We start from the raw sequence: 227,056 nt of genomic DNA on the forward strand, positions 1-227,056 counted from the left end.
CACTGCTCCAAATGTCATCTCTCTGCTGGGCTGTTGGCTGATACCTCCTAACCACCTCCAATGTCACATCTCTCCATTCCCTCCTTCTGGCTGCCAGCTACACTGCACCCACATGTATCTTCCCTCACACAGGTACCTCCGTGCCCCTCAAATGCCTCCAGTGGCACCCCTCCCATTTCCTATCGTAAAGGTCCCCCCAGACTTGCACGCAGGCCTGTGGGAGCATTTGCTCCCTCGTGAACACGAACTTAAACATCTGGTCACAAGCCTATTCCACCCCCAATCGGGCCTCACCTTTGTCCAGCCTGAAATCCCCTCCCTCATCACTGAAATCCTATTATCTTTCAAGGTCCAGCTCAAAGGCCAGCCCTCCTTCCTCTTCATCCCTTTGGCTAACTCCTCCCTGGCACCATTAGGAGAGTACTTTTAAAATTCTGCTTTGTGTTAAACTAATCCAATTAGCCTCAGGGGCAAGGATCGGGATGCCCCCAGCACTGAGTGCAGCATTGGGACTTGAATGCTAGTTAGCATCTTTTCCCTGCCAGCTCCTGCTACATGGTTTGGGAACCAACACCCTCTCTCCTCCCATATTAGTAGCTCACTGAGGCCCCAGTTTCTCCTTAGAGATTAAGTAAAATGAAAATAACTACTATTTTAGACAGTACTCTACAGTTTGAAAACGCTTTTCATTTATCTTACAGTGACTCATTTCATTCTCAAAACAACCTAGGAGGGGCGGGGGGTGTCTACAGTCTCCACTTTAATGAAGAGAAAGCTGAGCCCTACAGCGAGGAGGGACATCTTGCCGAGGCCCACAGATGGGCAGGGGTGGAGACCTGAGACTGGGTTTTCTGACTCAAAGCTTGCCCAGGCCAAAGGTCTAGTTAGAAGAGACCTGCGCTGGGCCTCCATCTGGCCCAGGATAAAAACAGGTGAGTGGGGAGGGGACTGCTTTTGTTCTCCGTGGGCAGGGCCTATTCTGGAAGCCAAGGGCTACCAAGAGAGGTGCAGAACCTTAAGGGAAGGCCCGCAAGGGAAGGGATAGGGAGCGCAGACAACTCAACAAGAATTGGTTAACACAGGGCTTCTTTGGCTCAGGTGGCTGAGTGGTCAAATGGCAGAGGAGGGACTTTTGTCTGGGTTTTGGGCAAGAGCCCCCAGCCCCTCCCTGCAGCATCCCTACTAGACCAGCTGTCAGCATGAAAAGTGTGAAGGGACCAGGAACACCTGTGACCCAGAACAGGACTGGATGAGGAGATGTTCCTGCATCAGGGTGGCCCTTGGAGGTTTCCATGGCAACAGCTGGCCAGTCCAGCATCTGTCCTTGGGCCCAGCAGAGGGGGCCTGGGAGCGGTTCTCAAAAAGAACACATGCCTCCCACCCTCAAGGAGCTTATGGGGGTGGTACACGCTTGAAGGTAACCCACCCCCACATGCTAACCACCACCCCCACCCCTCTGCACCCCAGGATGGGTGGGAGTGGACGGCAGGGGGGAAAGGCTGGGGCCTGGAGGACCTGGGGAGGCAAGGAGAGATGGGGGAACTCCTGGGGGAGGTCACAGATGGAGGGGCATTGCAGAGAGAAGGCCCAGCTGAGGGCATTGGGGAGAGGGCAGCTGGAGGTGCCTGGGAAAGGGGGCGGACTGAAGAATGAGGGGCAGGGCTGGGAGGGAGGAATGGCAGACTGGGGAACAGCTGGGAAATGAGTTTTGGGGACTGGCCAAAGGAAGCAGAATATTTCCATTTGAGAGAGGAAGGGCCACGAGGGCCACCCCCAAATCCACTGCTTCCTCCAAGGCACCCTCAGGAGGAGGCCTAGGACCCTGGGAGGGAGCTCCCAGAAGAAAGGGCAGAAAAGCCAAGTGCTTGAAATACCAAGTGCTTACACTGGAAGGGCCCAGACCAGACCCCAGGAGGCCAGGCAGGGATGCTGGCAGAGTCCAGTGGGTCTACCCACAGGCTTCCCCCTGCCCCTGTCTGGCCAGGAGCTGTCCCCAAGCCCTGGGGGAAGGAGGGAGTGTTGTCCCCCAGCTCTAGCCCCCCTTGGCTCATCTCCACATGCTGATCCTATGATCTGGGACCTGGGGTTCCCCGTCTACCAGTGCTGCTGTGGGTGTGATGGAGAGAATGAGATGGGCGTGAGGATCACCTGCCAAGGGCACCCCAGAGAGGCTAATCCAAGTGGTCAATGTTCCCGGTGCCCTGGGCCTCCCCAACATACCCCTCAGGTTCATGGCTCTCCCTTTCTCCCTATTCAGCAGTTTCAAAAACCTCCAACTCAGTATATCTACTTCCTGAGTGGGTGAGGAAGAGGAGGGGGCTTGGGGGAACTTCTTAGCCTCCCTGAGAGTTCGTTATGCAAACGAAGGAAATGGGCCTAGAAATGAAACTGAGCAGCCCCAAGCGGCCCAAGTGAGAGTCAACACCCTCTGGGAACCCAGGGAGGCCAGTTTGTGTCCCCTCCCCTAGGACACTGAATCCTGCCTATCTTCTAGTCTGAATCTCTCCTGGAAACCCAAGTTTACCAGTCAGGTGCTCAGGCAGCATCAATTTTAAGCACCAGCAGGGACGAGCAATGTGAACAGGCTAAACTAGGCCTCCTCCTGAGGGACGATGGTCACAGAGCCGAGAGGCCAAACCCAGGCCCTGGCCCTGGGCCAACCTGTGCTTGCTCCTCCCAGCCCCATCTCCAGAAATATAAGGCTCCTTTCCTAAACCGCCCTACAGCCCCTATCACTGACCCTCTGCCTGGGAGGAAAGTCGTCCTTAGGTCTAACTACAGTCCCTCCTGTTGCAGAAAGCAGGCTCCAGTGGACTGTAAGCTCCTCAAGTCGTCCCTGTATCCCCAGTGCCTCACTGGTTCTGGGACACAATAGACTGGATAAAAGGTTTGCTGAAGGAGTGGTCTTTGTTCCATCCCCAGCCCGCCCTGCCCTATCCCACCAGACACCTGATAAATGAGCTAACACGTAGAGCTCTCGAACAGTGGCTGGCACGTCAGTCCTAGTGTTACATAAGCACTTGCTAAATAATACAGAAATCGATCACAGCCCCCTTGTGGAGCCTGCAGTCCCTCCCCCCTTCAGTGACAATGCTCCTCTGACCTGGCCCAAAATGACACCGTCATTCTGCCCCGGCACTCTGCCCCGACACCCGCACTCCCACTCGCTGGGGGATTTCCAGGGCAGTTGAGAAGCCCAGTCAGGAAGCACTTCCTAAAGAGTAGCCTGGGGGGGTTGGGTCTTCTTGGGAGAGCTAGTTAGTGGAGCAGGCCTGGGGTCAGTGGGGTGGGGTCCAAGATTTGGGGCACTAAGTACTTGGGGAGGCAAGGTCTGGAGCAAATGTGGAGCCAGGGCGCCACCTAGTGGCTCCCCAACCCCAGAAGCTGGGGGGGGAGAGGGAGGAGGGCCTCTCCTCCCTCCTCTGCACTCTGAAGGGAGTGAAATAACTTTTGAGCGCCAAATATGGGACAGGCATTTTGCTTACATTGCTTTATTTAATCTCTCCCCCAACCCTTCAATCCCATTTTTCTGAGGATAAGAAACCCAAGGATCCCAGAGATTAACTGCCCCAAAATCACTCAGCCTGGATTTGAGCCCAAATCTCAGACTCCAAAACCCACGCTTGTTTTTTCTACATCTCCCAGGGGGACAGCCAGGGCAGTTGGGAGCAAACGGGCAGTTCCTGCCTAGAGGGCCTGAGGTCTGCTGGGAGGATGAGGTGAGGGGGAAGGGAGCATATGGGAGAAGCAGGTGTGTACTGCAGCCTAGGAGGTGGTGGTGTGGGGTGGCCCCTGTGCTTAGAAGCCACCCTAAGTGACAGAGCCCCCACCCAGTGTCACAGCTCCAACAGCATTTTATTGGGATCTGAGTCTCCAGTTCACATGGGAGGTGAAGCCATGTGAGAAGCAGGGGTAAAAAGGGGACTTCACCCCCTGGGGACAGCTGCTTCCAAATCTAACAAAACCCCAGGGAAAGCCCTCAGGCTGGGCCTCCAGCCAGCAACTCTAGTCGAATCCCAGGGGGCACAGGTCAGCGTGTGCAGCCAAGGGGCCCACTCTGGGGGCGTACACACACTACAGGAGGATGAAAGCTCTTTGGCTTCAGAATCAGAATGCCATTCCCACCCCACCCCACTCCCCCTAAAAAACAGGCTCCCCTCCCATCCCCCCTTCACATTGGCAGGACACAATCAGGCTGCCAAGGGGCACATCCCAGGGCCCTGAACATTTGCATATATTTGCATAGACGGTGAGGCAGGTCCCGCTAAGGCCTTTTTCTAGCAAAGGTGGCGTCAGTGCAGGGCTGCTGCTGGATTTGGCAGTTTAACAGTCCCCAGGGGTTAGATAACACCAGACCTCAGCCCCGGGAGTGGTAGCTGTGCTCCTCCCTGGGCCCCACAACTCTGGGGCCCCGTGAGTGTTTGTCCTTCTTCCCTGACCTGTGGGGAGACATGGGGAGGGGGCAGGAAGAGGCCTTTAGAGGACAACGCCGTGGGATGAGAAGGGGCTCTCCGAGGAGAGGGGACGCTGCTTCTCCTAAGGCAGCTGACACAGGCAGCCACCCCCAGTCACGTCAGGGGGGCAGACCTGGTTCCCCAGGATGGAGGCCCCAGTTGGGGAGCAATCTCCCTTACCCCCTGGGCCAGGAAGGTATAGGCAGGATAGACAACTCAGGAGGAAAAGTTCCCCCAGCCCAAAAGGGGACTCCCAGGACCACTCTGGGCTGAGCACAGGCAGCTTCCTGCCCTCAGGGCAAGACAGGAAAGGATGCCTCCTCCAAGGGAAGCCAGCAGGGGACTAAAAGTAGAGATAAGACCTCAAACTGAAGACCCAACTCAGGGCCCTAGATCCCCCTGCCTCATTCCCCTCTGTCCCACCCAACCCAACTCCCCCATAGCTGCCCACCTCTTCTTCAGTGCTTGGTCTCCAAAGAAGTGGCTGAAGATGAAGTTCTCAAAGTCATCCACCTCATCATCATCACCTGTCTGTCTCACGGCAGCCTCCTCCAGGCTGTCCTCCAAGGCATCCACAAAGTCCCGGAAGCGGAGGCGGTCGTGGCGGAAGATGCCATCCTCACCAAAGTAGGCAGGTGAGAGGGGCAGCTCCTCGGTCAGCTGCCCCGCCCAGGGCAGCCGCGCCAGGTACGCCCTCAGCAGAGAGGCCAGCTCCTGTTGCCTCACTGGGGCTAGCTCCACGCCAAAGAAGGCCAGGCCCTCCTGCCGGGCACACTCGGGCACGCCTGAGCAGCCCTGGGGTGCCCGGTACTTGCGCCTCAAGAGCTCTGCCCAGGGTGGCAGGGGGTCATGTCTGTCTTTAGCTCCCTCCTTCCACTGAGCCTGCTTCTGCCTTTCTTTGGAGGAGTGGGGGCTCCCACTCTTCCGGGGGGTCTCCTTGGGGCCCTGCCGCCTGCCATCCTTCTTGCTGCCCCAATCCTCCACTCTTGGCTTGCCCTCCTTCTGCCTCCCTGCCCGCTCCCTGTCCTCCTCATGCCCCCAGCTCTTCTTTCTTTCCCGGCCAGATTCCTCCTTCTTATGCTTCCAGTGGTCAGCCTTCTGGTCCCCCTGCCCATCCTGCCACTTTTCCTTTCCACTCTGCTCCCTGGAACTCTGCAAGTGGGGCTCCTGACGCGAGGCCTCTGAGGCATTGGTAGGGACCCCAGGATCCTGGCTCCAGTTCTCCAGGCCCTGTAGCTTCTGGGCCAGCCTGTGGCCCAGCTCAGCCAGGTCAGCATGAGCGGGGTCCCCTCGGCCCATGCCCCTCAGGCTCTGCTCCAGGTCCTGCTGCACAGACCCCAGCAGCCGCCGCTGCCTCTCCAACTCTTGCCTTAATGCCTGGGCCTCAGCCTCTAGCCGTTCTTTCTGCTCCAGGAAGCCAAGGCCTGGCTCCTGTCCCCTGGTGCCTTGCTGCTTGGTGACCTTGCCACCCTGCGGGCCTCTGCCCCAGTTGAGGCACACCCCATCTGTGCCCCGGACACAGTCAGCCTCCAGCCCCCGGAGCCGGGCCCGCAGCTGCTGCAGCTCTGACTCCAGGGCCCGCTGGGCAGCCTCGCCCTGCTGCAGGGCCCCCCGGAGCCGGGCATTCTCCTCTTCTAGCCCTTTGGGCTGATGCATCAGGCTCTGAAGCTCTTCCTTCTGGGCCTGGAATGGGGGTAGGGATGGAGGGCACCACAGGAGGGTCCTAGTCAGGATGGGCCCAGTGCCTTCTATCCCAATTCCATTCCATTATAGTGGGCAGGTGGCCCAAGTCCCTTTTATGGCCTGGACACTCAGAGGATTTGGTTCTCGTCCTTCTCCCCATCTGCAACCTGCACCAGACCCTGGGATCCCCAAATTCCATCATAGGCTTCAGCTTTTATGTCCTTATATAAGCACACACTTCTTCGATTCACCTAAGGACAGCCAATATGTGGCTCTCATTACCCTGTTTCCACCTCCCATACCCAGAGCAGACATCATTAATTGATCACAGCACTTCTCTCCCATTGAGCCTTGGCATGTTCTTCAAATCTTTCTCCACACAATGCTCCAGGCAGACCATACCAATCAATCAGAGGTGGCATGCCACGTGAAACAGGTATGCCAGCCCTGGCCTAAACCTTAGCATGAGGGATGAGAACAGAGGACTAGGAAGATGACCTGACTATAGTGGAAAAGGGAGAGGTTCAAGGTGTGTGGGTGAATAGGGGAAACTTCTTTTCAGGGAGGACACTAGGACAGACACCGGGCCTAGGGAGGGCCGGCCCAGCCCACCCCCTCCTGCTGGTGCCCACCTGCAGCTGGGCCTGCAGCAGCCGGATGTCCTGGTTCTCCTTGGCCAGCTTGTCTAGCAGAAGGGCCATGTTCTGCAGGCTGGGGACACTGTCAGGGGGCACCGAGGCCTGCAGCTGCTGCCTTAGCCCATCCTGAAAGCAAAGGATCCAGTCACCCCAACCTGCCCCATAGCCTGGGCAGCCCCGAATCTCCCCCTCCAGGCCCCCAACACCTCTGGAGACATTCACACCTACCTGCCCATCCCCCATAGCATCCAGCATCTCAGTATCTGACCCGGCATCTGGGAAGACCTGAAGTTCCACTTCCTCCATGGGCCCTGCGGGAAAGTGAAGTCCTGAAACTGGCCCCAAGGGACACAGAGCCCACTCCTCCCCCCACCCACCTGCAGACACAGTCACCCTCCTGCCCTGGACCCACCTTGTGTCTGAAAGGTCCAGAGAGGTAAAGGGCCAAGGGTCACCCGGAATAGCTGACAAGGCCAGTAACTAAGCAATAAATGTACAGCCCCCAGCATCCCTCCTCCTGACCCAGAGAACTGCCACCGTCAGCCTCCCAGGGCTGGGAGGGGACAGACAGGCAAAAGCCAGGGCCCCTCCCCACTCACCACTCTCAGACTCTGAGAGGCCACCTGAGGATGGAGACAGAGGAGCATGGTGAGGACCTCAGAGGAGGAGGTAGGGCATGGTGAAAGCATGGCAGGAGGGCAGGAGGGGCTGGAGGAGGCTCAAGGCCCCAGCAGGGGAGGTACTACTCACCGGAGAAGAGGAGGAGCCCCAGGCCCAGCAGAACCAGGGCTCCGAGGAGACACATGTTGAGGGAGATGCCCAGCTCCCCGCCTGCACCCTCGCCCCGGGCCTGGTCCTCCACACCCCGGGGCACAGCAGGCTGAGGAGTGCTGGGCTCCCGGCCCCGCCGTCTCCGCAGACCCTCCACGTCCACATCCGTGTCATCCTCACTGCTGGAGCAGTGGACCTCCTCCCTGATCCAAGCTGGAGGAAGGGATGGGGACAGGGCGGTCAGGCAACTGGAGAGACGGGACATGGGGAGAGAGGAGAAGTGGAGGAAGACATGAGGAGGGCCCTGGCCTCGACCACAGAGAGGGGCACATAGAGGCCCTGCCCACTTCTGCCTGGGCATCAATGACCGTGCCTGCCTAGGCTGGAGGTGGGACACCAGTCCTTTCAATCTGTAAAGTACAAGAGCAGCTTTCATCCTAAGAGTACCCTCCTTCCCCCGTGTGTCATGCATCAAGCTCCTGCAACTATTGCCACCCTCCTAGTTCTGTGGTTCTGTCCTAACTCGGGCCATGACTTCTCAGTCCCTCCCTGGCTCTTCCCAGTCCTAAAGGTGGTGGTCTCCCCGGCCCATTTCTGGTTCTCTGCTCTTCTCACTGTACACACAGTCCCCGACTACCTCACCCACGCCACTGACTTCCCCCTGCAGCGGAGGAGCCCCTGATCTGTAACTCCTGACCCAGCCTCCCTAGAGCTCCAGGCCTGGACGCTGACTGCCGACTGGCCACTCCCATCTGGTGTCCCTCGGGGACCAAATGCGCCACATGCTGCCCTCCAAACCGGTTCTCTTCTGGGGTTCCCCCAGTGCAGGGCAAGGCACCCCCGCTACCATCCAGCCAACCTCAGCCCTCCCTCATCACCTCACAGGCAGACAATCCGACACTTAAACATCTTGACCGCACACCCTCTCACACCCTTGTACCTGCCATGGCGCAGGTCTGCGTGACCTTTGCCTGACCACTGCAGCTGCCTCCTAGACGGCCCCAGGCCCCGGCCTCCCCAGGCCCCGGCCTCCCCCTCCACCCTGTCACCCTTCAACAGAGATGGAGTCATACATTCCCCTGCCACAAGCCTGGGACACAGCCTCCTTAGCACAGGACAGGTGGCCCCATCCCTTTGCTGATGCTGCAGCCTTGGCCTGGAACGTTCTCTCCCTCCTACCCTACCTACCAAAAACCTACTCTTTGCTCAAGGCTCTACTTAAATGTCACCTCCAATGCGAACCTTTCCCCAACTGTCCCTGCCTCTCCCTTCCCTCAACCTGTCCCCTGACTGAACCACTCTCCCCCACTGTGGGAGGGCCTTAACTACACCTCCCTTTTGCACCCCTCCTAGGTCTGACTTGTATTTTGACTCAGTCTAGTCTGCCTCTTACATAGGCCGTGAACCACTCATCCTCTCTCCTCCCCCTCACCCAGAGCTGACACATGGAAGCGACTCAGGGAATGAGGGTTGAATCTAGAGGCAAGAAAAGAGGAGGCCCCATGGCAGAGAGGAAAGATTCAACCAGACCTGGGCCCTGCCACTTACAAGCTGTGTGACCTTGGTCAAGTCACTTAACATCTCTGAGCCTCATTGTCCCCAGGGGTGGTGGTGAGGATTCATGGACATAATTTAAGGAGGGCACCAAGGTGCTAAGTCCTAGGGCCTGAACCAGAGCTGTGCTCAGCACTGATGGCTACTCTCACACCTTCTAGAAGGACAGTGACACAGGGAGACAAGGAGGACTCTCACCTGCTTTGGGGGATGAGGGCAGGCTCTGTGGGGGACTCTGGTCCTCCAGCTCCTGTGTGTCCGGTCCAAGGTCTGCCACCACGGGGGTCTCCTCCAAGTCTCCCTGGGCCGCTGTGTCTCCTGGGCCAGGAGGCTCGACGCCGCAACCATCATCTTCCAGGACCCCCTGATGCAGACACAGCCGTGAGTAGCTCCTGGCCCTCCCCACCCCCTTCCGTCCCCCCGTGAAGGGCCTCACCTTGGCCTCAGTCTCCTCTGGCAAAATGGGACCAGACTGGGAGCTTTTACTCTGGAACAGGGTCTCTGTGGTGGGAGAAAAAGCTCAGGAAAAACATAACTGCCCCCCAACTGAACTTCCTCTGGTTCCCGCAGGCCCCTACCAGGTTGGAAGGGGCAGAAAAAAGCCAGGATGGAATGAGAGAAGAAGGTTTTAAACTGAGATTAATGCAGGAAATAAGACTAACCAGCCTCCCTTTCCCTGAGGAAACTGGGAAACCCCAGAACACGGAGGGGAGGTGGCTCCACCCTCAGGGGGGCCCTCTTACCGTCTCCACCCAAGGGTGCAGCTAGTTCTTCACCATCTGCCTTGGAGGGGCTCCGAGGGGCTTGGGGAGCTGTCTCCAACTCTGGGTCTGTCTTGGATTCTGGGCCCAGGGTCTCCACAGGCAAGCTCTGGGGGAAGGGGCACAAGCAGAAGGGCTACTTCAGAGGAGGGACAGCAGGACAAAAGCAGGAGCACGAGGTGCCCTGCTGGGGCCCCTAGGAACAGCCCACTGCACAGGGACCCCAACCCCCATCTCACAAAAATATAATACATTCAGTAGTGAGGCGATCCTAAGCCGGGGGAGGTCAGCGGGCACTGCAGCATCTTAGCTCCATGTAGTGTTTGGCCATCACTAACCTCACCTGCTGCTCTAAGGAACTTTCAGAGGCAAAGTTTCTGTTCAATAAAGCAACACCACTGGACCAGGGACGGGACCACTGTACAAACCTGGAGCCCTCCCCACCTCCCCTGAGAAGCCAGCTAGAGCCTGTGTCTCCCTCCCCTCCAAAATCATCACACTTCCCTCCCTCCCCACAAATGAACAACCCAGTTATCGGTTGGAAGGTGGGAGGATGGCAAGAGAACAAAGTCCCCTGGGTGCCCAAGGGTCACAGTCATGTTCCCCACAGGCTTCCCTGCAGTTCCCCTCACAACGGGCCGCCCACTGCACTTATATCTTCCAAGCTTTTCTGGCTTTCCCCATTCCCCACAGACCCCTCTCCCAGGAGCTGCTTGCAGAAGCCTGACTCATCACAGCCACAGAGAGCCTGTCCCCCATGGTGCTCGCAGCCTGGGCGCAGCCTCGGCCTCTCCTCTCTCTGCATACTCCCCCTTGGCAGGCCCACCGCCTGTTCACCCCATCCATGGCTCCCATTATCCCTCCAAGGATAATTCTTGACCTTAGTATGTTTCTTTGCAATTTTCAAATCACTTTTTTCTCATGGCCATCCCTACAAGGCAAGAATCACAACTCCCTTTTTACAGGGAAGGACAGAGATATGCAGTGGTTTGTCCAAAGTCCCCCAGCTGTCAGCAAAGGCACCCCAACAGGAGGCCAGGGCTCTGGCTGAGAGCATGGTGTTCGTCCCCTCTGCCGGCAAGCCCCAGTCCATGGTCCCTGCTCCAGCGTCATCCCTGAGGTCAGCTCCTTCACTCCCAACCGGGCTCCTCTAGGGCACTCTCCTCCCCTCCTCCCCTCCTGGTGCTTCTAACATGCCGAGCCACTAGGGCTTGCATCCCTCAACAGACTCTCTCCAGCCACTCAGTCCCCCACCCTGCCAGCCCCACTCTCCCTTCTCAGTGGCTTCAGGAGCACAGGAGTCCACTGGGATCCTGCCCCACTAACTACTACCTGGACTGCAGGACCTTCAAAACACTCTCCTCCTCTTCCCACCCAGCCCACACAGTGGCTTCACCCTCTGCCCAAAGCAATGATTGTCTTGAATCCCTCCTCCTCAAAGCCCTTCAGTGATTTCCCATCAGGATGAGGCCTGAATGCCTGAGCCAGGCCCTTCAGGCCTCTTCCAGAGGTTCCCAGGCTCTGCTCCCAATCTCACTCCAACACTGTCTGACCCATGTCTCCACTTCATCCAATGGACCTCCTCACAGTCTCCCCCAACATGGCGTTCCCATTGTTGCCTCAGGACCTTTGTTCATGCTGGTCTTCCCACCAGAATTTCTTCCCTACTTCTCACAGGTTACCCCAGTGGTACCCTTCTTTCAAGGCATGGTCTAAGTCCCAACACCTGACTCCTGGGGCCTGATCTCCTTCTCTCTACCACTAGAGTTCCCCTTACGGCCAGCAGGAGGTAATGTAGGTGAACATCAGGACCAAGGTGATGCAGGTGACCATTAGGACCCAGAAAGCAGCCCAGCCCTGCAGGAACCTCTCTTCCATGTGGTTCCCAGGCCTGCTTTTCCTACCTCTGAGCCAGCAAGCACCCAGCTATTGTCCGAGTCTGGGCAGGAGGCCATAGTTGCTAAGGTCCCCAAGGCTGCTGTGGCTGCCACCTGCAAAGAAAAGCTCTCTTAAGGGCCCCAGCTCCCTTCAGGAGAGGCAGGATGCAGAGAGCAGCCCCGGCTGGGTTCCAAGGTTTAAGGGCTGGGCAGCAGCTTCCAGAACCAGCCTGGTTCCAGTCCTTCTGACCCTAACCCCTCAACTCTTCTGGGCAGTATTTGCCTTGCAAATCAGAATGTGCCAACAGCCACAGTGAAGCTTGTCTCTCCCAGGGCCTTGGGAAACTGAATGGACCTTGAAAGGTAAAAGAAGCATAGGGCTGGAAAGGCTTTGGGGAAAATCCAGGCCAACTCTCTTATGTTATAGTCAGGGAAGACAAAGGCCAAAAAGGGTGACTGACTTGACCTGCCAAAGATGAACAGTTAGTAAGAAGAGTGAGGGAAACCCAGCCCTCCCTTCGCCACCCTAGGCTCCCCCACAATCACCACCTCCTCCCCCAGGGCCTGGAAGAGAAGACTCGAGGGCCTCCTTCAGCCCTAAGTCTCCCGCCCACCCACCGTAAGTCCTTTGTATGGTCTAGTCCAGGATTCTCAACACTGGCTGCACACTGGAATCACCTAAGATTCTGACTCAGTTGGTTTCAGGGTCAGGCTCGGGGATGGGTCTTTTATAAGACCAGATGATGGTCTTAGATGATTCTAAGATGACTCTCATGTGCAGCCAGGATTGAGAACAAATGGCATAGCTTAGATCCATCTGAATGTACCTCTAGTAAATCTCCTTGTCACTCACTCTCCATTCTAAAGTCTGCTTCCCTTCTTAGTAATCTCCAAAGTTTCATCTTAAGGAACTTGAAGGTGACTGGGAAAAGGGATTTATGACAACTATCATGTATAAAGCACTTTACAGTTTGCAAAGCGTGGACAAAAATCAGGGCTGTGGTCCTGCTCCCTGCTAATCTGCTGTGCCTTGGCAGGGTGGGAATAGGAAGTCACTTCGGCTACCAACGCCTGACGCAAGGCAGGGTAAGAAGAGAGTGACCCCTTCCTCCGAGGCTAAGACTGTCCCTTCAGACTGGGCAGCTGCAACTGGGACCTGGCATAAAGGTGGAGGGATGGATGAGCCGACCCCCCAAGTCTTGGATTGTGATCCTTCAGAGGAGAGTGAATGACTGCTTACTGAGGGGCTCGAAGGGTGACAAGTGGAAAAGGACTCTGTAAGTGAACCCTGGGAATGGGAAGTGAGGCTGAGGCTGGGGAAGAAGTATGGCAGGTCTGCCTTGGGAAACCAGCATGCTGCCCCCTTCTGTTGGAGCTGGTGTAAGCCCTGCACAGTGCCCTAATAACCTCCTGTGGCCCTTGCCAATCAAGACCCAAGCCTGGGCCAGATGAAGGACACTTGGCAGTGTCTTCCCCAATGCCCATGCCTGCCAGACACAAGCACCCATCCCACGAGGAGACAGGAGAAGGGCTGCAATGACTTCCCCACACCGAGTCCAACAGGACACCCCTGGTTGGCTTCTACAAGCATCCATAGAGCCATCACTGTGCATGCGGCCTTCTGCTCTCAGGCCCCTCCCCCGCTGTTCTGTCATCATCTCTGCATCCCCAGTTGCTGTGTGTGACTGTTAACAGGTGGTGGCAGGAAGGAAGTGGCAGCGGCTTGGGCTGAAGTCCCTGTTTATCCCTGGCTGTGTACAGCCTGCTCAGGTCCTCCAGAACCAGGCACCATGGCAACCAGAGTGATGTCAGACCCACTGTCTCCATAGAAACCAGTAATGGTATTTGGGTCAACAAGACAAACACTTCTGACACCCAAACAGGAGACAGTCTGGAACCCCTGCACTCAGGGTTCCAAACCCCTGGACCTCTCCCTTGGTTAGGTTCACCCAAGATTCCAAAAGATACCCCTGTTTTCCCAAGCCAGCATCTCACTGCCTTATGAGGAAGTTCCTCCTGCTGTCTCATCTCCACACTTCCCCACTGTATTTTCAGATCTCTTTCTTCTCATCGACCTCTTAGAAGAAAACCCACCTCCACGCCCTCCCCACTACCTCCTCTCTTTTCATTCAGGCAGGATTCAACAAAAACATCCTTTAAGGATTGTCAGAGACTTCTGCTATTTCTAAAAGACAGCTAAAGGGGGAGCTCTCCCGCTCTGTACGAAGCTGGGAAGTTTCATCTAGCTAATTTCAACCCTTCTAAGAGTTATTCTCCCAAACCTCTAAAGCAAAGGACCTAGGGCCACAGAAGTTGCCTGGGGGACCCACAGCAAGTTCCTGTTTTAGAAAAGATGGCCCATGATCCCCCTTCCCCCGGCCCAGATGTGACAAGCAGACAAATCGCCAGTAGAGCCCAACCTTCGAACTCCGCCCTTCCTCTCTGTCATCCTCCCTCTCACAGGGGATCTAAGGGCCTCCTCCCGCTGGGGCATTACCTGACCCAGCTCTTGCTTCAGTCTTCGGCTGAACTTGTTGCTGCCTCCCGAGGTTTCCAACCCCAGAAAGGAGGGAGAGTCATGTGACCAGGGACTGGCCAATGGAAAGTCAACTTCTCTGAAGGGGCGGAAACTTTTGGCCAATAAGAGCTGAATTGAGAGCCAGGGGAGGGGAGGGGAGGAGAGGGGAGAGGGGGGACCTGCTCAGCCCTTGAACCTGGGCTTACCTCCCCATGCGAGACTGGAGTTCCAGCAAACTGAATTTTGAGTGACCTCTCTGCTTTCACGGTGTCTAAACCGTTTCTAGAGGGAAGACTCAAAACTGAAAGGCAAAAGGTGGCATCTCCAGAGACGACAGGGACAAGGGGCCAGGTTGACCCAGGATAGACAGAAACAGCTGCTGGGGGGGAAGGGGAGAGTGGCAAATTGTGGGTTGGAAATAGCCCTCCTGCCACTCTCCGTGCCCTGCTCCAGTGCAGAGTGTTTAAGGATGCCACTGGTACTTTTTTTAAAAGGGAGGGAGGGGTCTGAAAAGCATTTCAAAATTTTCAAAAGCTAGACCAGGGGCAGCTCCTTCCCCCACCTTTGGAGCTACACTTGACCCCTAACACAAACAACCAGGGAGTAGGGGGTGGGCACGCGCTAAACTCAGAAGCACCAAGAGCACTCTTCTCCCTGAGGCCTTGGAGCGAAGCTCTGGCTTGGCTCCAGCCCTGGGCCAGGAATGTGCTCGGAAAGGAAACTCAGTTTCTCACAGCAGGGACACATGGGGAGGGGTGGGGCACACAGGCCTCTCTTGGCTCAGCTCAGAGGCCTGCATCTTGCTGCCATTCCCACTTCCAAGGTCCCTGGGGGGTATACATAGCCTCACCCGCAAGTATCCTTCCCAGAGGTGACAGTGGCTCATTCCAAACTTTGTGCACATAAACGGCAAGGAGTCCTTGTCTGGATTTCCAAGTCATTTTATTAATCCAACCATACAAAAGACCCCCACCACCACATCTCTGCCACTCCCACTTTCTTCCATAAAGTAGTGGAGTGACAGGTAGAGGGACTGAGCAGACACTCCCCCAGGAGCCGTTTTACAAAATGTGGAGATGGGGAGAGAAAGCACAAAAATAGCAACAGATAAAAGTAGGGCAAACCACCACAAACACAACCCAAAGTTGAGCAGTGGGGGGGTGCCGTCTCTGCTGTTTCAGTGTGGGGACACACTGGGCGAGGCCACTCCTTTCCTTCTCAGAGCCACAGAGGCTGCTGGTTCCCCACCGGGCAGGCAGGTGAGCTCTGCAGTATACCTGTGTCTTCTCCTCACATGCTAGGGTCCCAAGGCAAATGGGGGCAGGGGACTGCTGACTCTCTCAGGACCACACCCCGTGCCTGCCTTCCCCGCCCCACTGAGGAATGTGTGCATGAGCCGTAAGAAAGAGCAGCTGTGAGGGGCTCCTGATCAAGCCCCAGGCCCATCTCTGGCAGGCAGTGCTTAAACAATAAAATAAAGCCCAGTGCAGGACTCTGGCCAGGAGGAATGAGAACTGCTAGACCATCAGGCCCGAGAAGTTCTGAACAATAGCAGGGAAAGACAGAGCAAAACCATCCAGGCTCTGGACTGCATTTTAGTACCAAGGCAATGAGGGCCCTGCCGCCTCTTGACACCCACGGGCTATGATGGGGCTTCTTCTATCAGCAGAAGAAATGAGGTATAAGGGCTCTGTGCCTTTACGAGCTTTCCTGCCATCAAGCCACAGAGGCCGGGAAAGAGGGCGCCAATGGTTGAAGATCAGCGCTGAGGATAATGTGCAACAGAGGGGCAAGGTGGGCGGGGTGGTTTGACCACAGAATCCAGGCCTCCAGGACAGTCCAAACTTCAAATATTCCGGTCAGACCACATAGCCCAATTTTTGGCAAAAATATGGTCATTCGGAGAAAAGCACAAGAGGCTGAGAAAGGACGAGTGACTTTGGTATGAGGGAGATATGTCCTGACAGCATTTCTTACCTACTGTCTTGAAGCCCCAAATCACCAAGAAACTGCCACAGCTGAGAACTCTCCTTCTCTTCTTCTTCAAGCTATTTGGTTCTCTGAGGGGGAAGGAGCTGGGTAGGTCTTGGAGGAGGCAAGAGGCGGGTAGGAAAAGGGAAAAATCCTCATTTATTACCTAAAGCTGTCTCCCAGAGCCCATGAAAGGGCTATTGAAGGGATGGGACGAGATTCCAACTCCTCTGGCCAGAAACAAAGCTTTAACGCTCGACTCCAAAAACTAAAGCTGGAGCTGTGTAGGAGTGTTAGGCACAGGTGTTGGGGGTGTCCATCATCTGCAGAGGGGACACCCCTGCCCTCCAGATGGTCCTCCAGCCTCTTTTCTCTTGCAGCCATACCCCTAAGCCTCCAGAGACAGCCACAAAAAAAGGCTCTGCTTGGCAGGGCTTTGGTTTCCTGAATCTCTGTAGATCTCAACGCGGAAGTTTCCAGAAAGGAGAGCGATCCAGGCTCTTCTGCTTGCCCACTTCAGTTCCTTTTCTGCCCCCAGGAGCCACTGTGTTTCTGCCCCATGGGGGTGGGAAGCCAGTGGAAACAAGGACCAAGAGCCAGACATGGAAACAATCACCCTGAAAGAGCGAGGAGGGACGTATACACCTCCCTGGGCCCCCTCACCAGTGTCACCCATCGTTAGCCGCCACCAGCTGCCCCATGCCCTCGCGGATGTACACAGACTGGATCTCCTTGGTCTTGAGGCAGAGATCGCAGGCCCAGACGGCAGAGGCCTCTGTGGTCAGCAGCCCATAGGCACTCTCAGTCATGCCTGTGCATTCGCGGTGGAACCACTTCTGGCAGGAGGCCTCACACAAAATGGCATCCTGGTCGTCATTCACCTCACTCCGACAGGCACCACATGGGTACACCAGGCCTGACGGAGGCTGGGGCCCTGAACCCCCACCTGCCTTGCCAGGAGGTGCCAGGCTGTTGGCATCTGGAGTGCCCCCACCCCGCCCACTGCTGTTTGGGGGGAAACTGGGCTGATTCCCATTAACAGCAGCAGCTGGGGAACCTGAGTGGGGCTCCTGGGGAAAAGCAGTGGGTGCAGGCGGATTCAAGGGCTTCCCCCCATCCTCACCACCGGGGCCAGGAAAGCCAGGGTCCGGACCAGGGAAAGGACTTGTGTTGGCGGGCAGGCTGGGGAGCCCCTGACCAGGTCTCTGGAGAGGAGAAGGGCCAAAAGGTGCCCCTGGCTGGGCAAAGCGTTGGGGGAGAGAAGGGGGGCCCAGCTCCCCTCTGGGAGGTTGTCCCATAGTCGGTGAGATCATGGGGCCAAATCCCCCCACCGGGCCTGGCATCATCTGCCCACCAGGAGGGCTAAAGTTTTGACCCAGAGGCTGGCTGAAGGGTTGGCTGGGAAAGCTCATGTTGCCTGGGGGTGGGTAGCCAGGGCCCTGGGGGGGCATGTTGAAAGCAGGGCCCATAGGGTTGGAAGCGAAAGGGGGAGGCTGTCGACGAAGAGGCTGGGGGCCCCCTCCACCCCCAGTGCCATAGCCTGGGGGTACCTGGCCTGCCATGCCCCCCTGTACACGGAAGCCTCCAAAGGGGACAGGACTGCCAAGGAACGGAGGGGCTGCGGCCCCCACCTTAGGGGCTCCGAAGTCATCCTCAAAAGGGTTGGATGCAACCAGGTGATCCACCATGGGAGTCGGGGGTGGTGCAAACTCCGTGAGATGTGAGTATGCAGGGCCCTGGTGGGGGACAGATGAGGAAAAGACAGTCATGGAGGGAGAGCCAGAGTTAACCAGGAGAGCACTAGAAACACAATATACATTTTGGAGGCTGGTACTGGCCAGCTCAGATCTAAAATCAAGATGGAGCTTAGAATGCAACAGAGAAGCAGAGGGTAGAAAGCAGAACCAGCACAGTGCTGTAACTGTGTTTTTTTTCCCCCAAAGCCCCAGTAGATAGTTGTATGTCGTAGTTGCACATCCCTCTAGTTGCTGTATGTGGGACGCGGCCTCAGCATGGCCGGAGAAGCAGTGCGTTGGTGCCCGCCCAGGATCTGAACCCCGGCCGCCAGTAGCGGAGCACGCACACTTAACCGCTAAGCCACGGGGCTGGCCCGTGTAACTGTGTTTTGAAAACAGGCAGAACTACACTGAAATCCCTGCTCTGACGCTGAATAACCTCAAGACCCTGGAGCAGGTATTTAACTTCTCTAAACCTCAGATTCCTCATCTGTAAAATAGGGACAATGCCTATCTCCCAAAACTGCTAAAGCCTTTAGCACAATCCCTGGCACTTAGAAGGCTCAGTAAGTGATGGGTGTTATCATCCTGAGGGAACCAGGACAGGAAAAATGGGAGAGAGGAAGATTCTAATCCTGACTGGTAAGATCTTTGGTCAGATCATCTCATTTTCCACCCCCACAAAGGTGTTATGAAGTTGAGGGAAAGGACCAGAAACAGAGCAAGAGGGACAGCATTCTCTTCTCCTGCACCTGATGCAAGATACAAAGGGATACTGAAGCAGCAGAGTGGAGAACCCATGGAGGAATTATCCCCACCAACCACCACTCACCTGAGTATTTGACTTCCTTCGCTTCTTCTCTGGGCTCTTCATTTGCAGACCTGGAAGAGCAGCAAAAGGCAGACACAAGTTTCCCTGAGGGTTCCCTGACTTCCTTTCTCCCAGCCTTGCTCTGAGGAACTCTTCTAACTTCAATAGACACTCACTTATTTACTTAACAAACACTAACAAAGGTGTTAACAGGAAAATAAATTGTATGACCACACTCAGCGGCCTCTTCCTTTAAATGAGAGACATCCCATCTCTTGACACCCTCAGACTTCTAAGTGACTTGTGAATTCCACGTGCCTCCAAAACCTAGGGTCCTCAATCTGTGACCCAACCTGTGAAGCCTCCAACCCCTGGAGGGCTTCACCCACCCATCCTTTGCACTGGAGCCTCCCTTCAGGCCCCTCAGCCTAAGGACCACCACTTCCCCCACCCGCCCACCCTCCCTCCGAGGTGCCCAAGTCCACGGCCTCTCCAGCCTCCAGCCATCTCAGCCCTCTCACCGGCCTTGCCCTGCTTCCTCCCGGTGCTGGGCGGCGCAGGGGGCGGTGCGGGGCCGCCACCTCCCTCCAGCTTGTCCGGTGGGGGCGGCGCCGAGGCGGCCATGGAGTGGGGGACCGGGGTCAGCGGCGGCAGGGAAAGGACGCGCCGTCGGATTGCACCATCGCCGGGAAGGGGAGTCAGGGGCAGCGCAGCCACCGCGCTGCAGCCACCCCGCGGCGCGGCGAGGGGGAGACGCCGAGCCCAAGCGCCAACTGCGCGCTCGCCCCAGTCTCGCCGCCTGCCCGCGGCCGCAGCCACAGGAACCGGAACTCGGCTCGGCCGCCACCACTGAGCGCGGCGCGGAGGGGGAGCGAGGACGGGGCAAGTCTCCCCCCAAAAGCGACGTGAGGGGTAGTCGGACCGCAGCCGAGCCCCGTGGGAAGGGCCGCTTCGCGCGGGGGCAGTGGCGCGCGCCACTCAACTAGGGGCGGCGGCCGGCCGCGCCTGTGCCGGACCGTACCATCGAGGGCGGAGGCCGCCGCGGAGCTGCGCGGGCCGAGGCGCGCGCCCGGGAGGTCCAGGCCGCCGGGGGTCCGGCGTCGGGCCCCGCCTGGCCCTGGTCCCCTCCTGAGACACGAGCATCCTCCCTGGCCGGCCGTGCTGCGCCGCGCCCACTGCCGCGCCTTCCCGGCGGCCCTCCTCCACGGTGTCGTGGGCGGTGGAGCCCGGCCCCAGCCAGGCCAGGTGGGTCGGGCCGCTCCGCGCTCCCAGGCGGCCGCGGCCACCGCCACCCGTCTCCCGTCTCCCCAGCCGCCGCGGGGACCCGACAGCGAACAATAGACAGCGACAGGAACTAAGAGGCCGAGGTAGAAGAAATATGGACTTTAATTAAGATTCTTTCCCTTTGGTATAAGTGAGACCCGTGAAAACATCCAAACAAAAAAGAGGAGGCGAGGATTAAGACAGTCAACTCTCCCTTCTCCACAAGGCCTAGAGACAGAGCAGGCCGGCTCCTCTGTCGCTGTGGCCACCCAGGCCTCGTGCAGAGCCCGGCCTGTAGAAGGTACTCGATAACCGCAGGTTTTCAGTTTCCCCCTGGTGAAACTGTTAACATTCAGCCAAATTTCTGCCTCCCAGCCTCGCGATGAGAGGCCCAAGTTTTTCTAGTCCTAGCTCACGATCGACCTCTCTCCCCCTCGGGTCTCTCTTGTAGAAAAGATAATGCTGCCGGTCCAAACTGCCTCACAGGCTAGCGTGAGGAAAATTCCATAGTTGTAAAAGGGCTTTGAAAAGTCAAAGACGTGATGTATAAATGTAATAGATTATTATCATTTTGTGCTCAAGAATAAGCCATGGAAAACAAATTAGGAAAGGAAATCTACAGCCCTAAAATATATGCATATATATTTTATATAAAATAAGAAATAAATGCAGTTCCAAATCTACAGATGGTATTTGGAGATTGTCTACTGCTTTAGAGTCTCAATGCCCCTTTTCCCGCCGCCACACAATCCACCTGAGAGAGTTAACCGTTCAGGAGGCCCAAATTCAGTCATCCCCCGACCCCCACCCCCACCCTAGCAGGGGGAAGCAGAGCCAGGGCCACAGGAGGCAGGGCTACGCTTTGGCTGTAGAGTATAACATGCATGCAACACGGAGGGGTGGGGCTTACAAAATGTACATACAGACCCCTGGGGTGAGGGGCTCTGGCCAGGAGGCACTGAGCAAGGGAGGGGTCCATCTCCCCCCTGGCCAGGAGGGGGCTCTGAGGCAATCTCTAAGGGTTGCATATCCCCAGGGAGAGGGGACGGCTGCCACTCCTGCCTCTGTTCTCCCAGCCTAAATGGAGGGGGTGCTGAGCAAGGAGAGGACAGGGTCCCAGAGGCCAAGAAGGTGTCAGCACCCGTCCTTGACCTCAGGGACCCGAAAACTCTTTGCATAAAATATCTTCAGACCTAGGAGATGGTCAAAGGCACAAAGTTTAAACACTGGGAGGCCGGGTTGTTGAGAGGGGTCTGGGGTACCCTGAGCCAGGGGTAGAGCAAAAGTGTGATTCGTTTCCCCTTCCCTGGAAGGGTGATTACTCCATTGGGCCTATAACCACAGGACATTTTCCATACAAGGAGGCACAATACCCAGGCCCCAAGCACCCACCTTCATGGAGAAGGGGGTAACAGGTTGGCACAGGAAAGGCCCAGGGAAAGGGGCCACTCTGTACATTAATACTTTGGTGAGGTTGGGGAAGAAGCAGGATTCTACCCCAGGCTCCTGACTCAAACCCTCTCACTCAGCTGGATGCTGACCCTCATGTCCACCCTACCCCCAGCTCCTATACAAGGCCAAGCCCACAGAACACTCCCAAGTGAGGTCCTGAGAGTCAGGGAATAGGGTGAAAAGGGTGGAAGGGTGTCTTCTGGGAGAGAGCGCTGGGGAGGATCACAGTTTCCGCTCCACAGGTTGCTGTAGACACAGTTCGCTGCCCGCAGAGATGATGGGCAAGTGATTGTCCATGTGGTAGCTGATGAGGTGACTGACACTCTCAAAGCGGTGATCCTTTGTCCGAACCTGGGAAGTGGGGAGAGGGTCAGTTCAAGTGAAGGGTCAAATAAGACCTCAGCCCCCAAGGCTGAGAAAGCTGGAATATTCAAGAGGGTTGAGGAAGGAGAATAAGATGGCAGGGGTGAGAGGGCTGTCAGTCCTGATCATTGAGACTTCTCTAGAAAGAAAAGCTAGAGATAACCATGGGAATGGGCAGGTCAGTGAACTGGGAAAAGGCAGAGGGGACATCAGCCCAGACATCGTGAAGCTGAGGGATATCTACTCCTCCCTTGAGCTGGAAGACGGTGGCATGTCTCAGAGGAGGACACAGAGTACAGAAGATCTGTGGAAAGGAGGCTGAGATTGCTATAGAAAAGAGACCAAAGTTATGAGGGGCAGTGGGGCAGTACAAATAGAGGAGTCAGGACACTGGTCAGAGCCCTGAGTCTGAAGGAGCTAGGGAGGCCCCTGGCACCCTGCAAGAGGAGACTTGGGGTGTCTAGCCTCTAACCATGTGACATTGAGCATCACAACCTCCCCAGGATGGTTTCCTCATTTGTCAAATGAGGGGTTCAGGTAAGATGAGCACCTTCTGGCTCAGATGGGCATACGGTTTGAGGATTTGAGGACTGGCCAGGACAGAAAGGAACACAGCTCAGGCTCAGGGATGAGATGGGAAGGAACTCTAAGCCCCTGGAGGGGGGATGCCAGGCAGCTTGAGAGCAGGGGAGGTCCATATAGAGGTGCCCAGCAGGAAGGTCTAGGAAGCAATGAGGGAAGGAACAGGGCTGCAGGGGAGGGTACTGCACCTTCCTTTCTGCCACCCCACCCACACCCCTGCCACTCACCACACCCTCGGGGTCCACCAGTAGCAGGTGCTTGGGCTGCCCACTCTGCAAGCCAGTGAGCACATACTGGCCAGGTGTGGTCGTGCTTTCCCGCACCAGGAAGTCTCCATTGAGCTGCAGCAGTGCCTCAGCCTCCCGCCGGCTCAGCTTCCCATGGAACCAGGGCTCCCCTCGGAGCTGCTCGGCCATGGCCACTGACTGGGCAGGTGGAGGCACCCGAAGGGCATCTTCAAAGGGCTCTGGGGGTGCAGAGAGAGGGCTAGGAGAGGCAGCTGGCACAACACGTGCCCAGATCCAGACCTTCAGGGAGGGGAGGCCAAGAAGGAAAGAGCAGACAGGCAGGAGAAGAAGAGGAACCAAGTGGGAAGACGGAGATGCAGAAAGGAGAGAGGAGCACTCACTCATGTCGAAGAGGTCTCGGGGCGCGCTGCCATTGATGGCAGGATTGGGGGGCCCAGCCCCGCCCCCTGCTTGCCGGGCCTTGTCGAGGTTCTGGACGTTGACATAGGAGGGATCATCAAAGAGCTCTCTGCCTGCTGGGGAAAGGGAGGCTTTACAGTGACCTCCAGCCCTGCCTCCTACACCCCTGGCTCTGCCCCTCTCAGCTCCCTTCATACCTGGGCAGGATGGTGGAGGTGGCATCTGTTTGCGGACTTCTTGGTCTCCTCCAACAGGCTGGCCCACAGGCTGCAAGGACAAAAATAAGGTAAGACCAGAGGCCCTAACCCACCACTCCCATCCCGGTCCCAGCCCACCTCCATTCAAGCAACTTACCAGCGTAGCTCCCAGGTGGCTGGGGGCCTGGGCACTGGGCGGAGTGGGTCGAGCAGCCCCCGAGGGGGCTCCTTCCCGAAGCCTCATGTCCACCACCCCCCCAAGAGGGGGTTCCTTCCCGGGGAAGTCATTATAGTACTGATGGTCTGGTGGCTCTTCCTCCTCCTCATCCCAAGCTGAGCCATCAAAGCCAGCCATCCTGAGAGGGACAGGAGGGAGTGGGGAGTGTGGGTGGGAGGACAGGGGGAGGGGAACGCAACAGTGGTCACGTATTGGGCATCTCCTCTGGGGTAGGCCTGAGGCCGGGTGTTCTATATACATAATCATTTCATCCTCTTGGCAACCCTACAAGGTAGGTATTATTTCCTTCCCCAATTTTATAGATGAGGAAAACGAGGATCAGAGATGAAAGGATTTGCCCAAGGTCACAACTAAAAGATGGGGGAGCTGAGATGTAAATTCAGATTTGACTTTACAGTTCATACCCTTGATCACTATGCCATCTCCCACGAGGGAGGGGAAGGACTAAGTAGCAGGGAGTGGGGTGTTCCAGAATACTTTAATCTCCCCTAAATACTCAATACCTACTGGCCTGAGGTGGGAAAGGTAGGAATCTCAGGAAAGAGACATCCTCCCTCATCCAAATTCTTGATGGCTTCTAGGGGTAGGAAAACGAAGAACTAAGGATGGAGAAATGGGCAAGAAAGAGAGACAAGCTAGAAACGAGGCAGCTGGGACTAGAAAGGTCCATCCAGCCAGCGAAGAGTTGCAGCGTGGAGGTCCTGGACTACAGTCCTGGAGTACAGCCCCACCACAGGCACACAAGAGGAAGAGCTGGCCCTGCAGCAGGCAGGGGCTCGAAAGACTCTCCTGACGGCCACAGGAAACTGAAGAATAGCAGGAAGTGGGAAGTAGGGGCACACAGGTTACTTCCTTCCCTGCACCTCTCTGAGCTCAAGTGTGGGAAGAGCAGACCCACTTTCCTAGTTCCGGTCTGGGGCCCAAGAGCTGCCCCACATCCTCCTCACCCACTCACCTGTCATGGGGGGTGACCAGCTTGGGCGGGTTCCTGAGGTATTGTTTGAAGCGCAACTCGAAGGCCTGGCCAATGGTGCTGATGACGTCCTGAGCAAGCCCTTCGGGACACTCCAGGATGTGGCAGGCTGAGGGCACAGTAGAGGCCGTCAGTGAGCTCTGAGGTGGGGTTGCTGGGAGGAGGCGTGGACATGAGCCCTCGTCCTCCTTGGCAGGAGCCCCTGCTTAGCTCCCGGGGTCCTGCTTACCTGCCTCATGGACAGCCAGACCCACCCAGTGCTCCCCACCACGCCTCACCTCTCTGATTGACCGGGTCTTTGGCAACATAGGCAACATACTCGGCTGTGTCCTGGGGTGGACAGAATCAGAAGACGACAGTTAGTTAAATCTTACAGCCCCATCTCACTCCTGACCCCTAAAACCGAGGCCTTTTCAGATATCACCCCAATCCTAGCATGCCCACTTCTCTAGCCAGTGTCTTCCCGATGCCTGGCCCTTTATTTTCCCACCACCTCTGCTCTGTTCCCCAACTCACCGGGTCCCCGCCGGACGCAAACGAGATAGATTGCATGTGGTGGTTGGCAATGATCTGAGGGTTAGGGCAGGGGGTACAAAAGGAAAGGAATGACACGTGTCAGGCAGCCTCAGGGACCATCTGGGTGCCCCCCATCCCTGGCCCAGAGCCCTGGAGGCACAATCTCATTCTTTTGGCTTCTTACCCCATGTCCTCCTAATTTCCTTCTTCCCTACTGTCCTGCTGCACCCAAGCCCTCTCTCCCCATTTCTTGTCCTCATAGCCAGGTCCCTGCTTAGCCCTCCCATCAGTATTTCTGGTCCCCCTGCCCAACCCCACCAACCTGTTTGCAGTCTGCGGCCATGAGGTTGAGGCTGCTGGTGGAGACGGTGAGAGTGATTGGCATTCCAGCAAATTTCAGGTTACTCCTCCCCAGGATGGAGCTGAGCGGGCGGCTACAGGGCTAGGGAAGGGCCCAAGGGTCTTAGAAGCTGGGGGTTCCCAACACCAAGAGACCACCACAATCCTGCCCCCCACCTGCTTTCCCCTGCTCCTCCACATCTCCCAGCAGCACCGCTAGCCCATCGACCCCAGGTACCTTTCTCCTCCTTGTGGCCCCCTTAGCACCCGGCACAGCCTCACACACCAGACTGATGGCCTCCCTGGGGAAAGAGGGGTACTCAGACCCAGGCTTGCCTCCACTTGGCTGGGGCTGCCCCAGGGCTGGGGGAGGGGAAGACCAGGCCAGACTCCCAGGGCACTCCAGGCTCTCTGTCGTGGTGGATTGAATTAAGGGCCTTTAATATTTGATGACACTGAGAGGCCGCTTCCTGGCTGATTGGGTTAGGGCCTCAATGGGTATGGCCCCACCCCTTTCCAGCTACCAAATGTCCCATTCCCTTCCCAAAGGCAGCAGCAACCTTCCATCTACCCCCATTTTCTACTCAAGCTCCAGCTGCCAGCTGCCTCTGCCACCTCCCCCACAGCTCCCCAGGCTGGATAAGTAAGGAGGATCCAGGCCAGAGTTGCCTCTTTTCATTCAGACTTAGACTTACTCCCCTAACTTTCTCTCACTCCCCTTTACCACCCTAAGATAAGCCATCACTAGCACCACCACCAAGTGACCCACTTCCCACCTCCCCGCACTAATCCCAGGACTTCCATAATCCGCCCCCCCCCGCCCCCCACTAACCTGGTGACCTGAGTCCGGGTGTTGAAGTCTAGGGCACGCATTGACTGCAGGACCTCCACACAGCCCATGTACTGAGGGGACGGATGGGAGGATAACAAGTCAGCCGCCTCCCCCCAACCCCTTCAAAGGGCCCTAGGACTTTCCCCTACGTTGTCCCTAAGGGAAGTAAAGATGAAGTTCTGCCCACTGCCCGTGGCTACATCCCACAACATGCAAGACAACAGGGAATGAGGGGAAAAGGAAAGGGCAGGCTAGGAGGACCTCATGCATCTGGGAAGAGAATTTGGAGGGGAGTGACAGGCATTAGGTGGGATGGAGTGACATCTCCAGAAAGGGGGAGGAGACTGGAGGGGACAATCAAGAGTCACTCATTCCAACACTTACTAAGGCCTTCAATGTGCTGGGCATTGTGCTAAGCATGGCAGGGCGGGGGTGGGAGAGTCACAAGAAGGAAGGGGGCCCAGGCAGAGCTGGAAAGGAAGGGACTACAGAATTGGAGGAGGGGCAAGAAAGGTTTAACAAACAGGACACTGAAACCAAGGGAGTTGTTGGGGGAGAGCAGGAAAAAAAGACTCCAGCTTTGCTGAAGTGAGCAGAGGAACTGCAGGGGTCTGGGAGGGAGTAGGAGGGAAGATGTTCACTCACCCGAACCAAGTAGGAAACCCCCGGTCCCATGACTTTGTCGTTGGGATGCAGCCAGCCCCGCGTGGGCTTATTGACAAAGCTCCCGTGGCGGGTCCACTCCTCGCCCCCCAGCTGGCCCCCTTCCACCCGAGTCCTGCGCCCGCCGCCTCCACTCAGCTTGTTCATGTCCTGGAGGAGGGGCAGGGGGCCTGAGTCCGGCATGGCTGCCCCTAAGATCCCCTCCCCATCCTCGGCTGCCCTTCCTGGCTCCCCCTTGGGCCCCGGGCGCCCCCCAGCCGGATTGGCCAGCTTCAAGTTGCTCATCCGGGGGAAGAAGGAGCACAGGGTAGTGGGACTATCGTCTCCAGGCAGAGGTGGCAGGATGGGCCCCAGGGATGAGGCTGATGGGGAAGGCAGCTCCTCCGGTGGGGTGGACCCTGAAGCCCCCTCCTCCAGCGATGACAGAGACTCATTCCGAAGTGGGTTGTACTTGGGCTTGGGGGGCAGGAGATCCATGGCTGGAGTGAGAGGGAGGCTGCTGCCCAGCCCGGCCCCCCTGCCAGTCAGGGCAAGGGGGCCAGGCAGGGGGCATCCCCAGGCCTTTAGCCTGATCGGACCTCTATGGCCCAGAGATCTCAGGGGTCCTGGGAAGGGAGAGGGACGAGTGGCTCTGGCTCCCCCGCTCAGACCCAGACAGTTTCAGGCCCCATCTATGCCCAGCGTGGAGCCTCTTCTCTGGCTGAGAGGAGAGAGACCAGGCTGGACCTAGAGCTGCCTGGCTCCTCCCCAGGGGCGGGGAGCTAAGGGGAGAGACCAATCCCGAGGACAGTGCTGACTCACAGGCTCCGAGGGGCTGAGCCCCCACCAGTGCCCCAACCTAGAACCCTTGCAGGGGTAGAACTCTCCATGCCCCCCTGCCCCATACAAACAATTAGTAATCTGGGGAGGAGTAAAGTGGGAGTGGGTGTGGGAGGGAAGGACGGAGGAGTGAAAGGAAAGGAGGGAGATAAGAGGAGGTCTAGATCAATCCAAACCGGACATGGGCAGGCCAAAGGGAGCAGGAAGCTGAGGGAGGGTAGAGGGGAATGAGGGAGGAAACAGAGACAGCTGGGGGTGGAAAAGGGAGGGGATCCCTGAGCTCAGCATTTCCCTTCCTATCCTGGTTGAACACTCAAATTCCCCCATCCTCCAGCCCAGGCCACCCCCCACCACTACCACACAGTGGGGTGGTGGCCCCAGGGAGCCTGGGCCATTAGCATCCTCTGTTACAACAGCTGTGGACTGGAGCTAAAGAAACGGGAAAGGAAGGAAGTGGTCCCAGCGGATGCAGAGGGGCCAAGAGGAAGGGCAAAGCTGGTGAAGTAAGGAAAATAACATCCAACCTGGGCGGTGCATCAGGGAGCCACCAGGCAGGAGCTGGAGCAGAGGACAGGCTGAGGGAGCCTTGTTCTCTATGCATGGCACCTACCATGCCAAGGAGCAGCGGCCCACGGCCAAGCACTCTTCTGTCCCTCCTTTCCACAAGCCTCATTAGCAAAGCAAGCTGTCAAGGGTAGAAGGGAGGTGGGGGGGTGGGCAGGGCACTGACACTAAGCTCAGCTCCCTGGACTTGCCAGGTATGCTCACACTCCTCCTGTAGTGTGACTGGGGAGGGTGCAGGTGTCCACCATAGAGCACAGTGCCCCTCACATCAGGGGCAGGATCTGGCCAGAGGAGGTGGGAAAGTGAAACAGTTCTCCAAGAGAAGTGGGTGCTACAGGCCATGAAGGGATAGAGGGGACAGAAGACAAATCTATGCTAAGTACGGGAGAAAAGGGTGACAGGAGAAGATGGGCTGATGCTGGACACAGGGAACAGTCCCAAACTCATTCCTTCCACCCACACTTCCTGCCACAGCTCTGCTTCAAGGGGCCATGGAGGAAGTTGGAAAGTAACCAAAAAATAAATAGTAAAAAATACATTTACCTCCCAGGCTCACCTCGGAATTACTCTACTCTTAGATTTACTTCAGAAGATAAAAATTCACAAATAATCATAAGATTATAGTGATTGCCACTACTAGCACTTAAAACGTGTTAGACACTGTGCTAAACTCTTTCAGCTCCCCTTGGTCCTCATCCAAGGAGAGTTTTGTCACTCCATCTACCACTCCTGAGAAGGAATTCTATCACTGCTTTTCCTAAGGCCTCTGCGCTCAGGGACAGAGAGAATGAAGAAAGGATTCTGCCATAGGCTCACACCCTCAACTCACACACACCAGGATGTCCTCATCTTTAGAGATTGGCGTTCTGTGGGAGCCTGCAGGATCTAGAGGCAGGGAATGGCCAACAGGTGTGGGTATTTGGAAGAAAAGAAAGAGGAAGTAGGGCTCCTAACATTTGCATAGGAAAAAAGGAGATTGCCTACTGGGAGTCCCAGTGATTGGGTGAGGGGCAGAAGCTGCGTGTGGCTTCTCAGCCCAGCAGGGAGGAGGAGGCAAGAGCAGTGGGAAGTAGCAGGAAATGGCGAAAGCCTCAGGAATGTTTCCAGAAGGGAAGGCTGGGTAAGCGGGACCAGGAGGAATGCCCAGACAATAACTCTGGTTAGGAGAAGGGGAAGAGCCAGAGAAGTGGTGGGGGCTGAGGAGTCCCTTAAAAGAATCAAACAGCAAAAAAGGACACTGTCCCCTACACCCACTCCAAGCTACCGTTTTCTGGTGGTAGAAAACTTTCGCTCCCGTCACACACCAGCAAATCCATGGCCCCACCCAGCTCCCGAGGTACAGGTATGAGACACAGCTGTTTCTGGGGTGGAGTCAGTCCTGGGAAGGGAAACTCAGAGTGGGGCTGGGAATCTATGAGCAAGTCTCTCTCCCACTCTCTTGCCAAACCCCAAGTCCAGCCCCCTTCAAGTAGGTCCAGCCTTGGAAGGGGGTAAGGGAGAGGAAAACGGCTGCCTCTAATCTCGCACTCCTCAGAGCCAGCGTTGGGAACTTTGACTTCCCACGCGGTGGAGCATGAGAGCTCAGGAAACTGAGCCCAATGCCCAAAAGAGAAACAGGTGGAGCTTCTGGGATTGAAGACAAAGCTTCTAAGGCGTGACCTGGGTCCCACAGGGATAAAGCTCCTGAGGGGGCGTGGTCCCCTAGCACGCGTGCATCAGACACTTCTAGGAGACGAGGCTTCTGGACAATCAGATGTAGATTGAGGAAGGGGCGGGGCTTCTAGAGGGGCGGCGCCCATAGGGAGGCGTGGCTTCACGAATTCGAATACAGTAGTTCTGTGAGGGGCAGGGTTTTGCGCTTTTGGGAGATAGGCTTTTTGATAGGAGTTAGCGGAGAATCGTCGCGAGGAGGCGGAGTTTCGGGGAGTTGGAAGGACTAACGTAAGGCTTCTTGTAGTAGGCCTTGGAAGCGTGTCTGGGGGTGGGACTTCCAGGAAAACTGGGTGACAGGGTGGGGTCCGAGACAATAAATATAAAACAAGTGGGGATTCGGGGAGCCCCCTGAAGTTGGGAGGTGGGACTTCCGGAGAGGGGGTCTTGGGGGCGGGACTTATAGATGAAGACCGGAAGTAGGGTCCCCGGAGAGGGGTTCCGGGGTGGAGGAGTGGGTCATCAAAAGAGAAAAAAAAGTCCCAACTCACCAGGGCCTCATGGAGTCTCCGCACCGCACCGCGGGCAGATTTGGTGCCGGATCACGCCACTGCCTCTTTAGGTCGCCGCTCCAACTTTCTCCCCGGGCCTGGCCTCCCTGGAGAAACTTTATTGCACTCACTTCCGGCCTCACTAACCCCTGACCCTCTACCTCACCGTCCCTCCTTCACCCGTCCCACTTTCCCGAATCAGCCAATGGCAGCGCGAGAACGCGCACGGGAGCAGCGACAGCCAATAAGAGGCCTATTTTTGAGCTACGCTCGTTCTTGAGAAACGTAAGAAGTGCACTCCAATAAGGACTCGAGGAGAAGCAAATCCAAGCCAATCGGAGGCTTGAAGGTGGACTTGTCCCGCCTTAAGCCAAAGGGGCCAATAGGAAGCGCGAGCGGCGTGTTTGAAAGCGAGGCCAAGGAGGGTGGGAGCGCGTGCTGCTGGGAGTTGTTTGGAGGTTGGCGGCGCGGAGCTGGCGGTCTTCAGGCAGAGTGATCATGTCGCACAAACAAATTTACTATTCGGACAAATACGACGACGAGGAGTTCGAATACCGGTTAGTGCTGGCGGGGGGCCATAACGAGGTCGTGAGTTTTGACAAATGAGGACCCAAGGAGTTAGTAACAGGGACTGAAGCGACAGAATCGGCGCATGCGCGGAGGTTAACGGGACGGGCGTGATAGTTGAGAGCGTAAGGCGCATGCGCGAAGGGTGGGCGGTGATTGTAAAAGAAACAAAGTGGTAGTGAATTTGGAGTCGACCCTGTTGGGAGGAGGTGTAGGTGGGCGTGGTTAGAGTGTTAGCTTGCTGACCACCTTCACCTTTGCGGGTTTCTGGAACCTTCAACTTTATTGAGCAAGTTGAACTTGCCCTGACTGCTCGTATCACGGCAACACCATAGAACCTTAGAGCCTACTGGGAAAAGGTGGCAAAGGCGGAGCTCGAATTTTCCTCGCGTCTTCAATGCGAGGGGAGTTCTGAGAGAGCCTGAGTGCTGCTCATTAATTCATGGAAAAGGGACGTAGTTGTCTGGCTTGTTTTAGGAAAGGAGCTTGGAGGAATTGGAGTGGAATAAAACTGGCCAGGAACATTGAAAAAAGACTTAACATGAACCTAATACATGCCCTTCAAATATTTGAAGGGCATCTATTTAGGAAACAATTATGGAGTGCTTATAGGTTTCAGGTGTTCTGCTAAAGTGCAAGGGTAAGCCATGGTCTCTGCTTTCAACAAACCTACAAATCTGTGAAATACTGACAGACTTCAGAAAAAAGTGATAATTGGTATGATAGAGATGGGAGCACCTATGGTAGAGATAGGACTTGGCCAAGGATGGTGAAGAAAGGAATCCCTATGGAGTTTGCATTTGATAAATCCTAAATCCATAATTCTAGATTGGAAAATTAGAGAAGACAAAAATTCTAGAAATGTTGTCATTCCACTAACCTGTATTAGGTGTAATACTTTAAACAACTTCCTAGTTTGTATCTTCTCAACTGAAGAACATAGAATGGAAATTGCTTTTCTTGTGTTTCTTCTCCAACATAATGCAGGGAGAACTCGGTGTGTGCTGACAGATACATAACCATCTTTATGCCAGGTCCTTGGGAAAAGACCCCAGGCTCTGCTTGGATCCAGTTAACTGTCTTCCTCAGCTGTTTTCCTCTACATCTGAGCTAAGCTAACTAAAACTGCCTATAACATCTTTGCAGGACTAGGGAGAAGTCACTAGTTTGATCCTCTGGAAGATGTAAGTCTTGGCAGTGGTATTTTGGCTTAAGAAAGTTGTTTTCTGTTTTGTTTTTTTTTTCCCCTTGGTCTAATTAGGTATTGAAGCCAAACTTTGTGCCAGGGGCTTGTTAGAATATAAGCTATTTTCAGACATTTAGACTAGAATTATCTCTTTGGAAAAATGTCTGTTACTAGCACAGAGAGTGCATTTAGTAAATTTTCACTGAGCGTGATGAAGTTGATCTGGGTTAGCCTGATTGAAGTCAGGGTAATAATTTCTTTGCCATGAAAGAAGACTTATCTTGGTTGGGGGAACATGGAGTTTCCCAAAAGACGTCTCATGGCACATCCCTTCAGAGTTAGGAAAATGAGATTCAGGATATATTTTAAAGGATAAGACATTTGTGTTTCATCCTTTGTGATGGCTGTTCCACACAGCACTCCATAATAGGCCTTTCTTGTCCACAAAATCACCTCTCTCCCCTCCTTACCAATCCTGTTCCAAACCACCTTTAATAATTAATAGTGTGTGTGCTGTGGGGCTCCCATTATATTGTTTTAGGGTAATCAACTGGAAGACTGTAAGCCCTGAGAAGGCAGAGGCAGTGTATCAACATGCCTGGAACTCAGGTGCTTGTTCACTTGGGTTATTCATTAGGTTGTACTTGTTAATATACTTTTGTGAGGATTTACATAACTTGGCCTTTACTTCTAGCTGCCTCTACCCCACAATAAGATTATATAAACTCTTTGCCATCAGAAACCGGTTTCTCTTTTCTTTCCCCTCTTGGCTTTGTATGCAGGCCCTTGTCTAACAGACTGTACCCAGTACTGACACAATTTCCCCACCTTCCCATGTTTCTATTACAGGCATGTCATGTTGCCCAAGGACATAGCCAAGCTGGTCCCTAAAACCCATTTGATGTCGGAATCGGAATGGAGGAATCTGGGCGTTCAACAGAGTCAGGGATGGGTTCATTATATGATCCATGAACCAGGTCAGTGCAAAGGCTGAAAGCAAACATGTAGGACTGCTTCACTGAGAGAATGAAGGGATGATAAGATCGCATAACCCAAAGGAATAGTGGGAAGGGGAGGGTGGTTTCCTGGTTCCTTACCCCATCAGCCAGCTAGAAAAACTGGAGTGACCAAAAATAAGAATAAGAGTGAAGTATCTGCAAAGTTCAGAGACAACCTGTCACTGAAAAACCTCCTTTAATCTCTAATTCAGTTAGAGGGTACTCTTTTTTTTTTTTTTTTTTTTTTAAGGCCACATATACCCTGGTAGAGGTTATGGCTCCTGCTTCATTCTCCATCAGAAAGCAAATTCTTGGATGTGTTCCAAAATAAGCCAAGGAAAGTATATTTATTGATAAGACACCAGACACTAAGCTGCCAGGCAAAACTAATAAAGGACACCCCGGGGCTGGACAAACATAGCAAAAGAGCTGATATTAACAATTCTGTACTTGGCAGACAGGCCAGGCTGCTGGGTCTGCTTCTAAGGCCATATGCTTAAATCTTAATTTAGTTAGAAAGATCTGAGTGGGTGATAGCTGGGAGGTGGGAGTGGGATACACTGTAGGTTGTGCATAGAATGATGTGAGCTTGTCTCTGAGATTCCACTCACTCTTTCAGAACCTCACATCTTGCTGTTCCGGCGGCCGCTCCCGAAGAAGCCAAAGAAATGAAGCTGGCGAGCTGCTTTTCAGCCTCAAGCTTTACACAGCTGTCCTCACTTGCTAACATCTTTCTGATAACATTATTATGTTGCCTTCTTGTTTCTCACTTTGATATTTCAAGGATGTTCAATACACTGTTTGAATGTGCTGGTGACTGCTTTGCTTCTTGAGCAGAGCCAACAGTACCACGGCCCAGCCAGATGAATGCTTTTTGGGCTACAGCCTCAGCTGAGTGTGACCCCAGAAGCCATGTGAGCTCTGTATCCAGCAGAACACACTTGGTTGATGGAGGAAGCATCTGAGAATAAGACCATGGCTGTTACAGGGATTGTGTAAACTTGCTGTTTTGTTTTTTTTTCTGCCAGGTGTTCTATGTATGGTGATTTGTTTCAATGTATTGGAAACTTTCCATTTTATTCAAGAATTCTGTTCCATTTAAAGCCTTGATTAAAGAGGAAGTTTTTATAATCCTAATTGTAAAGGTTTTTCCCCCGTCTCAGGGTGAGCATCACATTCAATATCATGATTCTAATTATCTGCCCTCTTCAGTTAGATAATGAAGCTCAGCTCTTGCTGATATGAGGTTTATTTCAACATTCTACTAACTGGTTTTTAATCTACTTTAAGCAGACTTGCTGTCAAATTGCTACTGAAATATATTACACTCTAACTACCGGCCTAAGATAGAGGTTATATAGGGACAACATCATCTCATCAAAACAAATGAACGGTTTCCTACAGTCAGGGATGCTGCCTTTAACATAGTCCCGACATTTGAAGGGCATACGAATGTAAGGGGAAGAGGCTGTACCCTCTAATTTTAAAAATAACAGTAGTACTAAGTAAGGGAGATTAATCTCCCCCCTTCTCCGTCTTCCATCCATTGTATTCCTAGAGCAGTAGTAAAGTGTGGTCCCTGAACTGGAAGCATCAACATCACCTGGAAACTCATTAGAAATGCATATTCTTGGGCTCCACCCTTGACTTAACTGAATCAGAAATGCTGAGGGTTGGGCTCAGCGACATTTTAACAAGCTCTCCAGGCGCTTCTGGTGCACACTCAAGCTTGAGAACCACTGGTAAAGGATTGGACCAGAGCTGATGTTGGGGGGGGGGGTCAAATATCACCATTACTACTAATAAAGATAATGGAGCATATGACTTATGTCATTAGGCAAATGAGACTTTTTTTAGACCTGAGCTTCTTTTAATTGAAAAAAAACAAGGCTTATTGAGAAAGAATGGTCTAGAAGCCTGGCTCTAGCATTCACTTTAGTGTTTTGTGGCAGTTGTCTGGCATCCCTTCACCTTTCTAAGCCTGCTGCCAATCTGTAAAATGGGCATCATTTCAGAGGATACTGAGAAGAGTGAAATGAGGCCAGTTGTGGTTCAGCAGTCCTCCAAATGATGAATGAATTGTAGACCTTTACCACAGAAAACAGTCTCAGACCAGAAGCATCAACGTGACATGAGAGCTGGTTAAATGCAGATCTCTGACCCCACCCAAACCTGAATCCGGGAGATTTAATCAGCATATTTAAAAAGTTCCCAGATGAGGGCCGGCCCCATGGCTTAGCAGTTAAGTGTGTGCGCTCCGCTGCTGGCGGCCGGGGTTTGGATCCCGGTCGCGCACCGACACACCACTTCTCCCGCCATGCTGAGGCTGCGTCCCACATACAGCAACTAGAAGGATGTGCAGCTATGACATACAACTATCTACTGGGGCGTTGGGGGAAATAAATAAATAAAATTAAAAAAAAAAAAAGTTCCCAGATGATTAGTATGAACATTAAGGTTCAAGAAGCATTTTTAGACCAAAGGCAACTGAGAGTAAGCTAGGATGATGTGAGAATCCCAGGTGGACACCTGGCACTCCCTAGTCTCTGCCCTCACTTGTACCTATATGACCAATAATTGAGAAAGGTGATGTTTAAGTATCATCTGGAGCAAGGTGGGGGAAGACTTTTTCTTGTCAAAGAGGGTTAAGTAATTAGCTTTATCGTTTATAATAAAGAAATGAAAGTTCCACACACTAAAAGCTCACCTCCAGGATCTTCCTATCTCACAGGCAATGCTGACAATTATTCTTGGTGTCCTTCCAACTTCCATCTGTTACAATATAAAATCCTTTCTGACACCAGTACCAGCCCCGACCACTTGGCCTAGAATTAGAGTCATGGTTAATGAAAACAGACAGCATATGCATGCCAAGAATTTGAATACAGGACGGAGGTTACAGTCAAGTCTCCCCTTTACTTCCAGCACCAGAAGAGAGCACCCCAAAGTCCTTGGAGCATCTCCAACCACAGCTCCTTTCCCACCCCAAAACCTGTAGGTTCGGCCCTGAGAGACGATAAGCCCCACCCCCGCATTTCCGGGTGCGGGGTGACCACGTGGTTGTCGCCAATAACAACCCAGAACCTTCTCCCGCTCTCTGGCTACAGCTCACGAGTGGCAGTGGACTACACCAATGGGCCCTTGGAGGTTGTCTGAGCGACAGCCAATAAGACCAATTAAAGTGAAGTAGGTGTGAGCCTAAGGCGGGACCCTGAGTACGGAAGCTGTCTCGGGACATGAGGAGAGCGGAGAGAGAGAGACGGGTGGAGGGGCAGAAGAGGCAGGTGAGAACCTGGAAGAGCTGAGTAGTCTGAAGCGTGCTGGGAAGAGACGGGATTCCGGGCTAGAAAGGGTGCGGAAGCCTGCTGAAGAAGGGAACTGAATTCTGGTCCGGGGTGGAAGGAGGGAACGTATTTAAAAGGACCAAAGCCCAGGACAAGGTAGACGTTTAAAGGGACAGGTGCCCCAAAGAGAGAAGATATTTAAAGGTGCAGATGTCCAAGATAGAGCAGACGCTAGAGGAGCCGAGTGCGCGGGCAGAAGATATTTAAAGTGGTAGGTACTCCAGAGAGCAGGACATTTTAAAGAGACTAGAGCCAAGCTTAGAGGACATTTAAAGAGGCATGGGCTGGGGTTTGAGAACACGTTTATTAAAGAGGCATGGATAAAGGAATCGCTTTTCAAGGGTCTGGTTAGGAAAACCCTGAAAGGGTGTTCCTCTAAGGAAGAACACGCACGGCTGCTCTCCCCCATTGTCCTTCTGGCTCCTCCAGGTTCTCTCCACCCCGGACCCGCTGTTCCCGGGCTATGGCCCCCAGTGCCGTGTAGACCTGGCGGGATCCCCGTGCTTGCGACCCCTGTTTGGGGGCCTGGGTGGCTACTGGAGGGCCTTGCAGAGGGGCAGAGAAGTTAGGACCATGGCATCTAGGGCCTCCGAACCTCCCCCAGGGCGCAGCGTGACGGCGGGCATCATCATTGTTGGAGATGAGATCCTCAAGGTGTGTCTGGGACAGAAGAGGGGGGAGGGCGGGACGTTCTCCTGTCCTTAAGAGCCTGCTCCACGTTCTGTTGAGGGAAGGTGAACCAGGGTGGGAGCTGCACATAGGGTCCTAGAGTGAGTCCAATATATTGGCAGAAAAGTGACCCTCATTCTTTCAATTACTCTGTTGAAAAACTTTTAGCAAATTCCCTACAATTTGCCAAGCAGTATGGTAGGGGGAAGAGGGGTTTTACAGAAATGACAGAGTCTAGCGTGTAAAGGAGGTACAGGTGCATGTATTACTTAAGAATTATAGCCAGCCTATTTAGAAAATGATTCAAGGCACTCAGCAGCGTGGATAAGTGAGGTAGAAGGAAAGTACTAGAAGGGAGAAATCCCTTCTGAATGATCATGGAATTCTAACTAGAAGTCATGGTAGGCATCATTTGTAAAGGTCAGTTTGTAATATTGACCCCTATTTTTTGAGTGCTTACTAAGGCTTGGCAGTATGCTTATTACATAACATATGTGATTTTAGTAATCTTCACAACCCCAGGACGTTGGTACTTTTATTATAAATCTCAGCTAATAGATTATGAGACTGAGGCTTAAAGAGGTTGAGAACCTTGCCCAAGATTACACAGCTAGGAGTGGTAGATGGGATTCCAACCCGATTCTCTCTTATTCCAGAGTAACCCTTAACCATTAAGCTCTCTGTAAAGAAGTAGAAGATGGGGCTGGAAAAGAAGATTGGATACACACCATAGACAGACAGCCTCAAATATTCTGAAGGGAATTTGAACTTTATTCTGTATATGGTTGGAAACAACAAATGGCTTTTGAGGCCAAGAGTGATGCAATCACAATGACACATTAGGACGGTTTTTCAGGAGGCACAGGGCAGAGCACTGTGGCTGGAGGCTGGGAGTCTGGCCAGGGGGCTGTCGCCACTGTCCAGGTGAAAGGTGCCAAGGTCCTGCTTAGTGCCAGTAGGGACAGAGAGAAGAGAGCAGATGAGGAGACATTTCAGAAGTAGAGTTGATAGCATGAAGGGCCTGACTGGCTATGGACAGTGTCTAGGGGATGCCATTGACCAAAGTGACAACAGCCACAAGAGAGGGTGAAGATACCCAATAAGCACCTGGAGCCAGGGAACTGAAACTGTCAGGGTTTGTGAGGAAATGGCCGGTTGTCCACATAGAATTGATAATTGAATCTATAAGCATAGATGAGGTCAAGGTCAGAGTGCAGAGAAGGAGACTCAAGGTGGATCACGTTATCCCTGACCCCATTCACATGGGTTTTCCCACTCTTGTGCCCAGTCCAGGCTTCTTGGCAGCCTGAGGTGGTGTCCCCCAAAAAGCAGAGTGCCCCATCATCAGGCAGATGCAGCTATCACCTCTGCCCCCTTTCCCTTCATCCCCACAGCATTGACACTCTCCTCCTCCCCATCCCCAATCTCCCAGGGACACACTCAGGACACCAACACCTACTTTCTGTGCCGGACACTGCGCTCCCTGGGGGTCCAGGTGTGCCGAGTCTCTGTTGTACCCGATGAGGTAGCCACCATTGCTGCTGAGATCACCTCGTTCTCCAGCCGCTTCACCCATGTCCTCACGGCAGGGGGCATCGGCCCCACTCATGATGATGTGACCTTTGAGGCAGTAGCACAGGCCTTTGGGGATGAGCTCAAGCCACACCCTGAGCTGGAAGCGGCCATCAAAGCCCTAGGAGGGGAGGGCTGGGAGAAGCTGTCAATAGTGCCCTCCTCTGCCCGCCTGCATTACGGCACCGATCCTTGCACTGGCTGCCCCTTCCAATTCCCACTGGTCTCCGTCCGAAACGTCTACCTCTTCCCAGGCATTCCAGAGCTGCTGCGGCGGGTGCTGGAGGGGCTGAAGGGACTGTTCCAAAACACAGCTGTTCGCTTCCACTTGCGGGAGCTGTATGTGGCAGCTAACGAGGCCTCTATTGCCCCCATCCTGGCTGAGGCCCAGGCGCACTTTGGGCGCAGGCTTGGCCTGGGTTCCTACCCTGACTGGGGCAGCAACTACTATCAGGTGAAGGTGACGCTGGACTCAGAGGAAGAAGGGCCCCTAGAGGAATGCCTGGCCTACCTGACTGCCCGTCTGCCCCAGGGATCGTTGGTCCCCTACATACCCAACGCCGTGGAGCAGGCCAGTGAGGCCGTGTACAAACTCACCAAGTCAGGTAGGGGCCTCCTGGGGGAAGGGCAGCATGTACCAGACCATTGGTGCCACCCTAGGTTTCAGGAATGCAGAGGCTGTTGGAGGCTTCCCGCAAATCCAGGAGAAGGTAGAAGATAGCTACAGTTGATTCATTCATTCATCCAATAAATATTGATTGAGTACCTACTTTGACCAGCACTGTGCTGGGTGTTGGGGATATAGCTCAACAGGACAGAAGTATGCCCTACTCCATGGACCAGTAGTTTAACAGGAGAAGCAGACATGAAACAGGTAATGACCCAGGAGATGTCAGTGATGAGGGGGACTCCCCAGCAGGGAGATCAGCCTTGATCTGGGGTCAGAGAAGGCTTCTCTGGGCAAGTGACATACAAGCTGAGTGATAAGGAGGATTTGGTCAGAGCAGGAGGTGGACACGAGCAAATAGTATGAGAGAGGTTCTGGAAGGAAGCAGCATGAGGTTTAGGGGAGTGGAAAGAAATCAGGATACTCAGAGGACGCTGAGGTGAAGAGTGAGGTGAGGTGTGGCTGAATGGCAGGCAAGGGGCAGACTCTGCAGGACCTAGTGAGCAGCATGAAGGACTCTGGACTTATCCTAGGAACACTGGGAAGATATTGAAGGGTTTTAAGCAAGGGCAACGTGGCCCCCACTGCCTTTTGATGGCCATATGTGTCTATCTAATGCCCTCTTCCCTGCCTGCCTGGCAGGGTCTTCTCTGGGGAGAAAGGTGGCAGGTGCCCTGCAGACCATCGAGACTGCCCTGGCTCGGTACAGCCTCCCCCAGCTCTGTGTGGGCTTCAATGGGGGCAAGGACTGCACCGCCCTCCTACACCTCTTCCATGCAGCTGTGCAGAGGTGAGCCTACCCCCTGGAGGCAAGACGTCAGAGACACCTGATCTGCCCCATTCCCTAGTTCCCCATCCTATGAAACAGGGAAGAAAGGGGGTGTCTGGGTGGGTTTTGGGTGGGAGGTAGCCATAGTGATCTCTTGTTCTATTTCCCTACCATATTTATTTGAATATCTGACACATGCCTGACCTTGGTTGTGGATGTGCAAGCCACCATCCCTGACCACAGGGAGGTCACAGTCCTGTTGGACCTGTTGGGGAGGTGAGATTTACGTACCTGAAACAGGGATGTGTGCTCCAGATTTGAGAGGTGAGAGATCAGAGAGGGCTTCCCAGAGGAAGTGGGTTCTGATGCATGGGAAGGACAGGGAAAGGGGAAAAGGGGAGGGTGTTCATCCCAGGGGCCAAAGAGAATAGTGCAAGCTCTCTGGAGAGCATTTCCCTGCCCATGCTCGCAAGCCTGTGGATACTTCCCCCTGCCCAGGAAATGCCCTGATGCTCAAGAACCCCTCCAGATCCTGTATATCCGCAGCATCTCCCCTTTCCCTGAGCTGGAGCAGTTTCTACAGGACACCATCAAGAGGTACTAGGGGCCTGGAGGTTTGGGCTCCAAGAGGGACTTGGCAGGGCCTACTTCTGACCCCCACCCCTCGTCCTTCCTCAGGTACAGTCTGCGGGTGCTAGAGGCTGAAGGTGACATGAAGCAGGCCCTTAGTGATGTGCAAACACGGCACCCCCAGGTGGAGGCCGTCCTGATGGGCACCCGCCGCACCGACCCCTACTCCTGCAGCCTCCACCCCTTCAGCCCCACTGACCCAGGCTGGCCTTCCTTCATGCGCATCAACCCACTGCTGGTAATGGGGAATAGGATTTATCGCCTTTAGTCTCATGTCCCCTATCAGTCACTGCAACCTGGCTCCCCCAGGTGGGGAGGTTGGAGCCTGGGACTTGGATGAAGGGGCCCCAGCATCCAAGGGAGGCTGTGCTGTTTGTTCATTCAGCCTTTTTTTTTTTTTGCTGGGAAAGAGTCACCCTAAGCTAACATCTGTTGCCAACCTTCCTTTCTTTTTTTTCTCCCCAAAGCCCCAGTACATAGTTGTATATTCTAGTTGTAGGTCTTTCTAGTTCTTCTGTGTGAGCTGCAGCATGGCTACTGACAGACAGACGAGTGGTGTGGTTCCATGCCCGGGAACCAAATCCGGGCCGCCGAAGTGGAGCGCACCCAAGTTTAACCACTAGGCCATCGGGGCTGGCTCATTCAGCCTTTTGACTGAATATTTATCGAGCACTAATTCAACAGCAGGCATTGTGCCTTCTACTATGGACAGAACAATGACTTAGACTGTGCCGTCCAATACGGTAGCCACTAGCCATTTATTTATACTCAAATTGTAATTAATTAAAATGAAATACAGACTACTCGAAAAGCACTGAATTTGTATACTTTAAAAGGTTGAATTTTATGGCATGTGAATTATATCTCAATTTTAAAAATTAAATACAATTCAAAAGTCAGCACTTCAATTTCACTAACCACATTTCAAGTGACCACCATGTCAGAAGGCACAGATATAGAACATTTCCACCATCACAGAAAGTTCTACTGGACAGCATGGGCTTACACAGACACAGCCCCTCCCTGTCCTCCTGGAGCTTAGGCGCCAGTGGAGGGTGGATTGGGAACAGAGAGGGGACAGGATGAAGGCTTTCTCTTTCTCATTGCTTGGCCTACACAGAGCAGGATGTACCAGAGAATCAGATAGCAGGCCCTCCCTCAGAGGCCACGGGAGCAGAAGAGCCCAGATAGGCCCCTTCCCAGGCAGCAGGGGGAAGGTGTGGGAGAGGGGAGTATTCGTGACTCTTCTCTGACTCTCTGCCTTCCCAGGACTGGACCTACAGAGACATCTGGGACTTTCTGCGTCAACTGTTTGTCCCATACTGTATCCTGTACGACCGAGGGTAAGGGTGTTGGAGGAAGAGAATGGGTAGGGAAGATGTAAGGGTGCTGGGACAGGGAGAGCCACCGGGAGAGCCAACCCCACCCCACGATTGCCCTCCATGCTCTCGGTTCCAGCTACACATCACTGGGGAGCCGGGAGAACACGGTGCGGAACCCGGCCCTGAAGTGCCTGAGCCCAGGAGGACAGCCCACCTACCGTCCAGCCTACCTACTTGAGAACGAAGACGAGGAACGGATGTCCCGCACATGACCCCTACTCCTGCCTGCTCCCAGAGGGAGGGAAGGAGGCTGTCCTAGGATGTAACCTGTCAATAAACTGTGCCTCTCGTGTGCCTGTTGCTCTGGCTGTCTTCCTGCTCCAGGGGGTGGGAGAAGCATAAGTGGGCCAGGCCCTGCTGGCAGAGCCAGCTGTGCTCACTCTAAGGGGTCCAGATGCAGGGGTGGGCAGTGCAGCAGAACAGGCTGGAAAGGAACTCTCATTGATGATTCTGAATGCCAGCCTCGGCAGGAGCCCACCAGAGGGCAGGAGCAGGGAGTTGTGCCAACCACTGAGGGAAAGACAAGGCACCTGAGGTTTCGAGGCCCAGGCTGGCAAAAGGGAAGCTGAGCTGGCCTGGCTGTGGAGGATGAAAGATGGAGTGGCCAGGCCCTCCTACTAACCCCACCCCTCCATCCCTGTGCATAGGGGCTGACTCAGCCCATTCTCAGGCCCAGAATCTTCCCTGTGGTAGACCCAGGGGCCTTTGTCCCTGTAGTCATGAGGTCTGAGGGGGGTGGGGACAATGTTGATAAAAGGCACGAGAAGCGGCTTCCATACTCTTCTTCAGAGCTGCTGCCCACATGCAGCCCCGGACACAGCCCCTAGCCCAGGCCCTACCCTTCTCCCTCGGAGGGGCGCTTCGAGACACTGGGCTCCGGGTGCCCGTCATGAAGATGAACATAGGGTGGGAGGGCCTGCGGCAGACCCTGAAGGAAGTCGCCTACATCCTCCTCTGCTGCTGGTGTATCAAGGAGCTGCTGGATTAATGGCGGCAGGGAACTCCCTCCTCCCCACCAGCAACATGGCTGGCTTCTCTCAGGTGGGCAGGGTAGGGCAAACAGGAGGTACGGCTGCAGCTTCTGTGGCAGAACCTGCCTCTCAGCTTCCCATTCTCTTCTTTAGTGCCCAGCCCAACCCCATCAAGACTCCTGCAGCCAGCTGTGCTTGACAAAGGATGGGCCACAAACACGGACTGAAGTGTGGATCCTGCTTTGAGTTTGTGCCATCTGTCAGACCAGCTTCGTCTCTGGGCCTCCATTCCCAGCCTCCACCTCTGGCGGCCCTCTGGTGTGCAAGAGCTTGGTCTGCTGGCTAGGACCCCAATAAGACTGCAGCAGGATCTGGCACTCCTCCAAGCCTGGCACAGTGAGCCCACCAGCCCAGATGGTTGATCTTACCATACCCTCTTAGTGCCAGGAATGGGCTGCTCCCTAATATCTCCATTTGAGAATCACTGAACTATATATATAATAAATAGATCTTAAGGCCAAAAGTTCTAAATGTTTAAATGGGAATAAGAAAAAGCACTAGAAGGGTCTTGGACCCAGGGTGTAGACCAGGGAGGGAAGGAGGTTGTCCTGGATAGAACTAAGACTGAAAGCCAGGTTTCTTGACTCACTGGTGCCTGGGTGTGGAGGGTGGAGTTGGAAAGGCCAGGTTCCTCCCACCTTGTGGATAGGGAGGGTTCCAGCTTGGGTGGGGTCTTCTTCTGTGAGGCCCTGCACATTAGGATAGGAACCCAAATAGAAGACCTGGTCTGGCCAGCTCCTTCCCTCTGAGGATCTTGAGGGAGGCCCTGGGCTAATGCTAGTCCCCAGCTCAAGGAGGAAGTAAAGCCCTGCTCCTCCAGCTCACACAAAAGCTGCAAGAGGATGGCACCTGTGTGGCCACACAGGTCCCTCAGGCTTATCAGAGTACACAGGACAGAAACAGCCAGAATGAGCAGAATTGACTCTTCAGTTCCCCTTGGCAGCCACCAACACTTGCTTTCCCCGAATTACTCCCAGTGGTAGGTACACATCAGCCATTTACATCATCTCACTCACGCTTACTGAAGTGCCCATTCACAGCCCCCCACAACCTCAGAGCCAGCCACAGGGCTTGTTCAAAGTGGCCCCGGGTTCTCTACCCAGCATTGCCTGCCCCTCTTGGGGCCCAGTTATTGTCCCCCCTCTTTCTCTCCTGGGGCACTGGCCTGGAGATGGTATGTGGAGCCCTCTCCCCACTCCCAGGGACAAGCTCTTCCTCAGCCTTCTTCTTAGTTAACTCTTTTTTCTCTGGGCTTTTTTTATTTTTCTTTGTAAAGGTAATCTATGCCTAAATACTCCTGATAGTAAAAAGTAAGTCTCCCTCCCACACCTCTCCCCCAATCCCCCAGCTCTCATCCCTGGAGGTAACTATGGTTACCAATTTCTTGGAGAGCATTCCAGAGATAGTCTATGCATATACTGCATCTTCATTCATTCATTAATTTAATAAATATTATTGAGCACCTACTGTATGCCAATCTGGGTGCTTTGAAGACAACAGCGAACAAAATAGATCCCTGTACTCGTGGAGCTTACTTTCTGGTGGGTGGAGAAAGAAAATAAAATATCAACATAAAAAAATAAGTATATAGATGCTATTAGGTGATAGGTGCAATGGAAAAAAGAAAAAGTGAAGCTGGGGATGGGAGTGGGGGCAGGTCATGGAGAGCCTAGTAAGCCATGGTAAGAACTTGAGCTTTTATGCTGAGTGAAATGAGGAACTATTGCAGGGTGCTGAGCATGAGCTGACTTTTTATTTAAAAGGCGCACTGTATTGGGTTGAGAATAGACCTTAGGGGAGCCAGGGTAGAATAGGAGAGACCTGTTAGGAGGCAACGGACACAATCCGGGCCAGACACGTTAGTGGCTCAGAGCAGGCTCACAGCAATAGCAATGGTAAGGGGTGGCTGGGTTTTGCATATACTTATTCTTCTGGTCGATAACATACTCTACACACTGTTCTGCACCTTGCTCTTTTCCCTTAATATACCTTGTACAGGATTCCACATCAGTACATTTAGAGCCTGCCCATTCTTTTTCACGGCAGTACAGTATTCTATAGTGCTCCAACTCAAGATTATTTCTTCTCCCTGGCAGCTCGGCACCCATCTTGAGGCACAAAATGCAAGTCAGTGCTCTTGCCTGGTCCCTTGCCCCGCCCTTACCCCACCCTCGCCCCAGGACACAGCAGGGAGAAGGAGCAAGATCCTAAATCCAACCAGAGAGAGGTTAGTGGTGGAGGCAGACACAGAATTCACCTTCCCATCTGAATTTGGGGCTCCTCTCTCGCCCTCACAGCCTATACCCTGCTTGGCCAGCTCCAGCCCTTCCCTGACTCAAGCTCTGGCCTTCTGCCTCCTTTTCCTTTCTTAGGCCCCACTCCTGCCAAGCTGGGGCAGTGCCTGGAGATGGATCCTGTAGTCTGAGAGTTCTGAGCACAAGGGCCTGTGCCAGGGGAGGGGATGTCTGGCAAAGACCACTGCGGAAGTGGTAGGTGGAGGAAGGCAGGGCCCAGGGCTGTGGCCTGTTGTGGGACAGGTGGTGGGGAGCTGAAGGAGGGAGAGGAGTAGAGGCTGTCAGTGGCCCAAGGAGAATGTCAGAGCTGGAAAGAGAGCCCTGAAAGTGGAAAGACTGAGGAGAGGGAAGGGGAGAGTAACAAAAACCTCAGACACCATTCTGAGAGCACTTTTCACAATACAAAGTGTTTTGAGCCTTACAAAATCCACTTTGAAAGTAGGCAGGACAAGGGTAATTATCCCATGTTAAGGTGAAGGAAACAGGCCCAGAGAGGCAAAGTGACCCATCCAAAGTCATAACCACAGCACACTGCAGTAGGACAGTCATTTAGTGAACCCAGATTTTCTCATCTCAAATGCAGGGCTTCTCTCAATTAGCCAGCCTTCATCTTCTGAACTGGTGCTTGGGATGGTGGCCTAAGTGGCCTGAGCTGCAGGGCCAGTTCAAGCAGAAGTGTGGAGGGGACTACCACCCCCATTCTGCACCCACTCCATGCTTTCTCACTTCCACCTCAACCCTAAGCTCCCCTTGTTCTTGTTTGCCCCCGCTCATCTGGGGGCCCCAGCTATGTCCTTTTAACCCCATCCACAACAGGCCAGGAGATGGTTCCCTGGTCTACACCACCCCACTCCTCTAGAAGGGAAAAAGAGATGTGGCAGCTTCCCTGCGATGTTCTCTTCCCAACTAGAGCAAGCTCAGGTTTTGAGTGTCCAAACTCTTCTTTCAGGAACTCACTGGAGTGGGGGGGCATGGGGAGCGGTAAAGGGGAGCAGAGTGCAAAGATGGGTAAGAGCTCATCTACCCCTCGGTACTCCGGGGCCCTCTAGTGGCCACAAGGGGTAGGGGAATGGGCGGGGTAAAATGGGGAAGGAGTAAAGGCGGAGCTGGAAGTGACCCCCAAGTACGACGGCAGGAGGAGGAGGAGCGGCCTGATATCCAGGAGACCCAGCTGATTTCGTAGGATATAAGACCCTCAATGGTGTGCGAAAGGCACAGGAGGAGAGGGGTCATGGTGAAGTGGTCTGAGGAGCCGCGCGCAATAAACTGGATATTACAGTAATGATCTTCGGAGGGTCCCACGTTTTCCCAGCTACCCTGAGAGGCGGGCGGAAAGGGAGCTGTGGCAGTCGTTTCACCGGCACCGGAGCGCAGACCCCTAAGGGCAAAGCCGCTTATTTGCGTTCCTATTTGCATCTCTTTTGCATATGAGTTATTTCCTCTTCAAAAGGCAGAAGTCCTCACCCCCTTTCTTAGTTACTCCCAGCTGAGACTCCCTACTCCAGAGTCTTTGCCAGCTTCGGGGCCGTACGCATTCTTCTGGCCTTCCTCTGGCCCCTCTGACCTCCGCCCCTCAGTACCCTTCCATCGTGCACCCTCAGTTCTTTACCTATTCCAGCTTTAAAGCAGCAAGCCGAACCCCTAGCTGGGTTCGAGGAGCCGGGAACCTGCGCCGCCTGGTGGCTGGCCGCAGGGAAGCTGAGGGCTGAGGGGCTCTGTTTCGCCTTCTCTGGGACGTGGAGTTTTGGAAAATGTTCCCCCGAGCTTCCTGAGGCTAAATTTATCTACCCCGGCCCTGGGGGGCGCAGAGATCCCGGCGACGATTAGCGCTGCGCCGCAGCAGGCTCCCGCCCAGAGGCCCGGAATAGGCGCCGAGTTATAAATAGTGCCGCCCGCAGGTGTGGGGGGAGTCGGCGGGAGGGGGGCAACCCTGGCAGCCACGGCCCCTTCAGGTGGGTTGGGCGGTCGCTGTGGGGGCGCCGGGGGGCGCCGGGCGGGGGGCCTGCGGTCTGAGCGCCCCCAGCGGTTTCCTGGGCGGCGGGTTTTTCGAGGGAAGCGGAGGCAGCCCGGGGAAGGGGGGGAGCGGGGAAGAGGTGGGCGCCTGGCACAGGCTAACGCTCCGCTTCCAGCTCAGCCCCCCACATTCCAAAACAGGCCCCCAGACCCACTCACTCAGGACCCCGCCCAAGCAGATCCTTGCCTTTCTTTCCCCCAGGAGCCCTCTCTCCTCCAGGCTCTACAAGCATCTTAACTCCTCTGCAGCTGCCCCTTGGCGCACGTGGCCCAGCCAGTACCGGCACCCGGCCTTCACCCCAGCCCCAGGTATACAGTCCTCCCTACGACCCAACCGGGGCTTTCATCCCTGTCTTTGGTCAAACACCTCACTCTTCGGGTATTTACCCACCTCCTGCTACTTTCTCCCCCAAATTAAGGTCTAGCTGGTCGGCTGAAGATTTAAGTCTGAACGTGCGGATCTGGGACGCTCCCCTATCCCCTGGAGGCCCCTGCAGGCCTCACACCTGCCCTCCAGTTCCCAGTTCCACTCAGGGCCTGGTGGCGGGGCGGGGGTGGCGGCAGGCCCCTGGGGCCCGGCTGGGGTTTCGTGGGAGGGGGCGGGGCCCCCAGTCAGCGTTTCTTGGCCGCCGCTGTCTCAGTGGTTTGGCGCGGTAAGGGCCGGGAGTTGGGGGGTAGGCGGTAATGTCAAGTCGGGGTTCCCCCCTCCGACTTCTGAGCGAGGAAGGGAGCTGCGTGGACCAGAAGAGAAACCGGGAGGGGGTCACTGAGGAACTAACAGGAGGTTCCAGGACTGTCGAGACTCAAGTGGGGAATGGCATGGCAGCCGCTGAAAGATCCAGGTTGGGTCCAGCAAGACGCCGGACGCGACCTCCAGAGATGGGGGACGGGGCGAGCCCGAGGCACTGGGCGCCGTTCGCTTCTCTGTACCTAAGGGCTGGTGCCAAGGCGCCCGCCCTTCTATTGCCTCTGAGGCTCTGGTTCTGCCCTCCCTGGGCCACTTTCCCGCCCCCCTTTTCCTCGACCATGCCTCCTCCTCCCCGAAGCATCCCCCTCTCCATTTCACTTGTGCATCTGGCACTACCGTCTTGCCCCTGGCACTGCCCTTCCCCAAGCTAGTGCGACCCCGACGGCTGGAGAAGGGAGGGAAAAACCCTGGCCTGGACCCCACGGGCTCCAGAATCTGTCCGGCGGGGCCAAGAAGAAAACCCGGAGCAGTGACCAGCCTCGGGACCCAAGGGGGACAGAGACGTTAGGAAAACCCGGAGCGGATTATCCGAGCGGGAGCGCCCCATGCCTGCTGCTCCCCCGTCCTTCCTATAGCCCCCCTAATTCTCCAGTGAGATAATGTCTGGGGTGGGGGGCTGTTTGGTTTGGCCTGGGCCCTCAGGGGCGCCTCACACTTTCCGCCCCTGGCTGGGGCGCAGGGCAGCAGCCCCGAGGCTGAGTCACGGCCGAAGAGAGAGCGGGAGGGCGGGACCAGGATTTCGCCCCTCCCCCTGCGCGGGGATCCCGGGTCAACCCGGGTGAGGGCCAGGCCCCCCCGCCCCGGCGCCGCCCATTGTGGTCCAACAGGTTGAGCTGGTGTCCTGCGGAGCCACCTGCTGGAAAGGGAGGGAGGGCCCCTGCGGAGGGGTTTGGGGAGGAGAAAGCGAGTCCGACCCGGTTCGGCCCGGCTGGCCTCGGGGAGCGGAACCCGGCCCGAGGTAGCCGGATTTGATTCCATTCTACACTAGTGGGAGGGGCTCTTTGGGGTACGTAGCGCCGCAGGCCCAGTTGGAAGCGTCCCTCACAGGCTACCTTCCTCAGTTGGGGGGAGCACTGAAGTACGTATCCTGGTCGCCCCCAAGCCCACACACATCTTAAGACACGCAGGCCCCCCTCGCCACCTGGATCTCTGAGAGAATCCATGTCAAGAGGCCCCTCCTTCGCGGAGACTCAGTTTCTCCACTTAGGAAACAGGCAGGATGGAGGCGGGGAGCAGGAGCATGAGCGCGCCTCCCCCTCTCCTTTCCCCTTCGCGGACCCGGCCCCTCCCCTCTGACAATGCCAAGGCCGCAGCGGGCACCGGCTGGAGCGCAGAGGCTGCTTGCCCAGGGCGCCGTTCCCTCCCCGCGGGGCGCCGTCACGCGTGGGGAGGGAGGCAGGGTGCCCGCAGCCTCAACTCCCCCTCTCCCTCTGAGGGGGGGGGTTGGGGCGTAGGAGCTGGAGCTGATGGCCTGGTGGCTCCCCCTCCCCCTACCTCCCAGGGCCCTGACCTGATTATAGCCCCTCACGGGACCCCTCTCCCTCAATCCCTAAGTCCCCGCCTCACCCCCACCTAGTCTATCTTTAACCTCTCATACCCTTCCCTCCCGAGGTGCTGACCCTACAGAAGCCCCTCTTGGAGAAGCGGGAGCCCAGGATGGGGGTACTGGGTTTCCCGGCCGCGGCGGACACTGCCCCCTCCCCCTTCCCCTCCTCCAGGTTTCAGGCCAGCCCCTCGGCTCCGCCCCCTCCCTGGGCCAAACGCAAGGCGGGACCCACTTGGGATGGGCGGGTGTTCAGGCCAATGGGCGGACAGGGCGGTGGAGTGCAGGGGGCGGGGCGGAGCAGCAGAGATGGGCTGGATGGGGGTCGGGGGCGGAGCTCAATTTAAGGTGGACTGAGAGAGATAGGGGCTAGTGGGGAAAGAGAGAGAGGAGAGGGAGGGGGGGAAAGGGACCGCGGCAGGTGAAGGGAGAAAGAGAGAGAGAAGGAGAGAAGGAGGGAAAAGAGGAGGGTGGGAAAAGCTCGGAAAGCAAAGTAAGAGCTTGGAGAAAGGGAGCGAAAAAGGAGGGAGGGACCCATCTGCGCCCTGCAGGGACTGGCTGGACCAAGGGGTTGAAGTTTATGTCCTTATTGGGCGGAGGGAGGGGGGCCTGGGGGGGCGGGTGAAAAACCAGGAAGTGACAGAGGGTGTTGCTAAGGGTTGGGGGGGGAGTTTGGGGGGTGGCAGGGGGCGGGGGGAGGGAGGGGAGGGATGGGGGGAAAGCAAGCAGGAGGACAGGTGAGACAGCAGGACAGGTGAGGCGGGCCCTGAGGGGGGGGCGGGTGGGAGCCAGGTGAATGTACGGTTCTCGGCGGCCGAGGGGGGGGGCGGGCGGCAGGAGGAGGCAGAGGGCTGCGGAGGAGGAGCCCCCCAGCAGAGAGCGGCGAGCGACTGACCGCGGCCTTCTGACCAGGACCGGAGCAGGGCCCCAAGCCCCCGGGCCTGGCAGGGGACGCACTTCTCCCCACACCCTGTGCCTCAGCAGCTCCAGCCAGCGGACCCAAAGGCGGAGAGGTGAGTGTATCCCACTTTTGTCTCCCGGCTCGGGGTCCCCCGGACTCAAGACTACTGCAGTGTCCTTCGTCCGTCCTGTAAGTGGGACCCCCCCACACACACACACGCATGCAGACCAGATTCCCACCACTCCCCTTCCCTGTGCCTTCCCAACACCGCAGGTCTTGGCAATTGATTTTAACTGGGCGGAAAGGTAGAGAAGGAACTACGGCCGCCCCCAACGCGGGGCGGAGGGTCCCCAGAAACTTTCTCTGCACTTCTGAGATCAGACAGACTGGCGGCTCCAGGATGGAGAGAGGGTGAGGCGGCTCTGAGCGCTCCCCCAGTCTCCTTCGTGACTTTAGGGGGAGACCCCAGACCCGACCGAGTTGAGGGAATGGAAACGCTGACGGACTCTAACTAGGACAACACGCTCCCCCCGCCCCGTGCCCCCTGGCGCGGTGGGTTGGATCCGGGCCAGTTGCATGGGGGGTGGGGGGAGCATAGGAGGAGCCGCGGCTTGGGGGAAAGTTACCGGCTGGACTATTCGGTTTCTTGCGCTTCCAGAGCCGCGCTCTCTCTTCGGTAGTCGGGCTCAGCGACAATCTCCCAACGACATAGGACGACCCTTCTCTCCGCCGCCCCTCAATCCCACTCCCTTACTTCAGGCTTCATTCCCGCCGCCGCCTTTTCAAAGCCAGCTCAGGCCCCCAGAAGCCAAGAGCCAGGGTGGGTGACTGGGAAGAATTCTATCTACCACCCGTCCCCCCACCGGCGCCGGCGCACCTGCCCCTACCCAGAGTGAGGGTCGCGACTGTGTTGTAGAACCTACTGTGAGCACCGCTGGCAGAGGGCTGCCATTCAAAGGGGTGGGGGGCGCTGCTTTCAATTTCCAGCTTTCTCTCTCTCCTCCCACCCCACCCCAAGTAAGAGAGCGACGTGTCCCGGCCAGAGCGAGGGGGGGCCAGGAGTGGGGGGGCGGCGTGGGCAGCGGGTTGTGCCCGGACACGTGCCTGCCCGGGCGCCCCGGCCCTGCTGGTGTTTGGAGAGAGGGCGGGTCCCCTGCCCCCCGCCCCGCACAACCCCCACGTATCAAAGGGCGTCTGAGACGTGGTGAGACCTCGGGGCGCCCTGGGGGGGAGCGGGGGGAGCCTGAGTCCGGAGCAGGGGAGGGGCAGAAGGCGCGGGTGCTAGCTGACCCACAGGAAACGAGCGCTGCTGACCTAGTTTGGGACACCGGAAGTGGGTGCTGAGGAGAGGGGGAGACCAGCAGGCTGTCCTGGCTTCCGGGCCAGGTGGAGGGCGTTCTTGAATTGACCCCCACCCGAATGCCTTGGAGACCCCTAGCTGCAGCTAAGAATGGGAATGAGTCAGCGCAGCTATTCCCCCTTCCCCCAACTTATTCCTGGAGGAGGGAAGACAGTTTATCAGGGGCAGGGGGAGCCAGATTGGGCAGTGAGGGGTTAAACCAGGATGAGAACTCTCTGTTCCCTGAGGGTGTATATGTATGGGGGATGAGGCCTGGAGGATTATGGGGTTGCCTCCTGCTCCCCCACATACACCAACTGGTTTGGTCACCCCTGTACCCATCTGGCACTACTGGGAGAGCTGGCATGGAGTGGGCATTAGGTTGGGAGGGGAGAGTGGGCATAAGGAGTGTTGTGCTGGGCTGGAGAGAGATGTATTTGTGACTGAGTATGGGTGGTAGTTAACGTTCCTTCTCAGTAGTGACTGGGGAGAAGGGCAGGGGGCTCCCCCTGGAGCAGCTGATGAAACAAGAAGAAATCTCTGTCATTGCCTCCTGTCCCTGGCCCCCGGGACCCCAGCTCCCCCAGCGTGCCTCTGTTACATGGTTGCTGTGGGCACCACGCAGCCTGCTGGCACCCCCAGACACTGTCCCTTCCCTTGGGTACCATACCCCTCAGCCTTAGCACAGGGGTCAGGCAGGGGTTAATACCACCCAAAAGGGGCTCTGGGGAAGAAAGAAGGCAGTGCCCACTAGGCTCAGGTGTCAAGGAGAGAGGTCTGCTCTAATGGGGCCCTCTCATCACTATGCAGCTCTGGCTGATATGGACCCCAGTATCTGGGAGACAGGTGCTGACCTCTTCCCCCTTCCCCATGGTGCCCCCTGGCACCCAGGGCCCCCAGCTCCTCTTTGGCCTAGTGACCGCCCTGGGAGGGTGCGGCGGGCAGCGGGGGCTGGGCTAACAATGCACCATCGGGCCCTTTGTGTGCTTGCACTTGGCACCCTGGGGAAGGGTGGGGGAGGGGGCCCAGCGGGCATGGGGGGCGGAGCGCCTCTGGGGTGGGGACAGTGAAGGCTGGGGGAGAGAAGCAGAGAATGAAAGCAGGTGGGGAGGAAAGGGAAGTAGGTCAGATAGGGTGCTGGCCCCCCATTCCAAGCCAAGGCTGAGAGAACCAGCCCCTGATACTATGGCTGCCCAGATGGCATCATGCTCCCTGAGGCACAGCCTAGAATTGGACATTTGGGGTCAAAAGTCACTGCCCAGGGGACTGCTCAGATGGAGGAGGCCCAGCCTGGTACTGCCCCCTTCTTGGTGACTGAGAGACCCAGTATCTGGCCCAAGGCGGAGGCCCCAAGATGGGTAGTGAATGGGCTCCAGGCAGGGTGTTGCCCTCTGATAGAAGCCTCTGGGCCTGCTCCGGGGCTTCCTGCCTCCGGCCTGCTTGGTTCCCTGACCTTCTGAGAGTTAAGACTGCCCTGCCACCAGGCCTTGGGGCCTATGCCTGTTTTGGCCTAGGGCTGAAGAGGAGGGGGTGGGGAGGAAGGTGGGGACAGGCAGACGGATAGGACCCTGGCATGGGGTGTGCCCGCCCTGGCCTCTTCCCCCTCCTTCTGCTGAGTAAACTCGTGAGTAAACTTGACGTTTTGCCCGGACAGTTTGAAGTTGCCTCGCTGGCCCCCCCCCCAGTCCTGCCAACACACAGGCGGCCAGGCGCCAAGGCGGGCCTGGGGGGCTGGGGGGAAGGGGTTAGAGCTACCGTCGTCTACCATCTAGGGCTTCAGAGGGGCAAGAGAGAGCTCCCACCCAGCCCGACCCAGGTCTTGGCAAGAGTCTTGGCTGGGGCCTGTAAGCATCTGTCCCAGAGCCTTGGGGAGCCCAGGGAAAGTGGCCTCGAAGCAGAGCCTCTGCCCACTAAGACCACTAAGACCCTCTGACCTCCACCCCCACTAAGAAAAGGCACCCAGCTGACATCTGGCCTCCTGAGTTGCCACCTTTAATGTCCACAGGTTGCCTGACATAGGGGGAAAGCTACCTTTGGCAAATTCCGCTGAGGGCTGCCCTCTTCATTCTGTCCCATGGCCTGGGGTGGGTGGGAGGCTCGTGGCCTTGGCATCTTAGGCCTCTCTTCGCAGAGGCCTCCCAGCTGCCATGGCCTTGGCCCTGGAGGATAGCATCCTCATTTACCAGTACGATTCCTTGACCTCACACCTGGGCCTAACCCCACACATACCTCCCTCCACCATACTTCCCATCAGGCCCGGCCCTGACTTCTCCCAACTCCTTCCTCTGCCTGCTAGCATCCCAGAACAGAGGCAGTCTTCAGAGCTTCCCAGCCAGCAAATACCTGTGCCAGATCCAGGGGTTGAGGATGCCCCCACCGCCCCAGGCAAAAGAGAGCGGGTGGCAGGCAAATGGAGCCAGTGACCCCCACAAACACACCAATTTGCTATCACTTGACATCACTAATTCCTCTTATGCCTCCCCAGGCCACCAGAATGGCAGGGGGAAATGCCTTCCCAGTCCCTGCCTGGCCTCGGAATGGGGCTCCACCAGGCCCTTGCTTTCGACCTCATGTCTCTGGCTTCAGTTTCCTTCCTGTTTCCACCCCCCCCCCAACTCCTCCCCACCCATATGCCCCTTTCAACAGACATCCTCTGCTCCTTCCTTCCTCCTTTCCTCCCCCTTTGCCTGGGAGCAGGGGTCCTCTCCCCCCACCATGGACCTCCTGGCCTTTTACCTCTTTAAACACAGTCCCCTTGGAGATTCGAGACCAAGTCCTCTGCTCTGCCCTCCCCACCCCATCAGCGAGGCTCTGGGGAAGAGGAGGGCACAGGGTTTCTCAAGGGAACTACAACTCCCAAGGTACATGCAAAGCAATTGTGGTGCATACTGGGAGTTGTAGTCCTCCTTGATCTCACAATTTGGTTAAGTCTGGCAATGTTTCTGGATAAGAGTAAAAGCCAGGACTGGGATGAATTGGAGCATGGGTACCCTCTGCATCCCCCCCACCTTGTTCTTGCCATCCTGCTCCCACATGACCCCATGTACCCATGATTGACATCCATCTCCCCTGCTGAGACATGCTACCCATCTCACCTTAGGGCCCCACCCGGGAGATGCCCACACCCTGCTCTGCTGCCCCTGGCAGGGGTGAAATGGAGGGGCCCCATGAACTCCCTCCCTGCCCCCTGCCCTCTAGGCTGGTTCCCTCGCTTTATGGGGATCAAAGGGCAGAGAACAGCCCCACCCCACTCCCTCGCAGGCTGCGGGCACTAGGGCTCTCAGGAATTGCAGGGACTTTGGTGCCCAAGCAAATGCTTGGGCAGGGAGAATGCCGGGAGGCTGGCGCCTGGTGGCAGGGAGAGACACTGGCCCCCACCTTGGGGAGTGGAGCCTTCAATAACTGCTCATTGAGCTGTCCATAGCCTCTCGGGCTCTCTTTGTGTAGGCCTTGACCTGTGCACTGCCTCTTGAGGAGACAGCTTGAGAACACGGTCTTGGGCCTTATCTATAGGACCTAGGGGCCTGGGCCTGCTTGGCTGGCACCAAGACACAGGGGTGACCCTCCCCCACCCCAGGCCCACAGTTGGCGTGGGGCGCTGGGAGCAGGGGGGTAGGAGGGAGAGGAGGGCAGGACTGCCAGCATCCTGGTGGGTAGGTGCCAACCGGGCCGGGAGCTGGTGAGGGGCAGCAGGCCAGCGGCATTGAGCCAGCAGCTGTTGGGGGAAAAGGGGAGGGGATATTTTAGGGGGCATTTCTGTGGCGCCCTCCACAGCCCAGCAGAAGTTGGGATGGCTTAAAGTCTGAGGGACCTGAGGGTACCCCTCATTCCAGGAATAAGAGACCTCAGGAGTTGTTTAAGTGGGACTTTATGGCCCACCCATCTCTGGGCTCAGAGCCCTTCTGAGTTGCCCCTCAGGCCCAGGCGGGTCCCACCCAACCGGCCAGGGTGGCAGCGGCTTGCGCAAGGGGTGGGGCTAGGCGCTTCCCAGCAGATGCCCCCTCCCGGCTCCTTCCTCTTTCGGTGCCCACAGCTCCCCCATCTGTCCACCCCCCTCAGGCCAGCTCTGTCCCCCTGATCCCCATGGCCATTGGGGGCTGGCACAAGTGCTGCCCCCTGGCCTGGTTGGCAGGGGCTGGTGCCTGGGCAAGGAACTGTGGTATGTGAGTGGGTTTGGGGTGAGGCATGGGGAGGGCGGGGTGCTGCCTTGCCCAGCCCCTGAGGGCCCCAGCCCAGTACAGGGTGGGGAGAATTCGGCCAGCTCCCAGGGGGGCTGAGGGGCCCACTGGGGTCTGGAGGGCCTCCTTGTGGCCCCCTATCATACCACATGCCCTGAGGGGCTGGGACCTGGGCACCTGTCACCCCTGGCACTGACTGTCCAGGGTTCCCCTCCTCCCTCTTCTGGTCACTGCCGTCTCCTGTCCCCTCCCCTCCCTTCTTCCTTCTCCTGGTCCCACCTCCAGGAGCCTCTCCCATTGCTCCTCCTCACCTCTGTCCTCCTGGACTGTCCCAGCTCCTACCTTCTCTACCGCTCACCTTTTTCCCCTTTTAGGACTGAGTGAGGACAGGCGGCGGGGGTGGGTACAGCTGGGGCTCGGGGCACCACAGGCAGAGACTCTAGGCCCTCTCTCACGCTGCCAGCCTTCTGGTAACCCCTCCCTCCAAGCTGGGGGGAGGGGGGACAGCACCCAGAGGGTTAAGGCTGTAGGGGGGAGGGGCTGGGCCAGGTCGTGGGCGGCCCCTTTGAAGGAGGGAGCTGGAGCGGGGAACAGCCACCCTACCTCCCCCCCAGCCCAGCCCTCCCCACCCCTCCCAACCTGCTCCCCCCCAGGGGCCAAGAGGAGTTGCCGGCAAGGCCCCTCAGCGTTCAGGTGAGTAGGCCCTGCTCTGGCTTGGGAGATCAGGCCCCAGGGGAGGCTTGGAGGCCTAGAATTGGCCAAGGGTCAGAGACGGACTGAAAAATGGGCTAGGAAGAGGGTGTCCAAACTTTACTCAGGGGTTTAGAGAGCTGAGGGTCTGAGGAGCTGGAGTGTGGGGAAGCTTCAGCGTCCAGGGGACCCAGGAGGACAGGAGAGCAGAAGAAGGGGCCTACAGGAGCCGAGGGATTGCTGGGCCTGGACAGGAGGTTGGACAGGCTGGCAGGGAGCCGGACTCCGGGGATCGGGCTGGGGTGTCCTCTGGGGCTGGGGGGCTCAGGTTTCTGCCGGCGGCTTGGCGGGTGTGGGGTTACCAGCCGGCTCGGTTACCCAGCCGGAGACACTAGGCTGGGGGAGGGGGTGGGCACAGGGCAGACCCTGGCACCTTGTGCAGTCTCTTCAGGCCCTAAGGGGAGCTGGCAGTGCCCAGACAGACCCCGCTGGGAACCCTGATGGCCAGGGTCTGTCCAAGTGCACAGCTGCCTGGCCCAGGGTGGGCACCCTCTGGGGAAAGTCCAGCAGCTCCAGTGCTGGAAACTCTGACGGGCAGAGAGGCCTAGGTCCTCCCCTTCACCCCACCCCACATCCGCTCTCACTGCACCCCCCGCACCCATCCTCCCCAACTGGCCCCCAAATTTTGGTCCTGTGCTTCATTCAGAAGGGGGCCGTGGGTGCCCTAAATGCGGCCATCCCATAGCAAGACCAGGCCTTGGAGGGCAGGCCTGGCTCCTTGATTTAATTCTTCTGCCCCTCTCTATAAGGGCGCCTGCGGCGCGCCTGCGTGGGGAGAAGAGAAGGGATGCTTGGAGCAGGGCGAAATGGAGGAAGTGAGAGAGGCTTGAACCAGAGAACCAAAAGGGAAAAGAAAGGAGAGGTAGGGATGGTTCCTGGGAGGCCTAGCGACATAGACGACATAGAGACATAGACATGGTAGGGAGGCGGCAGGAGCCTGGCAAGGGCTGAGGGAAAGAAAACAAAGAATGAGATGCGGAGAGGAGAGACAAGGGTCAGAGAAGGCAGTAAGGGGACAGAAAGAAGAGGCCAAGAAGAGGGGCCAAGAGTGGAGAATGGCTGACGAGTAGGGGTCCCCAAAGGTAGAGAGGGGAAGGCTGGGAAAGAGCGAGTTGCCCTCATTCCTTCCTCCGCCATCTTTTATCTCCCTCATATTTCCCCTGATGCAGCCTGAGGGGCTGTGGACTAGGGCTGGTGTCATGGAAAGAAAATGTCTGGGAGCACTGAGGTCTCACTCATTACAGGAGTCACAGCACCAGGAATTGGGGATTTTGAGGGAGGAGAGGCTTAACCCCCATAGCACCGGGAAGCAGCCAACTCCCCTTGCCTCCTTCCCCCTTCGTGGCTTGCGGTCTCTCTTCCCCGCCTCGGCCCCCAGGAAGTGTGAGTGCTGGGGGTGGTGAGGTTAGGAGGGGGGAAGCAGCATATGGGGGGATGGGGAAGGCATGCACTAGCTTGGAGGGGCTGGTGTGGGGAGAGAAGGACTCCATGAGTGCCTAGGGCATCCCTGGGCAGAGGACCTCTCCTTTGAAGCCCTTCCAATCTTCCAGGGGATTCCCCTCAGCCCCTTACCCTGCCTTCCCAACTGGGCAGTCCAGATGGCTTTAGCCCCTGGGCCCTAGAGGCCCTGGGAAGGGGTAGGAGAGGCTGGGGAACTAGGATTCCTGGGTCCCTGAGGACTTTGGACTGGCTAGCCTATTCCCCCCGCCCCCGCCCCGGTCCAGCCACAGGCCAAAGCCCTGGCTTCGTGCAAACTTAGCTCCAAAAAAAACAGGAAGAGAACCTGAGGCTGGAGTTGGGGTGGGGGTTGGCGGGGGGAGAAAGGAGAAAGAAGTAAGGGGGAGGGGTGGTCTGCCAAGGTGCCAGGGGCACCGGGAAGAGCCTCAGGTCTCCATCACCCCTGGCAGAAGGATGTCACAACCTGGTCCTTGTCCATCACCCCAAGCTGCTGCACCTGGAGACGCCTGGCCAGGCCCCTCTCAGGCTCCCTGGCAGAGCCCGGAGGGGGGACCTTGGAGCCTGGGGAGTGGGGGCTCTGTATGCCTGTGTCTCAGGCCCATATCTATTTTCTCCGCTGCTAATCCTGCTTCCGCCTGCTGCCCCCCACACTAAGCCTCATTCCCCTAATCCCCAGGGTGTGGGGAAGGGGGGCCAGCTTTACTCAGCTGCCCCATTCAGGGCCTCGTCTCCCTGCTCTTCAGTTGGCTCGAGCCAGCAGTGTTGGCCCTGGTGCCCCCAGCCCTGCACTGGACACTGCCTGAGGTCAGCACCTGGAAAGAGTTCCAGCCTCCTTTCCTTTCCAAGCCAGGGCCAGTGCCCTCTACCTTTTGGTTTCTTGGTGGTGGACACACCCTGGCAGGTGCCCTTGGGCACTGAGGGGTAGGTGATAGGGGCTCCCACCTTTGCCCCCCTCCCACCTTTCTCACCCCACCGAAGATGGGGCAGGCTTGACTCAGGGCCCAGTTTCAAGAGAGCTGCCCACCGGCTTGGCCGGTCTAGCAGGCCTGACAGTGAGGGGAGCCTGGGGGGGTGGCGGGAAAGAGGGGAGCGATGGGGCGGGGTCCCCAGTTCTTCCCCCTACCAGGCAAACAGACCAAACAGACCTCGCCTGGTTCCCTGGCACAGCTGCCCCCCCCACAACCACCACACACACCCATGCCCACAAGGTCTTAGCAAGAGGGGGCATGCCAGGCTGGGTGGGGATGGGCCACCCTCATGGGGCGTCAGGGGGTGGGCCCTCTGGGATGCAGAGGTGGGAAGGGTGCCCACGGTGGGGTGGGCATCCTGGTACCAGTGCCCCACCCTGGCAGAAAGAAGGGGGAGGCCTCCACCCCTCCCAGATGATGGAGCGAGGAGTGCCCCCTTGGCCTGGTTGGCAGCAGCATGGTTCCAGGTGGCACCTAAGATGGCATAGGTGCCAGAGCCCTGAGTAAGGGCTGGGGGAGTTTCCCAGAAGCTAGAGAACTGTATGAACACCCTCCCCTTCCCACGTGTGTCCTCTGCCTCTCCCCTCCTTCGTTGCTACCTTGTGGCCATGGGCATTGGAGTTGAGCCTAAGGAGTTAAACACCCACCTTTGCCCAAGCCCTGTGTGAGTTGCGTGGTAAACCAGCCTGAGCCTGTGACCTGACAGCAGGGTCAGCCAATCAGCGCCCCCACCACACCAAGTTGCCATGGAGACTGGCCCTGGGGTGGGAGAAAGGAGGCGGGCTTAGCAGCAGGAATGGGTGGGGTGGGGAGAGAAGGAGGGAGAGGGATGGGGTGAGCCACGTGCCTGCGGGTGCCCAGCTCCCGGCCAATGGACAGTGAGGACAGCCCCACCCATCCCCCTCGGGAGGGACAGGATCCGCTTGGGCCCAGGAGGGTGCCCACTGCTGTTTAAGTGGCTGCTACTGCTGCTGCTGCCTCCGCCGCCGCTGCCACCGTTGCCCACCCAGTTTTTGTTTGTTCCTAAGTCCTGGGGCCATTTGCCATTTGTCCTATTTGTAAAGTATAGGCAGGAGAACCAAAGGGATCCGGGAGAGCTCCCAGACTGCTTGGCCCCCAGGGAGAGAAGTGGTGTGGGGACTCAGGTGGGAACCGGTGGGCTATCTCAGAGTACCCAGGTGTGGCTTACAAGCAAAGACAGACACATGGGTGCTGCTCACTCCAGGCTTCTGTGCGGGAGTCCTGGTGTGGCAGTGAAGGTGGCAGGCAGCAACAACGCAGTTCTTGTGTCCAAAAGCGGAATTTTGTGGCCCTTAACTCCCCCAACCCCCAAAAAAACCTTTCCCCGTCAATGACCAGGGCTGAGCAGCTGTTGGGAGTGGCAGAGAAGACACTGACAAAATGTCAGTGGGACTTGCTCTAAGGATCAGCTAGGTCAGCCTTTACTATTACAGGTGAGGAAAACAGGCCTCCTCAGGAAGGGAAGTGACTTGTCCAAGGTCATGTAGCTAGTAGTGACCTGACTCCCTTGGGGTGATTTGAGGGAGGGAGACAGACCTGTGCCCAAGTAGTTTTCCCAGCAGAGGCCATCTGTTTAGTGGAATCTGGCCCCAGGCAAGGCCTTGTTTCTCCCTCCCAAGGCCAGAACATTTATTGAGCCCCTACTGTGTGTCAGGCATTGTGCCACACACGTCACCACAATCCTAGGAGTCAGGTAGAATTATCCCATATTATAGATGAGGAAAGAGGTTCAGAGATTAAATCACTTGTTTAAGGTCACAGAGCTAATGAGCCACAGAGTGAGGATTCAACTCAAGCCTGGCTGACTCCAGAGCCCAGCTCTTTCCAGGCCCCAACTCTGGCTCCAGTTGCTCCAGACCCACGAAACGTCAGGGCTGAAGGGCTGAGCCCTTGGAGCTTCCACTCCCACCTGCTCCTTGTACAGCTGAGGAAATGGAAGCAGAGAGAGAAACGACTTCCCCGAGGTCATTCAGCAAGAGAGTAGTAGAGCCAGGACTTGAAGAAGATCTCTGTACTTCCAGGCCATACTCACTGTACTACCCCTGCCCCGCCACAGCCTTGGGATTGCTGGCAGCTCTGCGCCTTCTGTGGCTGTTCCTTGGAGGGGAAAACAGAGGGTGGAAGATGGCCCCCTGGGGGCGGGTGAGGGGAGGCTCTCCTGACTGGCCAGGAATTGGGAGGGAGGGGTGGCGGTGGTAGCTGAGGGGGGGAAGGGTGGGACTGGAACCTGGCCTATTGGCAGTGGGGGAGGGGGCGGGGACGATGCTTATCTGTGCGGGGCAGGAAGCACCCGCGCCAGCGACACCCCAGCAAAGGGTGGCTGCTCCTTGGCCCCCATGGGGGAGGGGAGGATGTGGGGGGAGGGATGCTGGGAGCTGTGTTTCCCTTTTGGCCTCTAGAAGGGGGGATCTAGAAGGGGAGATGAACTTTTAGTGGGTGGGGGAGGGGTGGGAGGAGGAGGAGGAGGGTGCTGGGAAGCCAAGGCTCTTGTTTGCATAGTGTTTTACAGTGCAGCAAACTCTTTAGGGAGATAACTTGAGTTGCCGCACCTGACGTGCCTCGAGCCCACCTTGTTCCAGTGTGAATCTGAACTCTCTCATTGGCCTCTCTCTGGGTTGTGAGGAGGTTCCATCACAGAGACTGTTACCCCACTTTTCAGATGACTGAGGCCGGCTGCCAGAGCCACCTAGAGTCCCTCAGCCAATTCTTTATGAAGACTGAACCAGGGCCCTGGCATCCTCTCTCCCAGTCTAGTGCTTCCTCCAAAGTGATGGGGAACGGGGCAGGTGAAGCAGACAGGTCTCTAGCAAAGGATCAGAAAGCCAGGGCTGGGCTGGCCCCGTGGCTTAGCGGTTGGGTGCGCGCGCTCTGCTGCTGGCAGCCCGGGTTCGGATCCCGGGCGCGCACCGATGCACTGCTTCTCTGGCCATGTTGGGGCCGCGTCCCACATGCAGCAACTAGAAGGATGTGCAGCTATGACATACAACTATCTACTGGGGCTTTGGGGGAAAAAATAAATAAATAAAAAATAAAAATAAATTATAAAGAAAGCCAGGACTCCTGCTCTCACAGAGGCAGAATAGTGCACAGTGGTTAGGAACACAGACTCCAGGCCACTGCCTAGGTTTGAACCCCGTTCTGCACTTAACTTGGAAAGTCACTTCACCTGTCTGCACCTCAGGTTCCTTGTCTGTGAAATGGATGATAATCGTTACTTCAGAGGGTTGTGGAAGATTAAATGGGTGTAAAGTGCTTAGAAGAGTATCTGGCATGTAGTCATCCAGCAATAAGTGCTGGCCAATGCTGGTACTCCTTCCCTGGGCCCCCTTGCAGGGCTGAGCGCTCCTAACCTCCCCCTCCACTTGACCTTGCAGGAGAAGATGGGGAGCCCTGAGGACGACCTGATCGGGATTCCATTCCCGGACCACAGCAGTGAGCTCCTGAGCTGCCTCAACGAGCAGCGCCAGCTGGGCCACCTGTGTGACCTAACCATCCGGACGCAGGGCCTTGAATACCGCACCCACCGGGCTGTGCTGGCTGCCTGCAGCCACTACTTCAAGAAGCTCTTCACCGAGGGCGGTGGCGGGGCGGTCATGGGGGCTGGGGGTGGCGGGACAGCCACTGGGGGAGCAGGGGCTGGCGTGTGCGAGCTAGACTTTGTGGGGCCAGAGGCACTGGGTGCCCTGCTCGAGTTTGCCTACACAGCCACCCTGACCACCAGCAGCGCCAACATGCCGGCGGTGCTCCAGGCCGCCCGGCTGCTGGAGATCCCATGTGTTATCGCCGCCTGCATGGAGATTCTGCAGGGCAGTGGGCTAGAAGCTCCCAGCCCTGATGAGGATGACTGTGAGCGAGCCCGCCAGTACCTGGAGGCCTTTGCCACAGCCACAGCTTCAGGAGTTCCCAACGGTGAAGACAGCCCTCCACAAGTGCCCCTCCCACCACCACCACCGCCACCGCCACCACCTCGGCCTGTTGCCCGCCGCAGCCGCAAACCCCGAAAAGCTTTCTTGCAGACCAAGGGGGCCCGGGCAAACCACCTAGTGCCAGAGGTGCCTACAGTGCCCACCCATCCCTTGACCTACGAGGAGGAGGAGGTGGCAGGCAAAGTGGGCAGCAGTGGGGGCAGTGGGCTGGGAGACAGCTACAGCCCTCCAACAGGGACTGCCTCACCCCCTGAGGGGCCTCTGAGCTACGAGGCCTATGAGGGTGAAGAAGAAGAGGAGGAGCTGGTATATCCCCCGGCCTATGGGCTGGCACAGAGTGGCGGGCCCCCGCTGTCCCCAGAAGAGCTGGGCTCAGATGAGGATGCCATCGATCCTGACCTGATGGCCTACCTAAGTTCCCTGCACCAGGACGCCCTGGCACCAGGCCTGGACGGCCAGGACAAGCTGGTGCGCAAACGCCGCTCCCAGATGCCCCAGGAGTGCCCAGTCTGCCACAAGATCATCCACGGGGCGGGCAAACTGCCACGCCACATGAGGACCCATACGGGGGAGAAGCCCTTTGCCTGTGAAGTCTGCGGTGTCCGTTTCACCCGGTGAGCACCAGTGGGGAACAGGCCGGCAGGAGCCACGTCATAGGGGAGGGAAAAAGGAGTTATGAGATCCAAAGTGTGGAGGGAAAGTGATCCTGGAGGGATTGGGGTGTGTGGGGGTTTCCCGAGTGAAGAGAGAGACCAGGATAGGGAGATCAGGAGAAAGAAAGTCAAGAGGGGTGGGTCTGGGGCATGAAAGACTTGGTGTCCAAGAGGGCTGTGCTGGAGATGGGAGGGCATTGTGGCTGGGCCCAGTTCATCTGGGGTCAAGTCAGCAAGGGTATCCTGGGGCAATAAGGGGGAACCAAATGGTGAGGACTGGAGTGGGACAAGGCCTGGGAACCCGGCCAGGAGGAGCCAGGGATCCCATCTTGAACATCTCCCTTGCCCCTCCCCCTGCCTGTGCCAGGAATGACAAGCTGAAGATCCACATGCGGAAGCACACAGGAGAGCGCCCCTATTCGTGCCCACACTGCCCAGCCCGCTTCCTGCACAGCTATGACCTCAAGAACCACATGCACCTGCACACAGGGGACCGGCCCTATGAGTGCCACCTGTGCCACAAGGCTTTCGCCAAGGAGGACCACCTGCAGCGCCACCTCAAAGGCCAGAACTGCCTGGAGGTGCGCACCCGGCGGCGACGCAAGGACGATGCGCCACCCCACTACCCACCACCCTCTGCCGCCACCCCATCCCCCGCTGGCCTCGACCTCTCCAATGGCCACTTGGACACCTTCCGCCTCTCTCTGGCTCGATTCTGGGAGCAGTCAGCCCCTACTGGGCCCCCGGTCTCCACCCCCGGGCCCCCTGATGATGATGAGGAAGAGGGGGCACCCACCACGCCTCAGGCTGAAGGTGCCATGGAGTCCTCTTAAAGAGGGACGAGTGGCTGTGCTGGAGCAGCATGGGGCCGGGGACGCCATGCCAAGCAGTGGGAGCGTGCAGGACAGACAGAGCTGGGGTCAGGGGCCTGAGCCTTCCTGGCGTCAGAAATCAGCCCCTTCCCCCCAGAGCCCTCATTCCAGTTCCAAGCTGAGAAGGTTTTGGGGCAGAGACTCCCCAGATTGGGGTGATCTCCCAAGGAGTGATACATATGATATTATGTATATATTTACAGCTCTATTGTAAAGGTGGGGTCCCTGTCCCCAGCTGCTCCTGGGGAGTAGAAGCAATAATGTATTTCTGATTTGCAGGATCCCTCTTCGGCTATGCGGGTTTCTAGGGGGTGGGGGGCTTGGGACCAAAGCCTTTCCCCGCCCCCATGCCCCTTGGGGTTTTGGCTGTGTAAGGGGGTGAAGGACTGCCCCTCCCTTCCGAGACCCCTCCTTCCTGGTTTCTGTTCCCTTTTCCTGGCAGCGAATTATGCAAAGGGGGCGGCAAAGGAAGGGTAGGTGGGGGGAAGCAAGGTAGAAGCTTGAAAGACTGGGGGACTGGGCCTGTAAGGAAGGAGCCATCCTAGTCCCCCTCCGCCCTGCTCCCAGCGCTGAGTCATGGGGTCCTGGAGAAGAAAGGGGCGGGGTGGCCTGATTGGCTCGCCCGCCCCTGGGGGCAGCGGGAGGGGCCCCGCCCAGCGAGGGGAGCCGAGCTCGGTTCTCCTCCCCGGCCCTCCCCTCCCGCGTCCCCGGGCAGGGAATGTCTTGTTCCCGCCGCTCCCTCCCCGGGGCCAGAGGGCAGGGCGGGCCGGGCGGCGTCCTACCCTCTTCTCCTCCTCCCCACCTCCTCCCCGCCCAGGTGCGAGCCGGAGCCGCCGCGACTACCACCGCTGCCGCCCCTGACTCACGCCGCCCCCGGGCTGGCGCGGCGCAGGGTGTGGGACCGGGTGAGGGGTTGGGGGGAGCCTTGCGGAGAGCCTTGCGGAGAACGGGCGAGCCGGCGCCACCTGGCGGCCATGCCCCGCGCGGGCGAGCGCCCCCGGCGGCCACTTCTTGCGAGCCGGCTTCGCTCACCTCAGCCACCCAGCTGGGAAGCGGCGCCCCCTTGCCAAGGCAGTGGGCGAATAACATCTTGCTTGGCCTCTGGGAAAGTAGGTTGCGGACCTGTGGGAAACGGATTCTTTCCCCAGACCTTTGCCAGCCGGGCTTCCTGTTGGATCAGGGAGAATAATCCCCTCACTCTTCCTTAGGATTGAATCCACCCCTGTTCTGTACATAGGCTCTTCTGTTGGTCTTGTTGAAATCTAGTTTCAGATTTTTAACTACCCAATTCTGCTGGGGGTGGGGGTATCTCCCCCCCTTCCTCGCTGGGTGCTGGACCCCTGTTTCGGCCTGGGCTCTGCCTTGCACTATTTCCCCTCCCTGGCCTGGCGGCCCCTCCCCCTCCTTAAAAGGGGCAGGTTCAGGGGCCCGGTGCTCTCCCTCCCTCCCATGCACCCCCATGCCCATTTGCACAGCTGCCCAGGTACCCCCAATAGTGGGGGGGGGTCACAGGGAGGGGGTAGCGGGACCAGTCCCTGTATCTATTTAAAAAGTGATGGTGTAATATATTGGGGTGGGGGAGGTTGGATTGCCCTGGGCCTCATCTTAGCATTTCAGGTGATGGAGGAGCCCAGGGCTGGGGAGACCTGGGGCCTGGCCCCAGGGAGTGAGGACAATGTGGCCTCCCCCATCCCCCCTTTGCGGCTTCTCCACTCAGTGCCTTAGGGGGGGGGAAGCAATGCCCTCTCTCCTCTTCCCCTCCCCTTCCCCTGCCCCCCACCTCGGGTGTAAGCGACAGGAAGAAATAATAATAATTTAAGATTCACACTCGTGTCCACCTTTGGTTCCTTTATTTTTGGGGGTAGGTGGGAGGGATCAGGAGGAGAGAGAGATGAGAGACAGAGGGAGTGGGGCTTCTGAAGCTGAGGAAGGGCTGCTTTGGGGGCAGAGGATTTCTGAGGTGGTCAGTTGGGCTGAGAGGGCATGGGAATGCTGACAGACTGGACCTCAGGGAGGGGCTGCTGCCTGTGTGTCTTCTGCTGAGGCCCCTTCTCCTCATCCAGGTCACTAGTGAGGAGAGGAAGGGGGTGGCCCAATCAGCAACATTCTGTTTTCACAGGTGCATTCCTGCCCCCTGCCTCTGCCCCATCTGTTCACATTTGGCTCCTGTCATTTACCAGCCACTGCTGCTCTCACAGGCCCCCAAGGCATACCAGCCCATGGCTGTAGATGTCTTCCAATTTTAGGCTGATGCTGAGAGATGGGTGGGCAATGACTCGCCAAAGGTCACATGGCTAGTAAGGGCAGAACCAGTAGTGACCTTGGTATACCTGCTCAAGGCTCAAGCCACCCCTTCTGGCAACCCAGCTTTTAAGTTCCCTGAGCCCTCTGGAACGTCTGAAAATAAGGCTGTGCTTCCCCTTCAAACTCTCAACTCATCACTACTTCCACTGCCCCGTTCACACTGGAATGCGCCCAATGGACAGTTTTCTTTGTGGTCCTCCCAAGTAGAGGCTGCTTGCCTTTCTCAAACCCCGTTGTCTCATGGCATATTGCAAAGCCCCTGGCTGCCATGGCAGCTACGTGTACCACTGGGGTTGCGCCTGTCTCCCCAGGCCTCTCAGACACCCTGCCACATCCATCCAGGGGGCAGTACCAGACGGGCTGCTCGTGTGGCCCAGCAGCCTCCTCACTGGAGGACTCATCCTACTCATCCAAGTCTCTGGCCTTTCAATCCTGACCTCCTGGGCTATAATGACCTTCACCTCTGCTCCCACTCAGACATCCCCCTCAACCTTGGCCACTGTCTGGATTTATCCCAGAATTCTTCCCCGGCCATGGGAAGAATTCTGTGTCCCTCCTGGCCACTGCCCCTGCTCTAACACCTCATGGAGACATAGACTCTGGACTGTCCCTGGGGTCTCAGCCCCTTCTCTTCCCCAAGGCCAGTCATCTCAGACACTCTTACTTGTCCTTCCCCTGACCTGCCTCGAATCCTGTTCACAGCTACCACCTTTCCCAGAGAAAACCACATAACCACGCACACTGGAGTCAGTCATTACAGGGGATGGTTTTCAACATCATCTGGGCCTTTAACACTAGCTGGAAATCCCTTAACCTCCCCACTCGGCTTCTTTGCACACTCCCCAAGGCAGATATTTCAACCTCCACCACCCACTCCCTGAAACCTTTATTCCACTCCCAGCCCACTTCTTTGCTTTCTCAGCAGGCACCCTTGCCTCCTACTCCCCAGAGAAAATCAAGGCCACCAGACTGGAGCAGGCTCAACTCTGCTCAGAGGAACGTGCTCTCTCCCCTTCTGCCTCGGGCAAGGCCACTCCTATCCAAGGCCGCCCTGTCCACCTGGCCCTGGATCCCAGCCCTCCGGCATCTCTCTCTCTTTAATGCTCTCTTTTTTACCTCCTAAAGGCTCATGTCTCCCTATCCTTGTATAAAGAAAAATCCTTTAGTGCTGGGTCCCCTTCAGACTACTCTTTTGCTGTGTGAAGCTAAATCCTACCTCTTCACTCTCAAGCTTCCTTTTTTTAACTATAGCAGTTATATTTTAAAAAAGAATTATCAAACTTTTTGCAACAGCGACACAGAGCCATGTACCCTGTTTCTGTTTCTGAGTCTTCTCTACCAGTCACCCTTCAACCCCTTATGATCCGGTTTTGGCCTTCCCAATGCCATGAAAATGTTCCCACAAGCCACTCCAATGATCTCTCAACCACCGAATTCAATGGCCAGTCTTCAGTCCTCATCCTGATCATCTCACAGCATTTAATATGCTTGGCTGTCTTGTATTCTTTAGCCTCTTCCATCCTTGGCTTGTGATTGAGCCCCTCAAGGTTCTGTCCCTGTCCCCTTCTCCTCTTCTGCCATGCCCTCTGCCAGGATGAGCTAGCCCATCCTCTCTTACAGTCTCTAAGTCAACAACCCTAAAAAATACACCTCCAGCCCAGAACCCTGCCCGTTTCTAACTGTCCCCTGGGCGTCTCCAGCTGGATGCCCCATAGGCACCTCAAAGTTCTTGAACTGGGCCATTCCTCTTTCCCCAGAACATGTTCCTCCTCTCACCTTAACACCTGCTGAGTCCCAAGCATAAACTTCCAGTCATTTTCAGCACCTCAGTCCTGGGGCCATCACCAACTTCTCCTGAACTAAGACAGCCTCCTCTCTGCTCTCCCTGTTCCACCCCAGCCTCTACTCTGCCTTTTTAGCTTATTGTCCTAAAAGACAAATATGAATATGTCACTTTCTGACCGAGGGTCTTCAGATGGCAAGTAAGGCCCTCTCCCATCTCTCCCTAGCTTGACTTCCAACCTCATCTCCCAAGTGATTCTCTGAGGTCTCCACCCAGACACACACGCACACCCCCTCCCTCAGGCTCTCCCTCCTGAATGCCTCACATTCTCCAAGCTCATACAGGCCTACCCCCGAATCTCAGTCTAAGAAACCACCAGGTTGCCCCCAAACCCACCTGTTTTTTCACCTCTTCTATGAAGCCTTCATTAATATACCCCCATCCCAAATTGGTTGTTCTGTCCTCTGTGCTGCCCAGAGCCTGCTTCACCCCTTGACTGGGGCACTCACCACACTCTTGTCACTTATCTATTTGATGTCACTCTCCCCGACCATTCGGTGGGCTCCTCCAGGGTGGGGGTGTTGACACAGAGTAGGCGCTCAGCAAACCTCCATTCCCTCCCCTCCCGTCATCTCTGTCTCCAGCTCTAGCAGAGGACCAGGCACCCAAGAAGCCCTTCGTAAATGTGACAGAACATGCTTGGGCCTCCCAGGCCCCAATTCCTGCTTTCCGCTCACCTGAGCTCGGAGCTGGACTCCGATGTGAGGGGCCTGTCCAGCTCTTCTTGGAGCCGTTGCCGCAGTAACCACTCTTGCTCAGGGTCCTTTCTTCGAATTGCAGCCAGCCATAGCTGGGGGCCCTCCTCGTCACTGGAGTCCCTGGAAAAGCGTCCCATCTCAGTGGCCCACAGAGGTCCTGGGGGAGGGCTGGCTGCTCCCACTGCCCCCACTCACTCTAGCCACCCCATCTCGCTGGAGACTCACAGCTCCAGGTCCAGTACCCCCTGGTAGGAGAGGGGAGATGCACACACGGAGCAGGTATTGTCCAGGAGGCGGAAGCAGGTGAGGCAGAAGAGAGCTGGAGGAGGTCAGGGGGAAGGAGGTGACCTTGAGTTCCCCCACCCACCCACTGTGCTCCCCAGCTCTTAGCCCCTGCCTCCCCTGGGAGGACCGTCCTTGTCTAGCAGTGCAAGCTAGGAAATTGCTGCAATGCCACTTGCATATGAATTCTGTTAGCACAAGGGAGAATTAAGGCAAACACGAAGACAATGAGCTACCTGAGGGTTCTATGTAAACGAGAACATGCACAGTAATGAAGGGAGGGGTATGAAAGGTGAAGTACAGGAGAAGTCCATAAAGGAAGGACAACAACTGATTGTCATATGCAAATGTGGTGAGTCCCAGCAGGGAGAGGCACACTCCCTGGGAGTCTCACCTTGGCAGCCAGGGGTACTGCAGGACACAAAGTTCTCCGTGTCCGCCTCATCCTGGGGCTGCCCGCAGCCCAGGCAGTAGGCCTGGGGCTGCCAAAAGTGGCTGATAAATGGAGCCAGGCAGGAGCACCTAAGGAGGGGGTCCCAGACACTGAGCAGGCCGGCCCAGCCAGCATAACCACCCCCATCTCCATTGCCAACCTCCAAATGACAAGTAGGCCTTCCTGCAGTCTAAGCTCTATCCCTCTGACTCTGGCAACAACCTTCAACCTCTGTCTCCCTCCTCCTCCCTGCACGCCCCATCCCTAAGAATTCTCATCCCTAATTCTCCATCTCTGTGCATGAATGGCATGGAATGGGCACCCTCTTCATCCAAACCTCTTGACACCTAGGGAGGACAGTGATCCATTCTGACCTCTGGCTTTTTCTGTCCCCTCCCCCTCCGACTCCTATAACGAAGGACAGTGGGCTCACCTCCTAGCCAGCACCTGGAGGGCACTCATGTGGCCCTGGTCAGCTGCCCGCCGCCTCACTGCTCGGTGCAGGGCAGCCAACATGTTGGTTCGGCGGCTCAGAAGTATGTTGTAGAGGTAGGAGATCCTCTCCTGGTGGAGGGGGGATCAGGGATGGGGGCCCCTTGATCTCGTTTCATCTGCCTGGAATGCCCTGTGCAGCCATCCCCATTCCCTGCCTTTGCCTTCTGTCCAACTCCTGTGAATCCCACTAGGCTTGGCTCAAATGCCCCTTCCTCTGGGAACCCTTCTGGACTTCCCGAGGCGGAGCTACCCATGCCCTCCTCTGGGCTTCCACAGCACTTTATTCATTCCTTAATAAAAACACCTTTTTAACTGGAATGTCTTGTTTTTTTTGTGAGGAAGATCAGTCCTGAGCTAACATCCATGCCAATCCTCCTCTTTTGGCTGAGGAAGACTGGCCCTGGGCTAACATCTGTGCCCATCTTCCTCCACTTTATGTGGGACGCCGCTACAGCATGGCAGGACAAGCGGTGCGTCGGTGCGCGCCAGGGGTGCGAACCCAAGCCGCCAGCAGCAGAGCGCACGCACTTAACCGCTACGCCACGGGGCCGGCCCCCAGAATGTCTTGTTAAAAGCCTGTCTGGCCTGCCCCGAGACCATGAGCTCCAGGCTGTGACTGGTTCATCTTGAGGCCAGCACAGTGACTGGCATACAGTAGATGCTCAGGGAACGATTCGGAAATGAGTAAACAACTAGTGAGCTTCCATTCACACCTCAACATGCCAATACGGCCCCACCCCCCATGGTTTTAACAGAACTTGAGAGGCAAGCTCTGTCCAGGAGCCCTGCCCCAAGAGGCCCCATTTCTCCTGGCCCCATCTGGAGTCCAGAGACCAACAGTCCGGGTCATTTGCCTTGGGATTCAACCAGAGGAGAGAGGGCTGGGGTGCTGAAGGACTCTAAGCTCCCCCAAGCCAAGACAGTCACGAGCTTAGCATCCCGGGGAGGGGGACAGGGACTGGCTGTGGACCCCTCACCTGCTCCCGCAATGGGTAATAGGAGGCACAGATGACCCGCCGCAGCCGACTGACATAGTTGCCAAACATAGTGACGAAGAAGCATAGGCCATACATGGTGCCTAGGGACACACAGGCACAGTAAACCACTGCTGGTGGGCACACAGTGCCAGCCACACACGCCCTCAGCAGCCCGTGCCCCTCATGCCCTGAATGGTGTCTATCCCCCAGTGCCCTCAGGGGCGTGGTGGATACCGATGACTATGTAACCAGTGCTGTTGGGCTCCGAGGGACGCAGGAGGCAGCGCCGGGACAAGACGCTGATGTTGCCTTGCTGCAGGACATCAAATGCCGACACGAGGTCACGGTAAATCTTCCCGGTGTAGCCGGTGCCTTCCACGGTTATGGATACTAACACAGGGCCTGGCACAGAGACACCGGGTGAGGGACGCTTGTGCAGTTGCCTACTCCCCCGTGCAGCAAAGGCCACCTTCTAGATGGTGGAGAGTGGAGCAGTACGGTCATAGGGATGGCCCCATGCCCTCAGCCAGGGGCCTTAGATGCCCTAGGCACCTTCATGGTGCCGCAGAACCTAACCTCAGCCCCTGGCACCTGGGACTGGCTCCATGGTCCAGAGCTGGCTGACCCTGGTGTCTGGTCTGCCTGCCTAGGCCACCAGATCTGAGATGATCATTAAGATCAGGGAGTCCATCTCCTGCCTCCACAAGACCCAGAAGCATTTATTTTAAAGCATTTGCTAAGCACTGGCTGTGTAACAGGCACTGGACTAAGTGCCTTATTGAATGTTTGGGTTTTTTTTTTTTTACTTTTTCTGTTGAACCTCTGGTACACAGGATTGGATTAATTCCGTGGTTCGTGGCACACTCTCAGTCAATGGTCTACCAGGTGCTGAACACACGTGGTCTCATTTACTCCTCAGGGTGACCCAGAGAGGTTGCTACCATTGTTGACCCATTGTTCAGATGAGGACACTGAAACTCCGGGAGGTTACACAACGTGCTCAAGGTCACCACCTGGTAAAGGGCAGAGCTGGGATTTGAACCCAGGCCAGTCTGACTCCAGAGCTTGTGTTTGTAACTATTCTGTGATGGTATAAACTTGCACTGGACGCAGGGGTTACCAGGCAGAGGATAGACTTGGAAGAAGGGGCAAAGTCAGGGGCTGGTGAGTAACAGTGACATGGGGACAGTCAGGCAACATCCTAGGATTGAGGAGGATGGGGAGATGCAGGAGCAGGCCGGGTGCAGCGGCCAGGCAGGCTGGCGGAGGTGCAGGTGCTCACTACGGGCCACTATCTCCCCCTGCAGCTGGTGCCGGGCCAGGTCCAGCACCCAGAAGACAGCATAGTCCAGGAAGACCAGGAGCAGCACGAGGAGGAGATGCCGAATAAGGTAGAAGGTCGCTATGATGTAAAATATCTTCTCCCACTGGGACAGGAAGATGGAGCCTGTGCAGAGGAGGGATGGTCAGGAGGATGCTCCCCAATTCTCCCACTGATTTTGACCCCCTTGATCGAGCCAGGGCCTGTTTGCCTATGTGGAAGATGTGGAAGCTATGACGAGCCCTGGGCAAAGGTGGGAAGCACTCTTCATGGGCAGGGGCTCCATGGCTAGAGATGGAGGCCCAGCATCTCCACCTGGGCCCAGTGGCCCATTTGCAGTCTCCAGGAACCCTTCCTCCTGGGGCATCCCTGATCCTCTTATCTCGCCCCCGCCTCACGGACAGCCCCCCCTTCCCCCCACTCCCCTGAGCCATATCCACTCCCCACCCATCCTTCTCTCTCTTGACACTCTCTGTCTGCATGCCATGAGGGGCCCTACTTTCCTCAGACTGAGGGCTCCCCAAGGACAGGGGTGTGTCTCCCCACAGCGGGAAATTTCCTTAAGCTCTGTGTTGTCTCTCCTTTCTCTGGCCCTGCCCCAAGCCAGGCCTGTGCATGGGGCTTAGGGTTAGGATGGTGGGGTCAGGGGAAGTCTTGGCCTCCCTGAGGGTCCCCGTCTCCCAGTGCTCGGGGCCCTCACCCGGCTGGATGTAGTGTCTGGCCTCGTGGGCACTGAGCGGCAGCACCGTGGGCAGTCCCGCCATGGAGCGGACGGCCTCCATGCGCAGGAAGCGGCTGGTGATATAGATGTTGTCGTAACTGTCGCAGTTCAGGTAACAGTACCGGTAAAACAGGGCTCTGAGGGAGCACATGTGAGGCCCCTCAGCACTCCTGATCAGACCCCACAGGGCGGCACCCTCCCCAGTCCCCACTCCCGCCCCCAGATTCTAGCCAGCCAGACTGTCCCTGCAGCCGCTCACTGGAGGTAGAGCAGAGTGAGCAGCAGAGGCGTGGTGTAGCCCATCAGAGCCAGGGCCTCGCGGACACGGTACAGCTTCATGCTGACAGCCTCGTGGAGGTCCAGAGCTACCTGGGACAGGCTCCGAGAGGCATTGAGATCCACAGAGAAGTGGTGAGTGGCTGTCACGTTGAACTCAAACTCTCGACGCACCCGGTTAATCAACTTCATCACAGCTGGGGCCAGCAGATCCAGGGGAGAGGTGAGCAAGGCGAGTTAGGAGGGGGCGGAGCTGCACCTGGGTGGGGGGGGGGCCCGGCACAGCCCAGGGGTCGCACAGCTCACAGACCAGCCAGGAGCCCCCAGCGTTTGGACCTACAGTGGACTGAGGAGGGGACAAAGCCTCCGCAATCTGTGCCATGGCCACTGCACGCCCAGCCCCTGCATTACCCTCCATAAAGAAAGACCTCACAGACCTCCCCTGGGGCAGGTCTGGACTTCCTGCTCTGAAGTCAAGCTTTGGTGAGGTGCTTCTCCTTCGCATGGCCTCAATTTCCTAATCTGTACAGCGTGGACATTGGCCTGGGTAACCTCCTGAGGTCCTTTCCTGCTCCTGCATTCTCATCCACAGACAGGGAGCACTCCCAGGATGGCAATGGCCATGCCAGGATGAAGGAGGGAGGCCGTCCAGGAGCACGGCATGCGGCAGGGCTAGGAGGGGATCACTCACGGGTGCCGATGGTCTTGCGCAGGAAGGGTTGGATGTACTTGGGGATGACGCAGAACACCTGGACCACTGCGAGCCAGACACTGAGTGTCAGGAGGGGCAGAGAGAGGCAGCCTGTCTCTCCCACCTCCAGGGATCTCGTTCTCACAGGGCCCTCTTGACTTTTCGCTTTTCCTACTGGTCTCTGCATTGGCTCAAAACCTTTTGGCTTCTCCCTATTACCCTTCCCCCTACATTGGTTCCTCCCTATCTCCCCCTCACCCCATACTGGGCCCAGCATCCTTATTGGTCCCATTTCATTACTTCCTATTGGTCCCCTGGGTTTGCCTTCCCAACTGACCCCTACATTTATCAGGCCCCCAATCCTGCCAGCGAACCCTGGCTCTCTCACCGCTGGCAAGTCCACAGAGCACCAGCTTGAAGGGCATGAGCACGTAACACAGGTGGTAGGCTTGTGGTATGACCTTCATGCAGTTGTCCTTGGCATCATCGAAGACCCGGGCACACTTCAAGTAAGGGTTGCCCAGCTCGGAGTTGCACACGTCGCCGATGTGCAGGAGCCAATACCACACATTCCGCAGGACCCTGGCTGGAGACAGCTGCGGGGTTGGTACCTGGGGCCAGAGTCCCACAGCATCTTCTCAGGGGGTTGGGGAACACCAGGACGGCACCCAGAGCTGGAGAGGTCTGGTCAGAGGCCTGGCTGTGCTGTATCCAGTGGGGACTAGTCAGCACCCAGGAAGGGCCCAAAAAGTCCTGGACAGGAGTAAGAGTGAGAAGACTAGGGGAATTTTGCCCCCCAAAAAACAGACATGCTAATGTGCTGACCTACGTGCTTCACGCCATCCATGATGGACCGGAAGAACTTGCGGACCCGGTCAGCCACCTCTTTGGCCTTCTGGGCAATGGCTTTAATCTTGTTCAGGGCACCTGAGAGGCAGGAGGCAGGGGCACTGTGGGGTGTCCTCCTCTAGGGGCTGGTTCTCATCATTGCCTCTGGGTTAGGAAGTGGAGAGGGGGCTGCCACCCAGGACATAAGAAGCTGGAATGCTTGGGTCTGGGAGATAATTAATCTGGTGCTGGAGTAGGCCAGAGAGCAAGGATAAGGGGGTCTAACTGGGTGCTTTGAGGTTAGGGCCCAGTATCAGCAGAGAGGATGAAGCCAGAGGACTGTAGAACACGCAGGACAAGGGGGTCATGGGGGTGAGTGGGAGATGGGGGGCCTTACTGACAAGGGGCTGCTTGGCCCGCTCCAGCATTTCAGCGGTCTGGTTCAGGGCCAGCTCTGCCCCACATGCCACGGCCTCACTGGCCCGGGTGAAGTTGCGCAGGGTGTTGGCACAAGGCCCTTGCAGTACCAACCCAAAGGCAGCCACCAACAGCAGTGCCCGGCCCTGCTCTGGGGGAGACAGCTCCATCAGAACCAGGACCCCAGCCTTGCACGTGGCCGCATATACAAGTCTCTTACAGAAGCTTTAAGACTATTTCCCTCAACTCGGCCCCTCCCCCAAGATCCCTCCTGCCCCAGGCCCTGCCCACTCCCCCTGGGTGCCAAGCTCACTGGAGAAGGCCTGGGGCAGCAGCAGGAGGACTGTGACTCGGACCTCGTGGGAGAATCCCATGCCCAGGCTAAGGAAGGCAGCCAAAGTGAGAGTGCCCACCAGGCAGCCCCAGGGGCTGTGCCCTTCCACCAGGAGCTCCAGGAGCCCATAGGCTGTGGCCAAGGACAAGCCCAGGGTAAAGCCCCCCACGCTGCGGACCACAGCCCGTGCCATGCTCGGCTCCTCAGCCCCTGAGGGGCGCACAGCATCCTTCATGACTTTGGCTGTGGCTGCTGAGACCAAATGTTTGCCTGTCTCCAGGAGATGCTCACTAGGTTCTGTGGCTCTTAAAGGGGCCTGGAATTTCTCGTCACATTCTAAGGTTCCAGAGGGCTATTACTGTGTATATCTTGGAATTCCTTACCCCAGTTGCAAAGACTGGGGAAGAGTTACGTAGGTCTCTAATCTCCTTCCCCACATCTCAGAGCAGAGGGATTGAAAGACACAGAGCTCAGACAGGCTGTGGATGAGGCAGAGGAGACAGAAGCAGAACCTCATGTCTAAGGACGTGCTTGAGGAGACTTCTCGGATGTGACAGGGTTCCCCAGAGCAGACTTATGGGCACCAGATTTCATCAGAATGGAGCGAAAGGGCAAAGAAGGAAACTACCCCACACCAGTGAGTCAGTCAGCAGAGACCCCGCCCCTTGCCAGCATCTCCCAGCCTCCAGCCCTCTCATCCAGTGCCCTCTCCAGCCTAGCCCTTTCTTCTCTCCCTCACGTCTGCCCCACTTCCTCAGGATCCCTCATCCTCCTTCAGGATCCCCAAGTTCCTGCCACTGTCATCCAGGTTCCCCCAGCCTCTACCCCCCTGCAAGCCCCTAATCCTAATGAACCACGTCCCAAACAGAATAGTGGGCTATTGGCTCTGCTGAGCTGAACTGTTCAACCCGTCAGCGGTGCAGCGGCTCCTGAGCTGGGGGCTACCCATCTCCTGTAGCCGATTCCTGTGGCGCCAGCAGGGCGAGTTTCCAGTCACTGCTTTCCTGCTGGGGGCAGGCACCGGGGGACTCCTGGCCATAGGTAAGTGTGGAGCAGAGGTCAGGGGTGGGACCCATCTTTTGACCTTTGGCTTGACCCTGTGCCCTTAGGTCTCTTTCAGCTCCTGGTGAACCCTATGAACATCTATGAAGATCAGAAGATGGTGATGTTGTACAGCTTGGTGGGTTAGTGCTGGCCTAAGAACAGGGACGCTCAAGAGGCCTGTGGAACATGGCCCAGTCCTGGGTGCCTAGGAAGGAGTCTGAGCTTGTTTCGTCTGTACCTAAGTGTCCCTTATGGCCTCAGCCTTGTCTTGGGCTTTGAAAGGAGATCCAGAGGGAAGAGGACCCCAGACCATGGAGAAGACACAGTCCTTGCCCTCTAGGAGTCTCCCAATCTGAGGGACTCCCTGTTACCTGCATGATACAGTGCAAACCCCACGACCCTTCATAATCCGCATCTCTCCTGACCTCTCTGGCCTTGTTTCCTGCTCTTCCTTGTCAATTCAATTCATTCATTCATTTATTCAGCACTAATTGAGCATCTGCTGAGGATTTAGCAGTGAACAAAGTGACAAGCACCCAGTTCTTTTGGAGTTTACATTCTCTTTTGGAGTTTATATTCTAGTGGAGAGAGTTAGATAACAAATGAACAAGAAATAAACAAGAGCATTTCTGATGGTGACAAGCAGCATGACAATAGTCAACCAGGGAGATGTGATTGAAAGGAATTGGGGAGCTACCCTAGCTTGAGTAGTCAAGGAAGGCTTCTCAGAGAAGGTGACATTTGAATGGAGACCTTGTATCAGGAGGTGTTGGCCTGCAAGAACAGAAAACCCACCTAAAAGTGGTTTAACCATAGAGAAAGTTTATTATCTCATGTAACAAGTTTCAAGGTAGAGTGGTTTTGGAGCTTGGATAATTCAGCAGCTCAGTAAACCCACCAAGGACCCAGGTTGCTTTTGTCTTTTTTCTCTGCCATCTTCGGCCTGTCGACCACTCCTCTTCAGGTCATGAAATGGCTGCAACAAATCCAGGCATCAAATCTTCATACAACAATGTCAAAAGACCAGAACATTCCTTCTACCTGTCTCTCTTAAGAACAAGGAAAACTTTCTGTAATCCCCCCAGCCAACTTCCCCTCACATCTCTCTGGTCAGAAATGCAGCACGTGCCCTTTCCGAAGCCTCTCCCAGGCAAGGGGCATGGAATTGGCACCATCACCAGTGTATTGAATGGACTGACCTCTGTGGGATACCAACAGGAAACTACTTTTTCTCTGACCTTTCAAACCTTTTCTGCCATTGACAACCTTGCACACAAACCCTTGGCTGTCTGGTTATTTTCATTTAGAAGACCTAGTCCTACTTCAGTAATTATGACTATTTTTAGGGTTTAAAAGGTCCCATCCAGTCTACATCAAAATTTCAATCTCACGTCCATTCTCAATCACCCTCCCTCCTTACACCCCCTGTCCCCTGGCTCAGGCCTGATCCCTGGCACGGGGTCCTGCCGTGGAAAGGGGGCACAGCCTGTTCTTTCATTTTTTTCTCCACTTCCTTCCCCTTCTAGTTCTTCTGATGTCAGAAAGGGGATTAGAAGAATTAGAGGAAAAGGGACAAAAGTCTGAAGTCACCGATACTGTTATAATCCCACTGCCTCTGTGTGGCAAGCACTCATACCCTGGCTATCTCAGGGGGCCTGCTCAGGGTCTCCCTGGAGGCTCTGTGTGGACCTCGCAGAGCTCTGTTTCCTGCTGAGGGCAGTTCTATTTGGCTGATCTCAAATGAAGCTCCCATAGCTCCTGCAGACTACCCACAGCCTCTTACTTTTGGATCCCTCCCTCCAAGCAGGCTGCCCTCTTGGATGGAGAACCTCACAGATGGCTTGAGGCCTGCTGCCCTCCAAAATGTCCACTTGTCCCAGAGGACATGCACACATCCTTGCCCTGCCAAACTGAGAAAGCAGGGCGCCTTGCGCTGCCCTCTCCCCTGCCGTGGTGACAAGTACTGCTCCCCACGCTCCCAGAGAGGCCCTGCTGAGCACTCCCATGAACTCTCCTCCACTCTGCTCCATGGCAGCCCTGGAGTGGCCCTACCGGGTTCTGCAGCTCAGCAGGAGTCCAGCCCCGGGGGATGAGCCAGGTTCCTCTTGCCACAGCACCGGTCTCTGAAGGCTTCTCTTGGAGGCTCTCACCTGACATGGGGAAGGGAACGCCCATCCTCTCCACAGACTCGCCTCCTATGTCTGCCTACTCCAGCTGCTTCTCTCCACTTCCAGAAAGTTCAGATGTCTGGTCTTGTCTTTCTATAGCCTGGTTGGGATGGAGGGGTGAGAGATGAGTTTTGCTCTTTGGTAAGCCCAGAGAGGTTATCTGTGGCTCCAGGGGGCTCTCTTTAGATCTAGGGCAACTCTCTATCAACTATCATCCTCAGCTTGAGTCTTTGGCCAAAAGGCCAGGACCACAAAACAAGCCTCTTTCATGTCCTGTTCTACCATGATTGGGGTAGACAGATCCAGATTTACCTCCAGGGGCTGGGGCAGGGACAGGCTGCTGCCCTTGAGCAAAACCCAAGTTGTGTTAGCAAGGAAGAAAGCAGAACAAACTGTTGGGTGGCACCCCACAGGGTTTGCAGCAAACCTGTATGACTAGGTGGAGCCAGCCAGGTGAAGAATAGGGGGAGGAGAGCTCCTGGCAGGGGCAGCAGCTGGGGCAAAGACCTGGGATAAGGAATGAGCTTGGCATGTTCCAGGAACAGCAACCAGGCCTGTGTGGGCAGACATGGTGGGTGAAGGGCTGAGTGGCATGAGATCACCTCAGAAGGTAGTCAGGGGCCAGATCACATGGGTCTGCAGACCATGTGAAGGGAGTTGGGTTGGATCCCAAGTGTGGTAGAGAGTCACTGGATGGCTTGAAGCAAAGAAGGGACATGATTTGAATTCTGTTTTGACAAGATCACTCTGGCTACCTTGGGAAAGTTGAAGCATAAGTTAGCAAGAGAGGAAGTAGGAGACTAGTTAGTCCTAGTGAGAGAGGATGGGGACTCTGTGAGGCAATGGAATGGACGGAAGTGTAAGGACTTGGGATTTGCTTTGGTGATCCTTGGGCAAACACACTATCAACACAGGAATCTTCTAGGTTCCTTGACCAGTAGGCTGTTCCTTTGGCCTGGAATGCTGTCGGTGCCTCCTAACAACACTTACTCATCTTCCAGGCCCAGCTGACACATCATCTGCTTTGTCCAGCCTTTCCAGCCCCACCCCTCCCTGCAGAAAGGCCCACTCCCTCCTTGGCTCCCACAGCTCTTCATAAGCACCTCCCTTGTGCCTTCACACTTCGTGTTGTAGTCATTTGTTTACTCGTCTGTCTCTCTCCCTGGATTATGAGCTTCAAGGAGCTCACTGTCTCCTTGCAGAGACCACAGGGAGACACATGTGAAACTGCTAAAACAGACCAGGAGGTACATGATGAAGGGCTAAATTAGGGACAGAGACTGTGAATGCCATAGCGTCAGAACTCAGGGAATATTGAGGTGGCTCTGACCTCTCTTCTGACTGCTCTGAGCACCAGTGCCTGTTCCCAGAATTTTTCTCTTGCTCTCTGACCCCTTAGCACCTGGGCTAAGTGTGAATCCAGCCTGGAAATGGGAAGTGTTGGCCCCCTTCCCTAACAAAAACATGCACACTCAGATACGCACAGAAAGTCAATCACCGACCATGGCTTTTCACTCTCTAGTCATTCTTCCAAGCCCTTCCAGAGACTGCCACACAGTTGAACTCAGCAAATGGCTGTTGAATAAATGAATGAATGAGTGGCCTAGAAGGCCTATCAGAGTCAGTATAAATGGGGACAAGGGCAGTATGGTGATGGTTCTAGAAGGGAGTTGCGGGCAGTGGGTGCTCCGGTAAACCTGGTGGGTGAGGCAGCTTCCCCACTCTGCCTCCCCACCTTCTGCGCTCTCCTGACAGGCTTGGGGGCCGTGGGCTGGGGGACCTCCCCTCACATCCGCTGTGCCAGCCTCCTGCTAGTACCCAAGATGCTGGGCAAAGAGGGCAGGCTCTTTGTGCTGGGATACGCCTTGGCCACCATCTATGAGGGTGAGTGTGTGCCCCTGGGTACCAGTTAGTGACCCCTGGTGGGCCACTCAATGAAAGCCAGGTCTGGTCAAGGAGAAAGAGTGGGAGTCTAATCCCAGCCACTCCAAATTGCTGTGTGTCCCTGAGAGAGTTCCTCTACAACTCTGGGCCTCCTTAGTTTACACGGGTAAAAAAAATCAGGGGTTGAATGAGACGACCTCTCACAGGTCTCTGGGCCCCATCATTGTACAGTTCTAGAAGGCGGTCACTGCATATAGAGGGGGAGCTAGGAGTGGGCTTAGGAAAGTTAATTAGCTCTAGAGGGAGATGCTCCACCAGGGTATCTTCCCCCAGGACCGGTGGCCAACCTGCGGCACAATCTCAACGAGGTGATAGCATCGCTGGGCTGCACCGTGGAGCTGCAGATCAACAATACCCGCGTGGCCTGGCGCATCTCCACAGCCCCCCTGCGGGCAGTCTTCAAGGACCTGCTGGTCAGGAGCCTGCAGGGGCAGGGCCAAGTGGCCCCTCTCCCTGGGGGGCCTCAATGACAAGCTGGGAGCTATGACCCTGGATTTACAGTTTCCCAATGGGGGTACTACTGGCGTTTTTTGCAGGCCTGTCCCCAAACATTGCAGGATGTGCCCTGGTCCCTGGGCACTAAATGCCAGGAGAGCCCCCCCCCAGACATTGGGACATGCCCCACTCACATTTCCAAACACCTGAGAAGGTGTGGGCAGCTGAGCTAGAGTGTCAGGAAATTGGGGGCCTTGGCCTTGAGGAGTTAGGAAGCTTTAAGGACCAGGGGATTCGGGAATTGGGTGTTGGAGGACTGGAGATTAGGGGTTTGGGAGAATTGGGGAGTTGAGGAGTTGGGGAGATAGGCACTGAGGGGCTCGGGAGTTGGGGACAGTGAGACGGCTTTGTGGTCTGAGAGATTTGTGATGAGGGTGAAGCCCAAGGGACTGGGGAATCCTTCCTTGACTAGCGAGGATCTGGGATGGGAGGGCTGAGGAGGAGCTGGGAGCCTGGGAGGTGAGCAGAGCAGGGGCAGTGGGGGAGAGGAGAGGGCTCCCAAGGACCAGGAACAGTGGAGAATTGGAGGTGAGAGGCGTCTCAAGGTCTAGGTACCCTATAGGGCTGAGGTAAGAGCCCAGAGCTTGGCTGATGGGGGGAGGACAGGCTGTCAGGAAGCAGAACCATCCCTGACCCCCTTCCACCCCCACCTCCAACCCCAGAGCAGCAAAGACTCATTGAAAGCTGAGACTCAAAACATCTCCAACTCCTTTGAGGACCTGGACACCCAGGTGAAGAGTGAGACCGGCTACACACCAGAGGACACCCTGGGCTCAGAGGAGACAGCCCAAGGCACAGAGACCCACCGAGCCGCAGCCTCCAGGCACCACCTCTCTACACAGAAGATGTACGAGCTGAAGACCAAGCTGCGTTGCTCCAGTGAGGGGTGTCCCCAGGCGGGGCAGGGTGGGGCCGGCCTTGGGGCTGGGGCTCGAGGTCAGGGTGTGGGGACCTCAGACACCCCTTGCCCCTTCCCACAGGTGTAGTGAACCGGGCCATCCTCAGCTGCCGCCGCTGGTTTGACCAAAAGCACGAACAATGCATGCAACGCATCTGGGTCCCACTCCTCAACCACCTGCTCTGCCTGCCCATGAAGTTCAAGTTCTTCTGTGGCATTGCTAAGGGTTGGTACAGCAGCTAGAGGGTCGGGAGCACCAGGGCTTGGGAGTTGAGTCCTTGGGGACCACTGGATAGGTGTGGGGCAGGAAAGCGATCGGGCAGGGAAGGTTTACGTTCTGAGGGCATGGCACCCTCAGAGCCCAGACTCTCCACTGACTGCCTTTATGACCTAGGGTAAGTTTACAGCAAGGTTCTAAGCTTCGGTCTCTTCACGTGAAAGATGGGCATAGCAAGAGTACTTATCCTGTTAGAGGTTTTTGAGGATTTAAGGGGATAATACATGGAAGCAGGTAACAGAGCTTGCACACAGGGAATTGCTCTATAAATGTTGGCTATCATTATTAACATTTGGTATGGTTACAGACAGGTGGAAAAATGAAGAAAATCAGCCCTTGTTCCTGGGAAAAGGAATTCAAGGAAAGTGGAGAGGGGAAAGACTCAGTGTGGTAGAAAGACATGGGCAGGAGCCAGCCTGGTGGCGTAGCAGTTAAGTTCACGCGTTCCGCTTAGGCGGCCCGGGGTTCGCCAGTTCAGATCCTGGGTGCGGACCTACTCACCGCTCATCAAGCCATGCTGAGGTGGCGTCCCACATAGAAGAACTAGAAGGACCTACAACTAGGATATACAACTATGTGCTAGGCCTTTGGGGAGAAAAAAGAAAAAAAAGAGGAAGATGGGCAACAGATGTTAGCTCAGGGCCAATCTTCTTCCGAAAAGAAGAAAAGAGAAAAGAAAGTCATGGGCAGAGAGACAAAAAGGCAGGGTGGAGAGGATCACGGGAACGGAGGCCTGGAGGCGGGGCATGGGGAGGCCCCTGACCTAGCCCCACTGCCCACCAGTGATGGAGGTCTGGTGCCGCAGTCGCATCCCAGTGGAAGGCAACTTTGGGCAGACATACGACTCCCTCAACCAGTCTATTCATGGCCTAAGCGGGGAATTTTCAGCCACTATTGACCTCAAGGTAGGAGGCAGGGGCCTGTGGGGCCTGTGGGGCCTGTGGGGTGGGGGTGACAGGGAGTGAGAGGAGGGCACAGGGAACAGGGCATGAGGAAGGGCAAGTGAGAGGGCACAGGAAACATGTGACTGGGTGTGAGGGAGGGGAATGAGGAGGGGAATAGCATCTGTGTTGAGTGACAGGGAGGGGGACAGTGCCAACCCTATGGTATGCATCCACCTGACTGTGGGATGGAATGGTCAGCCAGATATGAGAGAGTGTCAGCTCATACAAGTGTAGGGGAGAAAGACTCTGCCATGGAGCAGAAGGAAGTGGCAACTCCTGAAGGTCCTGGGAAGAGCCGGGGGACATGAGTGGGGCACCAGAGGAGAGATTAGGTCTGGGCCTGTGAAGCTGCAGCAGGCTGAGTCTGCACCTGTGCCCTCCACCAGCAAGAGAAGCAGGTTGGGGTGCTGGGCCTCAACACGAGCTGGGAACACGTGAGCACCGAGGTGCGGGACTATGTGAGACGCCAGGAGGCCCAGCTGGAGTGGGCCCTGGGGCTGCTGCACGTGCTGCTCTCCTGCACCTTCCTGCTGGTCCTGCACGCGTGAGCCCGAACCCCATCCCAGAAGCCCCTTCCCCGCTCTAGACTGCAGCCCTGCCCTGAGGGAGGCCATAAGAACAGAGCTGCAGAGTCCACCTCCAACTCTGATCTTGAGTGTTCTTTTGCCTTGAACTTGGCCTTTGTATAAAGTTGGGTTTGTTGTTTACACAAAGTCAAAGGAAATGTGGACATTTTGTCAGAAGAAATGCTACCCATGTTCCCATCACCTTAAAAGGGCGACCGTCTTCATTTATCTACCTCCTTCCAGCCTTTATCCCAATGCTGACTTTTTTTTACTTTTAGCTTTGACTTTTGATTTTTTTCTTGCCCTTCATATTCCCCTTGGCGCTGACTTTGTGCCATTTTTATCGTCCAATTCTGCTTTCATTTTCTCCCGCCTGCTGCGTTGGCAGCTACTTTCCCTCCATTTGGACCAAAGTCCTCAACCCCACCCAGCCTGGCATCCAGCTAGGCTGCCCTGGGCCTCGCTGTTGCCCTGCTGACCTCTGGACCCTCTATTTCCTGGATCCGCCTCCACAGGCCTGAGGTGGGCAGGGGCTGGGCAAGGGCAGCCACAGGGGCTTCTGCTCTGTCTGCCCGTTTGTGGGGCCTAGAGTGCCTGCAAGTGAGTGGTTGTGTGTGTGCCAAGGGCCCTGTGCAAAGACGAGGAACGAGCCATACCCCTGCCCTCAAGACACTCATGGTCTAGGGGAGGCTAGAGAGGCAGCCAAAAAACAGTGATGAGTCAAGGGCTGTACTGTGGACTGGCCCTCAGGACAGGTGTGGAAGCTGAGGAGGTGCCCCTGCAAGGGCCAGAACTGGACTTCAAAGGCTGCAGATGGGGAACCATGGTCAAAGAGAGGAAGGGTGTTCTGTTGGGCAAGGATCCTGGCCTCTGTGAGAGGTGGAGGGCAGAGGCCAAGGTCGAGGACTGGGCTGAAGTGGGCATGGCCAGAACAGTCTGGGAAGCCCTGCAGGAGGGCCCTGAATTGGGGGTGGTTGTAGGATGGACTGGGGCAGGCTGGAGGCAGGGGGGCAAGGTGGGGCAGAGGTTAGGGAGCCTGACTGGAGTGGGGCGTGGCAGGAAGTTGGCCTGAGATGGAGGGAGGAAGGGGAAAGGTGCAGCAGGTCTCAGAGCCAGCTGGGGGAGGGAAGGAAGGAGGCAAAGAGTCAAAAGCCACTTCCAGGCTTTCAACCTGGGTGAGGTCACTCACTGAAGGGGCAGAGCTGGTGGGCGGGGTCCAGGCTCTGAAGGCCCACGCACAACAGCAGTAGGTATCTCCACAAGGGGGCACTCACAGTCTTTCTTTGCATTTATGGTTATTTCTATCTCAAAGGCAAAGATGTGAATTTTTACAGGGTCCCAGAACCAATAGCATTGGAACTTATGTTTCACAGTTTACAGAGCTTATTTAATGTAATGTTACAGTTTTAAACACATTCCCAACAATTAACATTTTTTCCTTAGGAAACTGAAGTATTATGTGAGACTTGGGGAGATACACACAGGAGAGCTACATGTGCACACACACGCATGCACACACAGAACACAGCTGTACTCAAGGGTGTGTCAGGGGCCGGCCCAGTGGTGTAGCGGTTAAGTGCATACGCTCTGCTGCAGCGGCCCGGGTTCGGATCCCGGGCGCGCACTGACGCACGGCTTGTCAAGCCATGCTGTGGCGGCATCCCATATAAAGTGGAGGAAGATAGGCACAGATGTTAGCCCAGGGCCAGTCTTCCTCAGCAAAAAGAGCAAGATTGGCAGATGTTAGCTCAGGGCTGATCTTCCTCACAAAAAAAAAAAAGGGGGGGGTGTCAGAGGAGAAGGGAAATGGTGGTGTGGGGTGAGTCTGGCTTGAGGTGACCTCCAGGAGATGTTTTGCAGGCTCAGCCAAGAGGCAGGGACTTGAGAGGTGAATGTGCGAGTCATAATGGATCAGGTGATTCCTGCAACCTTGAGGGGTTTCCCCTCTCTGTGCCTTTGCTCCTGCTGTTTCCTCTGCTTGATATTCATCCTGCAAGATCCAGGCCTGGGAAACCTTCCCCTACCTCCCATGCACTTACATGACACTCCCCCCACCCCCCAGCCCCCCATCCCCCACTCTGTTTTCTCCTCCACTGTGTATGTGCATGTCTTTCATTGACTGTGGGCTGCCAGAGGGCAGGGCACAGTCTTCTTCTCTAGAACCCAGATGGTGCTCAGTGCATGCAGGTTGGTCGGTTGAATGACTGTGTCAAGGAAGCCCGTGGTTGGGGTGGGTGAAGAGAACCTGGAGGAGATGGAGACATCCTCGTCCACAGGTCCTTCTCCTACATGGACAGCTATAATGGGGACATTCGCTTTGACAACATCTACATCAGCACCTACTTCTGTCAGATTGATGAACGCAGGAAGAAGCTGGTGAGTGGGCACAGCCCTGCCCAAGAGTGCCCTGCTGTGTGCTCTGTGCAGCTTCACGCTCCAGGAGGGCAGGGGTGAAATGGGAGAGGGCCCTTGGTGATCCTCACTGTGCGGACGTTTTTTCCAGGGCAAACGGACTCTGCTGCCACTCCGCAAAGCCGAGGAGAAAACTGTCATCTTCCCCTGCAAGCCCACTATCCAAGCCTCAGAAATGAGAAATGTGGTGAGGATGGCATGGGGGGCAGGCCTCTGGATCCAACTCCAGGCACGGATCTGAGGGATGGAGGGCAAAGGCATCAGAGAGGGCTCCATGCCAGGGCAGGGGCGCTGCCCAGCTTTGCTCCTTGGGCAGATAAGGGAGCTCATGGAGACACTGCCCGTTCTGCTGCTGCTGGTGGTGCTGTGTGGCCTGGACTGGGCTCTCTACTCCATCTTCGACACCATCCGCCACCACTCCTTCCTGCAGTACTCCTTCCGCAGTGAGCCTGTACCCTGCTCCAGGCCCCAGGCCAAGAGACACCCCCCTGGAGAAGCCCCACCCCTGTGTAGCCACCCCACCCCAATTCTTCCAATTTTGTCACTTCCTTCTGCATCTCAGCCCCTCCCTGTCCTCCTCAGGGTCAAATCTCAGCCCTGTGACCTGACAGCTGTCACTGAGGGCCTCAATGTCCAACCCCCCTTCTTATCTACAACAGGAAGGGTTAGTATTCAGCGAAGGGATGGAAAGGCCTGTGCAGCTGAGAAGTATTTCTGTGCCTTGACCTCTCCCCCACATCCAGTCCCCCTCCTGCCCCATCCCCCGAACTCCAGCTCTTTCCTGATACCCCCCTCCCCCGCAACGGCTCCTATCCTGGCCTCAGGCAGTCATAAATTAGAGGTGCAAGTCGGAGGGGACTCCATGCTTGCCCGGCTTCTTCGGAAAACCATCGGGGCCCTGAACACCTCCTCGGAGACAGTGGTGGAATCAAACAACATGCGTGAGTGATGCTGCCAGTTTGGCTCAGAGGAATCGAGGGCTGCGGGGCAAGGAGTTAGGGGGCTGGGCCTTGGGTGTGGTGAGATGGAGTCGGCATGCTTGGGGTGGGGAAATCAGAGCAAGAAACATCAGGTCAGGCTTGAAGGGTCGAAGGGTGACAGGCTGGGGTCAGAGGGCCCTAGGGGCTGGGGCCTTGGGGCCAGACAGTCCCAGCCCTCTGGAGCAATGCTGTCCCACAGAACTTCCCACCATGATGGGAATTTTTTCTATCTGTGCCGTTTTGAACAAACAGCCTCATGGGCCTCGCGGCTGCAGCATTGACAGCACAGCCCTGCAGGGTGAGGGGCAGGCAGGAGGGGAGCAGGGTAATTGGAGACCTCAAATGCAGCCCCACTGGAATGGGGAATTCGACCTAGGGCTGCCCTGTCCTTGGCTGGCCCTGGCTGGACCCCTGAGAGGCCTGCCCCCTCCCCCAGCCTGCCTGCCCCAGCCCGTGTGCCTGGATGCCAGGTCCTATTTGAGGGCTGCACTACCTATCGGCCTGCTAGTGTGTCTCTGCCTGCTCCAGGCTTTCGGCTACCGGCTCCGGAGGGTCATCGCAGCCTTCTACTTCCCCAAGGTGCACCCCTCCCAGACCTCCCCACCCCTACACACGTGCACACACACCAGCCCGCACCCAGCTGCCCACCAACCCCATCCTTGGGGGATGCCTTCCTCCTCAGCACTGTCGCTAACTATCATTGACCCCTCCTCCCTGGTCCAGCGAGAGAAGAAGCGGATCCTGTTCCTCTACAATGATCTACTGAGGAAGAGAGCAGCCTTCACCCAGCTGAGGAGGGCTGCCATCCTGAGGCGGGCAAGACAGCAGAGGGCTCTGGTAAGTCTAGGCCTCAGCCTCTGTGGCTCTTGACTGAGTCTGAGAACTGTGGGGGAGGGGCATCTCCCTTCAGTGTCCTCAGCAAACACCAAGGTCCCAGGCCTACTGGAGCTCAGTGAGTTCTGACACGATGCAGGCCAAGGGCCCTGGTCATCCCACTCCTGGAGGTCAGGGCTGTGTCTGTCTCTGTACCCCAGGATTCAGCCCAGCCTGAGATACTCAGTGGACCATCGGGGAGCAGGCAGAAATGGGGAATCGGATGTGATCCAGTCTGGTCACAGGAAAGCACAAGAGGTTCATCAGAAACAAGGGACCCACATCAAAGCCAGAGGTTCTACTGAGAGGGCTGTAGACAGAAAGTCAGTGCAGTTCAGAGGCAGGGGGGAGACAGGTGGGCTGGGGGTCAGGGAGGCCTCATGAAGGGGTACATGGTATACGGACAGAGCACGGAGTCAGAAGAACCAGGTTCCAGTTCACACTCCCTCATTAAGCTATGTGACCTTGGCCAGGGTCCTCGACCTCAGTTTTTCCCTCTGAAGAATAGGGAGGTTGGACAGATCTGTAAGGCCTGCCCACCAGAGATCAGTAACAGAATGGTGGTCAGGCCTGGGGCTCTGGTGCCAGGGGGCCTGGATTTGAATCCTGGCTCCTCCCCTTATTACTACAACAACTCTGTCATCTTGAGCACTTACTTAAATGCCATACCTTGGTTTTCCCCTTCTATAAAATGGAGTTAACTACTCCATCTGGTTGTTGTAAGGATTAAATGAGTTCTTTCACATAGCCAGTTCTTTACACGTGTTAGTTGTCGTTGTGTGACCCTAGGCAAGTGATCACCTCTCCAAGCATCAGTTTTCTCACCTGAAAAAGAGATGATGATAACAATGTCTGCCTTGTATGGTTATTGTTTGAATTGAGTTAATTTACTTACAGTTTCTTAGTACAAGGCCCAACATTATTAAAAAAAACAATGAGTGGCAGCCATTCTTATTTAACCAGCCCTAACAAAGCTCACAAAAGTGAGGGACTGTGTTTGCTTAACTTTTTCCTCCAGTGCCTAGATCACCCATCCCCCATGACACACAATAGGGGCTGAATGAATGTCTGATACAAAAATGAACATACTGTGATTCCATGACCCGGACCTGAAGTAAACTGGATTTTGATGGACAGATAGAAAAGTGTAAGGCATTCATTCCAAGATGAGGGAACAGAACACGCAAAGACTCAGAGTACAAAGGGAATGCCACGTCCCAGGGCTAGTTTAAGGAGAAATTCGCACAGAAGATGCAAAGTTCAGGAAGGGGTAAGTGGGAGCAGAGGCCTGAAAGGGACCAGATTGTGGAAGGCTCTGAAGGCCGAGCTCAGGAGTTCTACCTTTGTCTAGCAGGCAGTGGGGCCCCTGGAGTTTCTTGACCAAAGAGTGACCTGATAAGATGGCCTGTGGAGAATTCCTGGCAATTGTATGGAGAGGGGGGAGTATAATGAACCAGGCTTGTGATTTGGAACCAGTGTACCTGGGTCTGGCCGGGTTTGATTGTTTACTACCTGTGTGCCTTTGGGAAAGTCACTTAACCTTTATGAGATTCATCTTTCTCATCTGTTAAGTGGGGAACACAATAGTGATAATCTTATCTGCCCTACTGACTTCTCAGCCCCACCGTGAGAACCAAATAAGAAGATTTATGGGAAAGTGTGAGCGATGGTGTTGCTGTTACTGGCTGAGAAAGAGTCGAGGCTGCATCCTCCCACTCTCCATCACAGAGTGGGGAGGGAGACTCTCTAGGACCCACTTCCATAGCATCCTTCCCCTCCAGGGGTCTTCTTTGCCCAATCCAGCTTCCTCCAACATGTGGGCATTGTCAGGTCTTTGGACTTCAGACAAGAAGCGCTGTCCCATTCCCCTCGCACCGCTTTTTTCCCCCTGGCTCCCCAACTGGCTCTAAACCCTCCTCGCCCCCCCAACAGCGCCACCACCTGGCGGACATCCTGCACCGCCGCTGCCCTCTCTTGCGCCGCTGGCTGCGCAGGCGCTGCGTGGTGTGCCAGGCACCGGAGACGCCGGAGTCCTACGTGTGCCCGACGCCGGACTGCGCGGCCGTGTATTGCCGGTCGTGCTGGGACGACATGCGGCAGCGGTGCCCGGTCTGCACACCCCGCGAAGAGCTCTCCTCCTCCGCCTACAGCGACAGCAACGATGACGCTACCTACGCAGAGTGAAGGGGCCTCTTGCTCGCTCTGCCACCCCGCTCCTTCCTGTTTAATAAAATGCCTTGTACACTCCTGCTGCCCGCACTTCGCAGGGGTCTTGTACCGGAAGGTGAGCCTGGCGCTGCCTGGCCCGCAGTCAGGAGAACTGGCCCACCTGATCCCCGCAGAGCTGGGCCGCGGACGGGAGGCGGGAGAGCAACGAAACTGCTAGGAAAGGGTCGGGACCCGCGGCCGCGTAGAGGAGCTACGCCCAAGCCGGTCGGACCGGGCCTCGGGTCCCACCCTGCACAGCAGCAGGAAAGCGACGGCGGAGAGCAGCGCGCGGCGAGCAGGAGTCTTGGGCTGCCTCCCAGCCTCTCTGGGAGCCGGCCGCGGCGGGGGCGGGGTCTTCGAGGGGGCGGAGCTGAAGAGGGGGCGGAGACTGGCTCCGGGCCGGGTGGGAGGGGGCGAGGCGGCGCCTGGTGGCTGCGCAGCGCGGCGGGGTGCGCGAAGCAGACCCGGCCGCCGCGGCTCCTCGGCGCGCGGCCCAGCACCTGCTGCCCTCGCCCGGCCCCGGGCGCCGCTGCCATGCGGCTGGCGCTGCTCTGGGCCCTGGGGCTCCTGGGCGCGGGCAGCCCTCTGCCCTCCCGGCCGCTCCCAGATATAGGTGAGTGCCCGGCCGGGAGTGGGCCGGGGGGCGCACTGGGAGGACGCGCAGGGAAGTCGAGGGGCATTGGGATACTGGGGTCGCCCGCTCTGGTCCGCTGTCCTGGGCCAAGGGCCCGGCGGCGACTGGGCGGTGGAGTGGAGAGAGAAGGTGGGGGGATGCTGGCGCCCCCCTGCCCGGGCATCCTCTGCACGGTCCTCGTGGACACTTCCAGGCTCCGTACCAGGCACCGAGGGGCCTGGCCCAGCGCCACCTCAGGATCGTGGGAGAGGGTCGCTGCTCCCCAGAACTGACGTCTTCGCTCCTCTGGGGCCTAGCCGACCTTTCCACCCGGTGCCAGGGCGCCAAGTGGGCATGGCTCGTAGGGTTTGGCGAAGAGAATTCTTCTGGCCCCTCAGGCCTGAGCGGCTAGGCATCCCTCACCCTGGTGCTGATGCCACCAGAAACTTGGCAGAGCGGGAGGGCCCAGGAGGAGCCTGGGAGAGGGGAGAATTGGCCAGGAAAGAGGCTGGGACACCAGCTCCTCCTTGGAACTTTCACTTCCCGCTGCTGTCTTGCTGTCTTGGGCCGGGGGCCGAGAAGACAGGCGGGGGTGGAGTGTCCGGCGGAGAGAGGGCCATTGTGGGGGGTTGGGGGGGGGACTCGGGGAGGAAGCGGAGGCTGTGGGGAGCGGGTGTGCCTGACTGGGCATAGGGTGTTTAGGCGGGGGGTGTTTGCACTGCTTACCCAGAAATGGGCGTTCCTGGCATCTCCGATGTGAGGAAAGGGGAGGGTGAGTGGGCACTGGGCCACAAGGCTTCGCCCAGTCCCGAGAGGGGGCGTTCCTGGGGGGGATGCTTGAGAGGGAGTGGGAACAGGGGGAGGGTCCCTGTGAGAACCTGAGATTGGCCTGAGGGGGACAGGGAGGGGCAAGCTGAACTTCTTTTTCTAAGGACTTGTGGATGTGGTGGGATGTAGGTGAAGAATTAGAGAGAAGCCCTCCTCCCCTAGTATTCTCCTTTAAGTCCCAGCATGCAATGCAGGAGTCCTTCAAGCAGAGAAGGGCCTTGGCTGCTGGGAGCTGGCCAGGTCAGAGGGCACCAGCCACCCCAGCCCTGGTGCTGATTCTCTCAGCACTCTCTTGGGGTGTCTGGGGACCCTGCAGGTGGCACTGAGGAGGAGCAAGGAAGGCCGGAGAGAAAGATCTTGGAGCCCCAGATCCTTCAGGACAACCTCACGCTCAGCCTAGCAGAGGTGCTTCAGGTGAGCTGCCCTCTCCCCTCAAATAGACACGCCCCCCCCCAGCCACCCGGCCTCCCCCCCCACATAATCAGGTGTCTCCAGGCAGAGCTTGGCTGAGGAGTGGGTCAGTGGCCCTCACTGCAGCATGGCAGCCTCTCCCACTACACCCCAGCACCTGGCTTCACTTACCTCCCCCTCCCCTCTACACACACATCTGTCTGCGCAGCGGCACCCAACCCCTCCATCTCCACCGGGGAGATTCTGAGGCCAGACTTGCTTTCTTGGTCTCATGTTGTCGATTTTCTCAGTGGGGGGACTTGGAGAGGGTCAAGGCCTCACCCAATGCCCCCCCCCCCCAATTCTAAAGCTGAGTCAGAGGAAGGGCTGGGGCCTGCACTGGGTCCTCCACGATGCTTCCTCTCTGGGCAGGAAGCCGAGAAGGGGCGGCTCAGATACCTTCCTTGACCTCCCCACACAACCCCCCAGAACAATGCCCCAGGCCAGGCAGGGCTTCCTGGCCCCTCCCTCGGGATCCCCCCACCAGTGATCTCATCGTTGGTGCTCTCCTAAGGGCCTGAGGTCTTCTGGTTAGAGAGGATAGGAATCTCAGGCAGGGCCAGGGAGGTGACATGCCCTCTGGTGCCCACAGACCAGTCTGCCTGAGGCTTTGCGGATCACATTGGAATTGGATGGTGAGAGTCATATCCTGGAGCTGCTACAGAATAGGTAATAATGATAGTGGTGACATTAATAGTAATAACACGGCTAACAACTTATATGGCATTTACTATGTGCCAGGTACTAAGTGCTCAAACTCATTTAATCCTCATAACAACCCTTTACTATTATGTATTATCATTGTCCTCATTTTATATATGAAGAAGTCAAGGCACAGAAAGGTTAAATAAATTGCCTAAGGTCACACAGCTAGTGTGTGGTGAAAAACAGATTGGAACCCAGATATCCTGGCAGAGTTTGTGGCCCAACCACTACACTCTGCTGCCTCTGGGGGAAGCAGGAAGGCTGGGGGATTGCCTGGCCCCCAGCCACCCCCCTACCACCTGCAGGCCTCAGGCTGTCCCTGCACCACCCTGGGAGGTAGCTGACACTGCCCTCCTTTTTCTTCATTCCACAGGGAACTAGTCCCAGGCCGCCCAACCCTGGTGTGGTACCAGCCTGATGGCACCCGGGTGGTCAGTGAGGGACACACTCTGGTGAGTCAGGCCCTCTTGTGCCCTGTTTCTGGCCTGAGAGAAGAAGGGAGGGGCAGTGGAGGGTGCCATCCCTGGAGAATGAGGGAAGAAGGCTGCCACGGGAGGCTCACCCACAAGCTAATCTCCTGGGCTCACATCCTGGCCTGGCCTGCAAGTCAGCACTGATGTTTCTCTCTGTAGGAGCACTGCTGCTATGAGGGAGGAGTCCAGGGCCGTGCTGACTCCTGGGTCTCCGTCTGCACCTGCTCAGGGCTCAGGTACAGGCGGCTGATTCCATGAAGATGGAGACCGAGAGTGTGCATGAGGCCTGGAGCTGAAAATTTTCTGACTTCCTGCATCTTTCCCTAGAGGCTTGGTGATCCTGTCACCAGAGAGAAGCTACACCCTGGAGCTGGGGCCTGGGGACCTTCAGGGTCCCCCCATCATCTCTCGGATCCAAGACCTTCTCCTGCCAGGCCACACCTGTGCCCTGAGCGGGCGTGCATCTGTGTCCATTCAGGCTCCGCCAGAGCGCCCCCTAGGATGGAACCACAGTCGCCGGGTGAGGATGAATGGCAGGAGGGCGGGGCTGCTATTGTCCCCTGGGCTGGCTCCCCCGGACCCTCAGAGCTGTTCACAGGAACAACAGCTCCTACTAATGGAGCGATTTCCACATGCCAGGCACTTTGTGAACATTATCGCCTTTATTCTTCCCAGCAATCCTGGGAGGTAGGTGCTATCAATAGCTCTATTTTAGTGAGAAAATTGGCTCAGAGAGGTTAGTGACTTGCCCAAGGCCATTCAACCAATAAATGGAATATCCAGGATGTAGATGCAGGTACTTGACTCAAAGTCCTCATGTCTTATGGTTCCACATGCAGAGAGCTCTCACTTGGGTATAGAAAATGCAGTTACCAATCATAAAGCAATAAGAACCCAATTTCCTGATTTGGAAAACAGGAATAATAAAACTACTTACCTTACAGAGTTGCTGTGAAGATTAAACGACTCAGTATATATGTTAAGTACTGAGAACTCTGCCTGGCAGATGGTATTTGAGGGTGTTGGCTATTATTATTATTTTTTAAAATTTGGAAAAAGCACCGAAGTTGGAGCCAGAAAAGCAGGGCTCTACTCCTGGCTTCATAACCTACTTCTTGGTCCACCTTGGGCAAGCCCCTGGCCTCTCAGGCTCTCAGTGGTTCCTCTGTAAAATGGGCTCTTCACTCTCCTCTGTTTGACCACACAGGGCGGGAGTGGACACACTTGGTCAGCCCTCCGCGGCTGCTGGCAGTGAGAGTGGGTGTGCCTGATGCTCCTTCTTCTTGTCCACAGCAGAGGCGGGATGTGGTGACAGAGACCAAGATTGTTGAGCTGGTGATTGTGGCTGACCATTCCGAGGTGAGGTTCCTGGCCCCTGCATGTCCTCCCCTGACCCTTGCCTAGCCTGCCACCTGTCATGGTCACCTCTTTTGACCCACAGGTCCAGAAGTACCAGGACTTCCAGCGCCTGCTGAACCGCACACTGGAAGTGGCCCTCCTCCTGGACACGGTGAGTGTTGGGCTGGGCAGCAGCCTTAACGGCTTCCTGACTATGGCAACCCCTCTCCTGAGCCCCAGTTTTCTTTCAGTTCTTCCGGCCCCTGAATGTCCGGGTGGTGCTCGTGGGCCTGGAGGCCTGGACCCAGCGCGACCTGGTAGAGATAAGCCAGGACCCAGGTCTCACGCTAGACAACTTCCTCCGCTGGCGCCGGGTAGACTTGCTGCGTCGATTGCCCCACGACAGTGCCCAGCTGGTGACGTAAGGCCCCCAGGCTCAGCCAGTGGCCTGGCCAATTTCACACCCAGACTCCCCACATGAGGCCCTGAAGTTCTGGCCACCTTGGCTTTTGGCCCTAACCTTTGACCTCTCAATCCCACAGTGCTACTTCATTCTCTGGGCCCGTGGTGGGCATGGCCATTCAGAACTCCATCTGTTCTCCTGACTTCTCAGGAGGCGTGAACATGGTGAGCTATTTCCAGATCTTCTACCCATTCCCAATTCAGTTCCTCTCAACTGTGGTACCATTTATTCACTGAAACCCCCTACAAAGTTACCAACCCCAAAGCTGTGGGTGTAGAGGGCAGGAGTGTGCGATGTGGCCTCTACTGTCAGGGCACTTCTCACTTATGGCCAGCCCATCAGTATACGCGGTCTTCACCTATGAGGTCTTCCCATTTCTTGGGGGAGAAGGGAGCAGCTGGGGCCCAAAGAACAGAGGTGATCTCCCAGGGCCACACAGTGAGGGAGGGGGAACAGAGCTGAGCTAGAACCCAGGTTTCCTGCCACGCAGGCCTGGACTCTCCGCCTACTTTAGAAGCAATTAAGGAGGGAGGCGGTGCCTGCTGAGTGCCCAAGAGGTCAGATGAGGAGAGACCAGGAGCAGTCAGGTTGGTTGCTGGACCTGGGGTATCCCTCCCCAATGACAGGACCACTCCACAAGCATCCTGGGAGTCGCCTCCTCAATAGCCCATGAGTTGGGCCACAGCCTGGGCCTGGACCATGACTCCCCTGGGAACAGCTGCCCCTGTCCAGGTCCAGCCCCAGCCAAGAGCTGCATCATGGAGGCCTCCACAGAGTGAGTAACCGCAGGATGTAGAAAGGGGATGGGGTAGGGGGCAGGGAGCAGTCCGCAGCTCCAACCTCCCTTGCCGCCCTCCCCAGCTTCCTGCCAGGCCTGAACTTCAGCAACTGCAGCCGATGGGCCCTAGAGAAAGCTCTCCTGAATGGGATGGGCAGCTGCCTCTTTGAACGGCTTCCCGGCCTGCCCTCTATGGCCAAAGTCTGCGGAAACATGTTTGTGGACCCGGGCGAGCAGTGCGACTGTGGCTTCGCGGATGTGAGCCCCTCCCCCAGAGCCTTGCCCCCCTCACTTCTGTGCCCTCACCTGGCTCATTAGCTGCCTCCAGCCTCTTGGGCCTGTCTCTGGTTCTGAAGAGACCTCTCAGCCCTCTGCCACCTCCCTATCTGCAGGGGTGGCACAGAGATTATCAGGCTCTAGCTCTCAGGCCGTGTGGCTGTGGGCGTCCTTCTGGGTTTCGGCTCTGGGAGGATGGGTGGGAGGTGGGCTCTGGGCCCAGCCTGCTCTGATGCTCGGGCCCTCTTGCCCTTGCCCACAGGACTGCACTGATCCCTGCTGTGATTACGTCACCTGCCAGCTGAGGCCAGGGGCACAGTGTGCATCCAATGGACCCTGCTGTCAAAACTGCCAGGTAGGCATAGACTGGACTGGCCCCCAGAGCTCACCCACCAGGGGCCAGGGTGGAAGGGTCATTCTGACTCCTGGGGCCTGGCTGGCTTTGTGCCCACGCTGATGCTCACACACCCTCCACAGCTGCGCCCGGCTGGCTGGCAGTGCCGCCCTCCCAGAGGTGACTGTGACTTGCCCGAGTTCTGCCCGGGAAACAGCTCCCAGTGCCCCCCTGATGTCAGCCTGGGGGACGGTGAGCCGTGTGCTGGTGGACAGGCCGTGTGCATGGAAGGGCGCTGTGCTTCCTACACCCAGCAGTGCCAGGCTCTCTGGGGCCCTGGGGCCCAGCCCGCCACGCCACTTTGCCTCCTCACTGCCAACACTCGAGGGGATGCCTTTGGGAGCTGTGGGCGCAGCCCTCGTGGCAGCTATGTGTCCTGTGCCTCTAGGTAAGTGAGGAAGCCTGGCTCCTCCCCTGGGTTTGTGGGAGCCTTGGCTCCACTCCCACTGACCCTGCGCCTCCTCCCTCACCCAGAGATGCCATTTGCGGGCAGCTTCAATGCCAGGGGGGTTTGGCCCAGCCTCTGCTGGGCTCAGCCCGGGATCTGCACTGGGAGACACTGGAAGTCAACGGGACCCAGCTGAATTGCAGCTGGGTCCACCTGGACCTGGGCAATGACGTGGCCCAGCCCCTCCTGACTCTTCCTGGCACAGCCTGTGGCCCTGGCCTGGTGAGTGGCCTGGGTGGGCAAGACCAGGTGGGGAGGGATATCTGGACCATGGCGAGCAGTGCCCAGCCCTCACTGTCCACCAGTGTAGAAAGCACAGACTCTGAGGGGAGTGCAGATTTTTACTTCAAGTCATCCCATGAGCCTCCCCATCTATAAAAGTGGGGTGTGGCCTCAGTCCTGTTGGCCTCCCAGTACCAGTAAAGCTTTGTGAGAATGTGATCTTTGCTCTTCTCTCCCCATGGGGCAGGTGTGTATCAACCATCAATGCCAGCCCGTGGATCTCCTGGGAGCTCAGGAGTGTCGGAGGAAATGCCATGGGCATGGGGTGAGCTGGCATCAGGGAGATGGAGGGGGACCAGGGAGCCTGTGGGGTGGAAAAGGATGATGGGCTTTGGAAACATATATACCTGGGTTCTAATCCTTGCTCTACCACTTCCTAGTTGTGTGACCTGGGGCAGGTTATTAACCTCTCTGAGCTCAGTTTCCTCATCTATCCATTGGGCATAATAATAGTACCCACTTCCTGGGGTCCATGACATGAGTATGAAAGCTTCTAGCACAGTGTCCAGCATATAGAAGGCACTCACAGTGTTAGTTCGATCTAATTTCCCCTGGCACGGATAAAGACTCCTTCTCTCCAGAGCGCGGGCTCTCTCCACCCACCATCCGCAGCACACCTTCCAGTTGTGGGCATCCGAGATCTTGAAAAGCTGGGAACAGAATGCAGAGCCCCTCACTGCTCAACCTGTACCTCCTAGGTCTGTGACAGCAACAAGCACTGCCACTGTGAGGAGGGCTGGGCACCCCCTGACTGCACCACCCAGATCAGAGGTAGCATGGGGAGGGCGGCAGGGGCAGCAAAGTGGCTCATCCTTTACCCCCGCCTTTCTCTGACCCCTTCACTCCTGGTTCCCGACTCTCTGTGACCCCTGACCCCTACACCTTCTCTGATCATTTGACCTCACTCCCTGCCCTCTGCCCCTTCCTGGGAGTACAGTTCCTAGCCCCGCCCACCTTCAAACCTGCCCTCACCCCACAGCAACCAGCTCCCTGACCACAGGGCTGCCCCTCAGCCTCCTATTGATGGTGGTCCTGGTGCTGCTTGGTGCCAGCTACTGGTACCGTGCCCGCCTGCGCCAGCGACTCTGCCAGCTCAAGGGACCCAGCTGCCAATACAGGTACCAGCCTCCCTGCTACCAGCTCCCTAAACACCTGTGTTGAGGACAAGAGCTCTGGAGCCCCTGCCCCCTGGTTCTAACCCCAAGCCCCTTGGACCACACCCTACACACCTCCCTTCCCTACATGTGCTCTGCAGCTCTTCACTTCACACGTAGATCCACGTAGGGCAGCTGGGATGCCAGGGCCATTTCTCCCCAGAAGCCCCTATGCTGGGTAAGAGGTGCTTTCCCTGAGGCTGATCAACTACCCCCCCCCCGCCCCAGTTTGGCCTAAATCGCACACAAGTTCCTCTCCAAGGGACTGCAAAGGGTCAACCATGTAACTCAAGGGTCGGTTGTATGGGTGGAGAACAGAGTCTGAGGCTAGGCCCTCTCCCTCCTTGCCTTTCTCCATGCTCAGGGCAGCCCAGTCTGGTCCTCCAGAACGCCCAGGACCCCCGCAGAGGGCCCTGCTGGTGTCAGGTGCCAAGGTGAGTCCTGGATGCCAGAAGAGAGAGGGCCCCACCTTGGCCAGTCATCCAGCTTGGGCCCTGGGGTGGGGGCTATTGAAGGTTCTAGACTCAGAGAAAGACTCACATAGCCCAAGAATCAGTCAAAGGAGTCAGGGCCAGCCCTCCCCTCCCCTTCCCTGGCTGCAGGCGAGAAGCAGAGTCCAGCCTGGAGTGGGGAGGGGCAGACACCTAGAGGAGGGTCTGCTGAGCTCTTTGAGCTGGCCAAGCTGATGGCTTTGAGAGGTGGGTCTGCCTGTGCTCCCAGCAGTGGCCTCTGGAGGGCAAGGGGGGTGGTGCTCAGAATAGCCTTCAGTGTGCCAGGACCTGAAGAGGCCCAGGTCACCATGTAGACGGGCTGGTGAGTGCCCCTGCCCTGAGCCCTCTGGATCTGATGACAGGAGTATGTGTGTGAAGGTGGTCTGCATGCCCACTCCACGACTTGTCACCCCCTCTGCATGCAACTGAATAACTGCATGCACAGCCCCCACTGCCCCTGGGGCCCTGGCTGCCCCTCCCTGGGCACTAACCCCTCTCTGCCCACATCTGTCTCTCCGCTCCCCCCACCCCCTCTGTACCTGTCTGCTCCTCCTGCTCTCTCAGCAGGCTAGTGCTCTTGGCTTCCCGGCCCCCCCCTCCAGGCCGCTGCCTCCTGACCCTGTGCCTAAGAGACTCCAGGTAAATCTGGGCCAGGCCCCGCCCTGGCCCAGGGCTGGTGGGAAGCTTGGTGCCCAACTGCAGTTCTCATCCCTGGTTCCTGCCAGTGGTGCTCTTCATTAGGGGACCAGGGTACCCCTCAGCCTTCAGACACTCTGAGCCCCAGAAGCAGCAAAGGGTGAGCCTCCTGCCTTGGTTTCTACCACCATCTGGTGGTCAGTGGCGGGACTGCAGTTGGCCAGGGACACCACCGGTGACCCATACCTTCCTCCCCTGGGGCATCTGCTGGCATGCACCCAAGCCCTGAGCGCTTGTCCCCAATCTCTCCTGCCCCCTGGCTGACTTTGCATGTTGACCTGAACCCCTCAAGAGAACCACTGCATGCCCACTGCCTCTGGCTGTGCTCTCACAGCTACTGCCCCTCTCTCTGTTCAGGCTGAGCTGGCTGACCGACCTAATCCCCCCACCCGCCCTCTGCCCGTTGACCCGGTCGTGAGGCGCTCAAAGGTAACAGTGGGAGGAGAGAAGGGCATAGCCTCTCCCCCCACCCAGCTCTGTGGTGCTGGTAGCCATGGCGATGGTGGTGGCCGTGTGCCTAGGGGCACATACCCCAGTGGTGTCTTTAATGGTGACAGGTTTGTTTGGAGACAGAGGTGACCACCCCCCCCAAGCTGGTGTTCCCCAGCACCAGTGTGTTGGGGGCAGGCAACATGACACCCCCTCCCAAGCTGGCCTCCTGCCTTCTCTCTCTCAGTCTCAGGGGCCTGTCAAGCCCCCACCCCCGAGGAAGCCACTGCCTGCTGACCCCCAGGGCCAGCGCCCTTTGGGGGACCTCCCTGGCCCAGGAGCTGGAATCCCGCCCCTAGTGTTACCCTCCAGGTAAGTGAGGAGGGGCACTGAGGATGGGTGAGCAGGGCAAGTGGTCTGGGGAAAGGAGACCTCTGACCTTTTTTCTCGGCTTCCCGCACCCCAGGCCTGCCCCGCCGCCCCCAGCAGTGTCCTCGCTCTACCTCTGATCTTTCCTGAGGTTTCGCTGCCTCCAACCCAAACTTAGGACCTCAAGAGGCGGACCCGCCCCCTGGGGCCCCCCGCGATGACCCAAAGAGCTGGAGACTGGAGCAGAGCAGGCGTCTTAAGACATGGGGCACCTCCACGCGCTGTAGAGCAGCACCCTGGGGACCTGCCCACGCAGTTGAAGCTGGGGGTTGGGGAGGGGCTGGGCGCTGGACCGGGCTGAGGGAAGTGCGCACAGCCTGTCTCTGCTCAGTTGCAATAAACGTGAGATCTTGGGAGCGTGCCTCGGAGTTTGTCTTCTCAGGGAAGACTGGGTCGCCCCTGCTGCGGTTCCAGGTCTGGTCGCCAGGAGACGCTGCCGCCTCAGACGAAGACGGCACAGGGAGGGCGAGAGTCCCAGGCTGGGTCAGCGTGTGTCCCCGGGATGCTCGAGGCTTGTTTCTGTCCAGTCTGGGATGACTCTCTGCGCAGTCCAGTACCACAGGGTGGTCGCCAAGTCCTCGGCCCCAACGCTGCGCGGCCCCTGGAGGCGGCTATCGACAAACCGGCCAAGCCGTTGGACCCGCCGTCCCCACCCTCTGACCAGTGGCTGGGGAAAGTGGATCCGGCTGGTGTTCTCAGAGCCCGGAGCCGGGGTGGAGCGAGACGGTGGCTCCCACGATCCCGCAGCCGCGCACCTGCCTCCTCCCCCTCTCCCGCCCCCACCCGAGGGCTTGGGAACAAAGGTGCTTTGTACAGGCCGCAACCACCTGATTATTTCGTCTTCGGGACTGGGGCTGCGTGTGTCCCCAGCCCAGAACGAAGGTGTGGGGCGGAAAGGGACAGGAGCCAATCCCAAGGTAGGCATTCGATCTTGCTAGCTAAGGCTCTGTGTCTGGGGTGGGGGTGGGGGGCAGGAGGCGATTTGTCCCTTCTCGCGCTATCCCTAAATGTGCTAAGAAAAAGAGGCAATGTGCTAAGGTGGCTGGACAGGCTTGGTGGATACTCGCCCGTGCCTCACTTTCCTCTTTCGGGGCAAAGGGCTTGTACTCCTATTTAAATATTCCAAACTTCTAATAAGGCTTTCTACCCTATATTGATGCAGACACGACCTCCCTAAAGAAAAACTCCTAGATAGTAGAATACGTCCCTCCTCCCCGTCCCCTCGCAACGCGGTCTAGTCTCGGAGCTTGGCTAACCTGGCGCGCGCTACGGCGCACAGAGGGTTAACGAGAGTTGGCTCTCAGTGGAGAGGCGGATACGTGCTCCCATTGGTGAAAAGTTACCCAGGGGCGTGGCCAATGAGTCTCGGCTCTCCACCCTCCTCCCCCCACTCCCCCCTCTCCACTTTGTACCTTTCTCGCGGCGACTGCGAAGGGGGCCGTGACGGGCCGGACCAGATCAGACCGGACCCCGGGGGCGATGCGGCTGCTGCCCCTGCTGCGGACTGTCCTCTGGGCCGCGTTCCTCGGCTCCTCTCTGCGAGGGGGCTCCGGCCTCCGCCACGCCGTCTACTGGAACTCCAGTAACCCCAGGTAGCCGGGCCGAACCCGGCGAGCGGCAAGCCGGGCCTGCGCGTGCCCGGGCCGGGCGCGCGCCCGACACTCGCTCTGTGCGCGGCGCCGCCTGAGCCCGGCCGCGCGCCAGGGCTCCTTTGTTTGAGCCGGCGGGGGAGGGGGGAGGGGCGAGGCGCGCCCCGGGTCTCCCCCCGCCCGCACGTGTTGGGGGCGGGCGAGGACTCTACCCCCGAGGGCAGTCGGTGGGGTCTCGGAGCCGAGAGCTGGGGGACCTTGGCCTGCACTCCGAGCCCCGCCCCCCTCGCTCCTTTCCTGATGATCCCCAGACTCCTCCGACCCCAGATGGGGCGGGTGGACTTGAGAGGGAGGGAGGGGGCTTTATTCTCGTGGAAGAGCGTGGGTTACTCTCCTCCTGCTCGTTTGGCCTCCCCTCTGGCGCTCCCTGTCTCCTGTTCTCATTCGATATCTGTGCTTTCATCTCAGTCATCAGTCCTACTTCTCCCAGTCTCGTCCCTGCCCTTCTAGCTGAATCACCTTTGGGCAAGTCGTTTGACCTCCCTAACCTCAGTTACCTCATCTGTAAAATGGGCTAATAATACCTAGTACCCTGGGAAACCCAGCGGGCTGACTGAGGTCATGTGTGTGAAAGAGGTCCAGGCTGCACAGCTATATAAACTATTTCTTTCTCTCTCCTGAGATGTCAGCCTTTGAACCTCGGTATTTTTTATTGTTTCCAGCGTCCTCTCCAATGCTCCCTGCCTCTCTCTGTTTTCTCCGTGTGTTTTCCTTTCTGATTTTCTACTTGAGACAGTCTGTGACTCTGTCCATTCATTCACTCACTAGCATTTATTAAGCGTGCACTGTGTGCCAGGGGTTGTGCTGTGGTGCTGGAGATTAGATTAGATTAGAGGGATGAAATCTAGACTTTGCCCTCTGGGAGCCCAAAGACCCCTGGGAGGGAGGTCTCCAGACAGGTCATTACAATACCAATACCATGTGATGAGAGCTATTGTCTTCCAACAATTCCTCCCTCTGTGTTCCAGACCAGTGCCTCTGAATCACTTGGAGGACTTGTTAAAGATTCAGGTTCCTAGCCGCCAACCCCGAGGTTTCTGGTTCATTCATTCAATCCACACATATTTACTGAGCGCTGTCCTTGTGCAGGACACTTGTGCAGGCACTGAAGATGCTGTGGAATAAAACATACAAAGGCCCAGCTTGTGTCCTAGAGGTCTGAGCTGAGCCCAGGAATCTGCATCTCTAATCAGAACTCCTGGTGCAGGTGGTCCTTGGACCACCCATTGAGGGACAGTTGGAGGCCTTTCATAAGTCAAGCTGGGCTGCGTGCATGGTGGGGAGAGGGGAAGTGGCTCATGCTATATTTGATGCTGTGGGGGGCAACCTATCTCAGCCCTTCCCGCTTGTACCGCCTCCCCCCAGGCAGCTCCCAAGAGGTAGGGAAGGGAGTTGTGAGGAGGCCGAAGATTGTGTGATATGTGGAGGGCGCTCCCCTCCATGTCTGGCACTTCCTTGTCCTGGCAAAAAAAGAGAGGCACCCCCCATCCACTCTCTCATTCTTTTTTTTTTTTTTTTTACCGTGGCATTCTTTTCAGCGTTGGATTGAGGTCTAAAGGGCAGTCTTCTTCTCTCTGCATCTGTTAATGAGGATGCTGTTCCCAGTCTCCATCTCTGCGTCTGTGGCTGCACTGTGGACCCAGATCTGTACCCCTTGCCTCTGTGCCCCAGCTTCTTGGCAGCAGCCATCTACCTAACATTTATCAAGCACAGGTGCTGTGCCAGCCCATGTTGGGCACTGGGGCTAGAGAGAAGGGTGACAGCTCCAACCTGAAAGGTAGGGTGTGGTGAGTGGCCTTCTCACGTTTGAGCCACATGGTTATGGGCACTGAGTCCTGTAACGTCTCTGAACCCGAGAATCGGTTACCTCAGCCATTTCTTGCACTCTTCGTCTCTCAAGAGGTGTCAGCCTGGGGAACTCAGGCCTTGCTGAGGTACTCCCTCTCTAGTGTGGGGGAGAGGCTGGTAGGGACCATTGGGAAGGGGTATCTCTGACCCTCATGCCCCAGGCGTGCTGTGCCATAACTCCCTCAGCCCACGCCCACCTTGTGCCTGCAGGCTGCTTCGAGGAGACGCCGTGGTGAATCTGCACCTCAACGATTACTTAGACATCTTCTGCCCACACTATGAGGGTCCAGGGCCCCCCGAGGGCCCCGAGACGTTTGCTTTATACATGGTGGACCGGCCGGGCTATGAGGCCTGCCGAGCAGAGGGGGCAGGGGCCTTCAAGCGCTGGGTGTGCTCCTTCCCCTTCGCTCCCTTTGGCCCTGTTCCGTTCTCAGAGAAGATTCAGCGCTTCACACCCTTCTCCCTTGGCTTCGAGTTCTTGCCCGGAGAGACCTACTATTACATCTGTGAGTGAGGAAGGGCGCAGTGACCGCCTCTTGGGGAAGGTGGGGAAAGGAATGGGGTGGCCTGCCATTGCCACCAGTCAAGGCAGAGAGCCTGAGGTGAGGGGTAGGGAGAGGCCTGGGAACGAAGGCCAGGCCTGGGATGGGGAGGGGCTGTGCTCAGGGAGTGGGGTGGGAGGGCCTGAGTCCAGGACTGAGTAGGGGGACATCTCGAGTGAGTCTATAGAGAGGAGGAGAGAGTAAGAGGAGCTAGGAGAGGGGACTAGGGGGATGAGGAGGAGCACGGATGGGGCCTGGCACCTGGGTGTGGCCCAAAAGTAAGGAAAAGCTTTCCAGGGAACTAGAGGGAAGAGAAGCTGGGGAGGCAGGGGTGTGAAACTGGGTCTGAGGTATACAAACTAGCCTGTGCTGACTTCTCCCTCCCGATTCCCTACCACCCAGCAGTGCCAACTCCGGAGAGTTCTGGCCAGTGCTTGAGGCTCCAGGTGTCTGTCTGCTGCAAGGAGAGCAGTAAGTGGGTTGGGACATGGGAAACAACCTTCTGGCTAGTGTGGGGCCCTTGGGAATGAGGGAAGGGGTGGGGAGAATCTGAGAACATCAGACTCTGAGGGGTCCAAGTGGGGCGTTAAGCTGTGGCCTCTTCCCCGTTCAGCCTTGGGGGAGCTTCCACTGCACCCCTTTATGCTGGGCCAAGGGAATGGCATCTCCAGGGACGAGGCCTTTCAAGGTCTTAGCTGAGCTCCTTGTCTCTAGTGGCAGTTTGGGGGAGACTTGAAAGTTGAGGCTGAGAGAGGATGAGGTGGTAGATTATGGGAAGGGAGTGGCTGGTTTGGGAGACCCTGGAGGATGGGATGGGAGTGAGCAGCTCATGGGGAGGGCTGGAAGGAGGCTGCTGAAATGGAGGACCCATCAGTGCTACCCCCTCCCCCTCACAGAGTCCGAGTCAGCCCATCCTGTTGGGAGCCCTGGAGACAGTGGCACATCAGGGTGGCAAGGGGGGGGCACTCCCAGCCCCCTCTGTCTCTTGCTGCTGCTGCTCCCCATTCTGCGTCTCCTGAGAGTTCTCTGAGCCAAGCGGACCCTTCCTGCCACCCTCAGGAGCCAGAGCCCTCCCAAGACTCCCTGGAAGAGGGGCCCCTGCTACCTGAGCTGGGAATGCCAAGCCAGACAGATTAAGATGGAAGAGTGATGGGGGCGGTCAGAGGGTCTGAGGTGCCAACCCCCTCATCACAGGCTGAAGAGGAGCTGCAGGGGAGACAGCCCTGGCCACCCTTGAGCAGAAGCAAGACAACCATAGGGTCTCTGTTGGCTGCTTTGATGGTGTCATCCCATCCACCAAGAAGACTGGGATTTGGTGGGATCAAATCCTTGAGCCTGCTGGAGGCCAAGGCTGAAGACCTGGGGACAGGTCGATTGCTAGACCAGGGCAAGGAAGAAGCTGAGGCCTGCTGTCTGTGCCCAGTGCCCTGTGGGCCTCTTCCCTGGTGCAGCACCTTTCCCTCCCCAGGGGGTCACTCAGTTGTCTTCTGTGAAGATGGACTTGCCATGTGGTTGAATTTCATGCCAGTTTGTATTTTTATAAGTGTCTGGACCAAACCTTCAATAAACCACCCATCTTTTTCTTGCTCTTCCCAACGTACCACCCTCTGACTCCTTCCCTGACACTAAGGCTCCCTGCAGCCTCTACTCTCAGCTTGTCTTGGCCTGACCTCCATGCGAGCTGTGCCCAGGCCATCCATGCCAGGCCTCAGTAGGCACCCCTCTGGGCAGTGTGGGGTGGGTGCCAGAAGCAGCTGTGGAGCTTGGCACCCTCTCCCACCTCCCTAGCTGGCTTCCTGTGCTGAGGAGGGGGCAGATGCTCCTAGCGACCCACCTGCTTGGGGCACTGCCCAAGCTGTAGTAGCACCAAGCAGGGTGTGGAGGCAAAAGCAAGGGCTAGTGGAAAGACAGCAGCACCTGAGTTTCTGAATGTCTGGGTCCCTGAGAGCTGGGCACCTGCCCCCTCCCCAAAGGCAGTCTGGGCGGTGCCAGGCGTAGAACTGGGAAGGTAGGGTCAGATCAAAGCTTGCTTCCCAGCGACCTCTTTGTTCTTCCATTTTATAAGAGAAGGGGGTGGGGCCGAGGAGGGAGGGCCCCCTTGGCTCTCAGCCCCACACTCTCTCCAGCTCTGGCAAGAGAGGCTATGATCCCCCCAAGCCCAACCTGAGCCCTCTTTCTGAACAGTGTCCTGGGTGGAGCCAGGGTTAGGGGCGCCCCTTTCCCCGCAGCTATGCTCCACCCGCCCTGGTGCCCCGAAGCCTCCGCTGGCACAGTGCCGGCCCGCCTGGCACTGAGCCAGCGATCGATAGGTGGATGTTGTGCTGATTAGCTCGGCCCGGCTGCGGCGGCGAGAGGCGTGTGAACACGGGGCGGGGTGGGGGGGTGCTGAGACTGACGGACACCGAAATGCTGGAGATTTCAAACCCTTTCCCCATCCCCTTGCACACCTAGGTCAGACCCTGGTCCCTCTCGGTTAATTCCATTGCTCTGGCTGAGGCCTGGGGTGGAGGACACACCTCGGGCGGAGCAGACACGAGTCAACCCCTTCCCCCATTCGAGGCCACTTTCAGAAAATGCCATGTCTGTAGGTGCATGTTCCTGCGTATTCGTGTGTCAGGGCCCTCACCCCAAACCACGGTCTTTAGTAGGGGTGAGGGGCTGGGGTGCGGAAAGAGTGGAGTCAGCTGAAAGATGAGCTTTGGGCTCGGTCTTGTGGTCCTGGGTTCGAGTTGCGTCTCTACTGTCCTTCAGGAGAGTATCTATATGTTGCCGTGGAAACAAACTGTACTGCTACCTCCGCCCCTCTCCAGTGAAACTGTAGGCGGGGCAGGCCGGGGAGACTGGTTAGTAGCCCCTGCCCTGAACTGAGAACTGGGGGTGTCACCCTGCTCCCATCGGCGCCAGACACCCCCGATAGTGGGCCAAGCTGGGCGCGCTCGCTCCCGAGTCGGCCGGCGCGCGGATCCGCCGCTGATAAGAACGCATGTGCGAAACAGACGTGGGGCCCAGCCGGCTTTCCCCGCACTCAGACACAAGCCCTCACTCGCAGTCAGACGCGCACACTTGATACAGACACATGCCCTCGCGGGCCGCCCGGCTCCCTGCAGGTGCAAGGGTTTACCTCTCGGCAGGGCAGCCTGCGAGGGGGGGTCGCAAACTCAGGCCCGCCGGCCGCAGGCCTCAAGCCAAGCCAGTCCTCCCTACATTCACTATCCTCACAGCCTGGGCCCTGCGCGGACGGCGGATTCAGTCCCAGGGCGCGTCCCCACGGAAAGCGAGAGCCAGGTCCGCTCATGGGGCCCAGACGGGCCGAAGGCGCTGGGCGGTCTTCCGGGACTGGGCCCTACCCACGAGAAATCCTCGAGGCGTGTTCCGGGGCGCGGTCCCAGGAGGCTGAGCAGGCCTGCAAGTTTTGGGGCGTCACTGATCTCCCCTAAACTCAGCGGCGCTAGACAGCCGAGGGTGGGGCCCTCAGTTTGCTGGGCCTGCCCTAGTCTCTCCCGAACAGTGCGAAAACTCCCCTCATCTTTGCATCACTCTATTTCGCTGTCCCAAGAAGCTGAGAGCCCAGATCCTGCTCCACACTTTCCCCGGTTTTAAATAGCCCTCTTTCCCTAGAAGCTAAACCTTGAAGTTTTGGTCTTTTTATGGGACCCCTCCCTTTTTCCTTCTTCTCTTTCATTAATTTCTTCTTTCCTTCCCTTATTCATTCGTTCAGCAATTTGTGAGCTCCCACCGCGCCCTTCTTTCAGTCGGCCACACCAGCTGGGATCGTCGGGGGATCCCCAGTGGTGACGCAGCTGGAGAGGGGCACGCTGGCTTCTAAATAACCGATAGAGTCCTGGGGCCTGGGGCATGAGGTCATCAGCGGTGATGCCCATTGGTTCAGGCCTGGACGTGGGGGCCGGTCCCCATAGCAACCGACGGTGCGTCCTAGCGTAACCTGGAGAGTGGTCTTTGCTTGAGCACCAGTAGCAGCTTGGGTGTGCTTGGGATGGGGCGGGGAGGCTGGGGTGGAGCTCAGCTTCCCAATTCCTGCAGCCCTAGCCCAGTTAAGCTCTTATCTTTCTTGAGATCCTCTTCTCACTCAAAGTAATGGTCAGTGTCTCAACCCAGGAAGGTTAGGAGGGGAGTATTGGCAAAAGCGTTGGGGTCCTGGGTGCAGAGCTGCCGACGGCCGGAATGTTAATTCTGAGATCCTCGTGTTTATCTGCATATCGTCTGCATCTCATTTGCATTCTCTTCATTTAAGGTCAAATTGGGCAGACATCTCCACATCCCCAGCCCTGTCGCTTGTCTGTACCCGAATCTATCCTTTAGCGGCTTTAATCCCTCTCTCAGGTGTCCAGTTCCTTACCCCACCCCTCTTCCAAGCCTCTAGTGTCTCCTGGGTAGTAGGGGGCACAGCCTAGCTAAAAGAAAAAGGATAAAAAGTCTGCCTCTCCTCTGGATGTTTGGTGACAGATGGGGAGGGCTGGTCTGTACCGCCTAGAGACTAAATTGGCAGAGCAAATGGTGGGGGGAGGTGCCCCAGGCTGGGTTGAGGGTCTCTAGGGCCAAATCACCCACACACCTGGTAGGGTGCTGGAACTGGGGATGCCTGCTTGAGAGGCAGGCCTGCCCACCTGTCTGGTGCCCGGGCAGCTTCCTTCCTCCAATTAAACACTAATGAGGTGTCATTAACCCTTACTTTTCCTGCCAGCCCTCAGGTGAAACTCAAATTCATGGTCTCACACTGAGTAAGAGGGAGAAAGGAGGCCTTTGAGGAAGCCCAGAGGCAGTAAGGTCAGGGGACCAGGATACAAGAAGGCGGGGCCAGAGGCATGAGCAGCATATACGGGTTATTCTCGGGGTGCTTACGAGAGATTCTAGGCATGAGGGTCCCACTGTCAGAATGTGTTTATTCTTCTGTTCATCAATTCAACAATTATTTATTAAGCACCTCACCTATTCCTACTAACTAAATACCAGGCTGCATGCTTGATGCTGGGGAGACACACTTGGATAAGACAGGATCCCTTCTCTTAAGGAATCTTCAGATTACTCGAGAAGACAAACTGGCTGACAAATAATTATAATGCAAATGCTATTATAGAGCTATGCACAAAGTGCTATGGGAACACAGGGAAAGGGGGCTGTCAGAGGAGGCTTGGATTCTGAAGGACAAAGTTTATGGCATGGGGGGATGTGTCGAACAATAATAATTCTTGTGGGTTTGACTCAGTGTGAGTCCATGTTTAGCTGTGTTTTCAGGACTGCAGTGTCTGCCCTCCCAGAGCTGTATGTTTTGCATCTTTGTGTATGTGTGTGAGTGTATATGTGTGTTGTCTGGATCTCTGTGTGTCTGGAATCCCTTCTTCTGAACACACATTGTGGTTTTATTACAGATCAATGTTTGCCGTGAAGCTCTTGTGCAGATTAGCCTGAACCTGCCCAGCCCAGGGGAGGGGAAGTGGAGAACTGATGTTGGCTCTTTGGGAAGGGGTGGGCAGGCACCATCTTCACACCTGGGGGCCCAGACCCTCGGCTCCCCAAGTGGCAACAGGCTGGCCAAGGGAGGCAAAGGGCTGGACCCCAGACTATGGTAGGCTGTGCCCAGGCCGTAGTCCCCTCTGCCTCTGGATCCCCAGAGGAGACATGGGGGTTACAGCCACCACTCCCCACCTAGATCTCAGGCCCCCTCCCCCAGCCTGTTCTTCTTCTGTCTGCGAAGGAGCAGGCCAGGCCAGCTCAGACCTGTCTGCTGGCTCTCTCCTGCTGGGAGCGGATCCTTTCCAGGGGACAGGAGAGGGCTAGGGAATGCTGGGGCCTACTGGGAGGCCCCAGGTACTCCACCCAGGCCCTCTGTGGCTCTCTCCAGCCTGGATTCTCCCCACCCACTCTGGGCTGCCACTTCTCTGCGTTTTGCCCACACGTAGCCACCTTTGCCAGGTAAGCCCTGAACCGCTAGGCAGAAGGTGGAGGTGAGAGCTCTGGCAGTGAGGCCTGGCGTGGCGGGGGTGGGCAAGGAGATTGTGAAGCTATTCAGAGACCTCTAGCCCCATTCTCTCTGTCTCCTTGCAGCCACTCACTAGATAGCCAAATTTTGGTGGCAGGAAAAAGAGAGTCTGGATCTAGGCAGAGTTTTAGGAGGTAAGGAGAAACTCTGAGGCCTGAGGGGAGGGTCAAGGACCCCTCTTCCAGTGTCAAGAATGGGACTTCCTTTTTTGGCTGTAACTTCTCCTCCCGCTAATTCCATCTAATCTTTTCCTACCCCATCCCTACTCCCCAAGGCCTAGGTTACCTCTCCCATTCTGATAGCTCTTAGAGAAGCTTGGAGATGGGGGAGAACAAATGGAAAAGAGAGTCTGGGGCTAGTCTGGGTGGGCAGACCTCAGGAGATAACCTCTTGATAATTATGACGATGAGGCCTCCATTCATCAAGCACCTTGTGAGTCCTACACACTGTGCTAAGTGCTTCCTGAACAAGGATCTGAATCCTCATAACAACCAGCTCCTCGAGTTAGGGCATTACTATCCCCATCTTACAGATGAGGAAGCAGTCTCAGAGAAGGGAAGTGACTAGCACAGCCAATGAGTGGCAGAACTGGAATTCGAACCCAAGCCCATCCTGTTAACTGCTAAGCCACACTGCCTCCTCCCAGCTCTTCTTGAAGCACATTCAGAGGATTCACACACACCTCTAGTGTAACACTCCAGAGAGGCCTCCCTGCTTCAGGCTTCTTAGCTTGCTGGACTCTTTAGAGGGATCAGGGTATGAGTAGAAACAGAGGTTATTACACCCTGACCCCACCGACCAAGCCCTGCATCCTAATTTCCTGTGTCCAGGACCACACAGCAGTGCATGGTCTTCCCTGCTGTTAGTCGTGTGTGTGGTTCCATGTCAACTCATGGACATTAGGGCACCACGTAGCCATGTTGACACACACTTGGAAATCAGAAGATACGTCCATTGCCCTCCTTGTCGGCACCCAGGTTTCCATGTTAGGACCACACTAACAGACTGTCTGTGCTGGGCACACACATGAGCCCTCTGCAAGGTGCAGAATCTGTGAATATTTCATGTCTGGAGCTGGCGGCTGCCTCTCCCACTCACACGCGTGCCTGATCCTCCCTCTCACAGGCTCCTTGTTTATTTGTTTAATGAATTATTTATCCATGGCCCCCTTCCCTCCTGGCCTCTCCCTCCCCCAGGCCCTAGCCTCCATGATTTATTGAACACAGCTCAGCTCTGTGGTTGCCACCCGATGTCCCAGGGGCCGCCTTGGGTACAGCCTGTGCGCTCCCTCTGCCCCCGACCTGTTCAGCTCCCTGCTTACTTGGCCCTGGGGAGGTGGGGGGTGAGGCATCATGTTCAGAGAGCTCCCAGGGGCCTGAGCTCAGTGCTCCCAGAGAGAACATGGCAGCCAGCAGTGTACTGGCAAGCCTGAGGGTCAGAGGGGAATGAAGGCAGAGCTTGCAGGAGAGGAGAAAAGAGGCCTGAGGCCCTAGACAGAGAGGGCCAGCCTCATGGAGAGAACCCCAGCCTCCATGGAGGCCCTCACCCTACAGAGAGCTGTTGGTCAGGGCCCAGGCCTTAGACATCAGTGTTTCAAACTGTAGGTTGTAACCCAATTGGGATGGTAAAATCAAGAAATCAATTTTACGGGTCTCAACCAGCTTTTTATTTTATTTTTTAAAATTTTAGGAATAGAATAGAAGAAAAATATCAGAGTACATTCTCTGTAATAAGGATAAGTATTGTTTCATGAAACTTGCTTCAGTTGTATGTGAATGTGTGTGTGTGTGTGTGTGTGTGTGCGTGTGTATTGTAAATGCAAAATGTAATCTTACTGTGGGTTACAGTCAGGAAAGGTTTGAGTCACAAACCTTTATAAACAAGCCTAGACCCCACTGATGGAGGCCTGGGTCCTTCCATGACTCAGATGCCACAGAAAGAGGCCTGGGCTTCAGATCAGGTCCCAGGCATAGGGACAGTGGCCCAGATCTTATACACAGAGACTCAATCCCTGGAGAAGCCCAGATCCCATGAATAGAGGCCTATACACAGGCCTAGGCATTATAGCTGGAAGCGCATATCCCATAGTCAGAACTGCCACATACAGTTGTGCAGTTCGTGCATGGCACAAAGGAGCCACTCAAGGGGCTAGTAAAGGCTGACATCAGCCCAAGCTCCCTAAGCTGGGGAGACACATACGGCCACCTCCCGCTTAAGGAAGTAGCACCTTTGTATTTACACAAAGGCACTACTTGCCAAGAGATGCACCCTAAGGACTGGGTCTGCATAGAGGGGTGTTTATTCTAATTCACACAAAAGCCCAAATCATCTAGCAGCTGATTTGGATAGAGGCCCAGATAGACAGAGCACCAGATCCTGTGGACAGAAACCTAGGCCCTATAGAGAGTGTCTCAGAGCTTAAAAACCAGTGGCTCAGACCCCATAGAGAGAGCTGCTTAAATCCTACAGAGAGGGCTTCAGATTCCAGAGAGAAGGGCTCAGTTATGGGGCGGGGGGGGGGGGGGGGGGGGTAGGGGGTGGGGGATGGGGAGGGTGCTAGATTGTAAAGAGGAGTATCTGGGCCCTATAGAAAAGAGCCCAAATCCTTAAGCGGGACCCAGATTCTACAAACAGGACTTCTAAAATGGAATCTCAAGTCCTAGGCCAAACCAGCAAGCTCCCACTCCCTATGAATATGGGTAGCCTCTCTGCAAACTGTGGGTACAGAGGGAAGCCTCCCATTGCAGAGCAGGGAGTGTGGGTAGGTGGGGAGGGGGCTGGGATTTGTGGCACCTGGAGTAGGCAGGTTAGCATCATTTGGGTGAAACAAATCTCCCTGGGGATGGGGAATCTGGGGTGAGGGAGAGCTGTTTGCAAAGTCCCCCATTCCCATCCCAAAGGGCCTAATTTATTTTCTGGCTCCTGAGAAGGGAAAGGAGATCTCCTGGGGGGAAGAGGAGCCAAGGGAGGACAGTGCCTGCTCTTGCCTGGCAGCAGCTGGGCATGGGGCCTATTCTGGATGGCACTGCCCCTGTCCCAAACCCAGCACTTGAGGCTGACTTGTGGTCAGGACCCCTGTCCCGCCAAGGATGAGCAGAAGAAGGGTGCCTCTATGTCCTCTCTCCTGAGGACATGAGAGAAGAAGAGCATCACGTCTGTCTCCCAGGGCCCAGGTGGTTGGCTTGGGTTCTGAGAATCTGGTCTGAGACCCGGTCCTCCTGGTCACTCTTAGTCTGAGCCTCTCCAAAAGAGAAGAGACGAGGGGTGGATACCCCTAGGTCTGGGTTCTAGACCCTTTCCCTCAACTTCTACTTCCTAGGAAAAGAAGAGAGAAGAGACAAGCACAGAGCTGTGTGTGTGTCCAAGAGTGCATGTGGGTTTGTGTGAGAGTCATTGTGTGTGTGCATGGGTCTGGGTGTGTGCTCCTGTGTCTGTGTATCTATGTGCCTGTGTTTCTACAGATCTCTAGTTGGCTGAGAGTAGCTTTACTTGTGTGTCTGCGAAGAGTATCTGTGTGCCTGTATGTCTGTGTCAGGTGCCTGTGTTTCTATGTTCTCTGCCTCTGGGTGGCTGTGCCTTTTCTCCTGAATGTGTGTGTGCAGTGTCTGTGCTTGGGTGTCACTGTGAGGACAATGACTGTGGTGAGAGCTGGAACACAGGGTGCTCTGCTCTCGGCCCTTTCATCAGCATCTGTGAGAGTAGGACTGAGAACGCCTGGGGACACCAGTGGCTGCACTGGGAGGGGACCCTGCATAAGTGTAGTGAGGAATCCTTTGTAGGTGTCCCAGGAGACCTGGTTTGCTCTAGCCGACTCTCTCCTTGGTCCCTCCTCCGAGTTGGGCCCTGGACGCCAAAGGCCTTTTCAGCACCCAGTACTGACATTCTTGGGAGCTGAGCTCCTCTACCCCACCTCCAAACAAGCTTCATGCTCAGTTGGGGGCTTCAGGTCAACGGCTGTCAGGTCCTTGGCGCCAGCTGAGGGGTTCACCACCCTCTAGAACCCACCTGACTCCTCAGACACATGGGAAGAGGGGCATGGAGGAAGCAGACGGCCAGACTATTCAGAAAAGAGAGAGGTCTAGTTCTACTTATTATGAGGTCCTGGACCCCCAGCTTTATTTCAAGTCTCCTTCACCCCATCCCAGAAATGAGTATGCTCACACGAGATCAAGATCCCTGTCTTGGCCTCCCTAATCCTTCTCCTGGGAACTCCAGACTGGGGAGAAGGCCCACGACCGGCGGTAGCAAACCAAACCCAGGAAAGAGAAGCGAGAAGCGCGCCGGTTGTTCCCGAAGGGGCAGCACCACCCCCACCTCCCACGCGCCGCGCGCTCCGGGCCAGAGCGGGGCGGGGCCTGCCGGGAGCGCGCCAGGGGCGGGGCTTCGGGGGCGCGTCCGGGAGGGTGGAGGGAAGGGCTGGGGGCGTGGCCTAAGGCTCGGGGGCCGGCGGCGGCAGTGGCAGCAGGGAGCTGGGAAGCGAGAAGCCGGGAGCGCGGGGCTCAGTCGGGGGGCGGCGGCGGCGGCGGCTCCGGGGATGGCGGCGGCTCCGCTGCTGCTGCTGCTGCTGCTCGTGCCCGTGCCGCTGCTGCCGCTGCTGGCCCAGGGGCCCGGGGGGGCGCTGGGAAACCGGCATGCGGTGTACTGGAACAGCTCCAACCAGCAGTGAGTCTGGGGCCCAGGGATCCCGTGCGTCCCGCGTCTGCGAGAGGGGGAGCTGGTGGGCCGGGGAAGTCCTGGGGGAACCTGGGGTGGGAGTCCTGGGAGACCACAGCTGGGGGCTGGGAGGTGAGGCAGCGGGGGCACACTCTGTGGGCGTCTGTGAAACTCAGGGGGTGTCTGAAAGAGGCTGTTGAGGGTGTAGTAAGGAGGGCTTGGGCCGTACGGAGGAGGCTGCTCGGGGACACCCCACCCCACCTTGGCTTCTCTCCACACCCACCGCTGGAATAGCGTACCCCTATCCCACAGTCCCCCATCTTTACCCCCTTAGACCGGGCTGGGTTTAGGAGTACCAGATAGGCCGCTGCAGTTGGGGGGCCCAGGGATGACCTGTTTTCAGCCATGAGGGTTTTGAGGGGTTCTGTCTAGGACTCCTGCTTTTAAAAGTGGCGTCCAGAGCTGAGGCATGGAGTCCAACCGAGCACCTCCTCAGAACGAAGGCGAATGGGTTGCCCTGGTTGTGTGGATAAGCCTGGCTGGGGTGAGCTGGGGCTGGGTCGCCGAGTTGGGGGCCCTGGGGGTGCTGCTTGGTTAGGATGGAAACATGGGGTACTGGCGAAAGAGAAGAAGGCAGGGAGATGTCGGCGTGTCACACACGCACACACACGCCCGGGCTAGGGACGGCGTGTGGCTCCAAGTGTGAGCGGGCGTGTGCGGCTGTCAGTGTGTGTGTGTCTGAGTGTGTGATTTGTGTGTCTGCGTCGGCGATCGTCTGGGGGTGGGAGCGGGCGACGGGTCGGGGAGGGGGCTGCGGTCGCTGTCCGCGTGGCCGGCTGCGTCTGGGCTTGGGTGGCTGTCGGCGCCGCCGCGGTCTGGGCGGGTGTCAGGGCGGCCGTGTGGTTTCCCTGGGTGTGTGGCGCGGCGGCTGGGTGCCGGCTGCGGGACCAGGTTCTCGCTCTGCTCAGTCCTCGCTGCCCTTGTCTTCTCCTCCCCGCCGAGCCCCCGTGTCTGTGTACTGGGGGGATCCCTGGGGACGCGGGGGTCACTGTTGCACCTGTCCAAGTAGCGGCGGCACTGGCTCTGGCTCCCCACCCCGGAGGGCGACTCGGGAGCAAATGGCGAGGCCCCAGGGGAGGGGGCCGGGCGGCCGCGACCCCCAACGTCCCGGAGGAGGGGCTGCCGCTCACCGCTCCGCTCTTTGTTGTTTGGGGCTCCGCGCCTCCCCCTCTCTCCCTCCTCGCGCCCGGAGTGTCAGACTGGGGGTGGGGATGAGCCAGCGACACCCCCCTCTCGCTTCCCATGGAAACCTCTGGGGTGAAGATTCGGCCCCTCCCCCCTGGAGCGGGGCTCAGAGAACTCCGGGGGCCTCTGGGGGCTGACTCCCCTGCTCTATCTACTCGTCCCCCTCCCCCAGACTCACATGTCCGCCCCCCGCCCTGCTAGAGTCTGGCGGAGAGTGGAGAGCGCGCAGGTGAGGGGCCCTGGGTTCCCCACCACCCTTCGGGGACCCTCGCGTTCTTAGAGGAAGCCAGAGCCAGGGGGATGCGGGAATGGCCTGGGTGGGGGGGGATGTTGTTGATCAGGTTCCCCTCCCCCGCATACACCTGGGCGCAGGTGAAAGCCCTAGGAGGGGATGGGGGAGCCTGGATTCCGGGAGCCTCCTCTCTATCTTCCCCGCTACCCCGCAGGTCTGGACCGGCAGAGGTAGGAGGGGGTGAGCACCCGGCCGGGAGGCCGCCGCCGCCCCCGCCTCTCTTCCTCGGCCTTTGTTGCCGCTGCGCCCGGGCTCCCCGGCTCCCTCACTGCGGCAGCCGCGGCCCCATAAATCGTGAGAGCGACGTGCTCCAGAGCCGGGAGTGGAGAGGGCCAGGGAGCTGGGGGCGGGGCCGTGCCGAGCCACAGGCTCCCGCGCCCCCTCCACCCGGTCACGTGAGCCGGGCTCCTGGCTCCCACCCCCCGCGTCACGTGCGGAGGGTCTCTGCCCCCTGGGGTCACGTGGAGAGGGTCTTGCGACCCCGCCTCTTGGGGTCACGTGGGAGGGTGCTGGTGGGACACGTGCGGCGGCCCCCTTTGACAGACCTGGGGGCAGTGCCCTGCACAGCGGCCGCGATCTCGCCCCCTGCCCCCCACTCAGCCCCTCTGTATGGTCCCCTGGAATAGGGGAGACCTGTTCCCAACCTGGCCTAGAAACTAGGGATGGAGGGACTATACTGGAGAGAAGCACGAGAGTGTGAGGTCAAAGGGTCCTCTGAGCCCGGAACTGAATTTGTGGGGGTGGGAGGACCAGCCAGTGGCCAAATAGTTGCCCCCTGGTCTGTGCTTCATTTCTTTGCAGAACTGAGCAAGGGTGTTAGTATTCGCCCTTATCTCAAGAAGGCTCAGGAACATCTTTCTCTAGCTGTCTCCCTACCTCTCTCTTTATCACTGAAATGTTTCTGTTGCTGATCCCTCTTTCATTCAAAGATTCATTCAACAAATATTTATTGAGGCTCTATTACGTCCCTATTGGTCTTTCTCTGCTTTCTCCCTGTCACCGAGTCTCTGCCCTGCACTCCCTTCCCTATCCCTAATATTCTTCTTTGCGTCTCTCCGTCTCCGTCTCTGCTGTCGGTGGGCCTCTCTGGATCGGCCTCTACGTCTCTCCTTCTCTCCAAGTTTCTCTCCTTTCTCGTCCTCTTCCCTCTCTTTCTGGACCCCTCTCTTTCCCTGTCTCCCTCCCTTTCCCCTCTCAGTGAATCGGTCTCGGTAATCTCCCTTTTCGGCGTGTCTCCGTCTCACTCCGTTGCTGTGTGTCTCGCTTTCAGCGAGTCTCTCGCTCTTCGCCGCCGCTGCAGATCAATAAACCTTCGCCGCCGCCGCTGTCGCAGGGAGGAGGGGCGGGGGATGTGGGGCGCGCTGATTCCCTCCCACTCGACGCGGGCCGGAGAAGCCGGGGACCCAGTCCCGGGAGGGCAAGACTCGGCGGGGTGCGGAGGCCGAGGGCGCCTGACGGGGTGCGGGGGTGTCAGCGTGCACGCGCCGCCCCGCGTGCGTTCCCGCCACCCACCCGCTCCCAGCCCGGGCGCGCGGGCCCCACGCCGCGCACACGTGGTCCGGCCTCGCCTGCTGGAGCGAGCGGCGCGCAGCCTCGGGCGCGCGCGCTAGAGGGAAGGACAACCCGGGTCTGGTGTCTTTACATCCCTCCGCCACTTCCTTAGCTCTGCATCCCGGCCTCTAAGGGTGGGGGGCAGGGACTTAACAAGTTCGGGGCCCCTTGGGATCCTTTCCCTGCTCCCTGGTCTTGTTAGACACCCTGTTTACCTGCCCCTAATTGCCCCGGGGAGAGAGGTTTGCTCCTTCCCCGCTCCCCCGCCAGGCTCGAGCAGGCGGGGCAATGAAGGAGTGAAAGAGAGGGGTCGGAATGCGCACCGGAGGCAGTGAGAGCGAGGAGAGCCGAAATAACGGGGTGAGGGGGCACCCCCTCCAGGTGGGGTGTGTCGACACTTGCCTTTCTGCGAGAGAGGTGGGAGGCTCGTAGGAGATGAAGTGAGGAAGAATAGAGAACTGTTTGAAGGGACAGGCACAACCAGTCCCCAGATCCTAGCGTCCCCACCGCCCCGCGGGGGGGGTGTGGCCCTGGAGGAGTGGTTAGCTGCAGAGCTTCGCCCGGGCCTAGCGGCACCTCCCTCTTCACTGCCAGGGCAGGTAGGATGACAGATTCAATTAAAGCGCCCAAGCCAGGCAGGCATCTCAGGTCTCCCAGGAGTTGTGGCTGGGGATTCCTGGCACCCAGCCTTTCTGCCCCCACTGTCCACCAGATACCAGCTGGGCACAGCCATTTCACAAGCAGGTCTGTCTCCCACATGCCCAGCTTGGGGGGCATTACAGGGGCTGCTTATGCCACCCAGCCCAGGGATAGGTAAGAGATGGCTTCTCTTCACCTGTGGTTGCCCAGCAACAACATTTTTGTAAGGCTAGTGCCCACCCGGTTGAGGAAACCGAGGTACCTGTAGGAATACCTCTGGCTTTGGCTTATTCCCTGCTGGAATGGGGTGTGTTATAGGGGAAACTGGGCAGAGCCCCAGGGAGGGGCTACTTCAGAGTAGGGCTGGAGGCTTGGGTGAGGCTCAAGGACAGAGGTCCCAGTGTGGCAGTGCAGCTGCTCCATGCTGACACCCTACCACCGGTGGCCCCCTCCTCAAAGCCTGCAGGGGAGGAACAGTAGACTTTGGAGTTGGGGATAGAGAGGCAACTGGGGTGGTGGCTGGGAGCTAGGCCTGGTCTAACCCGTTTTCCTGCTCCCAGTGCCCCAGGCTGAGACTCCTGCCCACCTGAGTGCCAGGACCAGGGAGGGGCCTGAGTGACCCATCACTCCCGTGGGAACCGAGTGGGGCTGGTGGCATTCCTGATGACTCAAGGAGGCTGTGCCCAAGCACCAGCTCTCACCTATCTGCTTTACTGCTGGGCTTGGAAGGGAGTGCTTGGGGAGGGGGCAGCACAGGCAAAGCCAAGGAAGTAGGATAAGGTAAGGTGGGGAGGGACCCTGAAGGCCCCACTCATGAAGAGGCCTCCAAGCTCATTTTCCTAATGGATCTAATTACTGTTTGTGGAAGTGAGAAGTACCTGGTGACGTGGGGAGCCAGTCTCTCCCCTCAGGGAGTTCCCAGGGACCAGGGACCCCAATGATTTGACATTTTGCCAAGTATCCCATGCTTTCCTGTGTCCACCATGCTCCCCTCTCACTGCAAAGATGTATGCATTCCTACCCTAAGGAAATTAGGGGAAACTCCTGCCTACTTCTCTGAGTTTCTTTCTCCATCCAGATGTTTTTCCCATCCCCACACCACTCAATACCACCATCAAGGGTGTTAAGACCAACGCTGATGATACCTAGCAAGGCAGGTGGGGATTACGAGGGACCCAGCATCTGCTTCTCTGTCACATAGAAGGATCATGGAAGTAAGAGGCACAGCCATCTCGTCTGGGCACTATGCCCATTACTCTGCCAAGCATCATTAAGGGGGCAGTGGTGCCCAGGTTGAGGGAGGAGGTGTATAGAGACAGAAGTTTTTGCTGATTCGCACGATACCCACGTGGAGCCTTGGTGTTGAGTCCCTTAGCTCCCTGATGTGTCATGTCACGTTATTGGGGACCCAATTGCCCACGGCCTCTGGGTGGAGGTCAGTGGGACTCAAGGTACACAGGCTATTGATACTGTAGAGAGAGCATGTGCCATTGTGTGTGTGTGTGTGTGTGTGTGTGTGTGTGTGTGTGTGTGTGAAGGGCAGGGAGAGAGCTTGAGATTGCTGGAGTCAACCAATACTGGCATGCAAGTCAGGCACATACACAACCTAGCTTTTCTATGTGTATGCCGCCTGTGAGTGGGCGGTGGACATATTTGTGAGTGTGCCATAGAACTTATGCATGTATATGCATGAAGCCTTCGTACCTGCGAATGTGAGGGCAGGTGTTGTCGGACTAGCCTTGGGGGTGGACTGGCAGCGGCAGGAAAGCATGCTGGGAGAGGCGATGGAGGGTGCGCATCCCTCCCACTTTCACCCTTTCCTTCCATTCCTTCTATCCCTCCTCCCCACTGGGTGAATTATGGGGGATGGACAGAGGAAATCCGGGCCTGGGTCTGGGAGTCGCAGGGGCCTGCGCCGTTTCTGTGGTAACCAAAGCATACGTTCCCTTCTTCCCTCCACCCTTCTTCCCCGCCTCTTTTCCTTTGGCAGCAGCCTGGGTTCCCTGCGCTTTTGCTACCCTCTGGTGGCCACCAGGAGAAGGACAGAACAAAGAGTGGGCATGGAAGGATAGTGCAGGAACTGGCGGCACTAGGGCCCTGGGGATGGAGACAGGGACTGAGAAGAGAGGAAGCTCAGAAGAAAAGCCGGGAGGCTCCGAGGACCCTGGGGAAGGTCTGCGGAGCGGTGAGGTGGAAAGCGGGTTGGCTTTGGGGTTTCTTCTCTCTGACCCGCTTCCTTTCCGCCACAGCCTGCGGCGAGAAGGCTACACGGTGCAGGTGAACGTGAACGATTATCTGGATATTTACTGCCCGCACTACAATAGCTCAGGGGTGGGCCCCGGGGCGGGGCCGGGGCCCGGAGGCGGGGTGGAGCAGTACGTGCTGTATATGGTGAGTCGGGCCGGCTACCGCACCTGCAACGCCAGCCAAGGCTTCAAGCGCTGGGAATGCAACCGACCGCACGCCCCCCACAGCCCCATCAAGTTCTCGGAGAAGTTCCAGCGCTACAGCGCCTTCTCGCTGGGCTACGAGTTCCACGCCGGCCACGAGTACTACTACATCTGTGAGTGACAGCCGGGCGGGCCGGGGCGGGGCCTAAAAGTGTCTGAGTGAACAGCCAGGGGGTGGGGTCCCCAGGGGCCAGAGGCGGGCCAACGCGGCTGTCTCGGTCTCCGTCGCTAGGAGTGATACCCCGGGATGAAGCGTGGGGACAGGGGGCCTCAGGGTGTCAGCTCAGACAGGGTCGTCAGGCTATGAGAGAGGTTTGGTAACAGTCTGAAGTTTGGGTCGCAAAATCACTGTTTCTGTGAGGGACGTTCAGGGTCGAGGTTTCTTGAGGGGTGGGACCAAAGGGGCTTCTAGGGCTGATGGCGGAGCCGCAGTGACCAGTGCCCAAAGGGTAGGGGAGCTACTGAAGGAGACTGCCCAGGAGGGGCATTTCCAGAGAAGGAGAGTTTCTGAGTGAGGGCGGGGTGTAAATCGGGAGAAAGCGACTCAGGCCCAGTCTCCTCCCCAGCCACGCCCACCCACAACCTGCACTGGAAGTGTCTGAGGATGAAGGTGTTCGTCTGCTGCGCCTCCAGTGAGTATAGTCGGCTACCAGCCGCGACCGCATCCTCGGCTCCCCTGCTTTGGGGCTCCCCTGGCTTCCTGGGGGTGGGGACGGAGGGCACAGGCGAGGGGGACTCGCTCCCCAGCTGTAGCAGGAGGAGGGGATCCTGGCCCTGACTCTCCCCTCCTCTCTCCCCACCCGCACCCCACCCCGCAGCATCGCACTCCGGGGAGAAGCCGGTCCCCACTCTCCCCCAGTTCACCATGGGCCCCAATGTGAAGATCAACGTGCTGGGTGAGTCTGCGCAGCGCCCTCTTGTGGCCACTGCTGGAACCGCAGCCCCCTCCCCGGTGCCTGCTCACCTCGCATGCCTTCCCCTGGGGCAGCGATCCTTCCTACCCCCGTGGGTGGTCACGTCCCCAGCTCCACTGCTGCTGCCGCTGCCGCTGCCGCGTGCCCGCGCCCCGGCGCGCAGCCCAGCCCTCACCAGTCTGTCTATTCATTTATCCACAGAAGACTTTGAGGGAGAGAACCGCCAGGTGCCCAAGCTGGAGAAGAGCATCAGCGGGACCAGCCCCAAGCGGGAACACCTGCCCCTGGCGGTGGGCATCGCCTTCTTCCTTATGACACTCTTGGCCTCCTAGCTCTGCCCTCTCCCTTGGTGAGGAGAGATGGGGCGGGGCTGGGACAGAGCAGGGAGCCTTTGGCCTCTCCAAGGGAAGCCTAGCCAGTGGGGCCTAGACCCCTCCTCTAATGGTTGGACGACGTGGGGTCTGCACACAAGCATCTGTGCCCGCCCCTCTGTCCCCTCCCCACCACATAGGGCAGTGGACCAGGCGCAGGAACAGCCACGGGTCCCAGGTGGCCTTGTGGCTCTGGTAATGTTTGGTACCAAACTGGGGGGCCATAAAGGGCAGTGTTCAGGACTCCCTACCCCGGGTACCTTTCTCTGACCCCTGGTGCCCTCCCCCGTTTGTCCCCCCAGAAAGACAAATATGCCCCAGAGAGAGTAAATCGAAGCATGGGAGACACCCCATCACTCTCTTTTAGGGGCAGAACATGGGGAGGGGACTAGATGGGCAAGGGGGTGGCATCACCTGCTGCCCCCTTCCCCTGTTTACAGCAATAAGCATGTCCTCCTCCCCCCACTCCCACTCCCAGGATTGTGGTTTGGATTGAATCCAAGTTTACAAGTAGACACCCCTGGGGGGGCGGGCAGTGGACAAGGGTGACAGGGGGTGGGCATTGGGGTGCCAGGCAGGCATGTACAGACTCTATATCTCTATATATAATGTACAGATGGACAGAGTCCCTCTCCCTCCTTAATCCCCTGACCTTCCTTGACTTCCCTTTCCAGCTTCAGACCCCTTCCCCACCAGGCTAGGCCCCCCCACTGGGGGACCCCCTGGCCCCTCTTTTGTCTTCTGTGAAGACAGGACCTATGCAACGCACAGACACTTTTGGAGACCGTGAGACAACAACGACCCTGCCCCTCCAGCCCTGAGCCAGGACCCAACTCCCAGGACCTTGCCCTGCTCACCCTCTGTGGTCCCCACCCATCCTCCTGGGCCTTTTTCAAGTGCTTTGGCTGTGACTTTCATACTCTGCTCTTAGTCTAAAAAAATAAACTGGAGATAAAAATAACTGAGTGTGTGTGATTTCCAGGGCCATCACCCTTTTGTACACTGGTTAAACCCCACAGGTCACGGGGCCGGGCGAGGAAGGGGATTCTGGGGCCAAAGGCTCAACTGAACACCTGGTTCTGTGGCTTGTCTCCCTTAAGGAGGCAGCTCCATGTGGAGGGAGCAGCAGGGGCTTCCAAGCTGGGCCTGGATGACCCTGGGGAACTCATTCAACTTCTCTGAGCCTCAAGGATCTCATCAGAAGTTTTGGGTTATAATACATGTCTCTCAGGATTGGTGTTAAGGGTCAAATGACAGAGAGGTATATGGCTCAATCGAGGATGCTCTTCTCCTTTTCTTCCTAGTCCATCTGTCATCAGAGCTTCTTGACTGGGGTCTATGGATTTCAGGGGGGCTGTGAACCTAGATAGGAAAAAAATTATATCTTTACTTTCACTCACCTGTAACTGACATCTAACGTTCTCTGATGTACTCGGGTGACAAGCCACAACAGTTTGAACAGTGCCTGTGACTTTGTAACCAACAGAAATCACAGATGTTTCCAGACTGCATTATGGTTTTTGAAGATATCTCGAAATATCGTTTACTCTTGTCACTACTTTGAAACGTCTGTAGTTGTTAGACCGTCCTTGTTTTTAATGTGTTAATAAAGAAGCATATATATTACTATACCAAAAACTGTAAATGTTTTGATAACTGTTTCAATATAATTGGTTTCCTTTATAATCTGTTGTAATTTTATTTTATTCATTTAAAATGTTATGGCCAAAGGCTGAGAGTTTGCTGGTGCTGGGGCGGGGCATGGCTCCAGCATCCTGCATCCCATCAGGAGAGGGAGGGGACAGAGAGCGAAAGACCGAGAGCAGGTGAAGCAATCAAAGGTCTCTCCTCAGGAGCTGTAGCCCTGCCCGGGCCGGAGGAGATCAGGGTGGTACAGGTGGGCACTGCGTGGGGGGGTGCCCATGGGGCCAAAATCTACCTGGGCTGCACGTGCCCAGCCAAGTGCCCTGGTCCAGGGAGGAGGTGCCTTTTTCTCATTGCCCAGCTGTGCACCCTTGGGGTTCATCCCAACCAGGTTCTCTAATTGGCACTGTGTGGGCAGGCTGGGCCCTGCATGAGTGCCCCTCCTGTGTGCCCCTGTGGCTCTGGCCAGCTGCATTGTGAGAGTCCCTGGGCAGCAGGGACTGTGTCTTCTCCCCCTCTGTACTCATAAAACATGGGAAATGGAATTTCAGCCAGACCCTGGAGAGGAGGGAGGTCTCCTGCTGGCAGAGCAGGGAGGAGTGGGGGTGGGAGGGCAGGTGGGGAAAGAACCAAGGGCGGCCGGTGCACCAGTCTGAGGCTCAGAGACAGGACCGAAAAGGTAGGCTCACCCATCCAATTGTTCATGGATTCAATCAACGTTTATTAAGCACCTGCTGAGTGCGGGGCCCCATCCTGGGTACTGGGGATGCAAAGAAGACACAGTCTCTACCCTCGAATAAGCTCCTAAATTAGCCTCTTCAATTGATACATGAAGAGGAATCAGTCACACATACACTCACGTATGACGATATAACCAGGTGTTATGCGGTTAAATGCCAGGCGACTGTGGGAACATGGAGGAAAAAGCACACTCATGCCTGAGGACATAGGGAGGAGGAGATACACGACTGGGCAGAGTCTTGAGGGCCTTGAGGCTGAGGAGTGTGGGTTTGTCCCGTGAAGGAGCCATAGCAGTTGGCCTAGGCTGCAGGATCCCTCAAATCCCCGGACCTTGGGGACAGAGTCTGGCCAGCTGGGATGGGGCGGGCCTAGTGGGTTCAAAAATCCAGGGATGGGAAGACTGCAAAGGGCCAGGCGTTTGGGGGCAGGAGCTAGAACAAGCTGACTTCCATTGACTGAGCACTTACTTTGTGCCAGACTCTGTGCCCAGTGTCTTATGTGCATTGCGAGCCTCGTGACCTTGAAAACCTTACCAACCCAATAGCACAGACGGGAAAACCGAAGGTCTCAGAGGCTATGTCCCTTGAGTAGGGTCACACGGCCTGGTAAGGCTGACATTCAAAGTGGGTCTGACTGTCACCATGCTCTGACCGCTGGAACCTGTACCACCACCTGGAACCCTGCCCCACAAGTCCTGTCACCCCCTCCACCAAAGTCACTCAGAGTTTTGGGGGAAAGACATCAAAGAACCTCAGATCTGGACGGGGTGAGCCAAATCCGAACCTCAGATGGGGAAACTGAGGCTCAGAGAGAGCAAGCGACTTACCCATAGTCACTTAGATGTCCACGGCAGAGCCAGGACTGGAACTCAGCTGTCCTGAGCCCCCGTCTTGTTTTCTCCCACAATGCGATGACCCAGAAGGGAAGATGTGCCTCTTCCCAGGAACTGAAGCTGGTATTTGGACCCTCTTAAACCACCACAAGCAGGGATTAAGGAGGAAGCACCACTCACCTCAAAGATCCCCTTTCATTTCCCCTGAGGCTGGGGCTTCAGGAAGCTCCGGGGTCCTGTGGGGTCTCCTGTCAGGCAAGGTTTTAGTTCCCAGAGCATGTAATGGGGAGTGGGTGTGGGGTCAGCACTTAGTTGGACAGACACCAGTGACCCTGAGGCTGCCTGGCCCAGGTGGTACCAAGGTCTGCACAGCCCAGGGTGTCCTGGACAAAGCAGAGGGGAGATGACACCTGCGGCAGGGCCTGAGGGCAAGGGCTGGAGGTGCGAATGAGGGCAGGGGCTGGCAAGAGGGAAGGAAGGGGCTCACAGTCCAGACTCAATACCTACTGATGGATAGGATAGGGCAGGTAGGACAGCACAGAACAAAACGGAATCGCTTCAGATACGGGACTGAGCAAGATACTGGGGGAGTGGGGCAGAGGGCGACAGGATGACAGCAGGGCAAGAGAAAGCCAGGCTAAGCCACCTCCTTCCTGCTGCCGCACCCCAGTACCTGGGGTGCCCTTAGAACATGCTGATGGCCAGATGGTGCCCCCAGGCCTGGACATTCTGTGATTGTGCTGGCCCCACACCAAAGCACAGGGCCCTGAGGCGAGGGGAGTCCAATTCGGTGAGCTGTGCTGGCTCCAGATGGGCAGCCCGCCCACCCTCAGCAAGGTCTTCTTCTTGTTTGCTCTCATTCTGGCTGTGGGTAGGGAAGAGGAGCAGGGCCGTTTATAATCCAGGCTGGATTGGAAGCCTTGTCCCCCGGGTTGGGGGCCTGCAACGTTGGCCCTTGATGGGAGCAGGGGGCTGTGCTGGGCTCAGCCTGTTCTCAGGCCTGGGGCAGAAGGGAGAGGTCCCAGGCCACCCTCCATCCCAGAATTTCTCTTATCCCTTACCCTCTTCTTTCCCTCCCTCCAGTTCTGGATGCTTTGGGGTTAGGAGTGGACTTGGGCCCAGTCCACACCTGTCCAGCCAGAGCTACTCAGCCCCAAAGTCTTACATGTTCTCCCTCACCTTCCTTTTCTGTGCAGTCAGCAAACTGGGGGGCATGGGCTGGGCTGGGGGGACATGGGACGTGGGCTGGATGTGGTGGTGACATGGCTGGAGGGGAGAGGGATCGTAATGGAGAGACATGAGCTAGGACTAGGAGACATGGACTGGGATGGGGGACACAGGTGGGGATGAAGGACATGAGCTAGCATGAGGGACGCAGGTGGGAAGTGGTGGGGACACACAGGCTGGGTAGCTCAGCCCCTGGATGACAAACTGGAAAGTGTGGTGCTGACACAGGGAATAGCCCAGATGTGCTGGGGCCAGGCCAGCCAGAGACATTTTGGGCTCGGAGCAGGAAGAACAGCTTCAGGCAGAATCCAATGATGCTGGCCTGGGACCTGACCCTGGGGAGGCCTGGCTTCTGGCCTTGGGCAGGGCTTGGGCGGGGGCGGCAGGGGTACAGATATGGCCCCTGTTCCAGACAGTCAGCACCAAATTCTTGGCATCCACCACAACGTCTGGCCCAGGGTAATAACAGGGCTGCCACCAAGCCTGGCTATAAAAGGGTGGATGAACCGGCCCAGGGACCTGGGAGAGCTCAGCTCAAGTGGCCTGAGGTCCTCCAACCTGCTCCTGAGAGGCTGGTGTTGGCCAGGGGACACTAGGGCCTCTCATCCACACTCACACACAATTTTGCACACTTCAATTCACACCCAGTCATACAACCTCACAACCTTGCAACCCCACACAGTCAATCAAACTCACTGCTCAGGGAGCGGGGCTGGGGGACTACAACACTGAAGGGGCCTCAGAAAGGAAGGCAGGGGCTTTGTTTACACAGCTGAAGTGGAAGGGGCCTCCCCGGGCTAGAGTGGGCAGCCAGGCACCTCAGGCACAGAGGCCACCTCCGCCCCCTCCACCACAGGCAGGAACTCTGACACACACACTCCTTTGCCACTTCCACACACATTCAGCATGCATGTTCAACACACTTCAAAGCCACACTCACACCTTTCACAGGCATCGGGCACACACAGGAGCATCACACTGTCTAACACTCATACAAACAGGAGCCGCACACAGGTGGAGGGGCTCACAGGCACCTTGAGCCACACTTGCTTCCAGGGTCACACAGGGTGACACGCTTGAGGGCTGGCATCCAACAGATGACCATCGCCGACACAAACCACGCTGACAGTCCCAACTAAACAAACAGCGTTTCGTGCCGGGAAGGGCAGCGGCCAGACTGACTGGACAAAGCGTGGAGTCTGGGAAAGCCCAGGGGAGGGAAGAGGAGGGATGTGGGGGAGAGCAGTGCCGCATTCACACCCTCTGGAAACAGCCACATGGGACACAAAAACAACCCCTAGGGCCCTAAGGATACATGCAGACACACTCACAAACACAGGGCGAGGCCGGGCCTTCTTCCTCACGTCCATGTGTCCACAGAGACACGAGCCCACACCCGGCGTTACAAACAGACACCCACCACAATTCCTCCCAGGGACTCTGAGTGCCCTCGCCACCCCCAGCATATGCTGGTGTCCTGAGGCCTGTCACTTGGGTGCCCTTCCAGGCCTGACAGGACCTGGTCTGACAGTGGGAAATGGGGATGCTCTCAGTGGACGCCTAGAAAGGCCCCCAAAAAGGGCCTTGGAAGCATTCCTCACTCATCGAAGGCTCAGCACACCGCAGGCCTGGCGCTACACCCAGGTGCGTAGACCGGAATAAAAGGGCCATTTGGCTGGGCCTGTGGGCAGGGTTGTCAGGGAAGGCTTTGGGAGAGATGAGAGGCTTGAGGGATGGTTGGCAGATTGCGAGCTAGGGTGTGGGTGTTCGCTGGGGGACTAGGAGAGAGGACAGGCCTGGCAGAGGGGGTGCCATGACCAAAAGGGCAGAGGCTGTTATGTTTACGTTTCATAGCATAAGCAGTCACAAAAACATTCACACTCGCAGCAGAGCACACCCTTTTCACACAGTGCGCCTTTATACACACGTACACCCTTCTTGGGCACGAGTTTGCCGCCCCATTCCCTCCCAGGATGAACCTGCGGGCACCATTCCCACGGTGCCTATGTGCATGGCGCCCTCTAGAGGTTCTCTCACACATCTGCGTTCGGGCTGAGGGGTTGCCCGTCTGGGGGCCCACAGCGAGGGCCCGCAGTGATGGGCCTCTTCTTCTGGGACAGGTGGCTGGGAAGCTGGGAGCACCGAGCAGTCCATGAGCCTTCTGGGGCTGGGGAGGGCGGGGAAGCCGGGGAGACTGTGGCCCCCCGGGGGACCAAAAGCGGCAGGTTCTCTTTTAGCCAAAAGCATTTAAGCAGAGTTAAAAATAGGTGGATTGGGCGGGACGGTGGCTTAGCGGTTAAGTGCGCTCACTCCGATACTGGCGGCCCAGGTTCGGATCCCGGGGGCGCACAGACGCACCGCTTCTCTGGCCATGCTGAGGCTGCGTCCCACATGCAGCAACTAGAAGGATGTGCAGCTATGACATACAACTATCTACTGGGGTTTTCCGGCGGGGGGGACAGGAGGAGGAGGATTGGCAATAGATGTTAGCTCAGAGCCGGTCTTCCTCAGCAAAAAGAGGAGGATTAGCATGAATGTTAGCTCAGGGCTGATCTTCCTCACAAAAAAAAAAAAAGAAAAAATAGGTGGATTTACTGCCAGAAGGTGGCAGGAGAGGAAGCTCTTTTCTGACAGTACTTACTCTGTCCCGAACACCTGGGCCTCTGTGGGCCCTCTCTGGGCTCTGTCTGCAGAGTGGGCAGCGGACATGCCCCTGTGGATGCCTGTAGCCCAGATTCCATCTTATCTCCTTTATTAGCTTATTAAGCTATACTTAAAAATTTTTTTTCATGGTTCCTCTAGGATTACAGAATACATCTTTAGCTTATCCTAGCCTATCTTCTTCAAGTAATATTATACCACTTTACTGAGCCTTTGGGCTATTGTCCTGCATTTTCTTTCTACATATCCTATGAATGCCACACACATAATTATGTTTGCTTTAATCCCTCAATTTTAGATTTTATTTATTTATTTTTCCCCCCAAAGCCCCAGTAGATAGTTGTGTGTCATAGCTGCACATCCTTCTAGTTGTTGTATGTGGGACGCGGTCTCAGCATGGCCGGAGAAGTGGTGCGGCAGTGCGCACCCGGAATCCGAACCTGGGCAGCCAGCAGCGGAGCGCGTGCACTTAACCGCTAAACCACGGGGCCGGCCCTAATCCATCAATTTTAAAATAAGAAAAGCGTCTTTTACATTGACTCACATATTTACTATTTCAGGCGCTCTTCATTCCTCTGTGTAGATGGAGATTTCCATCTACATTATCATTTTTTCTTCAGCTTGAAGGACTTAAAATTTTTCTTATAGTTCAGGTCTGCTGGTGATGAATTCTTTCAGCTTTTGAATGTCTGAAAGCATCTTTATTTCATCCTCAGTTTTGAAAGATATCTCCACTGAATTCTGGGTTGACAGTTTTTATCTTTTAGTACTTTAAACACGTTGCTTCGCTGTCTTCAGGCTTGCGTTGTTTCTGCCAAGAAGTCTGCTCCTCTTTTTCCTCTTTACGTACTGTGTTTTTTCCTCTAGCTGCTCTTCAGACATTTTCTTTGTCATTAGTGTTCAGCAGTGATTAAGGCAGGTTATGATGTGCTTTCATGTAGTTTTCTTCATATTTCTTGTGCTCAGAGTTTGTTGAGCTTCCTGGATATATGGGTTTATAGTTTTTTCTGTGTGTGTGAGAGGAAGATCAGCCCTGAGCTAACATCCATGCTAATCCTCCTCTTTTTGCTGAGGAAGACCGGCTCTGAGCTAACATCTATTGCCAATCCCCCTCCTTTTTTTTTTTTTTCCCCAAAGCCCCAGTAGATAGTTGTATGTCATAGTTGCACATCCTTCTAGTTGCTGTATGTGGGACGCCACCACAGCATGGCCGGACAAGTGGTGTGTCGGTGCGTGCCAGGGATCCGAACCCAGGCTGCCAGTAGCGGAGTGCGCGCACTTAACCACTAAGCCACGGGGTGGCCCCCAAGAGTTTATAGTTTTCATCAAAACAGAAAAGTCTTTTGGCCATTATTTCTTCAAATATTTCTCCGTCACCCCTCTACCCACTTTTCTGGGTCTCCAAACAAATATATAGGCTGCTTGATATTATTCCACAGCTCACTGATTTCTCCTCCTCCGTCTTCTTCCTCTCTGTGTTTCATTTTGGATACTTTCTGTAGCTAAGTCTTCAAGTTCACCAATCTTTTTTCTGCAGTGTCTAATCTGACTTTAATTCCATCCAGTATATTTTTCATCTCAAACATTGTAATTTTCATCTCTAGAGGTTCAATTGGGGTCTTATTTTATATGCTTCACATCTATCCTTATTATGTTCATGTGTTTCTTTATCATCCTGAACATATGGAATTTATTTAATAGCTATTTTAAATATTTTGTCTACTATTTCTATCATCTGTGTCATTTCTGGATCTGTTTTGATTGGTTGCTTTTTTACCTCATTTGGGGCATATTTTTCCACTTCTTTACATGTGTGGTAATTACTGATTGGATGCCAGATATTGTAAATTTTATGTTGTTTGGTGCTGGATTTTTTTTAACGGCTTTGAATATTTTCGAGCCTTTTTCAAGGACAGTTACATTACTTGGAAACAGATTGATCCTTTTAGACTTGCTTTCAAGTGACATTTTGCACTTAAACCACTAAAACAGGCTTTTGCTTAGGGCTAACTTGGTCTGGCGACTGAGGCAATACCCTTCTGAGGACTCTAGCTGATGCCCATGTATCAGCCAGCATCCAGGCAGGAGACAGAAACCACACGGTAATTTGAACAGGGAAAGTTTATATAAAGAATTATTAACTGTAACAGGAGATTGGCTAGTAAGAAGTAAACAGAACTCTAAAAGCATATAGGAATAGCAGTACCAGGAGCAGCCACTACTTCTAGTGCTGAGATAGAGCTCCCAAGGAAGAGCCGTCCTCCAGCTGCATCTGAGAAGCTGCATGTGATACAGAAACCTGCGGAGAGAGCACACCAGGATCCAGAAGGAAAACTTCCTCCTCCTGCAATGTCTCTCCAGCACTCTCCATGGACAAGTCTTAACAGGGTGCCCACGGGCAAAGGAAAAATATTTAAAGAGCTCAGCTCTATTTTCACAGAGCAGGCAGTGAAGAATCAATTTAGAGCTGAGAGGCAATACATTAATAACTGGCACAAAATGATAACCATTAGAAGGTCTTTCCACTCTGGCTGTGAGAACACAAAGTATTCCTGTCCCTGTCTGAGCTCTGAGGATTGCCTCCTCCTTTCCGAAATTTCTTTCCCTGCATGCATGCCCTGCTTAGCACATAGCTGAAGACTTGAGAGAAACGCTCTGCAGATCCCTGGAATTCTCTCTCTGTGCAGCTCTCTCCTTTCCAGTACCCTACCCTGCGAACTGCCCACCTTGGCCTCCCCAGACTCCCAGCTCCCTCTCCTCAACTCCAGTCACCGCACTCAGCCCAGGTGCCCCTTTCTGTGCTGCAGCCTGGAAATTCTCTTCAGGCAGTAATCTTAGGCAATCTTAGAGCTCACTTCGTTTGTCTCCTCTCTCTCAGAGATCACTGACCTATTCTGCCTATTGTCCAATGTATGGATATCATCGTTTCATATAGTCTGTTCATTTTTTTTAGTTATTTAATGCAAGAGGGTAGAGGATGGTCACTGTTACTCCATCATGGCCAGAATCAGAAGTTGGCCTATGATTTTGGAAGAGACTTTCCTGCAAATGTGAGTTTGTTTGCTTTTGAAAAAGACCTTGTTGAGTCTTCTTCAGTCTTTTAACCCTTTCTGGCTCTAATAACTAGCATAAACACTCCTCTATATGACATTCCATAATATTTCTCTATTAAAAAAGGGGAGGCTTTATATTGTAATGTATACACCATCCTTCTTAATTGTATATAATTAATTTTATTTTATCACAGTAATGCATTACATAGTTTAAAAAGTCAAATAGGTTTAAATAACTTTGATAAAAAATGATAGCCCCTGGCACACCCCTCCCCAACTCCCAATCCCAGCTCCCAGAGGCAACTGCCCTCAAACCTTCTAGTTGTTTCTTCTGACATTTACCTTCATATTTCTTTTTTTTTTAATTTTTATTTATTTATTTTTCCCCCAAAGCCCCAGTAGATAGTTGTGTGTCATAGCTGCACATCCTTCTAGTTGCTGTATGTGGGATGCTGCCTCAGCATGGCCGGAGAAGCCCTGCGTCGTGCGCGCCTGGGATCCAGGCCCCGGCCGCCGGCAGCGGAGCGCGCGCACTTAACCGCTAAGCCACAGGGCCGGCCCTACCTTCATATTTCTTTTTTTTTTTTTTAAGTACAGCTTCTTTATTTATTTATTTATTTTTGTGAGGAAGCTCAGCCCTGAGCTCACATCTGATGCCAATCCTCCTCTTTTTTCTGAGGAAGATTGGCGCTGAGCCAACATCCGTGCCCATCCTCCTCCACTTTATATGGGACGCAACCACAGCATGGCTCGACAAGCAGTACGTCAGTGCATGCCTGGGATCCGAACCAAAGAACCCCTGACCTCCGCAGCGGAGCACGCGCACTTAGCCGTTTGCGCCACTGGGCCAGCCCCTACCTTCACATTTCTAAATAATCTTATTTAGTTAGTATTGCTGTTTTTTCCTTTTTTTTTCCATTTTAGACTTTATTTACTGATTTCCTCTTATGGAAGTTGAGGATTTAGTTCTCTATGTCCTACCCTTCAGTACACGAACACACACACTTTGCCTCTACCTTCCCAATATAGTTAAATTCAAAATTTTGGTTAAATCAATATTTCACGCTTAGATTGTTATGAAACTGTAACAATTATTCACAATTGAGCCATGTAATATACTATGATCCATTCTCTTTCTTCAAAACCTTTTTATTTTCCTTGCAGTTAATAATTATCTGGAAAGACCAACAACCCAATAGAGAAATGGCCAAAGAACATGAACATTTCACAGAAAAGAAATGCAAATGGCTTTTAAATTTTTAAAAAGATGCTCAGTCTCACACATAAGATAAATGAAAATTAAAACTACCCTGAGATAGCAATTCTCATTTATCAGCTTGGCGAAATTCCAAAAGTTTACAACGCAGTCTGTTGACGAGGCTTCAGGGAATGGGCATTTTCATATATTGCCAGTGGGAAGGCAAAACAGGGCAGCTCACGTGGAGGGGGATTCGGAGATATCAAGCAAAATTACAAATGCGTTTACCCTTTAACCCAGCAATCCCACTTCTGGGAATTTGTCCCACAGCTGTATCTGTACACGTTGGAAACGATGCATGTATACAGTTATTCATTGTGGCATTCATTTACAATGGTAAAGTATTGGAAAAAACCCAAGTATTTTTTTCTATAGAGGACTGGTCAAATCAACTATTGTACATCCACACAATGGAATACTAAGTGACTAGACAAAAGAATGAGGAAGCTCTCCATGGAAAGATCTCCAGGGTATAATGGAAAGTGGAAACAGCAAAGTGTAGAACAATGTATATAGAATGCAAGAAAAATAAGATAGCATATCCACGTTAACTTATACCTTACTTTAAAACACTGGAATACAATAATGTGAATATAGTTGACTCTACTGAACTGTACAGTTAAAAATGGTTACAATGGTAAATTTTACATTATGTGTTCTTTACTATAATTTTTTTTTAATTGGAAGTATCCATGAGAAACTAACAAAAAATGGGTTTGGGGAGGAGACTGGGTGCATGGAGTCAGTTCTTTTGCTTTTTGTATCATTTTGATTTTTCAACCATGTGAATGTATTCCCTATTCAGAAATGAATTTAAATTTAAAATGTGCCTGGATTATTTCATTTATTTGCTTTCATTTTCTTTGTTTGATTACTAATTTATCCCTCAACTCTCTGACTGATCCTGTCTCTCAGTGTGGTCAAAGCTCATCAAGTCGCTTGGCAGTGCCCTTTGTCTTGGAGACACTTCCTGGAGTCCTTCACTCGTCTGCTCTAATTGGGGTGGTTGGCCTGTAGTTCTGGTGTACAGCTGCCTTCTTGGAGCTTCCCTTCATCAAGAGTCTGGGAATTCCCTTCCCCTCTTTCCTGAGTTAGAGCCGTGTTTCCTGGATCCGATGTCTCATTCTTTCTGTGTTTACTTCTCATTTTGTGGACATATCTCCAGAACTTCCTGAGAAACACTGCATGGGAAGGAAACGTTTTGTGTCATTGAATGGCCAAAAGTCCTCTTTATCCTCACCCCACTCTTGATTGCTAGTTTGGCTGGGGGTAGAATTTCAGGTTGGAAAACATTTTCCCTCAAGATTTCAAAGTCTCTTAGTTTCTTCAAGTCTCCTATCTTCTAGTGTTGCTATAGAGAAATCTAAGACTAAACTGATTCCCGATCCTTTATATGAATGAAGATCCTTACCACTCTTATCCCCAAATTTCAGTTCTTAGGAAGTTTCTTAATTTATTTCTGTGATAACGTCTCCCATCACCTTTCTCCTATTAGTCGGATGTTTAGTCTCCTGAGTTGTTTCTCTTATTTTTATATTTTTCTCCCTTATCCCCCAACTCTTTGTTTATTTAATCTGCTTTCTTACAGATTTCCACAGCTAGATTTTCCATTCCTTTCATTAATTGTTTTTACTAACTTATATTTATGATTAATTAAATTTCTAAATTATTTTCTTAAAAAATAGTCTTTTTGCGTGTATGTGAGGAAGATCAGCCCTGAGCTAACATCCATGCCAATCCTCCTCTTTTCGCTGAGGAAGACCAGCCCTGAGCTAACATCTATTGCCAATCCTCCTCCCTTTTTCCCCCTTTTTCTCCCCAAAGCCCCAGCAGATAGTTGTATGTCATAGTTGCACATCCTTCTAGTTGCTGTATGTGGGACGCCGCCTCAGCATGGCTGGACAAGCTGTGCGTCGGTGCGCGCCAGGGATCCGAACCCCCGGCCGCCAACAGCGGAGCACGCACATTTAAACGCTAAGCCACAGGGCCGGCCCCTCTAAATTATTTTTAATATAATCTTGTTATTTCATGAATCTTCCCGTACCTCTCGAAAAATGTCAGCTACCATTTTTTAAGTTTTCTTCTACTCCCTGCATTATCTCTATTTCCCTGTGTTTTCTTTTTCTCTGTTTATGTCCTTTGATTTCTATCTTTTTCCCTTTGGAGGCTTCCTCAGTGCTTGCTGATCCTTGGCTATCCGTTCATATTTCTGCATGAGGCACAAAAAAGCTGTTGAATAACTGTACGTATATACCAGGTTTGTGATTACACTCTGCTAGAATATTAGCTCTTCAAGGCAAAGAGCTGTGTTAGTTTTGTTTACAGATAGAGTGCACCTAGAATATTTTCTGGCACATAGTAGGTGCTCAATAAATATTTGTGGAAGGGGGAAGGAAGGAAGAAAGGAAGGAAGGAAGGAAGGGAAGGTGGGAGGGAGAAAGGGAGGGAGAGATGGAAGGAGTGAAGGATGGAAAGAGGGAAGGGAGGAATAAAAGGATATCTAGTGGCTTTCTCACCTTTTCTAAATGTTGACCTTTTCTCTGGGACCATTCTCTGAGTCTTTTTCCAGAAAAGAGTCCTCTAATCGCCTTCCCGGAAGTGTAATCCTGGCTTTCAGGAAGCAGGTAAAGAAGGGGGCAGAGGTATCACCATTCAGCATGCAGATTGTTATTTTTATCCATGTGCTCCTTTTACCTAATTTGCTTGGTGTTCCTGAGGCTAGAGTCATGCCCTTCCTATTTTTTCAAATCCTACTGTATGTCTGGCACTGTTCTCTACAGGAGGGAACAAATTCCCTGCCCCATGAAGCTTAGAATCTATTGAGAAGAAACATAAAATAGACAGACAGTAATATATACATGTATTTTATATATATATATATATATATGCAGATATATATAAATGTCAGAGAGCGACAAGTGCTATGAGGAAAAATAAAGGAAGATAAGAGGATGGAGAGGACCAGGAGTACGTGTGTGTGAGCTTGCTCATGCAGGCTCGTGCTTGCTCGAGTCATAAAAAAAGACTTCTCGATGGAGACAGCATTTGAATGAGTCAAACATATATCCTGGGGAAGAATTTTCCAGACTGAGGTTCAAAGTGCAAATTCTCTGAGACTGGAGCATAGGTGAGGAGGTCAAGGAGCATCAAGAAGGCCAATGTGGCTGGAGAGTGTTGAATAAGGAGAAAAATGGTTTGAGATAAGTTTTGGGAGGGAGCCAGGGGCCAGATAACACAGGGTTTGATAGATCACAGTAAGTGCCTGAATTTCATTGTAAGTGTGACTGAGAGTCACCGGAGGGTTTGGCTAGGGGAGCCGAGGATACAATTCACATTTCAAAGTATCTCTTCAGCTGTTGTGTAAAGAACAGCATTACAGGGGTGAGAGTGGAAGCTAGGAGACCTGAGGGGAGGCTACGGCCTAGGTCCAGGTGAGGGGTGATGGTGGCTCAGCCCAGGTGGGAGAGGTGGAGGCGTGAAGATTAGGGTGAGGTAGGGGTTAGATATAAATTTGTGAGTCGTCAGCTGATAGATGGTGTCTATAGCCGGGAGCCTAATGAGATCTCTTAGGGAGATAGTGTACTCAGGGCAGTGAGGAGGTTTCCTATGGGGTGGGGTTTGCAGAGGTGTAGTTGCTTAGCTTCTGGGGGTGCAGAAAAGACCTGGCAGCCTATCTGCCCTAGGCCCCCCTTCCCTAACCCATCCCCATTCCCAGCCCCTGGGCCACATCCTGCCTTGAGAGATACTTTACCCTTCTGGAATCCTGAGCCATCCTGGCTTCTGGGGAAGCCAACAGACTCGTTTTTGGCAAGACTCCACTCTGTAGGCACCCACCTGAGAGCTTCTTCCTCTCTCCAAAAATTGGTTCCCACTCCTTCACCTGCCATCCATCTTCCAAAATGTGTTCAACTTCTCATGTAACATGATCTCTTCTCTCATCCTTGGAGGAGCTACACTGTTAATATATAATGATTCACAGTCATTTTAGTGTGGTTTTGAGAAATAGACATGTGTGATTAACCCCTCATGCTTCTCCACGTCTTTTGAAGGACAGGATTTGAGTGTCACCATGGAGAGCTGAGGATTCAAAGCCAGACAGACCTGAGTGCAAGTCCCAACTCCACTGTTTACAGGTTTGTCAGCCTGGAAAGGCTTTTAACCCCCCTACCCCAGTGCCCACTCCAGGATGGAGATGATACCCACTCCTCTGTTATCTTGAGGAGTGGCTAGTTCCTGCATTCTCCCACCCCCTTATAAAACCAACTCCCCAGAATACATATACATTAGAATGGGAATAAAAATAGACAAAAGGATGAGAAGAAAAGAGGCAGCCAGCCTATGAGGGACGAAGGTCCACCGCCTAGCTCAGGTATGTTCATGGCTATACCCACTCCCGCTCTTCATGGTCACTTCCTTCTATCCTGGGAGCTAAATGTGCTTGACCCTGATGCACTTGTCTAACTTCGAAGCACTAACATTAATATGATAACTGAGATCCAAACAACAGAAGGAGCTGCGTTTCCATTTGGTGATCATAAACCTATCCTACCTCACCCCCCAGCCCAGATCCCTTGCCTCTGGGTGAAGAACGTCCACAGAGATTAGATATCGGACATGGCTGCTCAGTTATGCCTAACATCCTCTCCAGAAAGGACTACAGCTTCCTTCACTAGATTCCCACACTTAAACCAAAAAAAAACCCGTAGGAGAATGGATGTCCTCTGTCCTAGCCAGCCCCAGCGCTCTGCCACACACCACGTACACACTGTGCATTCCCACCCCACACCACACCACAGGCTGCGTCAGAGAGGACTTTGCTCAGGGACAAGTTTCACAATACTTCAAGCAGCCACACATTTAACAAACAGCACTTTAGAAATTTCTAGAAGTTTAGAAACGTTCTTGTCTGAAAATCCGAGTCTTTGTCATAATATTGTTTAGGACTCAGGAAACAGATCACAAAGCCATGGTCCCCAGATCAATTCTGATACTGGTGCTGCTCCATTGGAAAAATCACTCTCTATAACAATCAACGTGGGCAGGGCCGGCCCCATGGCTTAGCGGTTAAGTGCTCGGGTTCCGCTACTGGCGGCCCGGGTTCGGATCCCGGGCGTGCACCGACACACCGCTTGTCCGGCCATGCTGAGGCTGCGTCCCACATACAGCAACTAGAAGGATGTGCAACCATGACATACAACTATCTGCTGGGGCTTTGGGGAGAAAAAGAGAAAAAAAAAACACAATCAACGTGGGCAGACGCCGCTATGGGCAGGGACAGAGGCCTAACACCTCAGATCCAGTTCCTGCCAACCAGAAGCAGCAGCATGGGGTTTGCAGTCCAGTCCAGCCCACTTGGGCCTGAAGCGTGATGCCACCACATACCAACTGGGTGGTACTGATGCTCCTCAGGCCTCTATGAGGACGCTAATTCCAGGCTTGTAGGGTTACCGTGAGGGTTAATCTGACAGCTTGTGTAAAGCTCCTACTTGCCTGGTACATCACAGATGCTCAACAAGTGGTCATAGTTATCAACAATAAGTAAAAGTGGTGCTATTTCCTGGATGTGAAGCAAATGTCAAAGTCATAAAGGGCGACAGGAGTTCAGAGAGTGAAGCTGTTATTAAGCGGACCAGGGAGGCTTCATGAAGGAAGCAGAACTTGACAGCAAGTCATCTGATACACTACAGAACTCCCAGCTGAATTTGCATCTCAGATAAACACTGAATACTTTTTTAATATAAATAGGTATGTCCCAAATACTGCATAGAACACACTTACACTAAAAATGTATTCATTGTTTATTTGAAATTCAAGTTTAACTGGGCATGCCCTATTTTTATTTGTTAAATCTGGTAAGCCTAAACTTGAAGAAAGGGAGCATAGATGGGCTGGGAGAAGAGAATGGGGGGAACCCACCAGGCAAGTGGGAGAACAAACATGCATGGGTGCTGACATCTGCCAGGCGCTGCGGAGGGCAATTTACAAGAGTATCACAACCCCCTCAGGTATTTATTATTCCTTACACTTCACAGATGAGGGAACTGACACTCAGGAACACTGCTAGTTAGTATTTAAACTCCCGGTCTGCCTGGCTCCTAAGCACCTGTTTCTTTCCAGGCACCATATCATCCCTGTGGCCTCAGGGAAGCACAGGAAACTGGCATGAATACCCACCTTCTTGCTGGAGCCCACCCCAGGCATCTGTCTCAGCTCCGTGCCAATACAGCCTGGAACGCCAAGGATCTGTAAATTGTGTTTTTTTGTAATTTCTCTTGGAGAGCTGAACCCAACGGCTAGACTTATAGATTGCTACTCCCTTTAACATTTTCATTTAACCAGGCTACATTTTGGGTGCCTTTGAGTTAGTCATACGAATCAAGCGTTCCTTCCGTGCTCAGTTCTGAGTTCCACGACCTCCATCCCGGAACCACCACAAGGAATAGTGCCCAGCTGCCCGAGTGTCCCGTCCTTCATCAGTCAGGTGCCAGGAAATTTCATAATAAAGACAAATTTACCACAGATCATGTTGCCCGCCACAAATTCTGTCCCCAGACAAAGGATTTCCTAACAAGAAAGACGTTATGTATCAGAACTACAATAAAATAAAACCACGTTCTCTTCACATTATATTTTGAATTCTACCAATTCTAAATTCAGTGCAATTACATCTCTTCTCTAAGTGAGGCAAAGTTCAAAGGGTATGACATAAAAAAATATCCTAAAGCGTGATGGCTTTACCAAATTAGGTCTGTACCAATGCAGGCTCTTTATTTTCTGCAAAGTAATCCTCTTAAAAAAAAAGTTTGATTCAACAAACATTGACTGAGCACCCACTCTGGGCACGGAGCTGCAGGGAAGACACTGAGAGCCAAGAATCAGTTCTGGTCCTCAAAGGATGTGTGATGGGGAACGGACACACATTCAGCGAAATTTCAGAAAGGAAGGAACAAAGTAAACATTGTAAAAGACAAAATGTCATGAGGGCCCAGCAGAGGGAGTGATTAATTCGCACTGTGGGGAGGTGGTACTGAGCCAGCCGGGAAGGATGACTAGGATTCTGACAGCTGGTGAAGGCATCCCGGGCAGAGGGAACAGCTTAAGCAAAGGTAGAGGGCCACGGTGTGAGGGAGGAATAACCGTCATCATCTAATTTATCAAAATGTTTATTTCGGTATTCTAATTACTATATATTATCAAAGAGTATCACATCTACTCACTTCAGAAGTAAAAATCACAAACCTGCATTATTACCCCTAAAGGGCTTTAACCAACGATTTATAAGTATAGTGGTTTTTAAAAAGATGCTCATTTCTCAGACTAAACCCCCCCTCCCAGGTCCCGAGGCCCTTTACACACATTCCAACCTGAGGAACACACACCCTGACCAACAACAGCCTCCTTTTCTTGCCCTGATTCTCGTCACCATCTCGGCATCACTACCCCTAAACTCCCTCGTTAACACATACTCCAGGCCACACATGCACACATATTACCAGCTCCCCATACACAGTGCCAGACAGGAAACACATTTGGAGGATTTTAAACAATTTTAAAATGTGCCTTCAAATTTTACAACTTGCTTTACTTGCCCGAGGGAGGAACCAAGCCCCTTGTATAAATATCACCCCAAACACGCCCGCTCAACATCCCACCCAGCTCGGGGAGCTTGGTTTTTCTGTGAGGCTGGGGTGCATTTTGGGGGTTTGTTTATTTTGATTTTTTTTTTCATTTCATCTGTGTCTTCTGCGGTCACTGGCTTTTTCAGTCATGTTTATTTTATAGGCACTCCCGGTAGCCAGCGGAGAGCAGAAGCGTTCCTTGCTCCTCGGAGCACCAGCCACCCAGGCAGCCTAGGACAAACCATTCAGCAGGCTCCGGGTGGACCCCTGAGGAAATATCTCAAGGAAAGAGTTTCCTGGACGTGAATGGGACAGTTGCCGGAATCAGGGCAGCTATGGGGCAGAGGAAAGGCCCCTTTCCTCATAGCAGGTTCTGGGGGCATCCGAAGGGTGCCAGGTGAAACAGACCCCCCTCAGTGCCCCAGCCCCTGGTCTTGTGCCTTTATCCGCAGGGGGCCCTCAGGATGCCACCCTGGCTACCTCACCCTCTGTCCCTCTCACTGCTTCACAAACTGCAGTCTCCAGTTAACCTTTTGTTGTTTGTCTGTTGTATTATTTATCACCTTTAGTGAAGTATCATTTGCATACAATAATATTCACACATTTTAAGTATATAGGTTGGTGATACTTTTGACAAATGTATTCACCCCTGTAACCACCACCTCAATCAAGACAGAGAACATTTCCCTCATGTCCCTTCCAGTCAGTCCTCCATCCCCACCCCCATCCCAGGCAACCACTGAACTGCTTTCTGTCACTGTACAGTAGATTTACCTGTTCTGGAATCAATTAGCCTTTTCTAGAGGGGCATTGTGGCTAGCTGATTGGGGTCAGACACTGTCCCCCTCCCTGCTCCCTGCCCTTCTCCAATGTTATAGAGAATCCAGGTTCATCTAATGACACACAGGGATTTTTTTTTTTTTTTTTTTTTTGTCTATAAGGAGAAGGAGTAGAGTGTTCTGATGAAACAGGAGCCTGGGAAGAGATGAGGACGGAGAGGGAGGAGGTCGTGGGTATGTCCTTGGCCTGGTAGAGGGGTGGGAGCAGAAGTCAGATGACTGGCTTTGATGAAGGCCTTGGGCCTCAGGGCCTGATCCTGGGCCTTTGGTGACTGAGTCCAGTCCAGAGTTGGAAAAAGGGCCAGCCCCCAACCCTCGCAAGGGGCCCAGCTCCACCTGGTCCTGGGGGATTGGCAGCTGTGTCCTCAGCCTCCCACCGTTACCCTTGGTGGCCCTCGCCTGGGGCAGGACTTGTCTCTTGCTTTGCCCAAGCTTTCTGCAGAGGGCCTGGCTGGGCTGCTGTCCCAGGAGGGGCTGTGGCAGGACGTTCACCAAGGGCCTAATGGCTTGCGGGCACACTGCAGTGGGTCATCACCAAGCAGCCAGGAGGGCGCACCTCACAGGAGTGTCCTTGCCTGAAGGGCTGAGTGGCCAAGCCCTCATCCTCAGAGAGGACTAGAAATCTCTACAGTGCAGCAAGGTGGCAAATGTGCAAACCCGTCCTCAGTCCAGCCCCAGGGAAGCCTGTCAGGCCCATGAATAGAAGCAGCTGCGAATGAAAACCGAAGAGCTGACACACCAAACCACGACATGTGGAAACACTAGTGGCCTTTCCTAGGAACCCCCCAACAGAGGTGGCACAGGAGGAGAAAGGGAGATTCCTGCCGCCCCACCCCCACTAGCAGAGAAACACTGCACCCAACAGAGCAGCTGCAGCTCTCAGCGAGCATGGACACGATGATGAGATGACGAGCCCATGGAAATACCCCACGGGGACCATCAGCAATATTAGAGGGGGACCTTGCAGGGGGGCTGGAGGTCCTCTGTCAGCAGGTGGGAGCAGAAGCAGTTGAACTGGAATTCGTTACTGTCACTGTGAGCCTTCTGCAATAAAAATCTAATAATTACCATCATAATAGCTAATCCCGAGGTCCTTCCATATGCCAGACACACCAGTTTTTCTAAGTACTTTACATAAATTATCTCATTTAATCCTCACCATGATCCTTTGGGTGGGCACTGTTATTATTATCCTCATTTCATAAATGAGGAAACTGAGGCACCGATGTGTTTGCCCAGGGTCACACCCTAGTAAGCCATAGAGCTGGGATCCGAATCCCCACAGTCTGTCTCCAAAGCCCACACTCTTAGCCGGGGTGAGGCCTGGGATGACCTGGGAACAGGTTCTCGTGACTTCCTTCCAATACCTCTCAGCCTTCCTCCCACCATCATCACCCTGCCTCCCTCCACACTGAGAAACAGCTGCTCCCCCCTTCACCAAGATGGACTCCCACCCTCTGCCCTGGACCACATCCTGACATGTTCCTCTTGGGGCCTACTTCCTCAGTTTCCCCTGTGTATCTCCAGGCTCTCTCCAGTGATTCTCTTCTCTTTATCTACAACTGGGCCCAAATGTCCCCATCCAAAAAAATCCTTCCCTCCATTCCAAAACCTTCTCAAGCTACCAAGCTCTCCTAGTTGACATCTGCTTATTTGCTTGCCCAGCTTCCATTCTCCCTTCTGGGACAGAAGCCCAGTTTTCCTTGGGGACCCCCCTCACCCTCAGTCCACCTCCAAGGTCCAGTAGTGAGCCAGTGTCCTGAGCCTGGCCAGTCCCAGGACAGCAGCCAGGGTCACAGGGACTGGTTTAGGAATGAGCATGTGGCCCAAGGCAGGACAATGGGAGTCCTCCCTGGGTTCTCGTTGAAACAGTAGAGGTGTTCTCCTTCTTCTGGGCTGACTAAGGTGACAGGGTGCCAGTCTGAAGCCTATATTGTACCTCCCTGACAAACATCCCTGGCCCCCCTCACTCTTCTATGATTCCTGCCTGGCTCCTTGCAGATGCTATGTTTGCAAGCCAGCTCTCCACTCTCTCTGTCTCTTGTCAATTCCAGGGCCTCAAACCCCAACTTTCTGTGCCATCTCCACACCTCTAACTCAAAGTGATGCCTCCAGGCCCAGCCCCTATGATGTAATTCTTCTCAACCCATTCTCCAGGCATTCCCAAGCGCTTTATGCTTGACCTGCTGAAATAGAACTCCCTGTCCTTCCCCCTAAATGCACAGCTGCTCCTGATCCTTCCAGGCTCCCAGACTTGAGACCTTGGCACCATCACCAACTCCCTCCGTGCCAGTTCAGGTTCTGGCTTGCCAGTGACAGAAACTGACTCTAGGTCACTTAAAGCAGAAAAAGGATTTGCCAGAAGGAAATTCAGTCAGTCATACAATGAATGGAAACCTATCTTGGGAGACGGGCAGGGACAAGGTACACAGAGCATCAGAACTAGAGCCAAGATCACGTGACAGTCCAGCGGGAAATGAATTCGCAACTCCCCACATCTCTGAGTCCTTCCTTTGCATCAGGAGCCCTGGGTGGAGGCATCTGACTAGCAGAAAAGGCCTGGGGGAGCAAGTATTTTATCTGTAGGCTTTCACAGCCCTGCCCCCCAACCTGGGCTCTTGGTGCTGAACAGACAACCTCGTCTGCCCTCCACATCCACACAGCTGCTGCACACTGTAGAGATCATTTCCAGAATGGTGTTGCATCTCTGTGTCCCCAGTGGCCTGCACCCCAGACCAGCACTTATCGCCCTTGCCCCTGTCTCGGAACAGTATGGCGTCATGGTTAAATCGGGACCCTCAAGTCAGGTTGCCTTGTTTCAGATCCTGGCTTCACCACTTACTAGCTGTGTGAGCTCAGGGAAGTTATTAACTTCTCTGTGCTTTCAGTCTGCTCATCTGCAAAATGAGGATAATAATACTACCTATCTCATTTGGTGATTGTGAAGATTAAGTGTGTTAATGTACGCAAAGTGCTTCACAGGAGCCTGGGATGGAGAACACGCTCTACAAATGTGAGCCGATGTTATTATTCCCAGGGTGCCTTGCCCATTATCCACTCTCGAGTCTCCAAACCTTCCCTCTCTCTCTGACTATCCTCAGTCTACGGTTTTCCAATGAAATACTACTCCCTCGGCTCGTCCCTACTCCCTCGGCTGTCCCTGAGGCCCTGCTGGGTTGGTCCAAGGGCCCTTCTCCAGCCCAATCTGGAATGTTCTCAGCCCACTTAAAACCAGTCTCCCTGTAAGGCACATTTTTACAGGGCCTTCTCCAGGCTGTCTGTCTGGACAGCTCCCCTACATGGGGATGCGTGCCCTGAGAGGGGCTCTTTCTTCTGAGTCCCAGCACTGTGGGCATGTCCCCAAGGTGTTTACCACATTCCGCCTTGCATTCCAGCTATTTGTACACTCCTGCCCCTCCTCTCTGGGCGGTTCTAGCCCCCTCCCTACGCCCAACCCCAAGCTGTGTCTCCCTTCCATGCTTGTGTGCCCTTCTTCCACCTTTACTTAGTCAGCTCCTCCTCCTCTTTAAGACCCAACAGTGCCTGGCCCATGGTTAGTGGACTTAGTGGATGTGGATGATGCCTAGACCATGAGAAAGAGGGGCAGTGGAGAGGGTCAGGGAGGGGACAGGAGTGCAGCCAGGCAGGAAATAAGGAACATGGAGGAGGGAAAGGCAGGCTCTGAAGGACAGATCCTCTCCCATCTCCTTCCCCTCGCACCTGCAGGTCAGGGGAGAACGGCCCGCACCTTCCCCCTGGGCATGGAATGCCCTCACCCACCACCCCTACCTGGGGAACCCTCACAAGGATTTCCCCCATGCGTCTCTGCCCACAGTGAACCTCAGAGCTCTTGGCTGCCTTGAGGCATTTATCAAGTACTACCTGGCAGAAAAAATACTTGTATACCTGGGGCTCCTCCTCCTCCACCTTCCCTATATCCTGAAGGCTCCCCTCCCCACCCCCCCCACCCCCCAGTATCAGCACATTCAGCCCAGAAGAGCCGGGCCCATGCAAAGAGAAACACCTACCAGCGCTTTCTGACAGCCTACCCCCCACCCCCGGTCCCGGTCAGCACCAGGCCCCTCACATCTGTCATATCATTTGATCCCTAAAATAACTCCATGAAGAAAGCAGTCTTGCCTCCATCTTACAGATGAAGAAAACAGAGGCTCAGAGAGGTTAAATACTTTCTCAAGTTCCCACAGCTGGGACTCAAACCCAGCTCTCTTCTGCTTTCTCCCCCTGTTCACAGGTCACCTTATCTCACCTCCTGGGCAGTGCCTAGCAGAGTGTCTAACAGACAACATGACGTCAATAAATGTTTGGTGAAGTAGAAAGTAAGCCATTATCTGGACATCAACTGCTGGCAGGGACACGCCAGGGCGAGCTTAAGCATCTCCTGAGCCTGTCCACAAACCCCCTTGGGTCCCTTCTGGGACCGTCCCTCCCCCTGTCTCTTCTCCTCCTTCCCCCACCCATGGGCTCTGGTGCTAGAAGGAGCTGCCCCTCTTCACCTCCTTCCCTTCCCTTCTCTATAGGCACTCCTTCCATTTGCCCACAGCAAATTCAGCACTTCATGCCGAGCCTTTCCTTTGTACCCAGGACAGCTGGGCAGCGAGGTGTGGAAGGAAGAACGCAGTGTATGGAAGGAGGGACCCATCTGAGTTCTCAATACCACCCCCTTTCTAAGCCTCAGTTTCCTCACCTAGTCGTGGGGGCAGAAGTCCTGCCTTTGCCCACCTCGCAACGTGTCGGAGTCTATAAAGATGAAATAGTATGTGATAAAATACACAGCTGAAAACACTGGAAGACTGTAAAATATTACACAAATGTAAGGGATTCCAAGTTGGCCGTAACATGGGCATTAAACTGTAACCTCTCAAAGATACTTACCATAAAAACTGACAGAGCCATGGGGAAAGAATCAAGAAGTGTGCTGGCTCCTGAGATTTCACTTCTGTGGGTAATTGTTTTCCCTTCATTTGTGCTTCTCCAAGTTTTCTGCACTGATCATGTATTTCTTCTGTAATTAGAAAAAAATGTTATATAAAAGTAATGCTTCTGAAATAAAAGTATCTAAACTCCTGCTCTTATACTGTGTTACAGTGAATGAAAGATTCTAGCCAGGAGTGGAACAGAGGTTTATCAGTGCCCTGAGGGTGAACGTCCACCCTCACCTGGCTTTTCCCCCCCCTGGGGGGCCCGAAGCTGGGGAGCCCAGACGGAGGGATTTTTCCCCAGTCAAAATCACAGGGAAGGGATTCCTGGCCCTCCATCTACCCTGCTCTTCTTCCTTGCCTGAAGCACGCAGTCTGGAGGAAGCCCTCCCTATGAGCCCCAGGGTTCACCAGGATATCCCAAAGTGACTGTTCCGAGCTTCCCACCCTCCTGAGCTCCAGGCCCCCACCTCCAACTGTCCCCAGGACACCTCCACCTGGAAGTTCCACTGGCCCCTCAAGTGCAACACGTCTGCAGGGGGGCTGCTCAGTGCTCACTCCTGCTCCCAGGCTAACAGACTCCAGTTCCTTTGGAGAGCAGAGCGGGTCCCATTTGGGGGAGGTTAGGGTTAGAGTCAGGGTTAGTGGAAAGTAAGCCATTATCTGGACATCTACTGCCTGCAGGGACACGCCAGGGCGGACTTAAGCCCTGCAGCACTTCATCACCAGTGGGCCCCCGCCCAGCCCGGATCAGAACAGTCCCTTCTCCTCCTTTGCAGATGCAGGTGGAGCCCTGGACACTGAGTCTCCTGAGGGTAGTTGTCTAAAAAGCTGCTAGGAAAGATCTTACCAGATAAAAAGAGACCTTTAGGAGGAGAAGACCTTGTGCTCCCCCCCTTCTTCCTGTGGCTCCTACAGCTTGAATGTAGCTCTGTGGCCAAGGCAGCCATCTTGTAACCAGGGTCATGAGGACAGCACAGCTGAGAGGCGGAGAGCATTGGGTCTTGAATGACTCTGTTGACTTGCTGTCCCATTTTGTTATGGGGGAAACATAAAACCTCTTGTTTAAACTGCTAGTAGTCAATTATTCTGTTATTTGCAGCCAAAATCATTCCTAATTGATACAATATCCAAAACTGCTCTCTTCATTTATCCTTCCTAGGTCTGCTCCTCTCCACATTTTCCTGTCTGTAAGTGGCACTTCTGCCCACTAAGCCATCCCAGACTCCTCCCTGCCTCGTGCCCATGGCTCAGCTCTCATCCAACTCTGCTTCACCTGTCCTCTCCTCTGCCCCCCTCTGCCACTCCTCAGCTTCAGGCTCTCCTCACTCTGGCTGGAACTCCTGCAGCTCAGGCCTAACCAGCTCCCCCACTGCTGAGCTCCCTCTTCCACTCACATTCTGTTACCCACAGTGACTTTTCTAAAATACAAGTCTGATTATGTTTCCAACTTAAGCATCTCTGAGCTACAGAATAATGTTCAAAATCCTGAGCATGGCATTCAAGGCCCTTGGCAACACGGCCCCCAAACCACCTTCTATTCTCATCTCCTGCCACTCCCCCAGACCCATTCTGTAGCTTTAGCTACCCCAGAGTATTCACTGCACAAACTCTCACTCCTCTACCTGACTTCATTGTTCCCTCATCCCTGAATGTGAATGCCTACTTGTCCTCCAAAACCCACTTCGAACATCCCTTCCTCTGTGAAGTCCTCCTCACGCCAAATAAACATTCCTTCCTCTGTGAGCCCATAGGCTGTTATTCCATTTATGCCTCTATTATAATTCTTATCTTGTATTCTAATTACATATTTACCAGTAGACTAGATAGATCCCTTTAGGGCAAGGATATACTTCAGAGTCCCCAGCACCTCCCAGTACAGTTGTTTGACATGAGTGATTAGTCCATTTTCAGTGGAAGAGGCAGCAGTACAAAACGTCTTTTGGGGGGCCGGTCCAGTGGCGTAGTGGTTAAGTTGAGCACTCCCCTTCTGAGGGCCCGGGGTTTGCAGGCTCGGATCCCAGGTACGGACCCACGAACTGCTTATCAAGCCATGCTGTGGCAGGCACCCCACATATAAAGTAGAGGAAGATGGGCACAGATGTTAGCCAAGGGCCAATCTTCCTCAGCAAAAAGAGGAGGATTGGCAACAGATGTTAGCTCAGAGATAATCTTCCTCACCGGAAAAAAAAATAAAAAACACCTTTTGTTGCTTTCTGTGCAGAAATCACAGTCCCATCCTCCTTAGCGCTGCCCCTCCCATCTCCCTCCCACTCCTCATCCTGCCCAACCTGGTCTTCCCTGCAGTGTGAGCGGGGAGGAATTCCACCTTCTCCCATGGAGTCTGGTCCCTTCATGAGTTGGATGGGGGGGAGGGGCAGATCCATTAGGTTCTGGTCACCTTGGCCCTCAGTAAGAGAACTGGACTAGTAGTCAAAAGAGTCCAGCTTTGGTTTGGCAATATCAAAAGCATTTTCCCACATCTGTGAAATTCTCCAAAATCTAGAAAAGCATATGCCCACATTTCATCTAAATTGTAAGCTGGGTGAGAGCAGAGCCCTCCCTTATTGTCCTCCACTAAACCCCCAGCCCCCATCCAGAGCCCAGTCCAGAGTGGGTGTGTCATAAATACTTGTTGAATGAAAGTCAATTTCAGAGTTATTTGTAAGTTCTAAGAGCCAATCAACTCAACCACTCAGCAACCAAGGAGTGCTTGAGTGTGTGGATGTGTTTATTTATTTCCATGCTGCCTCACTACAATGGCAAACTCGGAAACACTCAATGAAACATTACGCTGTGGTTAAAAACATTGTTTACAAAGAGTTTATAACATGGAAAATGTCTTCTGCCTCAAAGTTAAAGGGGAAAAAAGAAGTACACAATAGAAACGAGTCATATTTATCACACTAAAAGCAAGCAAACAAAATCTCACAGGCAAAAGGCTGACAGGGAAGGGACAAAGATGTTAACAGCGGCTGGTGGTTGCTCGCTCCCCTTTATTCTCCTGTTCTCTATTTTCAGACTTTTGAAAAATATACACACATTACTAATAAAGTGGGAAACACTTTATTTTTCAAATGACATCGAGGGAGTAGAGCAGAGGCTGCTCCAGGCTCAGGATTGCCCTGTGCCACCCCCCACCTCTCCCACCCCCGCCACTGCCCAGAGATGCCCTCAGGGGCTGTGCCAGGTTAGACAGCGCCCCAGCGCCCTGTGGCTCTGGCCTTCCCCACCCCAAACCACAGGGCACTCAGCAAGGGAGCAGCAATCAAGTAGTTCTGCCTGTTCCAGACTGGAAATGGCGCCTCCAGACGGGCAGTGCCCCTGCAAGTGGACGGCACTTCCCTCCAGGAGCCAGGCCTCTCCCGGGGCACTCAGAGGGTTAACCCTGTTCCTCAGGAATTCCCAGAAAGGACTCACAATGGGAGTTTCCCAGACAGGCAGACAGACAGACAGACACCTCAGACAGCTCCCGTCACTGAGCACAGATGTTTGCCTGAGGGTGGCGGTGCTGAGAGCCAACACAGGCGCACAACTTTGCGGTGAGAGGTAGCCCAAAGCAAGAACCAAGACGAGACCCGCCTGGGCAGGCTAGGGGCTGAGATGGGGGAGGGCACAGGTTGGGGGCTGAGTTGGTCTGCAGGTCGAATCTCCCGAGCCCAGCAAGTCCCTTGTGTGGTCTCGGCCTGCATTGTGCAGTGCCTGCAACTCTCCTCCTGGTCCAGCAGGCGTCGCGGCGGCTCTAGGAGTGTCAGGGCCCTGCGAGCGCGTGTTGTGGGTCTGCAATCTGGGCTTTGCATTTAGCAAGTTTGTGGCATAAACGGTGACTTGTCTATTTCCCCTACAGGTCTGGTCTCCCCAAGGGCAGGGATTTTACCTCAAACGCACCCTTACCCTCGGTGCCCATCACAACACCTGGCGCCGAGGGGTGCCCCATTAGGTCTGACGAACGACCCCCAAACGCACAAATATGTGGATAGAAGAGTGATGAGATCAAAACCTGAAGTGAGAATGTTGGGGACAGCGCCAAGTCGGGGAAGGAGGGCTCGGCGTCCCGTTCGTGCCCAGAATTTCCCCCACCTTTTCTCCACCTGGCTTGCTCCAGCCCTAGACGCAGGCAGGGCGGGAACGGACGTGGCCCCGCCAGGCTGGGACCAGCGAGCCCGAACCTGCCCGTCCCGAGCGGCGCAGTTCAGGGACCCCACGTGTTCCCGCCCAGCAGTCCCGGCGGTCAGAGAAACGGGGGACTGTGCCCCAAACCGTCTCCTCCAGGGGGCAATCCTGGGCCAGCCTCTCTGAAGAGCCACCGCCACCACCACCACCACGAACCCCTCTGGTTTCTTTTCAGAGCAGTATGTCCAGCAGAAGTTAAGGACCCTCTCTGAACACTGATTTCACTCACTCAATAAATATTTATTGACCACCTACTATGTACGCTAGGTGCTGTGCCAGGCGCTGGCAAGACAGCAGTGAACAAAAAAATCCCTGCCCTCGTGGAGCTTCGATTCTATGAGACACACGAGGTGGGATGGGGTAATCTCGCCAAGGGCACGTGGGAGGCCGACACCCAGGTGTCCTCCCAGGTGAGCAAAACGCGCGTGAGGCGCCGCCCTGGGGCTGGTCGGCGAGTAGACTTCGGCCCCGGCGGGAGGGACAGGCTGCACCGCGGGTAAACGCGGGGCTGGGCACGTCGCCTGGGGCAGGTGCGCGCGAGGGGGTGGGGATGGGGGGCCGTGCGCAAAGCCAGGGAGTAAGGGGCCGGCCACCTAATCAGGGCTCGGTAAATATTTATCATACGCGCTACGAGTCCAGCCTCTAGGAGCTGCGTCCCACGGGGCGTGGGGGCCGGCCCAGGCCCTTCCCCGCCCCAGGCTCCTCCCAGGCGGGCTCAGCGCCGGACTAGCCGCGGCGTCCCGGCCCCTCGTAATTACAGGGGCCGTCGCCAGGCCTGGCCGTAAAAGAGCGGGATGAAACCGCCTGGGAACCAGGGAAGCTGGGCCGGAGCTGGCCAGGGGCCCCTGGCCTGCGGCTTCCTGCGATGCGCAGCCGCGTGGACGGGCTGGCCAGGGGTGCGCACAGACTTGCAACACCAACCCGGGGCGCGCATGCAAACAGCCACACAATCACACGTAAACCACCAAACTCATGCAGGCACACAACATTCAGCCCTCCCGCTCCAGACACACACGAACCTAATCAAACACCTGCCCACCCTCTCCAGCCCGAGAGCTGGGAGGTAGACACCCACCCGCCAACCCCTCTCCAGACGGCAGCAGATCCCGGCGGGGAGAAGAGCCCCGAGAGGCGAATTCCAGCGGGTTTGTTTACATGGCGCGGGGGAGAAGGCTCGAGCTGGGTATTGGGGCCCAACTGGGCGACCTGGGTCAGACCCAGCCGCCCAGCCCGGGGACACCGCACACACACCCCCGCCCCCACCCAACATACGCTGCTCGCCCGTACACGTTTTCCCCTCCTCTTCACACGCTGTTCACAAATATTAGCATACGTACGTCAAACTTTCACATGCTTCCCCACACGCGGCTGTGATACTCCTCACAAATGCTTTCACATTTGCGCGCCATCACACATATTTACACATGCCAGATGCACATGTGTGGCTACAGTTTGTCACCCTTCATGCCCAGATTCTCACAGTCCATATTCAAAGCCCGTTCGCACGGTACACGTGTTGTTTGTTGGCTCGCGCGCGCGCGCACACACACACACACACACACACACACACACACAAGTCACTAGTGCCCTTTGGCGCCCTAGAAACAAGAGCAAACCCCCGCAGGCCCAGGTTTCCGAATGTCCCTCCCTCCCAGAGGCACTGATGAAGAGGCACCCTTAGCCCCGGCCGCACACGTTACACACTTGATCACACACAGGGTCGCACTTGATTCCCGGCATCTAGGCGATGACACAATCTCTCGAACAAAGACAACATTGACAAACCCAACAAAAACAAACAGCCGCGTGTGTGGGGAGGGGCAGTCGAGCGCAAGAGTCCGGGAAGCTGAGGGTAGGCGGAGAGTGTGAGAACGCGGGCGCCCGAGCCCAGAGGTGCGAGGCTCGGGAAAGGTGCAGGATCTATCAACGACCTTGCACCCTGCAAGATCCGCGCGCGGCGCAGCACAGCCGGGCTCCCGCATCCGCGTGTTCGCAGCCCTGCACATGGAGTTCGTTCCTTCTCCCGCACGCGACTGCGCCCGGGGACACAGACCCACCACCCCGCACAGGCCCACAAAGTGGCACGCAGACCCACAAGTGAGCGGACACGCAGCGCTGAGCAGATTTGTCGGGACACAGGCGAGCGCTACGCTCCCCTCCCCTCCCCCGCCTCCTCCACCTCCCCAGCCCCCAAGCCCCAGGGCAGCCGCACGCCCGGCGGGGCGGGGCGGGGGCGGGGCGGGGGCGGGGCGGGGTGTCGGCGGCGCCGGCCCAAAAGGCGGAGTCGCGAGGCTAAGGGGCCAGAGCAGTGAGCGCGGTGCTGACTGCGCGGCGGAGAGAGCCATCGGGAACCCAGACCCCAAGGAGCTCCCGGTTCTCGCCCGGCCTGGCCAGGCCCCGCGCTATGGAGTTCCTCTGGGCCCCTCTCTTGGGTCTGTGCTGCAGTCTGGCCGCTGCTGACCGCCACACCGTCTTCTGGAACAGTTCAAACCCCAAGTAAGCCCTGAGTCTCCCGCCGACAGCCTGGGCGCCCGGTTGGCACTGCCCCCCGCCCACCCGAGGTTAACTGTCCCGGCAAGCCCCTGCCTGAGTCTTGGGAGGTGACCAGAGGCGGGAGGGGTTGTAGATTTTCTTCCTTTCACTTCTCCCCCATACCTGGGAGCACCCCACCCCAGGGCAGGAACCTGTCTGTGTCTGCTTGTACAGGCACTATTTCTGCCCTTCCTTTCCTTCCCTCTGGCACCCCTGTTCCTCCTAAGTGAGGGACCTATGCTGAACAGTTCCTGCCTCCAGCGTGGACGACCCTCCCTGGTCGCCAGGGCTCTTGTTCTAGGCCCTTCCACCAGGAAAGCTTCTGTGTCTCTCTTTGTGTGTCACTTGGGCATCTGCCCACACTGACAGGTACCTGATGTGACATCAGGAGTCAGCAGAATGCTCGCTGTGATCCTGGAAGGACCCCTCAGGGGGACCTGGGCTTCTGGCTTTAAGTGGTCATTCTTTAAGGTGACCCTGGAAAGTCCACCCACAAGGGACCAAGCATGAGTGAGGCATATGCTGTGTGTGGGTAGGCTGGGGGAGTCACCTGTTTATGAGGTTCAAGTAGTAACACTGAAGAGATGGGGACGGGAGGTCATGGGAAATGTTCAGGAGTGGAAGGGGTTAAAAGGGTTACAAAGCATTCTGGGCAGGAAGGAGTTAATTTCTCCTGGGCAGGTTTAGGGCTGTGAGGCAAATGGTACTGGGAGGATGAAGCTCTGTCGGACCCTTTGTTCTTGCCCTTGAGTTTTCTGAAGTTATGGGAAGAATATTTGCGGGAAAACAGGAGAGGGGGGTAGGGCGGAGCAGGGAGTAGAGGGCTGGGCAGCTTGCGGTCAGGAAAAACACTCCACGCAGCTCAGCCCCCAGCCCTAGCATGCCTGCGCCCCCACTCCCCTTGAGAAATATATTGTGCCAGCTTCGTCTGACCCTGTGGCAGCATTGCTTGGTGGGAGGTCTGTCGTCTGTGGCGTGTTGGGTGGGAGGGAACAGCTAGCTGCCAACCCCAGAGGGCAGTGCCCTTTTGCCCATCGGCCCAGGAGCAGCCTAGCCAGCCCTCCCCCATCCCACTCCTTGCTGCCTGTTCTTTGCTTCCTTGACCCAATCTTGTCCTAGTGGGAGAGAGCGAAGTCCCTGTTTATGCCCATGCCAGGTGTTGGCTAAAGGAGGAGGAGGGGACAGGAAGCCATGAGTAGGGAGGGGGGGACCCTGGCCTTTTCCGTTCCCAAGCTCCCAGGTTTCCTCTCTTTCAGGAAGGAGCCTCTTCCTTGCCCCCCCTCCCCGCCTTCCCTGACGCCGCTGCCCTCCTTTCCCAGATGAAGAGCAAGAGTCAAAGGAGTGCTAAACAGAGCAGAGTGTACCCCCAGGAGGAGGGTGATGGGTGCCCCAACCAAGCACAGCGTCGGCCCTGTCCGTCTGGCCACATACACACACAACTCTACCATACCCAGGACCAAAGAGAAGCCAGCCCAGAGTGGAGGCCACAGGCAGCCAAGTGGGCCCCAGCTTGGGGGCAAAGATGAGGTGGCCAGGAGCTGGGCGGGTATGAGGCCGGCATGGGTGACTCAGGGCAGTGGGCATCGTCCCTGGGATCTCCAGGCCCCAGGCAGGGGGCAGCGTGGGGAGAAGGGCGGTGCCACTGGAAGCTAGGCACTGGCCTCCTTGGTGCTGGAGGGGCAGGTACCCCGCCCATTCAGACCTGCCAGCTCCCTTTACCTGGAGGACAGTGCCCAGGGCAAGTGGGCCGTGAGCCATCCTGGGGTCCTGGGGGCTGTCCACATTTGACAAGGTAAATTTTCACAGGTTCCCATGAACGCTGGGGCGGGTGGCAGAGGTGGATGAGGAATGAGTCAGTGCCCGTCACGGGAATGGGGGAAAGACGCCAGGCCCAGAGCTGAAATACCTGTTCTGAAATGGCTTCTATGTTTATCTCTCCAGAGAGGAATTTTAAAAGCCTCTCTCTGCTCCTCTCTCTCCCTCTCCCTCTCCCTCTCCCTCTCCCTCTCTCTCTCTCTCTCTCTCTCTCTCTCTCTCTCTCTCTCTCTCCCCCCCCACCCCTCTGTCTCTCTGTCTCCCTCTCTCTCTCACTTACTCTTTTCCCCAGGGTGGGGGAGGGGCCCTGGTAAGCCTAGCTTGAGCACTGGCATGCTGCTGCAAGGCCAGGCCTCTTAAGGGTCATGCTGACTGGGCAGTGGGTGCCCACCTCAGAGGCCCCTTGGCCTAACTCCTGCCCCTCCGCCCCCAGTCATGCCCAGGGCTTTGCTTTGAAGCAAGTTGGCAGCCAACTCTGCTGAGTTTCTAGCTGGCAGTACTCGGGGGAATTCAGAGAAGCTGACCAGCTTGGATAGGGAGGTGGGGAGGTACTTTTCCCCCTCCTAGGACCCCACCCAGACTGGAGCCAGGTGTCTGGAGCTGGGGGGGAGGGGCCGGTGGGCAGTCAGGCTGGAGCCTGTGGAGCCTGGGGGGAATGGGTTGGGGGAGGGGAGCTGGCTCCACCTTGGGAGGAGGTTAGGGGAGAGCTGTCTCAGAATGGAGCAGTCTCCAGCATTTCTGGAGCTCATCTCAAGGGAGGTGCCTTTTGGAGATAAAGGGACAGGGATGTTTTGGGGTGCTTTGAGAGAAGTGGACAAGGAGACATGAGCATAAATTTGAGTAGCTAGAAGGGGAGATTTGAGGGGACTGAATGAATTGATGAAAGTGATTTAACTTAAAGGATTTGGGCATTATCTGTGGGCCTAGGTATACTGGGGGCTTGGGGGAAAAAATGAAGCTGAGAAATGTGAAATATACTCAAAAAAAAAATGAGAGGAATAAGAGAAGTGAAGCCATAGGTGTGTTGGGAGCCAAGTGCTAGCATGGTAGAGAGAAAGGGTTACCTGATCCTGATTCTAGAATGGGCCAGAAGTGTCTGAGACTGAGATCTAATAGCATTTAAAAGAGCAACCAGTAGAACAGATTTGGGGAAATATTTATGGGTAGAAGAGAATGATGGGTGAGCTAAGGAAATACTTAGAAGCCCATCCTTGGGTAAATATCAGGGAGTTATGAGAAGTGCTTTGGTACCTGAAAGATACTAAGTGGACGCTATTTAGAGGATTAATGACAGACACTGATGGTGGCGAGAATGTTTGGAGATGGTGGAAAGATACTTAAGAGATCAAGATCAGTAAATATTGGGAGTAGAGATTTTTGAAAAATTTTGGGGGTGCAAGGATCCGGTGTGAAATGTGAGGGGTCATGTAAACATTTGGAGGCTCAAGGCTCTGGTCTGGCTTCTTAGTGACCACCTGCTTCCTCCCCCCTGCATGCCCAGGTTCCGGAATGAAGACTACACAGTACACGTGCGGCTGAATGACTACCTGGACATCATCTGTCCGCATTACGAGGATGACTCTGTGGCAGAGGCTGCCATGGAGCGGTACACGCTGTACCTGGTGGAGCGTGAGCAGTACCAGCTGTGCCAGCCCCTGTCCAAGGACCAGGTCCGCTGGCAGTGCAACCAGCCCAGTGCCAGGCATGGCCCGGAGAAGCTATCTGAGAAGTTCCAGCGCTTCACACCCTTTACTCTGGGCAAGGAGTTCAAAGAGGGACACAGCTACTATTACATCTGTGAGTGCCCGGAGGCATGCACACACTGGGGGATACAGCTGGCATGATGCATACGCTTGGATACATGCTTAGTGGGGAGTCAGGCAGCAGAGAGCCCCTTCCAATCCTGAATTCTATTCTCATTCATTCACATTTCAAATGTGGAGTGAGCTTCTACTGTGTACTGGGCACTCTGCTTGGCACCACAGGCACAGAGATAAATAAAACACTACAGGCTCCCAGTCCTCAAGGGAGCTGGGAAGGGATACACATAGGTTAACAGACCATTAGAACAGTATGATATAGAGAACAGGAGCACAGGGGCCCTGGAAAACGACCTGGGTACCTGCCAGGCAAGGGGGGCTTAGAGAAGGCTTCCCAGGGAAGATATCCCAGAGCTTAGGACAAGCAGAGGAGCTGGCCAGGCATGAGGGGATATGTGCCAAAGAAGCATGGCATCCTCAGGGAACTGTTATGGTTCAGCCTGGCTGGAGTAGGAGGGACACTGGAAGTGGGGAGAGATGAGCTTGGAGAGGTGGACAGAGCAGATCATGGGGGCCTAAGAAGTGCTAAGGAGTTTGGACTTTATCCTGAGGGCAGTAGAGAGCCACTGGTGGATTTTAAGAGTTACAAGATCTGGGGCCGGTCCGGTGGCGCAGGGGTTAAGTGCACGTTCTCCACTGCAGTGGCCTGGGGTTCGCAGGTTCAGATCCTGGGCGCGCACCGATGCACTGCTTGTCAAGCCATGCTGTGGCGGCGTCCCATATAAAGTAGAGGAAGATGGGCATGGATGTTAGCCCAGGGCCAATCTTTCTCAGCAAAAAAGAGGAGGATTGAAATCGGATGTTAGCTCAGGGCTAATCTTCCTCACCAAAAAAAAAAAAAAAAAGAGTTATAGGATCAGCGCTTCACACCCTTTACTTCACACCCTTTGTGTAGAATGGATCCAGGCCTCACCTGTTCAGTAGGGCCTAGGCAAGGGGAGTATAAAATGGCCTAGGTAAGGGAGCATATTGTGAAGGCCTCACCTGACTTCAGGCTAGGAAGAGTGAAGGATGGACTGAGGGGAGGGGACAGTGTCTCTGTTCTTTTTAGTGCCACTTCTAAAGCCAAGGGTTATTCCAAAGAATGGGAGGTTGGGCTGAACATGGGGCAGAAAGTGAGCACAAAGTAAGGAAGGTAAGAATCAAAGGTTAGAAGAGAGGGATCAAAATGAGCAGGGACTGAGAAGGCAGGACCACAGGCATTTGTGCTTCTGTTTTCTTCCAACAAAAGTTCCTTTCTTAACACCCTGTGGGTTTATCTTGCAGCCAAACCTATCCACCACCAAGAAGACCGGTGCTTGAGATTGAAGGTGACTGTTGATGGCAAAATCAGTGAGTGTCAGGGCCCTGTGGCCTCCTTCCTCCACCTCTGTGCTGGGCCTGGTGTAGGGATCTGGGATGGTAGAGAAGTCTCACTGCCCAGCCCACCCAGCACTTGCACCCCTCTGCCTCCCGGGTACAGTACCTGATGTACGGCCACCCTTGTCTTTCAGCTCACAGTCCTCAGGCCCATGCCAATCCCCAGGAAAAGAGACTTCCAGCAGGTAGGTCACTGGAGCAAATTGGGCCTGGGGCACAAAAGGGGATCTGTTTGAGGAGGTTGGGTACAGGAGATGGCTCCTTCGCCAGGCAGGGGCTGCAGAAACCTTGTTGGGCTGAGGGCCAGTGCCAGTAGTGGGGCCGCTCACCTTGGGGGCCTTTGCCCTCTCACCTTGCAGATGACTCGGAGGTGCAGGTTCTACATAGCATTGGTCACAGTGCCGCGCCCCGCCTCTTCCCATTGGCCTGGGTTGTGCTGCTCCTGCCATTCCTGCTGCTGCAAACCCCATGAAGGTGTGAGCCACATCTGGCCTAAGGATTGGAACTGGACTGAGGAGGCAGGGGCAGGCACCCAGCACCTGCCTTGGGGCCCCTCCCAAAGCCCCAGTCCTGGGAACCACTCCCACCACATGCACAAGCTGCCACCCAGCAGCCTCAAAACGGGTCAGTATTAAGGGTTTCAACCCAAAGGAGGTTGGCAGGTCTGGCAGTGCCATCCACACCTCCACCTCAGAGGGACGGACGAAGAAGTGGGGACAGTCCTTTTCCCACCATTTCTGCCCTTAAGCCAAAGAAACAAGCTGTGCAGACATGGCCTCTTAAGAAGGGCACTGTGGGAGCTGAGCTGGAAGGGGCCTGGGGTCATGCGGATGGACACCGAGCTTGGCAAAGATGCCAGGATGCCCAGATGAACTGACTGAAGGAAAAGCAAGAGACAGTTTCCTGCTTGGGTGCCAGGGACAGGAGAGGCAGCATGCTTGGGCTGACCCAGCATCTCCCCCAAGGCTGTGGAGCTGCCATGGAGAGGTTTGTAGCTAGGCACTGCATCCTCTCCCATCATGGGGCAGCACTCCCCAGAGCTGTGCCAGTAGGGTGGCTATGTCAACTTAAGAGTGTAGCTGAAAGGGCAATGCCTATGTGCACAGAGTCTGTGCCTAGAGTGTTGCCTGAAGGGCAGGGCCCATGTGTACAGGATCTGTATATAAACTTTCTGTGTGTCTGTTCTGATTTCTACAATTGGATTTTTTTTATACAATGTTCTCTGTCTCAAAATAAAGCAATGTGTCTGGTTTTTTTGGACATGCTTTTCTGCCCCTCCATCCTCATTTATGACCATTGAGTCCCTGCTAGGTGCTAGGCTCTGTGCCACACCAGTAGCAACTGGGTTTGAATTTTTTTTCCTCTCTGGAAAGAATACATACCCCTCACCAGCCCAAAAGGGTGAGCTGTTTCCTCCTCTGAGGGTTGTCCAGGACAGGAGTGCTCCCCAGAGCAGTCTCTCGGGTTCTAGGCTGCACCCCACTCTGGAAGTTCTTCCTGTCCAACCTCTACCCCACTCGCACCCCCACAAGCGCTGGGCTTTGGCACACCGTTCTCAGATACTCATGCTGTCGGGTGAGTCAGGGCAGCCGCTCAGGGGAGCGCCTGCTGAAGCATGCGGCCCCGCCCACAGCCCCACCGAGACGTGTGGGAGGCTGGGAGGCAAGGTTCCCAGCAGCAAGTCGGTTGGACTAAGGGGTTAGTGATCCGCGCTTCAGTGGACTGGCCAAGTCTTGGAAAGTTGGCAGTGTGGCTGAAGGGGGTGGGCACCTGACAGATTTGGTGATTCCTGGCAATCCCTGTTTCTTAGGGGAGAGACTGGGAAGAGTCTTCAGCAGACTGGGAAAAACCTCCCAAATCCTGGGTGACTCAGGTTCTGATCTGGAGCTCTGGATGGGAAGCGTGTTGAAATCTGGTTGGGTCTAGCAAGCTTTTGTTTTGAGGTCTACCACGTAGGCTCACGGGCCTGTGGCAAAGAGTTGAGGCTGCGGGTCTAGGTGATCCAAGAGGTAAGCAGAGAGTGAGCAGCGGCGTGTGCCGAGGACAAATCGAGGAGCCCTCGCAAGGGGACCGGCCGGGATCTGGAAGGCAACCTCAGGACCAGGAATCCTGCGAGCCGGCTGCGAGTCGGCAGGGGCGGGGCCAGGCGCTCGGAGGGGCGGGGCCTGAGTTCCGGCTCGACGCTCTAGGGGTGGGCAGGGTTCCGGTTCAGTTTCCGGGGGGACGGCCGAGCGCGCGGGGGCGGGGCCAGGGTCGCGGGGGGGCGGGGCTCCGGCGCAGCGGGCTCCGGCGCCCCTGGCTCCGGACCCAGCTACCGTAGGCCGGGGGATGAGCGCTGGATCCGACCCCTGGAGGCATGGAAGCGGACGGCATGACCGACTCGCTCCTTTCTGGAGCTTGCGTGCTCTTCACCCTCGGCATGTTCTCCGCAGGCCTGTGAGAGCGCGGCCCGGCTGGGTTAGGGCAGGAGCAGGAAGTCAGGAAAGGCGAGAGAGGGAACAGAGACGTGGCCGCAGCCCTGGGCTGCGTCCGAAACCTGGAGTCAAAGTGGAATCGGGTCGAGGGGCCCGGGTACAAGGGCGAGGCTGGTCACTTGACCTGAGGGAGAAAGCAAGGGAGCTGAGGGCGGGGCTGGGGGTCTGCAGTTGTCTGGGGAGGATGACAGGTATCGGGGATCTCAACTCCCCAGCAGCCTGGTTCTGCCTTCCTACCTCTCACCCCTGCCTTCCGGGCCCCGTTACAGCTCGGACCTCAGACACATGCGGATGACCCGGAGCGTGGACAATGTCCAGTTCCTGCCCTTTCTCGCCACGGATATCAAGTGAGAGGGCGACTGCTGTGGCGGGAAAGGCTATCTGAGGGAGGTGGGGGAGGGATGAGGAGGAAGGTGGAAGAGGCCCCTTGGGTCCCCCTCCCACACTCAACCCCGCGGGCGAATGTCTCTCCTCTCCACACTGTAGCAACCTGAGCTGGCTGAGTTACGGGGCCTTGAAAGGAGACGGGACCCTAATCATCGTCAACTCCGTGGGTGCTATGCTTCAGACCCTGTATATCTTGGTGTATCTACACTACTGCCCTCGGAAGGTAGAGACCCTCCCTTGGACCCACTTCTCCGCTGCACATCCTGCATTGCTGGCAGCACAGCTGTTGCTTCCTAGAAGACTGTAATAGGCTGGCACTGCCACCTTTTCCTGGAAGGCCTCTCCAGCCTTGCAGTCCTCCTTCCTCCATGAAGCCAGCCTTCTGAGACTCCCACATCACCCCCCATTCTGTCAAACCTAGTAGCTCTGCCAAGCCTGATGCTGCCTAGTTGCCCAACAAGCTGAGGGGAAAGGGCCTTTGTCTCTGATAGTTCCTTCAGAGCCAGGGTCAGTGGCTGAGAATCAGATGATTAGCTCTGCTTCCCCATTCAATCACACAAGGATTTATTAAGCTACTGTGTGTACCAAGCTCAAAAAAACGGTATCTTTCCCTCCCCTAGAAACCTCCAGTGTTGTGGGTGGGTCAAACATATGATCAAGTCACTGGTGGGAGAGGCTGTGACAAGTGCAATACTGAAGGCTTAGACAAAGGTTGGCTCCCTCACTGGTGCATGGGAGAGGGCAGGATGAATTAATTCCAGCAGAGGAGTCAGAAAGGGTTCCTGGCACATCTAGAGGTAAGGCTATTCTCTCCCCTGCAGCGTGGCGTGCTCCTACAGACTGCAACCCTGCTGGGGGTCCTTCTCCTGGGTTTTGGCTACTTTTGGCTCCTGGTGGCTGACCCTGAGGCCAGGCTTCAGTCGCTGGGTCTCTTCTGCAGTGTCTTCACCATCAGTATGTACCTCTCACCACTGGCTGACTTGGTAAGTGGGGGTATCCAGGGAGGTGAGGGAGATAGGAAGGGTCAGGCTCCCATAGCCAGAGACTGTAGCTTACACTCCAGAGGAAGGGAAGAACCAAATCCCGGAAGGAGACAGGGCAGTAGACGTGGGTAAGTGGGAGGCTGGAGGGAAAGACTGGGTAACAGAAGATGAGGGAGGAAATTTTTTTCTGAGCAAATTCTTAGGCAAGGTGGGAGCTTTACTATGTGTCTGGGCTAGGAGTATCGTTCATCCTTTCCCACAGGCCAAGGTCATTAAGACTAAATCAACCCAAAGTTTCTCCCTCTCACTCACCATTGCCACCTTCCTCGCCTCTGCCTCCTGGACCCTCTATGGCTTTCGACTCAAAGATCCCTACATCATGGTAAGCAGGACAGGGATGGGGTGACAGGTGTGCAACGTGGAAAATCAGCTCCTCTCCTCATAACAGCCCTTGTGATTTCAGGTGCCCAACTTTCCGGGAATTGTCACCAGCTTCATTCGCCTCTGGCTTTTCTGGAAGTACTCCCACAAGCAAGACAGGAACTCTCAGCTCCTACAAACCTGAGGCAGTTCACATGACCACTGGCCACCTCAAGGCCAACCTGTTACCAAAGAGAGCTCCTTGTTTCAGCTGTTCCTGCTGACCAGATCCACGGGTGCAACGGGTTTGGGGACAGAAAGAGACAACTTTGAGAATCGAGGGACCAAAGAAAGAGCTTTACTTAGAAGATATGGGTGGGACTTGAGAGATGAATCACTTTTATTTTTTCAAGATTATATTTTTTAATTTTGGAGGTTGGGGTGAAATCTTTAGAATGTGCCTTAAAATAAACTGTTTCCTACCCGTGCCCATTAAGGCTCATTCTCTATTCAGTGATTCTAAACCTGCCTGGTTTGGTGAAGGGTAGAGGTACACTGCCCGATCCAGTTACTCTGGGGCTGAGAGGGTTGGGTCAGAAAACGTTTCAGCAAGAAGTTGGAAAGACCTAGGAAGGCCTTAAAAAGAAGAGAGCTTGAATGTTATGAAGAATGGAAGTTAGGCTTCAAGAAGTACTTCCCAACAAGGTTAAAAAGGACCAGGAAAGTGAAATGCCATTTCCATCCTGAGAGATCTTGAGAAGGGGACTTAGCCTCCTTTGGAGCAAAAAGGAGGACCACCAGCAGAGTGCAAAGATAATGGCTGAGACACCCTCAGGAAGGTGGCTCCTCTACCTCTCACTCGCACACAGAAGCCCCAATTCCCATTCTCCATACTCAAACCAAACAAAGTTAGAAAATAAACTTGCTTTTTAATGGGGGATGGGAGAGCGGACTGTCTGGCGAGAATGGGGTTAGGGTGTCAGAAGCGCATCCCCCTGCGGGCCAAGTCAGCTCGGGCCTCCTGGATCTGGCCCTGCAGCTCGCGGGCGGCGTCCTCGCAGTCGTGAAAAGTGGCCACGCGATAGCCCACAGTGCCCAGGGCGTAGCAGCCAGCGGACACCAGCAAGTAGGCGGGCAGTGGCCACAGGACCTCCTGGCATGACGAGGGCAGCTCCAGGCCCAGGGCTCCCATGGTCAAGGCCGCCCAGGTGGAGCCCAGGAGCGCCAGTCCCCAAAGCCACTGTCCTAATTTCGTCATGGTCACTGCGGGAAGAGAAAGCAGAGCTCGAGGTTCCTTCCACCTCTCTACCCCCGCTTCATTTGAGACCCACTCCCTGTCCTTCTCCCTCACCCACCCCCATGTCACCTACCCTCGATGCCATTCCGCCATCGCAGGCACGCTCCCCACCCTCTCGGTTCAGCCCTCAACCTACATTTACCTGTTTGCCGCGCGTCTCCCTTTCCTCTCTCCGCTCCGACGTCAGCGTCCGGAAGTCCTCTACGGCTCGCGCTCCGCCTCCGCGAAGGCTTCTGGGAGTTGTAGTCCTCTTGGCGGTGCCTGGAGGACTCGCGGTCGCTGTCTTTATCTAGGCTGGCTTCAGCGGGCTCTGTACCGCAAACCTCGGCGTGGGTCCCCACGGGCTTCGGTACTGCTTCTCTCCCCCAGGGCCCCGCTCCAAGCTGGCATGGGGCTTGAGGACACCCTCAAACCTTGCAACATTGCAACAAGGTGCGAATGTAATATTGTTCCCCTTAAAGTCACTTCTGCACAGAAATCCCATTCATTCATTCACTTTTCTTTTATTATTTTATAATAATTCTTTTACATTCTTTATAATAATTCTTTATAATATTCTATATATATTATATATATAAAGAATATAATATAATTCTTTATAATAATTCTCAATATTCTTTTATAATAATAATTCTTTTTATTCTTCTTTTATTCTTTTACTCGAATGTTTCTTGAGTGCCCTGATAGACTTTGGAGAAGGAGAGATGTCAAGACACTCGGCCGCACCTGGGGTGGAGGGGTAAAGCAGGAGTCAGGAATGCAGATGCATTGACAACTAACCATGATGCCTCAAGATGGGTGTTAGAACAGAGGTTGTCATATTTTTAAAAAGAAATGCAAGGGAGCAACCAGTACAACTTGGAGTTGGAGGAAGAAGGGCTCCAGGGCTCAAAGTGTCTATAAGAAAAAAAAGTGTGGGGACAGAGGAATTACCTGATGTGTTTAAGGTCCTGAGAGAAGGTGTATACATCTTTCAAAGAGTTTTGGGAATCAATTCATGATAAGTATATAGAAAACAAGTAAAAGAAAAGGTCAGACAATTATCAACCAGAGGAAAAATAATTATAAAAGGAAAGAGAATTGATAAAGGCCTGTCTGGTAAAGACCCCTAGGAACCTAACTGTAGTTGAACAGAGTTAGGTTTATTAACTTGCTGCTGCAAGAGAGAGCTGTGGGGACTCTGTGGGGACACCAGAGGAACTGTGGGGTGGCTCATCAAAGGAAAAAACAGGGTCATTACAGGCTATGGGAAAGTGTTGAGTTTAGGTAATATTTAAATGACACAATGTTTTAACAGGTTCCAGGTAAGCATGGTTGTAAGCCAAGGAATCAACATCAAGCCTGGGCTGAGAAGAGGACTGAGGGTCCACTGGAAACCACAAAATTAAAATAATTAATTTTAGATAATTATGTAAAAGATAAATCTATAATTACGATAAATGTGGAATATTGTGTTCAAAACCCCATTAACTGAAGCTTTGCACCTAGGTTGGAAATCGAGCCTTCTTCTCTGTGTCGAGGTAATCCACATGGCTCAGACCTCCAGGCCAGAGTGGGATGTTCCATTCTCACTGATTGATTTCAAATAGCAAAGTTTGTGACTGTATGATTTTATTTTATTTTATTTTTTATTGAGGTCATATTGGCTTTTAACATTGTGTAAATTCAGACCTACATTATTATATTTCAGTTTTTGTATAGACTGCATCGTGTTCACCACCAATAGTCTGGTTTTTATGTGACTGTAAGATTTTAGAGAAGTTTCTCAGCCCCATGTCCTTGATGTTAATTAACAAAAGCAGTTTTTACAGATTCACAGAGTTTTAGTACAAACGTTACATAACTCAGCTGTGAAGAATATTTTCACAGCCATAATAATGTAAACACTGAGTGTTGATTTAACTAAAAATTGGAATATATTTGAATTGAGAGGGGAGGGGAAGGGAATAGATTAGCAGAATCAGGATCAGAGAGAACTGTGTCCTCATCTTCCATGACAAGCAGTCAATTGATTATATCTAAAATAGAAAAAAGAAATAATAGGGGCTGGCCCCGTGGCATAGCAGTTAAGTGGGCAAGCTCTGCTGCTGGAGGCCCAGGTTCGGATCCTGGGCGCACACCGATGCACCGCTTGTCAGGCCATGCTGTGGTGGTGTCCCATATAAAGTAGAGGAAGATGGGCATGGATGTTAGCCCAGGGCCAGTCTTCCTCAGCAAAAAGAGCAGGATTGGCATGGATGTTAGCTCAGAACTGATCTTCCTCATAAAAAAGGAAAAAAAGAAAAGAAATAATAATGTGAGCATGTTATTTAGAAATGTAGAGGTAAGTACCCAAAGAAGCAGCCAAGAAACTTGAGAGTGGTTTATGGAGGAGCATGTAGGGGTGGGACAGGTGGAACGGGACTGTTTTCATTAAATGCCTTGTAGAACTAGTTGACTTTTTAAACTATGCAAATTCTTTTGTTAAAGTGAAAATTAAGAAAATAAAAACATTTTTAAAAACTTGCTATATGAACTTCAAAGCCCCACCCCCACTCCCCATTTCCCCCAAAATCCTTCTGGTTGCTCACTCAAGACCTCACTGGTCATAATGACTTTCAGCACAGTTCCGGGGCTATGCATCAGCTTTGCAGATCCAGAAATTCTATTCGCCCATAGTAGACCTGGCCCTGAAAGACTGCCACTCCCCAGAAAATTTTGGGGGGAAAGATAATGAGAAAGAGCTTGCCCTGCAACACATAAAGACCAATAATAAATTATAATGTTATAATAATAATCAGCAGCAGAAGAGTAAACATTCACTGAGGGGCTATTATGTGTCATGCCCTGTGCAACACTGTCATGTTTAATTTTCACAACAAGCTGCAGGACGTACTTTTATATCCCCTTGTATGAAGAAGGAAACCAAAACAGAGAGATGGTAAAAGGTAAGTGACTTGCCCAAGGTCATGCAGTTAGTAAGTAGCAGAGCTGTGCCATCTGACTCAAAACCATGTGCTTGGTAATTTCCCCCTCCTGGGTCACTGGTACAGGAATGGGCAGACAGGGATCATCATAGCCCCTGACATTCACTGATTGATTACTCTGTGCCCGGCACTGTAATGAGTACTTTAGGTGCATTATCTCATTCAATCTTCACAGCCACCATATGAAGTAGGTACTATTATTATCTCCATTTCACAAATGAGGAAACTGAGGCACACCCCAGCTAATCTGACTTCAGAGCCTGCAAACTTTGCCACTACAATATAGCACCACCCTCCCTAGATCAATGGAATGGAATAAAAAGTAAAGAAATAAATCAAACATATACCAATTTAGCATATGATAGGGATAGCATCTCAAGTGAGTTAGAAACACGGATTGTTTGAAAACCATTTGCAACTGGCTTACCATTTGAAAAAGTACATTAAGTTAGATTTCAGCCTCACATCTTATACCAAAATAAATTCCCAGTGCATTAAAAACATTTGAATATGAAAAGTGAAACCCTAAATATGCCACAAGAAAAATGTGGGTACATATTTCTCTAATGTTCAGCTCAAGCATCATGTTCTCCCAGCAGCCATCCTGGGCCTTGACCCTGTCTGGCAGGGTTGGTCACCATCTTCCTCCTCTGAGCCCCCACAGCATGTTTTATAGGTGGCACTTACCATGTTGAGCTGTAGGTTTTTAGTTTCCCTGCTTGGCCTGCCCAAGACTATTGTATCTCCAGGACCAAGTGCAGTATGGGAAACCCAGCAAGGCTTCTAGAAACATAAGATGAGGGACAGAAGAAAGTTAGCATTTGATGGTCTCCAGGCAAACTGACCCCGCTTTCTTGGTCCCAGGAAATATAATTACTCCAGAGACTCCCATGTGCCAGACACAGGGTCTTGGCCTTGGATAGCATGAGACAAAAGCCAGCAGATTCTTATGGTCCAACTCCTTTCTCTTCAATCTTTTTGCTGTCATCACCCTTCTGCTGTCATAGCAGGACACAGTACACATGATTATGGCAGGGCCTGAAAGGCAGTGCAGCTTGGGGGTTAAAAGTTTGGGCTTTTAGAGCCCAGTTGTCTGAGGTTGGGTCCTGACTCTTTGCTTTACTTAGCTATGTGAACTTGGGCAAGCAATTTAACCTCTCTGAGCTTCGGTTTTCTCAGCCGTACAATGAAACCAATAATTGATCCTCCCTGGTAGGGTTGCTCTCAAGATTAAAGAAGATAATGTAGGTCGGGTGCTTAAAACAACGTGTGGCATTTGGGAAGCGTGCAATGGGTAGTAGTTTGTCTTGTTGTTATAAATAGCTGTCATTAGTTACATCTCAGGGCTGAGGACACACCTTAGCCTCCACAGCATTTCTCCAGCCTCCCTACCATCACTCACAAACCATCTTCTGAGATAAGTTTCTTCTGCAGATGACTGAGCTCATGTTTGTTGGAGTTTTCTGCTTTTGCAAGCTTTGGTTTCAGAGGGAGACAAATTCCAAATCTGGGAGCCCTCGTTCTAGAGTGCACTGAAGATGGGGGAATAGGCAAAATTACATACAAAACAGAGGAGAGGATTGACTGTCTGGAGGGAAGATTTTATAGGGGCCCTGAAGGCCGAGCTGATACTGGAAAGATGAGTAAGAGCAATTCAGGTGGGGGGCAGGGCGTGCAAGGCCAAGGAGAAGCTGGAACAAAGGCACAGAGTCATGAGAGTTCATGGTGAGTAATCCTTTGTGGCTGTCTCTGGGACAAAGACTGCTTCATGGGGGAGTGGTGGGAGATGAGGCTGGAAAAGCAGGCCAGGGCCAGGCTACTAACGACCCCTTAAAAGTATTTGTGTTGGGGGGGCTTGGTCCTTCAGATCAGCAGCTTCACCCCTTAGAGGAGTGGGTGACCTCCAGGTGTGCCTGTGTGTATCGCGTCAGGCAGTAGAGCTTTCTGAGTTCACAGGTGCCACAGTGATTACTGGGTCCTTGGGGAAGGTTCCAGGAGTCAGGTTGTGTTGACTCCATCCCTGTCCTTAGGGCACCCACAGTTCCGTAGAGGCAACAGGACAGACATAAACGTAATCAACAAAAACAGATACTCACAAAATTACAGCCAGGCTTTAAAGGGAAAAGGTAGATAAGAGATTGTGCTGCATTGGAGAAGGGACCAGATGAGTCAGGATTTCCAAGAGAAGGTAAGCTAGAGCAGACCAAGATGGGACAAGATGATAGTCTGAGGGAAGAGGGACCCAGCAACAGGACTGGCAGCTGAAATATTTGGCTGATTCTGGGGATTCAGCAACTTGGAGTTGATGCAGGGTGGAAGTTGAGTTTCAGCAAAGAGCTCAAAGTATGACAATGGTATGTTGCTAATGAGGTTCTTTGTTCTTTTAACAAACATGTATTGAACACCTACTGTACGTCAAGCAGTGTTCTAGTGAGCAAAACAGACAAATGCCCTGCTTTCAGTGAAGTGGTGGGAGAGAGGAGAAACAAACAAATATTTAATATATCAATTAGTGAGAAGTACTGTGAAGAAAAATATAGCCAGATAAGGGGCTAACAGGTGACGGAGTGTACTACGTTACACAGCAGTCATCAAGGCGTCTCTGAGAAGGAGACATTTGCATGGAAACCTGAATGACGTGAAGGAGGGAGAAGTGTAGATATCTGCGGAACGAGTGTTCCAGCAGTGGGAACAGAAAGCACAAAGGGCTCGAGGTGGAAGCACATCTGGCACAGGGAACACACGGAGGCTGGGGATGGGATGGAGTGGGCATGGGGAAGAGTGCAAAGAAATGAGGTCAGAGTGGTGGGGGGCGCCAAATGGTGTGTTGTAACCATGTGTTGTAACCACACTGGTTAAGCAACAAGGAGGCACTAATGGATCTGGATTTCAACTCTAGCCCTGCTTTCACTTATAAATCTTGAGCAGGTTGTTTTAACCTTTCATTTTCATTTCACTAAAATGAGTGTATTAGTCAGGGTTCTCCAGAGAAACAGACCAATAGGATGTGTATCTATATATGGTCCAACTGAAATATATAAAGAAATTTATTTTAAGGAATTGGTTCATGCAATTACAGAGGCTGGCAAGTCTAAAATCTGCAGGTTCTCACTCTGTCAAACCTTGACTTCCTCTTGACCTGGGATGGGAGCAGCGGGTAGAGGGCTAGGTCCCAGCCTAGGTCCCAGCCTAGGTGAGCATAGACACAGCTGGGGAATTGAGCAGGCTGGAGACCAGGGAGAGAACCAATGTTGTGGTTCAAGTCCGAAGGCTGTCTGCTGCTGAATTCATCTTGCTCTGGGGAGATCAGTCTTTTGTTCAGTGTAGGCCTTCAGATTGGATGAGGCTCACCGGCTTTATGGAGGGCAATCTGCTTTACTCCTAATTTAAATGTAAATCTCATTCAAAAACACCCTCACAGAAACATCCAGAATAATGTTTGATCAAATATCTGGACACCCTGGCCCAGCCAAGTTGACACATAAAATTAACCATCACACGGAGTAAGAATATCAGTTTCATAAGTTGAAGTTGAGAATATCCGTAAAGCACTAAGTACATTGACTGGCAAGTGGTAAATGCTCAATTAAAGTTGTTGTTGTCATCACATAGGGAAAAAAATAACAACAAATACCTAGTAGGTCAAGGACGATGCTAGGCTCTTCCCCATCATTATTTAATTCAGCTCTTCTTCACCACAGCTGAGGTAGGTATTATCCCCATTTTACAGCTGACGAATTGAAGGTGCAGAGAGGTCACTCAACTTGCCCAAGGACCCTTACCTGGTAGGTGTCAGAGCCAAAACTAGAACTCAGGTCTGTCTGATTTCAAGACCTGGGCTCTTTGCTGCTGTCCCACATCCTGTCTAGAACCTGAAACTGAGTCAGAAGAAGGCCCAGGTCACAGAGGCTGGAAATGGCAGCTGGAACTGAGAGTGGGAAGGGGAGGGGTCTCCCTGTGGGGTTATGCCTAGACCCTCACACAAGGGTGTACACACACCTCAGGCCCAGAAATTCCCTTGAAGCAGCCTGAGTCAACCCTCACGGCAACTCTTGGCCCAGAAAGGGGATGTGTGTAAGGTTTTTCTGTGGGATCCTGGCCTGTGCAGACAGGAATCCTGCTCTTCAGTCCCTCCTGACAGCACAGCCTCAGCCTCAGCCTCTAATGGGCCGGGGAAACTTCCCCTGCTCCTGCAGCTTATTTGAGGTGAGGGGAGTTCTCAGAGACGGGCTCCTCACAGGCCATGAGGGCCATTTGACTCTGTCCTTATTGTCACACAGGGCCTCAAATTTAGACTTCTGATGTTATCTCCAAGTGTGGTTCCAGACCGGCACACTGTTACTCTCACAGAGGGCAGAAAGAAGTGACTACCGTACAAGTGATCTCACTTTCATTATTCAATTTTCAACTATATACAAAAGCAGAAAGAATAGCACAATGAATGTGATATGCCCATTATCATAGGACTTTACATTATAGCATAGGGCCTGCAGTTTCTTGTAAGGAAAAATTTCTAAAAATCCTGTAATGATCTTGTGACTAGCAACATTATACTGTATTGTAATTTTGTGTTAAAAAGTATTAATTTGTTAAATGTAAACGTTCAAACATGCCTGCTTTTTTTTCATTTTCAAGTGTATCTGGAGCCTCAATAGATGGAAGGGACCTGGACCTCTCTCCATCTTTCAGAGGACCTGTCTCCCAGGGAGCAGTTGCTGAGAACTGCGGGCCCAGGTAGAAGAGAGTTGGAAGGATGCCCACCCCATGCCTGAGTGTGCAGAGGCTGGGGGCAACAGCTGGCTCTACACTCGGAAAGCTCTACACTCCGCCTCTCACCAGAGGGCAGGCCTGCAGCAATTGCCCTCGGCCCTTCACAGCAGGCGATGCGGGTGCCTAACTCTAGGGCCAGGTAGGGGGTTTTTCTCTCTGGCTCCGCAGGAACCAACCAAATAGCATTTACAGTGCAACCTCTGTGTGGCCGGCTTGCTCTCAGCCCTGTGGGGGTGGGAGGGTGGGAGCTGGGAGCACGATCTTGGCCCTGCCCCCTGAGGAACTTCCAATCTGCTGGGAGGGAGGCAAAGAAATGCACCTGAAGTGGGAGCAATTAAGTGCCACCAACTGTGCCTGCACAAGGGCTCCAGCCATTGTTGGCTTAGGAGGCGGCTTCGTGAGTGACCCTAAGTCAAGGAGGAGTGTGCACAGGGCAGGCCGGCCCGGAGGTCCCCAAGGGCAGGGCCTCCGGCTTCCCATTCTTTCGTGGTTCCCCCAGCGCCCAGGGTCTGCTCGGTTCACAATGAGCTTCAATGCTCGCTTTTGACTGAACCTTTCCCCTTTGTATCTGTCTCTGTGTCTCTCAGCATCTCTGTCTCTATGAGTCTCTGGCTCTCTCTTGTTTCCCAACATCCTTCCCGAGCCCCTGGGGAGCACTGCTGGGGGGGCTGGGCAGTGGGAACGGGACAGCGTCCTGTTCTCACCAAGGACAATAAGGGCCGGAAAGGGCTGGAGCCAAGGCCTGGCGCGGACTCCCCCTCCCTGCCTGCCCTGGGCACTCCCACCCCCCGCTCTGACCCTTTGGCGTGCCCTAAATGCCAGGCATCCCCTCATGCCAGTGACAGTCAGAGGGGAGTCCAGCCTCTGCCCGGGCCGGGGAGCCCCCTTGTCTCACCTTCCCACTGCCCTCTTCTCAGGTGGCATCACCTCCTGCCCCACGGAGCGCGCCTCCCAGGCCAGGAGCCTGCTGGAGTGGCCTCCCCACCAGCCTCCCCACTCGCATCCAACGCCCCCTCCCCTTGTATTATTTACTCCTGTTTCCGGAGCTGGCGGCGGGTGCCGCGGGTGTCGGGGCCACGTGTGAGGGAGCAGGAGGAAACATCTGGCTTCCCTCTGTCCTCTAGGGGCAGGACCGCCCCTCTCTTCCCCAGGCCTCCAGCCTCCGGGGTGGAGCGGAGCCCCAGGAGTCCAGGGGCCAAGAGGTTAGCACCTTTGCCCTTCTCACCTTCAGGTCTTCAGAAGCCATGATGGCCTCATGCCCCCTTACTTAATGATGGTGATTAGGTGACTGGGATCCCCGTCAGGGTTAATTGGTAGGTCAGGTGCAAGCAGCCTGCACTAGGCACCCCAGAGATAGGCTGGGTGGAGAGCTGAGCCCGGCGCCAACCTGCCTTGTAAATGCACCCATTCCCTGAGGAAGGGGTCATTATTCCTGGGCCACATGCTGTCCCTGTTGCCTACACAGTGGGTGGCAGCAGGTGCCCAGATCCCTTGGCATTGCCGAGGCACCTGCTTTCCGGCTCCTCCCCACGCTCCCCTAGCCCAGCCCCACCCAAGCTCTCATCTTGGAAGGCATGGTGCCCTCAGGTGGCCAGATCCCCTGGGCGTGTCTCTTCTCGCCTGGGCTGGGACCTGGCCCTGTGCACACTGCTCCCACCCCAGGTAAGGAGAAAGTCAGTGTTTGACAGAGTGAGATTTAGAACGAACTCAGCCTCCCCATAGGTCCGGGGCCCGTTTTGGACCACCTCTCCTCTTCCTCCCCGAGAGGGTCCTACATACTGCAACCCCCCAACCATCACTAGCGAAGTTGGAACCTAGAGCTGCCCTTCCCTCTCAAAGAGGCTCTGGTCTCCATTGAACTCTCTTTGCCTCCACTCTCAGCCTAGGGGAACAAAGAGACTTGCTTCATGCTTCAGCCCTCCCAAGTGGGCCAGTCTTTCAGGTCCTCCAAGGTTGGCTTCCACATGGAGGTTCTCAGCAAAAACCCTGAGACCCAGCAGCAACCCTCCCCAGCCCTCAGGGCAGCCTCGCAAAGGAGCGCGGCCAGTCTTTCCGAGATGTGAGCTCGTGGCACCCTCTGCAGGCATCCTGGGTAAACTGCAGAGCACTCCCTCAGACTAGGGACAGAGCAAAGGTCTGGGATTCTGGCTACAAATGGGAGTAGGTGGGAGGGGGGGCCTCTGATTATAGCAGGGGGGCCTCTAATCCTTGACAAGAACCCCTCCTTTGACTTACTTCTTTATCTTCATTGGGTCTTCTTCCCTAACTTAGGGACAGCCCATGTACAGGATTTTCTGTTCTAGAAGGGCAGATTCTATTCAGCCAACCCACCGGTCTTTACAGCCCATTATCAGGCACTGTGGAGAATACAATGCTGACGAAGGCATTGTATGCACCCTAAACCTCACGCCATCCAGCAGGAAGGGTGCCCAGGTGTCCCAAAGGACAGGTACTCTGGACAGAGGCACTCCTCATGGCAGAGCATGGACAGAGTAGTTCCTGGGAAGCCATATCCCTCATTTCCATGAAGGCTGGCTCAGAGGGTGGCCTTGTCCCTATTGTTTTATATACAGTCACGTACCACATAATGATGTTTCAGTCAACAACAGACGGCACATACGACAGTGGCCCCATAAGATTAGTACCATATAGCCTAGGTGTGTAGTAGGCTACACCACCTAGGTTTACGTAAATACACTCTATGACGTTCGCACCATGAAATCGCCTAACGACGCATTTCTCAGAAGGTATCTCCATCAAGCGACACACAACTGTACTTTGCTAAAACTTAGGAAGTTCCTAATCTCTTAGTTACGAGACAGGGAAAAATGAAGGCACCAGAATAAAGAGAATGGGGCAGTGATCAACCTCAGGAGTCTAAACACAGGCATCCGTCCGTGCTGGAGTAGAAGAGATGGGTCCATGAGGGCAACATCAGTTAAGGAATTCTCATCCTGGGCTTAGAGCAGAAAGGGGCGGGGGGTCTTCTCCGCTCATGGTGGGGTGTTGGAGTAACAAAACCCTCACAGGTGTAAATGGAACCCCATGGGGAGGTGCAGGGGTGAGGGGCCTTTCCTTCCTGCCTCTTCTCTTCCAAGGTCTAGTACAGTTCTGCCGGGCAGGCCTTCTTGCAGTGCAGCCTTTACCCCTTTTCCCAAAGGTCAAGACTGCAGATCATTCATGCACATTTCTTCCATGATGAGACTCTTACAGAAGCATATGCCACTCCTGTGCCTGGCAAAGTGCCTGGCACTGGCAGCACTCAATAAATATTTGGAAAAACGAACCTTGGAGAAAGGAGAGCCCTCCCACACACACAAAGTCTGAAACAGCAGGTGCCCATCTGCCCCAGCATTCTGCACACCCATGCAGACACTGGCAGAAGAGGCCCACAGCATATCACAGCTCACAGAGCTACAAAGAATCGACTTTATTGGACATTCAGGGTCAGTTTCTCTTTTTGCCCTTGCCTGTAACCTTGGCTGGTGTGAGGACTGGAGCTGTTGCCTGGTACAGAGTGGAGGAGATCTTGTTGATGTAGTACAGACCAACCATGGAGAAGATAAAGCTACAGAGTGAAGACAAAAAGGTCATGGCATCATTGGGCATGCTGTCAGCCTGGTGCCTCCTAGGGCAGACACCAGCATCAGGGAAAGAATCCAGGCTCAGGTTTAGGAAAATGGGGAAGGGGAAAGGAGGGAGAACCGAGGGGGAGGGAGGTATGGGGAAGGTCTAGAACCATCACAGGAGGATCCAGTGTCAAAGAAGAGGGTGCTGCACCCCTTACCAAGCTGTCAGGCACATACCAGGTGGTGACACACACTCGGTGGATGAGGCCGGATGCAAACAGAGCCAACAGGAGGCAGAGGAGAACTGGAGAAGCAAGAGGGGACAAGAAGTGTGGTGGTCAGAATGGAAATACCAAGCATTCATATGTGGAGTTTAGGAGAAATCTGGGGCCCTCTGAATCTCAGGGAACCTGCTTGGAGGAGTATGGCATGACAAGAGCAGGAGGATGGCCTTAATGATGCCCAGGACACGGAGGGAGGAGATGCACAGTCATTACCAGCTCTGTCCCAAATATCACTTAACTTCCCTATGCTGGCTTTCCTCTGATACAAAGGAAAAGGAAAGGCGATAGCAGAATGTGAAGGGCAAGGCTTGGGGAAGAGGTTCAAAGCCTTTCCAACAGAAGCCAGCCAGTGGGGATCAATTCATTAAACTGGCTGGCCAGTGGTGGAAGTTGAGGGCCTCACTCCCTGGACACAGGTTGGAGGACAGAGTGTCTGGATACACATGCCCATCGGGGCAGGAAAGGGTCTCAGGATATCTAGAGTAGGACTGGAGAGAAGGTGGAGGGGCAGAAAGCAAGGGCAAACCCCACCTGCCCAGTTGGGGAGGGCAGCCAAGTGGGCCAAGAACCCTGCCCCACAACAAAGGTTTCCTTCAGAAGCAAATGAAGACAATACACATGGAAACAAAATCTAACAGAGGAAAGTCCTGGGGCTGTGTGGAAGCAGCCCTGAAAGCTTGCAACAGGGCTAAGTGGAGAGAGCAAGACTTAGCAGAGGGGAGAGAAAGGAGGGCAACAGTGATAGGTCTCTGTCCTACCAGATGAAGGCTTCACACGAGATTGCATCTGCTGCCAATTTTGAGCATGTGGCATTCCTTAGGTGATCTGGCCTTGATGCCTAATTTGCTTTATGAACTTAATTCTCCATAAATAACTAAATCATCAATTTTGATTACACGGAGTAAAAACAAGGATCATTTCAAACAGAAAACAACCTAACCGTTACTCTAATCTGGCCAGGATTCCTGCTGACATAGAAATTTGGTGTATCTAATACCTAGGCTCTTCACAATCATCACAAATAAACAGAATTCACTAATATTGGGTCAATGTCACATCAGAACCCCTCAATGAACTCGTCTTGCTGCTTCTTCTGGTGGGGAACAAAGAATACCGCCCCATGGATATATACAAAACAGGCCCAACCTTGTCTGTTCCTCTCAAACCTTCCCTGGGAACTGGCCAGAAGGTAACTGAGTTGCTTGCTTTCAGAGGCCTTCTCTTCCAGCTTCAATTCCAGGAGCTAGATAGGGTGTTGGATCCAAAAGAATCATCTGTCTCCAGGCAGTCTTAGTAAACATATTTCCTTCTCCTACACAACCTTTACCATCTAAGCTCCTGGAAATTCAGTACTGTGTTGGGACAGGTTGGAGGAAAGGGTTCAAATACACAACCCCCTATTTTCACTTACTCTCGGGGAAGATCTTTGCTTGGAATCCTTTGCCAAAGACAAGATTCTCCAGGTTATTGAAGGCCTGGGTCGCGGGAGTTAAGGAGTGGGGCGTGCAATGGGAGCAGAGCTGTGTGGGTAATGGGAAGGGCACAAGCCTGCGTGGCCCTCCACCCTTCCTACCCGCAAACCTCTCTCCCCACTACCGCAGGGAGGATACAGTGAGAGAGAAGACGAAAAGGCCGGACCCAAGCAGGCCCCCCTGGATGGTGAGCCACTCGGTGGAGGCCAGCTGGCGGCTGTACATCTGCATCCCAGCGAAGAGCAGCAGGGACAGGAGGGAGGAGAGCGCCAGCGAGGTGCCCGTACCCACCACTGGAGGGGATGAGAGAAGAGACGGAGAGTCAGGCCCGGCCCTCTCCCTTCAGGAGCCGCAGGCAGATTCGACAGGTGCCCGAGCTCAAGGGCCCGACAACTTCCGAGTACTCCGGGACTAAGCCACACTCCCCAACTCCCCGCGACCCCCAGGAATTCCTCAGCCCCGGACACCCTGAATCCTCCGATCCCGTGGAAACCCCGCCCCCTGCAACCCAGGACACGTCAGCGCTGTGGGGAGAGTACCGGGAAAGCTGGTCCGCCCCAACTCCGACCCCTACTAGTCTGCCAGAGAAGAGCCCGCCCGTCCCGTTACCCATTCTGCCCAGCCCGCGGGTCCAGTCGGCGCCTCTGGCCAAGAAAAAGCGGAGCCGAACCGAGCGCGGTTGCCTGTGCGCATGCGTCAGCGATCCAAGCGGACTTGCTTCCCTCAAGTCTTCCTCTTTCTCTCTCTCTCCCAGCCTGGACGCAGCGCCCTCTTCCGGCAAGGAGGAAATATTGTGTCGAAAAGCATCTTGGGCCACCGCCCTGGTCCCCCACCCTTCCCCGCGTCCCAAGCATCTGTCGCCTCTCATGCAAGCCGCACTTAACTCTTCAAGTCACTGGGACCTTGGCCCATAGTCTCTAGCCCACTTCTGTCTTCTTTGCCATTTATGTCATCTCTGGTGCCTGTTCCTCAATCCTCCCTCCCCCATGGTCATTGCCCTGACATCTCAACTAGATTCTTGGCCAAACAAAAATTTAGTCCTCTCATCTTGGAGCCCATCTTTCTCTGAAACAATCTTCCCGCTTTATACGAGTAAAATTAAGAGCCAGTGAAGAATGTGAACATAAGAAGTGTCTCTCCTCTCAAATACCATTCCATGTTACCCAACCCCCCAAGTGCCTTCTGAGAACCACGTGGGGAGAACTATTTCCCACCTCCTACCCCGACCGGCGCTGTTCGAGGCTGGTCCCTGGAGCATGCGCAGTGACATCTCACCCCCACCCCCTCCCCACACCCCCACTGGGCTCCTGCATTAAGCCGCGGGTTCGCAGCCGCAGCCGGGATTGGGCACCCGGGGGCGGGCGGGCATGGTAGGGCCATGGCTGAGGGTGAGGATATGCAGACCTTCACTTCCATCATGGATGCACTGGTCCGCATCAGTGTGAGTTAAGGTGGGGTCGAGGGGAACGGGAGCGGGAGTATAGGGGTCCGGGCCAGGCCCAGACCTTGAACAGGTGGGGATCAGGCAAGATGCTGGGATGTAGACAGGGGGCTGGTGATGGCAGAAAGGACTGGGAGGGTAGGGATGCAGATATGAGAGGGTAATCCCGGGGGCAGCCCGGAGGTGAGTGCCTTGAAGGCGTCCATCTGCTGGGGTGTGAGGAACAGGAGCTGCCCGGACGCAGCGGGTGGGCTGGGGTAGCCGCCAGCAGAGCACCAGGGCTGGGGCTACAGGGCAACGGGGCTATGCTATGAGGAGGGGGCGTGTGTGAGCTTGGAAAATTTCCAAGAAAACTGAGGACAGGTGGGAGGCGATGAAGGAGCCACCCCAGGGTGCTGTTCCCAATTTGGACCGCTCCATGAGACCCCACCCCACCGCACCCCCACTCAGGGCTGCCTCCGAGCCTCCGGTTGTCATGGCAACCCGTGCCCGGCTCTCCCAGGGGCGGTGCCAACCCTGCTTCCCCCCACCACTTCCTTCCCCCTCCCTCCCTGTCCCTCCCTCCTTTGTGTCAGCTGCGCCCCTGACCGGGATGGCTGCGAAGAGAGGGACCAAGGTGAGGTGTGGGGGTGGGGTATAGCCCGAGGACCCCCGCCACCAAAAGAGGGAGGGGTACTTCCGGTGGGGAGGGGGAGAGTAGGCGGGGCGCTTGTTTCCCCCTCGGTGGGGGAGGGGGTTGCGGCTAGCCAGGTTGCGCTGGGGGTGGGAGCGGGACTGCCGGCTGGTGGGGAGCAAGGGGAATGGGCTAGTATCGGGGGACAGGAGGAGACAGACGGAGAAGTGAAGAATGGGGAATGGATGCTGGCGAGGCCGCAGGCCGGAGCCGCGGCAGGAGAACGGACGGGGTGAGCAGAAGGATGGAGAGCGAGCGGCGCCTGGCTATAGGGAGGAGTCACGCGGAGGGGGAGTTGCAGAGAAAGAGACGGGGGTCCGCACCGAGCTGCAGAATGGGCGGTGTCCTTGAGAGAAGTGCCAGGGGCAGGCTGCCTAGAGATGGGGGAATGGGGCAATGGCCAGGTGAGATGGGCTGCAGGCCCGGCTGGGGCAGGGGGAGTGAAGGAGGTGGGGCTTGAGGCTGGGGGAGGCACAGCTCCAACCCTAAGCCTGCCTTTAGTTCTGCAGAGGGAGACAGGTAAGACAGAGAGCTGGGAAGGTCTGTGAACCAGGCCAAGGCTGGTGTTGGGGAAAAGCCTTAGGTAGCTTGTCTTGCCCTTTCTTGAGACCCCTTGGGTCTCTAAGGGCAGCTGAGGGGTTGAGATATGCCCAGGTGCCCAAGCTCTGACTCAACCTCCTGGTCCCTCCACAGACGAGCATGAAGAACATGGAGAAGGAACTGTTGTGCCCAGTGTGTCAAGAGATGTACAAGCAGCCACTAGTGCTGCCATGTACCCACAACGTGTGCCAGGCCTGTGCCCGGGAGGTGCTGGGCCAACAGGGCTATATAGGCCACGGTGGGGACCCCAGCTCCGAGCCCACCTCTCCTGCCTCCACCCCTTCCACCCGAAGTCCTCGCCTCTCCCGAAGAACTCTCCCCAAACCAGACCGCTTGGACCGGCTGCTTAAGTCAGGTGGGGATGGGGCCTGTGAGGTGGAGGTGGGGATGCTGAGATGTCCATCAGGAAGATGAAAGAGGTCCATCACTGGTCAGAGGCATCTGTCTTTCAGAGGGTGGAGATACTGCTCATCCAGGCTCTAATGAGAGAAGAGCTCTGGCACAATAAAAATTAATTTTTAATTGAACAGACTTCCCCCACCCCCAGGCATCTCTAATTTTCACCTCTCTACCTCCCGGCCCATCCACAGGCTTTGGGACATACCCCGGGCGGAAGCGAGGTGCTTTGCACCCCCAGGTGATCATGTTCCCGTGTCCAGCCTGCCAGGGCGATGTGGAGCTGGGGGAGCGGGGCCTGGCAGGGCTGTTCCGGAATCTGACCCTGGAGCGTGTGGTGGAGAGGTACCGCCAGAGTGTGAGTGTGGGTGGCGCCATCCTGTGCCAGCTGTGCAAGCCCCCGCCACTAGAAGCCACCAAGGGCTGCACCGAGTGCCGCGCCACCTTCTGCAACGAGTGCTTCAAGCTCTTCCACCCCTGGGGCACCCAGAAGGCTCAGCATGAGCCCACCCTGCCCACCCTCTCCTTCCGCCCCAAGGTGAGCCAGCCCTTGCAGGGCCTGGGAAGGGAGGGGCATAGTAGTGCTGGATGGGTGGGACTGCCTGGCACTGTGGGCTCACAAAAGGATGTAGGCAGGGGTGTAACAAAAAAATGCACTGGACAAATCTTTGAGCATCTTTGAGCCTCCATCTCATCTGCTGATTGAGGATAATATCTGCCCTGGAAGATCCATACCCACAGGGTTGTTGAGAGGATCACATGAGATAATATTTGTGAAAGTTACATGTATACTGAAAAAGTCTGTATGCATTCGTGCACTGAATTGAACAAATATTTATCGAGCACCTACGTGCCTGATGCTATTCTAGGTGTTGGGGATATGGCAGGAAACAAGATGGACAAGGTTACTTATTAGCCACAAGGCTAAGGTTAATTATCATCATTGTTATTGTTATTACCACACATCTTGAGGTAAAAGGAGGAGGGATGCCTGGGGAGTGCAGGCAAGGCTCTCTTTGATGCCTTTGTGTACCACCAGGTGGCACTGTGTCCACCAGCTGAACTCCCCTCCTCCCCCATCCAGCCAGTGGAGGGAGAGCACCAAACTGCTCCAGTGGTGGGTCAGCACCTTCACACACCACATTAGCTGACTATGTCACTGCTGTTTTTGTCCCTAGGGCCTGATGTGCCCAGACCACAAGGAAGAGGTGACCCACTACTGCAAGACATGCCAACGGCTGGTATGCCAACTCTGCCGAGTCCGGCGCACCCACAGCGGGCACAAGATCACACCAGTGCTCAGTGCCTACCAGGCCCTCAAGGTGAGGGCCCTGCCTCACTCAAGCCCAGTACTAACTCACACTCAAACCCTCTCACACCTCCTCTTGACTGCTGGCTTCTGCCGAGCCGGGCGTGATGCCCACCTCTTTCTTCCCCTCAGGACAAGCTGACAAAGAGCCTGACATACATCCTGGGAAACCAGGACACAGTACAGACCCAGATCTGTGAGCTGGAGGAGACTGTGAGGCACACTGAGGTGAGGGAGGGCATGGAGGTGGGCCGTGGGCCCTGCCTGGGACTGAAAGCGGGAAGAGGGTGTGGATGGGCATGGCCCAATCACCTGGTTGCCAGCTCAGGAAGCCCATGTGGGTTTCATGGATGCGTCGAGGTTCTGGTTCAACCAGGTTGGCAGGAACATAAGTGCCCCAGGCCAGGCTGTACCTGGGGCTACAATGGAGACACTGTGGCTATGCCCAGGACAGGGAGAGCTTGAAAAGCCCCAGGGACATAGCTCAGATGCCCTCAGGCTCAGCTGCCTGCTGAGGACGGCACACGTTCCTGGGGCTAGGGTGAAGTAATGGCTCTGACTCCTTCTGCCAGGTTGCTTGAATCACCTGACATGGGGATGGGCAATAAGGATGGTGTAGATGCTGGTGAGCATTAGTGCAGTCATGGCCTCTTTTATTTGGAGGAGTCCTTAAGGGGTCAGGATTATGAGGTGGGCATCCAGGAAGGTTAGCACAAATGGTCAGGAGTTGAACCATCTGGGTGTACAGGTGCCTTCGGAGCCATGAGCCTGGCCCTATTGGAACAGGTGGGTAGGATTCCCCAGATCCTTTGTGATCCTAGCCATGGTGTGGTGCCCCAGGAGGCTGGCACAAGTGCTGTCTTCAAGAAGAAGATAGTAAGTGTTGTTCTCTGGGCAGGTGAGTGGTCAGCAGGCCAAGGAGGAGGTGTCCCAGTTGGTGCGGGGGCTGGGGGCTGTGCTGGAGGAGAAGCGGGCATCGCTGCTTCAGGCCATTGAGGAATGCCAGCAGGAGCGGCTGGCCCGTCTCAGCGCCCAGATCCAGGAGCACAGGAGCCTGCTGGATGGCTCGGGTCTGGTGGGCTATGCCCAGGAGGTTCTTAAGGAAACAGACCAGCCTTGCTTTGTGCAAGCAGCCAAGCAGCTGCACAACAGGTACTCAGGGACATGGCGTAGGGGCACGGGCTCTTGGGGGCCAGGGGCATCATAGGTGTAGCTAAGGTCTAGGATCATGTCTAGGGTACTACCTGATGGAGAGCTGGGCCCTGAGGATTTTCACCAGGCCAGACTGATACCCAGCTTGCCCGAAGGACAGGGAAGAGACCCAAAGCAGATGCCAAGGCTCTAGAGGCAGGCAAGGCAGAATCAGGGGGAAGGTGGCTGCCCATGGCAGTGCCTGACCCTTGCCTGCCCCCCATACCAGGATTGCCCGAGCTACGGAGGCCCTCCAGATGTTCCGGCCAGCTGCCAGCTCCTCCTTCCGCCATTGCCAGCTGGACGTGGGGCGTGAGATGAAGCTGCTGACAGAGCTTAACTTCCTGCGAGGTAAGGAGACGGCCAGGCCCCATGCCCAATTAGAGCCTTCCTCCCTCCTTCCCCAGCAGCGGGCCCGGGGGGCAGTGCCCACCAGGGACCTCCCTGGCCTCCTGCCTGGCCTGGCCAGCCGCCCCTGCCACCTAGCCCACCCGGCCACACCATCCCATCGCGCTCAGCGCTGCTTCTCCCTCTCTTTGTTTGTAGGCCGTGGCCACCGCGGACTCTGCTCCGGAGCACCCCAGGCAAGTCAGCGGCCCTGCCCCGGGGGCCCTGCCCCCCGCCGGGCCCCCTGCCCCACCCCTCCCCTCTGCTCCCATGCAGCTCGGCCACCCACTCATTGCTTCCTTCTCTGTCTTGCCCTGACCCGACCCTCAGTGCTCCCCCCGACCAGTGCCCTCTGTCTCTCTTCTGCCTTCCTTAGGCACTTGCCTAATCCTTGCCCCTCTGACCTTTTGTCCTTGTGACCCTTGCCCTCTGGACTTTCCTTCTCTTCCCCTTGCCCTTCAACCCCTGCCAACCCTGCCGTCAAGCTTTCGCTTGCAGTCTCTTGCCCCCATTTTCTGTCTTGCTGACTCTTGCATCTAGCTCCCTCCCACTCTGTCTCCTCCTTCCTGTTCAGTGCCCTCTTGCCTGGGTTCCAGTGGCCTTTGCCTGCCTTTCCCTGGGGCTACTCTTTATCCATAGAATAAAAAGGGTCAGAGAAAGAAGGGTCCCCATCTGGTCTGATACCTTCATTTGACAGAGGAGGAAACTGAGGCCCAGAAAGGGGAAGTGACTGACCCAAGGCCAGAGTGAGAGAATGGCAGACCAGGACTAGCACCCAGGCCTCCCACCTCCCTGCCCAGTGCACTCCTGCCTCTCTCCTTCTCCCTGAGCTCTGCCCTGCCCATCCCTGCCCGGGGCCCAGACGGGTCTTTTTCCAGTTCCCTCTCACCCGCACTCACCCCCCCGGCTCCCGCTGCTTTCCCTTCTCCTGCCTGCCCCCCATGCCAGGCCAGCAGCCAGGCCCTGACTGATTCCCGCTATCTCTTCCAACAGTGCCTGAGGCTCCCGTCATTGACACCCAGCGCACCTTTGCCTACGACCAGATCTTCCTATGCTGGCGGCTGCCCCCCCACTCACCACCTGCCTGGCACTACACCATTGAGTTCCGGCGCACGGATGTGCCTGCCCAGCCGGGTCCCACCCGCTGGCAGCGGCGGGAGGAGGTGAGGGGCACCAGCGCCCTGCTCGAGAACCCTGACACAGGCTCTGTGTATGTGCTGCGTGTCCGTGGCTGCAACAAGGCCGGCTATGGCGAGTACAGTGAAGATGTGCACCTGCACACGCCCCCGGCACCTGGTGAGCGGGCAGATGGGTGGGCACGTGTGGCATGCGAAGGGCACAGGGCATGCTGGGACAGTCACTAACATCTGGTGCTGGGCGGGCGCTGGAGAGACAGTATAACACAGTGGGTCACGCTCACTAGCTCTGGGGCTAGACTGCCTGGGTTCAAATCGTAGCTCTGCCTCTTGCCAACTGTGTGGCTTTGGGCAAGTTATTTGCCCTCTCTGAACTTCAAGTTCCTCTTCTGTAGGGATAATAACAATCCTTACCTCGTAGGGTTGCTGTGAGAATTGAGATGATACATGTAACGTTATAACAGAGTTTCTGGCTCCTAGTAAGACCTCAATAAATGTCAGTAAAGTGACTCTCCAGAAAATAGTGTGGATCTGGGGTGTAAGCATAACAGAGGAGCATCACCACCCAAGTAGGGGGCAAAAGAGGTAGGGGTTGGGTGTAAGGACCAGGTGTGAGCACCAGAGTGTAGGCTGGAAGGTGTGGGTAGATGGTGGTGGGAATGTCACCAGGTGGAACAGAACAGCAGGGACTGTCCATGGGGCCAGCATGGGAAAAGGGTTGGAGGAAGCACTGTGAGTCCAGTGGGCCTGGGAGACTGGTTTCTGTGCCCACTAATCATCACTGAAGTTTTTCCTGGGGTCCCATGCCCATTTGGGACACCCCGTCTGTTTTCCTTATGCCCCCATTCCAGTTCTCCAGGCCCTGTTCCTCAGAGCCCCCTGCCCATTCCTTGGCAACTTGTTCCATGTTCTGAAATCTCCCAGCGTCTTGTGCTAACATCTCACAGTCCCCAGTGCCAGTGTTTGTCCCTGAAGTCCTTCCTTCTGTCTCAACCTTCCCCCACTCCAGTCCTGCACTTCTTCCTCGATGGCCGCTGGGGCACAAGCCGAGAGCGGCTGGCCATCAGCAAGGACCAGCGAGCAGTGCGGAGTGTTCCAGGGCTGCCCCTGCTGCTGGCTGCTGAACGGCTGCTGACTGGCTGCCACCTGAGCGTGGATGTGGTCCTGGGCGATGTGGCTGTGACCCAGGGCCGCAGCTACTGGGCCTGCGCGGTGGACCCAGCCTCCTACTTGGTCAAGGTGGGCGTCGGGCTGGAGAGCAAGCTTCAGGAAAGCTTCCAGGGCGCCCCTGATGTGATCAGCCCCAGGTCAGGCCTCTCTGGAAGGAAAGGGGGGTGGGGGCCCTGGGTGGGGGAGCTGGGGACAGGATGAGGGGAGCACAGACTTGCTGGGGTGGAGCAGGAAGGAGATTGGGAGGAAGCAGTAGGAGCATGGAAGCCAGGCTGGCGGGCTTGTGGTCAGAGGAGATGTGGGCTCAGCGTAAGGGCTTTGAGGATTGATTTTCGGAGTGTGTGGGTGAGGAAAGAGATGATGGAAGAGGGAGCCATCTCTGCTTCCTTCCATCCGTCACTCAGTACACCATCTCTCCAAGCCTCTGCGTCCTTTTTCCCTAATATCCCGTTTCCAGCATCCTTTCTCCACAAAACCTTTTCTCTCCAACACCTCCTTCACCCACATCTTTTCTCAGCATCCTAAAATTCTTCCCTTAAACTTTCTGTCTCCATACCCTCTTATCCCCGACATTCTATTTAACACCCTCCCACACATGCTTTTCTCCCTCAACCCCTTCTTCCCAGCACTCTATCCCCCAACACCCCATTTCTTCAAAATGCTTTCTCTCCAACACCAATTCCTCCTAAACCCTATCTTCCCCAAGCCTGCATTCCTCTAACATCCTTCATCTATGACACCCATCCCCCTCATCTCTCTCCCAACATCCGCCTTCCCAACATCCTTTCTCTGCTCAGTCACTAACCCCTCATTCTTCCAACATTCTCTAACCCTCAAAACCCTCTCCCAGCATGATATCTCCAACACCATTTTTCTCACCACCTTCCCATCTTGCTAAGCGCCGCATTTCTTCAGTCTGCTTTATCAATACCTTGTCTTTACTTTTCCTCCCAACGCCTCTCTTGCCAATGTGCTTTCCTCTCAGTACCCTTTTCCCACCAAACCAAACTCCCAACCCTATATTCTAACCCCTGCCTCTTCAACATGTTTTCTCCTCAATACCCACATCAGTCCTTTCAACTACCTGCTCCCCAACATTCCATCCTTCCAACATCTCAGCCCTCTGATACCCCACCCCCCACTCCCTTACTCCATCCCCCAACTTCCTCCTGCCCAATGCCCGCTTCTGCAGGTATGACCCGGACAGTGGACACGACAGCGGTGCTGAGGATGCCACAGTGGAGGCGTCGCCACCCTTCGCTTTCCTAACCATCGGCATGGGCAAGATCCTGCTGGGGTCTGGGGCCAACTCCAATGCAGGGCTGACAGGGAGGGATGGCCCAGCGGCCAGCTGCACAGTGCCCCTGCCGCCCCGCCTGGGCATCTGCCTGGACTACGAGCGGGGCCGGGTTTCCTTCCTGGATGCTGTGTCCTTCCGCGGCCTCCTGGAGTGCCCCTTGGACTGCTCGGGGCCTGTGTGCCCTGCCTTTTGCTTCATCGGGGGTGGGGCAGTACAGCTACAAGAGCCCGTGGGCACTAAGCCTGAGAGGAAGGTCACCATTGGGGGCTTCGCCAAGCTGGACTGACCCTTTCAGGCCCCTCCTGGGCCCTGGCCCCTCAAGCCTCCTAGAGCCGGGTTATTCCTCCGGCAGCTTCTCCCCCAAACTCTTCCTACCATGTGGTCCTGTCCCTTACCCTATGTCTGCGTCTTCCCAGGGCCTTCTCTTGACCAAGGGACTCTCCTCTGCTCACGTCTCTGGATGTCCCCCATTCTCGCCATTGCCTGTTAATCCAGGCTCCCACCCCCACCGAGTCTCTGCCCTTGGCATCTTACCCAAGTCATGGAGAGAGCCCCTTCCCCATCCCTGTCCTGTGCTTCTCCCCAGGCTGATTGGGAGGGAAGGCACCTGGAACACTGGGCATGATCCCCAGCTCTGCTCTCTGCCCTGCCAATCTCCCTGCCCCATTGATGCTGAACTACAGCCTTGGAGCGGGCAGCCTTTTTGGCTGGACACTGCCCAGGCACTCCCTGGTGAGGGGAAGGGGACCCTATCATCCTGCTTTATTTATTTGGGTCCCCAAACCCCTCAGCCGCATGCCTCTTATGTCCCCTTCTCCCTTTTGCATGCTTTACCTGCCCCACATCCATGCACCCATGCCAACGTGCCAAGTCTCCCTTGGGGTCCCAGCTGAGGTTGGGTGTCCCCGTTGGGTTGGGCCAGGCAAGGCCTCTGGTGCCTGCTGTTGCCCCCCTGCGGTGGGCACTGCTAGGCCTGTGCCAAACAACAACTGTTATTTTCATGGTTTATAAACAATAAACTGTGATGGCAGGCACTTCTCTGCCTTCCCTGAGCCTGACCATTCCTCTTAGTTTCTGTGCTGGACATGGCAGGTAGGAGGGATCCAGGGTGCTCTGCTATTGCTCAGAACAGGGGTGCCCGGTGGATCTGGCGCCTGAGGGAAGAAGTCACATTTGCGCCTCCTGCCACATTTGTACCCAGCACAGGCCGGAGCTGACCATGGCCGCCAGGGGACGCATCGCTCTGGTGGCTGCTGGCTTCAACCCCTCCACCGGCTACCTGGTGGCGGTGCCCAGGTCCCAAGGGAATGTGGTTGAGGGGGCAGGCACCATGCCTGGGCCCAAAGAGGTCAGGGAACCAGAACTACTTCCCCATTCCAGGGTGCGGGGAAGCAGACCCCAGAGCCAGCGGGCCTAGGGGGCCGCCAGGGGCCAGGGAGGGGGCCGGGCCTGGCGCCAGTTCCCGGATCTGACACAGGCACTTATCGCGGCCCTGTTGACTCTGCGGCTCTTATCGCTGCCTGAGGACTTGCCTCACACCCGAGCAGCTAAGAATAGAGCCGCCTGGGGCACCGTGCCAAGGGGAGAGGAGGGCGCGGGCCTCAGCTGCCAGCCCCCAGCCGGAATGAAACCCAGGCCCGAGGAGACGGGAGAGCCACGGACGGGCATGTAGGTGGAGCCGAGTCATGCCAGCGGGCTGCCAGAGCCCGTCTGGGTTTCGTTTCCTCCTTCCTCCTGTGCAGCCAGCGATGGGGGAGAGGTGACTCTAGTTCTTCCGCCAGCCACTCCTGCGCCCCTGTGTCATCCCTCCACGCCTCCTGCTCCTCAAATGAACTCTGCTCCTTCTCGCCCTCTTTCCTCCCTGTCTCCTCCCCCAAAGGCCCCTTCCAGACCCCCTCACACACACATTCTGACTGCCCCTCCTATCTACGAGTCACAGATGAAGGATCAGAAGGTGGTGGTCAGGGCAGAGGAGGCCCACGTTTTATTCAGCCATGTTCAGGCTCCCACTCACATCTCGGGGCTTTCCCTGGAACAGTCTTCCTGGGAGCCACTGCCCCAGGTGTGTCTGCAGGGGCTCTGATGGGCTTCACCAGAGCTAAGATGAGTTAGGGGACTTGGTGGGACCTGGGAGGGAGGCTGTGTCAGCCCACCCGAACTTCTAGTTCACCAGCTCAAGGTCGGGGGGAACAGGCGGGTGGGGGGTGTGGAGGTGGGGGCGGGGCAGGGGGGTTGGTTCTGGTAGTGAAGAACCTGAGGGAGGCAACTGGCACTGGCTGGACAGACGCTTAGTAGGCAATGTGCCCCTACAAGTTGGCAGAAGTGGCTGCTGTGTTCGTGTAAGAGAGGCTGCTGCCACCGTTGCCTGCAGAAACCTAGGTGGGAAGAAACGGGATCCAGGGTGAGGGGCAGAAGCTTTCCTGGGAGAAGCTACCTCCCCAGGGCCCCTGGAAGGTACCCCAGGCTGTGGTAACAGGTCCAGGAGGCTGACTAGCTCTCAAAGGGTTAATTCGGAGAGAGCACCTGCTGGGCACCACCAGCAGCCAGGTGACTGTAAACAGGGGCCGCTCCTCCTCCCTCGGCTCCCCTTCACTCCCTCCCCTTAGCTCTAATCAGCCCCCTTGCCCTCCCCTCCTGCACCTTTCTCCCTCCATTCTCTGCTCCCCCAGCCCAAGGAGGTGCATGTGCATCCGCGTAAAACAGGGAGAAGGAAGTCCCCAGGCGCAGGAAAAACAGGGTCAGTTAAAGGAAACTCCTCCCTCCCCCACCTGGAGTGGCGTTCCAGCCCCAGGTGGCCCAAGTAATTATTGACTAGGTCCTAGAGAGAAAGAGCTGGAGAGGAAAGAGGGAGGAGGGGTCCTTGCTTCCTGGAGACTCCTAGAACCCCACCAGCACCCGGACTCACCTGGTTTGGTGGGACTTCTTCCTCCACATCAGAGACCCCCCTCCTGCCAGCCTGTCAATCTACCCTCCATTCTTAGAACTCTAGTGGGGGCACAGGTGCTCATTCCTTGTGAGTCCTGCGTGAGGGCTCCCCTGGGCACCGTGCCCCACCCATTTCACCGCTGGGCATCCCAGCGAGCCGCCATGGCGCCAGGTCAGCGGAGCAGGGACTGCTGTTTTGGAAATGCTGGTAGTAGGGACACTCCCTCTTGAGGTGCCTTTTCTTCTGTGGTCTGCTCCCCAGGTCTTTCCCCCAGAACTCCTCTGACCTCCACCCCCATTCTTGCCAGGCCCTCCACTGCTTACTTCATGCCACCTCTCACCTCTTCTAAGTTCTCTGGGCTTTCCAAGTACCGTTTCAGAACCCCTGCCCAGCCAAAGCCTCTGCCTCCTTCTGCCTGTGGGGCCCATCCTCACCTCCTCATAGGGGCTACGTCTGGTACTGCCAGGGGGCACATAGCGCCCATGGGTGTGGTAGGTGGGGTACTCGCTCATAGGATGGTAGGCGTCGCGGGTTGGAAAGATGTCCAGCTGCCCATAGTTCTTTCGGCGGCACTGACACACGGCCTGAGGAGACAGCAGTTTATGGGGGGCCGTGGAGTTCCTTCTAGGAGGGGAACTCTGGTCAAGGCTGGAGACTGAGCACTTACCAGGGCAATGAAATAGACGATGGCCAGGGCGACCAGAACACAGACCAGCACCAGCAGGGCGATACCCCAGCCAGGTACCCCAGACCCAGGCTGGGCAGAGGAAGGAAATGACCCAGCATTCACTAAAAGGAAAAGCAGTAGTCACGGCAGTCTCCCAGAGGAGGCGACCCTCCCCCTCCTAGCACCAAGGGGAAGAGCAGGAACCCAGATGCTGGAAAGAGGGGACCTGGCAGTGCGTTGCTGGCCTGCAGCTGGGAGATGGGCTCACCACTAACTCTTGAGATGGACAGGTTATATCCGGCTGCTTCTGCTGCTTGCTTCTCAGCAAACTGTGTCCTCACACTCTGGGCATCGGTGGTACCCTCTTGGAATGCCAGAATTGATTCTACCACCACAGATCCTGGGCTAGTTACAGGGAAATGGGCAATTCAGGCACGGGTCCCAGCTTCTGGGTCAGCACTTCCCCCCCAACCACCAATGCACCAGTCCCTCTCCACAGTCATGACAACATCCACCCACCCTCCACAGAGTCCACACCCGGGACTGTACCTGAACTGGATAGCAGAAAGGCCCACAAAATCCTCCTGTGTATAAATCTGCAAAAGCTAGAGTGAGAGGGAGAGGACTAAGGCTTGATGCAAGGGTTCGAGCAGCTCTGAAGTCTGCTTCAGGGGAGCATGGTGGAGGAAAGGCAGATACTTACCAATTCAGAAATGTTTCTCTGCAGCTCCCGGTAGTAGCTGGTGCTGGGATCTTCCAGGGAAGAGTTAAACTGGAGGTTCGAAATGTAAAAAGACAGGATGAAGAAGGAAATCCTAGGAGGAGAGGTCTTATGATTGGAGGATGTGGGAGGTACTATGCTATGGTTAGTGCTACTGGCAACAGTCCTGGTACTATAGCTTGCAGAGGTGGTGGGAGTATCAGAGTGGTGGCTGGGAACTGAGGGTGGAGTGCCCTTGCTGACTAGGGTTGTGGTAGCCTTGGCAGAGGTGCCCTTGTGTGTTGAAGCAGCAGCAGAACTTGAGGCAGGGGTGGTGGCTGGGGCCGAGGTGACATTGCGGACTGGAGTGGTGGTCGAGCCGGGGGCAGGGCTGGTGGTCAAGGATGAGGTGCCTTGGTGTGCTGGAGTGGTGGCCGAGCTTGAGGGAGGGCTGGTGGCTGGGGCCGAGGTGACACTGCGGACTGGAGTGGTGGCCGAGCTTGAAGCAGGGCTGGTGGCTGGGGCCGAGGTGACATTGCGAACTGGAGTGGTGGTCGAGCCGGGGGCAGGGCTGGTGGTCAAGGATGAGGTGCCTTGGTGTGCTGGAGTGGCGGCCGAGCTTGAGGCAGGGCTGGTGGCTGGGGCCGAGGTGACATTGCGGACTGGAGTGGTGGTCGAGCCTGGGGCAGGGCTGGTGGTCAAGGATGAGGTGCCTTGGTGTGCTGGAGTGGCGGCCGAGCTTGAGGCAGGGCTGGTGGCTGGGGCCGAGGTGACATTGCGGACTGGAGTGGTGGCCAAGCTTGAGGCAGGGCTGGTGGCTGGGGCCGAGGTGACATTGCGGACTGGGGTGGTGGTCGAGCCTGGGGCAGGGCTGGTGGTCAAGGATAAGGTGCCTTGGTGTGCTGGAGTGGCGGCCGAGCTTGAGGCAGGGCTGGTGGCTGGGGCCGAGGTGACATTGCGGACTGGAGTGGTGGTTGAACCTGGGGCAGGGCTGGTGGTCAAGGATGAGGTGCCTTGGTGTGCTGGAGTGGCGGCCGAGCTTGAGGCAGGGCTGGTGGCTGGGGCCGAGGCGACATTGCGGACTGGAGTGGTGGCCGAGCTTGAGGCAGGGCTGGTGGCTGGGGCCGAGGTGACATTGTGCACTGGAGTGGTGGTCGAGCCTGGGGCAGGGCTGGTGGTCAAGGATGAGGTGCCTTGGTGTGCTGGAGTGGCGGCCGAGCTTGAGGCAGGGCTGGTGGCTGGGGCCGAGGCGACATTGCGGACTGGAGTGGTGGCCGAGCTTGAGGCAGGGCTGGTGGCTGGGGCCGAGGTGACATTGTGCACTGGAGTGGTGGTCGAGCCTGGGGCAGGGCTGGTGGTCAAGGATGAGGTGCCTTGGTGTGCTGGAGTGGCGGCCGAGCTTGAGGCAGGGCTGGTGGCTGGGGCCGAGGTGACACTGTGGACTGGAGTGGTGGCCGAGCTTGAGGCAGGGCTGGTGACTGGGGCTGAGGTGACACTGTGGACTGGAGTGGCGGCCGAGCTTGAGGCAGGGCTGGTGGCTGGGGCCGAGGTGACACTGTGGACTGGAGTGGCGGCCGAGCTTGAGGCAGGGCTGGTGGCTGGGGCCGAGGTGACACTGTGGACTGGAGTGGTGGCTGAGCTTGAGGCAGGGCTGGTGGCTGGGGCCGAGGTGACATTGCGGACTGGAGTGGTGGTCGAACCTGGGGCAGGGCTGGTGGTCAAGGATGAGGTGCCTTGGTGTGCTGGAGTGGCGGCCGAGCTTGAGGCAGGGCTGGTGGCTGGGGTGGAGGTGACATGGGCGACTGCACTGGCAGCTGTAAGAAGTTGAGGTCACAAGGTTGGGTTGGGGGACAAATCAGAACAAGGAGAAAATACATCCTCTGGCATCTGGAGAAGTAATGCCAGGAGGATTTGTGGAGTGGACCCCTGGGTTGGCCCTCCTCCTCCTTCCCCACTGGCAGCCTCCCTCTCTCTTCCCACACCCCTCTGCTCCTGGCTTGTCCATTTCTCTATTCCTAAAGCTTTATCTCTCCTGACTCACCCCCCTCCTACCCTCACCCCCCACCCCCGACTTCTCTTCAGGCCATTCACACACACACACACCCCAGGGCACCCGCTCTCCTCAGCAAGGGGGCATCTCTCCTCAGCCTGTCCTTAGCTTCTCTCTTTTATTCTGGCACAGACTGAGCCACTCCTGCCTGCAACTTCTGCCTCTTGGGGTGCCATCTGCCAGGAAACAAAACCCACAGAAAGGCTGAGAAGACTCCATGAGCAGGGCAGCCCCCTCCCCACCTGTGCCCCTCACCTGTAAGCACTAGGAATAGCAGCCACCAGAGGAAGAAAGGGGCCTGGATGCCCGGTGTCATGGTGGTGGTGACGCGGGTGGGGAGGGGGCAGGACAGACTCAGGCAGGCGCTGCGTGTGAGGTGGAGCGAGCACAGGCGCCTGCTGCTTTATACCGGTCCCCCCCCTTGCCCGCCCTAGGCTCAGCCAGAGCAGGTGACAGGTGACAAAACCCCGCCCCTCCCCCTTTCCTTACCTTTTCTTACCTCTTCCTCCTCCTCCCCAACCACTCCTAGCCCCTCAGGTAGGGTCCATGGGCTCCAATCACTCAACGTTTGACAACCTGTTTGTTCTCCAACTGGCGTCCCCCTTTCACCAACCACTCCCTGGCTCCAGAAGCCTGTGTGTGTGTGTTTGGGGTGGGGGGCGCAGTCTGGGACCTGGGTCCCCATGGCTCTAGTTTTAGCCCCAGGGCTGCAGCCAAGGTGAGAAAAGGAACAGAGAAAGTGGGCTAGGTTAAGGCCGGGAAGCTCACCCTCAGGTCCCCCACTCCACCTCCCCATTCTCACTGGGTCCCTTGGAACCCCCCTCCTGGGGGCTGAGAAGACATGGGAAGGCTTGAGATTGAGTGGACTAGGTGCTGTTTTCGGACCCCCTCCCCCCCCTCACTTCCCGGAATAGCCCCACCCTTCTAACCGCTCCCTGTCCCGTTCCACCTGCAGTTCTACCTTGAAACACACAGTCCCCGCCCCTGCTGGACTTTCTAGCAGCCTGAGTTCCTTCCTTGGCTTCCTCCCGAGAAGGGGGCAGGGGAAGAAATTTCCACTTGAAGGACGAAACCTGGGCTTCAACGAACCCTAGCCTCCACCTTGTAGCGGCGGCCAGCCGGCGTGGCTGGCCGGGCTCTCCCGCCCTCTAGTGGTCACCAAGAGCCTCACCCGGCCTGCCCGAGAGGCTGAGGGGCTGCCCCGGCGAGGAAAAGCAGGTTGGGCGGCGCTGCCTAAGAGTGGGCAGAGAGAGGCTGGGGAGGGTAGGGCCCAGGCAAGGAGAGTCAGTGGCTTGGACAAAAAGGGGAGCAATGCACTGTACCACCGATGGAGTGGCTGGGAGCTTTAGGAGGGGACTCTTGGGTGTGTGGGGTCAGTGTCTGGAGGAAATGCGCTAAGTGGGTGGGGTCCTGAGGTACGTGGAAGGGGCACGGAGGTATGTGGGAGAGGACATCGGAATGTGGGAGGGGGAATGGGACAGGTTAGTTACGTTTTTAGGAGAGTAGGCGGCGCTACAGAATGGTATTTGGGGGCACAAAACTATCCTTTGGCGAGCAGAGTAGTGTTTGGGGCAGGTAGGCACATAGTTGGGGGGCAAAAGTGTATATGAGGGTGCGTAACTTAGGAAGACCGAAAGGTATTTTGAAGGGCAGAAATATATGGAACCAGGGAGCTATCTGGGGCCAGAGCGGCAAGTGGAGCTTAGGGTATCGGGCCCCATCCAGAGGTCCTGGGTTGAGGTCTAGGCCGACGGAAGTAGTTACATCCGCATTAGGAAAACAGTTCTTAGCCCCAACGAATAAAGAATGAAAAATGACTTTAAAAACACTTCAGTGCGACCGGATTGGAAGAAAGCCGGGTCAGGCAGCGAGGGACCACCGCTCCCCGGCTCGCGCTGCTCCGCCAGGTCGGCGCGGCTTTGTGCAGCGGGCACCCCGGGGGGCCGGGGCGGGGGCGTTCTACGTCAGCGCGTCCCGGTGCGCGGGCCGGAGAGGCCCCCCCACCTGCAGGCTAAAGAAAGCGCGAGTATCTAGGTGGGCGGCCCCACAACTTCAACCCGGAGTTGCCAGGCAACAGCCATTCAGTTCGGTTGCTGGGACACGCGTCACCATGGCGACAGCTCCGCGCCGCGGAGTCCGAGTATTTAAAGAGCAAGCGCGCGCTACGCCCCGGAGTCGGATAGCGGCCTTCCGGGATACTGCGGTCTCCCTTTCTCCCTTTCTCCCTTCCTCCCTCCCTCCCTCCCCATTACCATCCCCTTCACCCTCTTCCGGGCGCCAAGTCTCTCTGGCCTGCTAGGTGAACCCAACTCCCCAGTGCGCCCCCGGTTCTTGGGTTGGTCCGGCTTCCAGCGGTGGGGAGCGGGATCCCGGGCCCCGGGCGGGCGGGAGGGACGGGACGCGGTGCAGTGTTGTTCTTTCCCCCGCCAATATTGCACTCGTCCCGGCCTCCGGCCCCCCCGGCCCCCCGGCCTCCCCCTCACCCCAAGCGGGGCAGCCCCAGCCCTCCTGGCTCTCGATCCCGGCTGATCTAAGATAGACTGGAGTGTCGCCGCTGCCACCGTGAGTAAGTGGGGCTGGGAGGACTTTAGTCATCCTCCGACCAGCACCTTCACCTAACCCCATCCTTCACCTAACCCCCATCCAACACCTTCCTCACTGTGTCCCAGAGTCAGCCAAACTTCCTCTAGATCTCTAACTTCCATCCTACCAGCCCTCTCCCTTACCCACCTCAGGTTCCTTCCTGCTCCCCACTCTATCCCGGATAACCCCTAAAATAAGCAATTGCACTGGCTTAGAAAACAACTGGAATTTTATGGCAATGTGCTGTTATCTTTCCTGGGGTTAGTGCCTGAGAAATACCCCTTGAAAACTTCCCATCTCCTGAACAGTGGGGTCACCACCTCTCTGGGGCTGAACTCCTGGTGGGTGCCAGAGGAGGGTCTGTGTTTGGCTGAGGGGCTGTAGATTAGACCCCAGGGTCTCCAGGATGGACCCCAAGGCCAAAGGGTCTAAAACCAGGATTCTGAATCTGGTGACCACCTCTTCACACTCTTCCCTGGAGCAGCTGCCTCCGGAATGGCTCAAAGTCCTCAGGCACTGTGTCTGAGGAAGGAGAAATGATTAAGGTCGGAAGATGTGACTCTCCCAAGAGGGCATGAGAGGTCAGGCTGATCTCGGTCTAGAGCCTCACCGTTGCATCGATACTGGAGATTGGACCAAATGATGTTTTCTTGGGAGAAGCAGAATACACCAAGACGCCCCCCTCGCATGGATGTGTCAATGATCACCCCAGAATCTGCCACTAGCTGGGGACCCTCATAGAGCTTCACCCTGTCCAGGATAGGGATGTCCATTGGTGCTAGGGTGCCAGTGGGCACTGTGCCACCATGCCCGGGCCCTGCTCAACCCCAACCCCCCTTGAGCTCACCAGGCCTGAGAGAGAAGGGAGGGGGGAAAGGGAGGAAGGAAAGGGGACGGAAGGGGGGTGATTTTCTCAGGCCTGGGGCCCCTGGCTCTTTGTCCGGCCCCCTTTGCATCTCAAAGCACTAGCCGCATTCCGAGCGAGGATTGGGTTGCCATGACGATGAGCACAATGGACTGGGGGGTGAAGTCACCCGCTTCCCAGGCTCTAGTCCACCCCCCCTTATCCCCTGCCCTGGCGCCCCTGCAGCCCCAGGCACCTTAAAGGGGAACCAATCCATGTCCCTAGACTCTGGGCTCTTGGCCATTTCCCCTCCCTTCCCTGTCATCCCCACCAAGTAGGAAATGTGAAGTTGTGGACAAAGTGCTGAACTGAGAGGCCTCAGCTCTGCTACTAGGGTGTCAAGTCTGGGGCTCTGTTTGCTCTTCTGTAAGTGATGGTCCCTTCCAGGTCAGACACTGATGAGGCAAGTTCTGGGCTGTCCCAGTGAAGGGGCTGGATGTGATGTGCCTCTCCACAGACTGGCCTGGGGTTTGGAGGTTCCCAGAGGCGCCCTTGTTTTATAGAGGGGAAAATGGAGCTCAGAAAAAGGAAGGACTTGCCCGACATTGCCTATCAGTCCTCGGCAGCACCGGCACCAGAGACCAGGCTACCTGATTTAGGAGGAAAGTGGGGCCGAGGCAGCGGGTTTGTGGTGAGAGGGGAGATGGGGAGAAGTGGTCCCAGTCCAGGCCCATGGCACCAAGGCACTGAGTAGAGGGGAGGTCACTGGTGAGTCCCAGCTAAAGGTGAAGGACAGGCTGGGCCTGGGCTCCCTTGGGAGGGCTCAGCCCCGCCCCTCACCGAATGTAGCCAACTTGAGGCCGGTGCAGCAGCTGCCAGCGGTAGGAGGTCTTGTCACGCCAGCCCACATTTCGTGGGTCAGTCCACAGCAGTCGTACCTGATCAGGGGTGTGGCCAGTATGCCACAGGGCATTCCGGAGGTGCTCACCTGGGCCAGACACTGATGTCACTGCCTGGGGGGCATTGGCAAAGACAGTGGGTCAACCACAGGACCGGAGTGAAGGGAGACAACAGGTTGGTAAGTGCAGGTGGAAAAGGAAGTTAAGGTGGTCAGGAGAATATTCTGGAGCCCCAGGGAGCCAACCTCTAGGCCAGATATCTGGGTAAGAGGGTTCCCAATCAGGCAGTGGGGGAGGCCCTGGGGTTGCTGGGGGAGACTTTGGGAAAGGGCCCTGGATTGGGGAATCTGGGCAGCTGCGGGACCTTGAGCTGCAGCCCGGGCTGGGCCACAGCCCGGAAAGGTGTGGCCTGCCAGTAGGTCTGTTCCGTTTGCTTCCACATGACCACATAGAATCGGCCGCTGTCCTGATAGCTGAAGAGAAAGCCTGCGTAGTCATCATCAGTTACTGTGTTCACATGGAAGGTGCCTTCAAAGTCCACACCATTGAAGGCTGTATATCCTGGGGGTGGGAGAGTGGGTGGGATCAGGTCAGGGGCAGCAAAGCTACTGGTGGCTCATTGTGAGGTGGGAGTGGGAAGGGATGCCAGCTTGCCCCCGACCCTCTGCCCCGGTAGGATTCCTCTGTTCAGAAATTACTGAACTGGGTGTCCCGTACATACCAACTGCCAGGCCAGGGTCACTGTTCATGGTCTGAACAATTTCCATGCCCTGGTGGTGTGCAATAAAGAAAGAATCCTTGATCCAGGTGCGCTACCCCACCTCGGTCCCACCTGGGGTCTGGTCTGACAGCACCCGCCCAGCCCACTGCCCCAGTACCTGGTTGAGCACGACCCAATTTGGGTCAATCTGAGCATCACCCTCGGGATCCAGGACGACGGTCTGATAGGCCCGAAAATCCGTGAGGGTTACCTCCGCACTTTCAGGGCACACATCCAGGGGGTCGAGCACTGCGTCATTGTCAAAGTCATCCTCACACACATCACCAACGCCATTGCCTAGGCAGAGTGAGGCTAGGCACTCAGGAAGGCCCTGGCCACTGCCACTAGCCAACACTACCACCTCTTGGGCCTTGCATTCCTGACTTCTCTCCCCACTCTGCCCTTTCTCACTCCCCAGCAAGGCCTGCCACCTCTCCCTAAGCAAAGTTTACACCAGTCCAATCCTCTGTGGGACCGCAGCCTTACCATCTGAGTCCTTCTGATTGGGATTGGGTACCAGGCGACAGTTATCAGGGCCAGGAGGCACGTAATCTGGGACACCATCATTGTCATCGTCCCCATCACACTCATCTCCAAGTCCATCATTGTCTGAGTCCAGCTGGGAGCTGTTGGGCAGCTGTGGGCAGTTGTCCTTGGTGTCCTGATGTCCATCCCCATCGCTGCCCAGAACAGGCACCAAATAAAGGCTCTAAATGTACCACATCCTCCCCCTCTCTTCTGCTAGGAGTCTCTCTGGGGTATGCCCTCCATTCAACCAGACCCCTTACAGTCAGCCAGATGAAGTGAAGGTCCAGCAGTAGGAATGAGGGTAGACTAGAGGAATGACTTCCTGCTCAATAGCAGTGGAGAATTAAGACTAAACCATAGAGGGAATTGAGAATATACTGGAGGAAAGTAAAGGATCCCCTGTAAAACCTTCCATCTCTTGGCCAAGACCCTACCTGTCTTCATTGGTGTCACAGACATCCCCCACCAGGTCGCTGTCTGCATCTGTCTGAGAGAGAGGGGCCTGTTCTCACCATCTCCTCTTGATAACTCTGAAGAGGGTGACCTGACCACTTCCCATCCAAAGGGCTGGGGCTTCATCCACCAGTCCCCCCAACCCTTCCCTGCCCTCTCCATTCCCCTGTACCTGGGTAGGATTGCTCATTTCAGGGCAGCTGTCGCAGGCATCTCCCACCCCATCCTCATCCCTGTCTGTCTGTAGGGGATTGGGGACTTTAGGACAATTGTCCAATCCATTGGGGATGCCTAGAAGACATGGGAGTAGCACAAGGTTGTCACTACAACCCGTCACACTCACTCTTCTAGGTTGGTGAAAGCCCCGAGCTTTGTCTCCCATCCAGAGGACAGCGGGTCAGGAAATCTGCCTGTACCTTGTCTCACCCTCTTACCCATTCCCTGCCTAACCCTACACGCTACCTCACATTCCCAGTGACGTCTGCCGCAGTAATCTCGTCTCACCTAGGCTAACTTCTGTAAGCAGCCCCCCCCCCCCAAGTCTCAGACTTCCTAGTCTCCCTGCTTCATTCCCACCTATATCCAAATTCTTACAGGTCTCCCAGCCACCCCCTCAGCCCCAGGCCTGCACCATCCCCATCCACGTCGTTGTCACAGGCATCCCCTTCCCCATTGCCATCTGTGTCCTTCTGGTCATTGTTGGGCACGTTGGGGCAGTTGTCACAGGCGTCACCAAATGAATCTGTATCTGAGTTTTGCTGGTCCTTGTTGGGGAACAGCCGGCAGTTGTCCTGGGGTGGGAGGGAAAGAGTCAGGCCTTCCTCGAACCACTGGCTACCTAGCACCCACATTGTCCCCATACCCTTGTCTACAGTCACCTCCCCTGTGATGGTCCACCTGCTTGGTGCAGTCCCACCCACCCAACCTCCATGTAGTCCACCTCATCCTGGGCACCGGGCTTATGCCTCCCTAATTTGGAGTACTAGGGCCCTTCCTGGAGAGCTGCCCAGGGCAAAGAGAGGCAGGGTTATGTGACAAGGCAACAGAGACATGGAGGAGACCAGAGGAGCTGGAAGGGGCAGGACGTCTGGGAGCCACCTCAACATTCTTGATCCCGTCCCCATCAGCATCATCATCACACTGGTCCCCCACACCATCATTATCAGCATCTTCCTGCCCAGAGTTGGGTGTCAAAAGGCAATTGTCCTAAAGGTCAGGGGGAGGAGATGGATGGATGAGTTTTGGCCTGCCCCAGCCTGGGGCGCCCTAGGCCGCTCACTTGCCCACCTGCCCTGTACCTGTTTGCAGTGTTTGTTGTTATCCATGCAGGGCAGTGCCTGGTCCGGGTAGCCATCAATGTCTGTGTCAGGCCCACACACGTTCCCATTCCCGGCCCAGCCCACGTTACACTGGGGCAACATGAAGGGTAGGAGTTAGCAGTCTGGGCTGGCTCTCCACACCACACCCTTTTCCCTACTTCAGGCTCTATTCTCACCAACAAGTTCCTGAGCCCAGGCCCACTTCCCTCTCCCACGAGGGTCCCCATTCCAGCCCATAAACATGTTCACTAGCCCTACACTAGCCCATATTCTCCGTTTTCCTTCCAAGCCCCAGGCCTAGCTCACCGAGCAAGACACGGCACCATTGCGTTCAAAGAGACAGTGTGCATGGATGTGGCAGGGACTGTGGGCTGGGCTGCGGCAGGTCCGGGCTGGAAAGCAGCCCTGGCTCTGGTTGCCCAGGAAGCCCAGGCGACAGGGACCACACTTGAAAGAGCCCTAGGAGTAGGGAAGCAGTGTCTCAGGAAGGAGGGTCAGCCCGCTAGGTGCCCAGGACCAGCACTGTCCCCCCCGAGGGGTGTAGGATGGGCACTCACAGCTCTATGCCAAGTCTATCAGTTATCCCCTTTACGTTCTCCTGACAACCTTTCAAGGTAGACAATGGCCCCATTTTTCAAGTGAGAACACTAAGGCTGAGAAAAGGTAAATAACTTGCTAAGAGTCACAGCTAGTAAGAGGTAAAACCAGAATTCCAAACCAGGTCCATCTGGAGCACCTATAAAGTGTAGTGCCCTAGGGAAGGGCGAGGGGAAGCAGGAAACTTGAAGAGGGGGTTCCCACCACCGCAGACACACTTGGGGTATTCAGCTCACCACAGTATTCGTGCAGATGGAGTTTGGGTCACAGCCACCATTGTTTCCATCATTGCATTCATCGACATCGTTGCAGACCTGAAGGGGCAGACTTTGGGTAGAACCAGACCTATGGTAGGTCTCCTCAGATACAGGAGAGGGCACTGGTGTGGCCTTATCTGTGAACATTGACATGAAGCCCAGACCCAAACCAATGCAAAGCCAGCAGATGAGCCAGTAGTCTCATCCCATTTATCACAAAGACCCCAGGTCCAACCCAGAAAGCCCTGGCCCCTACAGGGCCAAGATCTCTTCTCCACACACTCTACCCAACCTGACCTGTTTGCTGGCCCGGGCATAGTCAATGCCCACACCAGACACCCGTGTGCCTTTGTAGCCTCGAGGACAGGCCTCACAGTGGAAGCCAGGCATGGTGTTGATGCAGCTGGAGCCCGGGAAACAAGGGTCAGCATGAGCACACTGGAGGCCAGATGAGAAGGAAGAGGTCAGGCCCCTGCCTGTGACCCTAGGACCACTGCTCCTGGTCTCCCCTGTTTGTGGCCCTCCCCAACCAACCTTGTGGTGCTCTGATCCCCAGCCCCAGCCTCCCTCTGGGTTCCCCCCTGGCTAGCTATCTCAAACTGTTTCTGTCACTCCCCCAGCTCTTTCCCTATGTGGCCCTTCAGTCTTCACCCCAGGCCTCTGTCCCTCCCTTCTCACACTTCTTTTCTGGTCTCCAGCCTCTCCTAAACCCTAGGTTCCACTGCTTCCGACCAACATTCACCCCACCTTCTTGGGCCTCTCCCAACTCCCTCCCCCCAGCCTTCTGTGCCCTTCCAGATTCTCCCCCACCTCATTGATGTCAGTGCAGTGGGTGCCATTGCCCTGCAGGCCGGGGGGGCAGGGCCCACAGCGGTAGCCAGGGTACTCGTACACTTCCATGCAGTCCACGCCGCGGAAGCAGGGGTTGGGGCTGCAGTGGGAACGCTGCTCATGGAAGCCTGGGGGGTGGGCACAGTCAGAGCCGCCCAGAAGTCACCATTTAAATCACCAGAAATGGAGGCTGAAGCCATGGGGTGGGGAGCACAGTGATGCCACCTGGAGCCCTCCCCTACTCTCCCACTCACCGCACACCTGACACTCCATGATGGTGTTTCGGATCAAGGACATTTCCTTCACCTGGGAGACAGAAGGATGGGGAGGAGTCAGCTCTTGGCATCTGCCACTGCACCCTGGAATCAGTGCCACCCTTTGCTGGCCCACTCAAACCTGGTCTCGGATGTCATCCCGCAGCTCCACCAGGATCTGGTTGAAGAGGGTGAGTTGGGTGACCAGCGCCTTGGTCTGCTCCCCTGTCAGGGCCCAGGGTGCAGAGAGGCTCAGAACTGGGGCACCAGCCCTCGTCCCTTTTTGGGTAATAAGCCAGCTCCTGCCACTGCTACCCACCTCCCCACCTTTAAACCCCATCCCATTCCTGGCTGAAGAGGACTTAGTTTCAGGCAGCTGCCAAAGCCTGGCCTCCTCCCCACTCTCATGCCCCTTCCCCCTCATCACGGCCTACTCACCTAGGATGGAGTGGAGTGCGTTGGTCACTAGAAGGAAGAACACAGAGAGTGGAGATGTGAAGAGGGGCCTGGCTGTTGAAGAGAAGGAAGGAAAAGAGGGACGGGACAAAGGGCTGGAGCCTTGACTAAAGATGGAGTGTTGGATGGTAGGAGGGCAAAGGTGACAGGTAAGCAGCACCAGCTCTTTCCACTGGGTGAGGGACCCTGTAAGGGAGTTGCCTCATAGTCAAAACCAAAATCCTCCTGCTTCCCAGGCCTGGTAGTGGCAGATGGGGTCCAAGTGAGAGGCGACCCAAAGCAGGGCCAGGGCCCCAGAACATTCCATTTCCTCCCTCCTAAGCTTCTACTGCAAGAGCTCTTTCTTTGAAATATCTGGGAGAAGTGGATGTTTTATTTAGGTAAGAGCCCCTGAACATCCCTGTCAGAGAGACCAGGCAGATGGGCAATGCTCAGAGAAACTGCTGGTAGGTGATAGCTGCCAATGGGAGCTAAAAAAGACTCAGGACCCTTATCTCAGTCAACCAAGACCAAGCAGTTAACTTCCTCACCCCCAGAGTTCTTCAGAGTTATATTCTTCCCTTGGATCGTTTTATTTTTCTGGGCACCCTGGTAGGCGGGATGACCTGAACAGGGAAATTTTTTGATCCACCTCCTGGGACAGCTGTATTATTTGGAGATTACAGAGTCAGAGGTGAAGGAGATTTGGGTTAACAGAGTCAGAAGTCCCAGGAATAGGTCAGCCAAAGGAATGGGTGTGAAGGGGGAGGAAGGCCAAGAGGATGAGAGCCACCAAATATCACAGGACCTGGGGTCCAGGATGTCTCTGTGTTACCTGCACTGTGGATGGACTCATCCCCCTGGAACGGACACTCACTCAGGGCTCCAACTCGGGCCATGGACCCTCCCAGAATCATTTTCATAGATTCCACAAAGCCCTGGAGGAATAGGAGCAGAGTGGGGTGGGAAGACCTACCAACTCCTCCTCCCACTGGTGTGAATGGTTTCCACAGAAACTCATAGGGTCTTCCCTTCCTGCTCACCTGCATCCTCAAATAAGCCTTCTGTCCAGTCCTGATCTCCAGCCCGTCGACCTCTGCTGGAGGAATGGGGGCCAGTGCTGGAAGGCCAGCATGCTGGTCGCCCAGTTTGCAGTCCACGTAGAGCTGCAGGGCAGGGCTGGGTCGGGATGGGCCTCGGAGTCGCAGGAGAGCTGTGTGTGTGCGCCCGTCGGCCAGGCCTGCTTGCTGTAGGTTCACTGCATGGACTTTGCCATCCTCCCGCTGGTACCGCACCAGCACTGCCCAGGAGGGGAGGTCAGTATGGGCACTGTCCCCCACCCCCTGTCTCCCAGTTGAGGCTTGGATCAACTCCGCTGGATACCACATCTCTGGAGCTATCATTCCTTATTCAACTATGTGTCTTTCAACACCTTGCACATAATAGGTACACAATAAATGTTTTCCAAATTCGTTTAAAGACTAGGACTTTCTTAGTCTTCAGTGGCATCAGATCACTCTGTCCCCTCCTAGGGTGGCAGCAGGTTCTGTACCCACTGAACAGTCCCAGAGTCTGAGGGACCTCTCTATACCACTGCTGGGGCACAGAGGCATGCCTCTTCTCCCCCTAGGCATCCCCAAGTAAAACACTCCTACAAATACCAGGCCTTATGCTATTGTTTGGGTACCAGGCCTCCTGAGGAACCTCCTATGCACCGGATACCAGGTGTCCCTAGTGCTTGGGCACAGCCTGATGGGTCCATGGTCCCCAGTGGAGCCCAAGAAGAATTAAGAGGGATCTGGGAGTGGGGATGAGGGAGAGTGCACAAGGGGGTCACCGCTGCAGGAAAGGAGACAACCTCCAGTCACCTTTGTTGATCTTGCCCACAACAGAGGCCTCCAGCCATCGTGTGTTGTCTTGGCGAGAGTAGAGGCCAAAGAGGACACCACCCTGCTTGGGGGGCAGGCGGAAGGTGGACAAGAGGTAGATGTCCCCAGCAGTGAGCAGGGCTGTCCGGATCTTCTCCGCCACAGCTACCATCTGCCGGGACTCGCCCACAGTCAACAGGTCAATCACTGGCCGGGCAGGGATTATCAAGGTCAGAGAAAGGGGTCAAATGCTAAGGCCTGTTCTCTTCCCTAAGCCCTCAGGGGCAGGGCATCGTTCATCACCCACCCACCCCCACCACCAACACCAGACAGTATTAGTCACCTTTTCAAAATTCAACTCTTGTTGCTATTAGAGGACCAGGCATTGTGCCTTCGCTTCCCTAAATATTGCCTATTGCCACTCTCTGGGAACCGGCAGGCCTGAGGCTCACTTGGAAATACAGAAACAGCACCCCGCAAACTTGAGATGCTCCCACCAGGTGGCGCAAAGGAGTCACTGTGCTGATCCCAGGCAGGAGTAGCACCTGGTGCCCAGAGCGCAGAAATGGGAAGGCAGTTTCTCTTTACACCGCTCGGTTTGGCTGATTCCACACCCTAGTGCCCCTCCTCCCATCCTGGGGGCTCAGCACACTCGCTCTGGATGGGAACAGCTGCCTACTGAAGGCTCCGACCCTCCCACTGTCTGGATCTCTCCCATGAGAATGCAGGACCCATCTCCTCTGCCTCCTGTGTCCTGGCCAATCTGTGGTTTCCCTTCCAGCCTGTAAAGAATCTGTGCCTGTGTCATCTGCTCCAACTACCTCTCCCACACCCACAGGCCCATCCCACCACCAGACCTCCAGGAGAGTCCAGACCTCTCCCTCCCCACCCCCGCCCCATCCTTGGGCAGCCAGGAACCCAGGAGTTGAAGAAGCCCATCTCCGAGCTGCTCTCCCAGACCCCAGGGTGCCTGTGGATGCTCCGACACCAACCCAGCCAGGCAGCTCTAGGATCCAGCTCCTGAGTCCTCTGCCCTGGCCTCATGCTGACCCTGGCCAGTTCCCACTCACCCACCACCCTCTAGTGTCAACTGCTTCCCACAGGGCCATAATTTCACCAACTCTTCCCTCCACCTTAATTTTAGGACTCTTCCCCTTTCCCCTTGCTCACATGTTCCCTGCTACTAGGCTGGGGGCAAATGGGGAGGAGGCAGAGAGGGGTCTAAGAGGATGGAGACAGGCTTACCCTGCAGGTCCTGACTGGCAGATGCAAAAGTGCAAAGGAGGAGAAGAGCCAGGGCCCCCCGAAGTTCCTGCGTCTCCATGCCGCTCAGCCGGCTCACTACCCCTGGCAGGCAGGCGGCTGGGAGGGGAAAAGGCTAGGCGGAGAGAACAGGAGAGGGGGGCGGAGGGAGTAGAAGGGGGAGTTGAAGGGGGGGGCCCGCAGGCGGGTGAGGGGGGCTGAAACAAAGAGCTGCCAATCACCCTAGAGGCATCCCCAGCTCCGGGAACCAGGGGCACTGGAGAAGAGTCCTGGAGGCCTCCCTGCCTCCTGCCTCTCCCTAATGGTTCTCTCTCCCAGGGGCCTCCTCTCTCCTGCCATCTCATTGTTGGAGGCCACTACCGAATGCTACTGTTTTCTGAAAGCCACAGCTGGTGAAGGCAGGAACCCCTGGCAAGGGCAGTGCCAAACAAGGGCATTATTCCACAGCTGGCATGAGAGGATGCCAAGGGAGTGGCCGAAACCAGCTTGCTATAGTGCCCAGGGGTTGTCCACATGGCATGAAGTTTGTTGCTCTGACAGAGCAAGTGCTCTTTATTAGGGTGGGGGTCCCCTGACGTGTGCCTGTGCCTCCATCTTCCCTCAGTCCTAGGAAAACTTGGAGTATGGAAGCGTCCGATGGGAACTGGAAGGAGAGTCTAAAACAGTTGTCAGTGAGGTCGGAGTGAAGAAATCAGGAAAGAAACTCCAAGGACAGGAGTAGATCAGGGGACAGGCCAGGGGCCGGGGGCCAGACTAGGAACACTGGGGGTACTGGTGGGCAGGCTGTGACCCGGATGAAGCGGAGGGGCGCCTCAGTTCCCGTTACCGAGGCAACAGCCAGCGAGCCCCCACCTCCCCTCCCCCACCTAGGCTCCAACCAGGCCTCGCTCCGGCCGCCGCCACCGCCCCTGTTATGTTTCCATGGCGACAGGCGGCGCGGGGCCCGCTCCAAACATAACGCGCTGTGGAAAACATGCGGCTCGGGGAACCCCCCCCCCGCCGTCCGCAGCCCCGGCTCGGGGCTGAGCCCTAAGGGGCGCTGGAGCAGCCAGGCCACGTGCAGATTTGCGAGAGCCCGCCTAGGCGCACAAGACCCCCTTCCCCTGGCCCTGCTTTGCCTTCGGGGTTCGGCGCTCCCCTCGGCCGAAGCGCCCAGACTTTCCCAGGCGCGCCTGGCCGAGAGCCCTCCCCCACTTCGGGAGCCGCTCTGAATCAGGCGGCGGCCGCCCTTCCCCGAAGCCCGCGGCTCCGCCCCGCGCCGTCCAGCCGCCTCTCCGGCGCGGCGAAGCCGCGCCCCCCCGAGGTCCTCCCCCGGCTCCCGGCCCCCGGCCCAGAGCGCCAAAGGGGCGGCGGCGGGAGGCGGGTCCACGCGGGGGAGGGCAGAAGTGCGGAGGGAGGTGCTTCCGGGACAAAGGGCGGGCAAGATGGCGGCGCCCATGGAGCTGTTCTGCTGGTTGGGGGGCTGGGGGCTGCCGTCAGTGGACCTGGACTGCCTGGCCGTGCTGGTGAGGGGTGGCGCCGGCTCCCTCTGCTGCGCCCTGGAGGACTGGGGAGGGGGCCCGAACTAGCTGACCATCCGAATTTTGCCAGGGCACCTCAGCACGGGCGCAGTGGGGAAAACTAAGGCCATCAAAGAGCGTGTCTGGCCGGTACGGGCTCAGTGTCCTATGCTGTAGCAGCCTAGGTTTTGTGTAGCAATGGAAGGAGGCCTGATCTGGGATTCAGGAGATGGGTTTTAGTCCTTGCACACCCATTTACCGGCTTTGTGACCTTGGAGCGATCCCTTCTCTCTGGGTGCTGTTTCTTTATCCGGAGGTGTACTAAGGCTGGATGATCTCAGGGTTCCCCGGCTTGGCATTCCTGCCTTCTTCACAGCCTTCCTTTTCTCCTCCTCCCTAAACAGCATTTACTGAGGTTATTGTTTATTGAACCAAAAAGCCCACAGCCGGGTTCTACAGAAAGAGCTTTGGAGTCAGACGGACTAGTTCACCCCGCTCATTCTTTCACTCCTTTATTTAATAAGCATGTATTAGGTCACTTCCAAATACCAAACATTGGCATGCAAGGATGGGTAAGAGTTGGGTAATGGGTAATCCTTCCCTGGATTTGTTTACCGAAAGGCAGAATAAAATGTTTAGGTGCTAAGATCTAAGTAGGAACAGGCCACAGAGACTGCCAAAGAAGAGCATGGTCAGTGCTTCCAAGAAAAGAGATAGACTGGTTAGGAAACACTTATGAGGGTAGGTGTCCACCAGGCAGATGGCAGGAGAGGAGACAGAAGGAAGGATTTTCGTGGCTGACTTGTAGTCACTGACATGTCCATAATCTCTCTGAGCCCTGTGTTGCCCATTGTAAAATGGGAAAGGTAATGTCTACCTCTTTTTTTGTGAGGCAAGCACTAAATATAGAGCATAGCACAAAAGGTATTCAATAAATGTTACTGCTCTTCTTGATTCACCTGTGGGGGCCATGTCCCTCTCTGCCTTCTGCTTCCTTCCCTGCAGACCTATGCCAGATTTACTGGTGCCCCACTCAAGGTGCACAAGATCACCAACCCCTGGCGGAGCCCTTCAGGTACCATGTGTCCCTGGGGGGTGAGGAAGGGAATGTACAAGGGGAGGAGCAGGAGACAGACAGGGATGTGGTACAAATATGTGTGGATCAGCAGCTAAGGGTCTGGTGGGCATACTTCTTTCTCAATGTCAGGAACTCTGCCTGCCCTTCGGACCAGTCATGGAGAGGTCATCTCGGTACCACACAAGATCATCACCCACCTTCGAAAAGAGGTAGGTGGCTTGGGTAGGGGGGCTGCCAGTGAGAGAAGTTCAGTCAATTCAGTCAGTGCAACACACATTTATTGAGCAGCAAGTATATGTCAAGCTAGACGCAGGTGACCCAGAGCTTCAAGGAGCACATAGTCTGATGGGAGAGACACACACAATGTTGCTGTGATGCAGTAAGCAGCAGGCCAGAGATTAAGCTGGGGTGCTGCAGGGGCATCAGGAGGCACAGTGCCTTCTGCCTGCTGGGCGGGGAGGGAGAGATGAATGAGCCGATGACACATGAAAGGGAAAGGAGAGTAGAAGGGAGTGGTTGGCTCAGATAAGGCCCTCAAAGGTGGGACCAGAAAGGGACTTCTAAGGGCCATTGCCCTTTTTTTCAGGGACCAGGTTGGGCTGGATATGGGGCTTAGGGTGGACAAGACTTAGAACCAGGGTGGGGAAGTTGAAAGAGTATTACAAAAGGAATAGGGAGGCCTAGGCTCTGCTCTTCATTCTGTCCTAGAATATCTGACCAACTCACTTAACCTCTCAGAGCCGTAAGCTCCTTATTTGTAAAACTAGGGAGCTTACCTAGGATGCTTTCCAAAGGTTCTTCTAGCTTTCAGTTTGGTCCCAAAAGGGAACACCTTGTCCGAGTGGGCCCTTCATCTTCATTTCTACTTTCCCAAAGGTGAAGGAGCTGGGAAATTAATGGAGGCTTGAGAGGCATGGAGAGAGGGGATCCAGGTAAAAGCCAAAATTCCTGGCAAGGACTGGGCCACTCCCCTGTTTCCTTACATATGAACACAGCTTTTTCAGTTTCCAGAGTTTTCTCCTAACAGCCACATTGAGAGGAAATTATTACCCTCATTCTGCAGGGGAGAAGTCGAGGCTGAGAGAGATTTAAGGATCATGCTCAAGAGGTTATTTGGGGACAAAGCTTACTCAGGATGTGGACGGGGGTGCTGAGGAGCAGACACCGGAGCCTAGGAAGGTGTGGCAGGCTGAGACCTGGGGGTGCGGTTGGAATTTGTGTGTGGTGGTGGCGCCTGGCCCATGGAATGAAATAGAAGAAATAACCAAGAGTTAGGCATTGAGAGAACAAGACAGGGGGCCCTGGGCATGGGTTCACTGGGCCCTGGGAGCATGAAGGTGGTGTCTTCTAGTTCCTGAGGCAGGGACTGAGGCCTGAACTGCATCCGAGCTCTACTCTGCTAGCTTTGTGGTGCCTGGATTGGGGAGGTTACTGTTAGAAAGTTGCCGTCAGCAGGCACGCTGCCAGCTTTCCGTGGAAACTCTGGGAGCTGCTCCTGGTTTGTGGCTGGGCCTTCCTTCCTCCCCCCAATGAGCTTGAGACCTTGACGGCCAGCAGGCTCCAAGACCCAGGCTTTCCGCCAACAGCAACAGGCTACTGGCTGGGCCCAGGCAAGTGGGCCTCAGCGGGAAACACTCCTTGCTCTACCTCTGCTACATTTAGAGGCCAGTGAGGGTGGTACCAGACAGGATGCCTCCCTCCTTGGGGAAGTGCCCCTGGAGTCCCCCAGCATCCACCCATGGACATTTCCTCCACAGAAGTATAATGCCGATTATGACCTGTCCGCCCGGCAAGGGGCAGACACCTTGGCCTTCATGTCTCTGCTGGAGGAGAAGCTGCTCCCCGTGCTGGTGAGTGTGCCCAGACCTCCCAGCATTCATGGCCAGCAGGGGAGGGGGTCAGGTATACTCCACCCCCACCAGGCTCGGAGCAGCATAGGGATCAGAAGCCCACCCTGCGTCAGGCAGGTGCACTGGCTCAGACCTGCCTCTTCTTTCCTGTGTACCCAATCTAGATACATACTTTTTGGGTAGACACCAAGAACTATGTGGAAGTGACCCGGAAGTGGTATGCAGAGGCTATGCCCTTTCCCCTCAACTTCTTCCTGCCTGGTCGCATGCAGCGGCAGTACATGGAGCGGCTGCAGCTGCTGTGTGGGGAGCACAGGCCTGAGAATGAGGAAGAGCTGGAGAAGGAGGTACCTCTGGGACAGGGGGCTGTTGTATGAGAGGAGCCCCAAGGATGATGGCCAGGAATGGGAATGCCTAGGAGAGGAGGCGGCACTGTTCCCGCAGCCGCAAGCCTACCTTGTGTCCTCCCTATAGCTGTACCAAGAGGCTCGGGAATGCCTGACCCTTCTCTCTCAGCGCCTGGGCTCTCAGAAATTCTTCTTTGGAGATGCGTGAGTCTGACTCCAGGGGAATAATAGGTGGCTTGGAAGAAGATACTGGTTCAGATGTAGCTGCAGGGGCTGGGGTGGGCTCAGGCTCTGGATAAGAAGTCCTTGGGACAGACACTGGGTCCAATGACAGTGGGGCTGTGTGTGGGACCAGACCCGCCTCAGTGGTTCAGGAGGGTGGGAGGGCTGCCAGGCACAGGGGGGGCCTGCAGGGCTGTGGGGCCCTCAATGTGCCCTTTGTGCAGCTCTGGGATAGAGTCCCATTCAAGGCCAGGCTGGCGCCACCTGGGGAGCCCTTCCCATACCAGGTCCAGAACTGTGTGTCCTCTCCTCCCCTGGTGGCTCCCTGCTGCCCATAGCCCACCTCCCAGGGCCAACTCTTCCTCCGATTCCATATCTACCCCCTCTGCGTCTCCATCCCACCCTTTTCTCTCTGCTCCAGCCCCGCCTCCCTAGATGCCTTTGTCTTTAGCTACTTGGCCCTGCTGCTGCAGGCAAAGCTGCCCAGTGGGAAGCTGCAGGCCCACCTGAGGGGGCTGCACAACCTCTGTGCCTACTGCACCCATATCCTCAGCCTCTACTTCCCCTGGGATGGAGGTAAGGGGTAGATGGATGGTGGGCGCCAGCCTTGGGGAGAGTGGGCAGGGATTCAGGAACTAGCCCCCCTGCCCACCTTCCTTCCTTGACCCTCAGCTGAGGTGCCACCACCACGCCAGACACCAGCGGGCCCAGAGACTGAGGAGGAGCCATACCGGCGCCGGAACCAGATCCTATCTGTGCTGGCGGGGCTGGCAGCCATGGTGGGCTATGCCTTGCTCAGTGGCATTGTCTCTATCCAGCGGGCAACGCCTGCTCGGGCCTCAGGCACACGGGCCCTGGGCATGGCTGAGGAGGATGAAGAGGAATGATTTGTCCTCATGCTCCCAGGACTGATTTTTCTACTGTTATGCATTCCAGAGACCCCTGTGTCTCCCCATTATTGGTACGGCTGGAAATGGGGTGCTACCCCCAGAATAAACCTGCTCACACTGACTAGGATCAGACATTTTCTCCTTTAAGGGGCTGCCATTTTTCCTAACTGGTGCCAAGGGGGCCATCAGGGTGCGTGAGCCTACCCACTGGTGCTTGGCTTCTTTAGCTGCATGCCCTGATGCTGACATCTTCTGCATGGGCCCAGTTTTGCATCTCCAAGAAAGACAAACAGTCCCCAGTTTTGGGTCCAGCTTTCCTAGTCTCTTCCTTTCCTTCACCTCTCCCCCACCCCCATCTTGTGCTTCAACAGACAATGAGCTCACTCTGGGCCTGAGCCCAGTTTCCACAGGCAACCAGCACAGAGCACACACTCACACAAGCATGGGGGTGGGGGGGCCACTGGGCTTCCCGATCCTTTCCCTAGGGGCCTCCAGCCCCTGGCACCAACTAGAGGGGAGAGTGAGTCACCCAAACCACTGCCCCTGGGCTTACGTCACTCAGGCTCACCCCAGCCCTGCTATACCCTCTTTAGCCACAGACAACATGTGAGCTGACTCTGTCCCTTCAACGCCCATGCTGAGCCCAGGTGCCTGCTTGGGTATCTGCTCCATCACTGGCGATGCCACAGGTAGGTTTGAATGGAGTAGCCGGGTGAGATAGTCTCCAGGAATCCCACAGCAGGATCCTTGATGGTGAGAGGCACATCCTTAGAGGAGCTAGGGAGGGCAGAGGAGAAGCTGAGTGTGTGATCCTGCCAAGCCCACCGTCTTGTCTTCAGCCCAATTTCCAGGCCCTGCTGCTCTCACCGGTTTAGCACGACCACAACTGCAGAGCCATCAGGATGCATCAGTGCCACTGTGTCCAAGTTGGTCTTCTCACTGGCAACCAGCCCCACTCTCTGGGAGCCCTCAGGAATGAACTTGCTGAAGTGGGAACAGGTATTGTCAGGGACCTCAGCCTAGCCCCTCTGGCCCTGAGGGCAGCTCCCATCAACCCCTCACCTAAGAAGTCAACCTCCGCATTGCCCAACCCCCCCAGAACCCTTGCCAAAGCTCTGCCCTAACTCTCCAGGCCTCGAGCCACGCTGCTAGACATGCCCTGCCCACCTGCCTCCCAACCCAGCATTGGGCATTTAGGGGTTTTCTGTGTCTCTGATGCCATCTAGTCACTTCCTGTCTAGATGGTGCAAGAGGGACAGGTGTTCCTCTCCCAAGGTTCCCACCTTAAACACCTTCCTGCTCCCTCATTTAGGGTGACGTAAGCCCAATGCAGGAGATGCTAGGCCTGGCGTGGAGTGGGAGCACCTGCCCTCCACTCACCTGAAGTGGCCAAGGTGGTAGAACATGGGCTGTTTGTAAAACGTGTCCTTGGTGATGTCCACGATGATGGGGCTGTCAACAAAGTTGCGCACCCAGTTGGGTCCCCCTTCGGGGTTCAGGGCAAGGTTCCAGTCAGTCCAGCCAACCACATGGTAGAGGAGGTTCTAGGGTGGGGACAAGGCAGAGAGACAAAGGCTCAACACTGGGTCCCCAGAGAATGGAGTTAAGGGTCACATGAGGGAGACGGGCTATGGTGCCTCAGCCCTGTGACGGGACGCTCTGTATCCTTAATATCTAAGGAGAGAGGGATTGTGAGGATGAAGACATCACAAGAGAAGCTGAGAAATCCGAGGCAGATGTAACTGCCCGAGACCCAAGCATTCGGGAAAAGGGTGATGGGGTGTGCAGATCTATGAAGGGAAAGCAAGACAGGGAATCATGATATCCCCAAATTTGCCCCAGCGAGCAAGCCATCTGGGGAAAAGTTGGAGAGGAGGGCCTTCTGTCAGCCTGTGGTGAGACCAGGAAGGGCTCTGAGGTGGTCTGCTTTGTGGAAAGGGAGACAGGTGGCTCACCGTGATGATGCTGTGGCTATACTGCATCCCTCGATCCCAGGAGCCTAGGCGCACACTCTGCTCCCAGAACTTGGAGCCCACACAGGCCTCTGAGGCAAAGAGCGTGGTGTTGGGGAACAGGCGGTGTGTCTCCCCCAGCGTGGCTTTTGCTGGAGCTAGAAAGTCCAGGTACCAATGTACAGCGATACCATGAACGTACTTAGCTGCCTCTGGGTCCTCCAGCACCTGTACAGGAAAGGGGAAGGACACCTGGGGAAAGGGAGCCACTGAACCTGGCCCCTGCACGGAGGGTTCTGGAAGAAGGACTAGGTGACCTGAGACATGGGCGGTGGGATGAACACAATTAGAAGGGATTAAAGTGACAACCGGGGGATCCATGGGGCCCTGGCGATCCCAGAGCAAGTCTCCATCCCCTCAGCACCACAGGGGTGGTACCTGGCCCCAGCCTGGGGTGCTCTAGGAATGAAGAGCAGGAGAGGCACTCTGTTCGAGAGCCAGTCATTTGGATGCTGGATTTGGGGGTCACTAGGGTACCCATGGAGGTCCTGGGCCTTACCACTTGGGCCCAGCGGGGCAGCAGCAAGCGTTGGTCATCCAGTATGAGCAGACGGACATTGTGGTGCGTACTGTTGGCAAGGGCAGGACCCAGGTCACGGGCAATGAAGTCTCGCTGGTGTTCAGGGGTGAAGCCCAGGCACTGGAAGGGGTACCCGCTAATGAGCCCTGCAGAAGGCTCGTTCTCAGCTGTCACTGCCCAGAACTGTAACTTGTGCTCAGCATAGGCATCCAGGAACCTGGCAGGAGGAAAGGTGTGAGTGGCCAAGAAAGGGGACCAAGACTGGAGAATAGGAGGCCTGATAAGGTGGGGAAAACTGAGGGGTCCGAGTCTGAAAGGCCCAGAAGGTAGAAAGACGAGGTGAGGAGAGTCAGATCTGGAGGCAGAACCAGGTCGAGGGTTGGGACATAGACCAGGGTGTCCAAAAGGGGAGGTTGATTAGACCCCATGCCCTTGCTGCCCCCTTACTTGACAAAGTATCTGGCCCAAGTCTGGTGGTAGAGATCCCCTGGCTGACCCTTGAGTGACCCCTTCCCATTCACTTTCCCATTGGTCTTGAGCCAAGTGGGTGATGTCCAGGGACTGGCGAAGAGTGAGACAGGGCGCTGGGCCAAATTCAAGGCTTGGTGAATCAGGGGTATCTAGAGACAAAGGTAGTGAGGAGAGAGACACCCAGAGTTGGAACATAGACAAACTGGCCCAACCAGTGCATCAGGCCTAGCCATCAGCCTCCGCCCTCCTACCCCCAGGACAAAACGGAGAGCAGAGGGCAGGTTCTATGTCTCTCTGCAGGCTGCTCTAGCCTGAGGCTTCTCAACCACCAGGCATCAATGCCACCAGGGCCTGAGGCAGCCAGATTGCCCACCTTGAGTTTGACATCTTCCTCTGGGAGGCTGAAGTTGTGCAACTGGAAGTCATCAGGGGTGTCGGCATAGGTGTATATGCGGATGGAGAAGTCACAGCTGGCCATGGGTACCCGGATGATGTTGTATTCGATTCCTGCAGAAAAAGAAGACCAAGATACAGGAGTCTGAGTCAATAGGAGAATGTGGGACCTGGCCTACCACTTGCCAGTACTGAATTACATCTGAGTCAGACCAAAGGGAACTTGGGTTGGGGCCTGTGGAGCCAGGCACATGGGTGAAGCACAGGCCCCCAAGCCTGAGAGTCGCCAAGACTCAGTGGAAGATGTGTAGGACATTTTTATTCCACTGGGCATTAGGAGAGGACCCAAATGTTAGGGATGGGTGGAAGTCAAGGTCAAAGGAAAGGACAGGGTCAACTGCACTGTGTCATCTTGCCCCCTCCTCACCTTCTTCAGAGAAGTACGATTTGAGTAGCAAATCCTGGGCAGGGGGTGACAGGGCAAGGATGTTGAGAGCAGCAGCATCTGTCATGGCCCCTCCAAATCCCTTCACTTTCTGGAACTTCTGATCTGGCTGCAGGGTCAGTAGCAGCCCTGGGGACATCCACAGGGAATAAAGGGTGTCAGTGCACAGGGGAGAAACTCCGTGGTGGTTGCTGGCATGATTTAGTTCCAGCAGGATTGAGCCTGGCTCGAGGTGAGGGGTGTAGTGGTCACCTGTGCCCGTGCGGTTGGCCTGGATGGTCCCCTGACTCAGCTCCATTCGGCGGCCACTGCGTGTGCTCTCATAGCGGCTGAAGGTGCCAGTGGCAGGCAGGGTCAGGGGGTCAAGAGAGTCACAATACGTGGCATTGCAGACACAGACCACTGAGCTGTAGCCAAAGCTTTTAGGGCTGCATGGGCGGGCACCTGGAAAGGAGGAAGCACAAGCAGAGGCAAGGGCTGAGGGATGAAGATGGGGTGTAGGCGCACACAGGTTGGAAAGCGAGACCCAACACTGGTTTCAAAAATCCTCTTGCTGGGGCTGGCCCTGTGGCATAGCGGTTAAGTGCGCGCGCTCCGCTGCTGGCGGCCCGGGTTCGGATCCTGGGCGCGCACTGACGCACTGCTTGTCAGGCTATGCTGTGGCGGCGTCCCATATAAAGTAGAGGAAGATGGGCACGGATGTTAACCCAGGGCCAATCTTCCTCGGCAGAAAAAGGGGAGGATTGGCATGGATGTTAGCTCAGGGCTGATCTTCCTCACAAAAAAAAAAAAAAAGGAAAAAAAAAAATCCTCTTGCTGTACCCTCACCCCAAGGTTGGTCTCAGTCACTCCAAAGGGTTGCTGAGCACCTGCTGGAGTGCACCACCAGTATGCCAGAAGGCTCACAAAGGCCCATAAGGCAGAAGGGAGCCTCGGGCTACCTCCTTCCTCCTTGACTCACTCACCTGATGCCCACGAAACTGCCTGAAGTAGAAGCAATCCCATGAGGCTGGCAGCCATGATGCCTACCCGGCCCAGGTGCTTGAGACACTCCTGAGAACAGAATAAGAAGCGGCTAGAAGGCAAGCCCCTCTCCACCCTTCAGCTACTCTCCCAGGCAGGGCTCGCTGCCTGTGGGCACCCAGAGCCTAGTGTCCCACCTTTAATAGGGATGGAACAAGGCCCACAGACACCTGAGTGCAGCCCTCCCTCCAAGCCCCCTGCTAGTGAAAGCTCTCTGCCCACCCCCACCAGGACCCGCCTCCACCCCTCTTCTCACCCATTTCTCCCTCGACGTCCCCCCATCTGTTCCTCCATCAAAGAGCCATGATGGCCTGGGTTCGAGGAGAGTCTGTCATTCACTGAATTCCAGGGCCTGGATGGCCAGGATTCCAGAAGCAGCGTGACAAGACCAATTGGGAGCCCTGGCCCACTCACCTCTATGGGAGGACTTGAAAGCTCTACCACTAGATGAGAAGTCTGCAGGGTTCCCGAGCCTCAGCGGGATAGAGGATCCACTAAATAAAAACAGAGATGCAGGTACCCGCGGTAGCTACTGACACCAGATTAGCCCTTCGGGTTAATTCCGGCATAATAGAGTGGACAGGTCATGTGATGACGACGGGAGAGTCACATGATACAGGAAATGAGGCAATTGCAACCATACTTGTAAAGGGCTACTGGCTTCTTCCGGGCTGTTGGCGATTACACACTCTATGATAAATTCTGGAAGGCTTGTGTGGATGACTACTTTAGGAAGAATCTAGATCAAAGATCTGAGTGGAGGCTTGGGTAGAGACTCCTGAATCCCATAGGATGGGAACCACAGCAGGCACATTGCTTTCTTGAGAAAAAATTTTAAATACTAATACAAGTGATACTAATAAAAGAAGTTCACTGTGCAAAATACTGAAGTCAAAATACTGAGAGGATTAAGACAGTCTTTGCCCTATAGAGGCTCATGAGGCAGGGGAGTCATGTGATTACACGGATAGTTACAGATAAAGACAAAAACAGGTAACAGGTGTGCATGGAGGGAGGCTTCATTGGGGGGAGTTGTCCTGGAAGGCTTCCCGGAGGAGAAGGGGCGGGGATTATTAACCAGCGAAGTCCAGGGAGGATGGGCCCTAGGCAGAGGGAGGGCCTGACTGAAGGGAGGGAGTCATCAACATGGCGCCTCTCGAGACCTCCATTCTTTCATCATCAGATGCAGCTTGTCGTAACTGTTCTTCCTTTCTCACAGGACAGGGAGGTTGTGTAAAGTAGTTCAGAAATTGGAAAGGGTTGCAGAAAGCTGTATCCTCCGTGGATAAGAGAAGGGGGTGGTCCATGCCTCATGCCTCATGGACCACATCACATATGACTTAGTGGTTGTGACACAACCGTGACCTGACAACTCCAGCTCTCTGAGCCTGCTTCCTCACCTGTAAAATGGAGGCAGTCCCACACCCTCATGGGTCATTACCAGAATCTGTGAGATGAGCACAATGCCTGGTGCATAGTAGGTGCTTGGGAACCGCCTGTTTGTTGTTTTTGTCTCTTTGTTTTTTTTTTTTTTTATAATTTTATTTATTTATTTTCCCCCCAAAGCCCCAGTAGATAGTTGTATGTCATAGCTGCACATCCTTCTAGCTGCCGTATGTGGGACGCAGCCTCAGCATGGCCAGAGAAGCGGTGCGTCGGTGCGCACCCGGGACCCGAACCTGGGCCGCCAGCGGTGGAGCGCGCGCACTTAGCCGCTAAGCCACGGGACCGGCCCTGTCTCTTTGTTTTTTAAAATTATCTCAGTGAGTCTTTTCCTGACACACTCCAGGCAAAATGGATCCTCCCTTCTTCTAGGTTCCTATAGCACTTAAGTATATAGTCTCAGATGAGCTGGATTTGAATCCTGGCTTCACCATTTCCTAGCTGTTTGACCTTCAATAAATTACTTTAATCACTCTAAGCCTGTATTTCTCATCTCTAAAAGAGGAGTGATGACTCCTACCTCCTGGAGTTGCTGTGAGGTTTAAGTACGATAATGTGTGTGTCTAGCACAGTGCTTGGCACGAAATATTGCAACCAGTTAGGTCTGTGTTTATGGAGGGAGCTTGGAGTTCCCTCCAAGGAATGTCTTACTCATTCTGTGTAGACGGCCTGGCACAGAGTGGGTAGGTGCCAAATTGTTGAACTGAATTGAACCATCATCACTATGTCAGTATTGGCCCCATCTGGACTTCCTGTTTTTCCAGGAAATGTTACGCAGGGCTTGTTCTCTGAAGGAGAGCAGGTGATATCTAGTACCTTACTTCCCTTTAGTTCATTCACTCCACAAATATTTATTAAGCACATACTACATTTGCCCCTGCCTGCTCTGTTGGGTGTAGAGCCCCCCTCCCCTCCCTGTTTCGCTCTGCAGGCACAGAGTTTGTGAGTCTCTTGTTTCTTCTTTTTATCCTTCAGTTTGCAAAAGTTTTCCAGAGTGGATACCATCTCATCGTTCAGATTTCTCTCACAATGTGATTTGCTCTTGAGGCTTTTATATTTTATTTTCTAAATAAAGTTGGTTATAATAAGGGCCAATATTTATTGAGTACTTATTCTGTGCTATTTTATGTTCATTGTCTCATTTCATTCTCACAAGGCAGATACTATTATTTTCCCCATCTTAGAGAGGAGGAAGCTAAGACTCTGAAAGGTCATTAAATTGCTCCAAGTCCCTTGGCTACTCAGTGGCAGAACCTGAATTCATGTCCAGAGTCCTATGACACACATCACACATTTAATGAGTGTCTCCAGTATGCCAAATGCCATGCTAGGCGCTGGTTATTTTCAGAAGCTGCTGTGCTGGTCTACAGTGTTCACTTTGTATTGTTTTAAAATCATCCTTTGTTTTTATGGAGTGTTTTACCTGCCCAAGATGAAGCCCAAGTTGGCTTCTGAAGTGCTGGCTATGTGGCAACATTTCTGGATCCATGTCCTCCAAGGGTATTAGTCAGGGGATACCAATTCAATAATGAAACAAAATCCAGAACTCCCAAGTTGGACAAGAATGATTGATTTTCAGTTGGGGAGGGGGGGGCCCTGCCTCCATCCCTGAGCTTCACTCTCCCCACCCTGGGAGATCTCAGCCCAACAGCCCGAGCACCCCCTTTTCATAGCAAGTATTTTCTAACATACTCTTTACTATCCTGAAATGAATGTATAGATGAGATGACTTACCTACACACATAATTTAGAAGAAAAATAATGGGACTATTTTATTATTATTTTTTTCTTTTTTTGTGAAGAAGATTAGCCCTGAGCTAATATCTGATGGCAATCCTCCTCTTTTTGCTGAGGAAGATTGGCCCTGGGCTAACATCCATGCCCATCTTCCTCCACTTTATATGGGACACTGCCACAGCATGGCCTGACAAGCAGTGCGTCGGTGCGCAGCTGGGATCCAAACCTGCAAACCCCAGGCGGTCGAAGCGGAGCACGAGCACTTAACTGCTGCGCCACCGGGCCGTCTGTAATGGGACTATTTTTTTATAATAAAATATGTTTTCAATAAGTAAATGCTGGGGCCGGCCCTGTGGCTTAGCGGTTAAGTGCGCGTGCTCCGCCACTGGTGGCCTGGGGTTCGGATCCCGCGCACCGACGCACCGCTTCTCTGGCCATGCTGAGGTCGCATCCCACATACAGCAACTAGAAGGATGTGCAACTATGACATACAACTATCTACTGGGGCTTTGGGGAAAATAAAAAAAGGAGAGGATTGGCAATAGATGTTAGCTCAGAGCTGGTCTTCCTCAGCAAAAAGAGGAGGATTAGCACAGATGTTAGCTCAGGGCCAATCGTCCTCAAAAAAAAAAAAAAAGTAAATGCTTAGGCACGATTACCTAGAACACATAATGTAGTCAGATCTTACACTAACCTAAATGGAATAAATTAATATTTAAAAGAAGCAAAAACAGCCCGTGAATTAATAAATAATTTCAATGTCATTTTCACTATACGTAATTTTCACAACATGTAATTATCACTGTGCTGCAAAAACAAAAAATATATAAAAGTCAAAATGGTTAAAAGTCAATTTTCATGAATAAGATTCAGTACATTCCACATGTCTACAAATTTAATATTTGATTCTAAGCCTTGGCAATTCAATAAGGAAAAGGATAGTCTTTTCAACAAATGGTGCTGAGACAACTAGGTATTCACATGCAAAAAGATAAACTTAGACCCTTACCTCACTCCATAACCAAAAATTAAAGCAAAATAGATCATAGACCTAAATGTAAGAGTTAAAACTATAAAACTCCCGGAAGAAGGCATAGGAGTAAATCTTCGTGACCTTGGATTAGGCAATGGTTTCTTTTTCTTTTTTTTTTAAACAACAATAAACATTTATTATCTCACATCGTTTCTGTGGGTCAGGAATTCAGGAGTGGCTTAGCTGGACAGTTCAGATTTGAGGTTTCTCATGAGACTGTAGCCAAGATGTTGGCCAGGGCTGCAGTCATCTGCGGGCTTGACTGGGCCAAGGCTCTGCTTTCAAGATGAGCCACTAACTAACAGAGGTGGTGAACTGGGGCTGGCCGTTGGCAGGAGGCCTCATTTCCTCGCCATGTGGACTTATCCAAAGGACTGCTTCAGTGTCCTCACATCATTCATGGCAGCTGGATTCCTCCAGAGTGAGTGATCTAAGAGCAAGGCAGAAGCCACAACGTCCTAGGATTGCACATTATCATTTCTGCGATATCCTATTGGTTACACAGATCTTCCCTATACAGGGTGTGTGGGGTGGACAAAACAAAGGCGTGAACACCAGGAGGTGGGGAGCATTTGGGGCCATCTAGGAGGCAATCTGCCATAGTCCACCCTCTGGCCCCCAATAAGTCATGTCCCTCCAACATGTAAATACCCTTACCTCCTCCCAAAGTCCCCAAAAGTCTCATCTTATTATAGCAAAAGTCCAGAATCTCATTTGGCAATGGTTTCTTATATATAAATCCAAAACACAAGTGACAGGAGGAAAAAAAGATAAATTGGACTTCATCAAAACAAAAAGTATTTGTGCTTCAAGGATGCCATCAAGAAAGTGAAAAGACAACCAACCCACAGAATAGGAGAAAATATTTGCAAATCATATCTCTGATAAGGGCCTAGTATTCAAAATATATGAAGAACTCTTACAACTCAATAATAAAAAGATAACCTAATTTAAAAATGGGTGAAGGACTTTTTTTTTCCTGAGGAAGGTTCACCCTGAGCTAACATCCATTGCCAATCCTCCTCTTTTTTGGCTTGAGGAAGATTAACCCTGAGCTAACATCTGTGCCCATCCTCCTCTATTTTGTATGTGGGTCACCGCCACAGCATGGCTGATGAGTAGTGTAGGTCCGCGCCTGGGACCCAAACCCACAAACTCTGTGTGCTGAAGCAGAGCACGCCGAACTTAACCACTATGCCATGGGACCGGCTCCAGGGGTAAAGGATTTGAATAGACATTTCTCCAAAGATAATATACAAATGGCCAACAAGCACATGAAAAGATGCTCGACAACCTTAGTCATTAAGGAAATGCAAATCAAAACCACTATGAGATATCACTTCACATGCCCAAGGATGGCTATAATCAAAAAGGCAGACAATAACAAATGTTAACAGGATGTGGAGAAATTACAATGCTCGTATGTTACTGGTGGGAATGTATAATGATGCAGTCACTTTGGAAAAGAGTTTGGCAGTTTCTCAAAATGTTAAACATAGAGCTACCATATGACCCAGCAATTCCACTTGTAGGTATCTACTTAAGATGAATGAAAACATAGGTCCACACAAAGACTTGCAAGTGAATGTTTACAGCAGCGTTATTCATGGAAACAACATAAATGTCCAACAGTTGGTGAATGAATAAACAAATTGTCGTATTTCCCTACAATGGAATACTATTCAGCAATAAAAAGGAACAAAATACTGATACATGCAACAATGAACCTCAAAAACATTATGCCAAGTGAAAGAAGCCAGCTACAAAAGATCACATATTGTCTGATTCCATTTATATGAAATTCTAGACTAGGTGAATGTATAAAGACAGGAAATAGATTAGTGGTTGCCTGGGGCTGGGGTGGGAATGGAGATTAACTGTTGTACAACTCAGTAAATTTACTAAAAAATCACCGAACTGTACACTTACAAGGAGAGACTCTTATAATATGTAAATTATACCTCAATTAAGCTAGTAAAAAAATTTATTACATATGTGCAGTCAGTTCATTGCTTTTGCAGGAAGTGCACTACTGCACTGAAACTCTTTTCAACTAAACATATTACATAGTTGGAAATGCTCTAATACACTGAGTAGACAGATGCAGTACTTTCAAGACAATGTATTTTATTTAAGCTTCCTTCTCTATAATGATCTCCTAAATTATTGGGCTTTGTCCAAAAAATAGTTTTTGTAAAACTTTTCTGCATTATTATATATTAAAGTCCTGTTGATTTATATTTGATTTTATATTTGCATATGTTATTGAGCAGAACATTCCAAAGTCACGTAGAATAAGAGACAATTCTTCCTCGTGCAGGACTGTCCTGCATGTTATAGATCATCTACCCTTCCCTTTCTCCATCCACTAAATCCTCCAAGTGCCTCTTAATCATAGTCTCCACTAAAGAACTCAAGACACAAGTTTCCAAAATGCCCCCTAGGGGGCGACTGAGAACCACTGCCCTAGGGGCATCACCTCAAACACCTAGGCCCCGCTGCAGTGGCCACTAGGGGCGTACTGGGTGGCCACAAATGTGTTCCTCAGTCTGCTTTGCACAGCACTTTTAAAAGACTTAGCTAAACACCAAAGGAGGACAACTGGGAAATAAACATAAGCGAAACGCAGAAATACAAAAATAGTTTGGCTGATGGGGCCGGCCCGGTGGCACAAGCGGTTAAGTGTGCTTGCTCAGCTGCGGTGGCCCGGGGTTCGCCGGTTCGGATCCCGGGCGCGCACTGACGCACCGCTTGGCAAGCCATGCTGTGGCGGCATCCCGTATAAAGTGGAGGAAGATGGGCACGGATGTTAGCCCAGGGCCCGTCTTCCTCAGCAAAAAAACAGGAGGATTGGCATGGATATTAGCACAGGGCTGATCTTCCTCACAAAAAAAAAAAAAAAATAGTTTGGCTGACCCAGCACAGAAGTTCTGACCCCACTTCAGCCAGCCCTGTGCCGGGCTGTACGCTTGGCTCAGATAGCAGACTGGAGACTGGCAAGTATCATGTCACAGGCTCCTTGCTCTTTAGACCTCAGACCAACTCCCCAAGGAAGGCACCCCCTCCCAGTCCCACTGTCACCTCCATGGTCAAGTCAGAGAGACACTTCCTCATTCCATGCGTAGCAAAGCAGGTGCTCAAAAAATATGTACAAGATGAATGAATGCATAAACCTTACCAGTCAACTTAGAACCTGTCCTTTCAGCTTTGGTTTCTGATTTGAAGATACACCACTCCTCCTGATTACTGACATCAAAAATGACTTCTTTCTCCAGTGAGACCTTTCTGCCCCTTACTCACTAGGGTGTGGCTTCACCCTTGGACTCATCTGATTAACCAACTCTTTTTCTTTTTTTTCAGCTTTATCAAGATATAAGTTTAAGGTGTACAACGTGATGATTTGATATGTGCATATATTGCAAAATGATTACCACAATAAGGTTAGTTTGATTAACCAACTCTTAAACAATAACCATAGCATTCACTGTAAAGCCGAGTGCAAATGGAGGGTACCTGTTCCTCACATGCTATCCTATAATTTTTCTCAAGACAACAAAAGCCAATCTTTCATGAGTGCTTTACATTACATGCATTAGCCTGACAGCTCCACGTTACAGATGAGAAAACTGAGACTTAGAGAGTTAAATGAGTGGCAGAGCCAAGCCTAAATGCAGATCTGTCTTCCTCTGAAGCCAGGCAGCTCCAGCCATCATGTCATACAGCCTCCTGGATATTTCAGTAGCATATTTCTAGTCTTCCTTAAAGGTTATAAACAGTTGCAGAGCAAATTTCATGGTTCCTATTTCTTTGAAACCTCAAAACTCTTCACTCAGAGGCAAGCAGCACCGAATCGGGGCTCCATGATGAATGAATGAATGGGTTAAGTTACCAAGCACATTCCACGATTCAAGGCCCTGCTTGTCTGTTTCAGAGACTTCCTTGGTGTGGTGTGAAGCAAAGGAGTGGTGAACTTCAGGGAGAATGAGGCTAACTCTGAACACGATTGTTAGAGTTAAAGTGAGACCTAATGGAGGGGACTTGGTTGAGGCGACAGGAAGTATGGATTCAAATACTGAACACCTGCAAGCCTGCTTGCACATTCCTCACTGTTTTGAGCCTCCCATGCAGGGCGGTACTGAGGCTCACAGAAGATGATAATGTCTGTGAGGGTGTTCCTTGTGAACTGTAAAGTTCCAGCAGATGGCAGGAATTATTACTATTATTGTTATTCAGCCTTTCTTTCTTCCCTTCAGGTACAGTCAAAGGAGTCTTCTGTCCAAGACCTCTACCTCCACCCTTGCTCCCTCCGGCCACCGCCATTTCTCTCTCATCCCCTTAAGGAGGGGCAATACGGAAGGATGTTTTAGCACGGACACCAGAGTGACTATACAGGTTTAAATCCTTGCTTCATTACTCACTAGATCTGAGATATTGGGAAACAACTTCTTGGAGCT

At 55.2% G+C, this 227,056-nt stretch overlaps 21 protein-coding genes and 1 long non-coding RNA gene across 54 annotated transcripts; 12 read left to right on the plus strand and 10 right to left on the minus strand.

The window, feature by feature from the left end:
• Positions 1-3,462: 3,462 nt before the first annotated feature.
• PBXIP1 (PBX homeobox interacting protein 1) lies at positions 3,463-14,331 on the minus strand. 4 transcript variants are annotated; one of them, XM_058539307.1, is made up of 11 exons: positions 14,236-14,331; positions 11,766-11,852; positions 9,844-9,970; positions 9,537-9,601; positions 9,299-9,464; positions 7,526-7,759; positions 7,375-7,398; positions 7,004-7,086; positions 6,770-6,901; positions 4,906-6,137; positions 3,463-4,439 (listed from the first exon to the last, which is right to left on the minus strand). In XM_058539307.1, exons 2-11 carry the CDS (start codon positions 11,814-11,816, stop codon positions 4,358-4,360), a joined length of 2,196 nt encoding a protein of 731 aa, XP_058395290.1. In that variant the 5' UTR covers positions 11,817-11,852; positions 14,236-14,331; the 3' UTR covers positions 3,463-4,357. The 4 variants fall into 4 exon arrangements, with proteins under 4 accessions (XP_058395290.1, XP_058395292.1, XP_058395291.1 ...); XM_058539309.1 differs by lacking the exon at positions 14,236-14,331 and adding an exon at positions 14,159-14,227; XM_058539308.1 differs by lacking the exon at positions 14,236-14,331 and adding an exon at positions 12,566-12,658.
• Positions 14,332-14,959: 628 nt separating this feature from the next.
• Positions 14,960-19,799, minus strand: PYGO2 (pygopus family PHD finger 2). The gene is made up of 3 exons (XM_058539312.1): positions 19,296-19,799; positions 18,796-18,845; positions 14,960-17,963 (listed from the first exon to the last, which is right to left on the minus strand). Exons 1-3 carry the CDS (start codon positions 19,396-19,398, stop codon positions 16,896-16,898), a joined length of 1,221 nt encoding a protein of 406 aa, XP_058395295.1. The 5' UTR covers positions 19,399-19,799; the 3' UTR covers positions 14,960-16,895.
• Positions 19,800-20,142: 343 nt separating this feature from the next.
• SHC1 (SHC adaptor protein 1) lies at positions 20,143-28,750 on the minus strand. Of its 2 annotated transcripts, none has more exons than XM_058539316.1 (12): positions 26,822-28,750; positions 26,177-26,247; positions 25,583-25,646; positions 25,328-25,447; positions 25,006-25,059; positions 24,768-24,819; positions 24,472-24,598; positions 23,436-23,634; positions 23,279-23,348; positions 23,063-23,194; positions 22,662-22,900; positions 20,143-21,840 (listed from the first exon to the last, which is right to left on the minus strand). In XM_058539316.1, the coding sequence occupies exons 1-12, from the start codon at positions 27,314-27,316 to the stop codon at positions 21,712-21,714; spliced, it is 1,752 nt and encodes a 583-aa protein (XP_058395299.1). In that variant the 5' UTR covers positions 27,317-28,750; the 3' UTR covers positions 20,143-21,711. The 2 variants fall into 2 exon arrangements, with proteins under 2 accessions (XP_058395299.1, XP_058395298.1); XM_058539315.1 differs by having other exon boundaries at positions 23,063-23,197; positions 26,822-28,749.
• A 2,110-nt stretch (positions 28,751-30,860) lies between these two features.
• On the plus strand, positions 30,861-34,305 carry CKS1B (CDC28 protein kinase regulatory subunit 1B). Its single transcript, XM_058539317.1, has 3 exons — positions 30,861-30,980; positions 33,026-33,153; positions 33,794-34,305. Exons 1-3 carry the CDS (start codon positions 30,922-30,924, stop codon positions 33,844-33,846), a joined length of 240 nt encoding a protein of 79 aa, XP_058395300.1. The 5' UTR covers positions 30,861-30,921; the 3' UTR covers positions 33,847-34,305.
• Positions 34,306-35,604: 1,299 nt separating this feature from the next.
• On the plus strand, positions 35,605-42,500 carry FLAD1 (flavin adenine dinucleotide synthetase 1). Of its 3 annotated transcripts, none has more exons than XM_058539340.1 (8): positions 35,605-36,458; positions 36,948-37,172; positions 38,620-39,364; positions 40,069-40,216; positions 40,694-40,792; positions 40,874-41,063; positions 42,095-42,168; positions 42,284-42,500. In XM_058539340.1, exons 1-8 carry the CDS (start codon positions 36,411-36,413, stop codon positions 42,417-42,419), a joined length of 1,665 nt encoding a protein of 554 aa, XP_058395323.1. In that variant the 5' UTR covers positions 35,605-36,410; the 3' UTR covers positions 42,420-42,500. The 3 variants fall into 3 exon arrangements, with proteins under 3 accessions (XP_058395323.1, XP_058395325.1, XP_058395324.1); XM_058539342.1 differs by lacking the exon at positions 35,605-36,458 and adding an exon at positions 36,504-36,526; XM_058539341.1 differs by lacking the exon at positions 35,605-36,458 and adding an exon at positions 36,524-36,614.
• A 51-nt stretch (positions 42,501-42,551) lies between these two features.
• Positions 42,552-43,860, plus strand: LENEP (lens epithelial protein). Its single transcript, XM_058539375.1, has 2 exons — positions 42,552-43,248; positions 43,332-43,860. Exon 1 carries the CDS (start codon positions 43,010-43,012, stop codon positions 43,193-43,195), a length of 186 nt encoding a protein of 61 aa, XP_058395358.1. The 5' UTR covers positions 42,552-43,009; the 3' UTR covers positions 43,196-43,248; positions 43,332-43,860.
• A 3,844-nt stretch (positions 43,861-47,704) lies between these two features.
• On the plus strand, positions 47,705-66,727 carry ZBTB7B (zinc finger and BTB domain containing 7B). 5 transcript variants are annotated; one of them, XM_058539343.1, is made up of 4 exons: positions 50,520-50,590; positions 50,749-50,849; positions 62,826-63,991; positions 64,398-66,727. In XM_058539343.1, the coding sequence occupies exons 3-4, from the start codon at positions 62,832-62,834 to the stop codon at positions 64,861-64,863; spliced, it is 1,626 nt and encodes a 541-aa protein (XP_058395326.1). In that variant the 5' UTR covers positions 50,520-50,590; positions 50,749-50,849; positions 62,826-62,831; the 3' UTR covers positions 64,864-66,727. The 5 variants fall into 5 exon arrangements, with proteins under 5 accessions (XP_058395329.1, XP_058395326.1, XP_058395327.1 ...); XM_058539344.1 differs by having other exon boundaries at positions 50,556-50,573; XM_058539345.1 differs by lacking the exon at positions 50,520-50,590 and adding an exon at positions 61,206-61,465 and having other exon boundaries at positions 50,637-50,849; positions 62,819-63,991.
• Positions 66,689-77,039, minus strand: DCST2 (DC-STAMP domain containing 2). The gene is made up of 16 exons (XM_058536459.1): positions 77,035-77,039; positions 76,502-76,827; positions 76,169-76,339; positions 75,769-75,870; positions 75,332-75,529; positions 74,944-75,009; positions 74,236-74,449; positions 73,956-74,113; positions 73,217-73,381; positions 72,169-72,336; positions 71,935-72,035; positions 70,896-71,026; positions 70,424-70,551; positions 69,973-70,066; positions 69,727-69,867; positions 66,689-66,969 (listed from the first exon to the last, which is right to left on the minus strand). Exons 1-16 carry the CDS (start codon positions 77,037-77,039, stop codon positions 66,867-66,869), a joined length of 2,271 nt encoding a protein of 756 aa, XP_058392442.1. The 3' UTR covers positions 66,689-66,866.
• A 59-nt stretch (positions 77,040-77,098) lies between these two features.
• DCST1 (DC-STAMP domain containing 1) lies at positions 77,099-91,307 on the plus strand. 2 transcript variants are annotated; one of them, XM_058539337.1, is made up of 16 exons: positions 77,099-77,159; positions 77,438-77,563; positions 77,632-77,706; positions 81,490-81,618; positions 81,952-82,091; positions 82,836-83,052; positions 83,154-83,297; positions 84,132-84,253; positions 84,679-84,836; positions 87,135-87,234; positions 87,362-87,457; positions 87,587-87,713; positions 88,095-88,211; positions 88,687-88,829; positions 88,974-89,087; positions 91,056-91,307. In XM_058539337.1, the coding sequence occupies exons 1-16, from the start codon at positions 77,099-77,101 to the stop codon at positions 91,305-91,307; spliced, it is 2,121 nt and encodes a 706-aa protein (XP_058395320.1). The 2 variants fall into 2 exon arrangements, with proteins under 2 accessions (XP_058395320.1, XP_058395321.1); XM_058539338.1 differs by lacking the exon at positions 77,632-77,706.
• Positions 86,936-91,522, minus strand: LOC131404557 (uncharacterized). The gene is made up of 3 exons (XR_009219812.1): positions 91,453-91,522; positions 89,793-89,948; positions 86,936-87,507 (listed from the first exon to the last, which is right to left on the minus strand). It is a non-coding gene; the product is annotated as an uncharacterized LOC131404557 (long non-coding RNA).
• On the plus strand, positions 91,288-101,933 carry ADAM15 (ADAM metallopeptidase domain 15). 6 transcript variants are annotated; one of them, XM_058539326.1, is made up of 23 exons: positions 91,288-91,407; positions 93,089-93,186; positions 93,815-93,891; positions 94,301-94,379; positions 94,560-94,636; positions 94,728-94,920; positions 95,694-95,759; positions 95,842-95,910; positions 95,990-96,159; positions 96,281-96,365; positions 96,828-96,976; positions 97,063-97,237; positions 97,518-97,610; positions 97,733-98,037; positions 98,124-98,319; positions 98,567-98,644; positions 99,078-99,150; positions 99,359-99,497; positions 99,898-99,967; positions 100,589-100,663; positions 101,078-101,149; positions 101,397-101,521; positions 101,616-101,933. In XM_058539326.1, exons 1-23 carry the CDS (start codon positions 91,356-91,358, stop codon positions 101,656-101,658), a joined length of 2,559 nt encoding a protein of 852 aa, XP_058395309.1. In that variant the 5' UTR covers positions 91,288-91,355; the 3' UTR covers positions 101,659-101,933. The 6 variants fall into 6 exon arrangements, with proteins under 6 accessions (XP_058395309.1, XP_058395307.1, XP_058395308.1 ...); XM_058539324.1 differs by lacking the exon at positions 91,288-91,407 and adding an exon at positions 91,848-91,944; XM_058539325.1 differs by lacking the exon at positions 91,288-91,407 and adding an exon at positions 91,848-91,944 and having other exon boundaries at positions 100,592-100,663.
• Positions 101,934-102,987: 1,054 nt separating this feature from the next.
• On the plus strand, positions 102,988-107,205 carry EFNA4 (ephrin A4). 4 transcript variants are annotated; one of them, XM_058539371.1, is made up of 4 exons: positions 102,988-103,170; positions 105,286-105,581; positions 106,020-106,088; positions 106,654-107,205. In XM_058539371.1, exons 1-4 carry the CDS (start codon positions 103,058-103,060, stop codon positions 106,752-106,754), a joined length of 579 nt encoding a protein of 192 aa, XP_058395354.1. In that variant the 5' UTR covers positions 102,988-103,057; the 3' UTR covers positions 106,755-107,205. The 4 variants fall into 4 exon arrangements, with proteins under 4 accessions (XP_058395354.1, XP_058395353.1, XP_058395352.1 ...); XM_058539370.1 differs by having other exon boundaries at positions 102,990-103,170; positions 106,677-107,205; XM_058539369.1 differs by having other exon boundaries at positions 102,990-103,170; positions 106,023-106,088; positions 106,514-107,205.
• An 8,944-nt stretch (positions 107,206-116,149) lies between these two features.
• Positions 116,150-125,361, plus strand: EFNA3 (ephrin A3). 3 transcript variants are annotated; one of them, XM_058539361.1, is made up of 5 exons: positions 116,150-116,277; positions 122,245-122,558; positions 123,012-123,077; positions 123,264-123,341; positions 123,561-125,361. In XM_058539361.1, exons 1-5 carry the CDS (start codon positions 116,150-116,152, stop codon positions 123,689-123,691), a joined length of 717 nt encoding a protein of 238 aa, XP_058395344.1. In that variant the 3' UTR covers positions 123,692-125,361. The 3 variants fall into 3 exon arrangements, with proteins under 3 accessions (XP_058395344.1, XP_058395342.1, XP_058395343.1); XM_058539359.1 differs by lacking the exon at positions 116,150-116,277 and having other exon boundaries at positions 121,768-122,558; XM_058539360.1 differs by lacking the exons at positions 116,150-116,277; positions 123,264-123,341 and having other exon boundaries at positions 121,768-122,558.
• Positions 125,362-155,043: 29,682 nt separating this feature from the next.
• Positions 155,044-161,091, plus strand: EFNA1 (ephrin A1). The gene is made up of 5 exons (XM_058539367.1): positions 155,044-155,210; positions 158,563-158,858; positions 160,148-160,213; positions 160,375-160,425; positions 160,600-161,091. Exons 1-5 carry the CDS (start codon positions 155,119-155,121, stop codon positions 160,710-160,712), a joined length of 618 nt encoding a protein of 205 aa, XP_058395350.1. The 5' UTR covers positions 155,044-155,118; the 3' UTR covers positions 160,713-161,091.
• A 1,403-nt stretch (positions 161,092-162,494) lies between these two features.
• Positions 162,495-164,934, plus strand: SLC50A1 (solute carrier family 50 member 1). 5 transcript variants are annotated; one of them, XM_058539366.1, is made up of 6 exons: positions 162,495-162,676; positions 162,984-163,081; positions 163,201-163,324; positions 163,923-164,084; positions 164,347-164,466; positions 164,548-164,934. In XM_058539366.1, the coding sequence occupies exons 1-6, from the start codon at positions 162,569-162,571 to the stop codon at positions 164,647-164,649; spliced, it is 714 nt and encodes a 237-aa protein (XP_058395349.1). In that variant the 5' UTR covers positions 162,495-162,568; the 3' UTR covers positions 164,650-164,934. The 5 variants fall into 5 exon arrangements, with proteins under 5 accessions (XP_058395349.1, XP_058395345.1, XP_058395348.1 ...); XM_058539362.1 differs by having other exon boundaries at positions 162,495-162,657; positions 162,984-163,061; XM_058539365.1 differs by having other exon boundaries at positions 162,495-162,657; positions 162,984-163,061; positions 164,533-164,604.
• Positions 164,935-165,353: 419 nt separating this feature from the next.
• Positions 165,354-165,964, minus strand: DPM3 (dolichyl-phosphate mannosyltransferase subunit 3, regulatory). Of its 2 annotated transcripts, none has more exons than XM_058539373.1 (2): positions 165,884-165,964; positions 165,354-165,707 (listed from the first exon to the last, which is right to left on the minus strand). In XM_058539373.1, exon 2 carries the CDS (start codon positions 165,700-165,702, stop codon positions 165,424-165,426), a length of 279 nt encoding a protein of 92 aa, XP_058395356.1. In that variant the 5' UTR covers positions 165,703-165,707; positions 165,884-165,964; the 3' UTR covers positions 165,354-165,423. The 2 variants fall into 2 exon arrangements, with proteins under 2 accessions (XP_058395356.1, XP_058395357.1); XM_058539374.1 differs by having other exon boundaries at positions 165,815-165,887.
• A 10,928-nt stretch (positions 165,965-176,892) lies between these two features.
• KRTCAP2 (keratinocyte associated protein 2) lies at positions 176,893-179,510 on the minus strand. The gene is given in 6 exon segments (XM_058539372.1): positions 176,893-177,045; positions 177,284-177,350; positions 178,742-178,805; positions 178,941-179,095; positions 179,412-179,457; positions 179,460-179,510. Coding segments are annotated over 6 exon segments (489 nt in total). The 5' UTR covers positions 179,496-179,510; the 3' UTR covers positions 176,893-176,924.
• A 668-nt stretch (positions 179,511-180,178) lies between these two features.
• On the plus strand, positions 180,179-189,456 carry TRIM46 (tripartite motif containing 46). Of its 3 annotated transcripts, none has more exons than XM_058539330.1 (10): positions 180,179-180,243; positions 181,610-181,871; positions 182,107-182,450; positions 183,091-183,234; positions 183,354-183,449; positions 184,120-184,373; positions 184,642-184,763; positions 185,793-186,095; positions 186,945-187,242; positions 188,298-189,456. In XM_058539330.1, the coding sequence occupies exons 1-10, from the start codon at positions 180,181-180,183 to the stop codon at positions 188,689-188,691; spliced, it is 2,280 nt and encodes a 759-aa protein (XP_058395313.1). In that variant the 5' UTR covers positions 180,179-180,180; the 3' UTR covers positions 188,692-189,456. The 3 variants fall into 3 exon arrangements, with proteins under 3 accessions (XP_058395313.1, XP_058395315.1, XP_058395314.1); XM_058539331.1 differs by lacking the exon at positions 180,179-180,243 and adding an exon at positions 181,027-181,148; XM_058539332.1 differs by lacking the exon at positions 186,945-187,242 and having other exon boundaries at positions 188,298-188,374.
• An 887-nt stretch (positions 189,457-190,343) lies between these two features.
• MUC1 (mucin 1, cell surface associated) lies at positions 190,344-195,099 on the minus strand. 3 transcript variants are annotated; one of them, XM_058539321.1, is made up of 7 exons: positions 195,004-195,099; positions 192,702-194,512; positions 192,548-192,603; positions 192,267-192,403; positions 191,999-192,120; positions 191,672-191,915; positions 190,344-190,780 (listed from the first exon to the last, which is right to left on the minus strand). In XM_058539321.1, exons 1-7 carry the CDS (start codon positions 195,062-195,064, stop codon positions 190,572-190,574), a joined length of 2,640 nt encoding a protein of 879 aa, XP_058395304.1. In that variant the 5' UTR covers positions 195,065-195,099; the 3' UTR covers positions 190,344-190,571. The 3 variants fall into 3 exon arrangements, with proteins under 3 accessions (XP_058395304.1, XP_058395305.1, XP_058395306.1); XM_058539322.1 differs by having other exon boundaries at positions 190,647-190,780; positions 191,766-191,915; XM_058539323.1 differs by lacking the exon at positions 192,267-192,403 and having other exon boundaries at positions 190,718-190,780; positions 191,766-191,915.
• A 2,443-nt stretch (positions 195,100-197,542) lies between these two features.
• Positions 197,543-208,425, minus strand: THBS3 (thrombospondin 3). 2 transcript variants are annotated; one of them, XM_058539318.1, is made up of 23 exons: positions 207,622-208,424; positions 206,377-206,583; positions 205,552-205,808; positions 205,344-205,446; positions 204,512-204,538; positions 204,216-204,298; positions 204,074-204,125; positions 203,799-203,947; positions 203,286-203,426; positions 202,968-203,045; positions 202,441-202,593; positions 202,114-202,224; positions 201,914-202,021; positions 201,447-201,606; positions 200,988-201,106; positions 200,797-200,849; positions 200,321-200,514; positions 199,953-200,131; positions 199,796-199,844; positions 199,439-199,635; positions 199,016-199,188; positions 197,942-198,081; positions 197,543-197,853 (listed from the first exon to the last, which is right to left on the minus strand). In XM_058539318.1, the coding sequence occupies exons 1-23, from the start codon at positions 207,698-207,700 to the stop codon at positions 197,795-197,797; spliced, it is 2,871 nt and encodes a 956-aa protein (XP_058395301.1). In that variant the 5' UTR covers positions 207,701-208,424; the 3' UTR covers positions 197,543-197,794. The 2 variants fall into 2 exon arrangements, with proteins under 2 accessions (XP_058395301.1, XP_058395302.1); XM_058539319.1 differs by lacking the exon at positions 204,216-204,298 and having other exon boundaries at positions 204,081-204,125; positions 207,622-208,425.
• An 8-nt stretch (positions 208,426-208,433) lies between these two features.
• Positions 208,434-213,647, plus strand: MTX1 (metaxin 1). Its single transcript, XM_058536472.1, is given in 11 exon segments — positions 208,434-208,686; positions 208,689-208,757; positions 208,760-208,840; positions 208,843-209,144; positions 210,144-210,213; positions 210,346-210,425; positions 211,974-212,066; positions 212,231-212,413; positions 212,541-212,617; positions 213,057-213,211; positions 213,308-213,647. Coding segments are annotated over 11 exon segments (1,578 nt in total). The 3' UTR covers positions 213,523-213,647.
• A 105-nt stretch (positions 213,648-213,752) lies between these two features.
• GBA1 (glucosylceramidase beta 1) lies at positions 213,753-219,187 on the minus strand. 2 transcript variants are annotated; one of them, XM_058539349.1, is made up of 11 exons: positions 218,804-219,187; positions 218,332-218,419; positions 217,619-217,810; positions 217,349-217,495; positions 216,902-217,035; positions 216,505-216,677; positions 216,037-216,274; positions 215,481-215,705; positions 214,906-215,069; positions 214,393-214,509; positions 213,753-214,302 (listed from the first exon to the last, which is right to left on the minus strand). In XM_058539349.1, exons 2-11 carry the CDS (start codon positions 218,384-218,386, stop codon positions 214,197-214,199), a joined length of 1,551 nt encoding a protein of 516 aa, XP_058395332.1. In that variant the 5' UTR covers positions 218,387-218,419; positions 218,804-219,187; the 3' UTR covers positions 213,753-214,196. The 2 variants fall into 2 exon arrangements, with proteins under 2 accessions (XP_058395332.1, XP_058395333.1); XM_058539350.1 differs by lacking the exon at positions 218,804-219,187 and having other exon boundaries at positions 218,332-218,501.
• Positions 219,188-227,056: the final 7,869 nt, after the last annotated feature.

The sequence above is a fragment of the Diceros bicornis genome, chromosome 4, assembly GCF_020826845.1.
Source record: "Diceros bicornis minor isolate mBicDic1 chromosome 4, mDicBic1.mat.cur, whole genome shotgun sequence".
Classification (NCBI taxonomy): Eukaryota; Metazoa; Chordata; class Mammalia; order Perissodactyla; family Rhinocerotidae; genus Diceros; species Diceros bicornis.

Coding starts and splice junctions, on each gene's coding strand:
- MUC1 (XM_058539321.1), bottom strand. CDS start 195,064: ATGACACCGGGCATCCAGGCCCCTTTCTTCCTCTGGTGGCTGCTATTC. Junction 192,604..192,701: donor AGAGAAACATTTCTGAATTG/GTAAGTATCTGC, acceptor CTCTCACTCTAG/CTTTTGCAGATTTATACACA. Junction 191,916..191,998: donor TCGTCTATTTCATTGCCCTG/GTAAGTGCTCAG, acceptor CTGTCTCCTCAG/GCCGTGTGTCAGTGCCGCCG.
- ADAM15 (XM_058539324.1), top strand. CDS start 91,866: ATGCGGCTGGCGCTGCTCTGGGCCCTGGGGCTCCTGGGCGCGGGCAGC. Junction 99,498..99,897: donor GGACCCAGCTGCCAATACAG/GTACCAGCCTCC, acceptor CTCCATGCTCAG/GGCAGCCCAGTCTGGTCCTC. Junction 101,150..101,396: donor CGGTCGTGAGGCGCTCAAAG/GTAACAGTGGGA, acceptor TCTCTCTCTCAG/TCTCAGGGGCCTGTCAAGCC.
- DCST2 (XM_058536459.1), bottom strand. Junction 74,114..74,235: donor CTCACTCTGCTCTACCTCCA/GTGAGCGGCTGC, acceptor GTGCTCCCTCAG/AGCCCTGTTTTACCGGTACT. Junction 71,027..71,934: donor ATTACCCATTGCGGGAGCAG/GTGAGGGGTCCA, acceptor CCCCTCCACCAG/GAGAGGATCTCCTACCTCTA.
- EFNA1 (XM_058539367.1), top strand. CDS start 155,119: ATGGAGTTCCTCTGGGCCCCTCTCTTGGGTCTGTGCTGCAGTCTGGCC. Junction 158,859..160,147: donor ACACAGCTACTATTACATCT/GTGAGTGCCCGG, acceptor TTTATCTTGCAG/CCAAACCTATCCACCACCAA. Junction 160,214..160,374: donor GACTGTTGATGGCAAAATCA/GTGAGTGTCAGG, acceptor CTTGTCTTTCAG/CTCACAGTCCTCAGGCCCAT.
- EFNA4 (XM_058539368.1), top strand. CDS start 103,058: ATGCGGCTGCTGCCCCTGCTGCGGACTGTCCTCTGGGCCGCGTTCCTC. Junction 105,582..106,019: donor AGAGACCTACTATTACATCT/GTGAGTGAGGAA, acceptor CCTACCACCCAG/CAGTGCCAACTCCGGAGAGT. Junction 106,089..106,513: donor TGTCTGCTGCAAGGAGAGCA/GTAAGTGGGTTG, acceptor TCCCCCTCACAG/AGTCCGAGTCAGCCCATCCT.
- DPM3 (XM_058539373.1), bottom strand. CDS start 165,702: ATGACGAAATTAGGACAGTGGCTTTGGGGACTGGCGCTCCTGGGCTCC.
- GBA1 (XM_058539349.1), bottom strand. CDS start 218,386: ATGGCTGCCAGCCTCATGGGATTGCTTCTACTTCAGGCAGTTTCGTGG. Junction 217,496..217,618: donor GGCCAACCGCACGGGCACAG/GTGACCACTACA, acceptor GGATGTCCCCAG/GGCTGCTACTGACCCTGCAG. Junction 215,070..215,480: donor ATAGCCACAGCATCATCACG/GTGAGCCACCTG, acceptor TCCCCACCCTAG/AACCTCCTCTACCATGTGGT.
- SLC50A1 (XM_058539366.1), top strand. CDS start 162,569: ATGAGCGCTGGATCCGACCCCTGGAGGCATGGAAGCGGACGGCATGAC. Junction 162,677..162,983: donor GGCATGTTCTCCGCAGGCCT/GTGAGAGCGCGG, acceptor GCCCCGTTACAG/CTCGGACCTCAGACACATGC. Junction 163,082..163,200: donor GTGAGAGGGCGACTGCTGTG/GCGGGAAAGGCT, acceptor TCCACACTGTAG/CAACCTGAGCTGGCTGAGTT.
- CKS1B (XM_058539317.1), top strand. CDS start 30,922: ATGTCGCACAAACAAATTTACTATTCGGACAAATACGACGACGAGGAG. Junction 30,981..33,025: donor GACGAGGAGTTCGAATACCG/GTTAGTGCTGGC, acceptor TTTCTATTACAG/GCATGTCATGTTGCCCAAGG. Junction 33,154..33,793: donor TTATATGATCCATGAACCAG/GTCAGTGCAAAG, acceptor TCACTCTTTCAG/AACCTCACATCTTGCTGTTC.
- TRIM46 (XM_058539330.1), top strand. CDS start 180,181: ATGGCTGAGGGTGAGGATATGCAGACCTTCACTTCCATCATGGATGCA. Junction 183,235..183,353: donor GTGCCTACCAGGCCCTCAAG/GTGAGGGCCCTG, acceptor TCTTCCCCTCAG/GACAAGCTGACAAAGAGCCT. Junction 187,243..188,297: donor CCTGATGTGATCAGCCCCAG/GTCAGGCCTCTC, acceptor CCGCTTCTGCAG/GTATGACCCGGACAGTGGAC.
- ZBTB7B (XM_058539347.1), top strand. CDS start 58,916: ATGTCACAACCTGGTCCTTGTCCATCACCCCAAGCTGCTGCACCTGGA. Junction 59,002..62,818: donor TCTCAGGCTCCCTGGCAGAG/CCCGGAGGGGGG, acceptor CCTCCACTTGAC/CTTGCAGGAGAAGATGGGGA. Junction 63,992..64,397: donor TGCGGTGTCCGTTTCACCCG/GTGAGCACCAGT, acceptor TGCCTGTGCCAG/GAATGACAAGCTGAAGATCC.
- PBXIP1 (XM_058539307.1), bottom strand. CDS start 11,816: ATGGCCTCCTGCCCAGACTCGGACAATAGCTGGGTGCTTGCTGGCTCA. Junction 9,602..9,843: donor TGCACCCTTGGGTGGAGACG/GTAAGAGGGCCC, acceptor CTCCCACCACAG/AGACCCTGTTCCAGAGTAAA. Junction 9,465..9,536: donor CAGAGGAGACTGAGGCCAAG/GTGAGGCCCTTC, acceptor TGTCTGCATCAG/GGGGTCCTGGAAGATGATGG.
- FLAD1 (XM_058539340.1), top strand. CDS start 36,411: ATGAGGAGAGCGGAGAGAGAGAGACGGGTGGAGGGGCAGAAGAGGCAG. Junction 41,064..42,094: donor TGCGCATCAACCCACTGCTG/GTAATGGGGAAT, acceptor CTGCCTTCCCAG/GACTGGACCTACAGAGACAT. Junction 42,169..42,283: donor TGTATCCTGTACGACCGAGG/GTAAGGGTGTTG, acceptor TCTCGGTTCCAG/CTACACATCACTGGGGAGCC.
- LENEP (XM_058539375.1), top strand. CDS start 43,010: ATGCAGCCCCGGACACAGCCCCTAGCCCAGGCCCTACCCTTCTCCCTC.
- DCST1 (XM_058539337.1), top strand. CDS start 77,099: ATGGGCACCAGATTTCATCAGAATGGAGCGAAAGGGCAAAGAAGGAAA. Junction 77,160..77,437: donor AAGGAAACTACCCCACACCA/GTGAGTCAGTCA, acceptor TCAACCCGTCAG/CGGTGCAGCGGCTCCTGAGC. Junction 81,619..81,951: donor CTTGGCCACCATCTATGAGG/GTGAGTGTGTGC, acceptor ATCTTCCCCCAG/GACCGGTGGCCAACCTGCGG.
- EFNA3 (XM_058539359.1), top strand. CDS start 121,862: ATGGACAGAGGAAATCCGGGCCTGGGTCTGGGAGTCGCAGGGGCCTGC. Junction 123,078..123,263: donor GTTCGTCTGCTGCGCCTCCA/GTGAGTATAGTC, acceptor CCCACCCCGCAG/CATCGCACTCCGGGGAGAAG. Junction 123,342..123,560: donor TGTGAAGATCAACGTGCTGG/GTGAGTCTGCGC, acceptor ATTTATCCACAG/AAGACTTTGAGGGAGAGAAC.
- THBS3 (XM_058539318.1), bottom strand. CDS start 207,700: ATGGAGACGCAGGAACTTCGGGGGGCCCTGGCTCTTCTCCTCCTTTGC. Junction 203,427..203,798: donor ACTGCACTGACATCAATGAG/GTGGGGGAGAAT, acceptor TCTGGCCTCCAG/TGTGCTCATGCTGACCCTTG. Junction 203,046..203,285: donor ATGCCCGGGCCAGCAAACAG/GTCAGGTTGGGT, acceptor CTGCCCCTTCAG/GTCTGCAACGATGTCGATGA.
- SHC1 (XM_058539315.1), bottom strand. CDS start 27,316: ATGGATCTCCTGCCCCCCAAGCCCAAGTACAACCCACTTCGGAATGAG. Junction 23,349..23,435: donor GCCACCTGGGAGCTACGCTG/GTAAGTTGCTTG, acceptor TTGTCCTTGCAG/CCTGTGGGCCAGCCTGTTGG. Junction 22,901..23,062: donor CCGAGACCTCTTCGACATGA/GTGAGTGCTCCT, acceptor CTGCACCCCCAG/AGCCCTTTGAAGATGCCCTT.
- PYGO2 (XM_058539312.1), bottom strand. CDS start 19,398: ATGGCCGCCTCGGCGCCGCCCCCACCGGACAAGCTGGAGGGAGGTGGC. Junction 18,846..19,295: donor GAGGAAGCAGGGCAAGGCCG/GTGAGAGGGCTG, acceptor CTGCTCTTCCAG/GTCTGCAAATGAAGAGCCCA. Junction 17,964..18,795: donor GAAGGAAGTCAAATACTCAG/GTGAGTGGTGGT, acceptor GTCCCCCACCAG/GGCCCTGCATACTCACATCT.